The sequence below is a fragment of the Cervus elaphus genome, chromosome 8 (genome assembly GCF_910594005.1).
Source record: "Cervus elaphus chromosome 8, mCerEla1.1, whole genome shotgun sequence".
NCBI classification, from domain to species: Eukaryota; Metazoa; Chordata; class Mammalia; order Artiodactyla; family Cervidae; genus Cervus; species Cervus elaphus.
Window position 1 is genome coordinate 8,235,698 of NC_057822.1, and position 251,451 is coordinate 8,487,148.

Here is a 251,451-nt window from a genome sequence, read left to right on the forward strand (position 1 = left end):
AAATAACCCACTAGAGAGCTGTCACTAACAGCCCACTCACCTACTCCAGAGGTCATCACATGGGCTGAAATAGGAGGAGGGCTGAGGGCAGGAAGGGGGCAGAGCACACACCAGACAGACTCCCCCACCCTGCCCCCAGGCTCCCCAGCTCTGCCCTGATTAAACGCAGTCGGGGCCACAGAAGAGGCAGTGGGAGCCGGGACACCTGGGGATACCATCCCCACACTGACCCCAATGTGCTATGTTACTCTTGGGGAGTCACTTCTTCCCTGAGTTTCCTGACTTTTTCATCGGTAAAATGAAGAGTCTGGACATCACAAAATGCCCTTCAAAGCTAAGGTCCTATGAATGTATGTTATTCCCAATTTTTTTCTAAACTGAATAGATAGGTAGAGAGATAGAGATAGAAGGATGGGTGGGTAGATGGGGGGATAGAAGAATGATAGATAAAAACTGGTTGGTTATCTTCTTTTTTAGAAAATTTAAGTAAAGTTGATATACAATATCATACAAGTGACAGGTATATAATATAGTGATTTGCAATTTTTAAATTTATAGTTTATAGTTACAAAAAATTTATAGTTATTATAAAATATCTGCTATATTCCCCGTGTTGCACAGTATATCCTTGTAGCTTACTTTGTACCTAACAGTTTGTACATCTTACTCCCTACCCCTCACCCCCTGGTAACCACTAGCTTGTTCTCTGTATCTAGGAGTCTACTTCCTCTTTGTCATATTCACTAGCTTGTTGTATTGGTTGTTATCTTCATTTAAGGTTGAGGGAAAAAGAGAAAGTGGTGACGGAAACTAGCTACTGCCCCCTGGGCACTCCCACGTGCCATGATTTGCTCAAAGTACTTGCATAGGTCTCTCCTGCCCCTTCAAGATGGCAGCAAGTGAAGAAGACTGTTCAGAAATGATGAAGAGAAAAGGTCCAAAAATTACTGCCAGAAACCATCTGTATCCATTGAGGTTCTCCAGAGAAACAGAACCAATAGGATGGATGGGTGGATGGATAGGTAGGTTGATGGATGAGTGGATGGGTAAGTGGATGGATGGATGGATGGATGGATGGATGAATAGGTAGGTGGATGGATGGTTGGATAGGTGGATGGGTGAGTGAATGGATGAATGGATTTATCTTAAGGTATTGGCTAACACAGTTGTGAAGACCAGCATGTCCAGAATCTTATAAGGCAGCAGGTTGGAATCTTCCAGTGACTGAAAAGTCAGGCATGAGGTGATACAACCGTCTTGCAGCAGAATTTCTTCTCTAGGAAATAATCTCTGGTTTTGCTCCTAAGACCTTCAGTTGATTGATGATATTACACTATCAAAGGTAACATCCTTCACTTGAAAGGCAACCAATTGTACATCTACAGAATTCCTTCTGTAGGGATTCGCCAGCAATACCTAGATCCGTGTGTAATTAAATAACTGGATATTATAGACTGGCCAAGCATAGACACACAGAACTGGCCCCCAACCTAGCTGATCCAGCCTCACTTGTGCTTCCCTTAACCTCTCTCCCATTTCCCCAACCCAGCCAAACCCACTCCCCACCCTTATCACAAAGAATTAACCTCCAGACAGGGGCATTTCCATAGTCAAGATCTCCAGGAACCTCACCCAGTGGGGTTCTGAATGGGGATGCGAGCCAAACAGAACCAGAAAGATATTTCTATTAGGAACTTGGAACAAGAGACCTGGACTTGGCCAAATCGGCCACAAAAACCTGAACAAGAAAAGAAAAACCAGGTTCGCGGTTTGTTTCTGCTTCATGGATTCCTGGGTATTCGCTGTCTCTCATAAACTTATTTCTGTGATATATACTGTAAATCTGCTTCATTTGAAATTCACAGTTAATGACCTATTCCCTCGGATTCAGGAAACAGAGTAAGGTTCCGGCTTTTAAAGGCCAGGAGTTTACTAGCCAGAATATGACAAGTATTACAAAGTATAGGCCTGCTCTAAAAGCACTTAAGAAACAGTCTCCATCAGAAATTTCAAGAATATCTTCAAATAACATCATTTATCTGCCAAAGGCCAAGGAGAATGGGGAGGGGTGGTGGGTGGGGAGTAAATGAGTATTTGATCACATCTGTACTTTCAACTCCCTGAGGAGTGGGGATAAATATTTACTAATCCTTCTTACTCCAGAGAGGTTTGTGTGTGCACTCATGTGGGCAGGGGGATCTGCATGCGGGCTGACAGGTCCACACGTGGTACCAAAGGCCCTTCCTTCCACCAGCCCTCGCGGCTGATGCAACAAACACCACCATCATCTGAACTCCATGACAAAGAGGTAATTTAATAAAACGAGCGTCCCCGTTTTCGGGCCGGCCCACTTAACTGAAATCCAAAGCCAGCTCTGGAGTAAATTGGGCTGCGGACGCATTGATCGGGCCCATCCGCACTTTCTCATTTTCAATAGAGTCGGGGCTAACCAGGTTAGTTTTTGTTAAACACATTACCCAGGTACTCTCCTCTTACCAGCCCAATGATTTTGTGTCGGGCCTGAAGGATTGTAATTGCAATCCAGGGAGACGCGGACTCAACAAAGTCATTTACCAAGGGCCGTGGAGCCCGGGCCGGCCTCCTACCTGCTGGCCGCTGGGTGGAAACTTTCTTCCCTGAAATCTCGTCATGATTTACGGCCGAGGGCCCCGCAATGAGGCATCACATGCGAGGCTATCCCTGCGGAGAACAAGATGTTCCTTATTTTGGACACTGTGCTTCTCTCTAAGCCTGGGGCGGGGAAGGGGGAAGGCACATGGGGTTAAGGCAGGAGGACTGGAGGGCCTCTTTGTTCCAGGGGACAGGAACTGGGGAGGGGCTGGGCCTCCGGAACCAGCCGTTCCCTGGGGGCATGTGATACAGGGAAAGTTCCCAGCCTTACCTTCCAATCTCCCTGAACCTGTCAGCGAGACAGGCCTGGTCCTCCCACCACGGACCCCAGCGGCTACTCCCAGCATCTCGCTGTGCTGTCTTTGGGCCCGACTCCCACGTCCACCCATCCTGCTAGGAGATCACTTCACCCGTGGCCTGAGCAGCTCAATCTGGGCTGGGATGAGGACACCCGCACAGAGGGTCATGGGGACAAAGCCTGGGGAGTTGGAGCCTGCCCCATGCACATGGTGAGCCTTCCATCAAGCTCAAGCGCAGTCATTTCCTTTAAGAAGAGAAGCTGGAAAAAGGATGGACAAGAACCAGCGCTGGTGAGGAAGTGGGGAAATCGGAGCCCTCTCTTTGCTGATGGGAATGTGAAGCGGTCCAGCCCCTGTGGAAGCAGGTGGCAGTCTCTTCTAAAGTTAAATGTGCTCCTATCATGCGACCCCACCATGTTCATGCCTAGGTATTGACCCGAGAGAAATGAACACAGGTGTCCACACCAAGACTTGTGCACAAAGGATCACAGCAGCTTCATCCATAATACTGCAAAACTGGGAATGACCCAGATGCCCACCAGCAGATGAATGGATCAACAGAGTGCGGTCTGTCCACACAGCAAAGTGTTATTCAGCCATAAAAAGGAATGAAGAACTGATAACCTGCTACGGCATGGATAATCCACAAAATCGTCATACCAAGTGAAAGAAAGTAGACGTAAAAGACCACAGAATGTATGATTCCACACTTAACGAAATGTCCCAAAAAGGCAAATCTATAGAGACAGAAATTAGGTTAGTGGTTGCCTGGAGCTCAGAAATAGAGCAAGGATTAACTATAAATGGGCACTAGGGATCTTATTGAGGTGGCAAAAATGTCTAGAGCTTGATTGTGGTGATGGATGCCTGACTCGATAATTTTACTAGAAAGCATTGAACTGTACACTTAAAATGGGCAGATTTTATGGAATGTAAATTATGCCAAAGTCATTTAAAAAGAGAGGATGAGGGAGGTTGAAATCTGCCACTTGTAACGAAAGCTGCTATCTTAGTTGAATTTGGGTTGGTTTGTTCTTTTTGTTTTGCTGAAGGAAGTTACCATGCTTCTGTTGGAGCTGAAAAAGCTCATGAATATGTCGTTATATGAGATAATGGTGTAAATTTCCTAGTGCAAAGCCCAGCACAATGTTGGAAATGAAAGCAGGCTTCTTTTATAATGTTAGTTCTCTTTAGTTGGTTAGGTCTCCTGGAAGAGGAAAGATTTAAGAGGGATATGATTGACCTTTAATAGTCACTACCTGCCCTCTGGATGTTCAGCACATGAGATGCCTACAAAAGTCCACTGTCCATGGGAACCAATTAGAAATTCAGCCCTGCATTGGGCTTTCCCTGGTGGACCAGTGGTTAAGAGTCTGCCTTACAATGCAGAGGATGCTGGTTCAATCTTTGGCCCAGGAAGATCCCACATGCGTCAGGGCAACTAAACCTGTGTGTCACAACTGCTGAAGCCCAGACGCCTAAAGCCTGTGCTCTGTGACAACAGAAGCCACCGCAATGAGAAGCCCACACACCACAACTAGAGAGTGGCCCCTGCTCCCCGCAGCTAGAGGAAACCTGTGAGCAGCAGCAAAGACCCAGGGCAGGCAAAAATAAAAGAAAGTCAGCCATGCATACACTGCTTATTGGGAATCCTCCACGTGCACAAGTTACTGAATCTGAGCCTCGGTTTTTTCATCTATAAAATGGGACAAAAGGTTTGATGTAATAGGTTGGCTTGAGTTAATACAAGGAAAGCACTTGGGCACACAGCAAGTGTCAGCTATGACGGTTACTTTGTAAACCAGGACCTTCTCCCAGGCTTAGCTTCAAGATCAGCCTGGCTAATCGTGGCTGCTGCTTCTTACTGCCATACTGTGCACCTCACCCCTCTGGGAGCAGAGAACAAGGTGGGACCTCTCTCAGCTGTCCCCACACCTGTCCTTTGCCACAGCGCTGGCCGCATCTGTGACGTCACTGCCCTTGTAGCATTATCTAAGCAACGGCTCCCCCCGTCACTGCAATGTAAGCTTCATCGGGGCAGGGATCAAGCCAGTTTCTGCTTATTGTTATGTCCCCATCTGCCTGATATAGGAGCTAACAAGCTCATAACAATTATTTATGGAAGGAATTATAAAGGAAGGTGAAGAGGGGAAGGAGGAAGGAGTCACTAGCATTTTCCAGAACAGTCCTCACAAGATAAATGTTATTGTCGCCAAGTGAACCTTCAGTCCTAGCCCGGAGTCTTCCAGTCCAGTGCCTGGAAGCATAGGAGGGTAGGAACTTCCATTATAATGGGGGAACGGTCCATACATGGGTGCCATATCGCTCTGTCTGTCGGCTTTCTGGAGTCCAGTAGCACTATGGTGTTAAAAGCACAGAAAGTATCATCCCTGTTATGCATTCCTCTGAAAACTGCCAGGTCTTACTCTGAGAATGGATGCTTATTATTTAATCCTCTCAACAACCCTCTGCAGCAGGTACTACTACTATCCCATTTAACATATGAGAAGACTGAGGTCCAAAGAGTTTTAGTAACTAGCCTAAAGCCACACAGCTAAGTGGCAGAGCCAGTTTTGGACTCATAAAACTTGACTCTGGAAACTGCCCTGAACTCCTCCTACATGATGCTCCCAGAAGAGGGAGAGGTATTTAAGGAATTAATGAGCAGCATTTCTTTTCTGACACTATGGAACTTGGGACTCACCATGAAAAAAGGGCCATCCTCAAAGATTAATGCTGCCAGATCCCTCACAGACCCCCACTCACTCAGTAAGTGTTTACTGAGCATCTTAGCCTCTGTTTCCTCATCTGTAAAGTGGGAATAATAGTAATAGACTGTGTCTTGTGGGATAGACACTCAGAACACAGCTTCATACATAGGGGCTCAATCAGTTCAGTTCAGTTCACTTGCTCAGTAGTGCCAGACTCTTTGCGACCCCATGGACTGCAGCACGCCAGGCTTCCCTGTCCTTCAGTATCTCCTGGAGTTTGCTCAAATTCATGTCCATTGAGTCAGTGATGCCAGCCAACCATCTCATCCTCTGTCGTGCCCTTCTCCTCCTACCCTCAATCTTTCCCACCATCAGGGTCTTTCCAATGAGTTGGCTCTTCAGATCTGGTGGCCAAGGTATTAGAGTCTCAGCTTCAGCATCAGTCCTTCCAATGAATATTCAGGATTGATTTCCTTTAGGATTGACTGGTTTAATCTTCTCGGTGTCCAAGGGACTCTCAAGAGTCTTCTCCAGCACTGTAGTTCAAAAGCATCAATTCTTTGGCACTCAGCCTTCTCTGTGGTCCAACTCTCATATCTGTACATGACTACTGGAAAAACCACAGCTTTGACTAAAGGGATCTTTGTCTGCAAAGTGATAGGTGCTCAGTAAGTGTTTGTCACATTGTTACCTACTTGAGGCATGCCCTCACTGAGCTATGGGAACATAAAGATGCAGAGGACACAGGCTTTCCCCAAAAGAACCTGTTGACTATTCGGAGAAACACACCAATAAACCATCACAACCCAGTCATTCTTTAGAAAATGGAAGGGCACCTCCTTGACCAATAAAATCTTGACATTATTTATAATAAAAAATTCTAATCAAGTTAAATACAAACAACACAAATGAGTGCGTGTAATACTAGTGACATCTGAATAAGGTCGATGAATTGTATTAGTATTAATTTTCAATGGATTGTATCAGTGTTAATTTCCTACTTATGATATTGTACTATAGTTATGCAGGCTTCCCTGGTGACTCAGCTGGTAAAAAGAAAAATCTGCCTGCAATGTGGGAGACATGGGATCAATTCCTGAGCTGGTAAGATGCCCTGGAGAAGAGAAACGCTACCCACTCCAGTATTCTGGCCTGGAGAATTCCAAGGACTGCATAGTCCATGGGGTCACAAAGAGTCAGACACGACTGAGTGACTTTCACTTTGACTTTCACTGTAGTTATGCAAGGTGTTACACTTGGAGCGAACTGGGTGAGGAGGCTATGAGATCTTTCTGTATTATTTCCTGCAATTGCATGTGAATCTATAATTATCACGTAATAGAAATCTTTTTAAATAAGCCTTTTGGTCTTTCAAAAGAAATTGATCTGTCATGTAATCCCGTATAGAACTTTCAAGTCCATTAATATATACATATACATGCTATTATGAGTGTTTATATGAAGTGATACATGTTAACTAAATTTATCATGGTCATTATTTCACATTATATGTAAGTCAAGTCATTCAAGTCATTATGTTGTACACTTTAAATGTGTACAGTGTTGTATGTTAATTACCCCTCAATCAAGCTGAAAAGGGGGAAAAAATGCTGTTATGAACTTCTGGTTTGCCTGGAAAAAAAAATATTGATAGTACCATTATTAGGTGCCAAGTGGACGTTGTCTCCAGTCTTCACAATAGCAAGATGCTATTTTTCACCTCTAAATTCTATTGAGCATTGAAAATTGTCCAGAATGTGGGGAAACTGTGGCCTGGCTTTGCATCTGCTCAGAGGTTGTCCAGTGAGCGTTGCAGCTAAGAACCAGGAGCGTGATGAACCACTTTCTCCATCTGGAACCCACCCTTCAAAAAGTATAAAGAAGGCAAGATGGAAAGATGACTTGTGGTGGACAGGGAAGATGAAAGGGCTGGTAGGGCTGGAGATGTCCAGAGAATAGCAGCTTTCTGAAAGTCAGGAAAATCAAAAGTTTGCAAGAGGAAAAAAACAAAAGATTCTCATGAAGGTGACCAAACACCCAAGAAAAGCAGGTTTTCCTTTGGTTCAGGGATCCAACTGGCCAAAAAGCAGCAGCGTTACTTGTCACTTGCTGTATAAAAGCAACTAATAGGGTAAATCACTGGTGTAATATAAGATCTAGCCGGATGTACGTGGTCCTCTCCTTTCAAATCAGGATTCAGTTGAACACTTCAACATCAAGAAGAGAGTCAGTCCTGTTCATCCTAGGAAAGCCTTTCTGAGCCTGGAATATTTAGAAACATTAGAAATAAAATTTAGAAATATTTAGAAACTATAGTTTTCTAAATTATATTTACAATATAATACCTAATCATTTGGGGGCCCCACTTGGCCACAAAAGTCATTTGAGCAAAGAAAGCCATCATGACATCATTCCTGTTCTTTGGTAACTGTGCAGGAAAAAGGCGGGTGACGGATGACTAATACATGCAGGGACCCGGAGCTCTCCGAAGCAGATACAGACTTGGTCCCAGGCAGGAGCTGTGTTTCTGGTGACTGAGTCATCTGCAGGGACTCGAATGCTCTATAGCTTGCATCTGGACCCACCGCAGCGTTCCGCTGGGGCAGCTTCCTTCCTGGTCTCGGGAAGTTCTAGAACAGATTTGTTTTTCCCAGTCTGCAGCATAAGAGCGTGAACCACAGGGGAGTGTCTATTGAAGATGCGCCATGCATAGAAAGGTATGGGTGGGAGCAGTATATTTTTTTAAGCACGGCTGAGATCAACCCACCATCTCATGGTGTAAAATATGGCTGGCTGCCCACCCTTCCTTCTGCAAGCCGAGCTCACTGGCAAAGGAGACAGGACTCAGGCCCCCATTGAGTTTCCAGGACATGGTAGACTGTGTCATCTCATGAAAATGGGATATGGGAAAGATAGGTAAACCGTGACAGAAGCCAAAGAGCCAATTCCAGCTGATTCTCCATCTCCTGCCTTCCTTTAAAAAAAAAAAAAACAGGAGTCTTTTTCCTCCCTCTCCACTTCCCAGGGAGACAGAAGCACAGTGGCTAAGCACAGTGCTCATGAGCGCAGGCTCCCTGGGCAAGCTTCCTGTGCCTCCGTTTCCTCATGTGTAAAACGCAGATGACGGTAATCGTATGCATCGTCCCGGGCTGTTGTGAGAACTCAAAGAGATTACCCAGGTTGGGGCTTCTTGGTGGGGGTTCTTGGCTCATGGCAAAGGGTCCATACACAGGACTTATTTGTAGAGAATTCACCCATTCCAAGGTACCGCAGAAGCCTTGGCCTTCACTCTTTGATTAAACCATCATGACACCAAAGGAAGTAGGGATTTTATTTTCCCATTTTATAGAATAGGAAACTGAGGCCCAGTCAGGCAAGATGGCTCTGGCCACAGTCACAAGCCTCAAAGCCTGGTGGGCCCCTAAGGGTCACAAAAGCAGCTCTATTGGTGGCAACTTCCAGGCTAGGGTCCCCCACCACCACCACAAGGGGTCTTCGTGTGAGCAGGGCTCCCCCAGCCAGAGCCACTGCTCGGCCTCCTGCTCTAGCCCAGGCTGGGCTCTGCGTCTCTGCCCATGGATGGAGGCTCTGCTGAACCTCTTCTCTCCTGTAACCCAGCTACTAATTACCGCCCCTGCCAACCTGCTGCCAGCATTTCAGAACGAACCAGCAAATAAAAGGCTTTTCACTTTTGATCAGCCTCTTAGGACTTCTCAGCCACGTTCCCTCACCTGTCAGGTTCATTTACGGAGGCAGACCCCAGAATGGAACCACTCACCTCCGCTGACGACGCTGTTAGAATTGTGTTTCATGGAGACCAGGAAGAAGGGAAATGAGTGTGTGTGTATGGGAGTGTGTGTGTGTAGGTGTGAGTATGTGAGTGTGTGTGAGTACATGGGATTGTGTGTGTGTAGGTGTGTGTGAGCGTGTGTAAGCATGTGAGTGTGTGTGAGTACATGAGAGTGTGTGTGTGTGGGTGTGAGTATGTGAGCATGTGTAAGCATGTGAGTGTGTATGAGTACATGGGAGTGTGTGTGTGTAGGTGTGAGTATGTGAGCGTGTGTAAGCATGTGAGTTTGTGTGAGTACATGGGAGTGTGTGTGTATAGGTGTGAGTATGTGAGCGTGTGTAAGTACATGGGAGTGTGTGTAGGTGTGAGTATGTGAGTGTGGGTAAGCATGTGAGTGTGTGTGAGTGCATGGGAGTGTGTGTGTGTAGGTGTGAGTATGTGAGTGTGGGTAAGCATGTGAGTGTGTGTGAGTGCATGGGAGTGTGTGTGTGTAGGTGTGAGTATGTGAGTGTGGGTAAGCATGTGAGTGTGTGTGAGTGCATGGGAGTGTGTGGGGGGAGTGTAGGGAACGGGTGTGTGTGCGTGTGTTTTCCAAGGCCTCCTGGTGCTGTGTGTGCCCAGATGAATTGAGCTGAGGGATACTGTGGGGATGGGCAGGGGCCCCTGCCACGACTTACTGCTTCTGGAAGGGTCCAGGGTCGCCTGAGAGACCCCAAAGCTGAAAGCCTCTGCCCTCCCACCTGAGCAGACAGCGGAGCGGGGTGGACTGCTGTCTTCACTGAGCAAACGGAGAAACTGCGGGAAGGTGTGTGGACGGACATCCTGGCCTCTCTCCCACGCCCAGCGCTCTGGAGGCCCCCCACGCCATCCCCCACTTCTGGGTGCCGTGGACTGACTGCCTGTCCCAGCCCGGGGGCGGCCGTGCTCCGCGCCCTGGAGCAAAGCGCTCAGCCTCCCCATCCTCAGTGACAAGTAACAACTGCCTGGGCACCAGGCATGTTATCCTTCTGGCGGCCCTCTGCGGGGGGAGACTGAGAACCGAGCATCCCCCTGGTACAGATCAAGGAACTGAGGCCCCAAGAGAGCAACTGAACTTTTACACGCATCTATGACTGCCTCCTTAGACACAGTCTTGGAAGATGTGGAAAGGCTGGGCTGAAGGGCAGACAAAACGAAGGCTTCTAAGGCATCTTGCCGATGACCCTCCAGAAATCTGGTACCAATGCATACTCCCACCATCCAATTTCCTTCTTTGAATATCTCATTTCTATCATTCTGGGGGCCCCATCTGCTTGCACTTCCAAAGTCAATCTCTTCATCAATTCTGCCAGAGGTCTCAGGAGTCCCAAGAGACACCCTATGATCAGCCAAGGTGTCCCAAGCTCCCCAGGTGGTAGACAGGTCACCCCTTCCCCCACACATACACGCACCCACACACATACACACGGAAGGTGCACCTCAGTGTGTAGACACCGGCACATGTGTAATCAATGAGTTCTGTCAAGTCTGCTCAACAGGTTAGGGAGGCAGGCTCCTCACAGAACATTTCCAACTCGGTTAAGAAAGTCGAACTGAAACACCAATAAACAGGCTCTGACATAGACACCAAACATCCTGGAGATGGGGTTGCAGGGGTGCCCTCTGAGGGATAGACCGGTCAGGGTTTGGATCAAGCAAGAGGAGGTTCTCCAGGTAGGAGGGAGCTGAGCGCTCCATCAGATCTACGTTGCAAAATATTTCCTCAAATTGCAAAGCTAAGCACGATGCCACTAGTCCCTGGAGAGCCTTCTGAGCTGAAACAGCTCTGTGAAAACATTTTCCAAACTCATTAGCCCTGCAGAAGTCCAGCTTTGCTTTTGAACTTTCTCCTGGCCCTATCCACACTCTGAACAACTGCTCCCCTTTTCATTCCATCCCCTAGGATCTCTCCAACCTCTTCCCACGTCACCTGGCAAGAGGAAGTCTAAAATATTTGCTGCACACAGCAAAGAACTTGAACTTGGGTTTGGACATGGTGTGAGAGGTAACAAGCAGGGAACAACCTTGCTTGTTAGCAGATGTCCTTGCCCCCAGCCCTCCACTGTCCCCCGCCTGACCTTCATTGGCCAGCTTCTGTTCTCTCTTAGACCCATACCTGGGACGGTTTTCACGTCTACAGCCAGGAAGTGCTCTGCCTGACCCTGTATTCCACCTACATCCCAGCCCCCAGAGCAAACACAGAGCCGACAGCTGCCCAAAGCAGCTGCCTTGATTTACTGTCAAGCATAAGCCCTGCAAACTTCTATTTCCCCAGAAACACATGAAAAATTTGGCTCTTTCATTTGCTGACACAAATCTTTTTTTTCCCCCATTATTCCTTCCTCCCTAGCACTCTCCCTCACCTCCCACCTCTGCCGCAGTTTCCAGCACATAAATGAGAAACTGCAGTTGCAGAGGCAGGGAGATTGGACAAACTGATGCATCTTGAACATCAGCTTCCTTCTGAATCTGCAAGTCCTCTAGAATCCGCATCTGTTATCCCACGTCAAGGGGAGGAGGGGGCGTTCATGGGCCGTGGCTTGTTTGCTAGGCACCCATAGGCACCCAGAGGGGCCGCGCACAGCACGGGTTCAGCCAAGCTGGAGAATCTTTAGCCCCTACTCCAGCCCCGGGGGCGCTGGAACTGTGCGGGGGAGTTCCTTCAACCAGCCTGCCCACAGAATCCTCCCCATCTCCCCATCCTGTCCCAACCCATTCTCCTGAAACCTCACCACGTCAGTCCCAGTCAGATGTATTTGTGCGTGCTAAGTCGCTTCAGTCATGTCTGACTTTTTGCAGCTCCATGGACTGTAGCCCACCCGGCTCCTCTGTCCATAGTATTTTCCAGGCAAGAATACTGGGGTGGGTTGCCATTTCCCTCTCCAGAGGATCTTCCTGACCCAGGGATCAAACCCATGTCTCTTAAGTTTCCTGCATTGGCCGGTGGGTTCTTTACCACTAGCGCCACCCAGGAAGCCCATTTGGTCACACCAAATAATAAAGTCCCCTTGACAGTCCCACTCCCACAACACACACACACACACACAACCTTACCATCACACACAGCATGGAAGTGTCAGTCCTACAAGGTCTCAGATCAAAGCCACAAACCTGCATCATCCTTCCAGGCCCTCTGCAAGTGTCCCTGCTAACCAAGTCATCTGGATATTAAGAGTTTGTTAGGCTGGGTGGGGGTAAGCTTCATCATTTAATGTTGCCTTTGATCAGAGGACAAGGTTCCCCAGCTGACTTGTGGGCTATAGATCTGATTAGGGCACTTCACACATCATAGGAGGATCCCAGCACCTTGACCAAAGACTTCTCAGTGGGCAGCTCACAGGCCTGTCATCTGTGACAGCGTCGGAACTGCCCAGAGGCTAGGGAAAGGGTTGAGCAGTGTCGAATTTAGTAGGAACCTAATGTGTCCCCCATCCCAACCCAGCATCCCCTTCAGGTCCACAGGGGAGAGGAGCAATCTAATTAAAGAGCTCTGAGAGTTTGATGATGGTGGAAATAATAAGACTCTGGCTGTCTCAGGCTCACTTTTCTTCCCAAGAGTCCTAAGCATTTTCATCAAGACAGTTTTGTCTGTCCTAAAGATTTGTGTGAAGGTAGAAATGAACAGGAACTACATCATCGAGGTCCATGGCAAAGTTGAAGCCCAGAGAGGTTAAGTCACCTGCCCAAGGTCACACAGCGTGATAAACAGACTGAAACTGGCAGTTTCTTAAAAGTTAAGCAGGACTTCCCTGGTGGTCCAGTGGTTAAGAATCTGCCTGCCAATGCAGGGGACATGGGTTCGACCCCTGGTTCAGGAAGATTCCACATGCCACTGGGCAGCTAAGCCCCACAACAACTGAGCCCGCACACCTAGGGCCTATGCCCTGCAACAAGAGAAGCCACTGCAATGAGAAGCCCGAGCGCCATCACTAGGGAACAGCCCCCGCTCACTGCAACTAGAGAAAGCCCGCATGCGGCAATGAAAACCCAGTGCAGCCAAAAATAAACAAATAAAATTAAAATAGATGATTAAAAAAAGAAAGTTGGTAAAAAAAATTTTTTTTAAGTTCAGCAGAGATTTAACATACAACCCTACCATTCTACTTCTAGATATTTACCCAAGAAAAATGAAAGCATACGGACATGAAAAGATTTTTAAACAAATATTTATAGTAGCTTTATTCATAATAGTTCCAAAGTGGAAACAACTCAAATGTCCGTCAGCAGGTAAATGGGTAAACCAAGAGGGGTATATCCCTACAATGGAGTATTACTCAGCAATAAAGAGCAACAAACTACTGGTACATGAGCAATGTAGATAAATCTCAAAAACATTATTCTAAGTGAAAGAAGTCAGACTCGGAGGGAAGAAAAGTACGTGTTATAGCTTCCATTTATTCAAAATTCTGAAACAATCAGCAGTAATTGAAAACAAGTCAGGGGTAATCTGGAGAATGGGAGGGACGGATTCCCAAGGGCATGAGGGAAATTTCAGAGGTGAATATGATCAGTATCTTGATTGTGGTGATGCTTTAATAGATGCATTCATATGTTAAAACTCAAATTGCACACGTCAAATATGTGTGTCTTACTCTATGTCAATTATACTGCAACAAAATTGTAAAAAAAAAAAAATGTACATATATAGGATTTCCCTGATGGTCCAGAGGCTAAAACTCAGTTCTCTCAATGCAGAGGGCCCGGGTATGATCCTGGTCAGGGAACTAGATCCCAGATGCCACAACTAAGAGTTTACATGCCACAACGAAAGACCGTGTGCCAAAAATAAGACCCAGTGCAGCCAGATAGTTATATACATACATATTTCTTCAATTTACATGTAAAACAGGAGAAGGGGAGACATTGCAAAAATGAAATACAAGTAGGAAAATACAAAATGCTAGAACTGAAATCAGTGTGCAGAATATAAGGCATGCTGCCTTCTACAGGACCAACTCAAATTTATTTCTAAGTTTTCCAATAATGAAAGAAAAGAGGGGGAAATTATTTTATTACAATAAAACAGTGTCCAGGAAGCTAGAAATGAAAATGTCTGGCTAAAGCCCAACAGGTTCTGAATACTGAGCCCTTCTCTGGAGCCTAGTCATCCACCCCCACTGTCGATAAGATTCGGAAAGCCTAAATTTCTGTTTGTACAGGCAGAAGCGGGCTTCCCTTGAGACTCAGGGGTAAAGAATGCACTTGCCAATGCAGGAGACGTGGGCTCCAGCCCTGGGTCAGGAAGATCCCCTAAAGAAGGAAATGGCAACCCACTCCAGTATTCTTGCCTGGGAAATCCCATGGACTTAGGAGCCTGCCGGGCTACAGTCCATGGGGTCACAAAGAGTCGGACATGACTTAGGGACTAAACAACAATAGCAATAGGCAGAAACAGTAGTGTGCTGCCAAGTAATTAACAACTGGCTCCTGGGGTGGGGTCTTCCTGACTGCAGCATTCCCCGATTTCTGGGATGTAAGTACTCTCACCACAGTCAACGTCAAACTACTATTGTGAAGTCTTTGTAGCATTATATATTGCTTCCACTACAGATACAATGGCTGTAAATAACCCCCAAGACCATAGATAAAAGTGAAATATAGGGAAATAATTAGGAAGTGGTGGGTTTTGAAGACTTCTTGCCCTTGTTTTTAATATAATTTAATTGTAAGCTTATAAATGTAATTTATAATGATGACTGGCTCATAAAAATTCCTGATGGTTTAAGGCGTGGATCTCAATCTAGTATCCACCAGCTCTAGCACACCATTAGGCAGAAGTGGAGCCCCTGAAGACAAAGTCCCCATGTGACCCAAGGCCCCGTGGTTGGATGTGGGACCAGAGGCCCCCACCAGAGGGTGAATGGAGCCATCTATCAGTCACCGATACAGGTGGCCAGGCAGGTGGTGCTAAGGCAGGGATCCCTAACAAGGAACTTGTCTGCTACGCCCTGGAGGCTTTGGAGGGACTGATCAGCACCTCTGAATATTAAGTAAAAGGGGCTTCCGGCTGAGCACACACTTCAAAAACGCCCTCATGCCCTGAGGGTCTGGCCACAGACCCGTAGAATCCAGGGCTGGAAGCCCAGTGGGTCCCTAGTGTGTGTGTGGCGTCTTTGGGAGCTCTTTCCTTGAAGACTTCTGTCATCAGGAAACTCATACTTCCCATCACTCATTCATCAGAGACCGACCGAGCACAGCTCTGTGCGGGACCCTTGGAAGGTGCTGACCACACAGACCTGAACAGGACGGCCATGATCCTTGATAAGATAACGCTTAAAGTCTGCTCTACCGACTCATTGCAAAATGACGTGGGAGGCTTTGGAGTCAGACTAACCTGGGCCTCCCTCAGCTCTGCATCATCCTAGCTTTGTGACCTTGGGAAGTTGTTCACCCTCTGAGACTCGGATTCCTCTCCCAGGGACTGAGAGCCCCCTGCAAGATAAGGTACAGAATTGTCTGATATAGAACCTGGCTCACAGCATGTATGCATGTGGACTTTGTCTCCCAGAGCCACACAGGGAATGTCTGGATCCTTCTGCTCATGGGATGACTCTGGAAAAGTATGGAAGGAGCCCCCAAAAGAATAATAATAATAACTAGGACTTCCCTGGTGGCTCAGTGGTAAAGAATCTGCCTGCCAACGCAGAGGAAGCAGGTTCAAGCCCTGGTCCGGGAAGATTCCACATGCCACCGGGAAACTAAGCCCGTGTTCCACAACTACTGCGCCCCGGAGCCCTGGAGCCTATGTTCTGCAACAAGAGAAGCCACTGCAATGAGAAGCCCAAGCACCGCAACTAGATAGTAGCCCCTGCTGGCCACAGCTAGAGAAGGCCCACACGCAGCACTGAAGACCCAGCGCTGCCAAAAAGAAAATTAATGAATCCTTTTTAAAAACATAATAAATAACACCAATTGAATTCTGTGCCTCAGGGACTATTCTGAGGCTCTCTATGTATTAATTCATCGAATCCTTTCAACAACCACGGAAGATGGGTACTGTTGTTAAGCACATGAAAAAAAAAAATGGAGGCCCAGAGAGGTTGAGTTAGTTCTCAAAGCCACACAGCAAGTAAGTCCTGGCACCAACGCTTGAGCGGGGGTGGTTCAACACACGCACAAGCTGGACACCCCTGCCCCCCGAGGTGGTTTCAGATATCACACCCTCTGGTTCCTCCACCCGCTACTTCCCACAGCCGCAGACCTGGACTCCCTGCTACACACAGGTCCCGGCTCCCACCGTGGAAGCCGCAGGGCTGGTGGTCTCTCCACGTTGCTATGCACACCCACCCGTGGTTTCAACCCCTGGGCCCCAGAGCACTGCCGCCGCCCACTCTCTGCTCTCCTGCCCTTTTACTGGTCCAAGTTTAACCATGTTCTAGGAAAGTCACTAACTGTCCTTTCTTGGAAAATACTGTTCTTTAACCTGAGACGTGTCACTTCCCTTTTTTCAAATGTCCTTCCTTTTATGATATGATAGCGATGGTCTACTTTTGGCCACAGTTTTAACACCTTCAACTGGCAAAAAAAAAGAGAAGTTTGTCACCCCTAGTGGTCCCAAGACCGAGAGAGAGGTGGACTTTACTAATTCTCAGGACCCAAAGACTAGGGGGCTCGGCTGCCCCCTTGCAGCCAGACAGCCCTTGCAAGACCCCTGTGTCCTGCTGTCCTGAGGCTCCGCCTGCACGGCCCGGTGGGACGGCCTCACGGAAGATGCCTGTCTCTCCCGTGTCTACTTGGAGGTGGCCCCCAATGCATTCCAGAGAGAAGCCCCCACCCTCAGCCTGACCCACTTGCCAAACAATCTGGTGGCCTCACGCACTCACTAGCAGACTCAGAGCAGAGGTGAGAGTTGGCTGTAAGGAGCCCCTGTGGGGGGCACGGGGAGGAACAGCTGTAACCCTTCATCCCTAGAGGGGGCAGAAGGGACGGTCCTGAGAGCTGGCGTGAAAACCCGGGTCGGGAGGAGGGGACGAAGGGAGCACCACTGCCTGGAGAGGAGGCGACTCTGGGGACCTGCAGGAAACCAGGGGTGAAACCCGAGAGAGGGCCTCTCTGGGCCCAGCTCCCAACTGAGGGCTCTGACCAATCTCCCCTCCTCCCTCTCACACCCTCACACATGCACGCTCACACACACTCACATACTTTATCACACACCTCACGTGCACAAACCCAGTGAGTGAGTGTCGCTCAGTCGTGTCCGACTCTTTGCGACCCCATGGACTATAAAGTCCATGGAATTCTCCAGGCCAGAACACTGGAGTGGACAGCCTTTCCCTTCTCTAGGGGATCTTTTCAACGCAGGGATCGAACCCAGGTCTCCAGCATTGCGGGCAGATTCTTTACCAGCTGAGCCACCAGGGAAGCCCAAGAATACTGGAATGGGCAGCCTATCCCTTCTCCAGCGGATCTTCCCGACCCAGGAATTGAACCGGGGTCTCCTTTATTGCAGGCGGATCCTTGACCAACGCACAAACATAGAGCCATACCCTTATACACGCACACCAACGCATTCACTAAAGGACACTCACATACTCCCTAAAGCATATTCACAGCTTCTCACACACTCACACACACGCACACCCTCTCACACACACTCATACAAACACCCTCACACACACGCACCCTCTCACACGGCCCCACGCCTGAGGGTGGTCCCAGGGTCCGTCTTTGAGCACCCCCAGGCACAGCGCCTGCACCAGCCCCGATCTAATCTGGATTGGGGAACCAGCCTTCAGTTCCGCAGGCGCAAACCCTGCTAGGAGGATTTGTCTGTGTAATCATTCCCAGCGTCTGGCCTTGAGGTGGGGAGTGGGGGTGAACAAAGGGCAGTGCCCAGGGAACAGAGCAGCGGCTGCCAGGCCCCGACCGTCCAATCCTGTGTGGCCCTCGAGTTGCAGGGCCCATGAGCACCACGGTTCAAGGCAGCTCCTCCCACAGGTGACAGACGAAAGGCCACTGGGGGAAGCGTCAAGGCCTCTGTTTCTTTGGGGTCTTCAGGCCATAGCATCTCAGAACAAATGCCAGCCTCCATGGGAGAATTTAAACTTGTGGCTAGAGCTCTCAAGAAACACCGCCGTCCTGGCCTCCATTCTATCTGCTCTCCTGGGGGGCTGGGGGCTCATTCCTTCCTGGCTGCAGCCCAGCATCTCACTTAGGAACCGAGTGAAGAATTAAGTCACCACAGAGTTAGCTACGTCATCCCACTGGCTGCAGCCCCAAGGATACCCATTTTGCAGATGAGCAAATTGAGTCTCTGTGACATCCGATTACTTGTCCAGTGATCAGCCTGTGAGTGGTAGAAACCCAAAGAGGAACCCGGGCCAGCTGCCTCCAAGCCTGAGCTTCTGAACACCATGCCATGAATGAAATAGTAGACACCTCTGGTGTGATAATTTTTTTAAAGTTCCCTGGGAAATCCTGATGAACAAGTGAGTTTGGAAGCATCCATCTCAGATACAAATGCTCCCACCCAAACTCCTGGGGAATTCTGGACTTTTCCCCAAATTGTGTCCCTTTCATGCTTCCTGATAAAATAGGATTATGCATGGAGAGCTTGGGCTTCCCAGGTGGCACTGGTGGTAAAGAATCCGCCTACCGATGCAGGAGATGTGGGTTCAATCCCCAGGTCAGGAAGGTATCCTCGAGTGGGGAATGGCAACCCGCTTCAGTATGCTCGCCTGGGAAATTCCAGGACAGAGGAGCCTGGCTGGTTACAGTCCATGGAGTTGCAAAGAGTCGGACATAACTGAGCGTGCACACACACACACACACACACACAGCTTATTCTCCGCCAGGCACATTTCCAGGGACTTGACATGAATGGACTCATTGAATGAATGCCCCCTTCCAGTCCTGTGATGTCGGAATTGTTATCCCCATTAGACAGATGAGGAAACAGGCACGAAGCCATCAGGAGGCAAAGATTTAGAGCCAGGCAGGGCAGCTCCGCCTCCGCCCTGGGCGGCGACCCCGAGCACTGCCCCTGGCACACGGCTGGGCTGCCAGGGGGGCTGGAGTGGTGGCATTGTCAAGAACTGCGATTTTATCTTGACAAGTGGTCCTTTCACAATTGCTGTTTCCCCTCCGCAGCCCAAAGCGGAAATGAGAAAGGGGAAAAAAGAAACAGGACGACAGCCGGGCCTGATGGATGTGCCCGGCTGGATCACACCTTGAAACCAAAAATCCATTCCCTTTGTCTACACCAACAATGTGTGTAGAGAGGCGGCAGGAAGCCCAGGCGGCCCACCCACCCCTCTGGGGGAGCTTGGCACAGCTCCGGGCCATGCAGGCAAGCCCTGCCTGGGAGGAGGGGGACGCAGGAAGGGCAGGTGTACACAGGGTCTGATGGTGCAATCACGGAGGTGGGGAGCCGGCAGCGTGACAACCCGGGAGACCAGCTCCAGCGGGCCCCAGAGCACCCAGAACAGTCTGGAGAGAAGCCTTTCAGGTCGCCGTGCCCTCCCCCTATAAATGGCCCTGGAAACATTATCAGGACAGAGGTTTCCTAGGTGGCCTCAAGTCCCCCGAGAAGCCGGTATCAACACACTTCCTAAGCTACGAGACTCGGGGACTCAGCCCCGCCTGGGTCAGTCTGTGATGGAGGGTTGTCTGCAGTTCCTCCGATACCCAGGGATGGGGGGACCTGCCTAGGATTACAGAGGTGTGATCCAGACTGCGAGGGGCTTCCAGGAATGAGACAAACACACTCGAAGTGCCATGAGGCAGGTGGTCTGTCTGTCTCACCACTGGACCCGGCAGGTGTGTGTTGGATGAGTTTGTGATGAGATTATCAGTAAAAACTAACATTTATCCACCATCATGGAGAAGGAAATGGCAATCCACTCCAGTATTTGTGCCTGGAGAATCACATGGACAAAGAAACCTGGTGGGCTACAGTCCATGGGTTCACACAGAGTCATACACGACTGAAACGACTTAGCATGCATGCATGCATCAGCCATCAACTGAGGGTCAAGCATATGCAGGGATTAGCTTTTTTTTTAAAGATTATTCAATGTGGACTATTTTTGAAGACTTTATTGAATTTGTTACAACAATTCTTCTGTTTTATGGTTTGTTTGTTTGTTTTTGACCCGGCGGAGGTATGGAATCTTAGCTCCTCAAACGGGGATCGAACCCACACTCCCCACATTGGAAGGCAAAGTCATAACCATTGGGCCACCAGGGAAGTCCTGAGATTATTTGTTATCCTCCCAACAACCCTACAGTGAAAGCTCTGTGAATTCAGAGGACTGGAGATGGGGACCAGTCAGCGGGCACCGGGAATGTTTGTACAGAGCAGGAGGGCCCTGGGTGGGTGGAGAGGAGGCAATGCCCTGCCCTCGCCCGTGACCTGCCTGTCAGCAACCCTAAGCATCCATATCTGTGTTGATACAACCAGCCCCGGTGGCTCTAAATGGACAAAGCCAGCCCAAGTTGGAGCGAAGGCAGTCCAGAAGGTAAAGCGGGACAGGACCCTTGTGAGTGGTGAGGATCCACCCGCCTTGCTGGGGAGAAGCAGGCCTGGGGTCAGGCTGAGGCAGAATCCTGGCTCGGCCTCCAGCCTGGAAGGGCCGAGGGCAGGAAAACAAGAGTGCCTCCATAACCGTCAGCGTCCACTGGGCCCATTAATGAATCACGCCAACAAAGCGTCTCTCTATTGGAGCCACCAGCGTTGGGCACGTTTTTCTGCTGCCTTGGACGGGTGAGTCAGCATCCTCCGACGTCTCCATTGGTCACCTGTGGCTCCCGGTAACTCAGCCATAAATCCTCACCCCCACACCGCTTAGATGTCAGCCGGCCCCTGGGAAACCCTGCTGGATTTACGAGCTCGCAAGTCCAGATTCACTGGCTAGGGAAAACGGGATCGTGTTGCCCACGGGGGACCTGGTGCTCAGAAGCCATAAACCATGCTGGTGACAGCGGGCCTGACGGGTTGAGGGCCCTCCCGGGTCATTTGCGCTCGGCTTAATGGCCACGATGATGAGGCAGGCGCTGTTTGGGAACTCCTGGAGGGCCACTACTGAAGCTTTAAATCTGTCACAGGGGGTTGAGGGAGGGGCTGCCCCTTTTCATCTTCTTGGGGCGCCTGATCACAGCCCTTTGGCTTTTTTCCCCCCTGTTCCTCCTCGTCTGTCCTACCTTGCCCCCACAAGATGGCCCCGACGTTTCGAACACACACGTCGAATTCTGACTTGGGAGCACTGGAGAGTGACAGCCACTGCATTTCCCAATCATTTTTTATTGTCTTTGGAACAATAGTCCACTGTGTTCCAGAGCACACAGGCTCATCTTGCGTGGGGCAGCAGGAGGAATGGGGGGTTGCTGTGGGGGCCAGGGGGGCGGGGCGTCCAAGGCAGCAGCGGCAGAGAGCGGGCCATGGGGCAACGAGGGTCTGGAGGCCACCCTCGGCCCTGCCAGCCCCAGCCTGGTCTGAGCCACCTCCCCTGGACGCCTCTTCTCTCCCTGGACTCAGCCGCAAGCCCATTAAGGAGCCACTGCAAGAAGCTGGTTCCAGGTCTCTTGCCTTGTGCTGGGGCAAAAAGTATTCAGGTCTTATCCAGTGAGTGACCTCAAATTATCAAAAACCAATGCGTTTATTTGATCTAAGACTCCGTGTGTGTGTGTGAGAGAGAGAGAGAGAAAGAAGAGGAAAAGATTAAAGGCAAAAGAGGGTATTATATGAACTTCTCCTTTGGCAGAAGGAAAGAAAGACATAGCATCTCTGGCTGGCTGTGAATGCTCTTTAATTAAGTAATAAATTTGGAAACAGGGAAATGAGCCCCAGTAAAGACACACTCTATTTAATTACCCATTCATCTGCTTGGCTCTGCCAGGGCACTTCTGCCAAGACACGCCGGCACATGGGCACTCAGGACAGAGGCTGCCCAAGCCCACATTCCAATTTGGTTGCAGCTGATGCCGTGTTGAGAGGGCAAGAGACACAGAGGCCCAGAGGCCGGGAGAGACAGAGATGGGGAGCCAGCGACGGCGCAGAGTAACAGCTCTGATTCCATCAAAGGGCTCTGGTGACACTGTAAACCACCAGACACATTCAGAGTGGTTTGTCACCAGAGCCCCAGTGGAATTGACTCAGAAGGCATTGTTGCAGATTTTTCCAACACAAAGCCAAAATAAAGAGGCTGTGTGTGTGTGTGTGTGTGTGTGTGTGAAATACTGTTCCCCGTTGTCTCCAGTCCCACCCTGCTGCAGAGGAGCAATCCCAGGGTTTGGATCCCAAGTTCAACTCCAAGCGATTGCCCTGAGCAGAGTGGCCGGATGACACCTGGTTTGCTCTTTTCACCGAGGACTGAGCCAGGAGGAAAGCGAGGCTGGATCCCGGGGGACAGCTGGACCCCGAGAATCAAAGGCTTTGGGATTCTATTTCTGTGTCTTTGCAGGGCCTGGAGCTCTGGGCCTAATTCCAGAGCTCAGACTCCTGGGTCAGCTCCACCGAAACCAATCACAGGACCCCTACCCCCACCCCCACCAAAGGCCGGGGGCCAGGATACTGGGAAGAACTGGGGAAGGAGGGATGGATGGGGGAAGAGGCTGATCAGGGTGAAACCAAGGCCCAGCTGCTCATTGTGTGGCACACCTCTGGGAGTCTGTGGTTTGGGTACTGGAGCATTTCTAGAATCCAAGAGCAAAGTAAGGAGGATTTAGGGCAGCAGAAAGTGTCCTTCGGGTCACTATGGTGCCCCAAGGGTGTCTGAAGAGGCCCCTCCCACCTCCATCAGGGATCCCAAACCTGTCACTTGTTTCCAGAATCTTCTCTCCATGTGGAAGAATATTTATGAATTGCTGGAGGAATATGTATTATTATGGACCAAATCTTTCCTGCTTTGGCCACTGATCCCTAAAATCTGCTCCTATAAACAGCCCTCGCTCACCAGACAGCCTCGTGATGTGTCAAGAGTAAGTAAACCTGAAACTGCAGAGGAGATGGCCTTCAAAAGACTCCCAACTTTCAAGGCGAAGAAAGCATTTGGCATAGGACATTTCAGGACTGGCCAGATTCAGGGCTTTGCAAAAATATCTTGGGACATTTCACTAACGCCAGAGTGAAGCGGCCAGGGCCTGGCTCTGGTCATTATAGGTTATTTGCAGCTTGTTTCTTTCCAAAGCAATTTTCTCCTATCTGCGAGCTGAGGTCTTCTGACTCAGCCTGATTGCTGCAGCTGGTGCACACAACTCCCGCCTTCACCAGCTGACAGGCGTTTGGAGACAGCTCTGGAAAGCGGCAGGAATGTGAGGGCCCCCGCTCCAGTCCCGGCCCCCAGAAGACCCTGGCTGGCTCTCTGCACGCTCCAGAGGCATCCAGGGCACTGCCAAGGGGGCGGCAGGCACGTGGGACACAGCAAGTCAGAGTTCCCCTCCTCCCCGGGTGGGGCTCATCCAGGCGAAGTTGTGCCCATCAGAAGGTCGGTACCATGTGGCACCTGAGCTCTGATGGGCAGGAACTCAAGGAGAAGGGAGATGGAGCCTGGGACTCTGCGGGGAGCCTCAGCACACAAGTCAAACTGTCAAGATGTGTGGCTGGCGGTTGGGCCTTTAAGCACACCACCCACTTGGGGGGGCTTCACACACACTAAGGGAGCTACTGTGTGGGATGTTTCCTTGATGTGGAATAGATCTTTAGGCCCCTTCTGATACCCTCCATCTTTTTTTAATATCGATTTATTTTATTTGTTTTCATGGCTGCACTGGGTCTTAGCTGCAGCACACAGGGTCCTGGACCTTCGCTGCGCTTGCAGATTCTTTTAACTGCAGCATGCAAACTCTTGATTGCGACTTACGGGATCTAGTTCGCCAACCAGGGATTGAACCCAGGCCCCCTGCATTGGGAATGCTGAGTCTAAGCCACTGGACCACCAGGGAAGTCCCTCTCCATTTTTTAAAAATTTCGTGATCTTCCTATCCTCCTCAGTCCATCCTCTGTTAAAGCTGTGTCCCTGTTGGCTGCTCTCTTGCAACACACTCGGTCCCCCTGGACCTGCCCAGCCAGCAGACAACCTCTGCAACCCCTCAGCCCCTCAAGGTCATCCGCTTTCATGTTCACCTCTCACCCCTACGGGTTGGAGGTCACCTGTTGAGGATAAGTCCTCTGGAGTCTTCCAAGAGATCAGTTTCACAGGTAAATAAATCTCCGGGGAATGTGTCCTCAAGGCTGACTCCCTCCAGGTGATGTGATTGTAAAGTCCATGTCTCCCACCTGTGTCCTGCAACAGTGTGGCCAGACTGGGAAGGAAGGGGAAGGTTTGAGGCCGTGAAAGCATCTAACTACCAATACCTTATGCCACATAAGCCAAGACCTTACTCCACCTTCAGCATCTCCTGCAAAAAGTAAGGGTGAAGGGGACTTCCTTGGCGGTTCAGTGGTTAAAACTCTGCCTTCCAATGCAGGAGACTCAGGTTTGATCCCTGGGCAAGGAACTAAGATCCCACATGCCCGGGGCAAAGAAGCCCACACATTGCAACGAGAGAAGCCCACATGCCACAATAAGGCCTGATGCAGCCAAAAATAAATAAAAATGTAAAATAATAAGTTAATTTAAAAATAGTTAATTAATTATTTTATTTTTTAATTAATTAATTAATTTTTAAAAGTAAGGAGACCGAGACCTTCAGAGCAAGCATTTCTCCAAGGGCACCCACACTTGTTTCTGATCTGTATACCTGTCAACACTTCCCCAGACCACAAACAAAACACCAAGGAATAAAAGAGCAACGTGCACCCTGGCGTGTCTCTTAATATTTCCAGATGCCCTTATAGGATTTTCTGCTCACTAAGAGGGCCTCCACCAGCTACCCACGTCAGTCTGAGAATGGAGATCAGGGGCCCTTGCTAGGCTCAGGTAATTTGTTCTTCCACAGGCCAATACCTAGAACTGGGTCTAACGAATGATCCTGGCCCAAAGAGCTTGGTTTTGTCAGATCCCCTCTCTATACCCAATGGTGGCCAGTGGCTGGTGCCTCTGTTCTGAATATCAGCCTTTTGCCTTGATGCCTCTGGCCTGAGACTCTAAAATGTTTAATCAAAGCCATCCCTGAGACTGCCCCCTTCACACAAGGCTTCTAGCTCCTCTCTCTAAAGACCTCAGTTTAACTTAATGGACAAAACAGAGAATGATTTCTATATGATTAATTAATTAGAGTCTTCCTAGGAAGGGTAATAATATAATAACTTAAATAGGACTGCAAGGCCTAGCTGCCAGTTTATAAAAAGAACACCAAGAATAGCACAATTAGAAAGACCTTCCAGATGGAGGGAATGAGGAACAGTGCACCCAGTTCTGATTAAGAGCACACTTGGTTCCAGGGGTTTCAAGGCCAGGGTCTGCCTGTTCCATCTAAGAGTTACCTGCCTTCTCTGAGTGGTTTCTTTGCTTGATAAATGGAAGAATAGAGGTGTACTTTTCAGTGCTGTTGTAGAAATCCAATAGATGCTATGTCTGAAAACTTCTCAGGAAACAGGCTTAAAACACATGGAAAAATGCTCAAGAAATTCCAGCCTAATAGCTGATACTAAGAATGGAAATAAGTGGAAAGAAGCCTGACGAACGTGATCCATTCTGTTTTATCAGCAAAGATCTTATTTTTCTCAGCACTAGGAACCTGCATGCCCACTCTAAGTCCTTTGAAAGTAAGTGGATGAAAAGTCCCCGCAAGAAACATCTTAGTTGATTATAGATGACTAAACAGTTTTTATTTGCAGGTGAGTCAAGGTGATGCTAGTTCGTAGACTTGCTGGTTGGTATGTAGATTTGGAGCACTAGTAGCTTGCCAGGCTTTCCCTTGAGGCTCAGCTAGTAAAGAATCCGCCTGCACTGCGGGAGACCTGGGTTCGATCCCTGGGTTGGGAAGATCCCCTGGAGAAGAAAAAGGCTACCCACTCCAGGATTCTGGCCTGGAGAATCTAACTGGACTGTATGCAGTCCATGGGGTCACAAAGAGTTGGACACAACTGAGTGGCTTTCACTTCATGGTAGCATGTCAGTGTCCTGCCAGCCTTCACCCAGGCCTCTCATCTCCCCCATACGGTCTCTCCTCACTGCCACGCTGGTGCCCAAACGACTACTCCAGGTCTCCCACCTTGGGAGAATCTGAATAGTTCTTTGGTAATAGGGGATTAGAATGGTTAATACATTGATTCTAGAGGCTCACTTCCTTCTGGAGCTTTTTATACTTTAATCCTAAATCACGATCAATGGGGAACAATTTAGACACTGGGAAAAGTCAGGATAAAAGACACGTGTGGCTTCTCTGAATCAGCACCTGTGGCTAAAGCCCACCAGACTTCGTCGCCGGTAATTGCTGGCATTTTCAGATCACAGAAAGACCTAAACTGAATTAGAGCAGTGGCTCTTAAGTTTGAGAGTACGACAAAATCACCCAGAGGGCCTGTTAAAGCACAGATTACTGGGCCCCACTCCAAAACCTTCTGATTCAGAAGGTCTGAGGTGGAGCCAAGGGATTCACATTTCTAACAAATTCCCAGCCAATGCAGAGGCTGCTGTTCAGGGACCATGGCTTGAGAACCCTGGTGATACACATTAAAAACCTAAAGGCATACTACCACCTAGTGGAGAGTTCTTAGTAGTACCCAATGCCAACTATTCTTTGATTTTTAAAATGTACTGAAAATTACACATCTTTTGCCACGGAAAAGAATCAAATTCACAAAGCAAACTTGTCATTTGTATACTTGGGAATCCACAGCCATATTCAAAGCTTCTTTAAAGAGATGAGGTGTCACATTATTTATGATAACATGGCTGCAATTTTAAATCAACTTAAACCAAAAACAGATTATTTTCCACCAGGGGAAAAACACTTTAAATACCTAAATAGAATAAAAACCACTGCTGGCTCTGTTCTCTGGCCGCCCTCCCATCACCAGATGCACATCTCTCTCCTGGAAGGAAAAATCCACACACCCCAGCTCTCCAACCCACTATTGATAAACCGCTTCAACCTGGTGTAATTGACAAACTTCAGCAGGAGACTGGCCAGAATGAGCCTGTTTCAGACCCTGAACTTTGTGACCTTTACACACACAGAACAGTAGCAGTGGTTAAGGATCCTGTGAACAGGTAACTGACATGCTGACAATGCAATTACCCACTCCCACCTACTCATCCCAGTCAGTCCTACCTAACTCCACCCGGCGCGAAATGAAGGGACACTGCAATTGCCGATAGCAGATGACTTGGGATTCCACGCTTGGAGGGCTGCTGGATCGTCGTCAGCATGGAGAAACACATTGAGGCCGTGCTACAAAAGATGGCGTGGTACCAGGAGAACGGAAATGACAGGGACCGGAACGGTTTTTTATGCCAACAGTTTATATTTGATCTCCAGATGCAATACAGCTGACAGCTAATTAGTTTGACTTAGATCTACACAGATCTTCGCTTTTTTTTTTTTTCCACACATGCTGTGGGCATGCTAGTGTGAAAATGTGTCTGCCTGGGGTTGCTCTTTGATTGAGAATTCTCTGGAATGAACACACTTGGAATCCCCGAGAAGTCTGGAGCCCCAGCACGTGGACCATCTGGTGAAGACAGTCTTTCTCTCTCCAGCTTGGCCTGAGAGCAGGTAATGCAAGAGCTGTCTTTTTATTCAAGTGGCCAATTCCAGCCTAACAAAGCTGGAGTAGATCATTCAGTTTCATGTTTCTGAGTATGAGGCCACCATTAACTGCAAACCTCAGTGGTCAAGAGCTACTGGATGGGAATTCTGTGGCTACTAAGGAAAAAGAAACTGCAGAGCATTAGCTGGTGAGCTGTTTGGAAGGAATGAGAAAGACGTGCAGAGCTACAGTTTCGGGGACAGCTGGAGCAGCAAGATCCTCCCCTCCCCTGGCCCCAGAGGATCAGAGCTACATTTATACAGCCCTACTGTGTGCCGATAAGGGCTTCCTCCGTGGCTCAGTGGTAAAGAATCTACCTGCCAATGCACGAGATGTGGGTTCGATCTCTGGGTCGGTAAGATCCTCTGGAGGAGGAAATGGCAACACACTCCAGTATTCTTGCCTGGAAAATCCCCTGGACAGAGGAGCCTGGCGGGCTATAGGGGTTGCAAAAGAGTCAGACAAGACTTAGAGACTAAACAACACTGTGTGCTAAGCGTTTTTAGAAGCACTTGTGGTCTTCACAACAGGTGCTATTATTCCCCTCATTTTACAGACGAGGACTCTGAGTCATGAAACTGATTGCCTTAGGTCAGACAGCTGGTAGATAGAGAAGCTGGAATTGGATCCTCTATGTCCTTCTCCATGCTTCCCTGGTGGCTCAGACAATAAAGAATCTGCCTGTGATGCAGGAGACCCAGGTTGAACCCCTGGGTCGGGAAGATTCCCTAGAGGAGGGAATGGTTACCCAGTCCAGTATTCTTGCCTGGAGAATTCCACCGACAAAGGATAGACCATGCTCTTCACCACTACACCTTAAGACTTCATGAGTCGGGCTTGGTCTAAGCCATCCATGGCAATCCGGGCCCCGCTGACTGGCCTAGGAAAGGTAGGTGTGGCCTGCACGCCCCAGAAGCAGGAGTATACCTCACCCCTGCCGTGACCTCATATTGGACTGAGTGGCTCTCCCTGTCCCCTGACTTTGGGCTTAGCCATGTGACTTGCTTCAGCCAAGGGGATGTCTCACCATGTGGTTCAGGCTGGGGCTTGAAATGAGCTTGTGCCATTGGTGTACCCCCTTGTCCTCATGGGTCCCAGAAGGAGATTCATGGTGCCAACCAGTTTGGCCGAAAACCCAGAGCCAGTCCCAACTGCACCCAGCCTTAATCAGCAAACCATGGCCACCTCACTGGCTGTGTACATCTTGCACTGATACAGCTCATGATCATGTTCCAGTCGATGATACTGGGAAAGGTTTCCAGAATACATCGAACCTCCAGAGGAGAAAAATTTTTGGACTTTACCCCTCTCTTCCTCCCTGGGCACTGGTAAGAGGACATGGTACCCAGTGCTGGGCACCATCTGGTGACCACAGGTAACAAACACAAAGACAAAAGGCCAATACACTGAGAAGCCAGAGTAGGAAAAAAAGGACTGATCCTAGGTTCTTGGTGATCTTTCAAGTCACTGATCAACTCCCCACCTCTACATTTTTTCAGAAAAACAATATCCTCTTTGTTCAAGCCAGCACTGTTGGGATTTCTATTATTTATAGCCAAAGCCATTCTTAACTGCTACTGACTCTCTTAAGTATGGGCTTAAAAAAAAAAAAAAAAAAACTGTTTCAAAGGCTGTATCTTCACATCTCCTTTTTTCTTGAAGTGGGTCAAATCTCTCCAAAAAATAGCAGGAGGGAAGTCACAAATCCTTGCTATCAATCAATAATACCTGCTGCTACTTTTCCTGGAGTGATTTCCTGGAGTTTAGAAGTACCTTCTGCTTCCCAGGTGGCACTAATGGTAAAGAACCTGCCTACCAACACAGGAGACATAAGAGACACAGGTTCAATCCTTGGGTCAGAAAGATCCCCTGGAGAAGGAAATGGCAACCCACCCCAGCATTCTTGCCTGGACAATCTCATGGACAGAGGAAACTGGTGGGCTACAGTCCATAGGATCACACGGAGTCAGACATGACTGAAGTGACTTAGCACACACGAATGCTTATGAGAAGCAGCGTGACTAAAATCAGTCCTTAAATTTTATTTGTTGACATAGTCAAGTTTCTAGAACACTCCCTAACATATCGTAGGTGCTCAATATAGCTTTTTAAATGAAATTTCTAACTGAGTTGTTGATATTTCTCTGGATGGGCCTTCACATGTGTCTCTTGGGAATCCAAGAGTCTGATTTGACTACTTTGTTTTCTTAAGAGGCCTCCTGGAAATCACACCAAAGCGAATGTTGTGAAGCCTGCACATGAAACAGACCTTCCAAACTCAATGGAAGTCTTGTCATGATGTGATTACAATCAGAAATGATACTAGCTTATTGGGATATAATTCTCATACCATAAAATTCACTTTTTAAAGGGCACAGTTTAGTGGGTTTTGGCATACTCACAGGACTGTGCAACCATCAACCATAATATAATTTTAGAACATTTTCATCATCCCAAAAGGAGACTCATAACCATCAGCAGTCATTCCCCAACACTCCCTCTCCCATCCACCCAGCCCCTGGCAAAACCACTAACCTACTTTCTGGCTTTATGGATTTGCCTGTTCTGGACATTTCATATAAATGGAGTCATATAACGTGTATGGTCTTTTGTGTCTGACTTGTGTCAGTTAGCAAATGTTTTCAAGATTCACCCATGTTGTAGCTGGTATCAGTATTTCATTCCTTTTTAAAATTTTTGTTTATTAATAGTTATTATTTTTGACTGTGCTGGGTCTTCATAGCTGCACAGGCTACTCTTTCGTTGTGGTACACGGGCTTCTCATTGCAGTGGCTTCTCTTGTGGAGCATGGGTTCTAGGGTACTCAGGCTTCAGTAGTTGTGGCACATGGGCTTGGTTGCTCTGTGGCATGTGGGATCTTCCCAGATCAGGGATCAAACCTGTGTCTCCTGCATTGACAGGTGAATTCTTTACCACTGAGCCACCAGGGAAGCCCTTCGTGCCTTTTTATTGCTGAATAATATTCCATTGTGTGGACACGCCACATTTTCTTTATACATTCATCATTTGATTACTTCCACTTTGGGGCTAGTATAAAGAATGCAGCTACAAACATTTGCTTACAAGTTTTTGTGTGGCAAGATATCTTCATTTCTTTGGGGTACATACTCAGGGGTAAGAATTGTTGGGTCATACGGCAGCTCTCTGTTTAACCTTTTGAGGAACTTCCAGACTGTTTCCCAAAGCAGCTGCCCCACTTTATATTCCTGCCAGTATGTGATGTGTGGAGAGTTCCAATTTCTCCATGTCCTCACCAAAACTTGTCATTATCTGTCTTTCTGATTATAGCTAGTGACTGTGAAGTATATTTCATTGTAGTTTACTTCGCATTTCCCTGAGGGCTAATGGTGTTGAACATCTTTTCTGTGTGTTTATTGGCCATTGGTACAGCCCCTTTAGAAAAATGTACAGACATAAATTTGATCTTATTTATATAGGCTAATTTTGCTCAGGGTCTTCCCTGATAGCTCATTTGGTAAAGAATCCACCTGCAAGGCTAGAGACCCCGGTTCGATTCCTGGGTCAGGAAGATCCACTGGAGAAGGGATAGGCTACCAATTCCAGTATTCTTGGGCTTCCTTTGTGGCTCAATGGATAAAAATTTTGCTGAAAATTTTTGTAGGCCTGGATTATGGAACCAAAATTCTTTTTTCCCTAATAATAAACAAAGTATTACAAAAAACTGATCAACTCACATGCCATTGATATAGAATACCTGAATCTACAACAAAGGAAAAGATCATTGTTTTCTCAGCCACTAAAATCCCATCTCTTAGTATGTCTGGCAAAAACAAAAAGAGAGCGAGAAAATCAGTCTAGTAGAGCAAAATTACAATCAGAATTAGTGAAATGTTTAAATTCAAAATGGCTTTTAAAATTCCCTTTTCTTCTTTTAATTACATGTATTAACAGAAACTAGCTTACTGAGTACTTTAAAATTACAACTTTTCCCACTTTTTAATTTATCTACTAATAAGTTCATTCTACGAACAAAGCTAGTGGAGGTGATGGAATTCCAGTTGAGCTATTTCAAATCCTAAAAGATGATGCTGTGAAAGTGCTGCACTCAATATGCCAACAAATTTGGAAAACTCAGCAGTGGCCACAGGACTGGAAAAGGTCAGTTTTCATTCCAATCCCAAAGAAAGGCAATGCCAAAGAATGCTCAAACTACTGCACAGTTGCATTCATTTCACACAGTAGTAAAATAATGCTCAAAATTCTCCAAGCCAGGCTTCAACAATACGTGAACCAAGAACTTCCAGATTTTCGAGCTGGTTTTAGAAAAGGCAGAGGAACCAGAGATCAAATTGCCAACATCCACTGGATCATCGAAAAAGTAAGAGAGTTCCAGAAAAACATCTATTTCTGCTTTATTGACTATGCCAAAGCCTTTGACTGTGTGGATCACAATAAACTGGAAAATTCTGAAGGAGATGGGAATACCAGACCACCTGACCTGCCTCTTAAGAAATCTGTAATAAAATGCAAAAAAAAAAAAAGAAAGAAATCTGTATGCAGGTCAGGAAGCAACAGTTAGAACTGGACATGGAACAACAGACTGGTTCCAAATAGGAAAAGGAGTACGTCAAGACTGTATATTTGTCACCCGGCTTATTTAACTTATATGCAGAGTACATCAGGAGAAACGCTGGGCTGGAGGAAGCACAAGCTGGAATCAAGATTGCCGGGAGAAATATCAATAACCTCAGATATACAGATGACACCACCCTTATGGCAGAAAGTGAAGAAGAACTAAAGAGTCTCTTGATGAAAGTGAAAGAGGAGAGTGAAAAAGTTAGCTTAAAGCTCAACATTCAGAAAACTAAGATCATGGCATCTGGTCCCATCACTTCATGGCAAATAGACGGGGAAACAGTGGAAACAGTGGCAGACTTTATTTGGGGGGGCTCCAAAATCACTGGAGATGGTGATTACAGTCATGAAATTAAAAGACGCTTGCTCCTTGGAAGGAAAGTTATGACCAACCTAGACAGCATATTAAAAAGCAGAGACATTACTTTGCCAACAAAGGTCCATCTAGTCAAGGCTATGGTTTTTCAGTGGTCATGTGTGGATGTGAGAGTTGGACTAAAGAAAGCTGAGCGCCAAAGAATTGATGCTATTGAACTGTGGTGTTAGAGAAGACTCTTGAGAGTCTCTTGGACTGCAAGGATCAACCAGTCTATCCTAAAGGAGATCAGTCCTGAGTGATTTTGAAGCTGAAACTCCAATGCTTTGGCCACCTGATGCAAAGAGCTGACTCATTTGAAAAGACCCTGATGCTGGGAACAATTGAAGGTGGGAGAAGAAGGGGACGACAGAGGATGAGATGGTTGGATGGCATCACCAACTCAATGGACATGAGTTTGAGTAAACTCCGGGAGTTGGTGATGGACAGGGAGGCCTGGCGTGCTGCAATCCATTAGGTCGCAAAGAGTTGGACATGACTGAGTAGCTGTACTGAACTGAAGCTGCTGTATGTCAAGCATTACACTTGTTCATTTAAACTTCACCAGAACCCTATGAGGTAAGTAGCATGTATTAGATAGCTATTCAGTTCAGTTCACTTGCTCAGTCATGTTTGACTCTTTGTGACCCATGGACTGCAGCATGCCAGGCCTCCCTGTCCATCACCAACTCCCAGAGCTTCCTCAACTCATGTCCATCGAGTCGGTGATGCCATCCAACCATCTCATCCTCTGTCATCCCCTTCTCCTCCTGCCTTCAACATTTCCCAGCATCAGGGTTTTTTCTAATGAGTCAGTTCTTTGCATCAGGTGGCCAAAGTATTGGAGCTTCAGCTTCAGCATTAGTTAGCTATGCTGTGTAACAAATCATCCTAAAACTTAGTGGCTTAAAACACAGCCACAATTAATTATCTCTCACAGTTTCTGTGGATAAGACATGGGCAGGGTGGCTTGACTCTGCTATACAACATCTGGGCCTCAATGGGAAGACTCGAAGGCTGGGGATTGAAACAGCAAATATCACTCAAATGTCTGGCAATTGATGCTGGCTATAGATTAAGACCTTCACCAGGCCTATGCATGTTCTTCTAGACATGGTGGCTAGATTCCTGAGAGAGAACCAGGTGGAAGCCATATTGCCTCTGTGACTGAACCTCTGAAGTCACTCAGTTCCATCACAGTTACAAAGACCCACCCAAGTTCAAGGAGAAGAAACACAGTCCCTCCTGGTTATGGATTGCAGTATACACCGTGATGCTTTCTTTCATGTGTCAGTTGGACTGGTCCACTTTCTTTCTAAGTGTGTCTGTGAGGATGTTTCCAGATGAGATTCATGTTTGAATCAGTGGACTCAGTAAAGCAGATTGCCCTCCTCAGTGCGGGTAGGATCATGCAGCCTGCAATCTGCTGGAGGCCTGAATAGAACAGAAAGAGAAGGAAGGGAGGATCCGTCCTCTTCCATCCTGCCTGTTGAACTGGGACATCAGTCTCTTCTTGCTCTTAGACTAGAACTCACACCTTCGGCTCCCCTGGTTCCCAGGCCTTCAGACTCAGACTGAATTTTACCACTGACCTTCCTGGGTCTCCAGCTTGCAGATGGAAGATCGTGGGACTTCTCAGTCTCCAAATTCATGTGAGCCAGTTTCTCATAACACATCCGTCTATATGGAGAAATTTATATAGAGATTGTATACATGTGCATAAAACTACATATACAAGTTGGCTCTGTTTCTCTAATACATATACCCCAGCAAAATTCATGTGTGGAAGTCTTAATCCCCATGCCTCAGCCTATGACCTTATTTGGAAATGGGGTCTTTACAGAGCTAGTCAAATTAAAATGAAGTCATTAAGGTGGGCCCTTTTTCTTTTTTTTTTGTTTTGTTTTGTTTTGTTTTGTTTTTGTTTGTTTGTTTTTTTCAAAAATATGGAACGCTTCACGAATTTGCGTGTCATCCTTGTGCAGGGGCCATGCTAATCTTCTCCGTATCGTTCCAATTTTAGTATATGTGCTGCCGAAGCGAGCACTGGGTGGGCCCTTTTTCAAACAAGTGGTATCCTTATAAATTGGGGAAATTTGAAGACAGTTAACTCACACCAGGAGAACACCACATGAAGATGAAGAAATCAGAGTGATGTTGCTACATGCCAAGACATGCCAAAGAGTGCCAGAAAACCCCTCAGAGCTAGCAAAGAGACAGGGAGGAGATTCTCCTCCACAGACCTCAGATGGCAACAAGCCTGCCAACCCGTGGGTCTCAGACATCCAGCCTCCAGAACTGAGAGACCATAAGGGTCTGTGGTTCAAGTCACCCGGTTTGTGGTACTGTCAGCCCATATCCTCGGATGGAGAATGCACAGATATGGAGGGCCAAGTCTGGGACTTGAGAATATCCTCGAATTTTGGTATCATGGAGGCTCCTAAAATCAATCCCCTGCAGATACCCAAGGGCAACTGTACTTTATCAGAGCAGAGCTAGGAAACTAACCTCCGCCTGATGATGAAGGATCAACAACATCAAATTGTAGGAAGAGCACACAGAAGGGGTAGTTAGGGGTATGGCCATCTTTGGAAATTGCAACCTGCCACAGCCCATCCCCTCACCAACAAAAATTCACCTCCTTCCCACATGCAAAATGTACTGGTCCCCTCCTACAAACCACCAAACCTCATCCCATTACAGCACCAGCTTAAAGTCCAGGAACTGATCATCTAAATCAGATTCAGAAGGAACCGAGGCTTCTGGAGTATAGTCAAGGAGCACAGCTCTTTTGGATCTGAAGAGTCATCAATTAAAGAGACCAGTTATCTACCCGCCCCCAGGGGCCACATGCAGTGGGGGAACAGCTCACGGACATCTTCTCTTTTTAAAGTCATCCCCATTCTCCGAAGAGCCTGAAACCATCAGCTCTAGAACACCATCAGAGATCTCGCTTAAGGGACTTCCCTGGTGAGCCAATGGTTAAGAATCCTCCTCCCAATGCAGGGGATGTGGGTTAGATCCCTGATCAGGGAAACTGAGATCTCACATGGTGCGGAGCAACTAAGCTGGTGAGCCACAACTAGAGAGTCCATGTGCAGCAACAGAAGGCCCGGAGTGGTGCATGGAAGATACCACATGCCGCAGCTAAGATCCGACACAGCCAATAAATCGATATTTTAAAAAGATTTCTCTCACACTGTTTTCTTCCCTTGTAGAATTAGATGATCTCAGAGTTGGAAGGGGATGTAAAGTTTAAGCCAGCCCTGCACGCAGCCTGGACAAATCTCATTCTAGGCACGATGTTGGCCTAAGAGAGTCAGACCCTGAAAACTAGATACTGTATGATTCCGTCTGTGGGAAGCTCAAAACTGGCAAACTAACCGGAGGAAATATAGGACAGAATAACGGTTAACTTTGGCGGATGGCTTGACAGTGAGAGATCATGAAGGATCCCTCTAGGCTTGATCTGTTTAGTGGTTACACAGGTTTTTAAGTGCGTAAAAATACATGATATAGCTCAGTTTTTTTTAAAAGATATTTAAGTTAGTTCTGTGGCTTCCATAATCAGGGATTTCATAAACTAATCAAATTCCATACTTCCCTCTGAGCCTTCCAATTGGAATAACGGGAGAATTTAATTTTCTAAATTACTATGGATTAATGTTCTATCTAGGGAAAGGCTGGATGTTTTTCTTGGGTTTAAAAAAAAATACGTAAATCCATGGCTGATTCATATCAATGTATGACAAAACCCACTGGAAAAAAAAATAATAATAAAAAAAAAAAAAATACGACTGATTTTGAAGCTATGTTCCTCAAATCCCACAAGAGGGCGCTAAACAGTGGCCTTGACCTCTCCAAAAGGCTGTTTAATGGTCCCTGCTTTCCTTCCCCACCACTTCCTGTCGTCTGACTCTGTCCCTTAAGGCCCCACACAAGCGCCTAAGCAACAGGTGAGAGCGAGACCGCTCCTTCTTTGAGGGCTTCTATTATATAAACAAGAATGAGAAATGCCGAAGCAGGATTTTGTAAAAATGGTGATATATTTTAGGTGTTTTACTTTTACATACATGTGGTGAGTGATATTTTAGAACACTCCACACATTGTAGAGCATTTCTGAGATTGTTAGTTATTTTCTGCATCTTTCCCAAAGGGTCACTTCCAGCCAAAGAAATGCACACCTGCCCCTCCCAGCACAAACCATGCACATACACACCAGGCACTAGCACGAACACATACAGGTTTCAGCCACCTGAGATGTTGTCAGTATCTCCCAGTTTTTCATGGTCCCTCCAGCCTGTTGAGCTCCCAACAGCCTGGAGATTTCTAAACGAAAATCCGACAACCTCATCCACAGAAACAGGACTGGATCCAAAGCTAAACTATTCATTCAAAACATGAACATTTTATAGATAAGGAATTTTTTTTGTTATTTTAATGATTTGATCTTAAGTGCTGGTTCCACTGGGGCTTCCCAGGTGGCGCTAGTGGTAAAGAACCTGCCTGCAATGCAGGAGACATAAGATATGTAGGTTCGATCCCTGGGTTGAGGAGATCCCCTGGAGGAGGAGGGCATGGCAACCCACTCCAGTCTTCCTGCCTGGAGAATCCCATGGACAGAGGAGCTTGGTTGGCTACAGTCCACGGGGTCGCAAAGAGTCAGACATGACTTAAGTGACTTAGCATACGCTGGTTCTAACCACAGCAAAAATCCAGGTGAGACCTCATGGCAACCCACTCCAATCTTCCTGCCTGGAGAATCCCATGGACAGAGGAGCCTGGTGGGCTACAGTCCATGGGGTCGCAAAGAGTCGGACATGACTTAAGTGACTTAGCATACGCTGGTTCTAACCACAGCAAAAATCCAGGTGAGACCTCTTGTTCTCAGATTTCTGGGCTCTGCAAGTGGTTGTCATTTGTCAGAGACCAGACTTTGAGTCTAACTGCCTTGGATTGGAGAAGCAGCCCTGGGGAGCATGAGGTTAATCCCGGATAAGCAGTGAGCTCTGGAGAGAGCTTTGCTGAAGGAGGAAGGCCACTGCTGCAGCACCTCTCGGTGCTGGGGGGAAGGGGGACATCAAAGCTCCTGGGTTTCCCATCTCTTCAAAGCTTCAGATCAGCAGAAAGAGGAAGTCTCTGCTGGTCCTAAAAAAAAAAAAAAAAATCTAGACTTTTGGGGGCAGGGAGCAAAATCACACAGAAATCCTACCTCCCTTAAAGATTTCTGAACGTTCAACTTGGCATTATTGGGACTTCCCTGATGGCCCAGTGGTTAACACTCTGTGCTTCCAATACAGGGGGTGCAGGTTCAAGCTCTGGTCTGGGAACTAAGATCCCACACGCCATGTAACATAGCCAAATCATAATAATAAATTGGTATTATCTTGATTTGGAAGAGTATAGGAAATCTGCATAGGGACAGTACTTATTCATTTTGTTATTATTATTATAACTCACATGGTATCTGCTATAAACCAACGCGTCTAAGTGCATTACACTCATTAAATCCTCTCAACAGTCCTCAGAAGTAGGCATTATTAACACATTTTAGAGCTGGACAAACTGAAGCACAAAGTAGCTGACTTATATTATGGACTGAATCATGTCACCCCAAATTCATATGCTGAAACCCTAACCCCCCATATGACTAGATTTGGAGATGGGGCCTTTAAAGTGGTCATTAAGGTTAAATGAGGTCATAAGGGTGGGGCCCTAATCCAATAGAATCAGTGTCTCTATAAGAAGAGGAAGAGATACCAGGAATACACATGCACAAAGAAAAGGACATGTTAGCACAACAAGAAGGCTAACACAGAGTAAGTAAGTAAGGTTAGCACAGTAGCCATTTGCAAGCCAAGGAGTGGGCCCTTGTCAGAAACCAACCCTGCTGGCACCTTGAGCCTGGACTTGTAGCCTCCAAAACTTTGAACAAGGAAATTTTTACAGTTTAAGCCACCTAGTCTATAGTATTCTGTTAGGGAAGCCCTAGTGAACAGTACAGGTGACTTGCCCAAGAATTTTTGCCTGATAAATGGAAGAACTGAGATTTGAATCTAGATTGTTTGACCCTGAGTCTGCTTTCTTTATTCCTGGCCACACCATGTGGCTTGCAGAATCTCAGTTCTGTGACCAGGGATTGAACCCGGGACACAGCAGTGAAGCACCAAATCCACACTGGACCACCAGGAAACTCCCCTGAATCTGTGCTTTTAATGGCTAATGCACAGGGTCTCTTGCCATGAAAAAGGAGAGAGGAGAGTCCTGTCTGGGAACATGAGGCTGACCACAGGAACTGCCAAGAGGCAGGAGCGTTTACTCTGCACACTTTATGTCAAGGAGAAGAGGGAAAAGTGGAAGCAGTAACAGATTTTGTTTTTTCGGGCTCCAAAATCCATGTGGATGGTGCAGCCATGAAATTAAAAGACACCTGTTCCTTGGAAGAAAAGCTATGACAAATCTAGACCACATATTAAAAAGCAGAGACATCATCTTGCCAACAAATGTCCATCTAGTCAAAGCTATGGTTTTTCCAGAAGTCATGTACAGATGTGAGAGCTGGACCATAAAGAAGGCTGAGCACCAAAGAACTGATGCTTTCAAATTGTGGTGCTGGAGAAAACTCTTCAGAGTCCCTTGGACTATAAGGAGATCAAACCAGTCAATCCTAAAGAAAATCAACTGTGAATATTCATTGGGAGGACTGATGCTGAAGCTGAAGGTCCAATACTTTGGCCACCTGATGCAAAAACCTGACTCCTTGGAAAAGACCCTGATGCTGGGAAAGACTGAAGGCAAACAGAGAAAGGGGGCAGCAGAGGATGAGATGGTTAGATAGCATTACCAATTCAATAGACATGAATCTGAGCCAAATCCAGGACATAGTTTTAGACAGGGGAGCCTGGAGTGCTATAGTCCATGGGGTTGCAAAGAGTCAGACACGACTTCAGTCAGACACTGAACAACAACAACAGCAAAGCCCATGGCACTAAGAGCTTTGCATGGATTATCCTTTTAATACCAACAACCATCCTGTGAGGTTATTTGTAGTAGCCACCCCTCCCCCCCACCATTTCACTAAGGCCTTAAGAAGAAGCCAACAGGGGCAAACTCACCCCAGACCAGCTGGGAACACTGTGCTAAATACAACTAGTTGTAACTATGAGAGATCATTTTGTTGTGAGCAGCTTCACCACCTGGCCCAAAACTGTTCAACCATCCTCCCAAATGGGAGAACAGTTGAATCAAGTGAGAATTAAGCCTCCACTTCTCTGGGAAGGCCTCTGAAATCAATGAGCCAGTGAGGAAGGTGTCCCCACTGAGATGTCACAGTGTTGAAGAAAAGGGTCAGTGGGGAGCAGCAGGAAGGAACACTGTCAGAGGGACTTACCCAGACAAGACTGCTGTGAGTGGGTGGGGGAGTGCAAATTAAACAGGACCGCTGCCCCCTCCCTCTTAGAATAAGTCATGGCTAATGGGCTTCCCTGGTGGCTCAGTCGGTAAAGACCCTGCCTACAATGCAGGAGACCCAGGTTTGATCCCTGGGTTTGGAAGATCCCCTGGAGAAGGAAATGGCAACCCATTCTAGTATTCTTGCCTGGGAAATCCCATAGACAGAGCAGCCTGATGGGCTACAGGCCATGGGGTCTCATGACTAGACCGCCAATGGGGCCTCAGCAGAGGTCAGGTTGATGTCAAAGGGGGCTTGCTAACATTGCCTCCGTTTCCAGCCGCATCCTCTATGTCCCCCCAAATAGACCTCACTTCCTTTTCTAGGCACTCAGTTTCATCAGACCCATGGACGTGTTCGGAAAGACTGACATAAATCATCTCCATGCTCCCTGCACAGCATTTTCCGGACAAGATGTGTTTCGAAGGTAAGCACACCTTTGTGGCTAAAGTCAAGGAAGAGACCTCAGCTTGGTGCTAATATGTCTTTCATGACATTTCTCATATTTTCTTGTCTTTTGACAAAGAAAGACTAGACTTCAGATTCAGAGCCTTTTATGGGCAGCAGTGTCTTCCCTCCTACCTCCTGGAAATTCCAAATTACACACACAGGGTCCCCTAATTCACTGATATCCTGCTTATTATTTAATTCTTTTACTTTCTATCTTGCCTTTTGAAGGGTTTCTGTTGCTATGTCTTCAAGTCCACTACTTTCTGCTGTGATGTCTAATCTACAGTTAAGCCCATTCAGTGTATTTTTCATCTTAGACATGTAATTTTCACGTCAAGAAGTTCAATGTAGGCCTTTTCATGTCTCTTCTTAACTTTTTGAACATGTGAAGTACAGTTATAGTAACTGACTTATCTCTTATTTCAAACATCTGTGTCACTTCTTGGTAAGTTCAGGTTGATTTACTTTTCTTCTCATTATGAGTCCTATTTTCCTGTTTCTCTGAAGATGCTAGACACTGTGAACTTGATTTTTTAGGTACTGAATAATTCTGTGTTTATTATAATGATTCTTAATCGTTGTCCTGGGATATAGTTAAATTATTTGAAAGCAGTTTGATTCTTTCTTTAGATTTTTTAAATTAATTTATTTTTCATTGAGGGATAATTGCTTTACAATATTGTGTTGGTTTCTGCCATATGTTAAGGTGAATCAGCCATAGATATGCACGTGTCCCCTCCCTCTTTACCTCCCTCCCACCTCCCACCCTATCCCCCCCTCTATGTTGTCAGGAGCACCAGTCTGAGCTTCCAGAGTCATAAAGCAGACTCCCACCAGCTAGCTATTTGACATGTGGTGAGACATATGTTTCCATGCTATTCGCTTCATTCATGCCTCCCTCCCTTTCCCCCACTGTGTCCACAAGCCTGCTCTGCAAGTCTGAGGGAAACCATTTGATTCTTTTAGGTCTGAACTTCTAAGATTTTTAGGCAAGACCCAAGCAGTGTTTAGTCTCGGGCTAATTAATCTCCACCACTGAGGCAAAACCTCAGCCATGAATTACGAAGTTTTCCAGCTCAGCTGGTGGGACCCACTCTTCCTGGCCGTGCGTGGGTGCCAGGCGCTGTTCTCCCATCAGCCTCCGGTCATGTCCTCACACACATATCCTGCCTTATGCTTGCTGAGACCTCTGCGGACTTTCCCAGTTCTGCCTGCAGCTCCCTTCTCCCCAGCACTCTGTACTGCGAGCTTTGCCACGGAGGTGTCCCCAGACTTTCGGCTCTGTCTCTTCAACCAAGGACACCTCCGGGCTCTGCCTGGCTTCTCCCACCATGCGCCATAGCCTGGACATTCTTTAAACACAATGAGCTCATTGATCGTAGGGCTACCCTTGTTTCCTCTCTTAGGAACCACCGGCCCTCCTGGTTTTATTTACAGGATCTTGAAAACCGCTGGGACTTCCCCGGTGATCCGGTGGTTAAGAATCCGCCTTGTAATGCAGGGGATGTGTGTTAGATCCCTAGTCCAGGAACTAAGATTCCACGTGCTGCAGGGCAACTGTGCCCACAGCTACTGAGCCAGAGTGCCACAAGAAGAGAGTCCAGCCTCTGAGACCAAAGATACACGTGACGCAGTGCAGATTCCGCGTGCCGCAGCTAAGACTCAACGCAGTGAAAGAAAGAGAGAAAACTGCTGTTTCACATAAGCTTTTTTTGTTTGTTTTTGCTTCAAGTGGCAAGGCAAATCCATCTCCCATCCCTCCATCTTGACTGAAAGTTGAAGTCTCATGTTAACTCTTTCAGTTAGATTTTAGAATTTTCTTCACATAGGTCCTGTGCCTTCTCACTTAACCCAGGCGGCTCAGTGTCTGAAGAATCCTCCTGCAAGTGCAGGAGACACGGGTTTGATTCCTGGGTCGGGAAGATCCACTGGAGAAGGAAATGGCAACCCACTCCAGTATTCTTGCCTGGGAAATCCCACGGACAGAAGAGCTGGCAGGCTACAGTCCATGGGGTCACAAAGAGTCAGATACAACTTAGCAACTAAACAACAACACATTTTTTTTTCAGTTAATTAATTTGTTTTGATTGGAGCATAATTACTTTACAATACTGTGATGGCTTTTGCCACACGTCAACATGAATCAGCCACAGGTATACATGTGTCCGCCCATCCTGAACCCCCCTCCCACCTCCTTCCCCACCCCATCCCTCTGGGTTGTCCCAGAGCACCCTCTTTGGGTGTCCTGCTTCATGCATCGAACTTGCACTGGTCATCTATTTTACATATGGTAATATACATGTTTCAATGCTATTCTCTCAAATCCTCCCACCCTTGCCTTCTCCCACTGAGTCCAAAAGTCTGTTCTTAACATCTGTGTCTCTTTTGCTACCCTGCATGTAGAATCATTGGTATCATCTTTCTAAATTCCATACATACATACATATATATATATATATGTGTGTGTGTGTGTGTGTGTGTGTGTGTGTGTTAATATACAGTATTTGTCTTTTTCTTTCTGACTTACTTCACTCTGTGTAATAGGCTTCAGGTTCATCCACCTCATTAGAACTGACTCAAATACATTCCTTTTTATATCTGAGTAATATTCCATTGTGTATATGTACCACACTTCCGTATCCATGCATCTGCTGACAGACATCTATACCTACACTGAGGCCAAACTCCACCCAAGAGCCAGCAAGCTCCAGTGCGAGAGACTCCATGCTAATCCTCCAGCAAAACAGGAACACAACCCTGAACATTAGAAGACAGGCTGCCCGAAGCCATACCAAACCCACATGCGTGCTTTTCTACACGTCGCTTCAATCATGTCCGACTCTGTGCAATTCTATGGACCATAGCCCACTAGGCTCTTCTGTCCATGGGATTCTCCAAGCGAGATTACTGGAGTGAGTTCCATTCCCCTCTCCAGGGGATCCTCTCAACCCAGGGATTGCACCTGCATCTCTTGTGTCTCCTGCATTGGCAGGTGGGTTCTTTACCACTAGTGTCACCTGGAAAGCCCATGGACACCCAGAACTCACTACTAGACACTGAATTGCCCTCCAGAGAGGATCCAGCTCCATCCGCCAGAACACAGACACAAGTTCCCCAACCAGGAAACCCTCACAAGCCACTGGTCCAACCCCACCCACAGGGAGCAGACTCCACAACAAATATATTCTAGAGACTTCCCTGGTAGTCCGATGGTTAAGACTCTTTGTCCCCGATTCAGGGGGCATGGATTCACTCCTGGTCGGGGAACTTATATCCCACATGCCACAGGCTTGGCCAATATATATAAATATATATGCATATGTATATACATATACTAATTTTTATTGTATTGTAACTATTTCCTCTCATCTCCATTTCTAGGTATTTATTTCTAGAGTGGAGAAAAACTACTGATCTTTGTATATTTCACATTTGTCCTGAAATCGAACCATGAATTGTTCATACATTTATTCAGCAGCAGGTAACAGGAAGATGAGAGGCAGGCATCTAGGGCTGGTGCAGCTGCTCAGTGCTGCCAACAGGAATGCAAGCTCCACTCTCCTCAGCACATTAAGTTTGTCCTTGTGCTTGTTAACTCATGGCACAAAAAGGCTGCTAATAGAACTCCAGCCCCCTCATGTATGATCCAAGCAGGAAGAAGAAAGGGGGAAGCAGGAAGTGGCTCCCTTTGGAGGAAAGCAAAAGATTTCTCAGATTAGATTGTGTCATCTTAGCCAGAACTGTAACATTTGGCAACTGGAATAGCAGGTCAGTCTGGGGAAACAAACGTTTAGCTGGAAATTTTACCACAAATTCGCCCCAAAAATCAGGGTTTGGTTGGTTATGAAGAGAATTGATGTTGGACAGACAATTAACAGGCCTTCAAGCTACTCTTGCATTCTTAGAATAAACCCTGCTGGCTCATATATTCTTGTAAATACCTTGCCAGATTCTATTTGACAATGTGTTTTGATGTGTTTTTTGTTTAAGGCTATTGCAATACTCAGGATTAAAGACCTGAACTAAGGTAGTGGAAATGGAAGATGAAATATATTTATTTTCGGGAGCTTCCTGTTCAAGATAGTGGTGTAAAAGGATGTGCACTCATCTCCTGCGAGAGCACCAAAATTGCAACTAACTGTTGAACAACCATCAATAGGAGGATGCTGGGACCCACCAAAAAAGATACCCCACATCCAAAGACAAAGAAGAAGCAATATGGTAGAAGGGGCATAATCACCATAAAATCAAATCCCATACCTGTTTGTGGGTAGGTGACCCACAAACTGGAGAACAGTAATACCAGAGAAGTTCTCCACTGTTGTGAAGGTTCTGGACCACACCTCAGGCTTCCCAGCCTGGGGATCTGACAAAGGGACTGGGAATCCCCAGGGAATCTGGCCTTGAAGGTCAGCGGGATTTGATTACAGGACTTCCACAGGACTGGGGGAAACAGAGACTCCAGACTTGGAAGGCATGAACAAAACCTTGCACACACTAAGACCCAGAGGAAAGGAGCAGTGACCCAACAGAAGGCTGAACCAAAACTACCTGCTAGTGTTGAAGGGTCTCCTGTGGAGGCGTGGGTGGGCAGGGGCTCACCACAGGGGCGGGGGTACTGGCAGCATCAGGCTGGGAAGGTCCACCTTGGCCTAAACCCTCTTGGAGTTTGCCATTAACCCCACCATAGAGCCTGTAGTCCCCAGGGCTGGGTCACCTCAGGACAAAAAGCTACCAGGAAGTTCAACCCCACCTATCAGCAGATAATTGGATTAAAGTGTTACTGAGCAAGGCCCTGCCCACCACAGCAAGACCCAGTTTTTCCCATCACCAGCTCCTCCCATCAGGAAGCTTACTCAAGCCTCTTAGCCTCCTCCAGCAGAGGGCAGACAGAAGCCAAGAACCACAGTCCCACAGCGGCTAAAGCAAAATCATCATCCATGATGATGAAAAAGCAGAAAGTTATGGCCCAGAGTCCCAGATGAAGGGACAGCATGTTGTTGCTCAGTCACCCAGTCGTGTCCGACACTTTGTGACCCTATGGACTGCAGCATGCCAGGCCTTTCTGTCCCTCAACCATCTCCTGAAGTTTGCCCAAGTTCATATTCATGGCATCAGTGATGCCATCCAGCCATCTCATCCTCTGACGCCCTCTTCTCCTTCTGCCCTCAATCTTTCCCAGCATTAGGGACTTTTCCAATGGGTCAGCTGTTCACATCAAATGAACAAGATATTAGAGTTTCAGCATCAGTCCTTCCAATGAGTATTCAGGGTTGATTTCTCTAAAGATTGACTGGTTTGATCTCCTTGCTGTCCAAGGGACCTTCAGGTGTCTTCTCCAACACCACAGTTCAAAGGCATCAATTCTTTGGCACTCTGCCTTCTTTACAGTCCAGCTCTCACAACCATATTATGACCACTGGGAAAACCATAGCCTTGACTATACAGACCTTTGTTGGCAGAGTAATGTCTCTGCTTTTCAACACACTGTCTAGGTTTGTCATTGCTTTCCTGCCAAGAAGCAATTGTCTTCTGATTTCATGGCTGCAGTCATCATCCACAGTGATTTTAGAGCCAAGAAGAGGAAATCTGTCACTACTCTGAACTTTTCCCCTTCTATTTGCCATGAAGTAATGGGGCCAGATGCCATGATCTTAGTTTTTTAATATTGAGCTTTAAGCCTGCTCTTTCACTCTCCTGCTTCACCCTCATCAAGAGGCTCTTTACTTCCTCTTCACTTTCTGCCATTAGAATGGTATCATCCACATATTTTGAGATTGTTGATGTTTCTCCCCCATCTTGATTCCAGCCCGGCATTTCTCATGATGTGCTCAGCATATAGGTTAAACAAACAGGGTGACAGCAGACAGCCCTGTCATACTCATTTCTCTATCTTGAACCAATCAGTTGTTTCATACAGAGTTGTAAATGTTGCTTCTTGACCCACATACAGGTTTCTCAGGAGACAGGTAAGATGGTCTGGTACTCCCATCTCTTCAAGAGCTTTCCACAGTTTGTCATGATCCACACAGTCAAAGGCTTTAGTGTAGTTGATGAAACAGAGGTAGATGTTTTTCTGGAATTCCCTTGCTTTCTCTGTGGTGTTGGAGAAGACTCTTGAGAGTCTCTTGGACTGCAAGGATATCCAACCAGTCCATCCTAAAGGGAATCAGTCCTGAATATTCATTGGAAGGACTGATGCTGAAGCTGAAACTCCAATACTTTGACCACCTGATGCAAAGAATTGACTCATTTGATAAGACCCTGATGCTGGGAAAGATTGAAGGTGGGAGGAGAAGGGGACGACAGCAGATGAGATAGTTGGATGGCATCACCAACTCAATGGACATGAGTTTGAGTAAACTCCGGGAGTTGGTGATGGACAGGGAGGCCTGGCGTGCTGCAGTCCATGGGGTTGCAAAGAGTCGAATACGACTGAGTGACTGAACTGAGGACTGACTGAGCAACTGAACTGAACCTGTGACCCAGTGAATGTTGGCAATTTGATCTCTGGTTCCTCCACCTTTTCTAAATCCAGCTTGGACATCTGGAAGTTCTTGGTGTGCATAAGGCTGAAGCCTAGCATGCAAGATTTTAAACATGGCCTTACTAGCATGGGAAAGACGTGAAGTCGCTCTGTCGTGTCCGACTCTTTGCAACCCCATGGGCTGTAGCCCACCAGGCTCCTCTGTCCATGGGATTTTCCAGGAAAGAGTACTGGAGTGGGTTGCTATTTCCTTCTCCGGGAGATCTTCCCAACCCAGGGATTGAACCCAGGTCTCCCTCATTGCAGGCAGACACTACCATCTGAGCCACCAGGGAAGCCCTAGCATGGGAGATGAGTGCAACACAAAACCTCAGAAAAACACTAAATGAAGTGGAGATAGGCAACCTTACAGAAAAAAAAAAAAAAATCAGAATAATGATAGTGAAGATAATCCAGGATCTTGGGAAAACAATGGAGAAGATACAAGACATGTTTACCAAAGACCTAGAAGAACTAAAGAACAAACAGAGGTGAATACACTAGAAGGAATCAATAGCAGAATAACTGAGGAAGAAGAACAGATAAATAACCTGGAGGACAGAATGGTGAAAACCACTGCCGTGGAACAGAATATAGAAAAAAAAAAAAAAAAGGAAAAAAAAGGAAGACAGCCTAAGAGACCTCTGCACCAACATTAAATGCACCAACATTCACATTATAGGGGGTCCCAGAAGGAGAAAAGAGAAAGGACTTGAGAAAATATTTGAAGAGGTAATAACTAAAAACTTCCCTACATGGGAAAGAAAATAGTCAACCAAGTCCAGGAAGCACAGAGAATCCCAGGCAGGATAAACCCAAGAAGGAACACACCAAGACACACAGTAATCAGACTGACAAAAATTAAAGACAAAGATAAAAAATTAAAAACAAGGGAAAAACAAATAACATACAAGGGAACTCCCATCAGGCTATTAGCTGATTTCTCAACATAAACTCCACAAGCCAGGAGGGAATGGCATGATATATTTAAAGTGATGAAAGGGAAGAACCTACAACCAAGAATACTCTACCCAACAAGGCTCTCATCCAGATTTGAAGAAATCAAAAAGTTTTCCAGACAAGAAAAAGTTAAGAGAATTCAGCACCACCAAACCAGCTTTCCATCAAATGCTAAAGGAACTTCTATAGACAGGAAACCCAAGAGAAGAAAAGACCTGCAAAAAATAAACTCAAAACAATTAAGAAAACAGTAATAGGATTATACATATCGATAATTGCCTTAAGAGTAAATAGATTTAAGTGCACCAACCATGAAGACTGGCTGGGCAAATGAAAATAGGTACACATATGCACTTTCACTTATCACTCTGCTTGACCCTCCAAATTGTATGTAATTATTTTATATTGTTAATTGTGTTCTCATTATGGCTTGCAATTTTAATTCGTGTGGCTATTGATTGTGTAAACTGATAAATATTCTTCACTAATGTGATTATGTAGCTATTAACTGTTTTAACACCATTGTATCATGATTGGTCAACAGAAAAATAGAACTCTGTATCACCTTCTATGATTTAATAGGAAAACCTGTAATCACTTTTTAAAATCCAGATGCATATCAGAATTATCTTGAAATTTGTTTTTGAAAAATACAAATAGCCAGGTATTGCTTTTTTTTTCCTCCAGAGCGCCAGATGTTTCTAATGAGCAGTCATGTTTAAAAACAACTGGACTATATGATGATCTTTTAGTTTGTTTCACCTATTTCATTTTCAGTACTACCATTTAGTTTTCCAATTTCTCCATCTTTTTTTTTTTTATATTTTTTTCTCAAGCCTTTCTTAAGCATAGTAGAAAAGCTTTTGTATACGTATCAATAATATATGTATTTAAAAAATAGATATGCAACACGCAACAAAGGTTTACTGTCTAGCGCAAGAATTATAGTATCTTGTAATAACCTATAATGGAAAATAATTTCAAAAATGTGTATAACTCAATCATCTTGCTGTGTATCTGAAACATTGTAAGTTAACTATACTTCAATAAAAAATATACATATTAAGAAAAATATATGTATTTATTTTCAGAGGTAGCATCCAGGCTGTGGTCAGACCTAACTGCACATAGATTAAATGCTAGAAGATAAAATAAGAGCAGAAATACAAAGTACTACATAAATTTTAAAAGGGGATAATCATCGGTGGTTACTAATTATAAATATTAAAGCTGAAGTTTTTATGAAATTTTCTTGAGTTTCAGGTTTTTCTTAATTTGGAATGTCCTATTTAGGTACTTAGCATTTTTATCAACACACAGAAAAAATTATACCAATCTTTCACGCTTTAGTTTTATTAAAATAGGACTATTACTGTGATAATAGCATTGTAGTCTTTTTTTTATCTTTAATACATAGTGAAATATTTATAGATGAAATTATACATTTAGTATTTGCTTCAAAATAACATGAGAGTTATAGAAAGTGGATAGAAATGAAACAAAGATTGACATAAGTTAGTAATTATTAAAGACAGGCACTGAATTATTATAGGACTCATTGTATTATTTTGATCGTGTTTGCAATGGAAGCACGTGTGTGTATATCTGCATTAATATAAATGAATACAAATATTCATTTTATTTATTGACTGTGCTTAAGTCTTTGCTGAGGCATGTGGGTTTCTCTGGTTGCAGGGCATGGGCTTAGTTGCCCCATGGCATATGGGATTTTGGAGAAGGAAATGGCAACCCACTCCAGTGTTCTCGCCTGGAAAATCCCATGGACATGGGAGACTCACAGGCTACAGTCTATATAGAGTCTCAAAGAGTCGGACGACTGAAGTGACTGAGAATGTGGGATCTTAGTTCCCCAACCAGGGATTAAACCCAGGAAGGCAGGCTCTTAACCACTGGATCACCAGGGAAGTCCCCAAATACTTAATTTTAAATGATAAAATGTTTAGTAGGGATTCTCTTCCACAAGATATCTCCTTTTGAAAAGGGGACTGTACCTGGTCACTGTTTACGGGAGCACAATTCTACTTCTTGAACTTGGTCCTCAGCAGCCCTGCATGGAGACAGCCTGCTCCTGCCCTCCTGTAGCCACTGGCATCTTCCTCATCCCCATCCTCAGCTATGGAGTCTACCGCCCCACATGGTTCCCGAGTCCAGCTGTAGATTTCATCAAAGTCACTGAAATACTCAAAGTAACAACGACGGCATTTACATATGCTACCAGCATTCCTTAAACCCAAAATGCTTCAAAGATTCAAGTCATACACATTTAAAATACATAGAAAAATAATAGAATTTATACAAAGTAGATTTTTACAAAACAAGTACAAGAAATATATCTTATATCCAAGCACAAAAAATGTGGAAATATACATGAAGTATACATTTAAGAAAAAACATTTATTTTTAAATGCTGGGTGGGAGGGCACAAACGGAGTTCTGGTTTACAATATAACTCTGAAGAGAACTTCAATTTGCTAGCAGAAATTTTCACTCTAGTCTCAAGCTTCTAAACAGTTCCTGATGGGATTAGACAGCTGTTCCTCTTTCCAAATTCTGCTTAATTTCAGCTGTGTACTTCCCATAGAATCTTTCTGCCTTCTTGTTGAATTTAGCATTCCTTTCATTAATGTAGTCAATATCTGCATCATCATTATAAGGACGTCTCCGGCTGTATTTGTCTCGTTTTTCAATTCTGGAAGAAGAAAATAAATTTCAAAACTGCCTTCCTTTTTGGTATTAATAAAACATGGCAAAAAATGAAATTAGTACACTTAAACTAGCACACTTTGGGGTGGGGGAGCCCAGTTTTCATCAAGATGAAGTTGAAACTGCCAATTAACAGCACATCCCTGGGTATGAACCATGAAATTCAGTAAATACAAACAAATCTTCAGAATGCTTCTAAAAGAACAATGATACACTGCCAGAACTGGATACATGAAGTAAAGGAAATGATTTATAACAGTAATTATATTAATAATAATTATAATTAATAATTATATTAATAACCACAGCTAATATGAACAAAGTACACAGTATGTACTAGACACTAATCTTAATACTGAAGTGTATGCCCGCCTATAAATTAAATTCATTTTGCTCTGCCTGATCAATATCAGGAAAAACAACCCTATCAGTATTAAGAAACACAAATATATACTTAGGTAAATTTACTAGAACATTTATCTTTTTTTAAATCACAGAGTGCCATGGTTGTTAAAGTAGAAGTAAGAACAATTTCTTTAAAGAGAATAATTATATTTTCAATTATAATAACTCAATTCCATCAATATTTTACATCTTCATTCCAAATCAAATGGACTTAATTCATACTTGCTCTCTGTCCCCAATACCACTAGAGATGCAAGGTCAGAAATGAGCATGTAGAATCTCTATCTTAATTCATTCTAAGCACCTATGTCCATTTTGTCATGAAACATTTAGTGAACTGGCTGCTGCATGGAGTACTCACTGTTTTTCCAGGTCTATGACCATCCTGTCAATTTCCTCCGTGGAAGGCACATGTGTCCCATGAAGAAGACTGTTGGATGTTGGGAAAAACTCTTCTCCACTGAAAAGACAGCAATATGGACTTGAAGTAACACTGCAAGTGCGCCACATTTTCAAACTAAACTACCATTCATGAAGAGAGATAAAATACATAAATATCTTTACTGTGGGATCCTATCTCATCTCTTCTTAAAAAACAAGAGAAAAGAGGATACAGAATTGTAAAGGATGAAAGTTAAGAAATCACCTAGTCCAACACCTTCATTCTACAGATGAAAGAGCCAAGGGTCAGAGGTTAAAGGACTTGCTTCCAGCCTCAGGTTCTCTTTCCACTATAGCAGGCCAGCAAATTCCAGCCTCTTGCTTATGGAAACAGTCTTACTGGGACACAGCCCACCCATTTGTCTGTGACTACTCTATGGCTGCTTTCACACCACAAGGGCAGAGTGAGTAGTTGTGACAGAGCCCAGACAGCCTATAAACCTAAAATATTTACTCTCTGGTCCTTTACAGCAGTTCACCTATCCTGGCACTAAAGCATTCTATGTCCCAAAATATGAGTAACTATGATAATCTCTCAACACCCAGTTGCAGAATGCCCAGGTAGAAAGATAATCATGTGGTTAGCCTAACTGCTGTGGACGAGCAGTAAACAGTGTCATCAAGACCTGAAACTATCCTTACACAGGTGTTGAGGATTTCTCTGGTGGTCCAGTGGTTAAAAATCTACCTGCCAATGCAGGGGACACAGGTTTGATTCCTGGTCCAGGAAGATTCCACATGCCACAGAGCAACTAACTGCATGCCCCGAAACTACTGAAGCCCACATGCTCTAGGGCCTGTGTGCGGCAACTACTAAGCCTGAGTGTTGCAATGAATGAAGCCTGTGCACCTAGAGCCTGTGATCCACAAGAAAAGCCCACGCACCTCAATGGAAAGTAGCTTCAATGGAGAGCAGCTCCCACTTGCTCTAACTAGAGAAAACCCACGTGCAACAAAGACCCGGCACAGCCAAAAAACAGCAACAACAAAAAAAAACTGCTACTGATAATCCATACCTAAGCACTACAGTGTGTTTGTACTTATGTATATATGTTTATGTACACACAGAAGTTTTAATACATCAGTATCACTTCAGGATGAAAACAGGACTTGCATTAATCCTGTCAGCTTACTGCTTTTCTCTCAGTCTCTCGTATGTTTCCATGTCTGGTTTGATCTGTTTGGTCAGTCGATGATACTGGCGAAGCTGGGCAGCAGCATAATCTAAAAATAAAACAAGAATTGGAAATGATATACTACCTTATTTGGTCATTACTATTCACAGAAAAATCAAAATTATTAGCATAGCCTCTATCCTGAAGATCCTGCCCAAAGAGGCTTTAATTTTAGCATACTGAATAAAGGTATCCTGCTGATTCAAGTAGAGCCTTTTTCACTTCTGCCATATGTGATATATTTGTATTTTTCTTAGGAGTAAGTCTCTTAGGGAATATTCCACGAAGGGGCATATCCTTTCTTAAAGCCAGAAACACTGAAGGCATGCTTATCTCAGAGGCCTGTAAAGGTCAGTCTTACCTGAAAATCCCAGGTCAGGGTTTTTCCTCCTCTTTTTTCTCTCCCATCTTTCTGCATCTTCTGCACTGATTTCTAGCAACTTCACTTTCTCATAGTCTTCCCCTCTTGCTGCACATTCCTAAAAAGAAAGGGAAAAAAGCTAATGCTTGCCCTTATGATACAATTATTTGATCTATTTTAAGTGAATATGAAGCGATATATTTAAAATAACCATTACTATGTAAAGGAGAAATTTGGTTATCTGCTATTGTATATAAGAAGTGAATACATCAATCTAAAAAATAATAATTAAATTCAACATTTATCCAGTGTCAGACCTGCTTTTAAATGTTCCAAATGCACTGACTCATTTAATTCATAATTAACTCAACTAATTATTACAGATCCCATTTTACAGATGAGAAAACACAATCACAGGGAGATTAAATTAATTGCCCAAAGTGTTGCAGCTGATAAACAGCTTTTTTTACTGTCTCAATACAATAGAATAGACCACTTATGAAGACAACAGAGCAGTTCCTAACCTTTTTCTTTTCTTCTTCCTGTAGTTCCCATTCCAAACGAGCTTTTTTGGCTTCCCAATTTGCAGGTAACTTAAGTCTTTTATCTTCTTCAACAACTTCCTGGTGATTTAATTTACGAGCTTCATTCTAAAACCATAAACACAAAAAGGTTGTTGGCTGAAACATAAAAATAAATCCAAACAAATTTCTTTCACTTTAAAGAAGGCTAAGTAGACACATTAACAAGGGACTCCATTTATCCTAAAAGCAAGAGAACCATCAAAGGATTTTAAGCAAGGTCTTACATTTGTATACAGTCAAGAAATGTGTTGAGCTGTACTGGTGTGCTATTCCAGATGCCTGGGGGTTAATGTCTCACATTATGAAAAAAATATTCTACTTTCAATTCCCTTTTAATCCTGACTAATTCAAGGAAGAAGCCTCAATTTGAGGCTGGCGCTTTAATACCTATCATAGTATCTCTAACCTTTCCAAAGTACTCCTACTCTTTACATATTTTAGCAGTTTACATTATGGTAAATGAAAGGCACTCCCCATTTAAATTACTGAATGAAGAGTAGTCTGTTTTAAAATAAACTTAACTACATAAACCAAAACAAGCACACTATCTCAGGGACAACTTAAGTTAGATGTTTGTTGGGTCACAGGCTGGAGGCAGTTAGTCCAGGAAGATGTGTCTCTTAATATCCAACCCCATGTTCTTTATACAGGCCCTCCAAGTAAATATGTGTGTTTAATTCTGTATCAAATTTTTCTGGGTAAAGAAACAGACTTCTCTCAACGTGTCATTCCTGCCATCCAGACACCAAGAACACACATGTGGTCAAAGCTAAATCTGCTACACTGAAGGAAACAGCAAACCATGGGGAACTGGAGAAACTTTCAGTGAAAAGGTGTTAGGAGGAGCTACTTATAGAATTTGAGTCTGTATCAGGTGACTGGAGGGAGAGGTTCAAGGATGCTCTGGCTTAGGCAGGGTCAGAAAGTCAGGCATACTATGACTGTTTTTATGAACATACTTCAGTTCTTATACAGGAGACAGGAGTAAGGGAGTGAGGCTAGTGCTGCATTTATCACTGGTGTTAGCAGAAGACGGTGCTGTGTGGTCATTTCTGTGGTTTGTACAGCTTTGCTTTTGTCACACTGTGGTAGTCTGAGTGTGGGTGAGGATTTTGTGAAACCACGGCCAAGCTATCAGTCAGGACGCTTTGAATTGAAACAGTCAAGAGCTGCTTTTTTGTTTCTTGGCTCCAACTGCAGCCAGCTGTTTGCTGGACTCTTATCCCTGATATGAATTCCTTTCCTTTGTATGTGTTCCCTCTGTTTGGAAGAGTTCACTGGAGTCATACTGCAAAGAGGCTGTTGGTGAGAGACCACCACCCCCACCCCCCCACCCCACCCCCGGCAAACTCGAAAAAAGGTTTGGAGAAAGCATGTCCGTTTCCAAATGTGACTCCAATGTGCTGCCAGGTTGAGAACAACCGGGACAGAACTTTCATCCAGCTCTGCCGATCTGTCACACGCACAGGTGCGCCTTCTTCTTCCCTCCACAAACTTGCACGGGCCTGGCCAGGTGACAAGTGTCAGGTGGCCTCCGGGACAACTCACCCGCTTCAGGTGCAGCTCCCGGAATTTGCGCAGTCTCTGTTCGCGCTTCTGGGCGGCCAGCTCCTCGGCTCCTGCGGGAGGCTGGGGCTCCTCTGCTCCACCCACCGGAACCTATATGGCGGAGGAGAGGCTGAAGTAAGGGCCGGTTCGGCTTCTCCCCGGTCAGCCCAGGTGAGCCCCCGCGCGCTGGGCCAGGCGCTCATTGCCGATCCGGGCCCCACATTATCTGCGCCTTCCTGACGCGGCACACAAGCACTTCCTCCACTTTTCGTCCCTGCTGCCCTCAGAACCTTCCCCAACTAAGAACCCTGGGTAGAACCCAACACGTACCTTCTCGGCAAGAGTCGCAGCCGCCATCTCAAGCTTTCCTTGCTCACTTCCGGAAACAACACCCAGCACTTCCGCCGACCTTTGGACTGCCGGGTAATATATAATAATAGCCTACCATAAACCCCGCCTCTTCCGGCAGCCTCAGGAATTTAGGACCAATCCCTGCCCTTTTTGGCAGTGAGACATTTTCAATTGGTCAGAGTATTGCGCAGCCGCAAAAGGCCTAGAGGCGGGAGGCGGGGCTGGAGGGGCGCCGCGGGGACGGGCCAGGAGGGTTTCGGTATCCGGTGGGTCGGGGAGCTTGGCCAAGGTAGGGGAACCTTGTGGAAAGTTACCTCAACTGTGTACCTCACCCTTAAGCGGAAAGTGTTTTCCCTGCCGCGCTTAGACTGTGTCACCTCCTCCAAGGCAGGTCTTCCCCTGACTACCTTGTCTCGCGTACACCCTTATACTGTCGTATGGCACCGTTTTCATTCTCTTCAATGTATGTAAGAGATTTTTCAAGTCCGTTTAATTTTTCTTTTCCCCCCAACGGTGTTGTAAATCGATGGGAGGCAGGTCAGGTGGTTTGGTATTCCCATCTTTTTAAGAGTTTTCCAGTTTGTTGTGGTCCACACAATCAAAGGCTTTGGTGTTAGCCAATAAAGCAGAAGTAGGTCTTTTGCTGGAACTCTCTTGCTTTTTTGATGATCCAGCGGATGTTGGCAATTTGATCTCTGGTTCTTCCTCTTGGAGGAGTTTACTATTAACCCCACCAGAGAGCCACCAGAACTTACACAGGACTGGAAAACAGACTCTTGGAGGGCACAGACAAAACCTTGTGTGCACCAGGACCCAGGAGAAAGGAGCAGTGACCCTACGAGAGACTGACCCAGACTTGCCCTTGAGTGTCCAGGGGTCTCTGGCAGAGGCGTGGGTTGGTGATGGCCTGCTGCAGGGTTGGGGGCACTGAGTGCAGCAGTGCCTGCATGGGGCCTTTTGAAGGAGGTCGCCATTATCTTCCTTACTTCCACCATAGTTTGGCCACAGGTCAAAAAACAGGGAGGGAGCACAGCCCCGCCCATCAACAGAAAATTGGATTAAAGATGTACTGAGCATGGCCCTGCCTATCAGAACAAGACCCAGTTTCCCCCTCAGTCAGTCTCTCCCATCAGGAAGCTTCCATAAGCCTCTTATCCTTCTCCATCAGAGGGCAGACAGACTGAAAACCATAATCACAGAAAACTAACCAGTCTGATCACATGGGCCACAGCCTTGTCTAATTCAATGAAACTCTGAGCCATGCCATGTAGGGCCACCCAAGAGGGACGGGTAATGGTGGAGAGTTCTGACAAAATGTGGTCCACTGGAGAAGGGACTGGCAAACCACTTCAGTATTCTTGCCTTGAGAACCCCATGAACAGTATGAAAGGGAGTAGTCAAATCAGTATATTTCTCAGACTTTCTTATTCCCAAATTACTGCTCTTTCCATCTTTACCATGTGGTTCCTTGAAGGCAGTAAAACAATACTTCACAGTATAGGTATGGGTGTTTACCTGATCTCTTCTCCTTACATGAAATCTCCCCATTACACACACACACACACACACACACAATTATTCTAGGGTGCACACACACACAATTCTCCTGGGGCGCCCCTCCTTTTGGGAAAGAGATGGGAATACCAGACCACCTGACCTGCCTCTTGAGAAACCTATATGCAGGTCAGGAAGCAACAGTTAGAACCGGACATGGAACAACAGACTGGTCCCAAATAGAAAAAGGAGTATGTCAAGGCTGTATATTGTCACCCTGCTTATTTAACTTATATGCAGAGTACATCATGAGAAACGCTAGGCTGGAAGAAGCACTAGCTGGAATCAAGATTGCCAGGAGAAATATCAATAACCTCAGATATGCAGATGACACCACCCTTAAGGCAGAAAGTGAAGAGGAAATAAAAAGCCTCTTGATGAAAGTGAAAGAAGAGAGTGAAAAAGTTGGCTTAAAGCTCAACATTCAGAAAACTAAGATCATGGCATCTGGTTCCATCACTTCACGGGAAATAGGTGGGGAAGCAGTGGAAACAGTGTCAGACTTTATTTTGGGGAGCTCCAAAATCACTGCAGATGGTGATTGCAGCCATGAAATTAAAAGACGCTTACTCCTTGGAAGGAAAGTTATGACCAACCTAGACAGCATAATAAAAAGCAGAGACATTACTTTGCCAACAAAGGTCCATCTGGTCAAGGCCATGGTTTTTCCAGTGGTCATGTATGGATGTGAGAGTTGAAGTGTGAAGAAAGCTGAGCGCCAAAAAATTGATGCTTTTGAACTGTGGTGTTGGAGGAGACTCTTGAGAGTCCCTTGGACTGCAAGGAGATCCAACCAGTCCATCCTAAAGGAGATCAGTCCTGGGTGTTCATTGGAAGGACTGATGCTGAAGCTGAAACTCCAGTACTTTGGCCACCTCATGCAAAAAGTTGACTCATTGGAAAAGATCCTGATGCTGGGAGGGATTGGGGGCAGGAGGAGAAGGGGACGACAGAGGATGAGATGGCTGGATGGCATCACCAACTCGATGGACATGAGTTTGAGTAAACTCCGGGAGTTTGTGATGGACAGGGAGGACTGGCGTGCTGTGATTCATGGGGTCGCAAAGAGTCGGACATGACTGAGTGACTGAACTGAACTGAACCATACAAAAGAGAGGTAACATCTATTTGGATTTGTTTCCATACCTCTGCTGAAAATTTTGTGTCCTGTAGTAGAATGAAGCTTGAAAATTAAATCACCAGGAAGTTGTGGAGGACATAAAAGACTTAAATAACCTGCAAACTGGGAAGTTAAAAAAGTTTGTTTGGAATGGCAGTTGCAGAAAGAAGAAAAGGAAAAACTAAGCGCACTTCTGCCATCTACATTAGCTGCGGATTCAAATATTAGTGCTATGTTGCAGCAGTGTAGAGAATGGTATCATAGTTAAGCATTAAGTATTCCAGCTCTGGTTTCCTCACCTCTACCTCAGAGTTGTTAGAATAAAATATGTAAAACATTTACAACACTGCTGGCACATAGTTAGAGCCACATAATGGATATTGGCAAAAGGTTAAGCTACAGTAACAAAAGCTCCAACGATAAGAAAAGATAAAGCTCAGACTTCCCTGGTGGCTCAGCAGTAAAGAATCCGCCTGCCATTGCAGGAGACTCGGGTTCAACCCCTGGGTTGGGCAGATCCCCTCAAGAAGGAAATGACAACCCACTCCAGTATTCTTGCCTGGAAAGCCCATGGACAGAAGAGACTGGCAGACCACAGTCCACAGGGTCACAAAAGAGTTGGACACGACTTAACAACTAAACAACAACAAAGACAAAGCCCATGAGGCTTTCAGGTATCAGTTCCCAGTTGAGCAGCCTAAGTCACATGGCCTGATCCAGCTGCAAGGGACATTGAGAACTGGGCGGCCATGAGGTCAGAAAGGAGGAGAAAAAGGATTTTGATGGACACTTAATGTTCCCCCCACAGTTATTTTTGGTGTCAGTGTTATATTACTTCTTTCAGATCATCGCACAGCAAAGTCCACAATTTTTGTAAATTGGCCATTTTACTGGCTTGATCGCAGTCTTCAGGTTTTTCATATGAATCAAGGAAATATAATAGGCAATAAAGTTAATGTTTTTCCCCCTCATTTTAGGAATGTGCAGCAAGAGGGGAAGATTATGAGGAAGTAAAGTTGCTAGAGATCAGTGCAGAAGATGTAGAAAGATGGAAGAGGAAAAAGAGGAGGAAAATCCTGATCTCGGATTTTCAGATAAAAATGACTTTAACTTTACTGATTGGGCCTATTAACAGCCCATTTAAGAAGTCTAATAATATCCAACATCTAAAATAGTCTGCATCCCATTTTCTTCAGATTATGCTGCTGCCCAATTACACCAGTATCATAGGTTGACTAAACAGATCAGACCTGACATAGAAACATATGAGAGACTTGAGAGAAAAGCAGTAAGTCAATGTGTTTTAAAAGCGTACGTTTTGTATGTTACTGGAAGGCCTTGAATTTAAGAGTACTGATCCTGGAGCTTTGCTTCCTGGCCTTGAGTCGTGTCTCCACCACTTACTAGCTGTGTCACAAGATTTTTCTCTTTCCTCATCTGTATACAGGGAATTACAACAGTGCTCTCTCACTTCATAGGCTGAGCAAAGAGAGATTAAATAAATTATAAAAAATAAATTCATACAACACATTAGATCAGTGCTTGGCATACAGAAGGCACTGTATATGTACTGGCTATTATTTATTATCATGATTATTACTGTTGCTCTTACACATTCCAAAGGCAAGGGACACAGTAATACTTTCTATTATGTGCAGTAAGCAATGCTAAACTGCACTCCTTAATTATGTAAGGCAGGTACTTCTGAGGTGGGTCTAGTGATAAAGAACCTGCCTGCCAAAGCAGGAAATGTAAGAGATGTGAGTTCAATCCCTGGGTTGGAAGATCCCCTGGAGGAAGGCATGGCAACCCACTACAGTATTCTTGCCTGGAGAATCCCACAGAGGCTTCTGGTGGGCTACAGCCCATAGGGTTGCAGAGTTGGACACGACTGAAGCAGCTTAGCACACATGCACGTGCTGAAGATCAAACCTGTTTTAATAGAGATAGTGCAGTAGAGTGGAGAGGGCTGTAAATTGCGCTAAGCAGAGCATCTTACTCAAGATCTCTCACCATATGAACTTGGTTAAGTCCATTAACCCGTGGTCCTCAGCTAACTCATTTGGGCTCTGGAATAGGAATTTCTTAAGTCTGAATTCTATTTCTTTGAAATCAAATATAATCCCTAAGCTTTCCACTTTTGACCACTGACAACTGTCCAGTTCAAAAGGTATAGGATCTTTTTTAACTTTATTTTGTATTTGAATATAGACAATTAACAAATACGTTGTGATAATTTCAGGTGAACAACGAAAGGATTTTACCATAAATATACATGTAACCATTCTCCCCTAAACTCCTCTCCCATCCAGGCTGCCACATAACATTAAAAAGAGTTCCATGTGCTATGGTACAGAATCTTTTTTCATGTTACTCAGCAATTCACTTTTTCAGTGGAGAGGCATTCCACCCAACTTCTAGTAGGCTTCTTCATAGAACATATGTGCCTTCCACAGAAGAAATTGATAGGATGGTCATAGACTTGGAAAAGCAGCAAGTACTACAAATGTAGCCTGAAGTTTTAGTACTGATTTCATGCCTAATAAAATTAATTGGCTAGAAATCAAAGAACATTTGAATTAAGAAATAACATTTGAATTATTAGTTTGAAGAATTGTCCCATCCTCTACCACATTTATGTGTTTTGAATGGTGTAATTATTAGGCAGAATCTATAGCATATGCATAAAAATTCTAAAATAATGTATCACTGCTCCCATATTTCAACCTGAACCTGGGTTCCCAAATTTCAGATCAGGTCATTTGATGGTTCAGTTCAGTTCACTCGCTCAGTCGTGTCCAACTCTTTGCGACCCCATGAATCACAGCACACCAGGCCTCTCTGTCCATCACCAACTCCTGGAGTTTACTCAAATTCATGTCCATTGAGTCAGTGATGCCATCCAACCATCTCATCCTTTGTCATCCCCTTCTCCTCCTGCCTTCAATCTTTCCCAGCATCAGGGTCTTTTCAAATGAGTCAGCTCTTCACAAGAGGTGGCCAAAGTATTGGAGCTTCAGCTTCAATATCAGTCCTTCCAATGAACACCCAGGACTGATTCCCTTTAGGATGGACTGGTTGGATCTCCTTGCAGTCCAAGGGACTCTCAGGAGTCTTCTCTAACACCACAATTCAAAAGCATCAATTCTTCCATGCTCAGCTTTCTTTATAGTCCAGTTCTCACATTCATACATGACTACTGGAAAAACCATAGCCTTGACTAGATGGGCATTTGTTGGCAAAGTAATGTCTTTGCTTTTTAATATGCTGTCTAGGTTGGTCATAACTTTTCTCCCAAAGAGTAAGTAACTTTTAATTTCATGGCTGCAATTACCATCTGCAATGATTTTGGAGCCCAAAAAATTAAAGTCTGCCAGTGTTTCCACTGTTTCTCCATCTCTTTACCATGAAGTGATGGGACCAGATGTCATGATCTTTGTTTTCTGAATGTTGAGCTTTAAGCCAACTTTTTCACTCTCCTCTTTCACATTTGATGGTACTGTTAACTTAAAGTAAACTGCAAGAACAATGCTCACTGGACCTATATCCTTGCCAGGGTACTTTTCTAAATATATTGCTTTCAGTCTTAACTCAGAACAAAAAAGCAAGCAGCTTTGGATTCTGTATATGTTTCTACAGAACTGAAAAATGAAACAAATATAGCTGGTGAGACATCATTGTACATTAATGAAAGGAATGCTAAATTCAACAAGGCAGAAAGATTCTATGGGAAATACATAGCTGAAATTAACTTAGAAAGAGGGAACAGCTGTCTAATCTCCTTCAGGAACTGTTTTGACTGCCAAATTGTACCAGAAAATCAGAACACTTCCCTTTTATAACTTGTAATAATGTGTTCTACAAATGACTATTCACTTGTTTCAGAAAAATCTGTCTTGCATTTCTGTGTTTTAGGTGTGTACTTAATGTGTGTACTCTGCTAGGCTTAAAATTCTTAGATACAAACCCAAGTCATCATCATGATGAAATTTGTCTTGTTTGACTTGACCTAAAGTTCAACTTAGGAGCTTCAGATGCTAAATTGGCACTAATTCTTCTTGTAAGCTATAGTAGGTAGTGAAAGAAAGGCAATGGAAATTCCTACTGGAAATTCACCTTAACTTTCCCCATCCCCTCATCTGCCCAGAGCAGTCAGTTAACAAGCTCTTGCCTGTCTCATATTCTACCCCATGGCCCAGGTGCATGTATGGGGCAAGCATAGAGGGTAGGAGACTGATTCTCCAATGGCATTTTGTAAATAAACCATCCTTCAAAAAACAAATATTCCTTGGAAGAATGTAAGTTAAAATACTTGGTCAAAGAATTATTAAAATATATATAATACAATCCATTTTTTTAAAGGTTAACTGGAATTCTAACCTTATTTCAACTGGTTTTAGGATATTTGATTTTAGTAGTAATTATACATACACACACATGGGAAACAGAGGACAGAGACTTAAGTCAGGAGTATCCCATGAAAGTGAAGAGTATTTATTCCATGTCATGTGAATAAAAACATTAACTAGGATTGAGATCAGTAAATTGGGCAATGCTTATGGATAAACGAGTAGGAAAATATGATTTAGCTAATGATGGACTTATATAGATGGCTATATAAGTGCTATTAATAAAGGTATATTCAATGTACTGTGAATAGGGAAATTGTAACACTATGGTACATTCATACAATTAAAGAATGAGATAAAAAAAAAAAGAATGAGATAGATCTACATTGAAGAGATGCTCTTATCTATATAAAAAGGGGTTTGTCCAGGCATAAAAAAAAATCCAGGATGTACATCATACTATTTACAGTGATTGCCTCTGGAGAATGGGAACAGAAGTCATAATTTTACTTAGACTTATTTTTTAACTTAATTTGACACAAATGCACACCCATGCAGCCCAATCTTATCAAGAGTAATGAAATGACAGTTTTTTGTTCTCCAGTATTTTCAAAGAAACATTTAATACATTTCAATTAAGGGAAAAGGAGGTGAGGAAAAAATTAATAGGTTTCATAGACATGATACTGACCTGGGTTTAAAAGACAAATAGGATTTCTACAGAGGGAAAAAGCACTCCCAATAGCCAACCAAAAATCAGATGTTAGTATGATCTGAAGACTTCTCTTTGAAGGTGACTGGGTGCATGATGAAAGCCACTAATTCAAACAGGCAACACTGTAATAAGCTCAGTATAGGAAAGGTTCGTTTTGAAGAACTGAGGCAAGCATTGCAAACTGGAGTTCAGAAAATTGCTAATGTTCAGTTAGTAGATGATAGTTAAAGGCAGAATGGAGGAAACCGGCAACAGAGGTTAAAGGAGTAGGCCAAGGATAGAATCCAACAGTGGGCAAAGGACAAAGAGCCACTGTACACAGTAGAAGAGGTCAAAGACAAATGTATAGCAATCTGCCTGAAAGACAGAAAAATTTCAGAAAGGACTCCATAAGGAAATAGTGAAAAGTGAGCCCTCATAAGAACAAGTTTTATTTTACTAGGTAAGCTTGATAAGTGTTAGAGTGAGAATGTTAGGCCATTGAGGCGAGAAGATTATGTACGGGATATTTAAGTATAAACCCTGTAATCGGAAACGTTCTAGATGAATGCTTAGGGGGAAAACATGGGGAATAATATATTGACGGAAGCACAAACCAATATCTGATGTAATATGTGGTGACTTAAGGGGGAGGTAACATTCATTCTATAAAAACTGAGCTATCCTAAAAATTAAAAAAAAAAAGCTACCTCTTCTACGCAACGTCTGTGTGTGTGTGTGTCTGTCTTCTCTCGCCGATGCCGCTCATCCTGAGGGTTCCCCTGGATCCTGCTGGGGCTGGACTCCGGCACTTCCCTGCTGGCTCAGAGGTCAAGAACCCACCTGCCAATGCAGGAGATGTGGATTCCATCTCTGGATTGGGAAGATCCCCTGGAGAAGGAAATGGCAACCTACTCCAGTATTCTTGCCTGGGAAATCCTATGGACAATGGAGCCTGGTGGGCTACAGTCCATGGGGTCACCAAAGAGTTGGACATGAGTTAGTGACTAAACAACAACAGTATTACAGACCTGAACCTAATATCTAGGGCTGTGCTTTTTTTCATAGGCACAGTAGCCATCTACCACATGTGACTAGCTACAAGTTGAAATGTGGCTAGGGCAAACTGAGGTGTGTTTCAAGTGTAAAGTACACACTGAGTCACACCACCTCACCAAAAAAAGGTAGGATATCACCTCTTTTTACATTAAATGTTGAAATGTTTTTAAATATATTGGGATAAAAAATGAATTGACCTCTTTAATCTTTTTCATTGAGGCTCTCCTTTATATTGGACAGCACTGAATCTCGTCTCTTAGTACAATTTCTCACTGTCAGCACCTGCTTGCTATTTGTCCACAGGTTATAATGACATGGTTTATCACACCTAGGCAACTGCATACCACTTATGCAATGACAGTCTGGGAATATGCAGTTATCTTTTGTTATAAAACTTAGACTGAACACAGTAGTCATGGCCACACCCAGACAAGGTCAAGTTAAAGACTGACAATTTCATGGGATGATTATGAAAAAATGGAGAAAGTATATTATTTTCAGCATTAGGAGTTAGGAGTATTAGTCACTCAGTAGTGTCTAACTCTTTGTGACCCCATGGACTGTAGCCCACCAGGCTTTTCTGTCCACAGAATTCTCCAAGCAAGAATACTGGAGTGGATAGCCATATCCTTCTCTATGAGATCTTCCCTACCCAGGGATCCAACCCAGGTCTCCTGAATTACAGGAGAATTACCATCTGAGCCACCAGGAAAGCCCTCTTTTCAGCATACTGGATAATAAAAAGAAAATAAACCAAGATATTTGGGTCATGGTGGAGAGTTCTGACAAAATGTGGTCCACTGGAGAAGAGAATGGCAATCCACTTAAGTATTCTTGCCTTGAGAACCCCACAAACAGTATGAAAAGGCAAAAAGATAGCACACTGAAAGATGAACTCCCCAGGTCCAAAAGTGCCCAAGATGCTACTGGAGAAGAGCAGAGAAATAGCTCCAGAAGGAATGAAGAGGCTGAGCCAAAGTGAAAACAATGCCCAGTTGTGGATGGCTCTGGTGGTGGAAGTCAAGTCCGATGTTGTAAAGAACAACATTGCATAGGAACCTGGAATGTTAGGTCCATGAATCAAGGCACATTGGAAGTGGTCAAAAGGAAATGGCAAGAGCGAAGACCAACATTTTAGCCATCAGTGAACTAAAATGGACTGGAATGGGCAAATTTAATTCAGATGATCACTGTATCTATTACTGTGGGCAAGAATCCCTTAAAAGAAATGGAGTAGCCCTCAAAGCAAACAAAAGTCTGAAATGCAGTACTTGGGTACAATCTCAAAAATGACAGAATGATCTCTGTTCATTTCCAAAGCAAACCATTCAATATCACAGTAACCCAAATCTATGGCCCAACCATTAATGCCAAAGAAGCTGAACAGTTCTATGAAGATCTACAAGAACTTCTAGAGCTTCTACAAGACCTTCTAGAACTAGCACCAAACAAACATGTCCTTTTCATCATAGGGAACTAGAATGCAAAAGCAGGAAGTCAAGAAATACCTGGAGTAACAGGCAAGTTTGGCCTCGGAGTACAGAATGAAGCAAGGCAAAGGCTAACAGAGTTTTGCCGAGAGAACACACTGGTCATAGCAAACACACTCTTCCAACAACACAAGAGATGACTCTATACATGGACATCACCAGATAGTCAATACTGAAATCAGATTGATTATATTCTTTGCAGTCGAACATGGAGAAGCTCTGTACAATCAGCAAAAACAAGACCGGGAGCTGACGTAGCTCAGATCATGAACTCTTTATTGCAAAATTCAGACTTAAATTGAAGAAAGTAGGGAAAACCACTAGACCATTCAGGTATGACCTAAATCAAATCCCTCAGATTATATAGTGGAAGTGACAGATAGATTAGATCTGATAGAGTGCCTGAAGAACTATGGACGGAGGTTCATAACATTGTACAGATGGTGGTGATCAAAACCATCCCCAAGAAAAAGAAATGAAAAAAGGCACGATGGTTGTCTGAGGAGGCCTTAAAAATAGCTAAGAAGAGAAGCTAAAGGCAAAGGAGAAAAGGAAAGACATACCCATTTGGATGCAGAGTTCCAAAGAATACCAAGGAGAGACAAGAAAGCCTTCCTAAGTGAACAATACACAGAATACACAGAACTATACAAAAAAGATCTTCATGACCCAGATAACTACGATGGTGTGATCATTCACCTAGAGCCAGACATCCTGGAGTGTAAAGTCAAGTAGGCCTGAAGAAGCGTCATGATGAACAAAGCTAATGGAGCTGATGGAATTCCAGCTGAGCTATTTCGGGTCCTAAAAGATGATGCTGTTAAAGTGCTGTACTCAATATGCCAGCAAATTTGGAAAACTCAGCAGTGGCCACAGGACTGGAAAAGGTCAGTTTTCATTCTAAACCCAAAGAAAGGCAATGCCAAAGATTATTCAAACTACCACACAATTGCACTCATTTCACATGCTAGCAAAGTAACACTTAGAATTCTCCATGCTAAGTACATGAGCCGAGAACTTCCAGGTGTTCAAGCTGGATTTAGAAAAGGCAGAGGAACCAGAGATCAAATGGCCAACATCCAATGGATCATAGAAGCAGCAAAAGAATTCCAAAGATCTATATCTGTTTCATTGGCTAAGCCAAAAAGACTTTGACTGTGTGGATCACAACAAACTGTGGAAAATTCTTAAAAGAGATGGGAATACCATTCTCTGGTATTCCCACCTTACCTGCCTCCTGAGAAATCTGTAGGCAGGTCAAGAAGCATCAAATAGAATCAGACATGGAACAACAGACTGATTGAAAATTGGCAAAGTACTACATCAAGGCTGTATATTGTCACCCTATTTAACTTATATGCAGAGTACATCATGTGAAATGCCAGGGTGGATGAAACACAAGTTGGAATCAAGATTGCCAGGAGAAATATCAATAACCTCAGATGTGCAAATGACACCATCCTTAAGACAGCGATGAAGAACTAAAGAGCCTCTTGATGAAGGTGAAAGAGTGAAAAAGCTGGCTTAAAATTCAACATTCAAAAACCTAAGATCATGGGTTGGGAAGATCCCCTGAAGGAGGGCATGGCAAGCCACTCCAGTACTCTTGCCTGGATAATCCCATGGACAGAGGGGCCTGGTGGGCGATGGTCCATAGGTCGCAAAGAGTAGGACATGACTGAAGCAGCTGAGCACAGCCCAGGACCATGGCATCCCGTCCCATCACTTCGTGGCAAGCAGGTGGGTGAACAAAGGAAATAGTGACAGACTTTTTCTTGGGCTCCAAAATCACTGCAGATGGTGACTGCAGCCATGAAATTAAGACACTTGCTCCTTGGAAGAAAAGTTGTGACCAACCTAGACAGCATATTAAAAAGCCGAGACATTCCTTTGCCAACAAAGGTCCGTCTAGTCAAAGCTATGGCTTTTCCAGTGGTCATGTATGGATGTGAGGGTTGGGCTATAAAGGCTCAGCACCGAAGAATTGATGCTTTTGAACTGCGGTGTTGGAGAGGACTCTTGAGAGTCCCTTGGACTGCAAGGAGATCCACCCAGTCCATCCTAAAGGAAATCAATTCTGAATATTCATTGGAAGCACTGATGCTGAAGCTGAATCTCCAGTAGTGGCCACCTGATGTGAACAACTGACTGGAAAAGACCCTGATGCTGGGAAAGATTGAAGGTAGAAGGGGACAACAGAGGACGAGATAGTTGGATAATATCACCGACTCAATGAACATGAGTTTGAGCAAGTTCTGGGAGATGGTGAAGGACAGGGAAGCCTGGCATGCTGCAGCCCATGGGGTTGCAAAAAGTCGGACATGAATAAGCGACTGAACGAGGCTGAAAGGCAAGATCACTGCAGAAGGGAAACTCAGAAGTGGCACATGTCCATATCAACAGATTTGGCTAATCTGTTATATAGGAGGATTGGTTAAAGAGGTTACATGACTTGTATACTTAGCTATTAAAGGCTGTATTTGAACACAAATCACAAAGCAGGTGCTTTTCTGTCACCAGCTAAGTGAAGGTGAAAATTATCTTAGCATTTTGTCATCAGTTCATTGCCAAAGTCTCCCTTACAAAGAATACCTTGAAGAGTTCTGTAACCTTGCTAAGGATATACCAACAAATTATACTAACAGGATGTTCAAGTTATCCACATTTTCAAAAAATTACAAACCCTAAAACCAATCCTGTTTTCTTGCACTCTGACGTAACTAGGCCAGTCTATCGATATTCTCAGGTCTCCTTAGAATAAAAATGAACCTACTATTTAAACTCTCATGGATTAGAAGCAAACTACCCTCCCAATAACCACTGTTAAACTAAGTGGGAAAAAAATATTTTATTTTATCCAAAAAAACCCTTTCTCCCAGGAAATTCCTTGTTCATATCAAGTGCTGCTAGCTTAAAGGATGAGAATGTGACCATGGTAAAGATAGTAACAAATTTGATGTCCAGGGACATATATACTCAAGTCTTTGCACATTTACATTTTTAATAGGGTCAAATTTAAGAGCAACTCTTATCCAATACAATATTCTGCACAGATGTATTTATTATCTGCACTTTCCAGCAAATGGTTACTTAAAATTCAGTTCTAGGCTTCCGGCTCAAGATGGCAGACTAGGATGTAGGCGCATCTCCTTCTGCAAGAACATCAAAATCACAACTAGTTGTTGACCAACCACTGACAGGAGGATGCTGGAACCCACCAAAAAGATACCCCACATCAAAAACAAAGGAGCCACAGCAAGACGGTAGGAGGGGCGCAATCACGATAGAATTCCATACCTGCCAGGTGGTGACCCACAAACTGGAGAACAGTAATACTGAATTAGTTCTCATGGACCACACCTCAGACTTTCCAGGCTGGGGGTCCGACAAACGGACTGAGAATCCCCAGGAAATCTGGCCTTGAAGGCCAGCGGGATTTGATTATAGGATTTCCACAGGACTGGGGGAAACAGATTGCAATCTTGGAGGACACAAACAAAACGTTGCATGCACCAAGACCCAGAGAAAAGGAGCAGTGACCCAAAAGGAGAGCTGAACCAAAACTACCTTTCAAGTGTTGGGAGGGTGTCCTGGGGAGATGCGAGTCAGCAGGGGCTCACCGCACAACAGGGGCACTGGCGGCAGCAGTCCAGAAGTTACCCCTCGGCATAAGGCCTCTTGGAGGTCGCCATTCATCCAAAGAGCCCTAACAGGGAGCAAGCCCAACCCCACCCATCAGCCAATAACTGTATTAAAGCTTTCCTGAGCAAGAAGGCCCTGCCCACCACAATAAGACCATTTTTCCCACGCCAGTCCCTCTCATCAGGAAGCTTGCTCAAGCTTCTTCGCCTCCTCCAGCGGGCAGACAGAAGCAAGAACCACAGTTTCACAAGAACCAGAACAAAGCCACATTATTGAAAGCTAGTCAGCATGAAAAAGCACAAAGTTATATCCCAGAGGAAGGGACAAGATAAAACCCTAGAAAAACCACTAAAGTGGACAGGCAACCTTCCAAAAAAAAAAAAAAGATTAAGAATAATGATACTGAAGATGACCCAGGATCTCAAGAAAACAATGGAGAAGATGCAAAAATCATTTACCAAGGACCAAAAAGAATTAAAGAACAAACAGATGAATAATATGCTAAAAGGAATCAATAGCAGAATAACTGAGGCAGAAGAACGGATAAATGACCTGGAGGACAGAATGGTGAAAATCACTGACACACAACAGAATATAGAAAAAAAGAATGAAAAAGAATGAAGACAGCCTAAGAGACCTCTGGCAACTTAAATGCACCAACATTTGCATTACAGGGGTTCCAGAAGGAGAGAAAGTACCTGAGAAAATATAACTGAAAACTTCCCAAACAAGGGAAAGGGAATAGTCAACCAAGTCCAGGAAGCACAGAGTCCCAGATAGGATAAACCCGAGGAGGAGCACACCCACACCAAGACATAGTAATCAAATGGACAAAACTTAATGACAGAGATAAAATATTAAAAACAAGGGAAAACAAATAACATACAACGGAACTCCCATCAGGTTATCAGCTGATTTCTCAACAGACACTCTACAAGCCAAAAGGGAATGGCAAGATATATTTATCAAGTAATGAAAGGGTAGAACCTACAACCAAGAATACTTCTACCTGGCAAGACTCTCATTCAGATTTGACGGAGCTTTCCAGGCAAGCAAAAGTTAAGAGAATTCAGAACCACCAAACCATCTTTATAACAAATGCTAAAGGAACTTCTCTAGGCAGCAAACAAAACAAAACAAAAAAAGACTTACAGAAAATAAACCCAAAACAATTAAGAAATTGGTAATTGGATCATATATATCAATAATTACCTTAAATGTAAACAGACTAAACACATGAACCAACACAACTGGCTGGCTCTGGCTGGCTGGATGAAAACACATGTATGCGCTTTCATTTATCTCATCACTTTGACTCCCTCAAACTGTATGTAATTATTTTATATTGTTAATCACGTTACCATTATGGCTTACAATTGTAATTATCTTTTACTTTTTGTCTGGCTATTGATTGTGAAACTGATAAACCTTTTATTATGGTGATTATGTAACTATTATTCTCTAATACATTGTATCACCAAAACTCCATTTAATAGAAAAACCTGTAATCCCTTTTTAAAATCCAGGTGCATATCAGAATTATCCTGGAATTTGAGGCTCACTGTATAGCACAGGAAACTATAGTCAATATAACAACCTACAATGGAAAATAACTCCAAAAATAATATATGTGTATATGTACAACTGAATCAACTTGCTGTGCACCTGAAACATTAACTCAATTTTATTTCAATAAAATATACTTCAAGGAAAAAAATTCAGTTCCTCAGTCATTCTAGCCAACTTCAAAAGCAGTCAAAAGCACACACGGGGCTAGTGGCTCTCTTAGTGGGATGTGCATGTAAAATACTGGATAGCACAGCTTTAGTTAATACAGTATTACATCCCACTTGAGGATCTTCACTATCTTTTTAAGCTGACATCTTACATTTATATTCAAACATTTTATGCAATTAGTCAAATGCTTGGAGAGACCATCTAAAAATGACTTAAATCTTTCTAGTTCTGGTATCCACTACTATATTAACAGGCAAAATTACAAAAGTCTGTGCTGCTGCTGCTAAGTCGCTTCAGTCGTGTCCGACTCTTAGCGACCCCATGGACTGCAGCCTACCAGGCTCCTCCATCCATAGGATTTTCCAGGCAAGAGTACTGGAGAGGGGTGCCATTGCCTTCTCCACAAGTCTGTAGCTAATGTTTAAATCAACTGTCCAGATCTTTAGTGTAACACTCATTTTAAATTTTTTACATGCTTAGTTAAGCCTCTGATTTTCTAGCTCATTGAGCCATTCCACTTCACTCTCTTGAGTTTCCTGCCCTGATGGCTCAGTTCAGGACAACACTATGCTAATACTAAGTCTTCAAGGCCAAACTTCTCAGATTTTAATGAGTATCTTCATCAATGGGGAACACGGTTGTGATTCAGTTTCTAATTCAGATTTGGGGTAGAGACTTGAGGTTCATCATTTCTCATAAACTCCCAGGTAAGGTCACTGAGCCCTATGGTATCAATCCATAGATTTGGATCTGGAAGCAGGAAGGTTTTAAAGGAGATATTGCCCCATTCTTCTTCATTAAATAAAAACACATTATGTAAAATATACACAATCAAGAGAGACTAAAATAATTTTTTTTTAAAATTTATTAACAAAATATTTACAACATGAACAGTTCAATTACTGTTTGCTTTTAAAAAGTTCACTTCTACATAACAGATCCATATTATATAAAACATTTACCAAGTGTAAATATACAAGAATCCCACCTGTGTGTAACCTGTGGTCCATCTGTGCTATCTCCCATCTGTAAGAGAAATCTAAAACATTATTTAAATTAAGTATTTACATATTTTTGTGTTGTCATTTGTAATTGCACCACCACCACTAAATGGTTCACAAGAATGGAATAATGCTAGAAACACAAACTTGCAAAAAAAAGTGCATTTCAGGCAACCTTAGCTATTGGCTTTTTTTAGACAGGTATCCACAGTCCATATGGACTTTTCTTCTTATCTATTTTTGGGGATCCTGAAGAATTCTCTTCAGCAGTAGCTTTAACTGATTTCTGAAGCATAGGCTTTGCTACAGAATTCTGAAAAAGAACAAATTCTTAAGTCAGCTTCCCAAACACATACATTATATATTTAAAATATCATTTTAAAGAATACATTAAATAAAAGACACCAACCAAGTACAAAGCCATGGACCTCACTTGCAACTTGATTCCATCAAACTGTAAAGCCAAGACACTAGTGGGGGAAATTAGATACGTGCAAGGCATACTGCAATACGGAGATATTAAGATAGTTTTGAAATTTTATTAAGCCTTTAGCTGATTATTCTAATCACAGGATACTCTGAGATTTTATTTTAAAATATTGCAACAATCAAAAAGGACAAAGGGAACAGTTAAAAGGGGAAAACACTGAAACTGAGAATGTGCATATTAGAGTAGGAACCTATTGGTCACTTGTGAGGACCACACAAAAAAAGTATTAAAAATTCTATTTAGTGGCTTAGTAGGCCTCATATCATCACAAGTAAGCTAACAAAAATAAAGCCCCCTAACAGAAATACATTCCAAGTCTAGCTTTTGAGTGATCAGTGCTTAGATATACTTACGTTAGAGCTAAAAGCGATGCTTTTTTGCTGATAAGACTTTTCACTGGCATTTTTTATTCCATCTTCTGTTAACTTGTCCAATAGCTAGACAGATAAAAGAAAGTAAATTTTAGAAGTCATACCCTTGTAGGTATAAAAAGTGGTCTAATTGTATTACAAATTTACTTGTAGAGACACAAATCAAGTTTGATCTAACCAGTCAAACTAAAATAACATAGTACTTTTGTTAAGTTTTTCCCATAACAAAATTGATTCAATGATTTAAGACACTATTCTCCATAAAGCAGTATTGTATATATTCCTCTGATATAAATTCAAGTAACTGTGAAAAATCATACCAAAAAATACCTAGCTTCAAAAGAACTAAGACATTTGCCCATCCAGTTGGGTACCTAATCACCTGAAAAATCAACTCTTCTTTGTTCACCACTAATGCTTAGGCAAACCCACATCTGGGCCTGCATGATAGGAGATAACCCATCGTTCCTATGTTAACTGAATGTATCAATCCCTAATTATCTTAAACCTTTAAAGCTATGCATTTTATGCTGCACATTTCTGGAGAATTATAATAAACTTATCTGCAAATGAAGCAGGCCTCTTCTTCTGTAATCTCTCAAAATATCTGGAATATATTGCATATATTATGAAAGGGACATCTGTATCAGACGCCCCACCATTACAAAGTACACTTTCATTTAAAAATTGTCTTTAGTATCTTATCCAAATAGTGCTTGTCCCAAATTCTAGCATGCATCGGAATCTACCAACAAAAAACTAAGCTTTCGGTGTGTCCACATAGACTTCAAATTAGTTTAACCTCTGATGCTTTTGCGCATGTATCAATTACCAACAGACTTTCTTCATCAATGTCTGGAGACCACATTCATGATTTCTATAAGACAGAAATAAAGCAGATAAACTATACTGTATGTTGAGTACAGAATCTGTGGGAACATAACCCTGCAAAGGAAAATTACAGATACTCTGTAAAAAACTAGCTAGAAAAACTTGGTAACTACACAGAAATCACCAAAGTACCAGCTACAATTATGGAAGTAATCACGATTATGTCAACTGAAAATAAAGGTCATTAGTCTCCCACTTTTATGGGAAAGACCCTATCTAATATTGTCAGGTCTGTTATTTTAAATTATATCTAGCTAGCCAGTCCAAGAAACAGTCTAGGGTAAATGAAATAAAAATGGATAATCAGCTCTTTCTGGTAGGTAGTCTTCTGAAGATCTTATTTATTTTAATACTAAGTTTAAAGATGAAGTTTGAAGATTACTATTTTTAAAATAAACTTAAAATACTTACCTCAGACTTTTCACCATTATTCAGTACAGCTGTTTCCTGGTTTCTTTCTTTAGACACAGGAACACTTCTGAGACTAGCTGGCAAGTCAAAGTTGGCTGTTCCTAATGCTTTTGCTGCATTGGCTTTGGCTATTTCTAACAACTCCATTCGATCTACAAAAGGAAACACAAAATGTTCATTTATCCGATAGCATTTCTCCAAAAAAAACTCAAAATCACAAAGTGTTTTTACACTAGTAATATAAAGATATTTAAACAGTATCTCCACGTATAAAATATACTTCTATTTATGGAAAGAGAATTCTACCTCTTTTGTTTAGCAAAGTAAGCATCTCTCAATAATCAAAGCTTGGTCAATAAATCAGTAGCATTTTGAGAGCTGGTCCACCCAGAACTGCCCTCCACCGACCCATTTAACACGCACGGTGTTAAGCCCTAGGGGGGAAAAAAAGTTGTCCATTTTAAAACTGGGCGCCAAAAAAAAAAATAAAAAAATAAAACTGGGCGCCAACCATATCGGAGTTTTAACTATTAACCCGCTGGGGTCCTTCCTCTTTCCCCGAAGGCCTCTCCAACGACTCACCTTTCTCGCTCAAACGAAAGGGGGTTGGGCTCCGCGACCTGCTCCGGGATCGCCCCCTCCAGCTTCTGCGCTCCTCGGGGTAGACGGTGCGGCCGAAGCCGTAGTAGCGCCGGCCTCGCGCGATGGCGTAGGCCCTCCGGTAATACAAGCGGCCGCGGGAGCGGCTGCGAGACCGGTAGGACCTCCGGGTGGAGCCTGAGTGCCTCTCCCGGTACCGGCGGCTGCGGGAACGCGAGTGGCTCCGCGAGTAGGAGCGCGAGTAGCGCCGGTACCTCCTCTGATGGCGCCTTCGGGAGCGAGACCTGGAGCGGCTCCTCCGCCCGGGCGGGCTGCGGCTCCGGGACCACGACCGGCTCGAGACGCTGGAACGGGACGGAGAGCGGCTCCCGGAGGCCGACGATGGTCGGCTGCACGGGCCCGACCGCAAGGACGAGGGCGAGGCCTTGGGCGGCGAACTCGGCCACAGGTCGTTCACGTAGCTGGACATCTCGGCCGGCAGCTAACCTTTCTAGGAATACCCCTTCCCAGAAACTCAGTTCCTAAAAACAAACGAGAAAAAAAAAACAAAAGTTAAGTTCCGGAAGTGAGTCCCGAAGGCGGCCCCGGGTCGAGGAGAAAACTAGCATCCTGGCTTCCAGGCAGCGGCGCCGCCTGCGGCCGGCCTTCCCGCCCTGCCACCTTCCTTCCCCCACCCGCGGGGCTCACAGAGGCCCGGGTATACACACGTCTTGAGGTACTCGCGGGGGCAACCCGTCACCAGAAGACCCACCACAAGCGGTCGACGCCTCACTCAATGAGAGAAAGGCCCAACGCACGCCTTCCTGCAGAAGCTAAGGACGAAGAGGTTTTCACTATTCTTCCCCAAACGAAGACTCACAATCTCCACGTCCGACGTGCTGACACGATTTGAACAGAGCGACAGCAGACGCGTCTAAAACACCATGAGCTGGCGGTCGGCGCCTGCGCAGAGACGTTGCGTGGTGGGCGTGGCTCTTCTCGTCCAACTGCCGCTCTTCTCTCTGCCCCTCCAGCCCCACCCTCCGCCTCGCCCATTGGCCTCTGGGATGGGCATGCGCGCCCAAGCAAGGAAGGCGGGCGCGGACACGCATTCGCTCCATCCGGTTATCAGCCTCTGGCTGTTTGCGTTTTCGGCTGTAAGTGGGGGAAAATGAGGCAGCAACGCGCGGGTTACACTAGTTGCTGGGGCTTTATGCCCGGCCAATGTTGACTGGGACGTGGTCTCCTCTTCTGGGAAGCTGCAGGCTCGGGGTGTGCCTCCCGGGACCCTTATTGGCCACTTCCTCCTGACCGGTGTCCGGAAGGTGGGCCGTCCTCTTGAGACGTCACAGAAAGCGTGTCGTTGCGTGCTTTATATTAGAAAATGTGTCTTGGCTAGGAAAAGTAAGAAAGGTAAAGACAGAATGCAGAGACATTCATCAGTTTAGTTCAGTTCAGTCGCTCAGTCGTGTCCGACTCTGCGGATCGCATAGCTGACCTTTAATTTAATTCAGAATGACGTCTGAGATAATTCAAATTATTATTTTGGTGCTACGGATTAAACACTGATGACTCTTATTTCCAAGGATGTATAAGTAGGATACATGTTAGACATCAGTTTAGTTCAGTCGCTCAGTCGTATCCGACTTGCAACCCCTTGGATTGCAGCACACCAGGCGTCCCTGTCCATCACTAACTCCTGAAGTCCACTCAAAGTCATTTCCATTCAGTCGGGGATGCCATCCATCCATCTCATCTTCTGTCGTCCCCTTCTCCACCCACCTTCAATCTTTCCCAGTATCAGGGTCTTTTCCAATGAGTCAACTCTTTGCATCAGGTGGCCAAAGTACTGGAGCTTCAGCTTCAGCATTATTGAGGACTGATCTCCTTTAGGGTGGACTGGTTGGGTCTCCTCGCAGTCCAAGGGACTCTCAAGAGTCTCCTCCAACACCGCAGTTCAAAAGCATCAATTCTTTGGCTCTCTGCTTTCTTTATAGTCCAACTCTCGCATACATACATGACTACTAGAAAAACCATAGCTTTGATGAGACGGACCTTTGTTGGCAAAGTAATGTCTCTGCTTTTTACTATGCTGTATAGGTTAGTCATAGCTTTCCTTTCAAGGAGTAAGCATCTTCATTTCATGGCTGCAGTCACCATCTGTGGTGATTTTGGAGCCCCAGAAAATAAAAGTCAGCCACTGTTTCCCCATCTATTTGCCATGAAGTGATGGGACCAGATGCCATGATCTTAGTTTTCTGAATGTTGAGCTTTAAGCCAACTTCTTCACTCTCCTCTTTCACTTTCATCAAGAGGCTCTTTAGTTCTTCTTCACTTTCTGCCATAAGGGTGGTGTCATCTGCATATCTGAGGTTATTGATATTTCTCCTGGCAATCTTGATTCCAGCTTGAGCTTCATCCAGTCCAGCATTTCTCATGATGTACTCTGCATATAAGTTAATTAAGTAGGGTGACAATATACAGCCTTGACATACTCCTTTCCCGATTTGGAACCAGTCTGTTGTTCCATATCCAGTTCTAACTGTTGCTTCCTGACCTGCATACAGATTTCTCAAGAGGCAGGTTAGGTGGTCTGGTATTCCCATCTGTTTAAGAATTTTCCACAGTTTATTGTGATCCATAGTCAAAGGCTTTAGCATAGTCAATAAAGCAGAAATAGATGTTTTTCTGGAACTCTTGCTTTTTCGATGATCCAACGGATATTGGCAATTTGATCTCTGGTTCCTCTGCCTTTTTGAAAACCGGCTTGAACATCTGGAAGTTCATGGTTCATGTATTGTTGAAACCTGGCTTGGAGAATTTTGAGCATTACTTTACTAGCGTGTGAGATGAGTGCAGTTGTGTGGTAGTTTGAGCATTCTTTGGCATTGGCTTTCTTTGGGATGGAATGAAAACTGACCTTTTCCAGTCCTGTGGCCACTGCTGAGTTTTCCAAATTTGTTGGCATATTGAGTGCAACAGACTGACCCAGACTTGCCTGTGAGTGTCCAGGATTGTCTTCTCAGTGGAGGCGTGGGTCGGCGATGGCCTCCTGCAGGGTTGGGGGGCACTGAGTGTAGAAGTACATACTCGGGATGTTTTGAAGGAGGTCACCATTATCTTCATTACCTCCACCATAGTTTGACCCCAGGTAAATAGGGAGGGAACACAGCTCTACTCATCAGTGGAAAATTGGATTAAAGTTTTACTGAGCACAGCCCCGCCCATCAGAACAAGACCCAGTTTCCCCCTCAGTCAGTCTCTCCCATCAGGAAGCTTCCATAAGCCTCTTATCCTTCTCCATCAGAGGCCAGACAGACCGAAAACCACAATCACAGAAAACTAACCAGTCTGATCACATGGACCACAGCCTTGTCTAGCTCAATGAAACTATGAGCCATGCCGTGTAGGGCCACCCAAGACGGACAGGTCATGGTAGAGAGTTCTGACAAAATGTGGTCCACTGGAGAAGGGAATGGCAAATCACTTCAGTATTCTTGCCTTGAGAACCCCATGAACAGTATGAAAAGGCAAAAAGATAGGACACTGAAACATGAACTCCCCAGGTTGGTAGGTGCCCAATATGCTACTGGAGATCAGTGGAGAAATAACTCCAGAAAGAATGAAGAGACAGAGCCAAAGCAAAAACGACACCCATTTGTGGATATGACTGGTGATGGAAGCAAGGTCTGATGCTGAAAAGAGCAATATTTCATAGGAACCTGGAATGTTGGGTCCATGAATCAAGGCAAATTGGAAGTGATGAAACAGGAGATAGCAAGAGTGAACGTCGACATTTTAGGAATCAGCGAACTAAAATGAACTGGAATGGGTGAATTTAACTCAGATGACCATTTAAGGCTTACTAATTGTTATTAATAAGGACTTCCCTGTAGCTCAAGTGGTAAAGAAGCTGCCTGCAATGCAGGAGACCAGGGTTCAGTCCCTGGGTCAGGGAGATCCTCTGGAGAAGGGAGTGGCAATCCATTCCAGTATTCTTGCCTGGAGAATTCCATGGACAGGGAAGCCTGGTGATCTACAGTTCATTGAGTCACAGAGTCAGATACGACTGAGTCACACACACACACACACACACACACACACACATTGTTAATAAACATGACAGATGCCTTAAAATAAGTTTTCATCCAGTGAATTTACCACTTCTGTAAGGAGAAGTATTAATAGTTCTGTTAGCTGCTTTGCAAGTCAAAGGTGAAATTTTTACAAAGGCCACTCTTTTTGGAGGGAAGATGCAAAATCACATCCTGGATTATATAGGGTAGCCCAATCTAATCAGAGGAGATATTCAAAGCAAGAGAAAAATTCCACCCTCCATTGCTGCTTCTGAAATGTTTGGAACATCTGCAAGGACTCAGAGAGATCTGTGGGAACTAAGGATGGCTCCCTGCTGACAACACCAAGGAAATAGAGCTCTTAGTCCTACAATCTCAGAACTGAATTCCTCCAATACCTGACTGAGCAAGATGTTGGGGATTTGCCCCTAGGTCTCCTGAAAGAATGCGCTGGCAGCCCTGCTAACATCTTGACTTTAGATCAGAGACCCATCTCACAGACCTGTTAATAAACTGGGGTTGGTTAAGACACTATTAAGACTTCATTTTCTTGGACTCCAAAAATCACTGCAGATGGTGACTGCAGCCATGAAATTAAGAGACGCTTGCTCCTTGGAAGAAAAACTGTGATTGCCTAAGCAGAATATTAAAAAGCAGACATTACTTTGCCAACAGATGTCTATATAGTCAAAGCTATGTTTTTTCCAGTAGTCATGTATGGATGTGAGAGTTGGACCATAATGAAGTCTGAGCACTGAAGAATTGATGCTTTTGAACTGTGGTGTTGGAGAAGACTCTTGACAAGAGTCCCTTGTTGTGCAAGGAGATCAAACCAGTCCATCCTAAAGGAAATCAGTCCTGAATATTCATTGGAAGGACTGTTGCTGAAGCTCCAATACTTTGGCCATCTGATGCAAAGAGCCAACTCATTAGAAAAGACCCTGTTGCTGGGAAAGAATGAAGGCAGGAGGAAAAGAGGACAACAAGATGAGACAGTTGGATGGCATTGCTGACTCAATGGAATGAGTTTGAGCAAGCTCCAGGAGATGGTGAAGGACAGGGAAGCCTGGCGTGCTGCAGTCCATGGGGTCGCAAAGAGTGGGGCATGACTGAGTGACTGAACAGCAACAGCAAGAAGACACTAAGTTTGTGGCAGTTTGTTACTGAAGCAGTAGAAAATGAGTGCATTCACTAAAGTTTTATAGCTTTTATCCATGCACATCTTACACTTACCTTGCTAAGTGTATTCTAAGATATTTTTATGATATTTGTGGGTCCTGAATAGGATCCTTTTTGTTAAGTGTTCAGTTTGTTTTATGTGTTTGAAAGGTACACAACATCTAGCTGAGTTAGGTGAATAACACCTAGGTCAGTTTTTACACCCAGCATTAAAGATTTTTTTCATTTAATAGGTAAATTCAACCTATTTACATTTATCAGAGTAACTGCATTATTGACCTTATCTCTTCCATTTGGGGCCTATTGTTTATTTTACTTTGCCTTTTTCACTTTTTCCTATTTATTTTGCCAACCTGATCAAGTCTCTCTTCCTCACACTGTTCATGTAGAGGTTCTGCAATGTTTCATTATACCATTAATGATTTAATAGTTATCTTTTTCTCCCTGTGAAAGATATTTAAACCCCATCTCTCCTTCCACAAATATTTATAGAATGTTTATTATATTAGACGCTATTGGATATGTTCAGAAAAATTTAGTACCAAAATTAAATTTTTTCATTAATTTTAATAACAACTAATTTTGTAACAAGCAAGGAAATCCAAAGATCTATAATGTAGAAGCTAATAACACATTTCCTGTAAGTATGGAATTCTATAAAAGAGGGTCCTAGTCTTTTCTCCATAAATTAGAAAAAATGTTAACATATTCAAACTCTCTCAAATACAATATGCTATTTTTTGTGAATATGGTCTCTTTCTAAACAAACTGATTTGAAATTTGCTTTTATAATCAGTATCCTTTAAGATAAACCATATAGATCTAATTTATTTCTAATCAGCTATCTAATATTCCATAGTCTAGAAGGACCAGAAATTAATCTATGCCTTATTCATGGACATTCATGTTGTATCCAGTTTTTCCACCACTAAAAACTATGCCTTGGACCCAAAGTCAGATTCCAAAAATGTCAGAGCAGTTGCAGAGCAGAGCTCCTCCACTGAATCCTAATAATGGCTTTAGGGTCAGCAGAGCCATGTCCAGGATACAACCTGATTGCAATGAAAACCCTAGCACTACTCAAAGAATTACTTCCAAAATACCTGAGGTAGTAGCTCAGCGGGTAGGCTTAGCTCTCTCAGACAGAGACAGGATAAGACGAGCTTGCAACCATGGATCTCATCTAGAGGGTGAGAATTGTAAAGAGGAAAAAGGAGCTCTGAGTAATCCTGACACAGAAGACATACTCATTTATCTTAGAAATGAGATGAGACATCTCTGTTATTAGAGCTGCTTTAGAACCATTATCTATAGTTAAGGCAGTTAACACAAAGATCAATAAACTCCAGTCTGATGTGACATTCCTGTCTTCCAGGATCTCCCAAAGAACTCCTGCCACTGGTTCATACATTACCCCTTGTGAGCTCTCTGTTAATTGCCAGTGATTACTGAGCTGCATATAACTAGGCTGTTATTCCCACTATTCCTCCCAGTGACTGTTTCTTGAATTGGTAATTCTGGCATGGAAATACCAGTCTTCAGGGCTATTTAGGAGACAGCCCTTGATGTAGCACTTCTGTTGCCTCCTATAAGAATGTTACCTGCAGTATCACCATGGACGCTGACCACTGTGGCCCTATTGTAGCCACCATCAAGAGGTGTTAGGAAGTCTGTACATGTTATTTGGCTTTGAGATTAGGGCCAGGAAAAGCAAGCAAATAGCACACAGATCCAGTGTCATTCCCTAGAACCCGGAAAGTTATCATTCCTGGTGGTGTCATTACAAGATAAGGACTGACCTGTGCTTCTGCCTAACTAAGAATGTGGCATTTGTGTCCATGTCTAATGGCCACCGCTATTGCTCCTTTGAGGACTGTTCGGCTCTGCACAGAAGAGAACTCCTCAGTGCACACTTCTGCTCAGCAGAGTGCTGTTCCTGAATCAGATGAGCTGTCTCGGCCATACCCACCTGAACGTCAGGGGAACCATAACTAATCCATGTCTGTGGACTACGTTACAAGGCCTGCACAAAGAATCTGACTTCAGTTAAGGCACGGTCAGAGGCAGTGTAGTAACGAGAATGCCAACAGGTCAAGAATAGAAAAAGGAGAAATACTGCACAAGGCTACTATATAGATACTGTAAGAGATTTCCTTTTCACACATTACATGTCTTACAATCTAGTCTATGTCCTCAAGGACTCCCTCAAGTCCTTCATAGCCTTTATTGACCATACTCAAGTTTTTGCAGCTTTGGTTCAACAATAACATAATCACAGATATTGTCTCACAAGGCCCAGCACTTGTCTTGCCCTATGTAAAGATGATCTATTCTCTCCTCAGCCTAACAACAGGTGACCTTCATTTCAAGGTACAAAGCAGTACAACTGTGATGTTTTACCAACAGAACCTGATCTTATACAGCAAATTGCCTCCAAATAGGCAAAGGACCACATATCTGCCGATTGGGCCAACTATGCTCAGAGAAGCTAGGACTGGCCACTGCCCCATATTCAACAACCATTTCACCAAACCCTATTAATGAATAAGTCTTTACTGGGAGACTTCCACTGGGACCTTATAGCAAGCTTTCATGTGCTGGATACTTTGTATTATGCAACTGGACCTAAATCTGAATTCTCTGGAATCTTCTGTGAATCTCATGATGAGTCTACGTACTTGAATATTTCTTCACGACACACTAGATTACTTTCACTTCCTTTCCTCAACCCACCAGCCTGGCTTTGTAGGATAGTATACATTACAATGCTTGCAACTTCATTAGGAGCCAGGGTCACACTTTGAGCCACTTTAAGTACTGGTACTTTTAATGTTATATGATAAAGTCTCAAAAGTGGGATTTCTGGATTAAAAATTCTGTGTAATTTAATATATCATCATTCTGTGTGATTTAATATATTGCTGTATAGTTTTCCAAAAAACAACAATGTCTGAAAGAAACCCTTTCTGATCCCCCAGAACTGTTAATTTTCCCCATTATAGGCTTATCCTGTTTTCCTGTGCCTCATATTTGTAGCACTTCTCACAATTGTAATAAAATTTTAATTCATTTTGTAATGTGTCATTTTCCTGCTAGAATATAAACTACGTAAGTACAGGCTTGTTTCCACTATATCCCAATATTCCAGACACCAGATTGCACATGGAAAGCACTCAGTTGATGTTTACTGAATAAACAAATGAAATAGCCTCTCAAATAAATCTTGAAGGGCAGGCAGAGGGAAAGGAGAGTAAGTACGTATTTGTTCATTTATGTATGTATATATGTATGCTTTGGCCACGCTGCAGCTGTGGGATCTTAGTTCCCCAACTGGACCGAACCCAGGCCCATGGCAATGAAAGCACAACGTCCTAACCACTGGACCACTAGGGAACTCCCAGGAAAGGAAGGGAATTTTTTTTTTTTTTTTGCTGTGCCACATGGCATGCAGGATCCTGGTTTCCCTAGTTCCCCAGGTTTCAACCAGGGATTGAAAACACACACACACACACACACACACACACACACACCCAGTATGGTGTCTTAACCACTGGACTGCCAGGAAGTACCAGGAACATTTTATTTTTTTTATTTTTTTACCAGGAACATTTTAGACATGAACAAAGTTCTTAGCAAAATGTTGGAAACAGAATTGCCCATTTTGTAATCTGGGAACAGAAAATAAACCAGCATGTCTAGAGTAGAGAGTTTGTGGTGGGGAATTCCGGAAGATAAAGCTGGAGATATAGATTTAGGGTACATTATGGGGAATCATGAATGTGAAAATTGTCAAGCAACAGGGGCCTAGTTTGTCAGAAACAGGTAGATTGAGGAGGGTCAGAAGATATTAAAGATCTGAAGAGGAAGAAAAAGGTCCAATGTAATCTTTTACGTTGAAATGACTAGATAGAGTAGGACAGCTAGGTATTACTTGAAATTAGTGAACATGAATTCAAAAGGAGACCAGTTAGTATTTATTACTTTTTTTCTCCAACATCTGATCTCTTACCATAGAGGTTTTCAGTATTTAAATGAATGAAAAATAAAGTGAGTTAATATTGAATTTATGTTGCGTGCCCAAAGAGAAATGCTTTATGCCAGAATTTTTTGGGGGGGCGGAGGGCCGTGCCTAGGGGCATGTGGGATCTTAGTTCCCTGACCAGGAATTGAACCCGGCCTCAGCAATGAATGTGATAACTCCTAAACACTGGACGGCCAAGGAATTCCCAAGGCAGATATACTTTTATTTGAACCATTTATTTTAGAGAACTAGGTCCTATGGAGCACTGCATAAAATTAGCATGGATAAAAAAAATTAGCATGGATAATGAGAGAATATTATGAAATTTATAAAATAAAAAGCTCAAACATTAATAAGTTTAATAAACTATATAAAGTCTTTCGGGCAGAACTTCTACTTTTTCTTTTTTAACAGTAAATATGTTCTCATAAAGACTGCTTGTCACATCCACAATTATGTGCTTCATGAAATTTTAGCTAGGATACACTACTAGTCTCAAGACTTTTATACTTCCCTTTTTGAAGTCTATTTGGCATTTCGGCAGAATTATCAACCCTATAAGCCTGGCAGTGCTTGTGGTTGGACTTTGAGGCCGAGGGCAGAACCCTGTAGTCGCTTGATTGCAGGACACAGGTATGGATACTGGGTGGCAGAGTTTAAATGCTCCTCTGTAAGCTAATGCCCCAGCTCTGTGCATTGGCTGCAAATGCACCCCAGCGTTACATTTTTCTTTTCTATTGCTCTGTTTGTCTCATTTTGTTTAGAAAGATGGTCAAAATGAACTCCATTCCTTAATAAAAGCATAAAAAATTTAGTCACTGAATATGGCTGTATATAGGTTATTACTGCAGGGAAACTTGGTTTGGCCAAAGTATTGCTTTTGTGAAAAACTCTGACAGACCAAGGTCTTTAATGTTTCCATAACACTTAAAAAAAATTCAAAACAAATGAGCTACCCAGTTACCAAGATTTCACTTATATTAATGTAGTTGCACATATGAAATTTGAGTGTAAATTTATTTTTCCAAGATTTTTAAATGATGAACATTATTTGAATGAAAGAGAACCAATCTATTGATTATTTACAACTGATAATATAATTTTATTTTATGGATTTTTTTCAGTACATAAAACAATTAATATGAAGCCACCCACAAAACATGGTGGGGGTGTCTTCCTCACTACCCTTCACTTTCTAAGATGATACCACTCATAGTGATTGAAATCAGACTGGGTGGCTTAAACCACGGAAATGTATTTGTTCACAGTTCTGGAGGGTGGGCGTCCAAGATCATGGTGCTAGCTGGATTGGTTTTGTGAGACATCTCTTCCTAGCTTGCAGATTGTTGCCTTCTCACTGTGTATTCACATGGCTTTTTCTCTGTGCACATCTGTCTCTTCCTCTTTTTAATAATGACATCAGTCCTATTAGAGTCCCACTGTTATGACCTCACTTAAACTTAATAATTTCCCTAGAGGCTCTGTTTCCAAATATAGTCATAATGGGGGTTAGGGCTACACAGGGGGTGGGCATAGAGACACAATTCAGTCCATAACAATAGTTATTAACAAACATTATAAAATTTTAATGGATTAGATATCAGTGGACTTCCCCTGGTTACAGTGGTTAAGACTCCACCTGCGAATGCAGGGGACATGAGTTCAACTCCTGGTCCAGGAAGATTCCACATGCCCATGGGGCAACTAAGCACGTGAGCCACAGGTACTGAGCCAGAGTGCTCTAGAACCTGCACACAGCAATGGAGAGTAGCCTCTGCTTGCCACAACTAGAGAAAGCCCTTGCAGAGAAATGAAGATGCAGTGCAGCCAAAAATAAATAAATAAAATCATATATATTAAAAGATATCTAGGAGTTCAGGAGTCCCAGAATGTGAACCCATCTTACCTAACCTTAACTAACCCACCTTACCTAACATTTAACTTCCTTGTAAAAAAAAAAAAGTATTTTATTCAGTAATTAATTTAACCAATGTTTATTGAGTGCTAACTTTGAGCCTAAGATACAGCAATAAACAAACTGTACTATGTGCTTGACCTCATGAAGTTTGTTTTCTAATCGTAGAGACAGACAATAAACATATTAAGATGTAGTTCTAATGAGACGGATGAAACTGGAGCCCATTATACAGAGTGAAGTAAGCCAGAAAGATAAAGACCAATACAGCATACTAACGCATATATATGGGATTTAAAAAGATGGTAACGATAACCCTATATGCAAAACAGAAAAAGAGACACAGATGTACAGAACAGACTTTGGGACTCAGTGGGAGAAGGCAAGGGTGGGATGCTCTGAGAGAATAGCATTGAAACAAGTATACCATCAAGGGTGAAATAGATCACCAGCCCAGGTTGGATGCATGAGACAAGTGCTCAGTGCTGGTGCACTGGGATGACCCAGAGGGATGGGATGAGGAGGGAGGCAGGAGGGGGGATCGGGATGGGGAACACATGTAAATCCATGGCTGATTCATGTCAATGTATGGCAAAAACCACTACAATATTGTAAAGTAACTAGCCTCCAACGAAGAAAAATAAATGGGAAAAAAAAGATGTAGAATGTAATGTCAGGTAGTGATACATATTTTGAATTTTAAAAAAAAAAGCAAAGGAAGAAGCAGACAACTTGTGTGTGTAGGGAGGGCTGCTATACAAGACAGGGTAGCGGTAAGGCCTCTCTTAAGGGGAATCATCTGAGCAGAGACTAGAAAGGAGTGAAGGAGTGAGCCTGTGGCTGTGCAGAGGAGGGACATTCTAGGTAAAAGACAGGTCCAAAGGTTCTAGGGCAGTAGGGCAGTGTGTTTCAGGGTGCGCGAGGAAGCCAGTGTAACGGAGTAGAACGAGCTGGGAGCGAGTGATAAGTGATAAGAGCATGAAGGATCTCATAGCATTCTAGTCTACAAGAGAAGAAGCCACTGAAGCCTATGGAGAACAGAAGAAATAGAAACTGATTTATATTTTAAAGCCTCTCTGGCTGCTGTATGGAGAAAAATGAGGGAGTGGAGACCCAATATGGAGCAGAAAGACAACTGGCCCAGTGCCGGGCTGGATGAATCACAAGCTGGAATCAAGATCGCCGGGAGAAATATCAACCACCTCAGACATACAGATTGTGAGGCTGTCACGGCTAACGCCATGGCGGGCAGCCTAGATTAGGAGTAGGCCTGGTTTCCCGGGGTAACATAATAATCAGGCCTCCTGGAGCCAGCCAATCAACATATGCCTAGCCAGAAAAAAGGGAACCTATCAGGGGAAAGCTGAAAGCCCCACGTTGGGCCAACAAAAATTACCTTGCAACTGTGTAACCAATCAGCTTGTGCCAACTACCCACTGTGTAACCAATCCGATTGCGCCAACTACCTGCTGCTTATTTTGACCTAATAAATACCCGAGAGAACTGGGGCTCGGGGCCTTTCATCCTCACACACCTGGTGAGGGCGGGAGGCCCTGGCTTGAGTTAGTAATAAATTCCCCTATTGCGAGTTGCATTGTTTCGAGGCGTCTTCTTTCCCGACTGGGGACTCGGACTACGGGCAGAACACAGATGATACCACTCTAATGGCAGAAAGCAAAGAGAAACTAAAGAGCCTCTTGATGAGAGTGAAGTGAAAGTCATCTCAGTCACGTCCAACTCTTAGTGACTCCATGGACTACACAGTCCACAGATTTCTCCAGGCTAGAATACTGGAGTGGATAGCTGTTTGCTTCTCCAGGGGATCTTCCCAACCCAGGGATCGAACCCAGGTCTCCCACATTGCAGGCAGATTCTTTACCAGCTGAGCCACCAGGGAAGTCCGGAGAGAGTGAAAGAGGAGAACAAAAAAGCTGGCTTGAAACTCAACATCAAAAAAACAAAGATCATGGCAACCATTCCCATCCCAGAAGAGTGGAAAGTGGAAGCAGTGACAGATTTTCTTTCGGGGGGAACTTCTTTTCTTTTCTTGGGCTTGCGGACAATAACTTAAGCCATGAGGTTAAAAGATGTTTGTTCCTTGGAAGGAAAGACATGACAAACCTAGACAGCATATTAAAAAGTAGAGACACCACTTTGCCGACAGAGATCCGAATAGTCAAAGCTATAGTTTTTCCAGTAGTCATATATGGATGTAAGAGTTGGACCATAAAGAAGGCTGAGTGCCGAAGAATTGATGCTTTTCAATTGTGGTGCTGGAGAAAACACTTGAAAGTCTCTTGGACTGCAAGGAGTACAAGCCAGTCAATCTTAAATCAACCCTGAATATTTATTGGAAAGACTGGTGCTGAAGCTCCAGTACTTTGACTAGCTGATGCAAAAGAGCTGACTCCTTGGAAAAGACCCTGATGCTGGGAAAGATTGAAGGCAAAAAGAGAAGGGGACAGCAGAGGATGAGATGGTTAGATAGCATCACTGATCTAATGGGCATGAATTTTGAGCAAACCCTGGGAGAGAGCAGAGGACAGAGGAGCCTGGAGTGCTGCAGTCCGTGGGGTTGCAGAGAGTCAGACGTGACTGAGTGACTGAGAATACAGGCATGCTGCTGTACATATTTTACTGCAATAAAAAAAAAAGATGTTTGCCACTTTTGCTTCAATTTTTTTTACTGCTCACAAAGTTTAGAACTAGATGATATGCTCATAGTATTATAGGTTACAGAGCTGATATCTGAGCCTAGATCTGACTGCCTCCAAAGCCCATACCTTAACCACCCTGCTTTACTATCCCTCCATTAGAGTCCCTAGGACCCCCCCGCCCCTTGCATTTCACATATTCCAAGGTCTTATCTTCCTCAGAGAGCTCTTGAGATTACTAGCTCACATTCACTCATTCAACAAATAACCACTGAGCTTTTCCTAGGTACCAGGAACTATGAAAATACCTTTTCCATACTCATGTAAGTCTCATCACAGCCCACAGTGAAAGGGGTAGTGCTTAGACCTGAGAAAACTGCAGCTTGGAGAGGTTACATCATATGTTCAGTAGTACAGGCCTAGTTGGTAACCAAGGCAGGCACTAAATTCAGGTACGCCTAGCTCTGGAGACAAAGCTTTTCATGACCTCTTTTGTTCATTGGAGACAAGAGTATTGTTCTTCTTACTTCTGGCATTGTGTTTACCATGAGGGCAAGGTCACATCCACACTGTTGGTAGCTTGAGTCACCCTTATTCCCTGTCTACACCTGACAGATTACTCTGGTTAAGGTTTCTCCTGTTTATGTCTTTTCTCCCCCAGAAGATCTGAGCTCCATATTCGGGGAATTTCTTTTTTACCTCTGCACCCCAGCATCTGAAGCTAGGAAACTGAATGTTCTTTCCCAAGCCTCTGTCCTCTCAGGAGTTATTTCTCAAATATGAGATCACCCAGCTACTCAGGGGAGCCAGGACTAGAACCCTGTTTATATCGGGGAGGCACGTGATGCTACAGGTCCTCAGTTTAAACGTAGAGGAAAGTTAAGGGAATCGATGGTGTGTGAAAAGGTCCATACGATACCTTTAAATCTCTTTCATTAATCTTTTAATAGAACCATTCGCTCTTTTTTTGGGGGGGGGGGGGCTGAGTGATACACAAACTCTCATTGTGGCATGACATGTGGGATCTAGTTCCCCGACCAGGGATCAAACCTGGGATCTAACTCTGCATTGGGACTGCAGAGGCTTAGCCAAGTCCCAAGAGGGAGCTCTTTTTAGTCGAAAGATATGAACCCACGATTCAACACTCTAATTTGACTACCATCTGAGAGATTAAAAGAACCTGATGGGGCTCTTCCCATTAAGGTTCAAGTACAGTTTTTGGTTGCTGTCTTTTCTTGAATACTGTCACTGGGTTCCAATGTGTGGGGCAGATTCATCAGGTGGAGGGTCTCTAAAGGTCTCTTTGACCTGCTGGAAATAAGCTTCTAATACTGCACTGGAGTCTTACAGTACGGGGTCATATCAGAGTTCACAAGAGCTGGTTGAGCACGTGTCGTTCTATCATTAAGGGCATGGGTTGCCTGGTAATGATTTCATCAGACATCAACTTCTATTTCCCAAAAGGTGCTGATCTTATTGTCCTGAGTTAAAACGTGACACTTTAGGCCAAGGTAATCCCGTGGTTTCAGTTAGTTTTGCCAATTTTTATTTTAGAATGCCATCAGTACCTTCAACCATTCCTGAAGATTGAGGATGATGGTAGTAGTGCCATTACCCTTTAATAACTCTGTCTAGTTGTTTCATAATTTGTCCAGTAAAGTGAATCCCTCTATCACCTGAAATTAAGTTTGGGATTCCCTGGAGGGGAAAAACATTTTCTAGTCATTTCTTTACTACAGTGGTAGCATCAGCTTTCCAACATAGAAAAGCTTCTACTCATCCAGAAAATAGACATACTGTTATTAAGTACATATTGATGGCCCACAGAAGGAGGCAAAGGAATGAAATCTAAATGCAAATGTTCAAGTGGTCCAGATGGTGAGGCAGAAGTTCTGGAACCCCTTTCCTGAACTCATCCAGGTGCTGGGATTGGCTAGTTAAACATTGTGTTTCACACCATCTTAGAACAGTTACCCCAGCAATATTTTTTCCTAATTTGATTCATTTGGTCAATCCCACAGTGAACAGTTGGAGTGCTTATAATAATAGCAATCTGAGGGATTCAGGAAGCACCAGTTGACCATCCAGGGGCTTCCCAAATCTTCTTTTTATATTAAATTTGCATCTATTCTTGGTGCCACTCTTGTTTCCTAAAACAGATACATTTGCTTGTCTGTTAAATAAGTTATCATGAGCGATTTGGTTTGGATCACCTTTGTGGAGTTCATTCGTTACAGAGTTTTGGTATATTAGGAATCTCATGAGTCACAGCCTTAGTATCAGAATCGTCTATAACATTTCCTTGATATTCACAGTCTGATTTGTATGAGCTTCAACTTTTATGATAGCAACTTACAAAGGCAGTAATAATACAGACAGGCGCTCAGCAATCTGTGGTCCATTTTTTATAGGCATGCCATTGATGTTAGGAATTCCTTCTGTTTCTGTAGTATACCAAAAGCATGGATTACTCCAAAATCATACCTGATTGGTATACTTATTTACAGTTTATCTTTGGTTAACTCACAGGCTTGAGTCAGGGTAACCAATTCTGAAACTTGGGCTGCATTAAGTTGGGAGAGAACTTTCCTTTTTAATTTTGGGTATTATAATTCACTTTGGGCATTAAAAGCATAAGAGTCTGATATTTTCTTGCAGAATTTTTGGCATAGGAACCATCAACATAGAGTATTAATTCTGGATTGGCTGATGGGTTTCCTGTAAACCTAATCTAGGAGTCAAATTTTGAGGAACTAATTTGACACAGTTATATATCTCTCTTTTGTTGGGTAAATGTAGGAGAGTAGTAGGGTTTAAAGAGTTACAGCAAAGAATGCACAGGCTTGACAGAGAGAAGGAACAGAATCTCACAAAATGTTAGTCTCCTGATTGAGAAATTCAGTGAATGCTTGGTTTGTAGTAAGCTTTCCACAGCATGAGGAACCTGTAGATATGAATCATTTCCCTGAAAAAGTTCCGAGGACTCTACAGTTTTAGTGACTGCAGCTGCGAATTTTTTTTCTTAAGACTTCTTTTTTTTTTTTGGATGTGGACCATTTTTATCTTCCCAACACAGCTCAGTTGGTAAAGAATCTGCCTGCAAAGCAGGAGACCTGGGTTCTACTCCTGGGTCAGGAAGATCCCCTGGAGAAGGGAATGGCAATCCACTCCAGTATTCTTGCCTGGAAAATTCCATGGACAGAGGAGCCTGGCAGGCTACAGTCCATGGGGTTGCAAGAGTCAGACAGGACTTAGTGGCTAAACCACATTGAATTTGTTACAATATTGCTTGTGTTTTATATTTTGGTTTTGTGGCCACCAGGCATGTGGGATCCCAGCTCCTGGACTAGGGATTAAACCCACACCCTCTGTATTGGAAGGTGAAGTCCCAACCACTGAACCTCCAGGGAAGTCCCTGCAACTACTGCTTTCAAACAGTTTGGGTCTGGCCTGGTTAATGGGCAGGCTATAATAGACTATAGGTCTATTTTTTTCCTTCATGTTCTTGAGGACTCCTAAACCCAATCGTTCCATTCATGGATGAACAATACAAAAGGTCCAGATTATTCAGGGAGCAATAATGTGGGAGGATTTTACAAAGCCCATTTGAATTCAGGAAAGGTTTCTTCAGGCTTTATTTCCCAAGGAAGAGACTTCCAAGTGCTATTTTAGTTCACAGAGTGGGGAAGCCAATCAAGACATATGAGACTCAGGACCTACAATATCCTGCAAGACAAAGGAATCCTTCCAGGTCTAGGATAATTTTGAATGGTATTTATACTTTCTAAAGACAGAAAGATTCCTTTTGCAGAGAATTCATGACCTAGATAATGAACTACCTCTTTTGAGAACTGAGGCTTATCTTGAGGTCTTACAGCTTTTTATAGGAGCCCCTGGTGGCTCAGCTGGTAAAGAGTCTGCCTGCAGTGCGGGAGACCTGGGTTCTAGCCCTGTGTCAGGAAGATCCCCTGGAGTAGGAAATGGCAACCCACTCCAGTACTCTTGCCTGGAATATTCCGTAGATGGAGGAGCCTGGTAGGCTACAGTCCATGGGGTCGCAAAGAGTCGGACACAACTGAGCGACTTCACTACAGCTTTTATAAGGAGTCGTTGTAACAGATATGTTGAATTGATTCCTGAGTTCTCCAGGGAAGAGGAACAAAGAAGCACATCATTTACACATCAAATCAAGGCAGAGTCTCTGAGAACTTCCGGAAGAGTATTTAAATCCCGATGTTAAATTTGTGAAAAGTATGAGGGAGCCTCAGTAAACCCCTGATGCACTGCTGTCCAGTAAAAGCAAACATTGACTTACTTTGTCCACAAGGACGCTGAGGAAAGCAGAGCATAGGTCTACAACTACTAAAGCATTTGGACTCGGCTAGTACATTTGCCAACAAAGTTATTAGATTTGGTACCCCTAGAAACTTCAGTATCACAATGGCTTTTGCTTATGGCTCTAAGGTCTTATACAAATCTCCATCCAAAACAAAACAAAACAAAATCTCCATCCCAGTCTACAGGGTTTCTTTAAAGGCAAGATAAGAACAGTGCAAGAACTGATACAGGGGATAATAAGCCTCTGACTTAGTACATCTTCTGATATAGAGGTGAACCTGTGTATGGCTTCAGGCTTCAAGGAGTACTGAGGTGAATTAGGAAGTGGTTTAGAAGGATCATTCTGAATTTTAATGAGTTTGGGACTTTTTATTGTTTCCACATCCGTGGAAGAGGCCCATAGAGTATCAGGGATTTCAGAGAGATCTATCAGTTCAGTTCAGTTCAGCCTTTCAGTCCTGTCCAACTCTTTGCAACCCCATGGACCGCAGCATGCCAGGTTTCCCTGTCCATCACCAACTACCAGTGCTTGCTCAAACTCGTGACAATCGAGTCGGTGATGCCTTTCAACCACCTCATCCTCTGTTGTCCCCTTCTTCTCCTGCCTTCAATCTTTCCCAGCATTAGGGTTTTTTCCAACGTGTCAGTTCTTCTCATCAGGTGGCCAAATAGCATCCTTACTTTATGGAATTTAATAGTCTCCCCAGGACAATCAGTTTGGGCTTGGAGAATACATAATGCCTCAGTGTCAGATGAGTCTGGAAATTCTAAGATTATTTCTACCGATGAAAATTTTACTAGGTTTTATAATGCAGAAAGCCGGTCTTCCCTCCACCCAAAACAAACTTTTCATTGAAGTAAAGTTCATTTACAATGTTGTGTTAGTCTCAGGTATACAGCAAAGTGATTCCCTTATAGATTCATACTTTTTCAGATTATTTTCCATTATAGGTTATTGAGTGAAGAGTGAAGTCGCTCAGTTGTGTCTGACTCTTTGCGACCCCATGGACTGTAGCCTACCATGCTCCTTCATCCATGGGATTTTCCAGGCAAGAGTACTGGAGTGGGTTGCCATTTCCTTCTCCAGAGGATCTTCCCGACCTAGGGATCAAACCCGGGTCTCCCTCATTGTAGGCAGACGCTTTACCATCTGAGCCACCAGGGAAGCCCTTTATAGGTTATTACAAGACATTGAATGTAGTTCCCTGTGTCATAGTAGGTCCTATTGTTTATCTATTTGCGTATAGTACTATGTATCACTTAATACCAAATTCCTAAATGATTTCTTCTCTCTTCCTTTCCCCTTCGCTAACCTTAAATTTGTTTTCTGTCTGTGAATCTATTTCTGTTTTGTGAAAGTGAAAATGAAAGTAAAAGTAACTCAGTCATGTCTGACTCTTTGCAACCCCAAGGACTGTCCATGGAATTCTCCAGGCCAGAATACTGGAGTGGGTAGCCTCTCGCTTCTCCAGGGGATCTTCCCAACCCAGGTCTTCCATATTGCAGGCAGATTGTTTATCAGCTGAGCCACAAGAGAAGCCCAAGAACAGTGGAGTAGGTAGCCTATCCTTTCTCCAGGGGATCTTCCTGACCCAGGAATCGAACCGGGGTCTCCTACATTTCAGGTGGATTCTTTACCAACTGACCTATCAGGGAAGCCCATGTCTGTTTTGTAAATAAGTTCATTTGTATCAGTTTTTAAGGTTCCATATATAAGTGATATCATATGATATTTGTCTTTGTCTGACTTACTTCACTGAGTATGATAATCTCTAGGTCCATCCATGTTGCTGCAAATGGCATAATTCCATTCTTCTTTACAGATGAGTAATATTCCATTGGGGTGGGTGCGTTTATGTGCTGTGTGTACACATACCACATCTTTATCCATTCAACTGTTGATGGACATTTAGGTTGCTCCCACATCTTGACTACTGTAAATAGTAAGTAGCTGTATAAATAAATAAATAGTGAATAGCTATATCTAGGAAATTCAGAGGGGTAGTATCATATAATAGCAAAATATCACTTTCAGAGAAAGAGCCAACAGTTATGGGTTCCAATAAAGGAATTATTTGAACTTGACATTACTCCGAGGTAGTTCTTCATGTATCATGTGGCTTTATTTCTTTTTATTTTAATACTTAAAATTTTTTTATTTATGTATTAGCTGTGCTGGGTCTTCACTGCTGCATGGGCTTATCTCTAGTTGTGGCAAGTGGGGGCTACTCTGAGGTTGCAGTTTGTGGGCCTCTCATGGCGGTACAGGCTTCAGTAGTTATGGTTCCCAGGCTCCAGAGCTCAGGCTTAATAGTTGTGGCACATGGGCTTAGCTGCTCTGCAGCATGTGGGATCTTCCTCCCAGACCAGAGATCTAACCCATGTCTTCTGCACTGGCAGGTAGATTCTTTACTGCTGAACCACCAGGGAAGCCCCCATGACAGTTTTAAAGTAAATAGAGTTGGGGCGGGGGGGGTGGCGGGAAGGCGCTCCCTGGGGGCCTGGTGGTTAGGATTCCGGGCTTTCACTGCCATGGCCTGGGTTCAGCCCCTCATGGGGAACTGAGATCCCACCAGTCATGTGGAACAGCCAAAAAAATAAAAAGAAAGAAAAGAAATAAGTAAATAGAGCTGCTCTGGTATCTACCAATATGGTAGAAATTCTCTATTTGAGTTTACTTTAATTTTCATTCTTGAGTTAAAGGAATCATTGAAAGTAGCTTACTGGGCAACTTCTTGGAGGCTTATCATTGTTGACAGTCATCACAAGAATCTGGGAGTTGTGGGCTCTCTTACAGGGCAACTGGATTGTTAAAAGTGGGCTAATCTACCACTATCCCTTTTGATTACAAGTATCTCTACCAATAGGGTCAAAATATGAAGTAGGAATGTACCTCTTGAAGTTGGGTCAGGATTGTTATCTTGAATTTATTTGCCTGATAGCCTTTTTCTGTTCTACTGTTCTTTCAAAATGTTCAGCAAAATGTTGAAGCTCTGGGAGGGAAGTGACTTCCAATTCTTATTTATCGGAATAAATAAGAGCTCCATAACAAACCATGGAGCTCTGGGTGAAGCCTATTAACAAAATGGGCACACAAGGGAAAACTAGTCCCCAGATCTTTGAGACCAGAGTATTTCTCTGTGTGCTAGGTCACTATAGTCGTTTCTGACTCTTTGTAACCCTCTGGATATAGCTCCCCAGGCTCCTCTGTCCAAGGGATTCTCCAGGCAAGAATACTCGGGTGGGTTGCCCTGCCCTCCTCCAGGGGATCTTCCCAACCCAGGGATTGAACTGAAATAGACAATCTTGCTTAGACTTCAAAGACAAAGCAGAGCAGGCCTCTGACCTTGTTTGTTAACCTTCCTGGACTGCCTGAGGTGGGGGCAAGCCTTGTAGCATCATAGATAAAACGGGATGAATCTTGAGATTGTTGAGCCCTCAGAGCGGAGTCTGGTAAACCAAGCCCCAGGCTTAACAACATTCCAAGTTTTACATGACAAAACAAACAGCATTAACAAGAAACCACTGCTGCAATTTGCTTACAAATTGATGATAATATCAATTTCTGCCCTGGGATTATAAGTGAGAACTCCAAAATGCAGTTTTTCAAGTCTCACCCCAAGGAGTGCTGCCTAGTACCTTTTCCCAACTGGGACTCCAGATGTGCTGTGTCATGGGACTTCCCAGCACTGTTTAAGTCTGTATGTTGGTCAAAACCTTATTTGGTGATGTATCCTCTATTAGTTCTCTTCTCTTTTAATGTTAGTATACTGAAAGTAAGCTAGGTAATTCTCTAATTAGTATTATCTATTTGTATAGAAAGAGGGGCTTATTTTGTTAACAAATCCTTTGAACTTGAGAGGAAAGTGAAAACTTTCTGCAAAGCAGGGTCTTTTCAATATATTTCTTAAAGCCAATTTTGAGCATTTCCTGGATTCAGTATCATGTTAACAAACTAGCTCAGCAGGTAAAGAATCCACCTGTAATGCAGGAGACCCTGGTTCAATTCCTTGGTCGGGAAGATCCACTGGAGAAGGGATAGGCTACCCACTTCAGTATTCTTGGGCTTCCTTGGTGGCTCAGCTGGTCAAGAATCCACTTGCACTGTGGGAGACCTGAACTCAATCCCTGGATTGGGGAGATCTCCTGGAGAAGGGAACGGCTACCAAAAACGAAGATCATGGGATCCGGTCCCATCACTTCATGGCAAATAGATGTGGAAACAATGGAAACAGTGAAAGACTTTATTTCCTTGGGTTCAAAAATCACTGCAGAAGGTGACCGCAGCCATGAAATTAAAAAATGCTTGCTCCTTGGAAGACAAACCTAGACAGCATGTTAAAAAGCAAAGACATTACTTTGCCGGCAAATGTCTGTATAGCCGAAGCTATGGTTTTTCCAGTAGCCATTTTGGATGTGAGAGTTGAACCATAAAGAAGGCTGGAATCATTCCAAGAATTGATGATTTCCAACTGTGGTGTTGGAGAAGACTCTTGAGAGTCCCTTGGACTGCAAGGAGATCAATCCGGTCAATCGTAAAGGAAGTCAGTCCTGAATATTCATTGGAAGGACTGATGCTGAAGCTCCAATACTTTGGCCACCTGATGCGAAGAAATGACTCACTGGAAAAGACCCTGATGCTGGGAAAGATTGAGGGCAGGAGGAGAAGGGGACGACAGAGAATGAGATGGTTGGATGGCATCACCGACTCGATGGACATGAGTTTGAGTAAGCTCCGGGAGTTGGTGATGGACAGGGAGGCCTGGCGTGCTGCAGTCCATGCGGTCGCAAAGAGTCGGAGACGACTGAGCGACTGAACTGACCTGAACTTACGTGAACAGCTAGCCCGCCCCGGGCGGGCGTGAGCAGACTCGCCGCGCGGTGGGCGTGGCTCTCTCCGGCCCTCCTCCAGCCGGTCCTCCTCTTCTCCCCACGCCCCGCTCTCTCTGTCCGGTCTCCGCATGCGCGACCGAGCCCTGGGGGCGGGGCTGCTCCATCCGGGTATCCAGCGGCCTGTGGGTGTTTTGTTTTCTTGGCTGGAACTTGAGCGGTAGGTAGGAGGCCCGGCCCCGGCGCGACACCGGGATCCGGACATACTGCACCGGCCAGGCTGGACTTAAAACTGTAAGTACCAGGCGGGAGTAGGGGAAGGGGAGGGGCCGTCCGCTGCCGGCCGATTGAGGCTGGAACCGTCTGCCCGGCTGATGCTGCCTGGGTCTTTGCGTCCATCCTCTTGGGGAAGCTGCAGGCTCAAGCCAGCGCCTTGCTGGACCCTTCTTTCCTGCCCACTTACTGCTGACCTTTGTTCGGCCGGGGGCGGGAGAGGGCGACCACCTCCGCGCTCCGGACAGTGCCCTCCCCTGGACGTCGCAGGATCCCTGAAAATCGAAAATCACCATGCTCCTCCCACCCCGCCCCCGCTACTTTAGATCTGGGGAAGCAGGCACCCGGGAAGGAGTTTAAGCCGGCTGGTCCCCTCGGCGAGGGATATGGCCGAGCTAGAAGAGCTAGATCTAGTTCCCACGTCTTCCCAGTCGCTGGCCACCCTCTACCCCTCACATCCCCGGAGTCTGGAGGGGCGGAGTTTGGGGTTGAGTGTGCGGGTCGTAAACCAAAGAAAAACGGAGGATTCGGGTTGGCGTCATCGGGGTAGATCGAAAGCAAAAGATACTGGATTGCTATTCCGCCCAGGGAAGAATTTTTTTTTTTAAGTTAATTTTCAAAATTGTCCTCAAGGCCTATTAGCACAGCTTTTAATTTAATTTTTAAAAGTGAGTTTCCAACTGGATTCGTTACTTTTGTAACAACCCTGGTTGTCAACTACAGAGGAGCTTCATAGGGTTAAGATTCACTGTAGGAATTTGGATGTTTGCTTATTAACAATTTACACTTAAGGGAGGCTTTTTCATCTTCTGAGACAGAGATAATATGGATGTGTCTTACACTGGGTCTGTATAGCCCAGCTCAAAGGAATGTTTTGTGTAATTGTCTATGGTAATTTATCCGTGGTAATTTAGCAATGGATTCCTTTTTCTTTCTTTCCTTTCTTCCTTCCTTCCGTGTGTGTGTGTGTGCGCGCGCGCGTGCTTAGTCGCTCAGTCGTGTCTGACTCTGCGACCTTTTGGACTGTGTCCCACCAGGCTCCTCTGTCCATGGGATTCTCCAGGCAAGAATCCCGGAGTGGGTTGCCGTGCCCTCCTCCTCCAGGGGATCTTCCCGACCCAGGGCTCCAAGCCGCGTCGCCTGTGGTCTCCCGCATTGCAGGCTGATTCTTTACCCTGCATCGTGAAAGCCCTCCTTCCTGTTCTTTCTTTGTTCCCCTTTTCCTTTTTTAATGGTCTGAATTAATACTGACTTCAATTTTGTGCTTTTTTTTGGCTGGAAAACATGTTAGAATCAGAGGTAGAGATTATTAAAATGAAATGGCTGTTCTTTACATAGAGGGCTTCCCTTATGGTTCAGCTGGTAAAGATTCTGCCTGCAATGCGGGGAGACTTGGGTTTGATCCCTGGGTTGGGAAGATCCCCTGGCGAAGGGAAAGACTACCTACTTGAGTATTCTGGCCTGGAGAATTCCATGGACTGTATAGTCCATGGGGTTTCGAAGAGGCGGAGACTACTGAGCGATTTTCACTTTCGCTTTTACACAGAAATGAAGCCACAAGACAGGCTTGGAAAAAAAATAATGAAGTGAAAGGACTTGATGTGAAGAAACATGTTATAGATAAAATGTGTAAATTGTTAAGAGAAATATTTTTCATCTGAGTCCATACTTTAACTCAGCCAAAATTTTATCGTTTGTCTCTTCACTGTGCTAGTGCTCCTGGACTCTAAATATCTAAAGAACATAGTAACTTCGTTTGGAATTAAAGTTAATAATCATTATAAATTTTTTTTAGTATTTGGACACCCACTTTTGCTTAAAATCATCTTTTAAATTAAAAAAAAAAAAAACAACAACTAAATGAGTCCACACTTTGTTTTCCAGAGTTTTGTGGAAATTCATCAAAAGCTGAATCTCAAATGTTCTGAAGTATATGTAGCAAATAAAGTATTTATAACTTCATTTTTATTAAATTATTCCTAAACTGATATTTTCTAGAAACATAAGTCAGATTTGAAGAAATTCACTAGAAGTACTGTATTAAGTTGGTTTTGTTTGTTTGTTTAAGTGACCTGAAAAAATGTCTGGATTTCTGGAAGGCTTGAGGTGCTCAGAGTGCATTGATTGGGGGGAAAAGCGCAATACTATTGCTTCCATTGCTGCCGGTGTTCTAGTAAGTGTCCTTGATCATTTGGGCCTTCCTTAATTTGATGTGTTTGTTTTTATGTATTTTGAATTCTGTGTGATTTCTTTAAGTATGTACTATTTATTTTATCTTTGACCACTGAATTTTTAAAAATAAATGTTGATATTTTTGTTTATGAGAGGATTTATGTATTCCATTTAAAGAGTTGACATTATGGCTTAAAATTTGATATCATTTTTCTTTTACTGCATAAAACATAGTATAGTGAGACAGTATGTTTTATATATTTATTTACAACATGGATTATGCCTCCTCTTAGTGAGTACGTGAAGTTACCAAGAACAATGAGGTCAAAACCATTCAAAAGATATGACTGCATTTCTCCATAACTTAACTTTTCAGTGTCATTAGATAAATAAAGAGCTCATTAAAATATATTGTTTAGAAGTAATTTATAGAATAAAATTCTTATTTATATTACAAATCCTCAAGGCATGTGATATTTTTTTGTGCTCTAATGTTGACATATACTCTAAAGAATGAATTTTAAGTAAACAAGCAAAAATCTAAGTTTAAATATGTCTCTTTGCCTAGCCTCTTGACAGTTATAATCTATGAAAAATAATTGTCCTAAATTTTTCCAGAGTAATGTCGAAATATAAAACTACTATAGAAATTCTGCTCTTATATTTTAAAAAAAGCTTTGAATTTTAGTCTCTGAGGAAAATATCTTGAGTATGTTGGGTTCAAAGTGTTTGAAAAAAAAAAAGGCAAAAGAATACTTGTGCTACCCAGTAAAAATGTCATTAATAGAGTATAAATCTGTCTATAACCTGATAAAAATAATTTGATTAACCTAAAATAGTTATTTATAAATAAATAGAGCTAACTAGGTCAAGGTTGGAAGTGGGGATAGAGAAGGGGGTTACTTTCCAAATCTGCTAAACTACATGTCAGAATTTGGTTAATATCATCTTTTGTAAGTGTCTGCTCAAGTGATAAAAAATATTTATGCAGTTTTAATGTCTTTTTTCATTTTATGTTTGTCCTTGATAATGTCCAAAGCCAAATTCAATTAAGATAAATTATAATTTTGTGTTTTAATTGAATGTAGCATCACCCCTGAAACCATCTGTAGACTGCACTGTAGTTCATCAAAAGAGAAAGCAGTACTGCACAGCACATTGTTTATTTCACAGCACCAAGAGACTAGCTAAAGTTCTATCAACAATAATTATTCCCCATATTATTTTGAGTACTGTTTTTTTCATTTTCAATAATATCTTTCTGGAGGCTTTTATCATCAGCAACAGGCCACTCCTCTTGTCAGTTCAAGTCTAAATGACTCTTTTCCTTTCTCCTGCCATGAAATATAATTTATTTCTAGTTCACAAAAATTAGATCACAGACTTTTTAAATGACAGTATAAAAGAATGATTGTAATCATCTTAGAAAAGAAGTTTGTGTTAATAAATAATAGCTGTGGGATTTCAGGGGATCGAATCTTTCATCAGATACTAAGCAAAGTGCTAATTGTATGCAAGAAACTGCTGGAAGATTTAAGAAAATTGTGGACTTTATTAGAAGGGATCTCTTCACTTAGATTCTTTGCTTTTTAGCCAGTAAGACAAGAAATGACCGTCATTTCTCCTCCTGCGGTTTGTTGTAGTTTTTTACAGGCTGGTGGATCATCATAGATGCAGCTGTCATTTACCCCCGCATGGACGAATTCAACCACTCCTACCACGCGTGCGGTGTGATAGCGACCATAGCCTTCTTAATGTAAGTGTCATCGCGAGTGAGGCGACTTGCACAGATTGTCCAAGAGAAATATGTTTTATGTACAGTTGAGTAGAGTTAAGGTTTTTAAATGTTACCAATTGAACATATGGGTTGTGATTTAAAAGTCAAATCATAGAGAAGGACTTAGGAAGAAAAACAGTGATCCTCTTTTCTGTTCTTCTTATTTTAATATTTATTTATTTGGCTGAGCTGGGTCTTTAGTTGCAGTAAGGGAACTCTAGTTGCAGCATGTGGGATCTAGTTCCCTGACCAGGGATTGAACCCAGCCCCCACCCCCACCCCACCCCCCCCACACACACACTGAGAGTGTGGGGCTTAGCCACTGAACCAGCAGGGAAGTCCCCAGGGCAAACTTCTAAAGAAAGCAAGGCTGTCTCAATTTAGAGTGGTATTCTGTGAAGCTCAGTGAAAGACGTTTTCTGTTTGGAACGTGTGTCAAGGATGGACAGAGTCAGATTTTACCGCTTGCATCTCTTCGTGCTGCGTATGTCTGATGTGTACAAAAAGAAAACTAGATAGGACCAAGCTAAAGATCACTCCAATCTTGGCAAGATATAACTCTAAGAATTTCACTCTCAAATTTTAACAAGAATCAGAATCATCTAAAGGATTTGTTCAAATTCAGATTGCTGAGCCATACACCCAGAATTTCTGCTTCAATAAACTTGGGGTAGAACCAGGGAATTCTCATTTTAAAGCATGTCCAGGTGGTATTGATTCTGCTGGTCTGGGGACTATATCCAGTGCTTCACGGGATACTGATTGAGGGGCCTTGCCTATTGTTGTATGAACCCATTACTCAAGACTCCTGAAGACTTAAATTTGTGGAACTCTTATGGTTAGATAGCATCACCAACTCAATGGACGTGAATTTGAGCAAACTCCAGGAGATAGTGAAGGACAGGGAAGCCTGGCATGCTGCAGTCCATTGGGGTGGCAAAGAGTTGGACCCGACTTAGCGACTGAACAATAACAACAACAGCTTGTTGTACCTGGCAGTTTGATGTCATGGATAATTTCCTCGTAGAGTCAGAGACCCTGATCTCTTGGTTTTATTTTGTTCACACAGGATTAACGCAGTATCAAATGGACAAGTCCGAGGTGATAGTTACAGTGAAGGTTGCCTGGGTCAAACAGGTAAATAGATGCAAACAACATCTTACTGTACACTCTTAAAATAAGAATTATACATGTAAGAGCCACTTGTCTGACTTCTTCAGATCGGGAATAGGATGGAGATGTATCTAAGGAGAGGTTGTAGAAAAGTTGCATTTGGTCAATGGTTGCCAAATAGTTCAGAATACAAAGTTTTGAGTATATAACCCTGTCCAATAATAGTCCTATATAGATATAAATGTATACAGTGTATAGTAGAAAACACTATATAATAAAGAATACATTATGCAAAGTGCAAAATAGACTTTCTAGTACTTGAAACTTTACTATATAAATTATTTTCTTCCCTTTTTTCCCAACCTTACTTGATTGAATTAGCATTTTGATACAGCTTAGATTCATAGTTTTTGGGATGTTTCAAAATACACAACATAAAATTTACTATCTTAACTATTCTTAAGTGTACAGTTCAGTAGTAGGTACATTCATTTTTATTGTGCAGCCAGTCTCTAGAACTCTTTTAATCTTGCAAAACTGAATAGGCAATAGAGTTGTAGTGCTATTAGATTCACCCAGGTTAGATTCACCCAGGCCTGCCTCCCACCAAGGAACTCACATCCCCTGGACCCATGGCCATGTGCCCAAGGTAGGCAGGGCACAGGATGTGTGTAGCACAACTTCCTGTAGGGTCCAATTTAGTCAAAGATTTGAGGAGACAGATACTTATTGAGCATTTTAAATGGTAAACTAATATCCATACAAAAATAAACCTGAATATAGGCAAGTTTTAGGTGACTTTTCTCCCCCCGCCCTAATGAAATAAAAAGAACTGCAGTGGTCAATTCTGGTCTGTGTTTTCAGACTCCCTCTGGTTCACTCTCTGTTATCAATAGATGAACTTAAATAGACGCAATACAGATATACTGATATACTGTGACCTTGTAAAATCTAAATGAAGAGATAAATGTTAGCACAGCTCTGGGGGTCCAGAGCTGGTTGTATTTGTGTATCATATCACATCTATAAGTAAGAGCTTATTATTTCAGAACTATTGTTTTATATCTTGGGTATGAAATCAGAAATTTACATATAACATTATTTGCTGTGCTTTATTGAGGAAGGCAGGGTTTTTATTAAAATGCATTTGTGCTAATTAAATAAACTCATCTCAGAATTCACTTTAGGCAAGCTAATGACTGTTTCAATCAGTCAGTTCAGTTGTTCAGTCGTGTCTAACTCTTTGCGACCACATGGACTGCAGCACCCCAGGCTTCCCTGTCCATTACCAACTCCCAGAGCTTACTCAAACTCATGTCCATCGAGTCGGTGATGCCATCCAAGCATCTCATCCTCTGTCATCCCCTCCCCCCCGCCTTCAATCTTTCCCAGAATCGGGATCTTTTCCAGTGACTCAGTTCTTCGGATCAGGTGGCCAAAGTATTGGAGTTTCAGCTTCAATATCAGTCCTTCCAATGAATATTTAGGACTGATTTCCTTTAGGATTGACCGGTTTGAGCTCCTTGCAGTCCAAGGAACTCTTATAAGTCTTCTCCAACACCACAGTTCAAAAGCATCAATTCTTCTGCACTCAGCTTTCTTTATAGTCCAACTCTCACATCCATACATGACTACTGGAAAAACCATAGCTTTGACTAGACGGACCTTTGTGGGTAAAACAACATCTCTGCTTTTTAATATGCTGTCTAGATTGGTCATAGCTTTTCTTCCAGGGAGCAAGCATCTTTTAATTTCATGGGCTGCAGTCACCATCTGCAGAGATTTTGGAGCTCAGGACATAAGGTCTGTTACTGTTTCCATTTTTTCCCCATCTATTTGCCATGAAGTGATGGGACCAGATGCCATGACTCTGTTAGTAAATCTTCATAAATATTATATAAACGTGATTTGTAAGTTGATTATCTTTCCCTGTTAACGTAATTTTAATGCTGTCTAGGCACTTAGAATGTAAAGACAAAAGTCGACAGGGAAACGGCCAGCGTCCATACCAACAATCCTTAGCACAGTTCCCACTATTCTTGCTTTAGACTCTGATGGCAACTGCACATGTTTTTCTCTCTGGGTTTTTGTCTTTTTTTGAAAGGCTAATTGAACTGAGTGCTGCCATATAAGAAACAATTCTCGTAAAATATTATTTCTCTTAAGGTGCTCGCATTTGGCTGTTCATTGGTTTCATGTTGGCCTTTGGCTCTCTGATTGCATCGATGTGGATTCTTTTTGGAGGATATGTTGCTAAAGGTAAGAGAAAACACAGTTTACCTTTTACTTCAATGGAATTTTGAAATTTTGCATTAAAGTTGTTTTTTTTAGAATAAAGTTTTCTTTGTATAGTTCAGCCAACTACTAGCAATGCATTTGTGCCCAGGAACCCCCCTCCCTAATCTGTATTTGTATTTGTTCTGTTTGCTATGTTTTTAGTATTCCTTTCTCCTGTATTTTTTCTTCTCATCTAGAGCCTGGAAGGGATGGGACACAGCTCCATACCTTGTTTCTCTTTAGCTTCCAAAAACCTCAGAAGCAGAACACATATCTTGTCCAGCTATTTGGCAAGTCTTGACTTGCTGAATAACATGTAGGCAAAGATTTAACATCCTAGAATTGAAATTTATTGAGCTCAGCCTCCTTGATAATATATCATCTTCTTCTTTTAGATAAAAAAGCAAATGAACACTTAATGCATATCTGCTATATAAGGCCAGTTTGAGGCAAGCTAGGAAAAGACCTACTCTCAGGTCCCTGGTTGAATCTTTTCCTTGAGGGACCCCAGAAAAATATGAAATTCATTCAGTGTTCTAGGTAAAATTGACTATGCTTATCATAGTAAAAAATAAGATATTAATGATTTGCCAAACTGGACCAGCAGAAATCTAATCTAGCTCATATTTTAACACTTCACTTTGATAGATAAGATGTAATTCTTGGATTAAAATAATTGGTTTCCTGATTTTTTTATTCAAATTGTTTAAATCTTGCAGATAGGAATGATAGGCAGTTTTAAATATTTATAGTTCTTCTTTTATTTATGTAATTTTTTATAAAACCATGTTGCTAAAAATATAGAAAAGAAAGAGAAGAAAAACTAATAATCTTACTGCTCTTAAATATTTTGGTATATTTTCTTTGGTTTCTTTTGTTTCTTAAATAGTTGTAATCATAGTATAAATATAATTTTGAACCTAGCCTCTTGCCTATCATACGAAATTCTCTTGCTGCTACAAAATTTATCACCATCATAATTTAAAAACAAAAATGTTACTTTTTTATCATGTGAATTGCTTATTCATTGTAGAAAACTGAGAATATAAAAGAGCTCAAAGAGGAAAGTAAAATTACTGATAATTCTTCTTTCCTAGATAACAACTATTAAAACAGAGCCCCTTTTTGTAGGAATGTGTTCATCTCATAGACTTTGAAGTTATTTTCCTAAAGGCTTCTGAAGCCAAGTTATGCTTCGAGAATTATTAGCAGCAAATCTGTAATTTTATGAAGTGCCTTTATATAGAATTTTTATGAGTCATTCTAGTGGTAATGGTTATTTAATGTGGCCTTCTAGTACAGAGGGCCTATACAAACCAGCTATTATGGTAGTCAGATTAACTTAAAACTCTTAGGCGGAAAAGTTGCTATTCATCACGCCTCGGTTTGTCAGTGAGTGATCATTGACAGCTCCAATAGTAAACACTTCGAGAATTTCAGCTTCAGTCCAGGACAAAATCGAGACAAGATGGTCCTTTGGCAGTCTTTCCTATCTTAGTGGCTACTTTCTCCATCCAGGTGTTTAGGCCCAAAACATGGGTGGTTAAGGCCTGTCAAAGATGACACCTCTTTCTCTTACATCCCACAGCCTAATCCATCCCCAGATTCTGTTGATCCTGCTATTAAAATATATCCTGAATATGACCACTTTTTATCTCCTCTGTTGCTCCCACCCTGGTTCCATCCATGATAGTCTCTGGCCTGATTTCCTAAAATAGCTTGTTTGTGTCCCCTCCCCACCCTCACCCCCCTTTAGTCTACTGTCAGCACCGGAGCCAGAAGATCCTGTTGAAGTGTGTCAGCTCGAGTCACTTTTCTGCTCAAAACCTTCCAGTGATTTTTTCCCTCTCACCCGGATTGAAAATCAGAGTCCTCACCACTACTGTGAGGCTGTGAAGGATCTGCCCTGCACCCCTACCTGCCGCTCGTCCTTCTTTGATCTGTCTCCTGCTTTCCTCTCTTTGGCCCTTGAGACTATTCCTCCACTGTACTAGCATGCTACCACCCCAGGGCTTTTGCACTTGTTCTGCTGCTTCTGCATGGCTTCTGCCCTCACTTTCTTTGTGTCCTTATACTTTTCCTTGCATCACCTTCCCATGAGGTCCTTCTGGCCATCTGTATAGTATATCATCATTCAGTACACTTCCCATACCTTTCCTGCTTTACTTTTTCTTCTTACTTATTCTCAACAGTGTTTAGCTCCACGAAGGCGAACATTTCCCCTGTTTTGTTTACTGTGTTATCCTCAGCACATTCAACAGTGCTGGTACGCAGTATGTGCTCGGTATTTAGTAAATAAATGAAGGAAGCTACCGTTTACTAAACCAGAACTACACTCTGATATGTACTGTGTCATTTAATACCCACACCAATCATAGTTGCCAGAAAAATCAATTATGTTAGGCAGGAAAACTGACATTCACCAGTTTATCAGAAACTGAATGTTTTGAGATCATGCACCTCTAACTGTTACAATTACTTTTATAGAAAAAGCCGTAGTATACCCTGGGATTGCTGTATTTTTCCAAAATGCCTTCATCTTTTTTGGGTAAGTTTGTTTTGCATTCTTCATCCTATCTTTTTTTTCTTTTTTTAAAGTGATACTTTATTTTATGTCATTGACTGTATTTAGTTGCTTAATTTCCTCCTGTCTAATGCCTCTCCCCCATGTTATTGTCATAAAATAAGAATGAGACTGAGACAGATACTTTTAATACATGGGTTGGTTTACTGCCAACCTTGGAAACATACATTGATTTTTTTTAAATGCCACCACCTCTCCTTTAATGAAGAATTGTGATTCATGTAGATTTAGTTATCTGGCACTGGCACTGTTCATTTAAAATTTATGTCTCTAACAGTTGCTTTTAGTGGAAGCCTGCTTAAAACCATTTCTTCTTAAAATTTTGTTTCTGGATGCATTTTATGGTTCTTTTCTGTCCTTGGTGTCACTAGAATTTATGTGTGATATTTGAGGTGTAAAGCCTTGACCTTTTTTTTATCCTTCTGATGCAATGACAAAAGATTACTTAGACCCTAAAAACCTTAATACTTTTATCACTAATCTTTTCTAATGTTCACTCTTTCCTGGACATACAGGGCATGCCCTATCCCCTTTCCCTAGCCTCCCTCTTCACCCCACCTCCCAAAAAAACAACAGAAACTTCTCTTTATCCTATGTATCAGGAGTTCTTAATTCCCATTGCATGGGTAGGCTTCTAAAGACTGGGAACCACCAGACATGTCTGCATGCAAGACACTGGTTTTTCTGTTTATTTCTGGGAAGAGAGCCTATGGCTTTCATCAAATTTTCAAAGATGTCCTCAATCCAGAAAAGATTTTTTTAAAAAAACAAAACAAAACTGCTGTATATTCTAGGACAGTCTATTCTAGGACTTTCCCTTCCCTTCCTTGTCCTTTCCCACCCACCTCTTGAAAGGAAGTAGATAACTCCTGTCTACTTGAACCACTCATGGAATGCTAATAGTTGCCCTTTAACAATAGCCAGCAGTTGGTATTCATACTTTTTCCATTCCACCACAAAGCATTTTTGCAATTTTATAAAATCAGTTTAGAAATAAGAAAAATGTGAATTTACATGTGGCAAGATATACAGCCTCTTTGGGTCATACCTTGCATCTTGAAACTAGTGGGGAAAATCCAAGAGTTTTTTTGTTTTTTCTAATGTTAAGCCATTGATTTGTGTGCAGAAAATAATGCCCGAAGTTTCTTGAGCACTTTTTATGTGCAAGGCACCATTCTTAGTGTGTTACATGTGTGCTCCCAGTTGATTCCTACAACTCTAAAGGTGGCTCCAGTGTTACCATCATTTTATATGTGAGCAATAGGCACAGAGATCATGTTCCAGATTGTGTGGCTAAAATTCAGGCTATCTGACTCTGAAGTTGAGGTTCCAGGAGGATGGAATTTGGAATGAGTTTAATTAGCATTTTCTCCTTTGTTGAGTCTTCAACCAGTTGCTTAATATTAGTTCTGTTTCCTTCCTGCCCGCCCCCCCTCCTTTTTTTAAAGAATGTAACACTGTACTTGATAAAATAGGAAGTGAACCAACCTCACTCCCCAAGTTTTGTAAATTTGGTAAATATGGGTAGATTTGTTATTTTGTAGGGTGGTGTATTATAGCATGTGTTTATTAGAGGGACAGTGTTGATGTTTAGACTTTCTTTTCCTTTCAAGCTATAATGCTGAGGCTTGAACATCTTTAAAGAAGGACCAGGCATCTGAGCTCAGTACTCCAGAATCTCCACAGGGTTAGAGGTGCTCGTGGGAAGTCAGTGTCCCACAACTTCAGCCAATGGAAGGTAGCGTAACAGGATCAGAGGCAAGGGTCAGAAAAGCTTCAGGATGGAGTGGTGGGGAGGGGATTTACCAAGAACCAGCCAGGGAAGGCTAAACAGCAGCCTTCTGGGTTCTAATCTTTGTTTACTCTAGCAGAGGTGGAGGATAAAGTAAGTTCCACCTTCAGATGCTGTTTCTGGCAGAGAAGTTCCTCTGTCAGAGCAGGGAGGAGGAGCCAGAGGATTGAGAGATTTGTGGGAAAATTTTATCTTTTTTCAATGAGGGAAGAAACACGTGTGTTCATACAGTAGTTACCACATTTTCACAGAACCTTAAAAACCCGTTGCTGACTTGTCTCAAGTTAGTTATAATATGTTATTTTTCCATGCAACAAGTTTGGTTAATTTCTCATGTATTGCTGTTGTACTCATTAAATCCAAAAACTGATTTGGTTTTGTGAAAATACTGTAGGCAAATAGCAGTTAAATCCAACTAATAGACACCATTGTCAGGATAGTTGTAGCAGATTGCCTACCGTTTTTGAATTTATAACAGAACAGTTCTCAGCAACAAACTTAGAAACTGTTGTTTCAGACATCAAAAACAGAAATCAGTACCAAAGGTAACCATCTGACAATACAAGAGGGACTGGCTTTTGTCTGAGAAACTTTTGAGGTTGCAGTTTGCATCTGGTGATTAGGGTGTAAAGTTAAGCTATGCCTCTTTTAAGCTATCTGTGGAGTAGAGGCTCTGGTTTTTCTTTTTTTGTAGCAGTAGTTTTGAAATTACCTGGAAGAGCACAGATCAATCGCTTTTTGGAGGTTTATGAAATCCTTTATAAAGGAAAATTCCATGAGAGGGTATAGACGACTTCCTGGTTGCATTTTTTTTTTTTTTTTTTTTTCATTAAAAAACACTCAAGTGCTTACCTTTATAAAGGCCCGTGAAACCTATTTTGTTTTGGCTGTGCTGAGCAGCTCACAGGATATTAGTTCCCCAACCAGGGAGCAAACCCAGGCCCCCTGCACTGGAAGTACAGAGTCCTGCCCACTGGACCACTAGGAAATTTCCTATGAAACCTTTTAAAATTGACCATTTTGATTGAGGGTATATCTTTGAGTGTACACTGGAAATTAGAAAATAGATGAGAAAACAAATGAAAACCAGCAGATGCCATTGTAGTGTTTACTTTTCACTTCTCCCTTGCCTTAGCCCCCCGACATCCAAGCCCTGATGAGTTTGCTTCTCAGTTGTCTTAACCCTCTTCTCTTTGTGTTCATTTCCTTCGTTAGGTTCGGTCATTCTCATCCCTTCCTGAGCACTTCACACTCTTGACTGATGTCTCTCTTGGGTCCAGTTTTCCTGTATCAGTGTTCCTTCTAAAACACTAGAAAATGGCAGCCCACTCCAGTATTCTTGCCTGGGAAATTCCATGGTCAGAGGAGCCCGGTGGGCTGCAGTCTACTGGGTCACAAAAAGTCTGACGCCGCTGAGTGACTAACACTTTCACAGAAGAGATTGCCACTAGGGGCCATCCAGCAAAATTCAGGACACTATTGTTTTGTTTTATTGAGCTGACATTTAAAAATGAGGGTATTTTACCTAAAAATCTGAATTCTTGAAAATGTAGAGGATCCGCCAACCCTGGGCCCTGGCTCAGCAACAATCATCTAGAGCTGAAGTTGTTTCTTTTACCCGGAGATGCATCTCTGCGTAGTCCCAGCTTCTGCGTTGTCTGGGCCCAAGCTGCCTTTAGTAGATCACAGGCTGGTGCCCGCCCGCTTGACTCATCTGAGGCTTCCGAAGGCCCCTGTGGGCAATTTGCCACTCTGGTCAATTGGCTTGCCAAATCCTGACCACTGCCATTTCTCATCCTCCTTGTCTCTTAAACTGTACTCTAGCCATATTGGACTCTCCCCTGCTCTACTACACCACAGGTATTTATATCAAGGTATATATCAATTAGCCAAAAACTTTGTTCAGGTTTTTCCATAAGATCTTACAGGAAAACCCTAACGAACGTGTGTGTGTGTGATCTTATGCATCTGCCCTCTTAAATTGAAGCCTTAAAAGCTGTAGACACTTCCCAAAATAAAACCTAGAGGATAGGCTCTGTGAGGGCATTTCCTGACATGTCCGTCTCTGGGGCTTTGCCTGAGGACCCGTGGTCTTTTTTATTGACCTGTGATCTTTTATTCCTCTTTGCCTTTTTTATTTTTCTCCTCTTTGCCTTTTGATCTGCCATTTCCTCCCCTGAAACATCTTCACCATCCCACCAGCTCCCGCTTCTCCCACCCTGCCATTCAAACTCCTGCTTATCCTTCCACGTTCTTCTAATATCACCACCTCTGTAAGTCCTTTCCTGACACATTCAGGCAAAATAAATCCCCATATGGGACTTCCTAGTGGTCCAGTGGCTAAGACTCTGTGCTTGCAATGCAGAGTTCGACCTGGATTCGATCCCTGGTCTGAGAACTAGATCCCAGATCCCACATCACAGCTAAGACCTGGCACAACCAAATAAATAAATATTAAAAAGAAAAAAAAAAAAAATCCCCGTATGTTCTCTGCTCCCTTAACATGTGGTGTATATGCCTCTCCCCGCCCCCGGCCCTCTGTCCTTACCACGCGTGTCATCAAGCGCATGAGCAACTTGAAGGTCGGGGCTGTCTCTTTACCTTCATAACCCTCGCTTCTCGCACTGCATCTTGACTCAGAAAAGGCATGTTAAGGGAATTAGATAATATCAGACATATAACGGTTACACACTAAACACTGGTTAACTTCTTAAGAGGGACATACATCTCCAAACTCAGAAGTTCGGGTTGCAGGCTAGCTTGTGGTAAAAAGCACAGTCGCAGACATTGGCCGAGCTTACTACCCTGGAATGATCAGTTTCTGTTCTGATCCATCCCCTGGGTTTTTTCCATACAGCTCATCAGTTATTCTTTGTCGCTAGTTTCCCACAATTCTAAATCTCTCGTCTTTTTTCCCCAAACTCAGCCAGTCATGTGATATTTCTTGTTCTTTTCACAGAGGACTCGTTTTTAAGTTCGGCCGCACTGAAGACTTATGGCAGTGAAAGCTTCTGGTTCGTTACTGCCCAGCAGCCCTGCGTGGGGTTTCTTTTTGTTTGGTTGGTTTTTTTTTTTACTACTCACTCCCAGTCTTTTGTAATGCCATTTTCTAAACTCCTTTCTGAGTATAGTCTCAAATTTGTATAATACTAAAATCATGAGAACTCTCTCTTTAATCAACAACCACAGCAAAATCTATTGTGATATACATTTGATTACATTTGATTAACTTGTAAAATGTTGAAGAAAAGTATTTCACGTGAGAAATTTTTATTACATTTTATCATGTTTATAAAAATAAATCACAAAAGAAGTCATGGAAGCATCTTATATGAGTATTTGTCATATCCAAGGTCCAAAGCTGCAATGAAAATGCTCTGAAGATTTAATGTGTTTATTTAAATGTGGCCTGTTCTGTGTCAAATACTAGATGAAATATAAACACGTTCTTGTTTTTAAAAACTATTCAGTGGTCAGAATTCTTTCTCACTATCCTTTGTGTTTGCTTTATTAATGTATGGTTTTGCCAAAAATTCTGTAAATATTTCAGTGTAAGTAGTTATTGAGGGTCTCCCAAGGGGTGAGTGAATATGTTGAAAGAGAGAAGCCCCGTAATCTAGCCACCAGTTTCCTCAGAAGTGTCCCTTCAGAGCCACTGATGGCGGGAAGGGCAGTGGTGATGACTCGGCTGTGACCCTGGGCCTGGTGGGACGCTGACAGTCACCCCAAGCCACCGTGGAGGGAAAGAGGAAGCGGAGAGGGACTTGGTCTTTACTCCGGTGACTGACTCTCTTGTTGGTTTGATAATAAATTGAATTCCATTTTGTTGTATCTCTACTGAACCACTAAGCTCAAAATAGACCAAGTGAGGTCAGTTATAATGACAAGTGTTCAGCTACTGGGAACTCTTAGTCTGTTCCTTTTTGGAATTCTTTTATCCTCCAGGCTCCCCACTTTGACATAATGGGAATTTTTTTTCTTTAATGAGCTAGCTAACAATGTGGGTACATGTTCTTCAGAACTAAAGCTTGAAATATTGTCATATTAATAAAGCTTGCAACAATTAGCTATTCGTTAACCACCAAATACCTCTCAGGTGATTTAGATTGTGGTACCCTTTCTATGTCAGCCACAGTTTTCTCCCAGTGTGTATGTTTTATTTTGTTTGTTTTTAAATTTTAGTTTTTGGTTACACTGTGTGGCATGTGGGATCTTAGTTCCCTGAACGGGGATCAAACCTGCACCCCCCTGCATTGGAAGCACCGAGTCTTAACCACTGGACCGCCAGGGAAGTCCCTACTGTGTATGTTTTGAATGTTGCCTGGTCATCGGCTACTCAGGGAAATGACTGTATCACTGTCATTTCGCCATCAAATCACTGTTTTTTAGATCCACAGGTATGAGAATTGGAGGAGATCTTGGGGATTGAAGTTTACCTTCTCTTTTTACAGATAAGGGAACCCAGACCATGGTGATTTAAATATCCTCAGGGTCATAGGACTAGTTTTTAAATCTTGAGGCAGTCTGTCTCCACGTTGGATCACAGATGTTTTCCCTACAGTTAAATTCAGGATGTGCTCAGGGAATAAGAACTCCTTGTAAAACCACTGGAATAAAAAGCATAATGTCAGCAAGGATTAAATCTGAGTCTTCAGTTTTCCCCTGTTTTATATCAGCTGCTCTGCTGATATAGGTGAGTTAGCGGTGTAGCTTAATACTTTATTAAGCACAAGAAAGAATCTAGGAGTTGTCAATAAAATTGAACCAAAACCTTAATGTCTTCCCTCATAGTTTAATCAGTAAAGAATCTGCCTGCAATGTAGGAGAACTGGGTTCGATTCCTGGGTCGGGAAGATCCTCTGGAGAAAGAAGTGGCAACTCACTCCCGTGTTGTCGCCTGGAGAATCCCATGGATAGATGAGCCTGACAGGCTACAGTCCGTGGGATCGCAGGAGTCGGACATGACTTAGCAACTAAACCACCACCACCATGTGTCTGTACCCAAGACAGTATTGAGAGCATCATCTTTCATGAAACTAAACATAATTATTTAAAATCATTATAAGATTATTAAGTTTTTAGTCTTTTATTTTTAGTATCAAATCTATCTGACCTGTCTCATTGTACATAAGGAGACTTTGCCTATAACAAGTGGTTGTTGCACACACACACACACGCACACACACAAATGGGCAATGGTGAAAAGTTGTCTTGTTTTCAAACAGGCCTTGTTTCTCTTGGATGCTTTCCCTTAATATCCAACAGCCAAACGTGGAAACTGTAAAAGGAAAGCAAACTTTTTTTACTATAGATGAACCCTTACACACTCAATATTGCACACATATTGATTCTGATTTGATCTTTTGAAACTTATGTTGCCCAAAATGTTACTTAGTCACAAAGGCCTTATCACAAATAAAGAACCTTTATCACAAAGTTCTTTCAAAAAATCTGAATTGGAAGACCTCTTAGGTAAATCTCATTTCATACAGCTCTTTACATGGATCATTCATGGTCACCTGGCTTTTGTTTGTATAACTCCAGTGAATGACTCATTACCATTTGAAGTAGTTCTTTCCATAACATCTTATGGAAAAACCTGAATGAACTTAATTGGCCAACCCAATAGTGTCATCTGTCATCCAGGGATGAGATGGGTATCCTTGGGGTTGGTGAGTGTCCCACCCTAGGAAGTGCTGAGCATGGTCTGCGCAATCAGTGATGGAATGTCTAGTAACCTCTAGTAGTCTGCTTCTATGACATACAATAAGGGCATTTCATAATGTTTACGATGTCCTTTTGGATGGTTTTACAAAAAAAAAAAATCATTCCTGGATTTATCAGCTTGGGAAGTTTATATTCTTGCATTTCAAATGCAAGCTGTAAAGCATTACCCTGCTGAAAAAATGGTTCTACTCAGCTGTAAAAAAAAAAACGAAAAAAAAAAAAGAAGATTTGGGGGAAAATAGCCATTCTCTAGTAGCTGACCATAACACATACACACATACACATATGTGTCTCTGAAGCCAGACAGACAGCGATTCAGCTTCCTCCTGTACCATTTACTAGCTCTGTCATTTTGGATGAGTGACTCTTCTTTAGATGGGGAGACTTATTCTTATGCAGGGTTTTTGTGAGGATAAAGTCAGCTTGAGTAAACTCCGGGAGTTGGTTATGGACAGGGAGGCCTGGCGTGCTGCAATTCATGGGTTCGCAAAGAGTTGGACACGACTGAGCGACTGAACTGAACTTAAAGTCGGATAATGTTGAAAAGCATCCAGCACGGACTCAGAAACAGTAGGCTTGCAATAAGCGATAGCTGTGAGACTTAACACATTCCACTGTGGTTGTGGCAGGAGGGCTCAGTAGTTGCAGCACATGGGCTTAGTTGCCCCGGGACATGTGGGATCTTAGTTCCCTGACCAATGAGTGAACCAGCACCCGCTGCATTGAAAGGTAGATTCTTAACAACTGAATCACCAGGGGAGTACCGATACATATGTTCTACCTTGATGTGGTCATGGTTTCAGGGGTATATAAATATGTTTAAAGATACCAAATTATATACTTAATAATGTGTGCATTTATTTGTCAAGTATACCTCCAGAAAGCTGTTTCAAGAGGAAGAGGAGCACAGAGATAAAGGAAAAGGAGAGGAGGTGGTAGGTTCTCTCCGTTTTGCCCCTACAGACCTGAATACCAAGGTCCGTAATAAGGCTGGTTCTGTGTCCCCCTGGTGGTCAGTGTCTGGGCCTGCTAGGTGGAGAAAGGATTGGCCTGGGACTCAGAAGGCCCACTTTCATTCACAAAGGCATCAGTTGTGCATTAATCTGCCCTCTGTTGGCCCCTGCTTCCCATTTATAACTTGGCCATATGGGTCCCTGCTTGCCTAGCCAACCTCAGCATCAGTTGGAAGATTACCTAACACACACCAGAGTACTTTGTGAACTGCGAGTGCAGGTCAAAGGGAGGAAGGCAGTGGGGTCTCAGGGAATGAGCCCCGACCTTCTCCCTAGCCCAGTCATGACAACAAACCCTACAATGTCACCTAGACTGTCAGTGGCCGCTGAGTTATTTGAGTTTTATATCTCTTGACTCACTGACCCCAGGTCCCTATACTGCACGTTTTCTCGTGTCCGCTAGCTGTAATTTATCCCGCTCTTCCTCTCAGAACTTAGACAGTCATGACTCCACTCAGAAGTCTAGCAAATGCGGGGACGGGACTTGCTGGCCCCTGTTGGCCTTTTGGCTTTTGCACTGCAGGATTCTATCACCTTCATGTTGAACTATTAGCCCACTTCAGTGACTCCAGATGGGGAGGAGACGGGGCCAGTGTCAGTTCTCACATCCCTGACCCTCAGTGATTTTGAAGCATCAGGGAAATGGGAACATCTACTACCTCCCCACCCCCGACCAACACACACACACACACACACACACACACACATCATGGATTTGCTTTTCCTCCAGTGCTCCTTACTTCATTTTTACTTTACTCTCCATAAACACCAAGTTAACATACATACCCCAGGTATCTTTTTAAGTCCATTCACTCCAAACCTATGACATTAATAGGTTAAAAATCTTACCTTCCAGAAAGATTGGTCGTCAAAATAGTGACTCTTGTGAGTTGATTTCCATATGTTGAGGTTTAAGAGCAAGCCTGTTTAAGTTCATAAATAAATGTTACACATTTACAGGATTGCATTTATCTCAAAGTTAATCAGACTATCATATCTCACCAATGATAACTCAACAGAAATCCTTTTATCTTGCACAACCGGGAGATAGACACACAGAAGCACCTTCCTTCCCAGACCTGTTTAATTAATTCTACAGAGATCTTTTAAAAGGAACTGGTAAGAACAATTATTTCCAAAGGATTAGATTACACTGAGAGGTATATGATAGTCATGGATCTAACACGCTTCCCAAGACAGAAGAAGGAGCCTGTTGGATAAAGCCCCACTTAAAGGCTGATTCATTTAAACACAAGAGCTACCATGGAGAGCGACTCAAACAGCCACCCTTGCAGGTTCATCCTCCCCAGTTCTAATAAAGTCCCAGTGACCTCAGCTCCAGATTCCACTGGTTAGGAAAGCAGGTAATAACATGTGCTTCTGTGCTTGTTCTTGTCAGCCATCCCACCTCTGCCCAGAGAGCTAGGGCCCTATGCATTGCCCCAGTTGCTCAAAGTGGAATTTCCAGTTAAAAAATCGTGCTTACCTTTCATGTGAAGCACGGAAATGCCACTGATAGACTTATCTGTGTGTTTTTGATGATGATCCATCCCAATGTATTAAATAGTAAGATTAACAAGAGTAGGCGTGTGCTCATTCACACTTGGCTCTCACAGTATGTGCCTTTAACTGATATTGGCATGGCGAGTGTAATCGACACACCTCATTTAGCTAGAATTACTCATAAATGAACCTCTGTTGCCTACATATATTTTTCAGATAGTTGAGGCTTACTCATCACTGATGAAAATCCATCTAAAATATATTTTCTTGCCTTGTGAGACAACACTGAACACATTTAGACTTTAAAAAAAAATTAGAGCTGTTGATAGGAATATCCATTTATCAAAGGTGCTGTATAACGTGGAGAAGGGCCACAGCTGCTGAAAGTTACTGGCCTGTTCTCTGGCAGCCCAAGCTTCTCATGTTCTTGTATCTGGTTTTAAGAATTTATTTTCTCCTGTTAGGCTCTTTGCTTTCACTGCTGACTTCTACCAGTGTGTCTTACCTCTGGAAATCTACCTCTAATCTGCTATTTTTAATCTGCCTGAACTGGGAAAACCCTTAACCATGCTTGATAAAATTGTTTCTTTTTATTTTCTCTCTCTCTCTCTCTTTTGGTTGTACCACACAGCATGTGAGATCCTACTTCCCTGACCAGGGATGGAACCTGTGCCCCCCTGGAGTGGGGGCACAGAGTCTTAACCGTTGGACCACCAGGGAAGTCACCAAGATTGTTTCTTACCTAAGTGCCTATAGGAGGGCTTCACAGAAAGGGGTCTCTTCATGGGTAAAAATGCTTGATTTTAGGGGGTCAATTTGGTGTCATCTTTGGCTTCCTGGAGGCCTCTTTCCCCTTACATTGTCCAAGTAAATTTTTTTTTTAATTTGGGAAGATATTAGGGAAGGTCTCTGTGGTGCACAGCACATGGAAGGCTGTGTTTCTTTTTCTGTTTTTGGCCAAGTGGCAAGCAGGATCTTAATTCCCCGACCAGGGACTGAACCTGTGATGCTGAAGTGGAAGTGTGGAGTCCTAACCACTGGACCACCAGGGAAATCCCGTCCAAGTACTTTTTAATCACCAGTTTCCTCAAGTAGAAAGCAACACGTAAAGATGAAAGCTCATTGTTCTTAACTCTTAAAGGGATAAAAGGAGTGTCTCTATGCTCTTTCTTGATCTCAGTGAGGCATGGGAAGCCTTCCCAGCTGCTTTACAAGACAGCACAACTCAGTGTCATTTTGTCTACACTGGCGACAGTGGTAAATGGCATGAGAGCCTAGGTGTAAGGCTGCCAAATACAATGCAGGATGCTCAGTTAATTCCGAATTCTGAGTTGGGTGCCTTGTGTTTTCACTTGTTAAACATCTGGCAACTCTCTTTAGGGTTGGACTGCGGTCCAACCACCAATAGAATGTAAACTTACGGCAGGAGGCCTTGTTCTCATCTGCATTTAATCAGTCATCTCAGACTCTGTTGAAAGCTGAGGCCCATTGGTACATTAAAGCAATTCTAGCCAATCTCATTCTCAAAAACTCCAGAAAGTACTTTCGGGACTTTCCTGGTAGTCCAATGGTTAAGACTCTGTGCTTCCAACGCACGGGATGTGGCTTCAATCCCTGGTCAGGGAACTAAGCTTCCCCATGCCATTGTTGTTCAGTCACTAAGTTGTGTCTGACTGTTTGTGACCCCACGGACTGCAGTATGCCAGGCTTTCCTCTCCTTCACTATTTCCCGAAGTTTGCCCAAACTCATGTCCATTGAGTCGGTGATGCCATCCAACCATGTCACGCGGCCCAAAAAAGTACTATCACACATGTTTTAGAGCTGAAAGGATGCCAAGTGATTAGTTACTATAATCCATCCTCTTTACAGAAAGCCAGCCAATGCCCAGAAAGAGTGAAGTGACATGGTCATACCATTCACCCAAGGTCACACCATTCTTTAGTGTCTGCTTTGGCCATTTTGTCTCTGATTTGGCATTCACTCCCTGCTTAGAGACACAATATGTGAGACACAATATGTCACTAGCTGTGAGAGTCTAACCAATAAAAGGTATTTACCTGTAGAGTAACAGTGAACAATTCTGGGCAGAATGCATGTTTTCCTCTTATGTATAAGTAAGACAGGCAAATTGATGTCTCCCTAAGATTCTTTTGGGACTTCCCTGGTGGTCCAGTGGCTAAGACTCTGCACTTCCAGTTTGATCCCTGGTCAGGGAACTAGATCCCACATGCCACCTGTGTTTTGGGGGCTTCCCTGGTGGCTCAGATGATAAAGAACCTGCCTGGAATGTGGGAGACCCGGGTTCAATCCCTAGGTCAGGAAGATCCCCTGGAGAAGGGAATGGCAACCCACTCCAGTGTTCTTGCCTGGAGAATTCCATGGACAGAGGAGCCTGGTGGGCTATAGTCCACAGGGTTGCAAAGATTTGGACATGACTGAGCGACTTTCCCACTCACACTCACAAGATTCTCTGCTCTTCTGTCACATTGCAGAAGTAAAAACATACTTCAGTCCTCTGCCTACAGATCTCTAATGGCCTCCCATCTTCAGAATGATCTGGCTCCTTGCTACCACTCTGTCTCCAACCCCTTCCCCTCTCCCATCTCTCCAGCCATATCAGCTACACTGACATCCTTGCTATTCCCCGAACAGGCAAAGGATGCTCCTGCCTCAGTGCCTCTGGCCTTGCTGTTCCTTTTCATGGAAAGTTCTTCTCCCAAATAAATACACGGTATGTCTCCCTCCTTCTTTGCAGTCAAGTCCTTGCTTAAAGGTCAACTTCTTAGTTAGGCCTTCCTTAGCACCCTTCCTAAAGAGCACCCCACCCTCACCGTGACTCTGCATTTCCCTACCCTGATTTATTTATCTTCATAGTGCTTATCACCATCTGATGTACCATATATTTTTCTGTTTATGGTGAAAGCTCCCTCCCTACCTAGAATATCAACTCAGTGTGACCAGGGAATTTGGTTTGTTCACTGCTGTGTCCCTAGTACCTGGTTTATTTGCTGAACAAAATAGCAGTGTAGGTGTTATCAGGGAATAAAAGGTAAGTACTGTAAGCATCAAGGTTTCCTTAGTCTTTGGTACAAAATTCAGTGAAATCACCAGTCCTGGGCTCAAGAGGCTACAGTGTCCAGGTCACCTCTGAGGGCCTTCCCAATTCTGAAATTTTGTGATTCTGTGTTCATTTGTATTTTTAAATCAAAATCTGAGCCCTTCACCCCATTTGGCTGGAGCTGAGCGGGGTGGGTTCATGGGGAAGGAGATGGGCACATAATGTCCAATCACGGAGCAGGTGCAATCTCGGCCCAGACCCTGTGCCCTGGACAATGGTGGAAGAAGGGTGGTCTCACACTGACCTGTCAAGAGACCAGAGATCACACTCATGACGATGGTGAAGCCCAGCGCCCCGAGGTTGATGAGTCCCTGGTAGTCGAGCCTAGAAATGACAAAGCAGAGGTGGTCACATTTGGGCATCAGGCTACAGAGGTCACTGGGGACCAAAAGGACTACGTGCATCAGTAGTGATGCTGTCAGGAAGGGCCACCAGGAGAACAAACGTCCCCTCCCCAGGCAGCACCTTCCCATCATTCTCCTGCAAAGCTGCTCAGACACGTAGAAGGGGAAGAAGGGATTTCAAGATCCTCTTGGGCTCTAGTTTATGGATAATGAACTAGACCAGAAGTCAGAAAACCCAAGTTCAAGTCCCAGCTCTGTCACTAGCTGTGTGACCTTAGGCACTTAACCTTGGAGTCCTGAGTTTCCTCATTAGGCAATTAAAGATAAAGGTTTTATGTCTATCAGGGCAAGAAAAAGAAAGGTTTTATGTCTATAAGGGCAAGATAGGGTACAACTTGGCGAGCAGACCCATCTCCCCTGCCCACCCACCTTGAACATACTTCCCTGTCTTCTCTCCTCCAAAGCAACCCTGAGGCGTCACTTTAAACTATTAAGCGGTGGGGTGGGGAGGGAGATAGGAGGTGGGTTCGGGATGGTGGGATACATGTACACCCATGGCTGATTCATGTCGATGTATGGCAAAAACCACTGCAGTACTGTAAGGTAATTAGCCTCCAATTAAAATAAATTAATTAATAATAAATAAATAAACTATTAAGCAGCCCTTGGAGGACATCTATGTGACCCTGTAGTAGGCAAAAATTTCTTAAACAGGACACGTAAGAACTCAACATAGAGGGAACAATGATACATTGAATAAATACATTGATAATACATTGATAAATAAATACATTGATACATAAAATAAAGAACGTCTGCTCATCAAAAGACATCATTAAGAAAGTGAAAAATAACCCACAAAATTGGAGAAGTACATATATCTTACAGTACATATATCTGACAAAAGACCTATATCCAGAATATTTAAAGAATTCCTAGAAATTAATAAGAAAAAGTCAGAACATACGACAGAAAAATAGGCAAAAGAAAGTGAACAGACATTTCAAAAGAGGAGGCATTCAAATGTCCAAAAAAGTCCTACGCTTGAGTAGTCATCAAGGAAATGAAAATTAAACAGTACGTTTGACGTCTAAATTATATATTAGGAAAAAATAAATAAATAAATAAATTATATATTAGGTAAAGGAAGCTCTCCACTTCCACTGTATAAACCACAATAGAAAACTGGAAGTATCCACTGAAGCAGATTGTATGAAAACTGTATCATCCAACAGCTCAACTTCTAGGCGTATACTCAACAGAAGTGCATTTGTAGGTTCAAAAAAAAGTGCTAGAACATTCATAACAACAATTCTAGCTCCAAACTAGAAACTACCCAAATGCTCATCGATAATGGATAAATTGTGCTGTGTTCATATAATGGAACTCAGTTCTACGTTTTCTTAAATTTTGTATTTGCCACTCATTTATTGCAGGGCCAAACTAAGTGTCCACATTGTTTACCTCCATCTCTCATAGTCAACTTTCATCACAAGCCCCCAGCTGCAAGTTCTAACATTTGTGTTTTCACTTTCAGCCTATAGGGGACATCCCTATGTGCCTCCCCTGCCGCTCTAGTCCTAAAGACATAGTCTCTGCTCCTTCTCTCTCTACTGCCTGGCCCCTGCACGTGTAAGCTTTCACGTGTCCCATGGTGGTATGTCTCATTTCCAGGGCGATCGGAACATTGACGTTTCCGTTCAATGATGTTGAAACTCTCCCTGTCGTCGTTCAGTTGCCTTTGTCAATTAAGCCCAAGCACAAATCAATGCTATATTCCAATGAAAATGAACAATCTACAGAGGTGCTCAGTGACATGGATGAACCTCACAACTTCAAAGTTGAGTAGCCAAGAAGCCAAGAAGAACACAAGAGCAGACCTCCTGTATGATTTGTCCTTTAAATGGACAAAAACAGGCAAGACTGCTTGCTGCTCTTAGAAGTCAGGTTAATGGTTGCCCTGAGACAGGACACAGAGTTCTGTGTGCTGGTTATCGGGCGTGTCAGAAGTCATCGAGTGGTACTCCTATGACATATTTTTTTTTTTCCTATGACATATTTTTAAAAATTTTTGTTTATTTATTTTGGCTGTGCTGGGGCTTTGGTGCTACGTGGGCTTTTCTCTAGTTGTAGGGAGTGGAGGCTACTCTCCGGTTGCCGTATGAAACCGTGGGCTTCTCATAGCAGTGGCTTCTCTTTTTGCGGAGCACAGGCTTCAGAGCACTGGCTTAATAGCCGTGGAGAACAGGCTTAGTCATTCTGTGCCATGTGGGATCTTCCCGGACCAGGGATGGAGCCTGTGTTTCCTGCATTGGCAGGTGGATTCTTTACCACTGGACCATCAGGGAAGCCAACCCTTATGATACTTGACTATTCTGGAAGTAGATTTTGTATTACAAGAAAAAAGTTTCTTAAAAAAGTAGTAAGTGGTAGAATAAAAGTGAAACGCGAAAGTCACTCAGTCGTGTCGACTCTTTGCGACCCCATGGAGTAGTCCATGGAATTCTTCAGGCCAGAATACTGGAGTGAGTAGCCATTCCTTTCTCTGGGTGATCTTCCTGACCCAGGAATCGAACCAGGGTCTCCTGCACTGCACCTAGAATAAAGGCTAAACCCAAATCTGCTACTTTCAACCCAAATTCCCTCTCTGCCATCTGAGAGTAGAAATGGATGAGGTAGAAACGGCTGTGTTAACATTCCCCACACGGGGTGGGCTCCTTGTTCCAGGGCTTCAGCCTCTACGGTTTACCTTCTGATTTTAGGTGATCCTCAGAGCAGGCCTGTGAGAAAGTTCCTCTTTCACAAACGGGAGGTGCAGGTTAGGAAAGAGAACCAAGGGTCCCATTGCCGTGTGACTTGGAATGGGTGTTTCTAGGGATTCAAACCAGGCAGTTCTGTCTACCCACAAAAGTGGCCAAATTTCAGTATTGGTGGGCTCCCTTCTCAGATTTGGCCAGATCTGCATTCCAGGGATACTATTATTTATTTGTTTATTTATTTATGGCTGCACTGGGTCTTCATTGCTGAGTGTGGGCTTTATCTAGTTGTGACCAGCGGGGGCTACTCTCTAGTTGCAGTATTCAGGCTTCTCATTGCAGTGGCTTCTCTTGTGGCTGAGCACAGGCTCTAGAATGCAAGGCTTCAGCAGTTGTAGCTCCTGGGCTCTAGAGCACAGACTCAGTAGTTTGGCGCTCCGGCTTAGTGACCACCCAGCATGTGGATTTTATCTCCTGCCTTGGAAGGCTGATTCTTTACCCCTGGACCACCAGGGAAGTCCCAGGGATACTATTTTGTTTTTAATATTTTTCTTTAAAGTGAAGTCGTTCAGTCGTGTCCGACTCTTTGCAACCCCATGGACTATAGCCTACGAGGCTCCTCTGTCCATAGGATTTTCCAGGCAAGCGTACTGGAGTGGGTTGCCACTTCCTTCTCCAGGGGATCTTCCCGACCCAGGGATCGAACCTAGGTCTTCCGCGTTGCAGGCAGACGCTTTACCATCTGAGCCACCAGGGAAGCCCATATATTTTTCTTTAAGTAAACTTAAAAAAAAAAATTTAAATAAATCTAATTAAAAGGAACTTTGTGTCACTAGCTTAAATGGAAGAGAAATAGGAGGTAACCAAGAGAGAGTGGAAAAAAAAAATATTGCTTTAATCTGCTCTAGATGCAGCAGCCGGGGCAAATCTCAGACTGAGGTTTCCTCTGCTGTTGTTCAAGTTGGAGGTCAGCGAGGGTGGGAAGAGTGTGGAGACACTCAGACCTAAGGGGAGCCTTTTCCCTGATGTAATCAACAGATTTCACGAGAACTGCAAAACGGCACCTGCACTGTGTGATCCGGTGCTCTTTACGTGTGTCTTCACGCCACTTAAAATCCCACAGTTTGTGAAAAACGCTCCATCCAGGCTCCAAGCACAGCATCTGACTCATTTACATTCACTCACCCGAATAGGGAAATGGGCAAATACTGTTCGTGGAATAAATGAAAAGTCATTCTTTGGAATGACATGTCTGATGACACAGAGCTACTAAAGCAGTTGATCCACACTTCCTGGGAAGTGCTCTGACAACCAGTTCAGTCCTCTCGCCATCTTTCCAATAAGTCCAGATGCCCTTCTTATGGAGGCAGCAGCATCAGTAACTATCCTAAAGAAAGTGGCCGTGTGTTGAGTGTTTACTACATGCCAAGCACTGTCCTGAGCCCTTTCTTGTAAGAAAGTGAAAGTGTCAGTTGCTCAGTGGTGTCCAACTCTTTGTGACCCCATGGACTGTAGCCCACCAGGCTCCTCTGTCCACGGAACTCTCCAGACAAGAATACTGGAGTGAGTTGCCATTTCCTCCTGGCAACTCACTGGGATTGAACCCAAGTCTTCTACATTGTAGGCAGATTTTTTACTGTCTGAGCCACTAGGGAAGCCTTGAGCCCTTTCTCGTATGTTGCTGAATCTTCACAGCAGCCCTGGGACGTGCATCTTATCACCCTATTTTACAGATAGAAAGCTGAGACTTTAGAAAGAGTTTGAATACCATGCCCAAAGTCACACAACTGTTAAGTGTGACCTTGCTCTATTTGTCCCCAAAGCCTGTGCCTTTACCTCCAGCAGACCAGAAGCCACCCCGAGAGAGGTCATTGCTGTCACTGTGCCCTTCTTTTGCCAAGTTCCTGCAGAGGAGGGAAGACTATACTTGGTCCTCAGCTGTCTCATCCTGATGAGACCTGACTCGCAGACGGCGCTGGAGTCAGGCTCACGCGGATGCACAGGACGACAGCTCTCATTTCCTCGCAACTCCATGTGTGGGACTGTCACTTTGGTGGCTTGAAATCGGCCACGGTGAGAGTACTGGCACCAGAGAAACCAGCAAATGCTCTAAGTCAGGGCTTTGTTTCACTAGACAGACAGTGGTTAATCCTTTAGCAGCGGATTGGTGGCTTGTTTCGCTTTGTTTCTATTTTTTGCTACAGGCCAATAGTGCTCAAACTTCAACTTGCAGGAGAAGCACCTATAGGACCTGAGAAAACAGACTGCTGGGTCCCGCCGCCAGGTTTCTAATTATGTGGCTCTGGGGTAGGGGAGGATTTGCATTTTTAACAAGACCCAGGAGATACTGTTGCTGTTGAGAACTACTGTTCTGGGAGAGCCAGAGAATCACAGAATTCGGGGAAGGGGAGGGCAAGTAATCCAGAAGTTCCAGGTCAGCTGCCCAGGAGCAGAATTTGGCCTACACATTGTTTCTAATGGGGGCATTTCCCTGTAGCTCAGATGGTAAAGAATCTGCTTGCAATGCAGGAGACCCAGGTTGGATTCCTGGGTCAGGAAGATCCCCTGGAGAAGGAAATGGCAACCCACTCCAGTATCCTTGCCTGGAGAATTTCATGGACAGAGGAGCCTGGCAGGCTATATAGTCCATGGGGTCGCAAAGAGTTGGACACAACTGAAGTGACTTAGCACTCACGTGTTTCTAATGATTTTGAATCTTTTGCCAATCCTTGGGGGAGTAGGTGCATAACTCTGGATTTCTGCCTTCTTTTAAAAAGTCATTAGATCTGGCAATACTGATCCCGAGTCTCTGGATGGTTTAAGTTGCCTGGCACTGAAGAACAAATGCCCATGGTTTCCTCCCCCTGCTGGTCTCATTTTTAACCTTACCTGTCTGGCCCCAGTAGGCATCTGAATGTAGGGCCCTGCTAGATCAACCTGTCATTTTACAGAGGGGGACTCAGGGCCCTGGAGAGAGGAAAGAGATTGCCGACAGTCACACAGTTATTAAAACAGCGGCAGGAACATCTTTGGAGTCCGTTACTGAGATGCCTTGCTTCACATATACCATCCTCTCCTCATCTCCAAATGGGATCCTCCTCATCCCTAAGTAGCTCAAGGATGTGGGTCTCATTTGCTCATAGATGATTCCTATAATTTGGGGCTATGGTTGTCTCTGTTGTTGGAATTTTAAGGGACCTAGCTCTCTATGATTTCTGAGATGCTTCCAAACACAATTTCTCATCACCCACCACTGGCGCTCACCACCTCTACAGCCAGCTTCCAGCCACGTGACTTCAGACAGCTAACTGCCCCAAAGTATCATTTCTTAGGGACAGCTAATAACACCTCACCAGGTAGTTGTGAGGATTAAATAAGATGATGCACCTAATGATTTTAGCTTAATGTCTAGTACTTAGAAAGCAGTCAATAAGTAGTACTGATTGTCATCAGTAATTTTACTGTTGTTATCACTATATGAGTTCATCTGGAAAAATCTATTCCTGTATCATGCCCAAGTCACTCTTTCATTATGTGTGAGCCACATTCAGAAGACAAACAACTTCCAAAAAAAACAAACAAAACAAAACCAGAAAGCAAGAACAAGAAGATAAACAACTTTCAGAAAGCTATGGTCAGAGTTCTGATCATTGCTGTCTATTGCCTGGGGGGCATGGGACCTGAATCTGGTCCAGGGACTCACATTCCCACCTCACAATTGAGACATTAACCACACCCTCTCCCTCTCTGGGTCTCAGGGCTGAGCAGTATTCAGCATTTTCCTACATGAACATATCACATATCAAATCCTCTTAACCACGCAGTGCCTAGCTTCCAACACCCCTATGCAGGGAAGTACTGTCATTATCTTCATTTGTCGTGGGGCGACAGAGGCTCAGAGAGGTTAGGTAGCAGGCCCAGGTCAAGAGCTCATGGTTATTTCACCAACGCTTAAACCACCAGGGGCCGAAAAATGGACTCGGTTTGGGCCTGACTGCCTCCTCTGTCTACATTTGGGGAGGCCCCAGGACTATTAGCTTTTCCTCTCACTTAAGCTAACTGCTTTAGAAAGAAGTGACCTGGGCAAGTGATAAGTCCATACAAGGTGGAGGCTGGGCAGAATTTTGGAATAAATTGGCCAACAGACATTCACTGAGGCCTTCTGACTCCCTGGCCCTGAATGTATGCCCCTCACCCCCAGCCAAGGACTCTGGGCACACTCCTTCCTGAGGTGGATGGGGTGATGGGGGCTGAGCCAAGTGACTCACGTGGGCTTAGTAGTTTCCTCAAGAAGCTCCATCAACACAATGTTGACGATCCCTCCGAGCAGACCCGGCAAGCCAAAGGTGTAGTGCACGCCGTAGGTGTCATGGAGTTGCACCGTTCGCTGAAGACACGCCTGGGGATAAACACCATCAGCAGCAGAGCTACATGTGGGACTGCTACACCTTCCCCACCCTTTCCCAGACCCTTGGTATCCAGGGCATCCAGGGCATCCAGGGGGGTGGGCACTAGGGCTCAACTAAATAAGTGCTTCTCAGATTTGCATGTGTACTCACAGTATCTGGGCAGCTCATCCAAATGCAGGGTTGGATTTAGTAGGTCTGGGGCCTGTGATTCTACATTTCTAACAAAGTCCCGGGTGATACCAGTGCAGCTGGCCATGGTCCACACTGCTCACATTTGGGGCTGTGTTGGGGGAGCTCAGTTGGTAAAGAATCTGCCTGCAATGAAGGAGACCCCGGCTCGATTCCTGGGTCAGGAAGAACCCCTGGAGAAGGCGTAGGCTACCCACTCCAGTATTCTTGGGCTTCCCTTGTGGCTCAGCTTGTAAAGAATCACCTCCAACGCCGGAGACCTAGGTTCGATCCCTGGGTTGGAAAGATCCCCTGGAGAAGGGAATGGCTACCCACTCCAGTGTTCTGGACTGGAGAATTCCGTGGACTGTATAGTCCATGGGGTCGCAAAGAGTCGGTCACGACTGAGCAACTTTCACTTTCACTTTCTTTCACTGGGGGGCCCTCCTGTGCATTATAGGAGGTTTAGCAGCATCCCTGGCCTATACCCTCTAGATGCCAGAAGCAGCCCTCTCCCAGGTATATCCACCAAAACTGTCTCCAGACATTGTCCATGTCCCCAGGGGTTGATTGAAACCTACTGGTCCAGCCCAAACTTAACTCCATCCGAGAGACTACATGGCTGATTGAAAGGTAAGAAGCTGACCACTCCACTAGAGTCCCAGTCAGCATTCCTTCCATTTCATCACTTGGCCTCCCAGATGGCCGTGAGCCAACAGATGTGGATGCCAATGCAAATTAAAATATATATGTGTTTATTTGGCTGTGTTGGGTTTTAGTTCCAGCACACAGGATTTTCCATTGTGGCACATGGACATCAGTGGTGTGCAGGTTCAGTAGTGACACACACAGGCTTAGTTGCCCTGCAGCATATGGGATCTTAGTTCTTGAACTCATGACCCGTGCATTGTAAGGTGGAATCTTAACCACTGGACCACCAGGAAAGTCCTCCAATGTAAATTTTATCAGGCTAGTTCCCTCCTCAGAATCCTCATTGTATTCAGATTAACAATTCAGACTCTTCAGCTCCCCCAGGAGGTGTTCCTAAGCATCAGCCATCTCTCAAGGCTCTGGTGAGAGACACACTCCATGATGAACTTCATGCTTCAGCCGAAAGAACATCTTTCTGTTACTTGGTTGGGCCACATGCTCTTCTCACCACTGAGCCTTTGAACACACTGTTTCTTCTGCCTGGAGGACATTTCCCACTTCTTTCCCAGGTGAATATTAGTTCTCTGTCAATGCTTAGCTGGGATATCCTCTGCCCTAGGAAGCATTTCCTGACCCATCTCAGGCCAGCTTAGATGTGCTCTAGTAGCAGTTCTTACACTGTGCTGTGTTTATTTATCCATTTTCTTCACTACACTATAGCTTGGGCCACAGAATGACTGTTAAATGTGTTGAGCAAATGAATGAAAAAAAATCAGTGAATCACCTTTGAATCCTTCCCCTGGTGATAGAATCAAGCTACCTGAGACACAGAGAAAATGACAGACACTGAGCCTGATGATAACTCGTGATACACGATTTTTGGCCACAGCTTATAGCTTGTGGGATCTTAGCTCCCCAACCAGGGATTGAACCAGGCCCTCGGCAGTGAAAGTTCAGAGTCTGAACCACTGGACTTCTAGGAAATTCCTGTGATACATGTTTGGCTGTGCACGTCTTACTTTCATCAGAGGGCCTCAAAGTCAGAGGAGATAAAAGATGTGTGTTTCCACTTCAAAGATGAAAAAGAGACTGCCCCATCTGTGGTCAGATTGAGTTGTTGGTAAATTCTTCCCTACTTGGGATTGAAACTGTCTCCCTGAATGTCCATGGTTCATTCAAATTCAGCTTCTTGTGTCAACCAAGAATCTATTCCTTCTTCCTCCATCAAGTCTTCAAACCTATGAAGATTTGTTGCTCTTAAATATTTCTCTTAGAAGTGTGTTGTAACAAATGGGCTATGATGGAGCATTGTGATCTTATCTGTTGAATATTGAAGGAGGATAAATCCATCTGCTTAGAAGAAGAACTAAACAATCAGAAGTGAAGATGACCTGGATAATCAACCCAGCATCCCTCTTTTGGGTGCTGCCTTTCCCACCCCCCTTCACATGGTTCATGGACAAAAGCCATAAATGTATCATGTGCCCTATCTCCCATCCCTGCCAAAGATGGGCACATTATCCAAGTTAGACCAACGAATCCCTTCTCCAAAGAACTTGCAATTTGTACCAAGAAATTTCACCTGGTTGCCTTCTTGAAGAGAAAGATGACATTCCACCATGTGGAGTAGAAGAGGAAGGAAGAGTGAAAAGAAAACAGGTGTTCAGGAAAAGCAAAAAAGGAAGAGCAGGAGCTTCTTGGGCTCCCCACAACACTACCATCCCTGGTGCCAGTCATTCCTGGGCTCCCAGCAGCATTCCTGGACTTGGGCTCAGTGGTGTCCCAGTAGCCTTATAACAAATCCCCCTTATTCCTGAGCAAGCTTGAATAAGTTCTGTTACTTGCTCCTCAGATCTTAGCTAAAGCACCATCCAACTTGGACGGGTCCCTCACCCAAGCTCTGAAGCTAAATTGAGAAGCTGCCAACCAGTGCCTAATGCAGCCCATGGCAATACGTGATGACCCACCATGGTCTAGGGACCTGGACCTTGGCATAAGGCCAAAGCAGTAGGTATTAGTTGCCCAGCTCCTTACCTGCACGTATTTGACTCCCCCGATGGAGATCACCCCAGCCACAAATCCCAGCACCATGGCAAGCCAAGGAGAATGGATCAGGTGAGAAGGGGCGCCCACAACCACACCTCCTGCCAGCACTGCATTGTGGATGTGAGTCTGCAAAGGAATAGCTTGTGGGTGAATGAAGTAAGCTAGAGGACAGCATCTCTCTAAGTTACTTGGTAAGGTGATAGCAAGACAACACTATAACATCCTCCCTGCATCTCTGATCCTGAAACCAGCCCCTCCCCTCTGCTGAGAGTTCATCAATGGTCTTATCTCACCCTACATCTCAGGCTCTGGGAGCAGTTACCCTGATCGGGAGTCATTTAGCTTGAAAGCGCAGTTACTCAATATCCTAACCATGCTCACACTTAGTTGTGATGTATCCTTGGGTGCTTAGACATTCAGGGCTTTAACTTTGTCACCAGAAGAAGGGGGCTTTGATTGTAACTGTTGTTGTTTAGTTGCTGAGTCATGTCTGACTTTTTTGTGACCCTGTCGACTGTAGCCCACCAGGCTGCTCTGTCCATGTGATTTTCCAGGCAAGAAATACTGGAGTGGGTTGCCATTTCCTTCTCCAAGGGATCTTCCCGACTCAGGGATTGAACCCACATCTCCGGCATTGGCGGACAGATTCTTTACCACTGAGCCACCAGGGAAGCCCTTTGATTGTCCCTACTATTCCTGCTTATTTAACTTATATGCAGAGTACATCATGAGAAACGCTGGGCTGGAAGAAGCACAAGCTGCAATCAAGGTTGCCGGGAGAAATATCAATAACCTCAGATATGCAGATGACACCACACTTAAGGCAAAAAGTGAAGAGAAACTAAAAAGCCTCTTGATGAAAGTGAAAGAGGAGAGTGAAAAAGTTTGCTTAAAGTTCAACATTCAGAAAACTAAGATCATGGCATCTGGTCCCATCACCTCATGGGAAATAGATGGGGAAACAGTGGAAACAGTGTCAGACTTTATTTTTTGGGGCTCCAAAATCACTGCAGATGGTGATTGCAGCCATGAAATTAAAAGACGCTTACTCCTTGGAAGGAAAGTTATGACCAACCTAGATAGCATATTAAAAAGCAGAGACATTACTTTGCCAACAAAGGTCCGTCTGGTCAAGGCTATGGTTTTTCCAGTGGTCATGTATGGATGTGAGAGTTGGACTGTGAAGAAAGCTGAGTACCAAAAAATTGATGCTTTTGAACTGTGGTGTTGGAGAAGACTCTTGAGAGTCCCTTGAACTGCAAGGAGATCCAACCGTCCATCCTAAAGGAGATCAGTCCTGGGTGTTCATTGGAAGGACTGATGCTGAAGCTGAAACTCCGGTACTTTGGCCATCTCATGTGAAGAGTTGACTTACTGGAAAAGACCCTGATGCTTGGACGAATTGGGGGCAGGAGGAGAAAGGGACAACAGAGGATGAGATGGCTGGATGGCATCACCGACTTGATGGTCATGAGTTTGAGTAAACTCCGGGAGCTGGTGATGGACAGGGAGGCCTGGCGTATGTGATTCATGGGGTTGCAAAGAGTCAGACACAACTGAGCAACTGAACTGAACTGTTTGGCTATTGTAAGAATTAAGTGAATTACCATATGTAAAACTCTGAGCCCAATGAACATGAGTAAATGCCCCCCAAAATAGAAGCCAATGAATGACTATGTGTGTCAGGCCTAGAAGACCCAAGTGTTGCCCAAGGGACAGCCCCTCTCCTCACCATATTGATCTTCCCTTGAGGGTGAGCCAAGGATGACATTAAGATGGCGGTCACCATGCTAACTGCCAGGGCGTAGTAGGTGTTTAACACGGCCTTCTTTCTTTCGTCTGCACCTTCCAGCAGAGCAGAATTGAAACTCGGCCAGAATATCCACAAGAAGAGGGTGCCTGTGGACCAGAAAGGGTCAGTGGCCAGAACCAGTATTCCTGCTCCAAAGCCTTAATCTCCGGAGACTTCAGACAGGAGGCTCCCAGACCTGGCCAGTCTCATCTCTGTCACTTTCTTGCTCACCGACTTTGGGCAAATCAGGTCTCCTCTCTGAATTCTTAAGCTGGGAGGGCCCAGCTAACATACTTTATGGGCAAGAAAAAGTAAGGCCCAGAGAGTTGAAATCACCAAAACCCAAGCTTTCTGTCCCTAGCCTATGATGGCCACATGCCTATTATTTTTTTTTTTTAATTAATGGAACTCTTCCACTTGGCCCCATGACCTGGTATTCAATTGCCTGCTGGTAGTCTCACTGCCTGATTTCTTCCCTCTAAGCCTCTCTCAACCTTTAAGTTCATCACTTTTACTGAAACTCTTCCAATTAGACATTATTACTTCTCTCTTCCCACTCCCATTCTTTCCTCCACTCCCAAGCCTGGCTTTCTTCATCCATCCAATTCCCTTCTTTAAGTTAAGGACAAAAGGATTGAATAATCTAATCTTATTTATTTATTTTTAAATTTATTTTTGGCTGCATCAGGTCTTAGTTAGGGCATGTGGGATCTTAGTTCCCCAACCAGCAATTGAACCTTCACCCCCCTGCATTGTGAGGCGGATTCTTAACTGCTGGACCACCAAGGAAGTTCCCGGATAACCTCATTTAAACTGAGATGTAACAAGTCTCTCCTCTCCTTTGGGTATCAATGAAGAGAGGTTCCCTGGAGGGGAACGCTTCCTTCAAAGATGTGAACTCATCAAACACTGTTTGAGGAAATGGGTCATCACAAAGGGGCTTCAGACACCCGGGGAAAGTTGGAAAAGCAGAGAGATTTTTCTGCAGAGCCCTTTTGGAGCCTCCTGCTCACCCCAGATCGGAGCCCACCCACATCACCTTGTCCTCACCCAGCATGGTGAACAAACTGGGGCTCGTTGCTGTCTGATCTTTGTCCTCTGATGCACTGGGCAGAGGCTTCTGGAGGCAGCAGACCACAGTCAGCCCAAAATAGGCCGCAAACATGTGGATGTACATCATGCTTACATGTTCCTCCATCTGCAACAAAACCCAGTGGGAGCAGTGAGCGTCAGCAGCCTCTGCTCCCAGGGAAATCCCTGTGTTCCATTTAGGAAGTTCTGCCTTCATGCAAGAGACATGACTTGAAATCAGGAGACTGACCCCACCCCGAAGTCCCCCTTTCAGAGGAGCCCCATGAGTTGCTGTGTATTTATTTATTCCTGGCAGTTTTCTGGTTGGCTTTATTTATTTAACTGGCTGTACCTCTCGGCTTGTGGGATCTTAGTTTCCTGACCAGGGACTGAACCCAGGCCACAGTAGTGAAAGCACTGAGTCATAACCACTGGACCGCCAGGGAACTTCCCTCTGGTTGGCTTTGAATACTTTGGGCCGAAGTCCACTTACCTGGGGAAAAAGCCACATGGACATGTACCCCACTGCTTCTTGCATTTTGGCAGAATTTCAACTCTTTGCATGGAGTATGAGTGCCATAAACTTTGCAACATGAAGCTGCCAGAGATTTTATAATACCAAGCTAAAGTCTTCAGAAAATTCAAGCTATGTGCTAATTTTGCTTTACAAATGTTAGGTAGATATAATAGGAAAAAGGAGTCCAGAATGGTGGTGGCTAAAGACAAAGGGAAAAGCCCCGAAAATAGAACAGAGGAGTGAGGACCTCAGGTAAAACAAACAGCCCTCCTGGCTAGCCCAATTTACATAGGGCAGGCTCAGGGGGAGGAGAAAAAAAACATAAAAAGAGGAGGGAAGGGGCTTCTCTTCTTCTCTTGTCTTTTGGGTTGACCCGCCCTCAAGGATGTATTTTCCTTTGTTTTCTAAATAAAACTGCGCTATAACATGGAGCTGTAACACTGGTCTGTCTGTCGCTTCCAGTTTTTGCTGTGGCAAGACCAAACTGAGGAAATTACATACTCCCCCAGACACAAATATCAAATTTAGTAATCCTTCATAACTCAGTGGGCTACGGTTAAGTCCTGTCCACCGTGCCTTCAAAAAGATATCCAGATTTGGCAGAATTTTTACCACCATGCCCCAACGACCCCCACTTGGTTTAAACCATCTTCAATACTTGCTCAATACTTGTTGTGATAACCTTCTAACTGGTCTCCCTATTTCCACCCTTGTCCCCCAGCTGACTCTTCTCCACATAGCAGCCAGAGCAATACTGTTAAAATCTAAGTCAGCTCATGGCACATTTCTGCTCTGAATCCCCCAGTGGCACCTGTCTCCCCCAGTGTCAAAGTCGGCATTCTTACTATGACCAACAGGACCCTGCGTGACCTGCTCTCCCACAAACCCTCTGACTCCACCTCCTGCTCATTCCCTTGCTCTTCCTTAAACCCACAGCCATGCTCACATGTCAGTACCACTTTGAACCGCCTGTTCTACTGCCTGGAGTACAGAGCAGAGGGAGAGGTCCATTCTGGGCACAGGCAATAAGGGGATGCATTGTCTGTTGAGAATTTAAAACAATAATAAAAGCAACCGAAAGTCCATCTCCTTTTTATTACCATGGAAAGTGAAAGTGTTAGTTGCTCAGTCATGTCTGACTCTTTGTGACCCCATGGACAGTAGCCCACCAGGCTCCTCTGTCCCTGGAATTCTCCAGGCAAGAATACTGGAGTGGGTTGACATTCCCTTCTCCAGGGGAACTTCCTGACCCAGAGATGGAACCTGGGTATCCTGCATTGCAGGCTTATTATCATTAGTTAGTTAGTTCAGTCGCTCAGTCGTGTCTGACTCTGCGACCCCATGAATTGCAGCACGCCAGGCCTCCCTGTCCATCACCAACTCCTGGAGTTTACTCAAACTCATGTCCATCGAGTCGGTGTATATACCATCAATTCTAAACAGTGTATCAGTGGACTTCTCTGATGGTTCAGTGGTTAAGACTCCATGCTTTCACTGTAGGGAACACAGGTTATATTCCCAGTCCCCCTTGCTAGTTCCACATGCCATGATGCAGCCAGAAAAGAATAGTAATAAAATAAAAAATTAAAATGAATAGTGTCACTAATAAGATCCTACTCTTGAAAGATGAAGACCACTCCAACAGCTCTGCCCTTGATCTGCCCCTGTCTTCAGATATCCATGTGACTTGCACACCTGCTGCCTTCAGCTCTTTACTCAAAAATTATTTGCCTGGTGAAGCCTTCCCTGGCCACTCTTCCTAACACCTTATCCCCTCTCCCAACTATTCATATCTTCTACCTTCATTGTATTTTTTCCTCCATAGTACTTATCACTATCTAACATGCTATAGAGCCCTGCTATAGAGCAGACGGCAAAGAATCTGCCTGCAATACAGGAGACATAAGAGATGTGGGTTCAATCCTTGGGTTGGGAAGTTCCCCTGACCCAGGGAACTTGCAACCCACTCCATTATTCTTGCCTGAAGAATTCCATGGACAGAGAGCCTGGTGGGCTACAGTCTATGGGGTCAAAAGAACTGGACATGACAGCGACTAATACTTTCACTTTCAACATGGTATCTCTTCTGCCTATTTTATTGATTACTGGTAGTCTTTCCCTCTGCCAATAAACAAGGAAGTTCCATGACAGTTACATTTTCCCATTGCCTAGAAGAGTGCCTGGTACAGAACAGGCTCAGAACAAATATTTGTGAAATGAATGAATGAAAAGTAAGGAACCCTTAGTCATACGTAAAAATGCAACTCTGTGGAATTCTCTTGTAAGAATGGAAGAGATCTTCCATTTTTAATCTCTTTGAGGTCCCCCAGAAATCTAAAAACCACATTTGGCAACTGTCAACTTGGAATCCTCATTTCTTGAGTTACGTCTACTGAAACAGCTCTGATTTCTGGCTCTGGTTTCCCCTGAGCCCTTCCATGAAAGAAGCCCAGGCTGAAATGAAGTTTTTAAGGAGAAGACGTGAACTCTCAAAATCAATGCTAAACCCTTCCCTGGACCACCTAAACTAACACATTGCAGAGAAGAGAAGAGATGGCTTTTACTTAATGCAACTTTCTAAAACAACCACTACGAGAACCATAACAAAGCAGGAGAAGGCTTATAATGTGCTGCCTATGGTGAGGAACTGACCTCTTTCCTTGACAGCAGTGTTTTTATTGTGGGAACACCCTTCCATAGCATTTGAATGTTCAGCAGACACCACACTTTTGCGACCCCATTTTGGCCTGTCTCTAATTTTTTTTTCATCACAGAAGCTTTATCAAATAGAGATGGAGCCCTCCCCTTCCACCTGCTCCTCCCTTATCCCAGACGTCCCTCCTCACATCACCAGGACTCACACTGAGGTAATTCATGCCGACCAGCCTCGTGGCACTGAAGGCTGTCACCTCTATCAGCGTCATAAATACCAGCTGCAGCAGGTTGACCTTCCCCAGGACGACACCCGCGGAGATCAGCACAGATGTAGCGCTCATGGTGGCTTTCTGAATACTGGGGACAGTGGGCAAGACAGGGATGATAGAAAAGTAACGATGTCTCGCATTCATTCATTCAACAAACACTTATTGAGGACCTACTCTCTGCCTGATACTTTTCAAAAAACTGGGGACAGAACAGGAGAGCAAATACACAACATTTCTGCTCTCATGGGGATGTATGCTGCCCAGTCTGGAATCCCCTCCATTCCGTTCCCCCATCAGGGTGGCAGCCATACGCTGAGAGATCGATCTGGACACACTCATCCCAACTAAGGATGCGCTGAGGTTCTCATAGGAACATCTGACTGCTAGGATCCTGTCCTGGGCTTCTCTTCCGCCGTCATCACACACAGATGCTCAATAGAGGGCGCTCTTCACCTGCCATCTCTCCAGTGATGCAGGCACCGGCTCCGGACACGGAAGCCTGGCGGTGCTGCAGTCCATGGGGTCCCAGAGAGTTGGACACGACTGAGTGACTGAACTGAATCCTCATCTCTCCCTCTGCTTGTAGTGGAAAAAAGACTGGGTTTGGAAGCAGGACAAGTCTGGCTTCCAGTTCCAGCTTTTCCACTTGAGCAGCTATTTAATCTCACTGAGTGTGCTTCATCTGTAAAATAAGAATGATGGTAATACTTATCTCATGAAAGCGGGGTGAGGGATTAGAAGGAATGGTCGTGCCCGTGTGTGGATCACACCAGGACTGGCACGAAGAACTCAGTGCTATTACTGACTCTTTCCTTCGCTTGACAAGTGAGCAAGCTTAGTGTGGGGATTTGGAAGGAGAGAACAGCTTTTGTTTTCAAGGCACTTACGACTGGCCTGGGGAGACAAAGCAGACATCATGACCCTGTCAATTAAGATGATCTGTGACATCATGCAGCTTCCCAAGTGGCTCAGTGGGTAAAGAATATGCCTGCAATGCAGGAGCTGCAGGAGACTCTCAGGTTCCATCCCAGGGTCGGGAAGATCCCCTGTAGAAGGGCATGGCAACCCACTTCCAGTATTCTTGCCTGGAGAATCCCATGGACAGAGGAGCTTGGCAGGCTACAGTCCATGGGGTCGCAACGAGTCAGACATGGCACGTGATACCACGAGGCAAGAGGGGTTCATTGGAGGAAGAGAGCACTGTGAACTGGACTCATCAGGGAGGGCTTCCTGGGGGAGGTGGCACCGAACTGGACAATTCTTGGTGGTTAAGCCAACCCACCCTCTTCTGGGCACCTTGCTGAGACCACCCTTCCCCCTAGGAGTTGATGATGATGCTACCACCACTGCTGCCATCATCATTATCATCATCTGTTGGATAACAAGACTGTTGGATAACAGTCTTGCAAGTCCATCATCTTATTTAAATTTAAATCCTCCAGGTAATCCTCTGTAAAGCGATGGCGCTAGGTACTATCCAGTACATCCATTTTACAGGACAGCACATTGAGACTAGACGAGGTAACTTTTTTGGTAATGGCCACATAGCTAGTTAATGACAAACACAAGGTTCAAACTGGCCCAGCTGGCCTGGATCCAAAGCCTGGACTCTGAAGTTTGGACACAGCCTTCCCACTGTTTGCTGCCAAAGTAGTATCCTGCTGAAGGCTCAAGGATTTTGGAAGAAGGCCAGAGGAGGGCCAAGGGTATGGGGAAAAAGTCTCAGAGGGACCAGGAATTATTGGAAATAATGGGTCGGTCACTGAGTGTTTCACTGTGGCTGGCCATGTTATCTTTGGGGTGAGCACTCATTTCATTCAGTTCAGTTCAGTCACTCAGTTGTGTCCGACTCTTTGCGATCCCAGGGACTACAGCACGTTAGGCTTCCCAGTCCATCACCAACTCCCAGAGCTCGCTCAAACTCATGTCCATCGAGTCGGTGCTTCCCTTGGCAAAGGGCTAATTCAAGAAGATTCTGTGCCAGTGGCAGGATTTCAGACCCCAGGGGTGGGGGAGGTGTTGAGACAGTGAAGTGCAGTGCTTAGGACAATCTCTCTCCAGGCTGCCAAGGCTGGAGTCCTGACTCAGCCACTTCCTGGCTGTGTGGCCTTGGGCAAATGACTTAACCACACTATGTTTCCATTTCCTCATCTGTAAATGTAGAGGCAAGGCCTTTGGAGCTGTTGGGAGGGCAAAGTGAGTCAAACACAGTCAGGAGGATAGTTATTGCTATGATAGGCCCTCAATGTACAGCATTAAAAATATCACATATTTAGGGTTCTTTTTTATTTTCAGCTTTGTTCCAATAACCAATTACTAAGTCCTTACTATGTGAGGAAAACAAAGGAGGGGAAGACAGGCCCCTGCCCTGAAGGGACTGGTCATCGATGACTCAAGGCAGAACCCATTTAGAGCCAAGTCAGTCTGCACCGGTGGGTGAGGCCCCAGGACCGGGAGAGGGAGAGGGCTGGACTGGGAGGCAGGCCTGGGCACCGCCCACCACCCCAGTCAGAGCAGGAAAGGTCAGAAAGGAGCCCATTGTTCAACTCTAGGAAGCCGGTCCAGTTGGGGGTCACAGCCAGGAGGACCCAAGTGGTCAGGGTGGGGCAGGGGCGTTCACTCAGGCGGTAAACGGCCTCTTCTTGTCTTTCCAGATTGAATCAAGGGCAAACAGATTCCTGCAGGCAGGACGTCAGAAGAAGGGGGCAGCCTGGAGACGCCTGGAGACTCAGGTGCAGGAGGCCAAAGGCTCGTGTGACTTAAGCCAAGGCTGCAGAAACCCCAGACCAGGACCACCCTGTCAGGGTTCCCCCAGAATGCCCTTTGTCACTTTCCAGGTGGTTACTGGGGTGGGGGTCGGGTTAAAGAATCCCCCTGGATCAGCTCTAAAATGGTTTAAAAGAAAAAATGTGGAGGGGACTTCCCTGGCAGTCCAGGGGTTAAGACTCCGCACTTCCAATGAAGGCAGTGAGGGCTCCATCCCTGGCTGGGGAACTAGGATCCTGCAGGCTGCACATCATGGCCAAAAAATGAAAAATGAAAAAAAAAATTTTTTTAAATAAAAGAAGCCCAAATTAAAAAAGAAAAAAGGTGGAGAGTTCTTTTCAGGGCCAATGGGGAGCTGGCTAGACTGTGTTTCTTATCATGGCCACTTTGCAGTGTGTGAGAAAGGCTACAGAATGAAAATTGAAGCCACTTCTACCACTTAGCTCTGTGACCCTAGGCAAGTGTCTCGTGAGCTCTGAGCATCTCATTCCTTGACGGTACACCCCGTCAGACCCCTCCATGAGAGAGTTAAACAAATAATGTTTGTGAAGTGCCCAGCACAGAGCCTGGCTCATAGAGAGGTGTTTAACAGTAGTGCCCAGAGTTTTAGCAGGGTATCAGAGGGGAGGGTAGAGTGGCCTTGATAGGTGATGGGGTCCCCAGATACTTGAGATAGGATTTACCATCATATGGGCAAGAAAAAGTTTCAGAACTGGATAAAACCAAAAAACAATTAAAAACATTTTTTTACCTTGTTCCTCCTATTGAGTGTGAATGACTTGTTTCTGCAGGCATGTACAACTATATGGATGTGTATATGTGTATATATGGGCTTCCCAGGTGGCTCAGTGGTAGAGAACCCACCTGCCAATGCAGGAGACACACAAGATGTGGGTCCAGTTCCTGGGTCGGGGAAGATCCCCTGGAGGAGGAAATGGCACACCATTCCAGTATCCTTGCCTGGAAAATTCCATGGACAGAGGAGCCTGGCTGGCTATAGTCTATGGGGTCACAAAGAGTCATGACTGAGCATGTACCACCATATGTATATGCACATGTATACTCTTGTGTAACCATCACCCAGAATACATAGAGAATGTTTTTGTTATTTAGTCACTAAGTCATGTCTGACTCCTTTGTGACCCCATAGACTATAGCCAGCCAGGCTCCTCTGTCCATGGGATTTTCCAGGCAAGAATGCTGGAGTGGGTTGCCATGTCCTTCTCCAGGGGATCTTTCTGACCCAGGGATTGAAACTGCCTCTCCTGCACTGGCAGGCGATTCTTTACCACTGAGCCACCAGGAAAGCCCAAGAGGATGTTTTTTGCATCCCATAAGCTTCTTTGGAGCCTTTTCCTAATCAATAAACACCTCTGCTGCTAAGTCACTTCAGTCGTGTCCGACTCTGTGGGACCCCATGGACTGCAGCCTACCAGGCTCCTCCGTCCATGGGATTTTCCAGGCAAGAGCACTGGAGTGGGGTGCCATCGCCTTCTCCGAATAAACACCTCAGGTAACCATTATTCTGACATCTAGCAACACAGGTTAATTTTGCTAGTTCTTCTAAAGGCATCTATATAGACCAAAGTTAATTTAAAGAAACTAAAGGCATGGCTATTTCTTGTCCACCAGCATTTGAAGACTGAAGGTACTTCCTTCTTTTCAAGAGACTATCTTTCTGAGTGCAAGATTTCTTTCTTTTTGTCTAATCTCTATTATTTTTTTCTTTGAACTAATATTCACTGTATAAGTTTTTAAAATCAATTAAAAAAAAAAAAGAAAGGACACAGGGAGGGCTGTAGATCTGGGTCTCGTGATGCCACAAAGGAGGGTTGTCAGATTAAATAGAGGATGCCAGTTAAACATGAATTTTAGACAATGTATAACTTAGTTTAAATAAGTCCTGAATATTGCATAGCATTGGTGCTAGAAAGAGACATCCCAGAACTTCTAGAATCTGCTCTCTTGGACCCCAGAACCCCAAGAACCCAAAAGTGATCCAGCAGCCATCTAGTTACCTGGACATATTGATGGTCATCTTTCTAAGGGAGAGTTGGATCAGTAAGCCATCCAGCAGGACTGCTAGCTGCACCCCAAGGGCCAGCAGGAAGAGATTGAAGGCTACGCTGCTCCAGCAATGTCTCCGCAAAGAAGTATTGAGGAAGCCGAAGCCAAGGGTGGCCATGATGAACACATCCTGGAAGGCTGCTCAGGGGAAAGAGGCCAAGAAGGAGGACGAGAAGCAGACAAAGTGGAAGGTTGTGTTAAGAGTTTTACCAAATGGCAGCTGGAAGGGGCATTAGGGATCACCGAAGAGAGCTTGGTCAAGTTACCTCCCCTCTTTAAGCCTCAGTCTTCTTATCTGAATAATGGGGATAACACTTACAGGGTGGGGGAAGGAATGACTGAGCTAACACAGAGCCTGGCCCACGGTGAGTGTTCAACAAAGGTAGCAATTATTGTTATTATTAAACACAATAATATGAACGTGCGTAAGGAGTCAGGACCCGTCCTTGGCACGTAGCTGACACTCAGAAAAGGTACTGACCTCTTGCTTTTTGAGAATCAAGTTTAACCTCCTGATCATGTGTGAGAGAAAAATAAGGCCACATAGTTTGGTGACTTAGCTCAGGTCATTCAGAAAAGGGAGCAGTAACGGGTCTAGAGGTTCACAGACAAGAACTAAATTATCTTTGCAGAAAACAGCTGTCTCCTTTGGCTCCTGCTGAGGGGGACTTGGGGGGACATTGGAAAGCATCAGGGCCACCTGGGTGACCCTCCCTTTCCCAGCCTCAGACTTTGTGTGGTGGCTGTCATGGTAGATGGGGGAGAGGGACTTAGCTGATGTTCCGGAGGGGACCAGGAAGAGGAAAGGGCGGATGCTTTGAACCGGCTCCAACTTTGCAAAATGGGTAACGGTTTGGGCTCTGGAACTAGATAAGCTTGGGGTTCTATCAGGGCTCTGGCACTGTCCAGCTGTGTGGTTTAATCTCGCTCTTTAACGTCTCTGAGCTTTAATAACCGCCTACATTTATTAAATGTTTGCCAAATGCCAACGCTGTTTAAACCAGTTTACGTAAACTATCTCGTTTAGTTCTCACAAGCATCCTTCATTGTGAGTGCTGTTGTTATCACCATTTTGCAGACGAGAAAACTGAGGCATAGAGGAGTTATCATTTGCTCCAGCCGATAGAGTTGGGATTTCAGCCTACAGGGTCTGCTATAGAGCCTGTGCCTTGAGTTACCACACTATCTGCCCTCTTGGTTTTCTCTTCTATTAAGTGGGAAAAATAATCATACCTCCCTCATCAGGTTGCCAGAATCAAATGGTATAATACACATAATTGCTCCAGAATAGTAAAGACTATTTTATCAACAAACATCAACTAGGTTCACATGTGTGCAAATGCCTGGAGAGAAGTCTTAAAGGAATTCCGCCCCCTCCCTCCCCGCCCCCACGGAGATTATCTCTGGGTTTAGGAGAGTTCCATTTTTAAAAAAAATTTTAGTGTTAAAATTTTCTACAACTGTTATGAAGAGAGTAAGTCATTTTTTCTTAAAGAAAAAAAGCCTGTGCTTTGAGGCTCTATCATTCTCTATTAGGTTAAATCATATTAAATTGCCAATATCTGACCATTTGACCTATAAGAATGGCAATTTGTATGTTTCAGCTTCTTAGCTGCATGACCTTTGGGTTGCTTACTCTCCTCATCAGCTAAATAAGGGCTATTATCCCTGCTCAGAGTGTACTGGGAAATTGTTCAAGAGCTTGGCTCTGTCCCGGGCACATGGACAAAGCTCAATAAATAGAGGCTATTCGCCACCAGCACCATCATCACCTTCACAGCAGTAAGAAGTCACCTGGTCTCCAGGCTTGGGTCTGATAGCAACAAGGAAATTCTTCTTTCCAGAGCTCTCCAAAGCCTCTTCGACTTACATTGAAATTTACTTTCGTTGAAAAATACAGGTAGCTAGGGTCTTGCACACAGGACTTGGGTGGTTAATAATCCCAGGTCAACCGGATTACAGGGGACCCAGGCATCTCCATGGGATCTGGGGACTTTGTGGAGTGGGCGAGAAATGGACCATCAGGAGGATTCAACTTCTTGCACCTTCTTCTCTGACAAAAGGGCGGGGGAGGGGAGGCAATGTTTCAGTCTCCCGCTTGGAATGGGGGTGGAATGGGCACATTTTGTATAGGGGCTCCTCTTGGAACTGTTCGAATCCCTCCAGGGGCTGAGCAGGGAACTATGTAATGAAGGTTACAGCGTATACGGGGGAGTGGTGAGGCCTGTGGCCAATTGGAGACTTCACACCCCACTTTAGATGTGCAAATTCTTTTTTTAAATTAATTAATTTATTTTAGTTGGAGGCTATTACTTTACAATATCACGGTGGTTTTTGCCATACACTGGCATGAATCAGCCACGGGTGTACATGTGTCCCCCATCCTGAACCCCCTCCCACCTCCCTCCCCATCCCATCCCATCCCTCTGGGTTGTCCCAGTGCACCAGCTTTGAGTGCCTTGTTTTTATATATGCAAATTCAATCTTTCCTTTAAAACTGCTGTTAAAAAATAAAAACAAAACAGTTCCCCATTTTGCAGCAATGCTATATGTAAAGGGTCCAGACTTACTGAAGTTTCCATGAATAAGGGAACCCTTCCATTTTCCTCTCATTCTACAGAAGGGATCCAGAGACAGCCTGTGACTTCCTCAAGAGCACCCAGCATGTCTGCAGCAGAGCCAAGCTCTGGACTCCTGGGGCAGTGCCCTCCCCTCAGGGCTAGGCTGTCTCTTGCTCTTGTTTGTCCACACCTCACTAAGGGCCCTAAGGCAAGTCCCTTGCATTCTTTGAGCCTCAGTTTCCCTATCTGTAGCTCATGGGAGTTGGACTTAATACTCTCTAAGGACCTCACTGCTCTGGTGTATTCAGAGGAGGGGGCAGCGTGTGGGAAGGGCAGGGAACCAGGATTAGGCCAGAGGTGGGGCTCTGAAGAGAGCTTCCCTGGGGGTTCAGATGGTAAAGCACCTGTGTGCAATGCAGGAGACCCGGGTTCGATCCCTGGGTTGGGAAGATCCCCTGGAGAAGGAAACGGCAGCCCACTCCAGTACGCTTGCCTGGAAAATCCCATGGATGGAGGAGCCTGGTAGGCTACAGTCCATGGGGCTCTGAAGATAAAAAGTCAGAGACTCTAGGTTGGGGCTTAATCAGGCACAGCTGCCACGCCTGCTGCAGGTACAGGGCTCAGAACCTGCCTCCTACAACCCCACACTGTCCCTGGGGGTTGGGGTGGGATTGGGCTTGTGCTCCAGCCAGGGGGATAAAATTAGGGTGGCAGTGTCTTGGAGCTGTTGACAAAGCTCACTCACCCCAAACTGGTCAGTAAATCACGTCTGAGCTCAGGGCCCCTGTACTCTCACCCCCCCGCATCCTCCCACTTCCTCTCCCAGCCTCGCGGGGCTCTGGCCCACGCCCACTCCTCCCATGTCTCACAGCTGGATCCCAGCTTCAACGCTGGGTCCCCGCTCAGGGCATCATCCCCGCTGGTATCAGCCTCCGCCTCTCAGAGCCTGTGCTATGCCCTGCATCAGCTGCTGGTCTGATAAGATAATGGACCTAAGGTGTCCAGGGCTGATAAGGAGAGGATCGCTCCAGGGGCCCCATACCAGCGCCTCAGAGGGGAGTTTTACACACGATCTAAGGTGGGCCTTCCGGAGAAGTTTATGCAAGTCCCGTGACTTGGACTAACCTGGGAGTCATGTAGGGCAATAATCAACATCATTGTAACAGCAGGCACACATATGGTGCCCTCCACAAACTAGGGACTCTTCCAAGTGCCTGCCATTCTTAGACTATGACAAGCCCACGCAGGAGGTATCTTTGATTATCCCCATTTTACAGATGGGGAAAGGGAGGCACAGAGAGGTGCTGGAATTAGCTCAGGTCACACAGCTAGCAAATGGTGGTGGCAGACCTGAATCCTGGCTCTGGGTTTAATCGCTATACCATCCTGCCTCCCCCTCCATCCTTCACTCTCCATAGTGTCAAATATGAGTGTGGGCCTCTGAGTCTGGCTATCTGAGTTCAGAGCCTGGTTCAACCTCCATGTCCCCGCTTCCTAGTCTGTAAAGTGGTCTGAAATAATGGCACCTGCTCAGTGGTTTGCTGTTAGTAGTGAGTTCCTTGGCTCCTGTGAATTGCTTAGCCTAGCACTGGTGCATGGTAAATGTTAGGACTATAAATTATCTCAGGCCTGCCACTTGTTAGCTGTGCCTTTGGACAAGACTGTTCCCCACTCCTTCAGCCTGACTGCCCCTGGGAGTTTCCACCGTTCCCCACACACCCTTCCACCTCCCTCCGACCTGCAGACACTTAATCAGCTCCAAAGCCAGGCCCGGCTTCTGTCCCTCGGGCCCTGGGCTGGACCTCCACACTCTTCTCCCCACCACTGACTTTGCACGGTACCTCTGCAGCCTTGGTCTGGAACCATCCATGGAGCCTCATGCTGCCTTCCCCTCCATCACAACCTCCAACCCCACCCTCACCCCATAGCTGTCTGGGGAAAAAGAAGAGGTTTCCCAATCAACAGCGCTGGGAAGGATAAGACGTGGGCTTCCCAGGTGGCACAGTGGTAAAGAATCCGCATGCCAGTGCAGGAGACACAAGAGATGCAGGTTCCATCCCTGGGTCAGGAAGACCCCCTGGAAGAGGAAATGGAAACCCATTCCAGTATTCTTGCCTGAAAAAATCCCATGGACAGAGGAACTTGGCAGGCTACAGTTCATGGGGTCGCAAAGAGTCAGACACGACTGAAGCGTGTACGGTGTACAATGAGTGCCAATGACGTCAGTACACGTCATTGGCAAAGCCCTTCTTGTCTTTTAATAGCTCTCCTTCCTGCTTCTAAGGAGTATGGGAGTAATTGGGTGGTAGCCACAGGGCAGGGCCCAGGATGGTCCCCCAATCTGGCATCGTTCAAGCAGGCTCTGTGTGACAAATGGTCACAGTAATGGCCCCCAAGGAACCATGCCTTCCAGTATAGAACCCTCCCGCCTGAGCTGAGCGCTGTGATTGGCTTTGGCTAACGGGACATCAGCAAACACAATGCAAGCAGAGGCTTGAAAAGCACCTCTGCACTGGGGCTTGCCCTCTTACTGCCGTAACCCCTCTGCTGCCATGTGAAAATCTGGCGAGTCTGCTGGAGTCACATGGGCTAAGTGTCCAGCCAGCATCAACTGACAGACACGTGAATGAGGCTATCAGAGACTGTTCAGCCCCAGTCAAAGCTTCAGGCTGGAGACGTATGGGACATGCATGTATGCTTAGCTGCTCAGTCGTGTCTTACTCTATGTGACCCCATGGGCCTCCTAGGCTCCTCTGTCCATGGAATTCTCCAGGCAAGAATACTGGAGTGGGTTGCCATTCCCTTCTCTAGGGGGTCTTCCCGACCCAAGGATCGAGCCCCAGTCTCCCGCATTGCAGGTGAAGTCTTTTACTGGCTGAGCTACCAGGGAAGCCCCAGAGATGCACAGTGACCCTAGGTGAAATTGACAGAAGAGCTGCGTGGCCACAGTACAGCTGAAACTGCTGAACCACAGGATCATGGTCAGGAGCAAATTAGATGATTGCTATTTTGAGCCACTAAGGTTGGGGGTGGTTTGTTATGCAGCAATAGATAATGGATACAACTGCTTTCCCCAAGCATCTCACTGGCACCTCAATCCCAAGCCCAGAATGAACATATCATTGTTCATTTATCCCCCAATCTTCCCTTCCCCTTGTGCCTCTCATCTCAGAAATGGGCACCTCCATCTGCCAAATCACACATCTGAAGCCACCCTTGACTCCTTTCTTGTTTTTTCGAAGAACAGCCAATTTTATCTCCTAAATAACTCTTGAATCTTTCTCTTTGCTTCTCCTTTTTTGCCCCTGCCCATTTGACCTCATCACAGGTCATCCAGGCCAGTGGTCATCAGAGTAGGGTTCACACCCCTCAGAAGATACTCCAGACAATCCATAGGGGTTGCCAGAAAAGAGATATTAGCACTGCTATTCCTACTCATTTTTTCTAAAACATTTAAGAAATTAAAGTCTATTCATAATAAAGAGCTAATTTTTTTTTTTTGCAATGCTTTATTGTGGCATGTGGGATCTTAGTTTCCTGACCAGCTATCCAACCCAAGCCCCCTGCATTGGAAACATGGAGTCTTAACCACTGGACTTCAAGGGAAAAAAAGAAAGAAAGTGAAGTCGTTCAGTCGTGTCAGACTCTTAGCGACCCCATGGACTGTAGCCTACCAGACTCCTCTGTCCATGGGATTTTCCAGGCAAGAGTACTGGAGTGGGTTGCCATTTCCTTCTCCAGGACTGCAAGGGAAGTTCAAAGCTAATACTCTTTATCAGTCTTCATATGTGTTCATTCTTTCAAGTGTTTTGACAACTCAGTAAGTACAATCATTATGTGACAGAGGTTAAAACAGAGGCAGAGAGAGGTTGAGTGATTTGCCCAGGTCTCACAGCTTAGAAGAGGCGGAGGAGAGATGTGAACCAGTCTTGCTCCAGTCGTCCTCAAACTTCCGTGTATTCGAGTCACTTAGAGGGCTTGGTAAAACACAGATTGCTGGGCCCCACCCTTGAGTTCTGGATCAGTAGGTATGGATGGGGGCCCAGGTATTTCTGACAAGTTCCTAGGGGATGCTGAGGTGGCTGGTCTGGGGACCACATTTGAGGACCACTGATCTAGGTTCTTCTACCCCTAAAGGCACTTGGTCAAGTTTGCAACTTTGCAAGCATTTGATATTCAGATGAATCCAGGAGCTTCCTCTGACTTGCTTAGGATGTCAGCTTAGTCCCCCAGCTTTGGAAGGGAAAATGAGGGACTATTAGGCCCCTGAAGAGGGGGGGGTGACATGTATTTCTTCATATTCATCTTGTTGTAACTAATGACAGGGTTTTGTTTTGCTTAATTGACAGCTTTATTATGGAAAATTTTAAGCATACACAAAAACAGAGTGAGTAGCGTGGTGAACATCATGTACCCATTCCCAGCTTTGATGACTGTCACATGGGGTCAATCTTGTTTTTAATTATCCTTCTCCCCTCATTTTCTTTCTTTCTTCTTCTTTTGTTGTGTTAGTTTGAGGTGTGCAGCAGAGTGATTCAGTTGCACATATACATATATCCCTTCTTTTTTCAGATGCTTTTCCCATAGAGATTAACACAGGCTATTGAGTAGAGTTCCCTGTGCTAAACAAGTAGGTCTTGTGGATTATCTATTTTCTATGTAGTTGTGTTTATGTTAATCCCATTCAATCTTGTTTTTATTATCCTTCTCCACCTGTTTCCTTCCTTAGCTTTTCTTTTTTCTTCCCCTCCTCTTTCTCCTTCTCCATCTCCTCCTCCCTCCTCCCCCCCTGCCTTCCCCCTCCTCCTTCCCTACCTCTTTCTCCTTTTTCTTCTTCTTTTTGGCATGAAACGGATCCCAGACATTGTTCTATCCCAGTATGCTTCTCTAACAAATAGGGCTCACTATTCGTTAAATTGCTAAACCTACTTCTAAATAGGTTTAATGGAGAAGGAAATGGCAACCCACTCCAGTACTCTTGCCTGGAATATCCCATGGACAGAGGAGCCTGGTGGGCTACAGTCCCTGGGGTCGTGGAGTCGTACATGACTGAAGCGACTTAGTAGCCACAGCAGCAGCAGGAAATAGGTTTAAAACCACCCACTATGCTATTATCACACCTAATGAAACTCATAATAATGCCTGTGTGTTACATAATACTCACGTTTTATTCAGATTTCCTGGTATTCTCAAAAATGTCTTTTTTTTTTTAGAATTGGCTGGTTTAAATGACTTATTACAGTTTACGTGGACTGGATTCGATTAAGTAGATTGACAGATTGCTACTTAGTTTTAACTCAACTAACCTTCACAAAATGGACTAACGGCTCAAACTGCCAAAAACCACAGATTGAAGGCAAAAGAATAATGTCAGGCAAGCGCAGAAACAAAGGGTAGAGGGATACCTCTTGTGCTCGCTCTCCGTCAGTCACCTTCAGAGTTAAAGAAAAAACCCAATCTAATCACATCTGACAAGAAGTCAAGCAAGATAATTTGAAACTATCTAGAAGACCCTGAGGAATGAATTGCCATTCACTGTCATTCACGGTAACAATGGACCGTGCCTGGAGTGACTGACACCATCACAATCAGTCATTTGAAAATATTTTATATTTCCTTTTGATTTCTTTCCAATTTTCTAATTTACATACATCTGTGATAACGTGCAAAATATATTACTGCAGCAAGATTTAAGTAGAACATAGAAATACGGGGCATGCTTCGAAAATTTGAAGCCCCCCCAGTCCATACAACACTACAGTCTCCACACTGGTTTCCACCTCAAGTCAGGCCCCTTCCCCACCCCCATGCCAGTCCTGGAATGACTTTCTCCATAACCAAACCCAAACTGATCACACTCCTGCTTTCTAATAGATCAAGAAAATGAAGGCCAGCCTGCTTACTCAAGGGAATGGGTCCACCCACTGCTTCCCTCTTTATGCTTCTACAGCACTGTAGGGTTAAACTCCAGCCTGGTCCAGTCTGATGAACACAACGATTCCTGCTGTGCTCACGACCCTCTATTTTCACATGGTTATACTCTACCTGAGCCTCTGAGGCCCGGCTGGGCAGTCACATCCCTCCAGAGGCCTTTCCTGACATCCCCATCTCCCTGCCTGGGTTGTGGGCCCTCCTCTGTGCTTCCATAGAGCGTGAGCATCTGAGGACACTTATGTCTATGTTAGCAGCACAGCCTAGGGGTAAAGAAAACTGAATCCCAACTACAAAGTTGAAATATGGGCTCCTGTGCCTACTGATTATATGACAAGAGACTCAACCTTACTGTAAAATGGGGCTGTGAAGCATCATGGTTAAGTGCGTGGAAATTCAAACTAGGCTGCTTAAGTTTCTTTTTTCCCCTTAATTTAGTTTTATTTAATCTATTTTATTTTTTATTATTTATTTTATACTGGAGAATACAACTATTAACACAACATATTAACAATGTTGTGTTCATTTCAGATGTACAGTAAAGCAATTCGATTATACATATACGTGGGTCCATTCTTTTTAAAATACTTTTCCCATTTAGGTTACCGTAGAAAACTGAGCAGAATTCCCCGTGTAGTCTTTGTTGGTTTTCTGTTTTAAGTATAAGGCTGTGCTGTGCTTAGTCGCTCAGTCGTGGCCGACTCTTTGCGACTCCATGGACTGTAAGCCCACCAGGCTCTTCTGTCCATGGGAATTCTCCAGGCAAGAATACTGGAGTGGGTTGCTATGCCTCTTATAGGGGAGATCCCCTATAAGATAAGATCCCAACCCAGGGATCGAACCCAGGTCTCCCACCTTGCAGTCGGAATCTTTTCCATCTGAGCACCACAGAAGCCCAAGTATGAGGCTACTTAACTTTAAACCAAGGACTTCCCTGATGGCTCAGTGGTAAAGAATCTGCTTGCCAATGCAGCAGACTCAAGTTCAATCCCTGGGTGGGGAAGATCCCTTGGAGAAGGAAATGGCAACCTAGTCAGTATTCTTGCCTGGGAAATCTCATGGACAGAGGAGCTTGGCAGGCTACAGTCCAAGGGGTTGCAAAAGAGTGAGACACGACTTAGCAACTAAAGAACAACAGCAAAATTTAAAACTGCTGTGCTATTGCTAGCCGAACAGTCTTGGGCAAATCACTCCAAGTGCCTAGTTTCTTTCTATGAAAAGTAGAGATCATCATAGTACCTGTCTCTAAGGAATCTGCCTGCCAACGCAGGAGACGTGGTTCGATTCCTGATCTGAGAAGATCCCACATGCCTTGGAACCCCTGTACCACAACTACTGAGCCTGTGCTCTAGAGCCTGGGAACCACAACTACTGAAGCCGGAGCACCCTAGAGTCCGCGCTCCACCAGAGAAGCCACTGCAATGAGAAACCCGAGCACCGAAACTAGAAAGTAGCCCCCACTTGCCTCACCTATAGAAAAGTCTTCGCAGCAGCAAAGACCCAGCACAGCCAAAAACAAATAAATAAAATTGTTATTTTTAAAAAATAGTACCTATCTCATAGGGTGACAGGGAGGATTCAGTGTAAAGCATTTAAAATAGTGTCTGGTGTGTGCATGGATGCTTAGTTGCTCAGTCCTGTCTGATTCTTTGCGACCCCATGGACTGTAACCCAGCAGGCTCCTCTGTCCATGGGATTCTCTAGGTGAGAATACTGGAGTGCCTGGTACATAGTAAGTAATCAATAAATATCAGCTCTGATTAGCACGTGTCTGGATCCCACATGGTTTGTAATAGATTGAGCAAATGAATGAATGAATGGATTGAATTACATTGTACCCGACTGAAAAGAATTACAGTAAGTTGAAATGAATGAAAATTGTGCCCAGGCCTTGCTTGTTCGGCACTGAGCACCCTCTCTGGGCTAGCCCATAAAGCAGTGTAAGGACTTCCCTCCCCAAGTCATCTCCTTGTTCTTCTTTCTACCTCTGAGAGCCCAGGGATGCCTTCCCTTTGCTTTTAGTTAACTAGCTAACATCACTTAGAAACACACAAGCACTCAGCCAGGCTTACATTTCTGTTTCATCTCACGGACCTCACTCAAGGAGGTCCTTCCATTATCACAAACAACATCTTGACTCTCCGAGGTACTTGAAAACTCCTCTCAACTTTTTTGAAAAAGCAGAAGCCACACCACTGTGGATGTCTATCTTGTTGAGAGTCATTCTCATCACGGTCTATGAGTATTTTTAGCTGCGTATATATAAAATAACAACCATCCTACATTCTCTTCAGCCAGAGCTTGTGCCTCAGGATTTGCAGGCAGAAAGCAGACTTCCCAGCCCCTAAGTGAGAAGGAAGCTTCCAAAAGAAAGTTGGTACAGAAATGAGAAAAAGAGACCAAAAAAAAAAAAAAAAGGAAACAAAATCCCTCAAACCCAACACCACCATGAAATTCCTTGCTGTTAAGGAAAGAGAAGAGGGGGTAGTGAAGGCAGAGAATTGTGAAGACCCTTTGGCAAAGGGAAATCTAGGAACAGAGAAAAGGAGGCCCCTCCCTCTGCCCTGACAAATCAAGGAAGGCTTCATGGAAGAGGTGATGGCCACACTGGTCCTAAAGAAGAGACGGCATGTTTGGTTGGGTCTTTGTGCAACAGATCGAAGAGGATGAGGGAACCCCTTTCCTCAGAGACTTTGTGGAAAGGAGGCCCTATGCCCCTGGAGGACCTCCTCTTCCCTGCACCTGCTGTTTGCCTCTGTGACCACCTCCCCTCTGGACACTCACCTCGGTAGGTCCTCAAGAGCTTCTTCGGTTCATCTACTGCAGCTGGATAGGAGGTGAAAAAGAAGAAGATGACAATGAAAATCACCTCCAGCGTTAAGGCCAATGGGGGCAACCAGACCCGCACAGACTTTTGGTACTTAGAGCCCATCCTGTGTCTACCTCTGTGAGGCGTTTCCACCAGCACCGGGCATTACCCTTCGGCCCCACACCCTCTAAGGGGAGGGACAGGAGAGGCACCCGCGGAAGGCCTTATCTCAGGCTGCAAGGCTGGTCCTGCCGACCTATCTATGGAGTTAACACAGGAGCAGAGGGACAGTGACAGGGAGGAGGAAAATGCATTTATTCCAACATTAATTGATTCATTCCATCATTTATTGATTCAAAAAGTAGTTGCTACATTCCTACCACAGGGCAGGCACTGTGTCCAGTTGAAAAGAGGGCATTCATTCACTCGACCCTCAAACACAAGAATCTTCCTTCATCCCTTTTTTCACTTACCTTCACCACATCTTGCAAGAAAGGCAGAGTATAGATCAACACCCTTATTTCACAAATGGGGAAACGGATGCTTAGATGGAGCTTTGGATTGGCAAAATTTCTCTTTAAAATCTTACCACAGGTCAGAGAGGGCACCAAGTGGGCTCTTAAAAACGATATAGTGAATGAATGAATGAATGAAAGCAAAGAACACTATTAAGTCCTGGGGAGGTCCTAGGACCCACAGAGAACTAACTCCTCGGAGCCACACCGTTGAAATTAGTTTTATCTGAATCTGTATTTAAATACAGATTCTGACCTGTTTCTCAATCTTTCAAGGGCAGGTGTGACAAATGAAAGGAGGAGGCAATCCAGCTCTAGGAAAGCCCTGGTGGAAGTCCCGCTCTAGCCCGAGGTTAAAGTTGTCCCCCACTCTTGTCACCTGCTCATAGAGCAGTCCAGGACTTGCCTGGGGCATGAGCACTGCAGTGCATTTGATGATGGTCACCAGCCTCCGTATCCCCACCCCACAATGGACTGTCCCCTGGAACAGGATGTAAGGCACCTGCCATATAGTTCTGCCCCTGCAGCTAACTTTTCCTATGGCCACATCCATTTGCTTAGCAGAAGATCTGAGATATAGAGAAAGGGAGGGAAGGAGGAATCAACATTTTTTACCTTCTACACTGGCCCCAGTCACTGGCCACTGTGTGCAGACTGAATTTATGAGAGCCCAGAGACTAAAACCTGGCTAGGAGTAGCAAGGGGGCAGATTGTAGCCCAACATGAGTGAATATTTTATTGACCATTCATGGGGTAGTGAGCATCCTGTCGCTAGGGGAGCGCAAGCAGAAGCTGATGGTTAGTTGTCAGAGATGTCTTGTGAGTGATTCATATGTGGATTATGGGAGATGTTAATCACCTGGTAGAATCTTCTCTTTTTTGTTTTTAGATGAAACTAAACCCAGAAGGTCACACCCAAGGTCATACAGTCATTGACATTAGTCATTTCTTGCTCAGCACAGCTTTATTTACAAAAAAGAAAAAATTGAGAATAACCTAAATGTACAATAGTAGGAGACTGGTTAAGTAAACTACAAGACACATAATCTGCCACCAATATAATCATTCTGAACATGCAGAAAAATCCAGATGAAACTGCTTTTAAGGTTTATAAAAAGTGGCACAGGGGATATATTATTTGGTGGAGGAAGTTACAGAACAGTGTGCATGTTCCCACTTTTTGAAATAATAATAACAATGTATGTTAACACATGCATTGGGGGAAAAAATTGACTACAAACCACTCCTGGTTACTTTTGGTTTAGGTATCTTGGGGAGCTAAAATTTACTAAGTACTTTAGTACGCTAGGCATTGTTCTAGACACTTTACATGTATGAACTCAGTTAATGAGCCTGTGAGATGGGACTGTTAGCCTTTCTACAAGCTGAGGCACAGCAATATCAGGGGACTTGCCCAAGGTGGTGGGGTTAGTAAGTATTACAGCTAGGATTTCAACCTGGGCAGTCTATCTTGGGCACCTGGGTGTTTAACCACCTAACTTTAGCTCAGATAACTCCTAAGTCGTCTTCTATTTCTGAAAGACTAGCAATGTAGGATTCCAAGCCTTCTGCTATCTCATCAGTAAATAAGGCATAAGTACTGGTTTCTAGAGCTCAGCCCTCATGGTTAGCCTTGGTTTTGATTTCTGGCCTTTTTCAGGCCATCAGTCCTTTTTTTTTTAACTTTAAATTTTGTTTTGGGGTATAGCTGATTAATGATGTTGTGATAGTTTCAGGCAAACAGCAAGGGACTCAGTCATATATACACATGTATCCATCCTCCCCAAAACTTCCCTCCTATCCGGGCTGCCACATAACATTGAGCAGAGTTCCATGTGCTATACAGTGGGTCCTTGCTGGTTATCTATTTTAAACATAGCAGGGTGTACATGTCCATCCCAGACTCCCTAACTATCCCTTCCCCCGATCCTCCCCCCCACCCCAGCAACCACAAGATTGTTTCTAAGTCTGTGAGTCTCTTTCTGTTTTGTAAGTAAGTTCATTTGTATAATTTCTTCCTAGATTCCACATATAAGGGATGTCATACGATATTTCTCCCTCTTTGTCTGACTTACTTCACTCAGGATGACAATGTCTAGGTCCATCCATGTTGCTGGAAATGTCATTTCATTTTTAATGGCTGAGTAATATTCCATTGTGTATATGTACCATGTCTTCTTCATTCATTCCCCTGTCGACGGACATTCAGGTTGCCTCCACGTCTTTGGTCATGGAAGGTTCCTTAACAGGGGACTCCCCTGTGAGGGGAGAAGTGAATGTGATCCTTGTTGGCCTGGGTCCTGTACCAGCAGGCTGTGAAGCAGGCAGCTGTACCCACCTACCCAGGGGCACCAAATGTCAGGCAGATGAACACTAGAGATTTCCAGTCGCTGCCAGCCCCTGGGCTTGGGGCCCTTGACGGTTGTGTTTACATGCCGGCACACTCAGTGACGATCGCAGCTGCTTCCCACAGGGGCACCCGAAAGCCCTGTGTGTCCTGATCCTGCCCAGGGAGAGGCAGACCACCTGACAAGAGGGCCAAGCTCCTGCATGAACAGACAGGCTTTCTTTAATAAAAGGGAGCTGACCCCACAGGTGGCCTCTCCCAGATGACTGATCAAAAGGGGAGTTTTCTCTCTTCCTCTCTGTCTCTTGCAAAAGACCCCTGTTTTCTGATGACAGTTCCAGATAGTCTGACTCCAAATCTTCAAGGCAGGGTCCCTGGGAAAGCACACGCGATCTAGAGCAGAAATGTCATAAATCAAATGTTAATTGTCAACTCTAGGTGGGAAGTGAATGGCTTTTCACTACCTTTGTCTCAACTTTTTAGGTTTATGTTTGAAGTTTTTCATAACAAAGTGTTTGGGGGGTATGTTCTGTGTGTACCTGCTGTTTCCCATGCCAAAAGCACCCCTCCCCTCAGGTATCTACATGCTCCTGCCCTCACTGACTCATATCCAAATGACACGAGACCAGGAACTTCTGACTGTTGTATCCTCAGCACCTGATGCTTAGTCCATAGCGGGTGCTCAAGAAACACCTGTTGACTGAATAACAGCTGCCGACTCTGGAATGCCAAGCACTGGACCCAGCATTTCACAGACATTATTTCATTTACCCTTTCCCTCAAACCTGTGAGTATAGGCATCACCACTCCCATTTGACAGATGAGAAAACTGCTGCTCAGAGAAGTGATGCAAGCACCCAAAGTCACATAGCTAGTAAACAGCAGAGCTGGAACCCAACCCACATCCATCTGATGCCACGGCTTTTGCTCTTAACTGCTTTGCACTTCTGTCTTCCATTAACTAAACCACTTACAGTCTCAATTTCCTTATGAGTCAAATAAGATGAGCTGCTTTGCTTTCCTCACAGAGTTATTATAAATGTGGGACTACATAAGCATGCTTGGCAACCTGTGTTTTGGAAATGAAGGTGTGCAAGTGGTGCCCTGACTGTGGCCTCCTGGTCTGAGTGACTAGACTTCCTACAGGTATGATGAATCAAATCAGAGAGACTACGCTTGCTCCTTGGAAGGAAAACTATGACCAACCAAGATAGCATATTAAAAAGCGAAGACATTACTTTACCAAAAAAGGTCCATCTAGTCAAAGCTATGGTTTTTCCAGTAGTCATGTATGGATGTAAGAGTTGGACTATAAAAAAAGCTGAGCGCTGAAGAATTGATACTTTTGAACTGTGGTGTTGGAGAAGACTCTTGAGAGTCCCTTGGACTGCAAGGAGATCCAACCAGTCCATCATAAAGAAAATCAGTCCTGAGTGTTCACTGGAAGAACTGATGCTGAAGCTGAAACTCCAATCCTTTGGCCACCTGATGCAAAGAATTGACTCATTGGAAAAGACCCTGATGCTGGGAAAGATTGAAGGCAGGAGGAGAAGGGGATGACAGAGGATGAGATGGTTGGATGGCATCACCGACACGATGGACATGAGTTTGAGTAGGCTCCAGTTGGTGATGGACAGGGATGCCTGGCATGCTGTAGTCCATGGGGTCACAAACAGTCAGACACGACTGAGCGACTGAAATGAACTGTAGCTTTCACGTGTAATCATCCATTTTCTGTAGAAACAGGACTCTATGAGAACACTGCCATGCCCTCCTTATCTGAGTTAAATATTGGAAAACTCAGTCATGGGCAGTGACCAAGGAGGTAGGTAGGCCCCCTACATCTTCTCTCTGGAATCCTGTCCACACCAAAGGTGTGATTTTGATCTGGGCATGCTTAGTTAGAGCGTGGCTAAGTCAATCATTTATCTATTTAACAAACATGAGCTTTGGAGTCAGGCAACCTGGGTTCAAATCCTAGCTCTGCAAATTATTAGCTGTGTGACCTTGGGCAAGATGATCAATATCTCTGAGTCTGTTTCCTTCTCTGTAAAGTGGAGAAAAATCAGTATCCATCTCATAGGTTGGTTGTAAAAATTAAACGAGGTAGTACACATAAAGTGTCACATATGTAGAGAACTTACCATAAATGTTAGAAATGATTATTATTACATAAACTTGACATGTTTACATTAGAAAACCTCAAAAATGCAGAGGTGAGTAAAACTTACATAGAGCACCCACGATTTCATCATCTCTCCAAACCAGCTCTACTTCTTTTTGTATATAATCTTTCAGATTTTTTTCTATTCATGTGAATTCATGCCTTGTTTTTTTCCCCCTACAAAAAATGACATTATATAGCACATGTTTAGTAACTTGCTTTTTTTCATGAACAGTATATCATAAGCAGTTTCCAAACGAGGAAAAATCTTTCTATGACACTATTATGGTGGATAAAGGTCCAGGCTCAGACACTAGACTACCTGCATTTGAATCCTAGCTCTATCACTTACTGTGTAACCTTAGGCAAATGACTTAGCTTCTCTGTACCACAGTTTTCTCATCTGTAATACAGCACCAGTAGTAATCTCTTGGGCTCCCCAGGTGGTGCTAGTGGTAAAGAACTCGCTGGCCAATGCAGGAGACATGGGTTCAATTCCTGGGCTGAGAAGATCCCTGAAGGCGAGCATGGCAGCCCACTCCAGTATTCTTGCTTGGAAAATCCCATGGAATGAGGAACCTGGCAGGCTACAGTCCATAGGGTCGCAGAGAGTCAGACACAACTGAAGCGACTTAGCACGCATGCACAGTCATCTCTTCCTTATAGGGTTGCTGTGAGAATTAGATCAAAACGCATAGGATACTTAGAGGAGTATCCACACAAAATAAGTGTTATGTGTCATTATTCTCCAGGGCACACTGACTTCCATGGTAAGGCAATGTGATCATTTGTTTGACCAGCCCCCTCTGGGATATCTGGGTTATTTATAAAACTGTTTATGTTCTAAACACTACTATAAATATCTTTCATTAACAGGGTTCTCTGGGGACATGTATAAGAGGTGGCCATCCAAAGTCTGGACTTTCCTGTGACTCCCATGAGACAGGAACAAAGCTGAAGGCAGGTGAGCCAGCCTTGCCTGGTGGGCTTGAGGGGATAAAAGCTGCTGAAAAGGTGGGCATGCAATTTCCTTGGATGTGAAACAGCACGTGATGATCTCCTTCAGGCTATTCTGAGCTCAGTTGAAACCTATGTGCCAATCCCAACCCCTTGGCCATCTGAAAGTCCCAAGAGAAGAGGAGGAATGGCCCTGAATTCCTGTCTGGCACTTGGTCTTTGGAATGAGAGCAAATGATTTCTCTTTCTTGTCTTACTCATCTGTTAAATGGCCACTGCTGATCTCCCCTGCTTCCTGATTGGTGGAGGAAGGGTGGGGAGCTGGGGAGCTCTGTATTAGGCAGGAGGCCTGCCTCATCTCAGGCCAGTTTTGTGTGCTGAGGATCCTAAAAGGTCCTTTCAGTTTGAAAGGCTGGAACTTAGGTAAAGCCAAAGGGGTTTGGAGTAAGGTGGGCCAGGAAAATACAGAGTCCAGCTGGGGCAGTAGGAGTGAGAGGAAGGGAATGAAGAAGGGAAGACTTACAGTTGTATGTCCTTGGACTCTTGGCAAGGAGGCCTTTCCCATCATTCCACTCCAGGCAATCATTAGATCAACCATCCTTAACATCAAGAGTTATTTACAGGCACCAGAGGAGGTGCCTAGAGCATCAAGGCTCCATGCAGCTTAGCTTGTGACTCAAGCCAAATTCCTTTACCATAGCAACTGCATGACCTTATTTTCTCTGAGCCTCAGTTTTCTCACCTGCAAAATGGAGCTAATATATTCTGCTTCTAAACATAGGGCTTGAAGTGATTCTAAGAGGTAATCTTGGCACAGAGTGGACAGGTCACTCAACTCAGGACACCAGCAAGTTGACATCTCAAGTGGGACTGGAACCCAGACCTCCAGATTGCTTCTTCTTGGGCCATCATCCTGGGATTCTCTCTGCCCTTCCTCTGCTCCCATGAAGCCCAACAACTAACAGTAACTCCCAGTCACTTTATACTTCTCCACAGCCCTTGTCAGGAACCTGTTTGATGGGAGGCTAGCCAGAGAGCTTCAGAAAGCTGGTAAGTGTCCCCAGTGCCTCTCCCATCCTTTTTCTGGACTATTTACCCGTCCATTCCACAGTCTGCCATGGCACTGTCCTAGACAACAGGGACCCAGTGTGGAGTGGGAAAGACCAAAGATATGGCCTCTAACCTTGCAGAGTTGACTTAGTTGCTGGCCCAGGTAATCTGGAAACTTGCAGTCATGAAGAAGAGGGCTATTCCAGCTGGCAGACCCTGTGGAGTCTGAAGCCATGATCTCACCATGTACCTATGCCTTCAAGCCTTCAGTTATATTGATTTAGGTATCCTTCTCTGTGAACCAACCTGTATCCTTTTCCATGAATCAACCTGCCTTGGCAACCAACCGTGGCAACTTGGCAACAGAAGTCTTTTTCTGTTGCTTCAAGCAGAGTATTAGGTTCAGATGCTTTCACAATGATAGGTAGCCTTGGTGAAACTTTGAGCTCACAGAGTTTGTTATCCTTGGCTGCCCAGTGACACTTTATCAAAAGGCTGGAGTAGAGGTGAAGGATGAAAAACAGATATACTGTTAACAGAAATGACTTGCAGTAACCTATTGCATGTCTGTCCCTGAGAGTTCATCATCTGGTAATAGCCTTCAAACAAACCTGAGTGAAAACAGAGGCTCTGAGATATTCAGTAACTTGCCCAAGCTAGCAAGTGGCCAAGCTGGAATTTCAATCCAGGTCTGAAAAAGCAGATACTCTTGCAATTTTTCTAAATGCATCTCTACAGGGTATGAATCCAGTCCCCAAGAAGCTTTTCATCCAGGTGAATGGACAAGCCTCATCCAAGAAACCACAAATTAGGAACAGTACTGCTGGAGATGCTCTCTGTAGAAGCAAAGGCACGTAAGAGGAAAGATATAGTTGTCTTAGTGGATTTGAGGACAGTGAATAGATTAAGGCTTGCTGGCCTGGGGAGGCCTGGAAAAGAGGGGTGGGTCCCCCTGTGACCAGCTTTGGATGCCATAATAAACAGAATGGGTCTTCTTTTCCAGGCACTGGGTAATCTTTGTGAAGATTTGTGACAGTATAAAGTAACAGCAGTAGCTGAGGATGATGCATTTGGGATAAATTACAAGTTCCTTCTTGGGGTGGATTTTTATTTAAGGGAATGATCACAGGGCTGGGAGACGTCCACACATCCCAGGACAAAACAAGATGGCATCTGCTTTCCTGTAAGTTTTTTAAATGTGTTGTAAGACCATCTAACAGTCCCTCTGTTGGTGAATGGTTAAGTTGGTACAGTCACTTCATAGGAGATGTTGCAACCATCAGAAATATTTAGGAAGGATGAATTCATTATAACATGTTAAAATGCTTATGTCAAAGAACAGAACTACAAAACTGAAAGTCTAATACAATCATATTCTGCTTAATAATAATAAAAACAACAGTAATAGTAGTAATATATCATCCAGGGGGAGGAAACTGGAAAGACAGGGAAAAATACAGAATGCTAACAGTTCTGTTAAGGTGATGAGATCCATGGGTGTCTTTCCCATCCCCCGCCTTCAGCAACTTCTCTGTTTCCCCAGTTTTTCTTTACTGACATGCATTCCTCTTTTTGACATCTACTCTTTTCCTTTCTCTTAAAAAAAAAAACAACTTTGTCTTTTCTAACTGCTATTTTGCCATACCTATGCTGCAGGGGAGCAATGAGGAGTAAAAGAACAAATAGATGCAGAGCACCCAGCACGGTGCTTCGCAGAGAATTGGGCGCTCTAGGAATGTTAGGTAAGAAGGGTCACTGACCCAGCTTCCCCGCGGCACCAGAACCCTGCCCGGAGGCAGAGACGCTTCCGACGTCGATGCTCGCCAGGTCCAGCAGGCGCGGTGCCCAAAGAAGCCGCCGCCGCCGCCAAAGTCAGCCCTGCGGACGTGGAGCCCGGGCCGCACCGCCCCACACACACCCACCGCGGCAACCTCGCGCGACGGCGCGCGCACCACGGCCCCGCCCCTGTGACGCGCCTCCAGGAGGCGGGACCACGGAGGCCCCGCCCCACGCCTCCTCCGATTGGCCGCCGCGCTGTCACCACCACGTCGCGGGAAGCTGGCAGGGTGTGTGAGTGTGTGTGTGTGTGTGCGGTTTGCTTTGTCATTCGTACACCCGTCGCTCGCAGACGCGGCCGGCTTGGCCGAGCACTCCAGGATCCTCAGGAAGGGCCCCCGGCGCTGTCCCTGGCGCTTCCCGGACGAGGAGGATGCGGCGAGCCCCTTACATAAGGATGCGGCGGACTGGAGTTTCAGTTCAGCACAGAAACGCGCATGCCGCAAACCCAGGCCTCGCGATTTCATAGGGCACTAGGGATAGCTTAACAATGAAAAAAAGCACCTCATGCTCTAATGTGAATTCTCATACAGTGAAATGCAACCCAACAATAAAGAAATGCACCTTCGTAACAAGGCAGAATATTAGGATGTTATATTTATAGGGCCTATTTATAAGCCTCTATTTAAATCGTTTCTGATAGGCTCGGACGCAGGCCCAGACACCTTCATGATTGGTGCACTCTTCTGTCCTTCAAAGAGGTGGGTTCTAGAGTCCGTTTTGCCTCAGCGGGCCCCAGGATTGGCCGGTAGCAGCGTAGCGGCGCCTGCGATTGGTCCTAGAGGTCGTCCGTCGGAGCGGTGGAGGCGGGGCAGGCGGCTGGCTGGTGCTGGGGCGGGCGGGCCCCGGAATTGTCATTTCTTTGTTTCCGAAGGCGGAGGAAGCTCTGAGCGCCCCCCTCCCTCCTCCCTGTCCCACCCCCTCCCCCCCGGGTGCTGGCTCCATGTCTGTGTGACCGGCCCCAGGGGTAGAGTCCAGGCCCGACGCGGGGCGGGCCGGTGGCGGCGGCGGCTGCGGCTGAGGTGAGAGACGGCTGCGGCGGCGGCGGCGCGGGCACCCGGCCCCCCAGCGGGAGGATGAAGCGGCGGAACGCCGACTGCAGTAAGCTCCGCCGCCCCCTAAAGCGAAACCGGATCACCGAGGGAATCTACGGCAGGTGAGCGGCGGAGACCCCTGCCTCCGCCGGCGCGGGCCCCGCGGGCCCCCCGGCCGGCTCCGGAGGGGACGGGCCCCGTTATGTAACCCCGACTAGGCCGCACGCCCGCGCCGGGGGCTCCTCGGAGGAGCGCTGCCCAGGAGGGAGGGGGCCCCGGGGGTCCGCCCCAGGGAGCGCGGGGCGTGGCGAGGGCCGCCGGCCCGGCTTCGAGGGCGCGGCGGGCGCGGGCTGAGGGAGCCGCCGCGCCGCCGTTGGGAGCGTCCGGGCCCCGCCGGGGGGGAGGGGCGGCGACCCCTTCCCCGCCCGCGCCCGCCGGGCCCTCGGGGCCGCTCCCGGGGCCCACGGGCCGCCTCTGTCCCCCCGGCCCTCAGTCCCCTCTGGCCCGGGAGTCGCCGGCCCGGGCTGGGAGGCGCGTGGACCATATGCCCCGGTGACGGGGAAGGCTGACAAAGTTGGGAGCAGACAGGGCCCCCCTCCCGCGGTCCCTCGGCGGACCGGGCAGGTGGTCACGTTGCCCCCTCTCGCCTTTTACTTCTCTTACGGGATCTCAAACTTGACACCGACTGCTGAAGCTCATACCCACCCCCCCAAATCCTGCGCTGTGGCCCCGCTCCAGTCTCAGGCGAGATGACCCTTTTCTCAGCCGCATTATTTTGCCAATTCTAAGCAGATAGTTTTCTTCGAACCCGTTAAAAGGGATTTTTCTCCAAACTCACGTGGTTTTTTTTGTTGTTGTTTGTTTGATTTGTTTTTAATCCTCCCCAAAGCAAAGCCGGGTCCCTTTCAATAGAAATTGAATTCAATACCGAGGGGTAGGACAACAGGTTCACGGGGCAACTGAGGGACCATCCCAGCTTCCCTCAGCAGCGTTTGTGTTCGACTGTTATTTTCTGATCTCACTGTGTTAATTCTAAATGGAACTTGCCTTCATAAAGAAATGATTTAAGAGGAGAAGTGGTTAGTTTACAGAGGAGAATTCTCAGGATGTGCATATAAGCTTAATTGAATCCTGGCGGTGTTTTACAATTTATCTATTCTAGCTGTGGAACTTACAGAAATACGTGAGGTAACTGATGACACCCAGCTTGGCCTGAGCGTAACTGTACACCTTGCTCATGCCACTGTTTACACGTTTAGAAAGATTGCTTTTCACAAGCAGCTGACTGAAGTAAACATTGGGTGTTTTCTTTATTTCAAGCTTAAAAGCAGTTAAGAAGTCAGTTAAAGTAAGTTCTTGGATATATCCTTACGTAACGAGCCATAGATCATAGGAAGAGTTCATTCATTCAACAAATACCTGCACTATGTGCCAGGCCCTGTTCTAGCTAGTAAGAGTATGGCAGTAAGTAAAGCAGGCCAAAAATCCATGCTGAATCAATCAAACCTGACCAATTAAACAAAAGCTGTAAAAGCCAAAAACATTTTTCCTACAAATTTAATGATGGGGGGAAGTTCTCTTCAAGTTACTTACACACACTCTAATTTTTGAATAAGGGAAGGGTTTTCCCCCTGCCTATTGAAAATGATTTGAACAATTTAATATTAATGGTGACACAATAGAAAAAGCTTGTTAAGCAGAGTTGGTAAACCAAGGACAACGGTGCTATTTGAATGGCTGCTATTTACAGTGATGATGTACCTGTTATAGTCAGAAGATTGAGAATCCCATATTGTTTCCATGTTTTCCGTTGTATTGCAACTTCTCTTGTATTTGAACATATATGCGCAGTTTAGTACATGCCTCATAGTTAACGCTTAGAGTGCATCAGTGTGAAGAAGTGAATGTATTGTCTAATGAAGTTCTATTAGTTTACTAATGAACTTTTGAAATTTGAATTTTCTTACCCTAAAGGTTAATAGTAAATACCCTATGCAATGGTTCCGAGTTTCATCTGTAAGATTGTGAAAAACCAGTAGTATTTCAGCTCTCAAATCTGTTTATGCTTCTCTTTGATGCTCTTTAAGTTAAATGTTAATAAAAGACCTACATATATTTGTATCTTTCTTTTCTCTTGGAGCACCATATATCAAGTGAGCGTTTCAATTTACTTATCTGTTTCTTGGTTTATATTATTTATATTTCTTAGTTTATATTATTATATTATGGAATATTATGATCTGAAGAACAAGATCATAGTGTTAGGGGTTTTTTGCAGTTTTGTTTTCAAAAAGAGATTTAGAAAATTTTCAGTTATTTCTAAAGCAGACAGAATGAGCTAGTTATGAATTGTGGTGTTTGAGGATTTGTGAGTATCAAATTTCTGTTCATCATCACATTTAAGTCTACACTAAATTGTTTGTAACACCATCTATTGCCCATTTTGTTTCTCAACGTCTGGCCAATTTTGGTCTCATTAAATAGAGAGCTTTGTTTTTTTCTGAGGCTCTGTTGACAGTTCTGATAACCACTATCTACTGTTTCACAGCATAACCTTTCATGGACTTAATATTTGCATGTTCTCAGTCTGCACAGCTCTGAGCTTGGGCTAACAAGGAGGGAGCTGTGGTGAAGAGAGCCCTGGACTGAGAGTGTCAGGAGACCTAGGCTCAGACTCAAGTGTCCCAGCTCTGCCGTGTGGGACAGACAGGGCAACCCCAGCTTTGAGTCCCAGTTCACTCATCCGTCAAGTGAGTTTTGAGGACTAAAAGGAAATAATGTCCAGTTTGTGAAACTCTGTATAAATTCTAGCATCTTAATACAAACATTATTTAGCATGTTGTTGTTATCACAGTTTACCATATTTGGTTTATTTTTTAAAGGAGTCAGGAAAGACCATAAAATTTGTTACAACTATCAACAAAAGTTGAGTAGACAAAACAAGGGATCAGTTGCAGGTTGGTCTTGCTGAGGGGAAAAAAAAAAAAATCCCTGTTGCTGAAATGCTTTTAATCATGGGCTCCAATCCAGCAACTGTGACTGAGGTGATTGTCAAAAGATACCATTATTATCAGTATGGCTGTGGTAGAATTCTATTTCAGGGGCAAGGTAGATGGAAAATGAATTTTTAGCATTATATTAATGTTACCTGCATTTATGTATATACCCATCATTTGAAAACTGAAATGTATTAGAAATATGTTATTCCAGTCAAGTTAATAATCAGAAATAAGTGAAAGGAAATAGGAATGGTGGTCATTTTCTTTTACATTATTATGGGCTAAAACTTCAATGCCATTTTGAAAAAATCTGAGCCTGCATAGAACCTGACAGAGAGTAGGAATTCAGTGCTCAATGTTGAGCAAGTGAATTAGTAAATAAATGAACATAAGCCAGTCCATTCTACTCATTTAAGAACCTGCGTTGTTTAGGTAATTATGTAGGATACAGGATAAGATATGATTCCTTGTCTTCAAGGAGTTTACAGTCTAGGAGACCATAATTCCCTCTTAAATTTGTATAGTAGTTTTGAGGTTCCAGAAAACTTTGAGTTGTATCCAAGTAAAAATATTTTAGTTGAATTAAATTTTCACTGGCTGGTTTACCTGATGCATTAACAGACTTACTTTGCCCTGTGCTATTTTATGATGAAGTAGGCAGTCACCACTAAGTGAGGAAATATATATACTCAGATGAAATTGATGTGAAAGTACTTTGGAAATTATGAAAAAAGTTTTTAATAAGAGAAAGTAAAATTAATAACTCTACTTAACTATAACATTTCAGAAGCCTTTGGCTTTTAGGGCAGTGACTCTCTCCCTGAGTCTGCCTTCACACATGCACCAGACACTCCCCAAAGTAATACCTAATGACTCCATGCAGTGATTGTCCAGGTGAGATGGGGTTGGAGTGCTGTGTAGTTTTTAAAAGCCTTAAGGGAATTCTCTGTGGTTCCACACCTTTCATCTTGCCAGGTTCCCCACCCCCTCTGAGAATTTACTGACTTTATAATAGGAAAACGAGAAGACAAGCTTTGGTGAGTAGGAGACGGAGGCAGAAACATTTATGTTTAAAGTCTCTGCAGTTAAAATCGTTGCTTACCCAAGTAAGTATAGTAAGAATTTTAAGTAAGGCATGCGTGTGTTTTAAGCTTCCGGAAATTATTTTATATTTCAAGCTGGTAGTTGAAGGAAGCACCCCTTCCCGTGTGGATTTATGGATACCTCCTGCCATGGTGTGCTGAGGTCTGCTGGCAATGTGTTGCCTGAAGGTTAAGCAGTGTAATGCTGTACCTGACTTTGACATTGTAGGACTGGGGACTTCCCTGGTATGTACCATGACTTTTCCCATCTTTATTTCAGAGGAGAATTTTCTGGCCTTTGACTTTCTGTAAATGGTCAAAGTTTATATACTTCTCAGCTTCCTAATTTCCTTTTTCAGACCCTTGTCTGAATAATCTCACCTCCAGAGAGTTCACTTCACTGCTTTTCCTGCTATCTTAATGATATTTCCTAAGCCTAGTTTTAGACTTCTTTGGGCCGTGCTTATTAAAGCCACTTGAGGCTGGCCTGACCCTTGGCTGCCTTAATTGTACATGTGTTCTGCAACTGAAACCCCAGACTCCAGTGTTGCAACCTCACAGCCTAAAAGCATTTTGATCATCTTGTAGGCCTTAACTTCAGCGGTGCTGGACTTGACAGAAAAGTGATAAACGTAGTATTGTTTTAGAAGGATATTGGGGAAGGGGGTAAATACAGTGGAAAATTTAGAAATTGAAATGTTTTCACTAACCTTTCTAATGAGGTGTTTAGCTTAACTCTTGTATTTGTAGTTTCTGTGAAATACATTTAAACAAATCTTCCACACTGGAATTTTGTACTTCATTTTTGCTAGTAGTGTACTACCTTAAAAAAAAAAAGTACTTTCCTCCAGCTTGCATTGATGATTCTTCTTGTCTGAGTGTTCTTGACAGTTTAGTTTCATTAGATGTTTTGAAAATTACTTTAAGTTGCTGCTATCAGTTGAGGTGGGGAAGGGAGTGAACATGATCTATTTCACACTATTTGCTTAAAAGCATCCTGTTTTATTAATGATACTTTCCTTTTTCTTCATATTGGTTCCTCATGGCTTTTCTTGAACCTCACTAGATTTGGAGATTGATTTTAATAGTAGTCTGAATAGCTTATTATTTTCACTTTCTTGTTATATACCTATATATTGTGGACCCAATCCATGTTCTGTAAGCACTTTTATTTCCAGAGTCTATCTTTGGCCATTTCTCCCAGGTTTTCTAGATACTAGAAAAAACCCCTTTGGGGTTTTATGTGGCTATATGTGTGTTTTGTTTGTCATTTTCTAGGCTACCATCCAGATGATATACTTAAGGGGCTATAACAAGATAGAACATATATCTTGTGAAATCTGGAGGATCAGATAGAGATTTTATAAACTTAGTTGAAACCTGAAAGTGAAATACTATAATTTGGGTTACTTTTCTTGATGAAATTTAGTGTGCCCTTCAAATATAGCTATTACTTTATTCTCTAGGCTTCCCAGATTTGAGTGTAATTATTTTACTTGGATCATTTTCAAGAAATAGGTCCAGAAGAAAAATAAATTTCTTCTCAACAAGCTGCATAAGTAGAATGGTACATACCAACAGGAGAAACACATACCCTCTGCTGCCCCCCCCCTTTTTTTTCCCATCATGGATTTCTTCAAATACCTGAGGAGTGACTATTTCCTCAAGGTCTCTCACCTTCAGGCAGTGCATTCTGGTAATGGAAACTTTAAAAAAAATGTAATCAACTATTAGAGTATATACTTTGAGGCTTTCTGTCTTTACTTTGACATTTAGTTTAACTGACATCAAATTGGCCTCAGCTCATCAGCCTTCTTAAGATGCCTGTCATCCCCAGACTTTGAAGCCCCTTCATAGCATTGGCTTTCCTTCCTTTGTATTTTTACCTCTGCTACCCTTAAGAGCCATGTGCTCACATTGACTCATAGGGTTATAACGTCAGAAGTCATTTATCCCTCACCCCATCTCCTCTGTTGCCATTTCTGTTTTGGAGGTTTTGCTTTTAGTGGCTTGAAATGGTGCAGCCAGTCCACTTTAGGTGTATCCATAGGAATCATCGATTCATTAAGGCTGTTTGGGATGTGCTTCCTACCCAGAGCTAGAAGGTGGCTACCCAGAGTTGGCTAGAAGTAATCACACTCTTGTTTAAAATTATATTACTACTTTGCTCATCTTCAAAACACTTTTAAAACCCAAATAAGCTGCTCTGTACTAAAGTCAGTGCTCTGGCTATCTTGTAGTGAGGTTACTTGAGCTCTGGAGAGAATGGGGACCGTTTTCTTGGTTAAACAAAAACCCCTGTCTCAGATGATAGAAATTCTAAGGTTGGAGTCTTCTTTCACAGATGTAGTATTATTTTCTTGTCTTCTTCTAGGCTTGACAAACTATACCTCATGGTTCATTGCGTTTCTGGCTTTTTTAAAAAACGAGTCGTCTTTTTATTTTTAAACTACGTCTTTCTCTATTACAGTGACCATTCTGTGAGTATGACTATTATTGGAGAGCAGTCTTGAATTGTCCCATCTTTTGTGCCATGGCTATTTCTGTAAAGAGCATTTGACTTTAGCATCTTTTTCTGCTTTTAAAGCTTCATAGTGTTTACAGATTAAGTTTATTGATTCATAGTTTGTGAATTAAGGTACTGAGGATTTATTCTTTTGTGAAGTGTTTTTGCTTGTTTTTTAAAAGCTTGGTTCTTCTGGTAAATTAAAGAATTGTGTAACTCGAATATATACACACAAAGGGATATAAAGAAGGGCAATAATAATTATTGTGCATGTAACAAGTTGAGAAAGTCCAATGTGATAGTTAAGCATATGGCCTTTAACATCTTATGAACTTGGGTTCAAGTAATGCCCCCAACACTAGTTATGTGATCTTGAACAAGTCATTTACCTGCTTTAACCCTCACTTTTCTCATCTGTAACATGAGGATAGTAAATAATATTATCTACTAGGATTGTTATAAGGACAATTGACCTAAGTCACGTAAAATACTTAATATAGTATCTGACACAGGCATGGTTGCTTGAAAAGTTGATTTCTTTTATACTGTTGTTGCTATAATTTTATTTTCATTCTGTTATTTAGTTCCAGGAAAGATACTAGTTTCACAGATGAGAAAACTGAGATTGCAGGAGGTTTCACTACTTGATAGAGGCCTCTCCTGTCTAACCCTGGAGTCTGTCCTCTCTTGTACTTATTGTGCTACTTCATCCTTTCTGAGTGGTGTTTACATGCAACAACATATAGTAGAGTTTGGCCCTCTCAAACTCTACTACATGTAGAACAAGTGTCCTTATCTTCATGTTTCAGGTGAAGCAGCAACTACCAGGAGTGTCCTGTGCAACAACATTAATCTTTTTTCCTTCTCAAAATGAGAATCTCTTTTCTATTAAATAATCCAGTATAGATGTGACAACAATGCAAAATGTGATCCTGGACTGAATCCTGGCCTGGATCCTGGACTTGATCAGTGCGTCTCTGTCTGTTGCTATAAAGGACATTAATGAGATAATTACTGAAATTAGAATAATGTCTATAGGTCAGGTAACAGTACTATATCAGTGTTGATTTCCTGATTTTGATAATTGTGCTGTGGTTTATAAGAAAATATTCTTGTTTTTAAAAAATTGAGTAAGGGGACATTATGTCTACAAATTATTTTCAGATGGTTCAGGGGAAAATGTACACATATATAGGGATAGAGTGATGACAGAAACTTGATAAAAGGTTTTATCATTTGTGAGTGGGTAGAAAGATATAAGGGAATTCTTTGTAGTATTTAGGCAACTTTTCTGTAAATCTAAAACTATTTCAAAATGAAGAGTTAAGAAAAGTAACACATGCTTGTTAGAAAAACTAAAGCAGTATGACAATGTGTAAGTTTAATGTAAAAAACCTTAGTCGTCCTGTTCTGGAATGAGCACTGTGATATAATTTATAAGTATGGTTTCTTCTTTGATCCATATAGATAAGTATTTCTTAACAGAAATAGAGTTCTATTTTATATACAAGTTTCTTGGTTTTTCTCCACAGTTAATCGTACCGATTTTTTTATACACAGAAATTGATTTATCTTTGAGTGGCAACACAACAATGCATGTATAATTCACTCTGTGTTCTCTGGTCTCCTAACTTCCATTCCTGTGCTCTTTCAACAGTGCCCTGCAGCCTATTCTGTGTTCCTCAGGTTTCTTTTCTATTGAATGGCAGTAACTGCCCTGCTTATGTGATAGTTCTAGGGATAAAAGTGAGATAATTTTAATATGAAAGCTTTTGGAAGAGTTACACAGTGAAAGTGAAAGTCGCGTCCATCTCTGAGACCCCATGGACTATACAGTCCATGGAATTCTCCAGGCCAGAACACTGGAGTGGGTAGCCTTTCCCTTCTCCAGGGCATCTTCCCAACCCAGGGATCGAACCCAGGTCTCCCGCACTGCAGGCGGGTTCTTTACCAGCTGAGCACAAGTGCAGAGTAAATGTGAAGTATGATTAGGTAGATGATCTTTACTGTCGAAGGTATGAAGCAAAATACTTGATTCACTTATGAAATAAATCTCTAATGTTTAGACAATGTTAGCACAGGTTTTAGGGCCTCTGGCTTGTCTTCTTTCTCCTAATGTCTTCACCCATTTTCATCCCAAACCCCTAGCGTCCACACTATTTAAAGTGTTTTTGAGATAGAAATTCTAAGACTTTAAACTTTCTGGTTGCATTAGGTTAGAGTACCTGTCATTAAAGAAGGGAGTAGCAGAGGATGAGATGGTTGGATAGCATCACCGACTCAATGGACATGATTTTGAGCAAACTCTAAGAGATAGTGGAGTATGGTGGAGCCTGGCATGTTACCAGGGGGTGGCAAGGAGTCGGACATAGCTTAGTGACTGAACTACAACAAACCTGTCTTTGATATCTTGAGTCATAAAGTACTTTAGAAAAATGCTATACAAACAATTCTTGAAAGCTTTTTTCAGTGATTTACATTCTAGAGTTTTTTCTTTTTAAATTGGATGTATTTCATCCTGTTAAGGTTTGTCGTTTCAGTGTGTGTGTGTGTGTGATTGACTTCAGCCTGGTTTTCTTTGCAGCCTGCAGGAGGCCCAGAATAGAAAAGAAAAATACAGAACAGCTTAGGTCTTCTCAGGCTGCTCTCCTTTTCTGGATTTAATGCAAGGATTGGTTGCAGAACATAGCAGTGGTTCTAGTCTTGAGGCTCATGCATGACTTTCTGTACACCACCATTCCTCAAATGTTTTCTCTCAGGACTTCTTTACACTCTTAAAAATGATTGAGAGTCCAAAGAACTTTTGTGTGTATGGGTTATATCTAAAATTTTTGCTGGATTAGAAATTAAGACAAGAATTTTGAAATACTAGTCATATAAAAATAGCAGTAATAAATCCATGAGAAGAGTGGTATGCTTTTACATTTTTACAGATTTCTTTAATATTAGACTTAATAGAAGATAACTTTGAGGACCCTCACAGTAGTCAGAGCCAATGTCAGTTAGGCTAAATGGAGTAATGATCTGGCATCCAGAGCAAAGCTGATAAGATGCCTCTTTTACTTGCGGGAAAACTGGTGAGAACAGATTCAGAGCAGGTGCATGGTAATCCTTCAGGAAGAAGCTGTGTTTGTCATCTTCATTGTTGTTGCTTTGTTCAGACCCCCTTCCTAGTCATCTGTGCATCATCTCTCCCTCTCCCTTTATTGTAAGTGTGTGCTTTGATAAAAGCTCTACTGTTGGTCCTAAACACTCTTATGCGTGGCAGGTCATTCATTCAACAGATAGTTGTTAAGTTTCTCTGGTGTTCAAGGTTCTGTGCTGGGCATTGAGAATAAAGCAGGGAACAAAATGGGCAGCTCCTTTGTTCTCATGGACTTTGCATTTAAAGAGTCATACAAAATGTTATTTAACTATAATATGATTCTTATGGTACAGGATACTCTGAGCATATAATGGGGTACCAGTCTGTACTGTTGGGTCAAGGAGGCCTTTTTTGAATAAATGTTCATGCTGCATGCTGAAGGATAAGTAGTATTGGAAGTGTTTCATTTAGTTTTAAGTTGTATTTCTTTAAGGATCTTATCTGTGACTGAGAAAGAAATGTAGAAAAATTGACCCTGAACAGTTTGAATGTTCCCAGTTGAGGGATGGACAGCTAACAGTTCAGAGATAAGTACTGATTATCTGAGTAGATCGTTGTCTTCTTTCTGAGACATTGTGGAATTCAGTGGAAGTCTTTGACTATGAGACGTTTATACAGAAGATAGTACTCTTCTCAAATTTTAATGTATGCACAAAGAGTCTAGGGATCTGGTTAAAACATAAGATTAGACTGAATAAGGGGTGGGCCCAGAAGTACTGCTTTTCTGAAAAGCTCATACATGATGCTGATGCTGCTGGTCCACGGACCACACTTTGAGTAGCAAGACTACAATTACATATAATAAGACTTTTAACAGGATACCAGCTGAACAAGAGGCTGGGCAAATATTCTATAGGTGGTGTCCAATAGGAAGAAGTATTTGATAACAGTAGAAGACAAAGCAGTTTGGTTCAAGAAGTATCATGCTACATAGTGAAAGGCAAAAGGGATTCACAGTTGCTATTACAGAGAGGACAGGAAAGCTGGGCATTGCAATAGATGATTACTAGCACAGCCAGAGGGGCTTCCCTGGTGACTCACGGTAAAGAATCCGCCTGCAATGCAGGAGACCTGGGTTCGATCCCCGGGTTGGGAAGATCCACTGGAGAAGGGAACGGCTACCCACCCCTGTATTCTGGCCTGGAGAATTCCATGAATAGAGGAGCCTGGCAGGCTATAAAATCCATGGGGTCGCAGAGTTGGACACAACTGAGTGACTTTCACTTCACTTTTCACTTTAAGCACAGCCAGAGAAATATTTCACAGACTCATTTCTGTGGTGAGGACCAAGTGAACTAAATGGCCATTAGTCTGCCTAGGGAAAAGGTCAGGTACTGAGGATTTATGGCCACCCTGTGGTAATTAATTATGTGACTCCAGAAAATGATCTAAGTGATACTTAGAGACAAGAGATACTAGAGACAAAGCACTTTCTGCACTTTTGGTTGGGGGTGGGGGAAAGAATGTTCAGTACTATCTCTCATTAATCATAAGTGATTAATCCATAGATGGCCATATTTCTAAATAGATTCAATTTTAAAAAATGGTTATAAGTGGCAAGGGTAGGAATAGAATGGGGAGAAAAACCAATCTTATGGTTAATATCCACTGTGAAAAGGTCACCAACAGTAAGCCTAATATTTGCATATCTCTTCTGTATTTCACTGGCACCCAGAGTAGAAGTTATCAGACTATCAAAATACATTGTTGCTCTTCCTTTATTTCGGGATATTATTATGGAAAGTATCTTTTTGTTGCAATTATGCTTTAAATTTTTGTTCAGGATAGTTTACAGTAATTAGTAAATTTGTTTGAATTGGAGACTTAAAGTAACAACAAGTTAGCCATAAGTCATATTATGAACTATTAAATCAAGAAAAAATATGATTAAGTATAGCATATTTTTTCATGATTTAATAGAACTATTTTGGAATGTTATAATAATGGTTTAAAGTGGAGTGAAAGTGAAAGTGAAGTCGTGTCTGACTCTGTGCAACCCCATGGACTGTAGCCTGCCAGGTTTCTCCAACCATGGGATTTTCCAGGCAAGAAGACTGGAGTGAGTTGCCATTTCCTTCTCCAGGGGATCTTTCCAACCCAGGGATCAGCGAAGCCTGGTCTCCTGCACTGCAGGCAGACTCTTTACAGTCTGAGCCACCGGGGAAGCCTAAACCCTGTCTAAAATTTTCTCCCCCTCTAGAATGTCATCTCTTTGGATTTGTCAAGATCTTATGACCTTCAGAGTATGGGAGGAAAGGAATTAGTCAGATTTTCTACACTGATGAGCAGTCATTTTAAATTTCTTTTAACTTTTGTACCTGTACCTATAGAAGGTTAATAGGCATAATTTACTGATACAGAAAGCTCAGTGAATACTGAATTAGGCAACTGTCTTAAACATTCTAAAACTCTATTAGATTGAATCTATAAAGTTTGAAACTACTCCTAGAGTAAAATCAACTGTTAAGATTGCCTCTTGATTTTAGAGGTAGGCCTACCTAGAAGGGGGAGCCTGAGGAAAGCTGAGGGTATAGCACATGTTTGTGAAAGATCAAGTTTCCTTCAATATGTGTACTTCTAAACGTGACTATAAGAACTGAGTATCAGGAAACATGGGAGTTATGAGAGCAGTGGTTTGAAAAGAAATGAAATAAACCAAAAGGAACCCCCTTGAGTTACAGAATTGAAAATGAGTAGTCACTATAACAAAGATAATCATTTTCATAATGCTTTATAGGTTTAAATGATTGAGCTATTAAAAAGTATTCAACAGGTTGCCATTCTTAAGATTTGTTGTTGTTTAGTTGCTAAGTCATGTCTGACTCTTTGTAACCCCATGGACTATATAGCCCGCCAGGTTCTTCTGCCCATGGAATTTTCCAGGCAAGAATACTGGAGTGGTAGCCATTTACTTCTCCATAACGCTGTCTAAACAGTGAAATGGAATGTTGCCAGCTAGACCTGGCTCCTGCCATGCTTGGGAGCATCTCGGGCAGAGAGCAGTTGGTAGAACTCTTACGTTCTCCACCTGGGAAATAGTGACAACTAGCCTAAGGAGGTGCCCACCATGTCTTATTCAGCTACAAGGAAAAAACCACTTAATTTTAAAGCCAAACTTGGAAATCTAGTTTCAGACTAGATCTGTGCTCCTGAATGCCCGCATGACTCAGATATTCCTTCTAACAAACTATGCCTTGCTCTTCACTGGATCAGCAGTGGGTTTAATGAGTGAGAATGAGAGCTCTGTTCTTATCTGGCTAATGTGACTCCAGTGAAATGAATGTAAAAGTCGGACTTAAGATTTAAACCTGTGTTTTAGTCTGCCTTGGGTTCCTTGATTCTACAGCAAACCTCTTCATCAGAACTTACTGTCATGCCTAAAGAAGTTCTACCAAGAATCAGTATTAGAAATTGACTCTAGTTGCAAATTATGTATCCTCATGATACTATAACTCAGAGGTCAAACCCACATCTCCCAGATTGCAGACAGACTCTACTGTCTTAGCCACCAGGGAACCCCACTATATAACATTAAGGGTCATTTGTGTCTGTTTCTGACATTCTTTACCTGTGTGGCTCTTTAGGGCATCAAAAGAATCCTCTATGCTGGATCCTGCTTTATTAATGTTACTCCCAATAATATAAGTCTTTTTGTACCTTATTTTAATATATTTTAAAATTATTTATTAGAAGTCTTGATTTATTGTTCATGGTGTATATTCAAACAACTGGTTTAATCACAGCAATATTGGAATGTTTCTGTTGCAGAACACCGTGCAAAGCTATAGCCCAAGTCAAAGTGAATTTAGGCATTTTCAACCTTAATATCTTGGAAAATCTTTTTTTGAAATACCTATATTTAACCTGCTGTAGAACTGATCAAACTAAAGACCTTAGACTTAAAGACCTTAGAGACTTTTATTAATAGGCAGAGTTTGAAAGCTCCATTATCTTTAATACAACTCATTAGTTGTATGAGACCCATTCAAAGAATGCGTTTTTAGATTATATGAAAACTGTGTGTTTTTTTTTTAATCCAGGCCCTCACTCTGCTTTGAGATTGTACAGTGGTTAGAAATGCATTCTGACTGGCTTATCAAAGTGTGTTCCTACTTCACAAAAGTCCAAAGGGAAGTGGGAGGACACATTAGCATCTCAGCTAGGGCAATGCTGGGATCCTTTAAGGTTTTTCCTTTAATGTACATTTTGATACCCTCATAGCCCTTAGAAGTGATTGGCATCTGCTCCCTAAGTTAATGTCTGTCTATTTGGGGAAGTTATGTGGTTTTTGTTTGGTTAATGCAGATGAATACTATAGAGAGAAGTAAGAGGAGAAAGAGGGGAGAAAAAGAATTCTTCAAGCATGTAGGGATGCGCATCAAGAATTTCAAAGACTTCAAACAGATGTAGAGGGGTGGGGAAACAGCAAATTTGAAGTTGCTCAACCATGACATTTCTTCTAATGATGAACAGCTTGAAAGCTGTAATTTTGAGAGTGTTGCAGTGTTTTGAAGTCAGACACTTAGCACATTTTAAAATAGTGGTGAAATTTAAATGGGCTTTTTCCATCTTAAATGGAATTAAGCATTTTGGGTCATCTTATTTTGATAGTTGTGGGTCTCAGAATGAATACCAGAGCTTTTAAAATTTACATGGGCCATGGCAGCATCTCTTTTTGTCTTTTATCTCCATTGTTTTCATAGTATAGAAAGATATTTTTCTCTTTTAAATAAAGTAGTGCATTTTCATTTTCTAGTTCTTCACCAATGACCTTGAATTCTTTATTTTCATATTTTGCAGTACATTTTTATACCTGAAGTTCCTGGTGGTGTGGGCACTTGTCCTCCTGGCAGATTTTGTCCTTGAATTCAGATTTGAGTACCTATGGCCATTTTGGCTTTTCATCAGAAGCGTCTATGATTCCTTCAGATACCAGGGACTGGTATGTTTATTAATACATGTTTTTAAAGTATAAAGGATTTAATTACCCCTCTCAGAAAGTCTTCAATAACTGCTAGTGAAACTGTTTAAAGTAGGTTTTATTAGCAATACTTAGGTGACTGTATTGAGCTAACAGAGTCTGTGGGCTGAAACTGCCCTTTCAGGCCACTTTGTCTAAATCCACTGATCAAATCATTAAACTCCCTCCTCCTCTCCCATTCCAGTGAAAAGAAGGGGAGGGAGGTAGGCGTTCAGGAGGGAGAGGCAGAGTAGCCGGGGAAGCAGTAATTACCTACCCAGCCCTGCTCTGAAGTACCTCTGGGGCCTCTGGCTTAGTGATCGGGTTAGAGTTAGAACAGTGGTTCTCAAACTTTGTGTGCTCGGGACCATTGACACTCTTAACAACTGTTGAGGACTCCAGAAGGCTTTTATTTGTGTGGGTTACATTTACCCATATTTACTATATTAGAAATGAAATCTAGAAAAAACTTTGATGCTTTTTTAATTTAAATAAAATTTTTAAATTTTATTTAAAATAAAATTCTAATTTAAAATAAAAATTTAATACTTCAGTCACTTAAAATAACAATAATAAACCCATTACATGTTAATACACATGTTAATACATGTTAATACACATTAAATTTTAAAATGAAAACTAACTGTATATTCCAAAACAGAAAAGAAATGAAAAGATTTGACTACATTTTTGAAAACCTCTCTAATGTTTGGCTTAATAGAAGACAACTGATTTTCATATCTACTTCTAAACTCAGTTATTACCAATATCATGTGTCATGTAATCAATGATTTTAATCAGTGAATATCAATGTCATGTATTCTAGAAGACACCACCATACTCCTGAGTAAATGAGTGTGAAAGAGATAATGCCTTAGTATTATTATGAAATTATTTTACTTGGAAGACTTCTGAAAGGATCTCAGAAATCCCCAGGGATCCGCAGACCGTGTTTGGAGAACTGCTGGATTAGAGCAAGGGCACAGGCCCTTGACTTGCTCCCTTGATTGACCTGTAGTTCTGTTGTGTTCCAGAGTCACATCTTAAACCTGTAACTCTTCTCCCCAGGCCTGGTACTCTGGTCAGAGCAAATCCATGCCTTGAAAAGGTGGTTTCGGGCTCATGTCCTGTTAGCAATAGATAATGCTGTATCCAGAGGAAGCTGCATTGTTGGACATCTGCGCTATTCTTAACCACAGTTGGGTTTCATCTGTGTTCCAACAGCCTATCCTTTAAGAATGAGGCTATTTAGTAATGTTTTATGAGGAGAGAGGAGAATTTTCTGTGTTAAATTCTGTTTCTTTTAGGTAACCCACCTGTGTAATCCAAATAAACTCACTGTGAATCAACCTCCATTTGTTCTGGTCCAATTCTTCATGATTTGAGGCCATAAATAGGATTACTCTTCAATGCTAAATTAACCACATCTTTTTATATGGGTGATTTAAAATATTTAAAATTTCCTGTAATGTGCTCTGTAGTTATTGCGTAGCAGCTTCAGAGATTTTGTTCAACGTGCTTTTAATAATCTCTGTTTGAAATGAACACTTCTAATATGTGCTTTTTATTTTGTCTTTCCCTTTAGGCCTTCTCAGTATTTTTTGTTTGTGTAGCATTCACGTCAAATATAATATGTCTGCTATTTATCCCCATTCAATGGCTTTTTTTTGCTGCTAGTACATATGTGTGGGTTCAATACGTATGGCACACAGGTAAGTCTTAATGGTTTCTTAGATGGATCGAAATCTTAGATTCACACTTCTCAAATGTGATTTCCTTGAATAGATTATTTAGAATTGAGTTTAATGTGGACATTTTATAAAGATTCCTTTTCATACGAGATTATAGTGTACCTTTAAAGTATGTTTCTTTTTTGTTAAATCAAAAGTTTAAGCCTTTATGATTTGATATTTTGATTATAGTCATTTCAATTACCAACTCTCATTATGAAGTATCCATATTTTTTAAAAAATTAAAGCAATTATTATTTAGGTAGACTTGAAGACAGCCATGTGCCAAATAAGAAAAATGTTCCTGCAGCTTTAGCATTGAAAGGAATGTCAGAAGTCATTTAGTTGAACCTTTATTTAGTGTAAGAATCCCCACAGCATTGCTGGCACATGGTGTTTTAATCTCTGATTGAAAATCTACAATGCAAGAAACTTACTAGTGTCGTTTTGGGGCAGTTGGAATAGAAAATTCTTCCTTGTACTGAGCCAGAATTTTCCTCCTTACACTTTTGACCCAGAATATCTTGACTGTCTTGGGGTGCACTGATCACTTCGAGTTGAGAAAGTGCTTTCTGCAGAAAAATAGATGGGAATATACAGAATATATATTTTTTTCAATTTCAGCAGGCTTACAGACCATCCCTCTAATCCAAACATTGGACCCCTGTGTTAGAGCCACACTGAATAGGTGTACTCTTCCGTCCATGTTAACATTTCTTTAGACTAAAACCCACTGTCATATCCTCTCATGTTCTTTTCTGTAGACAAAGCATCTCTGATTTCATCAGCTTTTCCTTGTATGTTATTTTAAGCACTTTCACCATTTTGGTCTCCCTAGTTCTTAGTGGCTCTCTAAACCACAGTGTACATTTCAGGTGTGTTCTGGCTTGAGTGAAACTACATAGTCACCTCCCTTCTTCTTAGAGCTATTCTTATGCTATTACAAACTAAGATGAGATGAGATGTTTTAATAATTCCAGTCCACTACGAAGCCTGCACATAGGACACATGGGGATGTGAGGACTGGCCCACAGACATGTGGGGATGTCGCACTTGTCTGCGAAAGCTGCATGAAACTTGATTCCGAGGCCCAGCTGTAACCTGTAGCATTTTGACCATTGAAAGAGCACCAACTAATAAAAGCTCTCTGGAGCAGCATTCATCCTCTTCTCTAAATGCTAGAAGGATGATGTTGTCCCATGTTAGGAGACACAATTCAGCTGTATTTTTGAAGTATCTGCTGTGAGCATGGTTTTCTCCATCTTTAGCACTCTCTCATATCTGACTGAATTTATAAGCTAGCATGCTTCTTCCTTAGTCTGCTTTCCTCTAGTTAAAGTGATTTTTCTATATACCAGGTTTTACTTGTATTTTCTTGTCCTGGGCCTCAGTTTCGAGTGAGTTGCTATTTACACTTATTCTCTCTAGGTCTCAGCTTTTTTTCTGTCATATGAGGGTGGAGTGATCTAGATAATAATTAAAGGAACCTTCCAGCTCAGATAATCTGTGACTCTGATGAACTATAATGATTTTCTAAGTTGCTTTAATAGTGTCTTATTAGTTGAGAAAAAGCTACTCATGTAACTATTAATAGAATTGGAATTCAGTGGGTGACCCACAAGGCAGCAATGAAGCTAATGTAATAAATGATATTGGTCTCTCTTTAGCTCTAGGCTCAGAAATGCATGTTGGAATACCTAAGTTATGAAATGCATTTTAATTCAGAGTGGTTAGTGAGCAAACAGAACAAACCCTGTGTTCTTATTAGGCCCAGTAAATATGAGTGCAATTTTTATAGGTTGGGATCAATTTCTCTTTCATTGTTAAAATTTAACATTTTTAAAAAGAATGTTAGGAATGGTTGATGAAACTATATATATTGCCACAAGAGCATGAAAATATTATGTCATTAGTTTTTCCTTATTGTTAAGAGGGAGAAAACAGGATATAAAACTGTATGTACAACATTAAACTATTGAACTATTAAACTAGTTCAAAAATATTTTCAGTGTGGTTTTATTTATTTAGATGTAGGAATATGAGTAATATGTCCAAATTTTTCTATTTTTTCCTGTAATATGCTTATTTTGTTTATGATAACTTTAGAATTTAATATAGAAATTAGATATTTACAGAATGTAAATTTTTTGAAATGTATTTTGAAATGAATTTGAAAATGGATAATCCTAAGGATTGCCTTTTGTCTTTCTACCTTGCAAAAATACCCTTTTTTTGATTTATTAAATCTATAAGAATGGTTGAAGCCATTAGCTGTTTTCACAGGACTTTGTCTTATCTTATGGACTAGGTCTTTGGGGACTTGAATTCTCCTTAGAAGCAGATTCAGTATTGTTTCTGTGAATTTGGACACAATTTATATAAACTCTGGGCCTCACTTTGCTCTTCCATAAAATAAGGAAGTTGGACTAAGTGGGACTAATCTTTGGGACTAGTTTTTCTAGTCCCAAGATTCTGTAATTTTTCTTCTGTTTCATCCGTTCCAAAGAGTCTTAGAAAAAAGCCTTCTAGTCCTTCAGGTCACTGAGTTTTCCCTCCATTTGTCTGTTCTGTAACTGGCTTGCTTTATACACTCTCAAAGGGGATCTTTCCAGAGTTATAGCTCTCATGTCTTTGTGTTCCATCTTCATAAAATACTCCCTTATTAGTCATGTCCTCACATGGATGGACCTAGCCTACAAACTTTGACTCTAAAATCCAGTGAAAATTATCTGATTATTTGAGTCTTGTTTATTCTATTGCAAATTGCTTTTTCATCTGTTGAAAATTGTTTTTAATTACAAAAGGAATATGAACTTGTAGTTAAGAAAGAAAACTTTTTTGAATAATACTTGAATGTCAGAAACATTTCTTAGTGCTGTAATTCATTCTTTAAAAATTGTTTTTTTTTTTTACATATCATTCTATAGTAATACAGGTCTTCATCCTTTTGAAAAGTTGCATGATATTTCATTATATAGATTTATTATAATTCAGCAGTTCCTATTGATAGGCATTTAAGTTAATTCCAAATTCTAGTTTTTGCTATTGCAAATAATACATTGAAGATTCTTTTTTTTTTTCATTTATTTTTATTAGTTGGAGGCTAATTACTTTATAATAATGTATGAACATTCTTATACATTTATTCCAGGGCTCTTTTATATGTCTATAGGATAGATTCCTGGAATTGGAATTTCTGGGTCAAAGGTATAAGTATTTTTAATTATACTGCCAAATTGCCTTATAACAAAGTTACCCCAATTTATATTCTTGCTAAGAATGAGAGGGAAGCCGTTCACACATCTTCCCTGTACTATTACCCATCTTCAAAATTTTGGCTTTATCTGATAGGTTAAAATAATCGAGTCTCATTTAAAAATTTTTATCTCCCTAAGCAGTAGGGAAGTTGACATCTTTTCACATGTTTTTAAACTGTCTATAACTGAGTCACTGAGCGCGCACACACACACACACACACACTTTTTTTTCTTTTATAACTTCCAATTTTTTTTCTTCAGTTGCCTTTTTTATTGATTTGTAGGAGGTCTTTGCATGCTAGGGCTATGATTTCTTTGTTTTACATATGTTGTAAATATTTTCTGCCAGAATACTATTTTTTATTTTTGTCTGTGATTCCATAGCATGTTTTGTCATAGGAAAGCTTTCAATTTGGATCAAATTGCTTTTTAATTAGTTTCAAAGTCTTAAACTTACTGTTGTTGAACCAGTCTCCCAAACAATCCATCTGTTATATTAGCTAATGTTTCATTGATGCTTGTCTCTCTGCTGCTTTCCCACAGAAAGGGGAGTGTGTTTGCCCACAGTATCCCTCTGGATACTCTTTGTTTATATTGAAGCAGCAATTAGATTTAAAGATCTCAAAAATTTTCATGTAGACCTTTGTCGCCCATTTGCTGCTCACTGGTGAGTATTATGTATATTCTTAATCTGTAATCCTGTTCAGTGTTTTCAATGTAGAATGGTAAATTTAATTGTAAATTTTTTCTTAGAGATATTATACGAGTTCAGAAGACAACATAACATGGGGTGGTAAAGAACATGAGCCCTCTAGTCAGGGAGATGAGTGTTTGAATCCCAGCTCTGCCCCCTAACAGCTTTGTGCTTTGGACACGTCACCCTCTCTAAGCCTTAGTTCTCTTACCTATATATTGGGAAGCTGTCTCATGGAATGTCATGGGAAAGATGAAATGAAGTGATATATGTAAAGTGTTTAATTAGGTCCATGTACATAAGTGTCTGATACTTGTTATCTGTTTTTATTGTAATCAATGATGATTCCAAAAAGTCTTGAAATATATGACTATTTCATGGAGCTTAAATGATTTTAAAATTTCCTTTGCATGTTTACAAAAGCAAGATAATATTATTAATAATTTTTAAGGACTATTATTTTTAACCTTAAACCATGAAACATTTTTTTAAAATAAGCTTGATTTTTGTTTATATCTGTTATAGAAATTACCACTTAACTGTATATTTCTTTCAAATATACCAATTTTTGCTAATATTTATGGTAGAAACCAAAACAAATAAGAACCAACCAAAAAATAGTTACCAATATATTTAAAATCTTCACAAACAAGTGAATTAAATAGACTTGGTCAATAAACTTGTCACTATAAATTTGTGGTGTGATCACATTTAGACTAATTATAATTGATAAATTATAAGTTTTAATGTTAATGAGACTTCCCTGGTGGCGGTAAAGAATCCTCTTGCAATGCAGGAGATGCAGGAGACGCAGGTTCGATCCCTGGGTTAGGAAGATCCTCTGGAGAAGAAAATGGCAACCCACTCCAGTATTCTTGCTTGGGAAATCCCATGGACAGAGGAGCCTGGCAGGCTATATAGTCTGTGGGGTTGCAAGAGAGTCGGACATGACTTAGCGACTAAACAACAGCATTAATGAAGCTTAAGAAAAGTTTTGACAGACAGTGTTTTCAGAGGCTTTGAAACAATATTAGACTGATGGCTTGAACGAAAATATTTCAGATTTTTGTCCCAGAGATTAGAGTTTTAAGTACAGCTGGTTTAACTTGTTGGTGCAAAACAAATGTTGGCTCTGATAATATCAGATACTTGGTTAAACGATTCTTAATTTATGTTTGATAGAGTGTTTGTGAACTAATTTTCCAGAAATAGCTGGTGACAGGCATTTCTCAGGCAGTAAGATGATGAGTCACCTGAATTTGACCCTGCCTTCTAGTATTGAAAACCAAATGATGTGTTTGATTTTAATGCTTGCAATGTTTCCTTATGACCACTCATAAAATCTCTACCTTTTTAGTTTTCAAAAACATGCAGATAGGGGTCGGCAAGATGAAAAAAAAGAAAAAAAAAAAAATGCAGATCCCTAAGTCCTAACCATGCATGAGGCAGGTTCCATGTTAATCAAAGACTTTAGCCACTGTATCCAACAGTCCCTGTGGTAACTCTTGAGTGTATTTGAAGATTGCCAGGGCCTAATGAGCAGCTTCTTATGGTCCAACGGTCCTGCTGTTCCATAGGAATTTGTTCTGCATGCTAGCTGCCTGATTTCCACACCAGCCATATTTATTTGTGTTTACTGAGTGCTCAGCTCTTATCATCATCTGTGGTGGTGAATCAGCCATAGGGTCCTCATGTGCTTGATGCATGTGTTGCTTGTTTTCTTAACTTACATTTACTAGCAGAACTGTTTTCTTTGTAGTATTGGATACCCTGTGGTGACTTTGGGCTTTGGCTTCAAAAGTTACGTAAGCTACAAAATGCGGTTGAGGAAGCAAAAAGAAGTGCAAAAAGAGAACGAATTTTACATGCAGCTTCTTCAACAAGCCCTCCCTCCGGAGCAACAGATGCTACAGAAGCAAGAAAAAGAGGCTGAGGAAGGTAGGGCTTTACTCTAAAGCTGTTGGCTCAATAGGTTAGTTATTAGTTTGTTTGTCAGTAGTATTTTTTCAGAAAAGTTGCTAGGGCTTTGGAAAATTACCATGGCTTTTTGTGTTTTCTGGTGTTCCTCTTTAGGACTGTTGCTTTACTTGGTCATGAAATACAGAATATGTATGATGTTTTCTGCCTAGTGTCTTAAGACCATGTGCTTTTAAATATGTTTATTTTTAAAATTTATTTCATTTCCTTTTATAGTTTATTTTCTATTTTAATATTTTGTTATGAAGATTTTAAAATATTTATTCTCAGTGACAGTAGTATATGTAAATATGTGCATTTGTAATTGAAGCAAGCCAAGTATAAGCCAGATAGAGATGTAAACACAAAATTGTTTTACAAATCAGAATTCTTCTAAATAGAGCAAACATGGCTAGGTTTTATTTTAAATGGTTTGTATAATGTAACATGGATCTTAGAATGACGTTTTTCTAATACAACCTCTCTCATGAATATGTAACCAATTCAATAAGTAAACAGACAGCAATACCAGTTTTCTTTGGTTTTTGTTTTTAGTTGATACATGACAAAATCTTGTTCTCTGGTGTGGTGCAAAATTCTCTCTTCAAATACACTTTGTCGAGTTGAATATGTAGACCTATACTGAAAATTCATTGTAAAGCGTCCTAGTAAATGATAACAGACTTATTACTTTAACAATAGAGGCAAGACAAAGGATAGGTGCTCTGTATGCTAACATCACACCTGTTTGTTTCATTTAATCTTTCTTTTCAGTAAAGTTATTAAATTTGCTTAATCCAAGCATCTTTTTAAATGTGGCCTTTTAAGATTATGATCTGCCTATGTCCTGTCACCCCAGTGAGAGACAAGTTTGATTTGACTGATAAGTGAGGTATAACTTAATTGTAAAATCCTCATATTCTTTTCAAGGTCAGAACTTTAATGACTTGGTGTTTAGAAATGATGGTGATTTTCTAAATGTGCAGCTTCTCAAATTTTTTTGGCCTTGCTTTCGAAGTTAGCATAATGTGGTATGGTTATTGCTTCTGAATGAGCTTGCAACTTAATGTAGTGTGTTTCTAAGTGTAGATGATGCAGTTTGTTGAATCAATCCATTTTGTTTTTTTACAACTAAATATTCCAGTGTGGGGTTTTTTTTTTTTTTTTTTGCTTGTTGGTTTGTTTTTGGTATTGTAGCAGCCAAAGGATTACCTGATATGGATTCCTCAATCCTCATACACCACAATGGAGGTATCCCAGCCAACAAAAAACTCTCTACAACTTTGCCAGAGATAGAATACCGAGAAAAAGGGAAAGAAAAAGACAAAGATGCCAAAAAACACAACCTTGGAATAAATAACAACAATATTCTACAACCTGTAGACTCTAAAATACAAGAAATTGAGTATATGGAAAACCATATCAATAGTAAAAGATTAAATAATGATCTTGTGGGAAGTACAGAAAATCTCTTGAAAGAGGACTCATGCACTGCTTCCTCAAAAAACTACAAAAACGCCAGTGGAGTTGTGAACTCCTCACCTCGAAGTCACAGCGCCACGAACGGGAGCATCCCTTCCTCATCTAGTAAAAATGAGAAGAAGCAGAAATGCGCCAGCAAGAGCCCGAGCGCTCACAAGGACCTAATGGAGAACTGCATCCCTAATAACCAGCTGAGCAAGCCGGACGCGCTGGTGAGGTAAGGGGCGCTGTGTCCTCACCACACTTCCCGTAGGCTGGACTTGGGTCTCGAGAAGCGTATTTCCGAGTAGGCCTGCAGGGATTGTTTGTGATCAGATACTGTGACAGTGAACTCTGTGGTGTTGAGACGTTTAGTGTTTCTTCCCCACGGGTCTGTTGGTCACCCGCGCCATTGTCCAGGAGCATTGACTCCAGCCCTTTCCAGTGTTCTCAGTGTGAGGTGATAGTGATTACTTCCCACACTTGACAGATTTACACATAACTTGATTCTTCTGGTGGTTTTGAGAGGCGTATCTTTAGTCTTTTTTCTATTTGCATATCCAAAGATCATGTGGCATAGTCACGAAAAGAAGAGTTTGTGGCCTGTTCATGCAAATCTTTGTCAGACAGGTACAAAAAATAATCTTTCTAAAAATTCCATAGGTAAATGCAGTTAATCCTTGAACAACACGGGTTTGAACTGCGTGGGACCACTTATATGTGTTTTTCAGTAGTAAATACGGCAGTACTACATAGCCCCTAGTTGGTTGAGTTTGCGGATGTGGAGGAACCATGGATATGGAGGGCCAACTATAAATTACACTGGGAGTAATCTGCATATTGTTCAAGGGTCAACTGTACAGTGTTAGATATAGATTTTAATTAGAAATGTTTCTTTTCCCATGTTTAAGTTAAACATTGTTGTATTACCTTGATTGGCTCAGACTTCATTTTTCTATCTTTTACGTATTTTATAAAATACACATACATTCCTTTTACTTCATCAGTCAGTCAGTTTAGTTGTTCAGTCATGTCTGACTCTTTGCGACCCCATGGACTGCAGCACGCTGGGCCTCCCTGTCCATCATCAACTCCTGGAGTTTGCTCAAACTCATGTCAGTCGAGTTGGTGATGCCACCAACCACTTCATCCTCTGTCGTCTCCTTCTCCTCCTGGCTTGAATCTTTCCCGGCATCAGGGTCTTTTCTAATGAGTCAGTTTTTTGCATCAGGTGGCCAGAGTATTGAAGCTTCAGCATCAGTCCTTCCAATGAATATTCAGGACTGATTGCTTGACTGGTTTGATCCCCTTGCAGTTCAAGGGACTCTCAAGAGTCTTTTACTTCATATCTTTCAATTTGGAAATTGAGATCTGAACTGGAGCTTTTTAATTTTTTTTCTCTATATTATTTTTTAAAATTGGAGTGTAATTGATTTACAGTGTTGTGTTAGGTTCTGGTGTGCAGCAAAGTGATTTAGTTATACATATATCTCTACATTCTTTTTCATATTCTTTTCCATTATGGTTTATTATAGGATATTGAATATAGTCCTCTGTGCTATACAGTAAAATTTTGTTTATCTATTTTATATGTAGTAGTTGGTATCTGCTAATCCCAAACTCCTAATTTATCCCCCTACCCCCTTTCCTCTTTGATTACCATAAGTTTGTTTTCTATGTCTATGTGTCTCTTTCTGTTTTGCAAATACATTCATTTTGCCGTATTTTAGATTCCACATATAAATGAAATCATATGGTATTTGTCTTTCTCTGACTGACTTCTCTTAGTATAATAATCTCTATATCCATCTGTATTACTGTGTATGGCATTATTTCATGGAATTTTTAAAAAGTACATAGCTCAAGAGGGCCGCTGTGACTCCCTCTCTCCACTGAGTTATCTCATGTTCCTGTTTGGCTTGTTTCAGAGCAGACAATTTATGAGGGAAAGTTTCTAGTATTATAAACTATATGAATTAGATTAATAATTTGTTTTAGTTTTCTGATTGGCAGCTAGATAAAGGGAAACACAGGTGGATTCTACTCCTTGAGGCTCTAGAGGTTTTGTAGCCCTTGGCCACTATTGGAAACATACTGTGCTGCCACTGCTGCCAGGCTGACATTCACGTGTGTTGTTTTTGACATTCTGCCCCATCATGCCCTGTGGAGAAAACACTTAGCAGACAGCTGTCTTTCATTTGCCCAGGGGAAAAAGACCAATCAGTTGACCTTCTATGTCAAAGGGAATATCTCACAAATTTACTATATGCTATAAATGAAACATCTGCCACCAGCTTTTTAACATGCTCTCTCCTGCACAATTTTAATAATAGCAGTCAAGTCAAAACAATTTTCCTCTGTTGGGTGTTAAGAGAGAGCAATCAAGGCTCAGTCCTGTGATACCATCTCACTTGAGCCCCACTTGTCATGTTGGTTAACTCTACTGCCTCATCTGCCTTTAGTAAAGAATTTCAAGGATGGCCTGTTTTCCAGTTGTGGGTCCAGTGCTCCTGTGCCCGCTCCTGAGGTGTATCCCTCTTCCTGTGGTCACTGATGTGTATTCTGCTGTGCCTTGATCTGAAGGGCTCCAGAGTATTACTCTGTTTTAGGGATACCTGCTGTCAAATACATAAATATAAAATATTAAATAGTTTCATAAGCTTCCATGGGATTATTTTCAACTTTTCATGTAATATTATAAAAAATAGATGATATAAATATCCAACAATGGGGAGAAACTTAAATACTTACAGTCCATCTATTTGATGGATTTTTAATACAGACATTAAAAATCATATTTTAAGACATAATATAGGATTGTGCTTATAATATTTCATGAAGAAAGTAGAGAGGAATCTTACTGAAAGCATTTTGTTTTTCTGATATACACAGAGAAAGAATTTGACGGGAAAGGAGCCAAAACGATAATAGTAGTTATTTCCCCTTGATAGTATTGGGGCTTTTAGTTTTTCTTTCATCTTTCATGCATTTTAAAGTTTTTCTGTGATAAAAATGAAAGTTTATGAAAGGAAAATATATCTTCCTTGACTTCATATATGTTTTGACGTTAAGACTCTAACGGATCCAAACCTGACATGTTTGAGCTGTTAGCCAGAGAGTGGATTTGTTATCTTGAGATGGAAAAGGCTGCGCTCGAAGTCTCTTCGACAGTCTGTACATGAGTTCTTCGCTCTTGCAGGTACATCCAGGGCTGTGTACAGGTCCAGGCTGGCTAAAGGGATAAGACTGATTGTCCCTTTTATAAATTTTTTAAAAATCACTTGAAAACCAGTGTTGTATTATTAGTAGTAAATGCAACACATTCCACATAGCTATGTGTGTCTCAATAACATGGTTGAAAACTGCTATATTTGCGGAACCAATTCATTGAATTTGCAGGGGGGAATTCATTAATATACCACTTTCAAAGAGAAGTCTTGAAGATTGGTATGGCTGTCAAAGTAAGGTCTGATGGTCGTTCCCTGTTAAGGAGGAAGCAGTCCTTTAGGTCTTTTCATTGTCTCTCCAAGCTCCAAGCATGTTCTCTAGTGTGCTGTATACCACAGACTGACAGATGACTGCACAAAGGCCAAAGCTGGCCCACTGACTGTTTTTGTAAAATAAGTTTTATTGAAACGTAGCCACACTCATCCATTTGTGTAGTGTCTGTGGCTGGCTTATGGTGGCAGAGTTGAGTAGTTGTGACAGAAACTCTTTTGCCTACAAAGCCAAAGATGTTCCTAGCCAGCAACTAAAATGTATGCTGGTAGATTGCTACGGTTGGGGAAGGTGAGGAACTTGGCAATAAGCATTGCCTGTAGGCCACTTTCCAGGAAAAGTTTGGCAACTTGCTAAAGCATCTTTTGGTTTGAGAAATAAGTATCTTACAAAATGACCCAATTTCTGCCAGCTTGATTTCTGAATTCTTTACCCAAGTTATTTAGAGACAGACTTAAAATATTGGTAGCCAAAAATATTTTTAATTTTGACATGGAAAAAATTCTGTATATAAACAAAAAAGGAATGAGGAAGATCAGTTATTTTAACTAAGTGCTGGGTTAGAAAGGAATCATGTAAATTAGAATGAGGTTTGCTCAATTTTTTTCTCCAAGTGGTCAGTTTTTAAATATTTTCAGTGTGCAAAAAATTATAGAAAATTTAGGTGGAAAAAAGGAGACATATGACACAAATCACTTAAATTTTTGTTGTATTTTCATCAACTGAATTTGTATAGATGTGGCCATAGCGTTTGTGTAGTTTTTTCGTCCTGATTTTTCACCTAAATTATATTGAAATCATTTTCCCAACTTAGCCTAACCCTGGTTTTCACTTGATGTGGAATATTCCATGGCAGTTCGGTATGATCATTCAGTGATCTGTCTGAGGTCCAGTAGGTCAGAGTGTAACACCTGAGCTGCTTTCCTGTAGCCTCAGGGCCTGCAAGCAGAAGAGCCAGCACTGCTGTGCTTGGCACAGTGCTCCCTCTCAAACACAGCCCAAGACTGCAGGGTTTCTTGTTTGGGACTTGTTACTTGTTTCAGTTTCCTGGTTAAGGGAGAGAATTTAAAACTGGGTGCAAAATGTAAAGTGATCCATATTCTGTAGAAATGTTGAAGTAGAAGTCTCTTTGTTTTATTTTCATCCCACTTTTTCTTTGTTTTTGTGTTGAAGACGGATTAATCTTTCTTGTTTCTCGTGCTTACTCTTAGTAAGATATCAACTCTTTAACGTATTTGAATAATGTTTGGTGTGAAGAGTCGTAAAGGAAAAGTATCCACACTTTACCTAGAAGAGATGCATTTAACGAAACTGAGTAGAATTTAGAATGTTATGGAGATATTTAGACCAGCCTTCCCAGCCCTGTCATTTCATCAGTGAAGTAAATAAGCCCTGGAAGATTAAATGACTAGTCCTAGTAACCAGCTGGTGGGACAGTTACAAGGACCAGAACCAAAGTTTCTTGACTTCTGCCTTTGCTATTAATAGTGTGCTGCTTTAAAAAAAGTTATATCAACCTGCTTTTTTGTTCTGGTTTTTAAATTTTTTTACATATTCTTGTGTTTTTGTTTGTTTCAAATATATATACATCTAAAGTTGGCACGAGGATTGGCCCTGGAGCTGAATTTTCTGCTCTTCTGGCAAAAATCTGTAGAAGAAACTCTTAGAATTTCAGAATTTGTTTAATTTCCTTTCTTCTAGAGAGATACTGTTTTGTTTTTTTTTTTTTTTTGAGAGATACTGTTTTAAGAGTTTTAAAAATTCTTACTCTTGCCAAAGACACAGGGGTGTATTTATTTCTGAACAGAAGGTGGCCATCTGCTGGTACCCTTGAAAGTTTATAGAATCTCTAAGAATGCAACTCTCATTAGGATTCCATGGGAGTTAGTCTGCTTCAGACACGCTAGAGCCCCCTAGCAGGGAATTTGCTCTTTAGGAATAAACCTGGGATAGGCCTGTGTTGACACCAGCAGACCCGAGAGCCTCAAATTGGAGAACTTAAGATAGGGGATGTAAACATCAACTTACCCTGGGGAAAGGCCGCCGGTGCCTGCTTGAAGGTCTGAGGCGTGGGCATGGCCTTGGTGGTAAGTTCTGAGGGCAGAGGTGGGGGTAGCTTTTCTTCAGGGGACAGTGGAAATCTGGGGAATGCTGTAATTTATTGAATAGTCTTTTTTTTTTTTTTTCTTCTCTAAATTCATTTGGCTATTTCAGGCACACCAAAATGTTATTACTTAAAACTTAGTTTGTTCATACAGTTCTGCATAGTTGAAGACTTAAGAGCCTTGGGGGAAAAGTAGAAAATGTTTATTAGGATTTTTCCAGTAAGCACTAAGCAAGTATGGTAGCCCTGCCTCAGCAAAGGTGGTGGTGGGGCGGCGGGGGTAGGGGTTCGAAGGGGCAGAGAAGTTCTTTAAGAAATTCTAACTCATTCACTTACACAGAGAAGTGTTTAACTTACATTCATACCCAGTAACTAACTTATATTACCACTTCTGGGTCTTAGGGAAATATTTTAGGAGCGTATAGGTTGATGACAACATAGTTGGTAAATAGGCTTTATAATGTTCTGGTTCATCAGTGAATATATTGATTAGTATTGTGTTTTAGTAGGCTGTGATATGAGTATTTGTGACTCATCTCTTTCTAGTTTTAAGCTGATGGGTGAGCAGAATGTCACTGGCCTTCATTCCACTTTCTAGCCATTATAAATCCTGTGTTTATGTTTTATGATTTTATGTTTTTCTTATGAGGGACAAAGATAGCAAAAGCTAAGAACAGCCAACTTTCTTCTTTGATGGGACTTGGCTGGTGGCACAGATGGCCCAGGTGGTTTGACTAAGCAGTTTTCAGTCTTTGTACTTCTGAATTTAATCTTGTCTCCAGGTAACAGTGTTTTAAATTGTTGTATAGCCTCTGCCTTATAGAAGACTTCTTAGTATGGTCTTGCTGTTTGGGGACAAACAACAGACAATTTATACTACTTCCAATTTTTCATTTCCCCACATTTTAAGATGTGTGTGTACGCTCAGTCATATCCGACTTTGCAAGTCCATGGAATGCAGCCCGCCAAGCAAGAATACTGGAGCAGGTTGCCGTTTCCTTCTCCAGGGGATCTTCTGACCCAGGGATGGAATCCATATCTTCTGAGTCTCCTGCATTGGCAGGCGATTCTTTACCACTAGACCACCTGGGAAGCCCCATTTTAAGACATCTACAGACAATTTAAAGTTAGATATCCACTGAAAAGAAAGGGCCGTGTTTTTAGATACTGATTTTTAATTATCAGTGGATTCAGTATGATTTTGGTGTGAATAGCTGTGAAGAAAGAGCATAATAAAGAGAGAATCCAAGAAGCCTCTGTTTTGTCATCTTAGAGATTGTAGGCACAAAGCGAGGATAGAATCCAAAGCTGAGACCTGACTCTGGGGAAGAAACAAGACAGTGCAGTCAATTCCAGAGGTAGAGCCTTTGTGCGTTCGCTGGGGTAAGTACCCGGGGAAGGTGGCCTTACATGGACTTTTCCAGCCTTCTCTCAAGTCCCTGAAGAGTCCTACGTGGGGGATCACGGTAGTTTAAGTGGGAAACGTTACAGAGGAAAAGTGGAAGTGGAAGTCGCTCAGTCGTGTCCAACTCTCTGCAACCCTATGGATTGTACAGTCCATGGAATTTATCAGGCCAGAACACTGGAGTGGATAGCCTTTCCCTTCTCCAGGGGATCTTCCCAACCCAGCGATCGAACCAGGTCTCCTGCATTGCAGGCGGATTCTTTACCAGCTGAGCCACAAGGGAAGCCCTGAAAGGTGGAAACATATCTTAAAAAAGAATGTAATGGAAAGACCTCAAGATGGATTGTTAAAAGGGAAGAAGTAGCAAAACTGATCAGATAGTATGACCACATTACAAAACATGGGTAAGTATTGTTCTTTACATACGCAGAAGATTATTTGAAGTAGTTTATACCAAATGGTCAATTATAGTTGATTATAGTAGATGTTTACTTTCTACATTGTCTGTTTCTACATACTTTGAATTTTTACACAGGCTTATTATGCCCATAATAGAATGTAAGCTCAATGAGATTAAAAGACCCTTACTCCTTGGAAGGAAACTTATGACCAACCTAGACAGCATATTAAAAAGCAGAGACATTACTTTGCCAACAAAGGTCCGTCTAGTCAAGGCTGTGGTTTTTCCAGTAGTCATGTATGGATGTGAGAGTTGGACTGTAAAGAAAGCTGAGCGCCGAGGAATTGATGCTATTGAACTGTGGTGTTGGAGAAGACTCTTGAGAGTCCCTTGGACTGCAAGGAGATCCAACCAGTCCATCCTAAAGGAGATCAGTCCTGACTGTTCATTGGAAGGACTGATGTTGAGGCTGAAACTCCAATACTTTGACCACCTGATGCAAAGAGCTGACTCATTTGAAAAGACCCTGATGCTGGGAAAGATTGAGGGTGGGAGAAGGGGACGACAGAGGATGAGATGGTTGGATGGCATCACTGACTCAATGGACGTGAATTTGGATAAACTCTGGGAGTTGGTGATGGACAGGGGGTCCTGGCGTGCTGCAGTTCATGGAGTCGCAAAGAGTCAGACACGACTGAGCGACTGAACTGAACTGAAGCTCAATGAGGCCAGGGACCACCTTTGCTCTTGTCTTCCCCTTTTTTCCTTTGCCATAGTATATGGTGATTGGCACATGGTAGATGCTCAGTAAATACTTACTGAACAAATGTCACCTTTGTCCAGGAAAAATAATAGGTGGCCAAGGGAGGAAAGATGGGCCTCAGTAATTGCAGTGCGGTGCCAGTGCCATGTAATTCAAAGGCTTTTGAAGTTGGGAAACCTCAGTGTTACATTAGACCAAGCCAAGGACCTGCTATCTAGTGTCAAACTGTTTATTGTTCTTGAGTAAGTTGTTACTGACTTTATTTCTAAAAAATAAAAGAGTTTCCACTTTTAAGCCCCCTTCCTTGCTGTGCAAGAGGTTCAGGAATTTCTGGAAGTTACAAGGGCAAGGGGAGAAAACTCCAAGGGACAGCTGTCCAAAAAAGCCATTTTTTTCTGACAGTGGACTGGTTATGCTGCAGGGCCAGGGAATCTAGGCACAAGCCACATGTCAGCCAAGAACGCAGAGGAAATCTGTTTGCCTTGTCTTATTCCTCTTTCCTGGTGGCTCTTGCCTTCTCTCTTCCCACTTAGTCCTAGCCGTTCTCTTTGTCTTTGTGGTAGCTAGAGAGAGAGAACTCAGATCCCACATTTCTGTTCCAGAACCTTCCCTCCAAGAAAATCCCCTTGGTTAGAAAATGTGTTGACTGCCCTGTATTATCATCTCAGGTGCCAGAGAGAAAGTGGTCTATTGGCTTGTTTTCTTCTGAATACATTGCATTTGAATACATTTTGCTCTGTGTCAGGAATAGCTTGTGAAAGAAAATCTGACCTTGGGAGACAGTGACTGGGGCTTTGGACTTGACCCTGGCTGCTTTCCGCCCGTGTGCTGCCTGTCGCCTGTGCTGACACCCTCTGCTGCACAGTGACATGCCTGGCACTGTCCCCGTGAGTGATGGCTGCCGAAGTAGGCCTTTCCACTTCTACAGGTGCATTTGATCATTTATTCATAACAGTATAATTTCCAGCCTAGAGGTAAAACTTAGTAAAATACATGACATTTCAGAAAGAAGATTTTAACTAGACACTTAGAGGTTCTAGTTAGATTAGATTAAATATCTTGTATGTAGCTATTACTTTAGTAGCTATTACTAAATTATTTGGAAATGATTAAGTGGAAAAAATAAGTAGTGGAGTGTATTTCTATTAATATTTAGTAAGTTTTGTGTCTCTGTGGAAACATGTTTCTGATTTATATTAGTCTAGCATTGTTTCTGAGCCGACGTGTTGTCAGACCTGATTGTTTCCATTTCCTGCCATGCTTATAGTGTTTAAGGCACCTGTAGGTTTTACTTGGTTAGCTTTGTTTATTATATTAATTCATAATATAGTTTGAATTTGTTTTAATCATTGCAGTGATTTAAAACTATAATATTCTGGGATATAAATGCAGTCACAGAAGCATGATAATTTTAGACTTAAGCAGGCCTGTTTCACAGCTTGGAAACCACTCAGCACTTGAGGAGCAAGGCCTTAATGCATCTAAGCCAGTGGTTTTTTTAGTGTCTGCATATCCGGGTGATCACAGGAAATAATTATCTGTGTTGCATAGATAAATTATGAAATTACACATAAACTATTTGATGGGGTGAGTCCACATTAGAAACACTTTTATGTTGAGTACTGAGATTTTATTCCAACAACAGGAATTTCTGATTAGACAATTAGAAAGTTTCCTCCCTAGAATTCAGAAGGAACTGCTATAAAATTTTGTGTTAAATTCTGAGTCAGTGTGCCCCATTGGCACATAATGAATTGAGATTACCAGCTAAGGATTAGGGGTGGATTCCCTGAAGGGGAGGAACTCCAACGAAAAGGAACTGTGGTCTTTAAATGTTACTCACGCTCTCATTTAGAAACTAGCTATTTGAATACTTTGACAGCCAGTGTGAGCATACTTCAGTCTGTGCAAATCTCTCGGGGATCTCTGAAACCTTTTTGCTAGCCAGCTGGGACTCTCAGAATTAAAACAAGGTTTAGTTTCTTTTTTGTGAGAAGAATGACAGCCCCTTACTCTCAGGTGCATTTCTCCTTTCTTGGTAGAGTGCTGAAGCAGATTCGAAATAGAAATACATGCAGCGAACTGAGAAGGGCCCTTGTCCTTCCTCTCCCCTGCCTCTAGAGAGGGTATAGCAGACTCAGACACGTATAGGAACGAGGCAGGCCCTAGGCATGAGCTGGGGGCCAGGGTTGGCATCATTCACAATCAGTACTATCCCTGGCATCCCGGAGTTTGAAAGCACATGCCCTTCCAGACAGGACAGCCAGTTGTTGCTCTGGGGAATTGTAGGCCCAATGTTGCTAAATCTTCTGATATTTAGAAGAGATGCCAAAAATAGATATCTTTATGTGAAATGTCACAGTTAAATATTTTTTTTTACTTCATGTAGAAGAAGTTCAAACGAGACATGTTTATGGGCCAGATTGGTTTACCGGTTTATAACCTGTGCACCTGACCCTTCCTGTTATTCTTGTATTTTGTTCCATCCCTCCACTGACCGCATCAGTCAAGACTGGACTTCATAGGAAGGACTTTTCATTAGGGACTGTCTGGCAATCCCATGAGCTGGTCTGCCGTGTGTTAGTGGGACTTTTTGCCTTCTCCTATCCTTGAGCTCCTTGTGCTCCTGGAAAACACGCACCTGTTGACAGCTCCCCTCCAGAGTGAGAAGACTGCTCCCTTTTTTCTTGGAACCCTCAACTCCTGACCATGAGGTTCTCGGACCACTTAGCAGGAGAGGGAGCAATCTTGTGATAAGAAGGGTAGTTGAGTCTCTGTGCATGTCGGTCAGTCATGTCTGACTCTTTGCGACCCCATGGACTATACAGTCCATGGAGTTCTCTAGGCCAGAATCCTGGAATGGGTAGCCTTGTCCTTCTCCAGGGGATCTTCCCAACCCAGGGATCAAACCCAGGTCTCCTGCATTGCGGGCGGATTCTTTACCAGCTGAGCCACAAGAGAAGCCCAAGAATACTGAAGTGGGTAGCCTATACTTCTCCAGGGGATCTTCCTGACCCAGGAATTGAACCCAGGTCTCCTGCATTGCAGGCAGATTCTTTACCAACTGAGCTATCAGAGGTGTTCCTCAAATGATACAGTATAGAGGCCTCCTATGCCTAAGGATGGTGACTTCTTCCACATCAGGGTGTTTTTCTGCCATATTCTTGGAGCAGACACCAAAACAGGGGACATGAGACTGGTCATTCACAGATTTCACAGACCAGCTGGGTTTGAATCTGGACTTAGACAAACTGTTGCTTTGATAGGGACTGATGGATGGGAAGTAATAGTTGATGTAGATTTAGGAACTGAGGCATTTTCTACTTCAGAAAGTTAAGTTCCCCTTTTTTGGAGTGACCTAAAAAGTTTAAGAAGTAAAACAGTTGGGTTTTCCCTAAGGCTTTCAGATTATTCTGAAACTGGCCTGTGATGTGGGCAAATCTGAGAGTAACAGTGAATGTTGAAAAACCATGCAGAACAAACAAACAGCTTCCTCTTTAAAAAAAAAAACCACACCAAAAATTTTCTCCCAATCAGAAAATAATAATTAAAATATTAAAAATAAGTTACAGATGTTGATTACTTCCAACTTTGAAAATAGAGATGGCCACTATCTACATACACATCTTCTCAGTCTTTTTTCTTTTGCATACATACTTATTCTTTTCACAAATTGGAGCTCATATACTATGTATACTGTTTTATAATTATGTTTTCCCACTGATTCTGTCATGAGTATTCTCCCATGTCATTGAATATTCTTCATCAGTGGTTTTTTAATAGTTGCGTGTCAGTCAGACCCGTGAATGTACAATTTATTTGGCCAGTTTTCTGTTGAATATTTATTTAGCCAATTTATTTAGTCAATTTTCTGTTGAATACTGATTTTTTCTTAGTAGAAATACTATTGCAACAAATACACTTTTACACAAATCTTTGTATCTCCAGCCTGGGAATGGGATGCTGTATCAGCAGATACAAACATTTTGAAAACTTTTGATACAAATTGTCATATCTGACCACATCCTTTAAGGACCTTACTAAAAATACTAGTTCATGGCACCCCTAGCTTTATGCTTCAGGGGCTTCAAGAATTCAGTTTCCCATTTCCCTGAGTGGCCAGTGAAATCCTCTAGATTTCCTTTCCTGTCTCTTTTTGTTCCTTAACGAAAGGGACAGCTTAGGGAGCAGAGACCTAAGGTACTCTGTAATATGGTTTCACCTAGCAGTCAGGTCATCAGGTAATTACTTATTTTTGATACTTGTGCTTGGTAAGCAATTGTAGTAGTCACAGTGAAACCTGAGGCAGCTTCATTTCCTTATTTCCAAAGTTGTGGTTAATTGGATATATTGGAACAGCTTCACTTGTTCAGTGTAGGCCTCATTTACGTTGAGAAACATTCGTGTCTTTATGTGAATGACCCATGCTGCCTATCCTATCAGGGTGAATGACCTGGAAAGAGGGGAAGGAAAGGAGTTGGTGGAGAGGGCAAACAGTATTTCTTCTGGGGACAGAGCTTTGATTTATGAGCTCAGTTTCCTGCAGAGACAGCTGCGTGGTCCCTAAACAAGTCTTGTCTTGTATGATTAATGTATGCTGGGGATCTCCTGATGGAATTAGGTACTTCCCGAGATGAAGCAGTTGCTCTTCACTCGTTCTTTTCATGTGCACCTGCCTTCCTGATAAGCAGACGCTCCTTTACCCCTGTCTCCATCAGCCCCTGTTTAAACTAAAAATCTGGCAGCCTGCTCCAGATAGGTTGTTTGCAGAGCCTTGTATATCATAACACTGACCCTGTTCTATTCTAAGCACTGAGGAGATGGACACAGAGTGAGGGTTAGAGATGTGGTCTTGGAAAGATTGAAAGAAACTTTAGAAATACACTTCCAGCTTCTAATTTTAGACTACCGTCAGTCCCTGGCTTCAGAGAATTTATACACTTTTTAGAAATAAGAAAACATGCACAGGAAAAGATTAAAAACCAAAACAGATTTAAACACGGCACAGGGCAGGGGGTTAGTGCCAAGTGAGAAATACCAATAGTAAGGGTTTTCAGATTTCAGAAGGATGGAGAACATTGGGCCCTTAGAAGTCAGCACTTCATACTGGAGAGTTGGTTTGTTTTTTGTTTTTTTTAAATTAATTTATTTTTTTATTGAAGGATAACTGCTTTTCAGAATTTTGTTGTTTTCTGTCAAACCTCAGCATGAATCAGCCATAGGTATACATATATCCCCTTCCTTTAGAACCTCGCTCCCATTTCCAGCCCCACGATCCCACCCCTGGAGGTTCATACAGAGCCCCTGTTGGAGTTTCCTGAGCCATACAGCAAATTCCTGTTGGCTGTCTATTTTACATGTGGTCATGTAAGTTTCCACGTTACTCTTCCCATACATCTCACCCTCAACTCCCCTCTCCCCATGTCCATAAGTCTATTCTCTGTTTATCCATTGCTGCCCTGTAAATAAATTCTTCAGTACCGTTTTTCTAGATTCCATATATATGTATTAGAATATGATATTTATCTTTCTCTTTCTGACTTACTTCACTCTGTATGATAGGTTCTAGGTTCATCCACCTCATTACAACTGACTCAAATGTGTTCCTTTTTATGGCTGAGTAATATTCTATTGTGTATATGTACCACAACTTCTTTATCCATTCATCTTTCGATGGACATCTAAGTTGCTTCCACATTCTAGCTATTGTAAATAGTGCTGCAATGAACAATGGAACACATGTTTCTTTCAGTTTTGGTTTCCTCAGGTATATGCCTAGGAGTGGGATTGTTGGGTCATATGGTGGTTTTATTCCTGGTTTTTTAAGGAATCTCCATACCGTCTTCCGTAGTGGCTGTATCAATTTACATTCCTACACACAGTGCTTAAGCGTTCCCTTTTCTCCACACCCTCTCCAGCATTTACTGTTTGTAGACTTTTTGATGATGGCCATTCTGACTGGTGTGAGTTGATATCTCATTGTAGTTTTGATTTGCATTTCTCTAATAATGAGTAATATTGAGCATGTTTTCATGTGTTTGTTAGCCATCTGTATGTCTTCTTCGGAGAAATGTCTGTTTAGGTATTTTTCCCACTTTTTGATTGGGATGTTTGTTTTTCTGGTATTGAGTTGTATGAACTGCTTGTATATTTTGGAAGTTAATCTTCTGTCAGTTGTTTTATTTGCTATTCTCCCATTCTGAGGGCTGTCTTTTCACCTTGCTTACTTTTGGTTTTATTTCCATTACTCCTGGAGGTGGGTCATAGAGGATCTTGTTTTGACTTATGTCATCGAGTGTTCTGCCTATGTTTTCCTTTAGGAGTTTTATAGTTTATGGTCTTATATTTAGGTCCTTAATCCATTTTTAGTCTATCTTTGTGAATGGTGTTAGGAAGTGTTCTAATTTCATTCTTTGACATTTAGCTGCCCGGTTTTCCCAGCACCATTTTTTGAAGAGGCTGTCTTTGACCCATTGTATATTCTTGCCTCCTTTGTAAAAAATAAGGTACCCATCGGACACGACTGAGTGACTTCACTTTCACGCATCGGAGAAGGAAATGGCAACCCACTCCAGTGTTCTTGCCTGGAGAATCCCAGGGACGGCGGAGCCTGGTGGGCTGCCATCTGTGGGGTCGCACAGAGTTGGACCCGACTGAAGTGACTTAGCAGCAGTAGCAGCAGAGGTGCGCGGGTTTATTTCTGGGCTTTCTGTCTTGTTCCATTGATCTGTATTTCTGTTCTGGGGCAGGACCACACTGTCTTAATGCCTGTAGCTTTGTAGTGTAATCTGAAGTCAGGAAGGTTGATTCCTCCAGCTCCATTCTTCTTTCTCAAGACTGCTTTGGCTATTTGGGGTCTTTTGTGTTTCCATATGAACTGTGAAGTTTTTTGTTCTAGTTCTGTGAAAAATGCCATTGGTAATTTGATAGGGATCACATTGAATCTATAAATTGCATTTTGTATTTTCACAATATTGATTCTTCCTACCCAGGAACGTGGAATCTCTCTCCATCTGTTTATGTCATCTTTGATTTCTTTCATTAGTGTCTTACAATTTTCTGTGTACAGTTCTTTTGTCTCCTTCAGTTCAGTTCAGTTCAGTTTCTCAGTCATGTCCAACTCTTTGCGACCCCATGAACTGCAGCACGCCAGGCCTCCCTGTCCATCACCAGCTCCCGGAGTTTACCCAAACTCAGGTCCATTGAGTCAGTGATACCATCCAACCACTTCATCCTCTGTTGTCCCCTTATCCTCCCGCCTTCAATCTTGCCCAGCATCAGGGTCTTTTCAAATGAGTCAGCTCTTCGCATCAGATGGCCAAAGTATAGGACTTTCAGCTTCAATATCAGTCCTTCCAATGAACACCCAGGACTGATCTCCTTTAGGATGGACTGGTTGGATCTCCTTGCAGTCCAAGGGACTCTCAAGAGTTTTCCAGCACCACAGTTCAAAAGCATCAATTCTTTGGCACTCAGCTTTCTTTATAGTCCAACTCTCACACCCATACATGACTACTGGAAAAGCCACAGCCTTTACTAGATGGACCTTCATTGGCATAGTAGTGTCTCTGCTTTTTAATATAGTCTAGGTTGGTCATAACTTTCCTTCCAAGGAGTAAGCGTCTTTTAATTTCATGGCTGCAATCACCATCTGCATTGATTTTGGAGCCCCCCAAGATAAAGTCAGCCACTGTTTCCACTGTTTGCCCATCTATTTGCCATGAAGTGATGGGACCAGATGCCATGATCTTAGTTTTCTGAATGTTGAGCTTTAAGCCAACTTTTTCACTCTCCTCTTTCACTTTCATCAAGAGGCTTTTTAGTGCTTCACTTTCTGCCATAAGGGTGGTGTCATTTGTCTCCTTGGGTAAGTTTATTCCTAGATATTTAATTCTTTTTGTTGCAATGGTGAATGGGATTGATTCCTTAATTTCTCTTTCTGATTTTTTATTGTTATGATATAGAAATGCAAATGATTTCTGTGTATTGATTTTGTATCCTGCAACTTTGCTAAATTCAGTGAGTAGCTCTAGTAATTTTCTGATACTGTCTTTAAGGTTTTCTGTGTACAGTATCATGTCATCTGCAAACAATGAGAGCTTTACTTCTTCTCTTCTGATCTGGATTCCTTTTATTTCTTTTTCTTCTCTGATTGCTGCAGCTAGGACTTCCAGGACTATGTTGAATAATAGTGGTGAAAGTGGACACCCTTGTCTTGTTCCTGATCTTAGGGGGAATGCTTTCAGTTTTTTAACCATTGAGAATAACATTTGCTGTGGGCTTATCATATACAGCCTTTACTATGTTGAGGTGGGTTCCTTCTATGCCCATGTTTTGAAGAGTTTTAATCATAAATGAGTACTGAATTTTGTCAGACTTTTTCTGCATCTGTTGAGATTATCATGGTTTTTATCTTTCAATTTGTTAATATGCTGTATTACATTGATTAATTTGCTTGTATTGAAGACTCCTTGCATCCCTGGAATAAACCCAACTTGATCATGGTTTTGAGTTTCTTGATGTGTTGCTGAATTCTGTTTGCTAAAATTTTTTTGAGGATTTTTCCATCTATATTCATCAGTGATATTGGCCTGTAGTTTTCTTTTTTGTGTTGTCTTTGATTTGGGCGTCAGAGTAATGGTGGACTCATATAGAGTGAGTTTGGAAGTGTTCCTTCCTCTGCAATTTTTTGAAAGAGTTTTAGAAGGATAGGCATTAACTCTTCTCCAAATGTTTGATAGAATTCTCCTGTGAAGCCATCTGGTCCTGGGCTTTTGTTTTTTGGGAGATTTTTTTTATCACAGCTTCAATTTCAGTGCTTAAATTGGGTTTTTCATAATTTCTATTTCTTCCTGGTTCAGTCATGGAAGATTGAATTTTTCTAAGAATCTGTCCATTTCTTCCAGGTTACCCATTTTATTGCTGTATATTTGTTAATGATAGTCTGTTATAATCCTTTGGATTTCTGCATTGTCTGTTGCAACCGCTCCTTTTTAATTTCTCATTTTGTTGATTTGATTCTTCTCTCTTGATGAATCTAGCTAATAAAGGTTTGTCAATATTGTTTATCTTCTCAAAAAACCAGCTTTTAGTTTTAATCTTTACTGTTGTTGTTTTCATTTATTTCTGCTCAGAACTTTATGATTTCTTTTCTTCTGCTAATTTTGGGGGTTTTTTGTTCTTTTTCCAGTTGTTTTAAGTGTAAAGTTAGGTTGTCTGTTTGATGTGTTTCTTGTTTCTTAAGGTAGGATTGTATTGCTATAAAATTCCCTCTTAGGACTGCTTTTGCTACATCCCATAGGTTTTGAGTTGTCATGTTTTCATTGTCATTTGTTTCTAGAAATTTCTTGATTTCCCTTCTGATTTTTTCAGTAACCTTTAGTTAGTTATTTACTACTAGTAATTACTAGTAGTAATATTATGCTACTATAAATATATATAAATATATTTATATTGATGTTATTCATAATTATATTTATATGTTAGTATGTTTATAATAATATAATTAATAATATAAACATTAATGATTATTATTGATATTAACAATAACTAATATTATTGGTTATTACTTACTTACATAATAACCTGTTAGTTTTTTAGAAATGTGTTGTTTAATCTCCATGTGTTTGCGTGTCTTACAGTTTTTTTCTTGTAATTGATATCTCATAGCGTTGTGTCTGGAGAAGACGCTTGGTTTTCTTATATTTACTGAGATTTGATTTGTGACCCAAGATGTGGCCTATACTAGAGAATGTTTCATGTGCACTTGAGAAGAAGGTATATTCCTCTGCATTGGATGAAATGTCCTGAAGATATCAATGAGATCCATCTCATCTAATGTATCATTTAAGACTTGTGTTTCCTTATTAATTTTCTGTTTTGATGATCTGTCCACTGGTGTGAGTGGGCTGTTAAAGCCTCCTACTCTTATTGTGTTACTGTCAGTGTCTCCTTTTATGTCTGTTAGTGTTTGTCTTATGTTTTGAGGTGCTCCTGTGTTGGGTGCATAGATACTTACAATTGTTATGTCTTCCTCTTGGATTGATCCCTTGATCATTATGTAGTGTCCTTCCTAGTTTCTTGTAATATTCTTTATTTTAAGGTCTATTTTGTATGAGGATTGCTACTCCAGCTTTCTTTTGCTTCCCATTTGCATGGAATATATTTTTCCATCCTCTCATTTTCAGTCTATATGTGTCTTGAGGTCTTCAGTGGGTTTCTTGTAGACAGCATATATATGGGCCTTGTTTTTATATCCATTCAGCCAGTCTGTGTCTTCTGGTTGGAGCATTTAATCCATTTACATTTAAAGTAATTATTGATATATATGTTTCTATTGCCGTTTTTATTTTTTAACTGGGCCTTGAATGAGTGATTTGCCATGAAGTGATGGGACCGGATGCCGTGATCTTAGTTTTCTGAATGTTGAGCTTTAAGCCAACTTTTTCACTCTTCTCTTTCACTTTCATCAAGAGGCTCTTTAGTTCTTCCTCACTTTCTGCCATAAGGGTGGTGTCATCTGCATATCTGAGGTTATTGATATTTCTCCCGGCAATCTTGATTCCAGCTTGTGCTTCCTCCAGCCCAGCGTTTCTCATGATGTACTCTGCATATAAGTTAAATAAGCAGGGTATTTAATACAGCCTTGACGTACTCCTTTTCCTATTTGGAACCAGTCTGTTGTTCCATGTCCAGTTCTAACTGTTGCTTCCTGACCTGCATACAGGTTTCTCAAGAGGCAGGTCAGGTGGTCTGGTATTCCCATCTCTTTCAGAATTTTCCATAGTTTATTGTGAGCCACACAGTCAAAGGCTTTGGCATTCAGAAAACTAAGATCATGGCATCCGGTCCCATCACTTCATGACAAATAGATGGGGAAACAGTGGCTGACTTTATTTTTCTGGGCTCCAAAATCACTGCAGATGGTGATTGCAGCCATGAAATTAAAAGACACTTACTCCTTGGAAGGAAAGTCATGACCAACCTAGACAGTATATTAAAAAGCAGAGACATTACTTTGTCAACAAAGATCCATCTAGTCAAGGCTATGGTTTTTCCAGTAGTCATGTATGGGTGTGAGAGTTGGACTATAAAGAAAGCTGAGTGCCAAAGAATTGATGCTTTTGAACTGTGGTGTTGGAGAAGACTCTTGAGAGTCCCTTGGACTGCAAGGAGATCCAACCCAGTCCATTCTAAAGGAGATCAGTCCTGGGTGTTCATTGGCAGAACTGATTTTGAAGCTGAAACTCCAATACGTTGGCCACCTGATGCAAAGAGCTGACTCATTTGAAAAGACCCTGATGCTGGGAAAGACTGAGGGCAGGAGGAGATGGGGACAACAGAGGAAGAGATGGTTGGATGGCATCACTGACTCGATGAACATAGGTTTGGGTGAACTCTGGGAGTTGGTGATGGACAGGGGGCCTGCGTGCTGCGGTTCATGGAGTTGTAAGGAGTCGGACACGACTGAGCAAATGAACTGAACTGAACTGAATGAGTGAGGTTTGAAAATTAGAGGCCTTTCCTCTAGGAGGGATGGTATAATTAAAGACAAGAGATGTCTGGAAACGAGTGGGTCGTTTTGGCTGGTATGATGGGTGTATGTAAAAAACTCATCTTTCAGTCACTTGGCTGTATAATTTGGAGGTAAGCTTTGAAGCCCCTTTTCTTACAGAGCAAGCAGCCATGTAGATTCTGTGTTTTCTTGCAGGGCCCACAGCATCTCTGTCAGAGCTTCTTAGAGTTCAGAGATAACCATCAGAACCAAGGCAGCTTATCTTCCTGATGGCCTCATGGGGTCATTCTGGCATACATACAGAAATACACACTCAGGTTGTTTTCTGGAGCGGGTATGGGGTGTCACTCAGAGTATTTGGGGAACCTAGTCCTCCCCAGGTGAAGTTCTGCCTAAGAAAAGATCTCCCTCTTCTTTGCAGAACTTGCTTCCCAGGTGGTGCTAGTGGTAAAGAATGTGCCTGCCAATGCAGGAGCCATGAGACTCAGGTTCGATCCCTGAGTCAGGAAGATCCCCTGGAGGAGGGCATGGCAACCCACTCCAGTATTCTTGCCTGGAGAATCCCATGGACAGAGGAGCCTGGTGGGCTACAGTTCACGGGGTTGCAAAGAGTCGGACACGAGTGAGGTGACAGCACACACGCACACTTTCTGGAGAAATTTTCTGCCCCAGAGTGTTGAAGTTCTTGTGTGTTGTCAGTCAGGCCTCATCGCACCTCAGGCTTTATTAAAGTGTGAAGGTACTGGCTGTCCACACTGGAGACTCTTATACACTCATGAAGTCAGTACTGTGGCTGTAATTCAAGGATTCACGAAACATAAGGATTACAGACATTTAGACATAAATATCTCCCTACCTTGTCAGATACTGACAAACAGTGCTTCTCTCAGCTGAAAGCTGACCCCTGAATACTGTCCTCTGTTGAACCAGCAGGTGTGCTTCAAGATACTCAGATACTTTTCCTACCTAGCTTGCCTTGAAAGACTCAGGTTTGAGCTTCATACTTATTGGTCAGCTAGGAAATTACCCCTTATTAAAATGTAAAACCTCCCCTTAAAATTAAATTATTGTCAACCGTTTACATTATAACTTGCCTCTGTTGAGTGGGCTGAGGGAGGAAAGGCGCAGAGCTGAGGTTTGGAGTGTCGGTTTTGCCCTTAGGTCCGCTGGGCCGGTAAGTGGAAGGGTTGCCCCAGGGCCCCACCTCTCGTGTGTGAGTTAGGTGGTGTGCTGAAGTTCAGAGGTAGCTTCAGTGAGTTTAGAAGTTGGGTTTAAATTTATGAATAAACTGGCTCAGCAAGGTACCTGGACCTCACAAGTAACATTTTGAGTTGGTTAGACCCCTGGTGTCCGATGCGGCACAAGTGGATGTGTTTATTGAACACGCAGACTCCAGCTTTGCCGTGTGCCCTGTCTCTATCCCAAGTGGCAGCCTTCTTGGGCAGCCTCTGTCAGGGTGACTAGTGCCACAGGAGTTGGGCAAGGAGGGAGTGCATTTATTCGCTACCTAAGCAACCCACTCCAGTACCCTTGCCTAGAAAATCCCATGGACGGAGGAGCCTGGTGCAGGCTACTGTCCATGGGGTCGCAAAGAGTCAGACACGACTGAGTGACTTCACTCACTCACTCACGCCTTTCCAAAGTGTGGTTAAGATCTGTGTGATCCTTTATTTCTCTTTTTTGGATGAGTTTGTAGCTCTGCTGGAGGAAAGTTCTCTTTTGTCCCCTTAATCTTCTGCTGTGTAGGGAGGAGAATAGGATTTAGCTCTGATAAATGGGTTTAAGCTTGGAGATGAATGTTTTTGCCTCCTTTTTTTTCAAACATTTATTTATCTTTGGCTGCGCTGGGTCTTCGTTGCTGCGCGCAGGCTTTCTCTAGTTGTGGCGAGTGGGGGCTGCTGTCTAGTTGGGGCGCACTCGCTGCGGTGGCTTCTCCTGCTGAGCTCAGGCTCTAGACTGTGCGCTTCCGCAGTTGTGGCTCATGGGCTGCAGAGCATGCATCCTCCTTTCTTTTGATTCCTATTTACTGAAATTAGTTTTAACGTTAGTAAACTATTACTTTTGTCTCATTTTCTTCCTGACCACTTGCTTCAGATTTAGTTGTTGCAGGTATTGACATTTTAATACAGTCCCATGAATACATTTGAAGATTTTGCATTAACCTTTTAACACCATTTTATTAGTACTTCTTGGTGCTTCACACCAATAAATTATATATCTGCATTTTGCCTACTAAGTACTGATCTTCAACACAAAAGGGTTAAATATACCATTACAACAGGTAATTATCTTTCTAATAAATGCCCCTGGCATTTGACTGGCTCAATTCAGTTCAATTTACTAATGCACATAATTCTTTAAAAACTCATGTCTACATTTTTTACTGAGCATATGCAGGGATTGAGGTATATTTTTAAAAGTAGGATTGTACAGTACATCTGTGCAATGTAATATTATGTAGCAATTGTTTGTGAAAAGTTTCTAATAGTGTGGAAAGGTGCTTAAGATAAATAAACTATATACGTAGTATTCTCTCAGCAATATAATATTTATGTGTGTTAAGAAAGAGAAAGAAAGACATACAGAAATGAAGTAAACCAAATGCAAATAGTGGTTCTGTCTGGATGAAAGAATTATGAGTTATTCACATTTTTATTCTTTTCTGTTGTATGTAGTTTTTTATTTTGACTGGGTATCACTTTTCCAATAAAAGCATAAATCCAGTAAGGGATTATAAATCATTTTACCACCTACCTCAGTAAAGATTTAAAATATAGTAAATGTTCAACATTAAATTAATGCTTCCTGCAGAGAGACAATGAAAATTTTCCCCTCATAAATTAAAAAAATTACTGAGAATTTACTATTTAGCACATTAAGTTATCTTACATGTTGTTATAGTTTCCTATAGACCAGTATTTCTTAAACTGGGGAATGCTGGTGTTAAATAACAGATTTGGAAAACAGTCATTGATAGTTTTATAGAACTAATGTCAGCAGTTATGAAAGTCCTGAAACATTTTAATTCTATACCTTGTGAACTTAAGTTATTCAATTTTTAAAAATAAGTCTTTTATTGAAGTATAACACACATCCACAAAAATGCACAAATCTTAATTGTACAGCTTATGAATTTTCACGAAGTAAACACACCCTTGTAACCACGTCGCTTCATCTCTTGTGTTGTACTGCTATATGTCTGACAAAATTTTCATAGCTCTCCACACAGAAGATATTCTTTAGCGTTCTGTGATCTCCAGAAGTTACACTCTTGGTATTTCTTCATGTTTTGCTCTCATAACTTCACTAACTCACTTTTTTTTTTTTTACATTTTTCAAGGAACTCTGAAAGTTTCATTCAGAATGTTGTTATTCTTTGTTCATGGTAGGAAAGTTTGGCTTTTGTAGATTAAAAACTGCAAAAAAGTAATCACTTCAAAATGATCGACATCTGACGATTTATGTTGGGGGCTTCCCAGGTGGCACAGTGGCAAGGAATATGCCTGCCAGTGCAGGAGACACAAGAGACATGGGTTCGATCCCTGGGTCGGGAAGATCCTGTGCAGGAGAAAATGGCAACCTACTCCAGTGTTCTTGTCTGGAAAACTCCATGGATAGATGAGCCTGGCGGTCTACAGTCTGTGGGGTCGGGAAGAGTCAGACAGAACTGAGAGCGCACACGCACTCAGAGCCTTTGTGTATTCAGTCTTTCTCTCATTCCCAACCGCCGCACGTGCTTTGCCCCAGCGACAGGCTGTGTGGAACCTGATTCCTGGGCCCTACATAAGATCCAGCTTAGGTTGCTGATCTGAAGGAGCAGTGTGTCAGGCCTAGAAATCCTAGACCAAGTTGAGAGGAACTTTAGAGATCATTTTGCCTCAAATGGAGAAACTGAGTCCTAAAAGGTTGCATGCCTTGCTCAGGGTCACAGAGTTGGCACCATAGCTGAGTCTCGAATCCTGATCCTCTATCCCATTTCTAACCCATGCTAAGTCCCTAGTCTCTTCTTAAAGCTCATCCTTTTTTGACTAAAAATGTACTACTCCTCAGGCAGTGAAACTGACTTCTCAAAAACATGAATTACCTAACACGTTTTTCACCCAGACTTCTTAACGGGGGTAAGCTGATAGCATCGACCTATTTTGGAAAATATCCCTTGGGTTACTTTGGGTGAACGAGGGATGGTGTGGGATGGCATAAATGCCAGTTGGTGATTGCTTAGAGTCATTTCGGGAGTACATTCACCTGGAGTAACACTGGCAACAGGGAAAGTGTGGCGTGATGTCTGTTGGTGACCCTTCCCTGGGGACCGAGCTGTGTCAGGAGACCGGCAGTGCCTCTGGAAGACCAGGTCTCTAGTCTGTGCTCTCCCGGCTCCTGTGCCTGGAGATAACAATAGATGTTAGTGACTTTTTGATTTTGAGGTTTTGTTTCAGGTGGCTGAAGGGAGACAAGTAAATAAAGCTGCTGTTTGGTTCTCTAAGGAATACCCGGCAACAGATATATGTATTTAGTAGGTGTTGATCACAGTGATTGATGGGCCCTGGGGATTTAGGGTTTCATATATAAGGACCTAGCCTGTGGAGCTGACAGTTCTAAGGAGCAATCACCATTGCCCTCCCAAAATCTTGGTTCTGTTGCTATGTTGGATTAGTGAAATGCACGAGTCTTATCAGAGCAAACTGACATCTGCCTACCTGTAAGTTTGTAGGAACAGGTGTCTTCTGCGTCTCCCCTGGCAGTCATCCTTGGCCTGACCGTCAGTGCCAGTCTCCACAGTCCAATCTCCAAACTCCTTCTGTCCTTTCTCCCTCTATTCCCAGAGTGTATCCCTTCCTCAGAGGCCAGACTGATTGCTCTGTCCCCAGATATCTGTGGCTATTGGTGCTTTTGAGCATGTTTCCCCTTATTTAGAACGCCTCGTCCTGCCCTTCTGCTTCTGCAGATCCTGCCCAACCTTCGAGGCCCAGCTCATTTCCCATCTTCTCTGCTTGGAACTCATGCGGTACTTCTCCCGACACCGTGCTATGCCTGATAGAGCCACAGTTTGGCCAGTGGGAGAAGAGAGTGGACTGTGGAGCTAGGTTGCCTATGTGACCTTAGGCTGAAGACTTCTCTGAATCTAGGTTTCTTCATCTTTAAAAATGTACTATTAATTGCCAAGGTTATTCAGCTTACCTCATAGTTGTACAGATTAAATGAATTCATGCCATTAAAATCTATAGGACAGCGCCTGACACATAAGTTCTCATTAAATATTATATTCCTTTTGGCATGTATTTAACCGTGGCCTCCCTGTATTATGGTTTAATCATTTCAGATGTCTATTTATTGGCCTCTAGTGAAAACATAAAGTCCTCTCATGAAGAAAGGGGCTTGACATTATACTTCTTGTTGACCCTTTTCAGTCCTGCATGTGCACATAATAGTTCCCCAATGCATATCACTTAAAATGAAACTATGACTGTTTCAAAGAAAATAGATGAAACAGGAGTGAGGAGTTGAAAAGATAAGCTTCATTTCACAGATGGAGTTTTCTTATGATTCGTAGATCATGTAATATGTTCCTTTTTTCATTGTTGTTGAGTCTAATGAGCTCTTCTGTCACAGTCACCACAAGTGTGAGCATCATTTAGCAAGAATGATGGCAGTTACAGGAGGTTGTCTCAGACACTTGCCTTCTTGGCCCAAGGTGAGAGGGAATCTCAGAGAGTAGATTCTGACCTGTCAGGATGTCTCAAAGCAGGTGGGTCCTGAGCTGGTTGTTAAGAGCATCTCTCTCGTGCTGAGGAGCATGGGGAATTCACCATTGGGGAGGGGACCTTCCCCTTCAGCCACCGTCCCTCTGCCTTCCCCTCTTCCTTTATTAGCAGCTCAGATACAAGTCACCATCGTCACCTGTCGGTGTTCACAAATGTTTGAGGAGAAGCAAAAGGTACCCTCTGGTGGGAAGGCATGGGGACCCAGGCCGAAGCACTCATTCAAAGGCTGATTGTGGACGGGAGTTGCAGTGATGGCGGGGTGCTCCGCCGTCCAGCCAGCCCTCAAGGGCTTCAGCCAGGCTCCCCCACAGAGCCCCAGGGGTGCCCACTCAGTGATGAAGATGCTGCTCTTTTCCTTCTCCTAGGCTGGAACAAGACATTAAAAAGTTAAAGGCTGACCTGCAGGCCAGCAGGCAAGTGGAACAGGAGCTCCGCAGTCAGATCAGTTCTCTCTCAAGCACCGAGCGAGGGATCCGCTCAGAAATGGGCCAGCTCCGGCAGGAGAATGAGCTGCTGCAGAACAAGTACGTGCACCTGTGGGCCTTTGGCAGCGAGCCAAGCAGCCTCACACCACTTTTGTTCTCGGGTATTGGAGTGCAAGGTTCATGATGACAAAAGAATCTAGCAGAGGGATTTTTAAAAATAAAATGTTTAAAGTATTTAGTTTAGTATGAGATATTCAATGTGTTACAAAATCTATAAAAACATTTAATGTTAACAAAACAGTTTAATAATGCTATTTGTCTTCTCTCATTTAATAACTTCTGCTCTTAGTTTAAAATAGTCATTGAGCTTTTGTGACAATTTGAGTAAAATTGACCAGAAGTATTTCTGTCACAATTTGAAGCTCTTACTCCTTTGAGTGACAGTTTCCAGAGGATTAGACTCTCTGTACTTTGATTTCTGGAACTAAAAGTGGCATTGAACTTTGAGTTTATTTGAAGAGGCAGACCAAAAGCCTGCTCTTCTTTTATGCTTTCCATTAATTCATTCTGGAATTACTTCTTGACTCAATGTGGGTCTATCTTTTTTTTTTTTTTTTTTTAATATCTAGTCATTGGGTGTCTGGGGTAGTGATTGCTTACTGTAGGTGCTGAGCTGTCTGAGCTTTCCCTTGAAAGAGCATTCGTTCCTCACTTTCAGGGAATGTAGCTCAAAAGCTAGAGTATTATAGACAAATAGACTTTCCATTGTTTCTGACCCATGTGTGTGTGCGATGGCTGTAGCATTGTTAATATATTGATACAGTGAGAAAAACTCACCTTGTATTGATATATAAAGCTAGGAGTAGTAGTAGCAAGGCAGAGACTGGCTGAAATTTCTGTCTGAAATTAAGCATCCTGTGATTCTAACTACGAGTTTCTATTTTGGGATACTCGGAGAAAACATCTCCCAGCTGGAAAGGAAAGGCTGCAGTAGGCTGTAGCATATTGTATTCAAGCAAATAAAGACCTTGCCCTCCCACCCTTTCCCTCCGTTTCAGTGGGGCTGGTTCCATCTGCTCTTCTTGGTCTCAGACTGAAGTTGTATGAGGCAGTAGAATGAGTTCTCCAGTTATCTTTTCCTCTCTTAGAAACTTGTTTTATCCTGTTTTTTTGGATTACCTTCTGTAGATCACTTGCAGAAGTGAAGTGAAAGTCGCTCAGTCATGTCCAACTGGTTGCGACTCCATGGACTGTATCCATGGAATTCTCCAGGCCAGAATACTGAAGTGGGTAGCCGTTCCCTCCTCCAGGGGATCTTCCGAACCCAGGTCTCCTGCATTGCAGGCAAATTCTTTACTGTCTGAGCCACCAGGAAAGCCCAGTAAAGCAGAGGTTAGGTCCAATTCTGTATCTTGTAAAGTAGCTTGTTTATTTGCTCTTAGGAATCGTTAAATAATAATGACAGTGTATTTTCCCTGGGTCCTCTGGGAGTTGACATCTATGATTTGCTATTCAAATCTCCTGTTTGGCCTTAAAATGATAAAGAGAAGCCATGTCTTTCCAGGGTTTATGGTGAACACTTCTAATTGTAAAACTGTATGACAATTATTTCCATATAGATTACATAATGCTGTGCAAATGAAGCAGAAAGATAAGCAGAATATCAGCCAGTTGGAGAAAAAGCTAAAAGCTGAGCAGGAAGCCCGAAGTTTTGTAGAAAAGCAGTTAATGGAGGAGAAAAAAAGGAAGAAGTTAGAAGAAGCTACTGCTGCCCGGGCGGTCGCATTTGCTGCTGCATCGAGGTAGGTCCACGCCAGCTGCGCAGAGTTCCTTGGACTGAGAATGGGGATCTGATGCCTGGGGCAGGTCTGGAGGTACACAATCGTGCAAGGATGGATGGCTTTTAAGTACTGTTACGTTAACTGGTTTAAACTCGTCTGTGCAAGCTCAAGCTCTCATGACCACTTCATCCCTCAGTGACCTCCTCTGTAAAGCAGGATGAGGGAATCACAAAATGCTGCTCAAAAAGGGGTTCCAGTCACTTTCTGTAAGACTGATAATTACTATATACTTTGAGAGAGCCTATCTGGAGTTTTGTTCCCTTGCAGGACTGTCATTACTCTCTGAGTTGTGGGTTTCTAGAGTTTTTATCTTAAAATGCAAGAAAGATAAAATCTCAGTTCCCCAGGCACTGTGTCCTGACTGCTTATGTCTTTGTTGGACATCATCAGCAAACTGTCAAATGACCTTAAAAAAGATGGAGAAAGAGTTAAGAGCCTTTTTTTCTCCTTCTCTGTCTCTCTTTAGCTTCTACTTCACTTTTTCACTTTTTCTTCATTTTTTCGACTGGTGAAGTTCTTCTGCACGGTGAGGGTCAGTTATAGGTTTACAGATGCAGCATGAGGGTCAATTATTATTTCATTTAAATTTCTATCCCCAAATTTGTGTCTATGTGATGTAGTTCTACTTTTTGCTCTTTTGTGTTTGACACGTTAATAGCCCTCTTTTCAGTGCTGGCCTTTGTAGAGTACTTGGTAAACCATCATTTCATCTTTTAGGAAGTATCAGTGGGATGGAGAAGTCTTTCTCTTGTGTGATCCTGCCTTACCCCAGCAGACTCTGGACCGCAGCTGGCTGAGCTGACTTGGGCCATCAGCATCTTTACGAATTCACCAGACCCTTTACTAACTTGCCTAGGATGTGACGAGTTTTGTTTGTTGTGAGCGTTTCTGAAGCACCTGCACCGCAGGAGGTTTTCCTGGACACTCGTCTGGTGTGCTTGTGCTCTCGTTAGTTCATCTGACAGTTACTCTTTAAAACAAGCAAACAAACAAACAAACAAAACCCCGAGGTGGATATGATGGTTTCTTAACCATATTGTTTAGTGTCTCTTATGCCTGAGAATCAGTACGTTGGTTTCAGTCTCTACCCTTAATCTCTTCTGCTTTCAGTTAAGCTTATTGCCTTTGCTCTCCTACCCTTGGATGGTTCTTGTTTGCCATCATTCATGTAGTGAAGTGAAAGTAGCTCAGTCGTGTCCGACCCTTTGCGACCCCATGGACTATACAGTCCATGGAATTCTCCAGGCCAGAATACTGGAGTGGGTAGCCTTTCCCTTCTCCAGGGGATCTTCCCAACCCAGGGGTTGAACCCAGGTCTCCCACATTGCAGGCAGATTCTTTACCGGCTGAGCCACCAGTAAAGCCCTCATTCATGTAGAGGCTGTTTTTTTTTTTTTTTTTAATAAATCTCAAACCTTAAGTCTCTCTCTGGACCTTCCTTTTTGTGGGCAAAGGATACCTACTTTCTCCACCAGGCTATTTCTGAAACCTAAACAGTTCATCAGCTTTGAACTTGCTGTTATCATCATCTTTTTACGTTTTTCCTTGTTATAGCCCTGAGAAGCAAGTCTAATGCTGCTCCCTTCTCTTTCTATTTGCTTCAGGCTTGTCAAAATATCATGCCTAAAGAAAGGTGATGTTTGCAGTGCATAGCCCCTCAAAAGTGAAAATGTTTTTAGCTCACTGCCCTCTGCTGGAGACAGAACACATCTGGTTCTGTCTTGCTCAGCTTGTGTACATTGTCTCAGGTCATGTTACCTGATGGGAAGCTTGGTGGATTGGCAAAGTGGAAAAACCTCAGTTCTTACCCCGTTCTGTGACCTACAAGTTGGGAACCTTGGGACTATATTCACTTTTTCAGTATTATATTATATCTGAATAGCTTCAGTTTTCTTCTCTGGAAAATGGAATAATAAACCCAACTCCAGTAAAGAAGGCAGTATGAGTAAAAAAAGTACTAGCTTGGAGCTTGGCTTATCCGAGACAACCAGTTAGTAATCATTTTAGATCATTTTTGAAATTATAAAAGTACAGAGAGAATGAGCAGACTGAGCCAAAAGCTGAAATCTGATTCTGTGAGTACAAGAAAAATATCGGTCCTAAAATATGATTAAACCTATACTTGTCTGAATTCTTTTTCCTTTCTCTTCTTTTTTAAAAGGGGAGAGTGCACCGAAACCTTACGGAATCGGATCAGAGAATTAGAAGCAGAGGGCAAGAAGCTCACAATGGACATGAAGGTTAAAGAAGACCAGATCAGAGAATTAGAGCTGAAAGTTCAGGTAAGGGAGGAACAGCCGACTTCATCTCACTTCTTGAGTTCCTCTTTTGTGTTAGATTTGTGCTCTGTGCTGCCACGAGGAGATGGTCCCTGCTAATACAAGCCAAACCCCATTGCATTTGAAAATCTCCATGTGACCAAAAGAAGCTCTCAGCTTGTGCAGCTCATTCAAGCTATATTTAATTTAACTGGATTCTAAGACAGGCCAGAAATATTGGTCCCTGACATGTTTTATACCAGAATTTGGTTTACCACAGATTCATTTCACTTTTTCGGGTTACAGGCCAAATTAGTGTGCTTTGGAACTGATATACCTCTTCTTAGCCCTAACTCTGTATCCATTGCCAGGGAATTGACCATTCTGGATGGCTCTGAGCCTCACAGATGGCCACTCGACGCATGGAGTGGAGGAAAACTGCATGTGCATGGAGTGGAAAACTGCTGGTTCTTTGGACAGTGCCAGTTTTGGGATTGTGTATACCTTGATGAAGTATTTGATGTTGGGTCTTTAAAGGAACATTTAAAACTAATGTCTTAAGTTGAAAGTTATAGTAATTTGAGTTATAGGAGATCCATAAAAAATCAGTGGCAGATAGAATAGATGACCCAGAGACAAAGCCTAAAGTGTGCAGTGAAGATGGCATCAGAAATGGATAAAACAGCAAGGGTTAATCAGTGAAAGGCTGTGGAACAGCTAGACAACAGGGAAAAAAGAAAATTAGACACTCATCTGATACCACAGAAAAAGAAATTCCAGAGAAAGAGTCAAAATTCCACAGGAAAAAAAATGCATTTTGTTTTAAATCACAAGGTGGAAAAAAAAAATGGAAAAAAAAAAAAAAAACACCTGGAACGGATACAGATATTGCAACAAATATTATAAATAAGGGGTTAATATTCTCAATATGTAAATTGTTGATAAGTATTGCTAAGAAAAGCTCAAAAATCTCAAAATATACAGATGATAGGCAAAGGGTGAGAATAAATAGTTCACAGAAAAAATACAAATGACTGATAACAATGTAAGAATATGTCCTTATATATCACCAAAGATAGATTAAAATTAGGTATCATTTATATTCTGTGAAATTAGCAAACAATTTTTAAACAGTGATAACAGCCTGGGTAAGGGTGCGATGAAGTAGGCCTCGTATGTTGCTGGTGGAAGGATAATGTTCTAGAAAGACCACGTATTTTCTAAAAATATTTTCCTCAGACTCCAGCCTAAGGTAAATATTTTAAAGTCTCATCGATGATTGATAAACAAAGATGTACATCACAATGGTATATATTAATAAATGCAAAAAAATTGAAAATCTTAACAGTGGAGATTTAATAAATTATGGTACATATACATTTAGGGCCATGCCATTTCTGTCCTTTATTGTGCCTATCTTTGCATGAAATATTCCCTTGGTATCTCTGATTTTCTTGAAGAGATCTCTAGTCTTTCCCATTCTGTTGTTTTCCTCTATTTCTTTGCACTGATCACTGAGGAAGGCTTTCTCATCTCTCCTTGCTGTTCTTTGGAACTCTGCATTCAGATGGGAATAGCTTTTCTTTTCTCCTTTAGCTTCTCTTCTTTTCTCAGCTATTTGTAAGGCCTCCTCAGACAACCATTTTTCCTTTTTGCATTTCTTTTTCTTAGGGATGGTCTGCATCACTGCCTCCTGTACAACGTCATGAACCTCCATCCATAGTTCTTAAGGCACTCCCTCTGTCAAATGAATCTGTTTGTCACTTCCACTGTATAATCGTTCAGTCTGAATTTTGCAATAAGAAATTCATGATCTGAGCCACAGTCAGCTCCTGGTCTTATTTTTGCTGACTGTATAGAGCTTCTCCATCTTTGGCTGCAAAGAATATAATCAGTCTGATTTCGGTGTTGACCATCTGGTGATGTCCATGTGTAGAGTCTTCTCTTGTGTTGTTGGAAGAGGGTGTTTGCTATGACCAGTGCATTCTCTTGGCAAAACTCTGTTAGCCTTTGTCCTGCTTCATTCCGTACCCGCAAGGCCAAATTTGCCTGTTACTCCAGGTGTTTCTTGACTTCCTACTTTTGCATTCCAGTCCCATAAAATGAAAAGGACATCTTTTTTGGGTGTTAGCTCTAAAAGGTCTTGTAGGTCTTCATAGAACCGTTCAACTTCAGCTTCTTCAGCATTACTGGTTGGAGCATAGTCTTGGATTACCATGATATTGAATGGTTTGCCTTGGAAACGAACAGAGATCATTCTGTCGTTTTTGAGATTGCATCCAAGTACTGCATTTCGGACTCTTTTGTTGACCATGATGGCTACACCATTTCTTCTAAGGGATTCCTGCCCACAGTAGTAGATATAATGGTCATCTGAGTTAAATTCACCCATTCCAGTCCATCTTAGTTCTCTGATTCCTAGAATGTCGACATTCACTCCTGCCATGTCCTGTTTGACCACTTCCAGTTTGCCCTGATTCATGGACCTAACATTCCAGGTTCCTATGCAGTATTGCTCTTTACAGCATTGGACCTTGCTTGGTTCTATCACCAGTCTAGTCAAGGCTATGGTTTTTCCAGTGGTCATGTATGGATGTGAGAGTTGGACTGTGAAGAAAGCTGAGGGCTGAAGAATTGATGCTTTTGAACTGTGGTGTTGGAGAAGACTCTTGAGAGTCCCTTGGACTGCAAGGAGATCCAACCAGTCCATCCTAAAGGAGATCAGTCGTGGGTGTTCATTGGAAGGACTGATGCTGAAGCTGAAACTCCAATACTTTGGCCACCTCATGCGAAGAGTTGACTCATTGGAAAAGACCCTGATGCTGGGAGGGATTGGGGGCAGGAGGAGAAGGGGACGACAGAGATGGCTGGATGGCATCACCAGCTCGATGGACGTGGTTTTGGGTGGACTCCGGGAGTTGGTGATGGACAGGGAGGCCTGGCGTGCTGCGATTCATGGGGTCGCAAAGAGTCGGACACGACTGAGCAACTGAACTGAACTGAACTGATGGACCTAACATTCCAGGTTCCTATGCAATATTGCTCTTTACAGCATCAGGCTTTGCTTCTATCACCAGTCACATCCACAACTGGGTATTGTTTTTGCTTAGGCTCCATCCCTTCATTCTTTCTGGAGTTATTTCTCCACTGATGTCCAGTAGCATATTGGACACCTATCGACCTGGGGAGTTACTCTTTCAGTATCCTATCATTTTGCCTTTTCATACTGTTCATGGTGTTCTCAAGGCAAGAACGCTGAAGTGGTTTGCCGTTCCCTTCTCCAGTGGACCACATTCTGTCAGACGTCTCCACCATGACCCGTCCGTCTTGGGTGGCCCCACACGGCATGGCTCAGTCTCACTGAGTTAGACACGGCTGTGATCCTGTGATCACATTGGCTAGTTTTCTGTGATTATGGCTTCAGGTGTCTGCCCTCTGATGCCCTCTCGCAACACCTACCGTCTTACTTGGGTTTCTCTTACCTTGGACGTGGGGTATCTCTTCACGGCTGCTCCAGCAAAGTGCAGCCGCTGCTCCTTACCTTGGACGAGGGGTATCTCCTCAGGGCCGCCCCCTCCTGACCTTGAACGTGGAGTAGCTCCTCTTGGCCTTCCTGGGCCTGTGCAGCCGCCACTCCTTGGACGTGGGGTGGCTCCTCTCGGCCGCCGCCCCTGACCTCGGACATGGGCTGTGACAGACTGCGCACAAGCGCAGGGTCTGCGACGGGCCTCGCAGATGGTCAGGGGCGGCAACCGAGAGTGCCAGGCTGCGACGGCACAGGAGAGGCCGAGAGGAGCTACCCCCCGTCCGAGGTCAGGGGCGGCGGCCGAGACGAGCTACCCCCCGTCCGAGGTCAGGGGCGGCGGCCGAGACGAGCTACCCCCCGTCCGAGGTCAGGGGCGGCGGCCGAGACGAGCTACCCCCCGTCCGAGGTCAGGGGCGGCGGCCGAGACGAGCTACCCCCCGTCCGAGGTTGGGTCATGGCAGCCTCCTTCAAAAGGACTTGTGCAGGCACTGTTGTACTCAGTGCACCTGACCCTGCAGCAGGCCACTGTCGGCCCACACCTCCGCCAGACTCCTGGACACTCAGCAGGCAGTACTCAGTTGTTTGTGGATCACAACAAACTGTGGAAAATTCTTAAAGAGATAGGAATACCAGATCACCTTACCTGTCTCCTGAGAAATCTGTATGCAGGTCAAGAAGCAACAGTTAAAACCAGACATTGAACAATGGACTGGTTTCAAATCGGGAAAGGAGTCCGTCAAGGCTGTGTATTGTCACCCTGCCTCTTTAACCTATATGCAGAGTACATCTTGCAAAATACCAGGCTGGATGAAGCATAAGCTGGAATCAAGATTTCTGGGAGAAATATCAATAACCTCAGATATGCAGATGACACCACCCTTATGGCAGAAAGCATAGAGGAGGTGAAGAGCCTTTTGATGAAAGTGAAAGAGGAGAGTAAAAAAGTTGGCTTAAAGCTCAACATTCAGAAAACTAAGATCATGGCATCTGGTCCCGTCACTTCATGGCACATAGATGGGAAAGCAATGGAAACAGTGACACTAATTTTCTTGGGCTCCAAAATCACTACAGGTGGTGATTACAGCCATGAAATTAAAAGATGCTTGCTCCTTGGAAGAACAGCTATGACCAACGTAGACAGCATATTAAAAAGTAGAGACATGACTTTGTTGATAAAGGTCCATCTAGCCAGAGCTATGGTTTTTCCAGTAATCATGTATGGATATGAGAGTTGGACCATAAGAAACCTGAGCACCGAAGAATTGATGCTTGTGAACTGTGGTGTTGGAGAAGATTCTTGAGAGCCCCTTGGACTGCAAGGAGATCCAACCAGTCCATCCTAAAGGAAATCAGTCCTGAATATTCATTGGAAGGACTGATGCTGAAGCTGAAGCTCCAATACTTTGGCCACGTGATACGAAGAACTAACTCATTGGAAAAGACCATGATGCTGGGAAAGACTGAAGGCAGGAGAAGGGGATGACAGAGGATGAGATGGTTGGACAGCATCACTGACTCAATGGATATGAATTTGAGCAAGCTCCAGGAGTTGGTGATGGACAGGGAGGCCTGGTGTGCTCCAGTCCATGGGGTTGCAAAGAGTCGGACACGACTGAGCAATTGAACTGAACTGATACATTTTGGAATATTATATAGTCAATAAAAATTGTATTTTCAAAGAACTGTAGATTATGTAAGTTTTTTAAAAATTATACGTTTAGTGTGATTTCAATTATGCTAGAAGATACATAGGCTTAAAAAAGACTAGAAGAAGATGTATCCAATTTTTTGCAGCATTGGGATTTTGGGTGATTTTTATTTTCTTCCTTGAACTTTTAAGTATTTTTTAATTCACTGTAATTTTCAATTTTTCTTAAAGTGAAAATATTAAAATATCAGTGTGTATGTGTGTGTGTGTGCATCTGATGTTTTAAGTGGGTTTATTTTGGAGTATGCCCTGTCAAAATAATTTAAGATTTTTACAGTTTTTAGTTTAAGTTGAGAGTAGAGTTTTGGCTAATTTGACTACAGCATTATAGCACCATTTGCAACTGGCAGCAGGGTCTTTGTGGTTCTGAGTTAGGATCTTAAGAAAGTGTTTTATTTGGAGACAGAGTCCACTGTTACCTTGAAATAACCCAACACAGTCAGTGTTTTTGTATGTGCATGTCACTGTATAAATACATTTTGCACTCCCTCTAAGGGGTAAGGTGTATGAAGGAGCAGGATTCTGTGTTCTAGAGGCCAGGTCAATAATGGTGGGATTTTATTTGTGATTTCAGGCTAATTTGTAGACATCGATGCCAAAACTGTCTTGTAACATTGCTGCTTTGCTGATATTGATAGGAGCTTCGGAAGTATAAGGAAAATGAGAAGGACACTGAGGTGCTAATGTCAGCCCTCTCGGCCATGCAAGATAAAACGCAGCACCTGGAGAACAGCCTGAGTGCAGAGACGAGAGTCAAGCTCGACCTGTTTTCCGCACTGGGGGATGCAAAGCGACAGCTTGAGATCGCCCAAGGTAGGCGCGCAGCGGGCCCCGGTCAGCGCTGCCTGGGGACAGAGGGCAGAGCGTCCTCAGAGCGCTGACCAAAGGGGTTTGAGAAGTGCCCACCGTGAGCACCTGGGAATCATCACGTTCATTCATTCTGCAGACGCACTGTGAAGTGAGAACGTGTCCAGTGCAGGGCACCCCGGGGAGAGGGTGAGTTTCTGTGTCAGGGAGCTCAGCGTGTTGTGGAAGTGTGTAGAGGACTGCAGAGTCACCAGAAGGTGCCAGTGGAGCAGGACGCATGGGTTGCCTGGGAACATAGGCAGGCACTCGGCCGGCCTGGAGCGTTAGAGGGACGTCTCCCAGGGGAGCTGATGTCTGACCTGGGTCTTGGGTGATGAGAAGGGGTTAACCCAGTGAAGAAACGGTGTGTAGTGAGCGGGAGGGGAAGAGAGGCGTCTAAACAGAAGAAACAGCTTGAGTGAGGCGGCTGCAGGCTCTGTTTGAATGGAGCAAAGGTTGCAGATGAGGGAGTGGAGGGACAGGGAGGGTCTGGAGGGCAGGCTGTTCCTCAGCAGACATTACTGAGACTCACCGTGCACCAAACACCGTGAGCATCCCCAAGGGGACCGACACTCACAGGCAAGGGTGTAACACATGGAGGGGCGCAGTGAAGGAAATGAAGCAGTGGCAAGAGAGCCTGTGCAGGGCGGGGAGGGGTGCTACCGGTTTGACCTGGAGGACGTGGAAGAGCCTTTGACTAGGTAGCGTTTGAGCAGAGAGTGAGGGAGCAGGTAAGTGTCTCGAGGGAACTTGCGTCGTGGCCAGTGGGGCTACAGCCTGAGTGATGGGGAGAGTTTTTAGGATCAAAAGTAGCAGGAGCCACATTCTGCCAAGCTTTGCCGCCTATGGAAAGAACTTTATTCTGAATGCTATGGGAAGCTTTGGAAGGCTTCGAAATAGAGACCGGATGTGACCTAATGAAGAGAAATTTAGATTTTGTTCAAGAAGTTGATAAGCCACAAATAGATGACTGAAGAAAAATTTTCTCAAGCAGTTGACTTAGTAGAAGGAAAAGAATATCTCAACAGGTACTTGCAGAGCATTCACACTTGGTCTACATAAACCGTTTTACTAGAAGGTGAAGAGGAGACAAGATAAACAAGACAGACTCTAGTTGAGGGTCCACTAAGGTAGTGGCACTCAGACTTTTTGGTCTTAGGGACTTCTTTACACCCTTGACACATTATTGACCAGGGGATTTTTGCAGGAACTAATGCCTATGGTGTTACTATGTCTCCGGTCAATAAAGTGTTAAAATTGAGTGACCCAGGGAGGTGTTTTTCAAATGTGTGTTTCTACATTCAGTCTGTTGTGCTTTCATTTGCCATGTTGCTTCTGGAAGACTTCACTTAGTTTCATGAGGGAATGCGAGTGAAGAAGGCAGATAATGTCTTAGTACTAGGGTGAGGATAGCATGGACGCTGTGAGAAGTGCCACACCAGGGAAGGCCACACATAAGGCCTGCCACCACACAATAGATAGAGGCCGGCGGCCTGAACGGCCAGAGGAGAGGTCAAGGTGGCTTCCTAAGGGAGGGGCCGTTGGATGGACTTTGAAGGGTGAATTCTTTTTTTTCTCATACTTCACATTTTTTCTCTTGTATGGAGTATAGCCAGTTAATAATGCTGTGGTAGTGTCAGGTGGACGGTGAAGGGACTCAGCCACACATACACATAGATCCATTCTCCCCCAAGCGCTCCTCCCATCCAAGCTCACACATAAAATTGAGGAGAGCTCCACGTGCTATACAATAGGTCCTCCTTGTTGTTTATCCATTTTGAATATAGCAGTGGGTACATGACCTCAAAGGGTGAATTCTGAAAGCAGAGAATGGCAGGGAAGACCATTCTTATCTGAGGGAACAGTGTAAGCGAAGGAAAGAAAGTGCTGAGAACGTCCAGGGGAGCAGTCCAGTGGCCTCTAGTTGGGGGATGTGGAAGAAGAGAGTGGGTTAGGAAGGAGGACAGTGAGTGAAACAATACTAGAGGATGTAACTCCTGGATTTTCAGGAGGGAAGAGGGTGACATATTCCAGCAGGGCTGCTGAAACCTTGGAAGAAGAGCCGAACAGATTTAAGGAATGAGAAGAGAAAGTGAGTTTGCTTTGGGATGCTTTCATCTGGAGTTGCCTCCCAGACACCGAGCTGAAGGTCTGCAGCAGTCAGTTTGCATTCGGGGCCTACACCCAGAGAGAGGGCCGGAACCCTTGGGGTTGGGTGGGACACAGAAGTTGTGAAAGGTCAGTGAAGCCATAGGAGTGGCTTGGGATGGCAGCAACAGAGCAGGAAGTGAAGGGGGTTGAGAATCAGGTTTATGAATCTGCAGACTCAAGGAAAGACATTTAAAAAGAAGCTTCCTGGGAATCCTGCTTTAGAGCCAGACTTCTGAGCACACACTGTATTTTTCTGCCTGCCTGACTCAGCTCCCTGAAAAGTGGCCACCCTCTCTCTGCCTCCTCCCATTTGGACTTGCAGACTCGAAAGAGGTTGCCTCCTGGAGGGAAGCAGCACCTGGTCTCGGAGTAGCCGAGGGGAGCTTGGCTTCTCAGTACGGATTATACTTCCTTGTTGGCCCAGAAATTGCTGTAAAGCCACAGAGAAGCAGAGAGAACTGTCTTTTCCAAAGCTCTGGGAATGTTTGTACGTTACTGATTAAAGAAACCAAACTTAAATCTGCATGGAAAAGAAGATACAGTGGCTCATATATCAGATGCCATTAGGTATTTTATTCATCTGAGGCTTTCTTTGTTCAAAGAGAAGGAGGGTATTTGATGCTCACTTGAAGCTGAGGGGACGTGAAGGAAGCCGTAGGGAGCAGTTCCTTTCTGCGACTCTTTGTCTCTGCCTTCCCCACTACTTCTCTCTTCTGTCATGCTTGGAATATTCTAATAGGAACCCAACTTTGTAATTTAAATCAAACCCCTTGTTGCCTTTCTCCTTCTGCTTTCTCTATCATTTGATTCATCCTGGTTCCAAAATGGCTTTCATCTCTACTATATCATTTTTTAAAATCTGCCACCACGCTCTCTTACATTTCAGATACATTACCATCTTCTGTAGGACTCAAAGTGAGTGCAACTCAAATGCAACCTCTTACTTTTTTCAGCATTTAAATTTCAAAAGGGCTCCTCCTAAGTGTTCTTCCCCTAGTGGACCAGGGAGCATCAAAGCATGATGGAGATTGCATGGGCTTTGGAACCAAGTGGTCCTGGGTTTAAATCCTGCTCAGCCATTGATAACTGAATGACTTTGGTAGGATATATGCCTTGCAGGGTCTCAGCTTTGCACTGAGCTGGGCACTAAGATTTTGGCAGAGATGAAAAAGGGGGGACAGTCTTGGCCCTCACAGAGCTCGTGGGCTAGGGGAGAGATATGGGGCACTGCTGCTGCTGCTGCTAAGTCGCTTCAGTCGTGTCCGACTCTGTGTGACCCCATAGACGGCAGCCCACCAGGCTCCCCTGTCCCTGGGATTCTCCAGGCAAGAACACTGGAGGGGGTTGCCATTTCCTTCTCCAATGCATGACAGTGAAAAGTGAAAGTGAAGTTGCTCAGTCGTGTCCGACTCTTAGCGACCCCATGGACCGCAATCTACCAGGCTCCTCCGTCCATGGGATTTTCCAAGCAAGAGTACTGGAGTGAGTTGCCATTGCCTTCTCCAATGGGGCACTAACCATCGCCCATTTCAACACTCATAAGAGACAGAATTGCAGAATCTGGAGCCAAACTGCATCATGTTCAATTCCAGCTCTGTCACGCCACCTCTCTGTGCTCCGGTTTCCTCATCTATAAAATGGATGATGATGATAATTCCCAGCTTAGAGGGTTGTTTTGATAAGTAAATGAATTCGTCTGTGTAAGCACTTAGAACAGTGCCTGGCACGTATGCGTTAGCTGTGTGATTATTAGAATTATTACACAGAAGAAAGTGACAGAAAGGGAAAATTAGGGTGTGTTGAGAATCGAGGAGTTGGGGGCTGGGGGTGAGGTCTGATTTAGATGGAAGGAGCAGGGACAGCTTTGTGAGGAAGTAGAAACACAAGCCTCCTGAGTTAACAACACAGAGCACAAGAGAAGCGCAGGTAGAGGAGCGGCCGTGCGGCCCTCGGGAGCTGGTTGCGTTGCCTGCCCTGACTCAGAGATGCTCCGTCCTCCCAGAGCAGTGTTTCCACTCCAGAGGCCGAGCTGCAAGTCGAGAGCAGCCCCCTCTTAGGCTGCCTTGCTGCTGCTGAGCCCAGCACATGGCTTCTGGTGCGAGAGCTCTTTGCTTCATCACACCTGCCTAAACACAGTTGCTTTCCCCTTGCACACCATGGCCCATGGGCCACATGGGCCAGCTTTTCTTGTACCACTAGTGGACTGCGAATAGTTTTTACATTTTACTATGGTCTTAAAAAAAATGACAAGAACAGTATGTGGCTCACAGTATTTAAAATATTTACTGGCCTATTACAGGAAAAGTGTCCCCCCTTGCAAACCGTCAAAGCTGGAGTTGAACCCACTTGGGATTGACGGGCCCAAAAGGGCACTGTGTTGGGTGAACCCTTCCTTCTCACTAATGGCGGGTCTTTGATCTTCCAGGACAAATTCTTCAGAAAGACCAGGAAATCAAGGACCTAAAACAGAAGATAGCTGAAGTCATGGCCGTCATGCCCAGCATAACGTACAGTGCTGCCACCAGCCCCCTGAGCCCCGTTTCCCCCCACTACTCTTCCAAATTTGTGGAGACCAGCCCCTCTGGACTCGATCCCAATGCCTCTGTTTACCAGCCCCTGAAGAAATGAAGGCCAGCAGTGTGTTTCGTTCAGCCATCTGGTTATCAGAAGGCGTCACAAAGGAGCGTCTCTGGCAGTCAAGATTAAAAAAAAAAAAAGTTGATATTTTGTGGGACTGTATATGTTGTCGTTTTTAAAAAGGGGGGGAAAGATAACATCCAAGTCTGATTAGAACTGCCCATCAGTTTTTCTTGTAAATTTTTAGAAGACCTCACAGAACTTTGCAGTTTATTTTTCTCGGCCAATACATTAAAACCATTCTTGGATTTCAAGTAGCCAATTTTGCCTTTTATGTATTCTTACAGTTTCCTCTTGAAGAAAAAAAAAAAAAAACGCAGAGTTTTTGCTTCTCAGCCCTTTATTTTTGTTTTGTTCTTAAATCAGCAAGCAAAACCTGCACATTGGGTTCACATGGGATGATAATGAAAAATTTTAGTTTTTAGTGTGAAAAGGTTCAATAACCTAACACAGCTTTGATCCCATAGCTGCATTGAAGATATTACAGAAAATAAAAATTGATGACCCCTCCAAGGACCAAACAAATTCAAGGAGTATCATTTCAGCCGAGGGGAGAGACTCAGGTGATGAGACCAGCTGTGAGGGTGTCACAGGGTTTGTGTCTCAAATGTGTATGTTCCCATCGGCGTGTTCAGTCCTGGAACATAGCTAGCAGCAGTCTTGTTCACAGTGCCTTGGGAAAAGACATTCAAGAGGAAACTCGATCTTAAACGATTTCCCCCTTTACCATCGTCTATCTTCTCTCTCTAACAAGCTCACTACGGATCCTGCTGTGAAACTGGTGGGTAGCTGGGCTGGTTGTTGCCTCCACAGCCACGCCTTCTGGCTCCTCTCATAGAAAGCACCACAGTGTTCTGAACTGGGCTCGAGGCGGCACCCTGGGAGGGGGAGCTGGGTGGTGGTTGCGTCCGAGAGACTGCAATGCTGGCCAACAGAAGCTGCAGTTCTAGGTTTTGTTTCTGTTTTCATTTCCTCTAACTGTGCTTTCCAGTCTTCGTCATCTTGTGTTTGACGATTTAAAGGAAACTTGACAATTCCTCAGCTCTTGTGCCAAGGAGGGTTTTTTGTTTGTTTGTTTGTTTGTTTTTAAGAGTTTAAAACTCAAAATTCTGCACAAAGATTTCGGTTTCAAGTGTGTATTATACATTGGTAGAAAAGTGTTTGCACTGGCAACCTTCGGAAGTGTTTTAAGAATCCGGGTGGGGGTGGAGGGAGGGTCTGGGAGAGGGAGGGGCAAAGCGAAACTGTATTTGGAAACTAGGAAAATTCAGAAACCAAACAGATTGGCTTGGCTTCCTTGCCATGGATTCTGGAAGGACATAGTTCTACAATTTCCTGTTAATTGGCATGTACGTCTCATTTAAAGCAAATTTAAGTAGGACAAGCAAGTCGGCAAAATAGAAGCATTAAAAAGAATCACCCTTTCAGTCACAGACCTTGTTCTGGGATTAAAATCTTCTAGCTTTAGCCAGGCGTGCATGCCGCTGCCATCTTGCATTTTTGAATCATCTTGTGTAATTGTCACCATGAAAGTGTTACTTGGAATTGTCATAGGTTTTTTTTCATCTTTGTGCAAAAACATGGAAAATTGTTACTGACTTTGTGTTGAGGTTTCCCCCATTTTGCTGCCTTTTGGGACACTACTTTGGTTAAATACTTGGTCTTGGCTGCATTCTTATTTTTTTTCCTGTGGGGTTCAAAAGAATAAACATTTTCTTACAGATAAAAACTAGTTTTCTGCCTTTTTAACTTCTCAGGAGGGCACACAAGCTAGGTTGTTCTGAGTGGGCCTTAGATTTTCACGCTCCTGTCCTCGATTCTGCGCCCCAACAGCGGCCAGCGTCCCGTGGAGTGGGGCTCAGGTGCAGGATTTGGGGCGAATCCATCCCAGCTCTCAGGTGGTTTTCCTTCTAGTCTTACTCAGGATGTATCCATTCTTAGCCCCTCACCCTCCCTCTTCCTTCCCTCCTTCTCCCTCCCCACCCTTTCCTTTCTCCACGGCATTAGAAACAAAGTTGACTTGTTTTCTGGTACAAAAAGCAAGTTAGGGGTGGAGTCGGAAGGTAGTTGGTGAGAAATTTTTAATTCCCTTTCCATTCTCCAGAGTCCTGTGGGGCCTCGTTATGACCAGTACCCTATCGGGTTTCCTTTGTGCTGTGCATCCTGAGCTGGTCTCCAGGGTAACCAGGTCCGTAGTCCTGCCTTCTTTCTAGAGGCTTTGCCTGTTTTCAACCTCTGAGAAGCCAGCTGCCTGCCGCTCTGGGCCGCTCTTTTCCTCTCTTGGCCATTGTTACAATTGACCTTGGCTCCAGTTTTGGAAAATTCTGCTCTTGGCACCTCAGCCCTGCCCCTATGGCTGGACAGCCTTCCTGAGTCTCGGCCACTCAGGCTGCTGCAAACATACCACACTTAACTCCGCCAGCCGGGTTCCCCAGGGGAGACCCCTCCGCTTGACTTTTGCCTTCACCCGCCCTGAAGGAATGTGTCTGCCCAGAGCCTCTCAGTCATGTTCTTTTCCACCAAGGAGATCTCCAGTTGTTGTCTGTATTATTCTAGGGCCATCAGGAAATGGTTCCGTGTTAGTACAATATCATTTCTTCTAGGACACAAAATAATGTTTGCCATTCTGGATGATGATTTACAGAAAAAGCAGCCTGCATGCCTTTTGATTGGCTGAATAACCTCTCTTTACTGACGTCTCCCAACTTGACATAAGGAAATAGCTGTAGTGTGCCTATTCCCTCTCGGATCATCTTTCCAAGACACCCTACAAAATGAGAATGAACAGTTCCTCATGACTCCTAGCCTAAAAGGAAGGGGATGGTCCTTTCTCCTGCCACCCCAGTTGCCCAGATTCACCTGGCTGTTTCCACAGGGCTGTGGCAAGCCACCTGGAAAGCTGAACATTCCTAACAGCTGCTCTCAGATTGCTTCCTGCGAAATTCACATCTTCGCAGAGGAAGACAAAACAGGAAACTGGAAACCCACCCCAGAGCCAATTCAGTGAAGGCCAAAACTAGTCAACTGTGGCCCGCAGCAGCTAGACCTGTGTAGGTTAAAGGCCCTTGAGCCCCATAAACACCTGGTGTTCCGTGACTCGGTGGTGGTTCGCGCTGAGCTGGCTTCTTGGCAGGCCTGCAGCATCTCCCTCTCTGAAGGCCCTCGTCTGCTCTGGGCTGGGCAGAGCCCTCTACACGGAGAAGGCAGTCTGCCCTCAGCTTTGCCACCAGCACAACCTCTCTGGGGTGGGTGCTGTTCCCTCACCCTAAAGAAGGTCAATAAATAGCAGCAGCCGTGCTCCTGACTGCCCAGCCGCCCAGAAGAAGACGCTGTGGGAATCAGGAAGAAGAGCGCTCCGTGAACTAGCCAGGGCCTCCAACAAGGTCCGGAGCTGGAGCTGGAGCTGCTGCAGGGAGTGGCCCTGAGGCTGGCCTGGCTGGGAGTCGCCATCCTGGGCCGACTGGGCACGCGGGGGACTCTGTCCCCACAGCCTGACTTCCAAGGGAGCTCCTTAGCACGTGGTCTGCACCCAGGGCCTGCAGCGTTAGCACCCGGGAGCTCTTCTCCAGGCCTCGAGTTAAACCCGCATTTGAACAACGTCTCCGGGTGGTTCTGTTGCTTATGAATAGTTAAGAAGCCCTGCCTGAGCCAGCTTTCCCAACCCGAAGCCTCAACAAGGTCACTCTTTGAAAATTCAGAATGAAAACTTAATTGATGAGGGGCAAGCTGGAGAGGAAGAACCCAAAGCGTTATTACACATTTCGCTTATTTCGTGTATTATTACCTTTCCCGCTCTTCATTAGAATGCAAACTCTGCGAGGGCAGGGATTTTCATGTTTACCCCTGTAAACCCAGCACCTAGAACAATGAGTGCCACATAGTGGGTACTCAATGAATACTTAATGAATGAATCAAGCTAACTATTAGATGAGACATGTAACCTGAAATATGAAGTCTTAACTAAATCAGAACATCTCTGTAATAGTATTTACTGTTAGAATGACAATATAAACAACTGTTTCTACGAGAGGGGACAATTTGAAGTGGCATATTTACCATGACTTCTTCCATCTGCCTGTCTCTGGTTTTTGCTAAAACCTTGTTTTTCTTGTCAGATTTTCTGTACAAACTCCTGCTTGAATTTGCCAGGTGCCAAGATTTCCTAAACTGCTGGATGCCCTGCAAACAGTCACTTCTCGGTCAGGAAAGCCTTGCTGCAGGGAACCTGCTGGGGGCCTCGGTGTTTTTACCCAGATCGAATTTCCCCAAGTGCTGGCTCAGCTGCATCTTGAGTCAATGTGGGGCTTTTTCATTTTGACAGTAATCTAATTATGAAGCGTTTCTTCCTGGAAGTTACCTGGTTAAAGACTGATCCACCTGCCCAAGGGGACCACACTTTTCTTGGTTTCCTCCTTCTTTGGACTTACCTTGTCTCTGCTTTATTCCTACCTCAATGTTTCTTTTCATTCCTCTGCCTGAAGTTTAAATCTTGCATCCCCTCAGAAAGGGTTCTTGCTAGGGTTCTGGAATCATCCTGCCCTTATACCTCTGATCTCTGTCCTAAGAATCCCAGGTTTAGCATCACACAACATGGTGTGGTCTTTCGAGCCATGTCCAAGAAGCCAGGATGGGTTTACTCCGGCAGTGGTCCATTCCGCCCGTTCCCCAGCTCTGCAGCCTCCAGACACCTGAGGGCTGAGAGGGCGGTGGGGCTGAGGAGGTGTGTTAACCCAGCACCAGCACCTTCGGCATGGTCATTGCCTTTTGTGCTCAGAGCCTGGGTTGTTTCGACACAGTATCTGGTACCAGGCCTGAACTTCTCTAGAAATTCTCAAACTTGGAAGTTTCATCAGAAGTGCCTAAATGGCTTGTTAAAACACAGATTGCTGTGCCCACCCTCCAGAGTTTCTATGCAGAAGAACTGAAGTTTAGGGCCTGAAAATTTGTGTTTCTAACAGGTTCCCGGCTGACCCTGGGTCCCGGGGCCCCACTTTGAGAACCAGACTTGAGAGTAGCGAGCGAGGGCAGGCCCTGGAGCCCAGCCCTATGACGCCATCCCTCCAGCTGCCACCAGGGGGCTCACGCGAGCCTAGCGAGAGGGCTGCTTCCCCCTCCAGAGCCGGCTCCACTGGACAGCAGAAGTTCTGCCCTAAAGATTTCTTTCTTTCTAAATGTAATTTTTGTTGTTATGTATCAAGAAGAAGAAATATTGATCTAAAGGGCAGGGTAGGTTCTCCAAGTCTGTCTCTGACAAGCATCAAAGGTCTGAGGGACCAGCCTATTGAATATGTTGAATGTCCAGGCTTTCAAGAAATGGAACTCCATTTCCACAGGAAAAGCCTTTTGGGGGCCTCCAACACACTGACATAGGGACTCTCTTTCAGAATGTTCTGAATCACTCCGTATTCAGAACCTAAGAGGCACTTAAGAGTGTAAGTGGAAAAAAAAAAAAGTGTAAGTGAAAAAAAAAAAGTGTAAGTGACTTTCATTTTCGTTTTTATACGTGTGTGTTAAGTTGCTTCAGTCATGTCTGACTCTTTGCAACCCATAGCCACCAGGCTCCTCTGTCCATGGAATTTCCCAGGCAAGAAGACTGGAGTGGGTTGCCATTCTCTTCTCCAGGGGACTCTTCCTGACCCAGGGACCGAACCGGCGTCTCTTATGTCTCCTACATTGGCTGAGGGGGTGGGGGGGTGGGGGGTGTGTGTCTTTACTGTGGTCCTGCCTGGGAAGCCTTTTCTTCTTTGTATCTCACTATATATATATTCCCAATTTTCCACAATAAACCTAATATTACTTTTATTAAAAAATGTTTTTAAAAACACATTTTCAATGGAATTAAAAGCCAAAACAACAACTCAACATTTGAGAATTGAGAGATTTCACACTATCCAGATTTTTGTTTGTTTCTTTCGAAAATCTGCAGATCTGGCGTCCCAGGGGGCTGGCATTCCTCTCCAGGCACTGCAGGGTCAGGCTGCGGGGCGTGGGTGGGGGGTGGGAAGCAGGCCTCAGGAGTCTGTCCCTCACTTTAGAACCACTGGGGGAGCTCTTAAAAACACTCATCCCCAGGGCCCACTCCCAAAGAGTCGGATTTCACCAGGCTGGGAGGAACCTGGGCTTTGTTTTGTTTTAACTCCACAGGGGTTTCTAATGTGCAACCAGCGCTGAGAACTAGAGGGTAATGATCCTCAATCCTGGCCTGGGCTTGGGCCCTTAGACAGGTCTTATGGGCATTTATGGGTCTGGGGTTGGGCCAGGACCAAAGGGGCTTTTAGCTGGCCGAACAGCTGTCCGGGGCTTCCCAGGTGGCTCAGTGGTAGAGTCCGCTTGCCAATGCAAGAGATGAAGGAGACTCGGGTTCAATCCCTAGGTCGGGAAGATCCCCTGGAGGAGGGCATGGCAACGCACTCCAGTATTCTGGCCTGGAGAATCCCATGGACACAGGAGCCTGGCGGGGGCTACTGTCCGTGGGGCTGCACAGAGTCGAACACAACTGAAGCGACTTGGCACGGCACCAATATTGTATCAGTCCAGGAGGTAGCTGCTCAGAGAACTTCTGATCCACCGCAGCGGCCAGTGGAGCTGAAAAGCCAGAGAATTCTACCTTTCAAGTCACCTGTGCAGCCTTTCTGAAACATCAAAAGTAGCTTTGAGAGCGCACAGCTTCCCAGCCTCTATAAAGCTGGGCCCCCCCGCCCGGGGGAACTGACAACTTAACATGCTCATTGTCCCGAGAGCGTTGTCATTCCAGCAGCTGCACCGGAAGCCAGAAGTGTCCTGGGAACCAGCGGAATTCGCCCAGCAGGCGGCGCTCGTGGCAGGCGGTGCGGCAGTCAGGCTGTGCTGCGCTGGTTCTCTTGGCGACCCCCGTGAACTGAAGCAGATACCCTGGGCCTCTGTGGGGAGGCCCTGTCTGTCTGCCCACTGATCAGTCCTGACTCGGAATCAACTGAACCCCTTGGGAAGGCAGGGAGGGATAGGACCCCCACCTCCCATGATGGTTTTCACTGTCCGACAGAGTTTGCCCCAAGTCCCCTGAACTCTGTGCCTCACTTTCCTCATCTGTCAAATGGGGATGATGAAAATGGTCCCCAGGTCCCACTGGTGCTGTGAGAATTCAGCGAATCACCTCCCGGGCACTGGGCTTATTTGCACTTCACCTCACCCATCAGGTCACTAATCCTCTTGGCTGTTTTAGGAGGAACATACAAGAAGTGGGCTGGAGAGTTTGTTGCCAGGATGATATGAGCTAAAGCATGGAAGCCTCTAAACTCATTTATTTAATTTATTGTAAGTATTTTTAAAAAATTAAAAAAAAATTTTTTTTATTTGGCTGCACCAGGTCTGAGTCGCGGCATGTGGGATCTAGTCCCCTGACCAGGGATCTAACCTGTGCCCCCTGCATTGGGAGCACAGAATCTTAACCACTGGACCACTAGGGAAGTCCCTCTAAGCTCATGTTTTTTTAATTTATTTTTTTACTGAAGGATAATTGCTTTACATAAGCTCATTTAAACAGCCGTGCTCATAAATTGTGTGTGTGTGTGTGTGTGTGTGTGTGTGTCCACACCTCAGCATTCACCCTCCCTCCCCCGAGGGGATCTTGCCTCCCCAGCTTTGAGAATTTGCAATTTTCTTTCTTCGCTGCTGACTCCCACGTTCATAGTCTTCAGTTTAGTTCTCGCTCCTCAACTCCAGACTTGTATTTCCAGATGCCACTTGACAAGTCCTCTGGGGTGTCTCACGGGCCCTCTGACTCAATCTGTTTAAACTAAGTACCTAATTTCCTCCCAAACCTGTCTTCCTCCATCCTTCCAGCGGCTCAGGCGGCCCCTGGATCCTCCCCTTCTCTTACACTGCACGTCTCATCCGTCCGCAGATCCAGCCAGCTCTACCCCTGGAAATACAACATATTTCCAGAACTTGACCCGTTCTCCCCTCCTCCACAGACCCTTCTGGTCTGACCGACCATCCTCTGTCACCCAGACATCTGCAGGAACCTCCTCACTGGCCTTCCTGCTTCAGTCCTTGCCCCACACGGTCCAGTTCCAACAAAGCAACCAGAGAGCTGCTGTTAGATCACAAATCAGGTGATGTCAGACTTCCAGTGAATCTACATACTCCTCGGAGCAAAGAAAAGAGTGCTTCTAACGTCCTGCCAGCCTGTACAAAATTCATCTTCCACCTATCTCTCTGACCGCCTCTCCTCCCAATCTCCATCAAGCAGTGCCTCCTTGCTAATCCTGTCAAGAGTGCTCTTGCCTCAGGGTCTTTGCACTTGCTGTCTCCCTCATTGTTGATAGCATTTTATTTTAGAACAGTTTTAGGTATAAATCAATTTTAGAAAAAAATGATAAGATAGGACAGGAATTCCTGTACTCATCACCCAACTTCCCCGTATTATTAGCATCTTACATTAACTTGGTACCTTTGATATAATTAATGAACCAATATTGATACACTGTTACTAGACTCCACAACTTCATTCAGATTTTCTCAGTTTTTCCCTAACGTCCCTTTTCTGTTTGAGGATCCCGTCAGGACATTGCATTACATTTAGTCATCATATCTCTTAGGCTCCTCTTGGCCATGACAGTTCCATTCCTTCTTTTTCAAATGTCTGATTCATTCTGACCGGCTAAAACCAAATAGTCTCTATCCTTCTTCTCTGCTTTCTTCTTCTCAGTATTAATTACTATCTATCACATTTAAAAGTTTTTATTTATCTTGTGGTTTGTCTGTCTCCCCTGATGGAAAATGTGGGTTCCACGAAGCCAGGGATTTTGGTCTGTTTGGCTCACCGCTGTATCCCTGGCTCTCAGTAGCATGCCTGGCGCATCGTAGAAGATGCTCCATAAATGTCTGCTGGATGAGAGGATGAGCATTGGAATCCAACTGTAAGCCCCTGGGTCCCCTTGCGATCCATATTCTGCACTCCCTTGCCCGCCCAGGAAACAAGAGAAAAATTTTTCTGAGCGTTCCGCTTCTATGGGCCCTGGGTCCACCTACCCTCCTGTATTCCAACAACCCCAGGGGGTTGGTTGGTGTCCTCACGGGTGAGGAAACTGAGGCTCAGAGGGGCAGCGTCACACAGGCGGGGAATGAAGCCTCTGGCCTCCTGTAGTGTGTTGGGTTGGCCAAAAGTTTCATCTGGTTAATGAATAAGGTGTTCAATAAAGTTCTTGGTGAAAAATGAAAAAAAAAAAAAATGTGCCTTCTAGTTTTATTGGAAACCGGACGAACTTTTTGGCCTGCCCAAGACCAGCCTCCCCCTGAGATACATGTCTCCTGCAGCCCGGGACCCCTCTAGCAGTTAGAGGGAGGGCTCTTTTCTCCATGATGGCTTATCGCGGAATACTGAATATAGTTCGCTGTGCGGCACAGGAGGACCTTGCTGTTTATCCGTTCTATATATAACGGATAAGAAGATTGCATCTGCTAATCCCGAACTCCGGATCCATCTCTCCCCGCCCCCCTCCCCCTTGGCGACTGCAAGTCTGTTCTCTATGCCGGTGAGCCTCTTTCTGTTTGTAGATAAGTTCATTTGTGTCATATTTTAGATTCCACATGTACATTATATGGTATTTGTCTTTCTCTTCCTTACTTCTCTTAGCAATATAATCTCCAGGTCCACCATGTTGCTGCAAATGGCATTATTTCATTCTTTTTATGGCTGAGAAGTATTCCATTGTAGATGTGTTCACACCCTCTTTATCCATTCATCTATCCATGGGCATTTAGGTGGCTTCCATGCCTTGGCTATTGTCAGTAGTGCTTCTATGAACCTAGGGGTGCATGAATCATTTCAAATTACAGTGTTCTTGGGATATATGCCCAAGAGTGGGGTTGCTGAATCATGAAGAAGTGAAGTGAAGTCACTCAGTCGTGTCCGACTCTTTGCGACCCTGTGGACTGTAGCCCACCAGGCTCCTCCATCCATGGGATTCTCCCGGCAAGAATACTGGAGTGGATTGCCATTTCCTTCTCCAGAGACAACTCTATTTTTAGTTTTTTGAAGAACCTCCATAACGTTCTCCATGGTGGCTGGACCAACTTACATTTCCACCAACAGTATGCGAGGCTTTGAGGGAGGGGCTTTGTGGCTGGGGTTTGCAAAAAGAGAGAGACAGGAATTCAGCCCAGTCAGGACATCACAAAGAGTCAAAGAAGGTCTAGCGGGCAAGCACTTTTGTGGGCCCTGCCCAGGCCAGGACCAGGGCTCTGTGCGGGTGAGCAGACAGGCCAAGTCCAAGCTCGCAGTCAACCAGACCAAGGGTGGGCAAGGAGGCTGGCCTCCATGATTTGGGGGCGCGTGGTGGCTCGCAGCTCCTCCAGTGAGGTCAGGGTTTGTCTGTGCCCTCTCAGCTTCAGGCGACAGCAGCAAGTGTGGCCACTTTAGGGCACCTCACTTTTTCCACCCCAGCGCTACCTTTTTCTTTAGCAGGTCCAGTTCTCTCACCTTCCTAACTTGGACTTGGCTGGAATTGATGACACTATCTTTTGGAGGTGGAGTCAGACACTCTGATTGGCTCAAGAATGTAACCTCAACCCCATGAGGACCAATGAGATGCAAGGAGACCTCCCTTACCTTCCTCCAGAGGGCTTCCCTCCTCTCCCACCCAAACTGCCAGGCAGTAGGAGGATGTGGCCTCCAAGGTGGCCTGTTGTGGGTTGTCCATGAGGCCCTGGGTGAAGAGCCTCACTCACAGGCTGATTTGGGTGAAGAAGGGAGACCAGGCAGCGCTTGCCCACAGACCATAGGGCCCACCATGCCCTAGGGATCCTCTTAGATACCAGGCAACTGGCAATAATAAACTTTTCCTGAATGAATGGACAGATGGATGGATGATGCCTGCCCTCAGCTCCCTATCCCGAAATGAACTGCTGAACTGGACTTTTATCTCTCCTTCAGTTGTTCTCCCATCCCAAATGTCTCTAGTCTCAGCTCCCTAATCTGTATAATGAGTGTAATAGTAGTATCTACTTCCTAGAATTATTGTGGGAACTAAATGAGTTTAATATGTATGGCACGTAGTAGATACATGCGGGTGTGCTCAGCTGCCCGGCCCTGTCTGACTCTTTGTGGCCCCATGCACTGTAGCCTACCAGACTCCTCTGTCCATGGGATTTTCCAGGCAAGAATACTGGAGTGGGTTGCCATTTCCTACTCCGGGGGAATTTTCCCAACCCAGGGATCGAACCCGTGTTTCTTACATCTCTTGTATTGGCAGGCAGATTCTTTATCATTAGCACCACCTGGGAAGCACTAGTAGGTACATTACAGATGTCAGTTATTTTTGTTAAGATTAGCATTATCATTTCCCTCTAGGAGCCTCAGTTTTCTTATCTGTGAAATGGGAATTCATCTGTTCCTGCAACAAACTACTGATCGTCATCCATGTGCCCGGCATTGTTGTTAAGATTTGGGGCAGTTACAGAGATGAATGGGCCAAGGTCTATGTCTGGAGGAATTAACCTTCTGGTGTGGCAGGCAGTCAGAGTTAAAACCGAGCGGGGGAAATGTCAGGGCATTTGGAAAGTCTACTGTACAGATGTGGGGTGACCTGGGGTAATGAGAAGCTACTTCCAGAACTGGACTAATTGAGGTGAGAGATGGGACTGAATCCGTATCCTCTGCTCTTTCCAGGATGCTGAGTTGGCTTAAAAACATTTGGGATAGGCTCCAGTCATGAATCAGACAGAAAATGAAGTTAGACTACCAGTTCAGTTCAATTCAATTCAGTCGCTCAGTTGTGTCCGACTCTTTGCAACCCCATGGACTGCAGCACGCCAGGTGTCCCTGTCCATCACCAACTCCCGGAGTTTACTCAAACTCATATCTATTGAGTCAGTGATGCCATCCAGCCATCTCATCCTCTGTCCTCCCCTTCTCCTACCGCCTTCAATCTTTTCCAGCATCAGACTACCAGAGAACCCAAAGTTTAGAGCTAGAAGATGGATACAATTAAGAGTCAGGGAAGGACTAGTCAACTTATGTCGCAGGCATCTTTCTTCTAAAATACTCTCTCAGTTTTTAAAAATTATGTGAAATAATGTATAAATCTAGTTCTTTAGACTTTTGTTTTGAAAAACGAGTGAAATTTTTTATTTTAATGGTTTCATATCTGATAGGAACAGCCCCCATTACACCGCCTCCTGGTGGCAGCGGGTTTGTTGTATTTTGTTTGAGGTGAACAAAAGACTGCAAGCTCAATTTTGGGGTGGTGATGGTGATGGTGGTTTAGTCGCTAAGTCATGTCTGACTCCTGTGACCCCATGGACTGTAGCCTGCCAGGCTCCTCTGTCCAAGGGATTCTCCAGGCAAGAATACTGGAGTGGACTGCTGTTTCAGGGGTATGACCGGAGATATCAAAGCCATTCTCCCAACTCCCCTTCTCCCCATCCCTTTACTAAAACCCAGCTTCTATAGTTGATGTTCCCAAGTTCCCAGCTTTTTACCTAGCTCTTACAGGCACTTAAGAAGGGGAGAAGTTTCAGACCTGGGCTTCCCTCAACCTTGGCAACCCCCAGAGCACTGTCCTGAAGCCCAGGAAACCCGTCTTCTGGCCCACTGGTGGTGCTGCCTGAATCTTGCTGTGTGGCCCTGTATAAGTCATTACTCATTTGGGCCTCATATTCCCCATCAGTACAAGGGAGCTCTCCGATCTAGTTCCGCCCCAGCAACATGGCTGTTGGGGGTGCAAAAGTGGGGGCAGGATGGAGGCATCCTCTTCCTTCCCCTGCCTCCTCGGGGAACCCCAGGACCCTGCTCAGAGGAGGGAGGAAGCCCTGCTTCCCCTGGGGAAGTTGGTCCCAGGGAACTCTGTGATCTTCCCCACGCTCACTGTGGGTGGGCAGGCAGCACTAAAAGCTGTATTAATTATTACCAACTCCCCCTTGGGAAGTGAATTCAAAATGAGGTCACCATGGTAACCCAAATGGTTACAGTGTGACCAAATTTTTAAAGTGTTCAACATGTTCCGGGCAAATCACCTCTTGGTGAAAAGAAAAGATTGGGGCCTCAGTGGCACACCCCAGTGGCCTGGGGAGCCCGGCAGTTCTCCTTTACCAAGAGACGGTGAGCAGGGGGCAGGGCAGAGCAGAAGAGAGGCCCGAGCGGGCAATGACATCCGGGTCCCACAGGAGGCCCGGCCCAGAGCCAGAGGCCCTGGGTTTAGTCCTGGCTCTAGCATCATCTTGTCTGCAGCTCCTGGCCGGTCCCTTGCCCGGCCTGGGCCTCCAGTCATGCTTCACTCAGCAGTATCTCTCCCAAGAGAAAACAGGTGGGACTTCCTCGGTCCAGTGGTGGAGTCCACTAGCCACTGCAGGGGACACGGGTTCTACCCTGGTCCAGGAAGATCCCACATGCTGCGGGATGACTAAGCCCGTGCATCACGACTGAGACCTGTGTGCTTTAGAGCCCACGATCCAGAGCGAGAGAAGGCACCGCAGTGGGAAGCCCGCGGCTGCAACTAGAGAGTAACCCCCACTCGCCGCAAGTAGCCCCCACTTTAAAGCCCATGCGCAGCAACAAAGCCCAAAAATAATAAATAAATAAATACTCTAAAATCCAGCTTTAAAAAAAAAGATCAAACAGATAGATGAGCCAGTGGGTTGTTAACCTCACGTGTGGGGTGGAGGGTGATGGGGAAGGCCAGGGAGTTTTTGGCTGATCAGGCCTCCAAGGCAGAGAGCACACCCGGATTCAGATCCCCGACTCCGCTGCCAACAGCTATGGTGACCTTGGGCCTAGGTCTTCACCCCTCTGAGCTTTGGCTTCCCTACCTATAAGAGAGGGGGCTACCAGTAGTCCCTTCCCCGCGGGGTGGTTGTGAAGTTTGAACAAGATAACACATGAAACGTGCTTAGCGTGGCACCTGCACATAAGAGGTCTGACATCCTCCGGCCACTGTGCCCTGTGGACCGGCCCTGAGTTGAGCAAGTTACATGTGATCTTGCAGTGGATCTTCACTATGTTCCTCCCATGGGATGGGTGCTATCGTTAAGCCCATTTTACAGATGCGGAAACTGAAGTTAGCAAGGTGAAACAACTCACTGAGGCACACAGAGCACCCTTGGCGGGGGCGGGGGGGGGGGTGTGAAGCCTGGATAACGAGTCAGGTCTCAGTCTTAAGTCTGAACTCGAGCTTCTAAAACCACTCCCTACACAGCCTGAGGATGGTGAAATGAAACATGGATTGAGTATCCAACAGTTGGTGCTTATTAAATAGTGTGTGGCACATGATTGGTACTCATTAGATAGTGGGCAGTCATAGGCGCGTCCAGGCTTCATGTCATAGCCACTGTACCGCCCCTGACCCCTGTCTTCTGGAGCTTGGGTACCAGGTCTGGTGGGTTCAGGACGAACATGGCTCAGGCGGTGATGGGCGAATGGGCAGGCCCCTCTTTAGGTCACTGCATCACAATGGCCCTGCCTGTCCCCGGGGCCCTGGCTGTCCTCACACTGTGGGGACACAGACAGCCAGGAGCTGCCTCTGACCTCACCCTGCCCTGGTTACTCTTTGGACATCATGGCCCCCACTGCTGGGTCAGCCTCCCACCCCAGCCTCTCCTCCCGGCCACCCCCAGGCAAAGCCCAGCTTTCCCAGGACAGAATGGGGTCAGACCTGCTGGGTGATAGATGGATTTAATAACCAGCTATTCCTACCTCCAGCCCATTTGCCCTCCACTGTCCCAGGCCCACAAGAGGAGCCAGAGCCAGCCTCATCTGTCAGGGGAAAGAAGTCGGAGGGGTGGAGACCACCCTCCCAGCCTGCTGAGGGCTCTCCGGGAGCCCAGAGCAGCTCAAAGCTGAAAACCTGGGATTTGGACCCCCACAGTTTTAGCCCTTCTTCCTATTGGTGGGATGACCTGGAGCAAATCATTGCTATTCTCAGACCCTCACTTTCTCCATCTACAAAATGCAGCGGATAATCCCCGGGGTTGCTGTGGGGCCTGAGCCAGTAGCAGATGTGTTCTTGCTTTGTGAATCTCCATGCACACATAAAATGTGATTCTGGTTATTGATCATCTTTGGCTGCTATCTGGGTTGGGTCCCCCTAGAAGCAGACCCTGAGTCAAGGATGAGAGAAGTTACCTTGGACCTTCTTGGGCAGTGATGCCATGGTGGGGAAGCAAGGAAGTGAGGTAGGGAAGGGAGAATCCAATTCAGGCTGTGCTAATCGGCAGGCTACAGGGGAACCAGCTACAGGGGATTAGCCCTTCTAGAGACTTCTGCAAGACAGGGCAGCATGGGCCTCAGATTTGTCCTAATTGAGAGGTGAGGAGCTGGGTTATCATCCAGCAGCTCTCATCCACCTTTGGTTGAGGATTGCTCCCTAAGACACTTCATTGCTTCCAAACACTTTCAGACCACCCTGTGAGGGGGCAGAGCAGGCCCTCTGGGCGAGAAAGAGTCCTGGGAGAGTTGCAGGTACTTATATCGGAGGCTGTCGTATGCCGAGGAGTGGTGATGCTGACAAGATGTAGACAGGGCTCCACATGCACCATCTCATTTATTTATCCCTCAACCATATAAGGGAGGTTCTATTATTAGCCCCATTTTGCAGATGAGGAATATGAGGCTCAGAGAGTTAACGTTCACTTGCCTAAGACCACACTGCTCAGAAGGAGTGAAGTAAGGATTAGAATGGGCTGCAGGGTCTTTGGTCTTTCTGTTGCCTCTCGAATTGGCAGGACTCTTTTGTATGTGGGCTGCAGTCAGCAGTGTGCTGCTAAATGTTTTAAACACGGGAGAAAAAAAGCCCTGGCTTATAGTGTTTACCGGTTGCCATGGTATAAATACACCCACCATGCCCAATTTCAGGCTACCAAAGTGATGTCTGTCACTGAATACAGAGTTGGGAAAAGATGCTAACAATTGGCTCTTAAAAGCTGGTATGAGCTAGCTCCAGCACATCACTGTTGAAATATGTTTGGTCTCGTCTCCAACCAGCATAGCTCTCAGTACTGAGCAAGCTGAATTTCTCTCGAGGGTACAAACACATCACACCTGTTCTAGCTGCCATCTCTCTGTTCCTACTATCCCTTCCCTCGGGAATGCCTCTTTCTTTCTCTCCCTGTTTCCAAATCTTCTTCATGTTTTAAGAGCCTGCTCTGGTCCCACTTCCTCTAGTTTGTATTAGTCAGGATCAGTACCATTAGCTGCTGTAACAAACAGCCCCATAATCTTAGTATGTAATTTTAGTGTGTAAAATCACTAATTTTACACAATCTAAATGTGTTGCCCCTTTGTCCTATAGGCCAGGAGAGGTTCTTCTCAGCCTGGAACCCAGATTACTTCCATTTTAAAACACTACCATCATCAACACTTTGTGTCCAAATTCACCACAGAACAGGGAGAGAGCAGAAAGGATCCCACAAGAGTTTTATGGCCAGCCATGGAACTGGTGCTCCTCATTTCTACTCATTTTGTTGGCCAGAACTGTCCCTCTGGACTGCAAGAGGCCCAAGAAGCACAGCTTAAATGGAAATGTGATTTTCTTCCAAGGAGAACATGAAACCACAAAAACAAAATCCAGCCAGCTTCTGCTTCTCCTTCCCCAACTTCCACAGTCCAACCAACATCTTTCTTTTCTAGATTCTCCCAGAACATACTGTGCAGAAATTGTTTTCTTTTGTCTTTGACTCAGACTGGCAGGCATGGTTACTGGGTTGGTCTTCTCTGACTCCATAGACTCACGGAGGCCGAGCTGTGGAAGGTCCCTAGAAGCATGTTTCCCAATGCTTGCTTCAGGTATGAATCACCTGTAGATTCAGGGTTCCCAGGCCTGATATTATAAGTCTGGGGAAGAGCCCAGCAATCAGTATTTTCAACCAGACTGTTAGGTAGTCCAGAGGTGCAACTAACATTGATACCACTGATCTAATCCAAATGTCCCATTTCATGGATGTAGACACTGAGGCCCAGAAAGCAGGGGCGGGAATTTGCCCTAAGCTGTGGAGTAAGTTAGAGCTGGATCTGAAACTCAAACCCAGAGCTCCTGACTTTTAACCCTGGGCTGTCTACACACCATGCTGTTACTCATCAAGAAAGCCTGACCATAAACTCCAGCCCAAGACACTGGTTGATGCTGAATCTGTCATGGGTTATCAAGATAACCTTTGAGTTGAACGTGAACTCTAGAGGTAAGCAGACCTCAGTTCAAATTATACCTCTTCCACCTGCTTGTTTTGGGATCTTGGACAAGTCTTTCTACCTCTCTGAGCTTTGGTCTCCTCACCTGGAAAACGGGGATGATAAAAGTATTCACCCCATAGGTTAGGGGGAGAAAAATTTATGAAAAATGCTCGGCGCAGCAGCTGATAAATTCTCAATAAATACTTGTTGTTGGCTCTGGTTATCTGCTGAGGTGAGTGGCTGTTCTCGAGGAGCCTGAGGGGCATCTGGAAATAACGTCAAGGCTGAGGCTAATCCCGAAGAGAGCCTCCGCCAGCTTAAGGTTCAGTCACTGTGCAGCTCTTTCATGAAAATCAGCTCCCAAAGTGTACCTGCAGAGCCCTCGGGAACTCAAGCAGCACAACTTGATCTTGGCTTTTATCCAGTTGGGTGCATAGCTATTTGCTTCAAAAATATACCCAAGCTATGTGTGTGTGCCTCTGCAAGCCGGGGCTGTACTTCTGTGCTCTCAGGCCACGTGGTCTCAGGCCACGGGAGGACCGTGTCAGGAAGGGCAGTAACGAACACCCAGCAGCTTAGACCTACAGAGCCTGCTTTCGGTCCTTCTGCGTGTGCATCATGGCTCATCTGGGACTCTGCTCCTGGTAGGCACTCAGGCACGTGGCTGAAGGAGCAGCCGCCAACCCAACTGCTGCCGTTGCCTGTGCCCAGAAAACAGAGGACTCTGCAAAGTTTTATTCAGACAATAAAGTGCTCCTTACTGAGGCAAACCCATCAGCCTATCTCCTTCCCCGTTTGCATAAAGAGAATAACAGTACTTAGACCATTGGTGAGAGGGGCTACCTGACATGATACTGAGAAATTGTTAGAATAGGCTGGAGACAGAACTTGGTATATGATGGGTTATAATAGCCAAATAGTGGAAACAGCCCACGTGGCCATCAACAGATGAATGGATAAGCAAACATTTACAATGGGATGCTGTTCAGTCATAAAAAGGAATGAGGTCCTGACACATGTTACAACACGGATGAACCTTAAAAACACTTAGGCTAAAAACAAAACAAAACAAAACAAAACACAGGCTACAGACTTCCCTGGCGGTCCAGGGAATGCTCCATGATCCCACTGCAAGGGGCACAGGTTTAGTCTCTGGTCAGGAACTAAGATCCCAAATGCTGTGTGGCATGCCCCCCCCCCAAAAAAACCCCTAACAACAAACAAAAAACACTTAGGCTAAGTGAAAAAGACAGTCCTAAAAGGTCTTATAGTGTATGATTCTATTGATATGAAGTGTCCAGAATAGGCAGATTCATAGAGACCGAGAGTAGCCTAGCGGTTGCCAGGGGCTGGGGTGAGGAAGGAGTTAGGAGCATCTGCCAATGGGTACAAGGTTTCATTTTGGGCTGTTGGGAATGTTCTGGAATTAGACAGTGGGGGTGGTTGCACAACAATGTGACTGTACTGCAACCCACTGGAAAATGAAGTTCACGCCATGCGAATTATACATAAAAAATGAAATATAAGAACAACACTATAAAATGAAATAGTATGAAACATGAATAAAAGAAACAATATTAAATAATGTAAAATATAAATAGTATAAAACATGAAAATAAGTAACTAATCATAGTAATTAATAAGTGAAGGATAAGAAGTACTCCCCTCCCCCTACAGAGTTGCGTTGTTCACCCCCGCCCCAAACTGTGAGCCCCACCCTTGTAATCCTTATCTTTACACTGTCATTTCTGTGGACTGGCTGGTCTCCCCCAGCCCAGGAATCCTTCAAAGCCATGGTGGAGCCTGGCTATTTTTGTTCCTCTCGGTGGCCCCTGCTCCAGGCAGCTAAGATCAGGTGTAGAAACTGTTTGCTCTCACTCACAACATGCTGTGTGTGTGCGCACACAGCTTGTGCACACATGTGTGCGTGTGCGTGTGTGTGTGTGCACATGTGCACACACAGCTTGGCCCTGGAGCTGTTCATACACCAGCTCCTGTGGCAGGGGCTGCGTCCCGTCTCCAGTCTACCCGGGCCCTTCTCCCGCTGCCCCCAGCATCCTGGAGGGGTGCCTGCCTGGGAGGGAAGAGCCGTCAGCCAGCCTTCCAGCCCCTTCTATTTGTCATAAGGAAGCTGGTCCATGGAAGGAAGCCTTGCCCAGTGTCGCAGGCTGACGTGGCCCCAGGGCTGGGCCAAGCCTCCAGGCACCCCGCCGCCGGCGACGGAGGCGGGTCAGGGGGCGGGCCGCGGGGCCGGGCAAGTGCTCGGAGATCCCGGGCCTTCTCGGAGCCCCTCCCACCGGACGAGCGACCAGCCTGTTGTACAAGGATATGGAGGGGCGGCGGGCTGGTGGGCTCATGGAAGGCTGAGGTCAGGCGGAGAAGGGCCCGGTCGCTCAGTGCTTCCTGTTTTTATCATCGCGCTAGTCATGAAAGACAGTTGCCGCCGCAAAACCGCAGCACCAAACCCACTGGCTTCCCTTCGCCTGTGCCCCTCCGTCCCAAAGACCTCGCTCTGGGAAAATGTCTCCCTTCAGGCCCGCAGAAGTGGGCCACCGTGGCAGGATGAGACTGGACCCTGAGACGAACCAGCCCACAGGGATCCATTGCTGCAGGAGGGCCCACAGCTCTTTGAGGTTGGACCCATCCTGTCTTCCAAGGGCTCTGCATTTGTGCATTTATTGAGCACCTACTGTGTGCCATGCCAGCTCCTACACCACATGCTGAGGTTAAAGGGCATCAACACCAGCTTACCTAAGACTCACTTGAGACATCAATAGCCTGGCTGAGAGTAGGGGTGCAGCTCGGGGCCCAGCCCGTCTCCAGAACCGGGGACCTCAGCTCCCCTGACCCCAACCACGAGAGCTCACTCTTGCTGTCTTATGTTCAGGACCCCTGGGGACAGCTTATCACAAGGAGGGGACACATGCATGAGATGGGGTATGTGTGCTCACGGAGGGAGAAAGTGATTCCATTCCTGAGGAGGAAGGAGAGTCTCGGGCGGGTGCTCTCCATCTTTAACACTTTTCTGACCTCCACTGACCTGCCTTTGAACACAGAGAGCGTGCATGCTCAATCGTGTCTGACTCTTTGTGACCCTGTGGACTATAGCCCACCAGGCTCCTCTGTCCGTGGAATTTTCCAAGCAAGAATACTGGAATGGGTTGCCATTTCCTACTCTAGGGGATCTTGCTGACCCAGGGATCAAACCCATGTCTCCTGCATTGGCAGGCGGATTCTCTACCACTGCGCCACCTGGGAAGCCCCTCCTTGAGCATAGAGACTGGCCTTCAAATCCAGAACCCTGGGGACACCAGGGAGCCCGTCAGGACACAGCTTGATTAACATCTTACTCATGCCATGGCTTAACTTCTATTTATGGCAAACAAGTTTTTCATTTATTAATACAGTTTCCTTGAAAATAAATTATTTAAGTAAAGATGAGTTGAGTTTTGAGAAGACACCAAAGAGCTGTCAGGACCAGCAGGAGGGAAAATGGATTTGAATGTTTGGGTGGTTTGGGAAACAGTCCAGGGTTTCACAGGTCTGGGAGGTAGGGTGGTTTAATTCTGGTTTCCTCCTGCCAGAAGGACCCTGCCCTGGACGTGTCATGACTGGACTCCCAGTGGCCGGAGTCCCTGTCTTTGGAGCAGCTGGGTGTCAGGCTCCCTGTCGGAGACAGGGCAACAGTGGGGAGGGCCTGGTGGCCCTCCTGGGTGGAGACCGCCCTCTCTCCTAGATGCATCAGCTCAGGCACCCTGGCCTGGGGCTGCTGTGTTACCCATGGCTCCGGAGCCAAACCATCATCCTCTCTCCTTACCCTCCCGCACACAGCTCTCCTGCAAAGCCCTCAGATGATGAGCAAGGGGTTTGACCACCCGGCCCTCCGCTTCCTTCCCTATCTCCCCAGGTGAATCTGAGGCTCCTGGCACAGAGCCTGTCCTGGCACCCATTCTCTGGACCATGGTCCTTCCACCCTGTGCCATCTTTACTTAAATAATTTATTTTCAAGGAAACTGTATTAACAAATGAAAAACTTCTTGATTGCCAAAAATAGTAGCTAAGCAATGGCATGAGTAAGATGTTAATCAAGCTGTGTCCTCCCCTTCCAGGTTCAGCCCCTCCATGACTCCTGGGTGTCACTCCCCACCGCTAAGAAGCTGTCCTCAGGGAGTCTGAGGTAGTCTCCAGGCACCTTCCTTTAAAACACCACCACTGATGTCTGCGGGAATCATGTGGGGCAGAGTCAGGACTAGGGGAGGCTGGCGAGGTAACTGGGGCACAGAGTTCGTGGAGGCAGGCATTCTCAGTGGTCTGAAAATGAGTGCCTCCCCCAAAGACCTCACTCCTCTCCATTAGTCCCAGCCAGGCTGCAGAACATGCGGGACAGAAAGCCCGCTGGTTGGAAGGCCGTTTGGGGGATTACTGGGGTTGAATCACTCTCACAGCAGTTGCCTTCTTGGGATCATAAAATACCCCAGGGAGGCCAATCGGCAAGGTAGCTGCCTAAACACAGTTGTGTGTGGTGTGCACTGCACAAGGGCGTGAGGCCAATTAAGGGGCAAGGGTGGCTGAGACGCAGCCTGTCCCCACTCTGTGTGTCTGAGCACGGGGGCTGCGGCAGCCCGGAGCACGGGGCACCCTTCTGTATTTTGCCTACTGGTGGGGGTGCCTTTCAGTACTTCCTGAGTGTTAGTCGCTCAGGTGTGTCCGACTCCTTGTGACCCCATGGACTCGCCATAGCCCGGTAGGTTCCTCTGTCCATGGGATTCTCCAAGCAGGAATACTGGAGTAGGTAGCCATTTCCTTCTGCAGGGGATCTTCCCAACCCCAGGGATCGATCCCATGTTTCTTAAGTCTCCTGCATTGCGGGCAGATTCTTTACGGTTGGAGCCACCAGGGAAGCCCTAGTACTTCCTCAGTTCAGTTCAGTTCAGTTGCTCAGTCATGTCTGACTCTTTGTGAACCCATGGACTGCAGCACGCCAGGCCTCCCTGTCCATCACCAACTCGCAGAGCGTACTCAAACTCATGTCCATTGAGTCGGTGATGCCATCCAGCCATCTCATCCTCTGTCATCCCCTTCTCCTGCCTTCAATCTTTCCCAGCATCAGGGTCTTTTCCAATGAGTCAATTTTTCGCATCAGGTGGCAACGTATTGGAGTTTCAGCTTCAACATCAGTCCT

At 43.9% G+C, this 251,451-nt stretch overlaps 5 protein-coding genes, 1 long non-coding RNA gene, 1 other non-coding gene and 1 pseudogene across 11 annotated transcripts; 4 read left to right on the forward strand and 4 right to left on the reverse strand.

The window, feature by feature from the left end:
* Positions 1 to 34,995: 34,995 nt before the first annotated feature.
* Positions 34,996 to 35,102, reverse strand: LOC122699044. Its single transcript, XR_006342531.1, has one exon. It is a non-coding gene; the product is annotated as a U6 spliceosomal RNA (small nuclear RNA).
* A 15,736-nt stretch (positions 35,103 to 50,838) lies between these two features.
* On the reverse strand, positions 50,839 to 56,096 carry SYF2 (SYF2 pre-mRNA splicing factor). Its single transcript, XM_043909275.1, has 7 exons — positions 56,011 to 56,096; positions 55,681 to 55,791; positions 54,073 to 54,198; positions 53,549 to 53,666; positions 53,146 to 53,236; positions 51,933 to 52,031; positions 50,839 to 51,152 (listed from the first exon to the last, which is right to left on the reverse strand). The coding sequence occupies exons 1-7, from the start codon at positions 56,035 to 56,037 to the stop codon at positions 50,987 to 50,989; spliced, it is 738 nt and encodes a 245-aa protein (XP_043765210.1). The 5' UTR covers positions 56,038 to 56,096; the 3' UTR covers positions 50,839 to 50,986.
* Positions 56,097 to 58,232: 2,136 nt separating this feature from the next.
* LOC122698884 lies at positions 58,233 to 62,547 on the forward strand (annotated as a pseudogene).
* Positions 62,548 to 72,267: 9,720 nt separating this feature from the next.
* Positions 72,268 to 76,411, reverse strand: RSRP1 (arginine and serine rich protein 1). Of its 5 annotated transcripts, none has more exons than XM_043909277.1 (5): positions 76,300 to 76,411; positions 75,423 to 75,961; positions 74,841 to 74,992; positions 73,521 to 73,604; positions 72,268 to 72,990 (listed from the first exon to the last, which is right to left on the reverse strand). In XM_043909277.1, exons 2-5 carry the CDS (start codon positions 75,907 to 75,909, stop codon positions 72,871 to 72,873), a joined length of 843 nt encoding a protein of 280 aa, XP_043765212.1. In that variant the 5' UTR covers positions 75,910 to 75,961; positions 76,300 to 76,411; the 3' UTR covers positions 72,268 to 72,870. The 5 variants fall into 5 exon arrangements, 4 of the variants coding, with proteins under 4 accessions (XP_043765212.1, XP_043765211.1, XP_043765214.1 ...); XM_043909276.1 differs by having other exon boundaries at positions 76,192 to 76,389; XM_043909279.1 differs by lacking the exon at positions 72,268 to 72,990 and adding an exon at positions 74,371 to 74,415 and having other exon boundaries at positions 76,192 to 76,389.
* A 22,174-nt stretch (positions 76,412 to 98,585) lies between these two features.
* TMEM50A (transmembrane protein 50A) lies at positions 98,586 to 113,885 on the forward strand. Its single transcript, XM_043909281.1, has 7 exons — positions 98,586 to 98,726; positions 100,774 to 100,878; positions 102,521 to 102,633; positions 103,724 to 103,791; positions 105,934 to 106,026; positions 108,532 to 108,592; positions 113,380 to 113,885. Exons 2-7 carry the CDS (start codon positions 100,786 to 100,788, stop codon positions 113,423 to 113,425), a joined length of 474 nt encoding a protein of 157 aa, XP_043765216.1. The 5' UTR covers positions 98,586 to 98,726; positions 100,774 to 100,785; the 3' UTR covers positions 113,426 to 113,885.
* Positions 113,886 to 115,581: 1,696 nt separating this feature from the next.
* On the reverse strand, positions 115,582 to 154,717 carry RHCE (Rh blood group CcEe antigens). Its single transcript, XM_043909280.1, has 10 exons — positions 154,570 to 154,717; positions 143,245 to 143,431; positions 138,398 to 138,548; positions 134,999 to 135,146; positions 133,889 to 134,055; positions 132,145 to 132,282; positions 129,151 to 129,281; positions 122,027 to 122,106; positions 118,010 to 118,083; positions 115,582 to 115,698 (listed from the first exon to the last, which is right to left on the reverse strand). The coding sequence occupies exons 1-10, from the start codon at positions 154,715 to 154,717 to the stop codon at positions 115,672 to 115,674; spliced, it is 1,251 nt and encodes a 416-aa protein (XP_043765215.1). The 3' UTR covers positions 115,582 to 115,671.
* Positions 154,718 to 160,548: 5,831 nt separating this feature from the next.
* On the forward strand, positions 160,549 to 162,477 carry LOC122698869. Its single transcript, XR_006342446.1, has 3 exons — positions 160,549 to 160,584; positions 161,574 to 161,627; positions 162,366 to 162,477. It is a non-coding gene; the product is annotated as an uncharacterized LOC122698869 (long non-coding RNA).
* Positions 162,478 to 164,315: 1,838 nt separating this feature from the next.
* Positions 164,316 to 230,075, forward strand: MACO1 (macoilin 1). The gene is made up of 11 exons (XM_043909283.1): positions 164,316 to 164,619; positions 179,030 to 179,171; positions 180,775 to 180,901; positions 184,720 to 184,843; positions 186,630 to 186,808; positions 188,024 to 188,525; positions 214,100 to 214,258; positions 215,779 to 215,961; positions 218,162 to 218,282; positions 224,131 to 224,305; positions 228,915 to 230,075. Exons 1-11 carry the CDS (start codon positions 164,540 to 164,542, stop codon positions 229,115 to 229,117), a joined length of 1,995 nt encoding a protein of 664 aa, XP_043765218.1. The 5' UTR covers positions 164,316 to 164,539; the 3' UTR covers positions 229,118 to 230,075.
* The last annotated feature ends 21,376 nt before the right edge of the window (positions 230,076 to 251,451 follow it).

What these genes read in the sequence shown, in the direction of transcription:
- SYF2 (XM_043909275.1), bottom strand. Translation starts at nt 56,037, where the DNA reads ATGGCGGCTGCGACTCTTGCCGAGAAG. An exon ending in CCCTGACCTGGGATTTTCAG is followed by an intron (nt 53,237 to 53,548) that starts GTAAGACTGACC and finishes TTTTATTTTTAG; the next exon opens with ATTATGCTGCTGCCCAGCTT. An exon ending in GAGAGACTGAGAGAAAAGCA is followed by an intron (nt 52,032 to 53,145) that starts GTAAGCTGACAG and finishes CTGTCTTTTCAG; the next exon opens with TGGAGAAGAGTTTTTCCCAA.
- RSRP1 (XM_043909277.1), bottom strand. Translation starts at nt 75,909, where the DNA reads ATGTCCAGCTACGTGAACGACCTGTGGCCGAGTTCGCCGCCCAAGGCC. An exon ending in CTTTCGTTTGAGCGAGAAAG is followed by an intron (nt 74,993 to 75,422) that starts GTGAGTCGTTGG and finishes TTCCTTTTGTAG; the next exon opens with ATCGAATGGAGTTGTTAGAA. An exon ending in GCATCGCTTTTAGCTCTAAC is followed by an intron (nt 72,991 to 73,520) that starts GTAAGTATATCT and finishes GTTCTTTTTCAG; the next exon opens with AATTCTGTAGCAAAGCCTAT.
- TMEM50A (XM_043909281.1), top strand. Translation starts at nt 100,786, where the DNA reads ATGTCTGGATTTCTGGAAGGCTTGAGGTGCTCAGAGTGCATTGATTGG. An exon ending in CCATTGCTGCCGGTGTTCTA is followed by an intron (nt 100,879 to 102,520) that starts GTAAGTGTCCTT and finishes GGTTTGTTGTAG; the next exon opens with TTTTTTACAGGCTGGTGGAT. An exon ending in AGGTTGCCTGGGTCAAACAG is followed by an intron (nt 103,792 to 105,933) that starts GTAAATAGATGC and finishes ATTTCTCTTAAG; the next exon opens with GTGCTCGCATTTGGCTGTTC.
- RHCE (XM_043909280.1), bottom strand. Translation starts at nt 154,717, where the DNA reads ATGGGCTCTAAGTACCAAAAGTCTGTGCGGGTCTGGTTGCCCCCATTG. An exon ending in GGGGAGTCAAATACGTGCAG is followed by an intron (nt 129,282 to 132,144) that starts GTAAGGAGCTGG and finishes GTTTATCCCCAG; the next exon opens with GCGTGTCTTCAGCGAACGGT. An exon ending in GATCTCTGGTCTCTTGACAG is followed by an intron (nt 118,084 to 122,026) that starts GTCAGTGTGAGA and finishes GAACTTAAACAG; the next exon opens with GCTTGCTCTTAAACCTCAAC.
- MACO1 (XM_043909283.1), top strand. Translation starts at nt 164,540, where the DNA reads ATGAAGCGGCGGAACGCCGACTGCAGTAAGCTCCGCCGCCCCCTAAAG. An exon ending in AGAAAAAGAGGCTGAGGAAG is followed by an intron (nt 186,809 to 188,023) that starts GTAGGGCTTTAC and finishes TTGGTATTGTAG; the next exon opens with CAGCCAAAGGATTACCTGAT. An exon ending in AATGAGCTGCTGCAGAACAA is followed by an intron (nt 214,259 to 215,778) that starts GTACGTGCACCT and finishes ATTTCCATATAG; the next exon opens with ATTACATAATGCTGTGCAAA.